The sequence below is a fragment of the Haemaphysalis longicornis genome, unplaced genomic scaffold (assembly GCF_048455015.1).
Source record: "Haemaphysalis longicornis isolate Haplotype H1 unplaced genomic scaffold, Haemaphysalis longicornis Haplotype H1 scaffold_40, whole genome shotgun sequence".
NCBI classification, from domain to species: Eukaryota; Metazoa; Arthropoda; class Arachnida; order Ixodida; family Ixodidae; genus Haemaphysalis; species Haemaphysalis longicornis.
The window spans coordinates 644,418-930,745 of record NW_027526362.1 but is presented as its reverse complement, the minus strand read 5'-3'; the positions used below and the strand labels follow the sequence as shown (position 1 = coordinate 930,745).

Below are 286,328 nucleotides of genomic sequence, written 5' to 3'. Positions count from 1 at the left end.
TTAACTGTTTCTTATTATACACAAAACCATTTATGCCGAAGATTAATGGGCGTTTTATAAACAATCTACCAGCGAAAAGCACGTACGTGCACTGCGCGAAAAAATAGCGTTCATGCGCTGTAAATTTATATGCGAGACACATCTTGCCGGTACACGCATAAACCAACAAGCAGACTCTGCTTCCGCATTTCCTTTGTTCGTTGTCGCCCACCCCAGCCACGTTACTCATCCCCGTACACGCGCGCGCCATTTCGGCAGCGGCGCTACGGCGCCTCCGCGATTGCTAGCTGCACTTCGATGAGTGGCGTCTTACTGCTTCACATGCATTTATTCTGAAAACACTGCAGCATACTAGTGCCTGCTCAGCATTATTGGCTGTAGTAGGGCTTGATTTTCGCTTGTGCGCTGCGCATTCTGCTACAATATTGCGGCCACCTCGTTATAATTAACAGACCAGTCGGACAAGGCAGTTACGTTGTAATTACGTTACTTTAGGTAACAATCACCAAACGTTTGTGACAATGAATCGTTGGCCTGTTTCAGCATTTCTAGATTTAAGCATTTACCGCTCTAGTCGGACAGAGGCCGTATATTTACTCTTCGCTCCTAATTTTTTTAGTATCATCATTATATATATCACCGACTATCACTGGAGCACACTTGAGGTTCAGTGACAACAAGTGCTTGCCAGGTTATAATATGCAGCCACACGGAATCTTGGCAAAAAATTAGGCCCCCGCCGTCAACACAAATTATGGCACGGTGGTGGTTCGGAGTGGTGTTTTTTTTTTAAATTCCAGACAAACATCACCTTATCGTGACATGTATACTTGCAAAATAAGTAATCTGGTTGTCTTGGTTCTTTTACTTTGTAGGAATACTGTTTACCTCTTAGCCGGGAGAGAACTTCTATCAGGATTGGCCCCTTGTTTTAGTTTCGCAAAAAAATTGTTTTTTGAACACTGTCCTGAGCCCATAGGGAAAGAAAACCGACGCGTTTAACGAAACAAGTATTTCCTGTACAAATGTGACTTGGTTTCTGGAATGGATCGAAACATCCCCGGCCAAAGTACAGCAGTATTCCCCATCCTTCCTATATCTAGAATCTAATGTGAACATTCACGTCCGTCGCATAAAAAAACGCATTGGAGCGGTTTACAAAGTATTTAACGTAGTGTAGTATATTCTCTGTCATCAAGCACAGCCACCTCGGCTGTCGCTTCCGTATGTTATCAAGCATCCCGGCGTGGCATTATTGTGATTAGGAATACGGCATGATAACGTATGCCTCGTTTGGCGTTCGTGCATACTTTTTAAACACGAAAATTGTACAAATGAGTGCTATCAACCACAACAACAACAAATATCATTCACAAGGAAACACGGCGAAAAGAGCATGGCCGAGGCGGCCGGTCCGGCCGGAAGTCCAGGTGTGACGTTTTTCAGCCGGTTTTCGCCCGCGCTCTTCGGTCTTCCGGCATCGCGCGGCGAGATGGGGGCGGGGCATCGGGCCACTTTTGTTTGCTCATGGCGCCGCTTCTATTGCATGTATTGCGAACATATTTCGTACACTTGAACTATTCAATGTGTACTTGCTGCGAGTCAACTTTTCTTCTAATTCTAAAACCGCTTCACCTTCCCTTTAAACAAGAAACTCTCACTTCAAATTCACCTTCATACGACCATCGCTGAATCTCCGGGTGGCAGAGCGCCGTCTCGGTACTAGCATTTTCCTCACCGCCGTCAACGTATTAACCGCTGGAAAGTTTTTAAAGTGAAGCTTTATGCCTGTACCAGCCAAGGGTTCTGTCGCGATCGTCGGCGTCAACAGAAAGCTCCCGCGAACAAATAAAAGATAGCAATGGCACCGCCAGGAATCGAACCTGGATTGAATAGAGAAACGGCGGGTGAGTGTTGTTTTACCAATTGAGTTAAGAGCGCACGCGGAGACAGGGGAGACAGACAGTGTACTCACCAAGCATAGCAGTGCATTTACCCCCTGCGTCCTCGTTGAATGCCGCGTGATAGCCTCACGCGGAACCTCGTGCCTCTGTGCGATCCGCCCACGGCACGTATAGCGGCCATGTGCGCGCGTTGCGCATGCGCTAGGAGTTAGTAAAAAGCAGCTGCGAGTCGAGCCCAGTCGGGCGTTGAAATATACGTGAGGGATGACTTTAGAAACGACTTGCAGACGCGCGCTCTCGGAACGTCGGACGAAGACGTCGACTGTGGTGACGTTTGCGCCGTGACTACGCCAGATGGCATCGCCCGTCTACATCGCCCTAAACACACCCGAGACCGACATCACCCGTTTTATGCGAACGCACTGTGGCTTGACTACCGATGACGACGCTACGCCCGTGACCGCCGTCGGTGACTTAAACGTCGACATTGCGAAGTCCTTGAAGAGTTTGGACTCGTGTGTGACACCGATACCAAACAACCGGCTACCATCCGGGGAACGTGCATTGACTTAACGTTCAGGAGCAATATAACTGTGGTGTATCACAACGATCATAACGCCGTCCTGAACGTCGTGCTGAAGTGAAAAAAAAACGAACGTGTTTTAGGTGCAGTGCAACGTGTTAATAACGCAAGCGGTCCGCAGCCACCCGTTGTAGGTAGTGTAAAAGCTTCGCTTCCCGACCACCTCCACAGAGAGTATTGGCCTGCCTTTTTATAGCAAAAGGTACAGTACGCTACCTCGGGCAGTCTCAGCGGGGTGAGCAGTTTTGACCTTGAGAGCTAGAGATCAAACCACACGCCCTTCCGCAAGCGCCCAATTGGAGTAGCGCCCGATAGCGGGGGAGAGATAGTCGAGGAGAGAACGAAGAAGCGCGCGGGACCCGTGCCGCCCCCTGGCGGAGGAAGGCGAGGACCCCGCCGCCGCAGCGATAAGTGCGCACAACGAAGGAAGTCGACGTGAGCGCAGACCTGCGTGTGATGGAGTAGGGCGAACATCCAGCTGTGGTCCCTCGTGCAGCGGCGACGCTTAAACAACGCCTCGAGGCGAAAAAGAGGAAACACCCGGCTTACCTACTTTCAAGTCTTACACGTTAGTGCGAGCGCCCTTAATTTTTTTCCTTGTGGCAGGTTGATCGCCGGAAGAGATAGGACAGGCAAGGGATGGGCTGAAGATCATCTCACAGAACAATCGGGAGTACCGTGCTTATGTCGCCTCTGTCAACACGTGAGGCCATGGGAGCCCCCCAGCTTTATGTTACCCGGAAGTCCGTTTGGCCTCCTGCCGTGCAGCGCGGGCTTAACGGCGCATGAAGCCTATACGCCTCGAGCGCTGTCTGTAGGGGCGCCACTGAAATTCCCCTAGCGGCTCGTTTTGAATGCAGTCGCAGGAGTCGCCGACCCACTCACCACTGTCGCCGTGGCTTTTGCGACACGTTAGCGACTGATATTTTCCGTTTGTATGCGTTGGAAATAGAAATTTATGTGGAGCAGTCACTGTGTTCGCAAATGGGGTGTATTTACGAGAGTGCAAATGCTTCTGATGCAATCTTACTGTGGTACATTCTGTCCGAATAAGCGCCAGGTGTGTGTCACAAGCCGACGTCACGAAACCGGCTTATGCATGGAGCTGAATGTAATTCCACTGCCCTGAAATTCACTAACAGTACCGCCGTAAGCAGCGTTCGTTCAAATGCACATGCTACGGCTATAAACTCAGATGTAAATCGGTTTCGTGAGCTTTCATAATCTAGCGGAGCACTCATAACTGACAGCCCGCCAGTTACGCTTCATATCTCAGATATTGATCACAACCCTGAACAAGCCAATGTGGCATACCTTTTACGGTCATTCTACTCGATAAGTACGATGGGTAAGGCAAAATTACATGCGGCAGTCAGCACAAAGAATTTACGGCTGGGTCATCTTGTCGCGAGGGGCGCTTTCCCAAACAGTCATCGGTTACATATATCCTCCGCATATATCCGCGGCCGCGACTAACCGCTTCTTCGAAACATAATCATATGACAGAGGGAGCCTGCAGAATTTAGCACAAAATGAAATCAGAGTGAAATCAAAAGTGAAATCAGAAGGCCCCATCAGATACCACACTCTTCCAACGACACCTTTTTATCGCTTGTGAACTTCCTTACTGCATACTTCACAATCTGTCCGCCGAGTGATCAGCTGTTCGTTAGAGTCGAAAAACAAAATAAAGGTGAACAAGCAGGCAGTGTGTGACTACTAAAACGGTCATTCCTTGATTTCGCTCCGTATTTTTACACAATGATAGTTATGTGCCTCTCTCCTGCCCTCCCTGCCTTGGAAAATAGTGCATTTCGCATCTAGTTGGTCTAGTGAGTTCAACCTTGCTTAAAGGGGCACTGACACAAAAATTTTGCATCTTGTTTTTTTTGTTGCGATAAGTAGCTAGTGACCTACTTATAACCTGTAGAAACCTCATTTGCTTCAGCGTGCGACGGTTGTTTAATTAGAGGCATTTTAAATGCGGCCAGTCGCAGTTTCGGTTTCAGCGAGTGCCGCGAAACGATGGATTTTGTGGATTTTGTGTGAACAAAGCTGACCACGTGACCGCCGGAGGGATATCACAGAGCAGAGCCGCCTTAGCACTGTCGAATCCGCATCAGCGGCAGTTTCTGCGAATGTCCCCACGTAGTGATCTCGTGAGGCGCTTAATTAAAAAGCGACCGTGGATGTGACGCAGGCGCTGCGAGTGCAAATGCTACCGCGGCTAAAGAACGACGCGCGACGCTCGAGACGGTGTGTGGCAAGACGCGCGCTGAAAGCAGCCAACCGGTCTGCCTACAGGTCCGCCAACAGATGTGTTCGGCTTAGCACTGCGGCGGATATTCGAGTGCCGCTCTCGTAAGCGGTGCAGATGACAATTTTTAATGCAACCCGCCATCGCATCATTAACTCCTTTCTCATGTAAGCCACCATGGTAGGGACTTGGGGATAATTTCGTGCAGCGGTAACAAGCTATCACTCGAGCTACCTGCGCCGGCCTGGGCAACTCGCGGCCGTGGCCGCCGCCTGTACAGCGACCGTGCGGCTAGCTCAGTGGGCTTTTCATGCCTCCACCGCGTTTTCGCATGCAATGGTAATAAACGGTAATAGAAACATAGTGCCTGGAATCGCTGTAGAACTTTGGTCGCGGCCAGCTGCCCGATGAGCTGACGAAATCACGGCGCCTCCGCCGCCAACGATCGGGTCGTTCGTTCTCGAGAGCAGAAGCTCCTCCCTCCGGCCCTCCGATGGGAGCGGCGAGCAGGACGAGGCGGAAAAAAACGCCGGCAGTGCGGAAGCGGCAAACACAAACTCGTGACGTATTCGGATGTTGTTTATTTACACAATGTCCTCGGGATGTCGATTGCGCGTGGTCCTCTGCTGGCTGCTCGGTGGCGTTTCGCACACTTTAAAATTGATTTTAAATATGTTCTAGGCTGTATTCGCTGCTGATATTTTGCAGATGATGTATATGTGTTCCCACCAATCTATCTCCGAAGTTATCTCACCTTCAAAATTTTGTGTCAGTGCCCCTTTAAGGTAAGACGCATGTCTCTAGGATTCCCGAAACTGCACTGGGTTTTTTCATTCCTGCACGAGCTATTACATTGCTTCTGGACTTGGCAGACCATTTTATTTTCCGTGGTTTCATTAACTCTCCTTGGTCCATGCTATCAGGCGGGAGTGGGCACATATTTAACGACCCACCGACTTGGAATATACTTCAAATGTTCTCGTGGCCTCTATGTCTATAAACAACACAAGTTATTGCCAGGTATTAGATAATCATCTCCCCGAACGATATTTTTCTACGCCGTGTACTACATTCAAAACACGGCCGAATTCGTTGTCCGCGCTGCAAAACAAAACCAATTCACTGCGCTAATATCACGTCTAAACTAGGCGTCAATATAATTCACTCGCGGCTGAGATATTCGGAGGTGACAGTGGTGATACGCCGCTGCCGTCGCCGACGCCCGTGAGAGCGGCGATGAAGCGCGCAGTACCGTGTCCCCGGTTAGCTCTTGTTGGCGTTCGATTACTGTAATCAGGACTCAGCTGTTTTTTGAAGCGCCCTAAACGTACTATTTGCTTGCAGACACCACCATAAAAAGATGTTTAGGGCGCGGAAAGGCAAAAAGAAGCAAAAGAGAACCAAAACACTGCATGAGCCGCTATCAGCTGCGTAGCGGACATCCCGTAAGCGTTGCGGAGATGCGGCGGCAGGCGGCGCAGCGATCGCGAAGCTCGAGGCATACACACAGAACACAAATGAGCCGGAATGGGAGTAAATGGCTTGTGTCATAACTCAGTACCAATTCGGAGTTTTCAAAACTCCTTCCAATGGGAGTTTCGCCTTACTCCCATTATTTCGGCAGTTTTTTCAGTAGCATATGGGAGTTTCATTTTACTGCCACTAAAATGGGGGTTTCCAAGGGTACCATTGGGAGTGTATTGTTTCCTCCAACTGGGAGTTTTCAGGGGGCGCGTTGGGAGCAGCGTTGACCTGCATTCGAGGTTTTTTTGTGTGTGTTTTTGTGCGCTTCATATATATGCGCTGCAGTGGAATTTATTACTGCATTTGGGAGTTCTTAATAAGGGCACAGGCCGCATTTTTATTTTTCGTTGGGGATCACGTAATTTCTAGTCTTTTTCCGCTTCAAACGTTGAATGGCGAAACGTGAAAAGTTTGTTTTCTGCACAGTCAATTTATTGCATAAAAATTACATGAATACGATATACGTGCGAACACGTTAATAAGACAATAAAAACACAGAATCAACAAAACACCTACATCGAGAACACAAGGTATCTTGGAAAGAACTTTATCTACTACAACACTCCTCAACGAAACAAATTTAAGCCATTTGCAAACAATGAGGTAAGCATGTCGTCGATGCGCTGTTTGCTTGCACCTGCCTCCCAAACGCTGACGTTGCCGCACCCCCTGGCACATTCCCCTGGAAGCCACAGCAGCACATTCATTAGAGGGATAGCAAAACGCTTCAAATCTGCGGTAACAAATACAGAGGCATATTGGGCATCTGACCTGAAGAAAAAAAAAAAGAAACGGCACTGTAAAGACGCTGCACTTGTCACTCTTGTGTCCAACTTTCCGAATGTCTGAATGTTTGTTTAAAGCTACGCAAAATTGCACTTCTGTCCGAGACACTTGCGCGCTCACTAGTTCGTCAAAACGAAGTGTTCTGCTGTTCAAAAAGGTGCGCGACCCTTGTGGCGACCAACTTCTCAAAATGCTTCCTTTCCCTCTTTTCCTTGCGTGTAGTGTTCTGGGAACGAGCTTCAGGTTTTACCCCCCGCACTGCCCCTCTCTCCCCTCACCGAAAGTTAAGGAAAAATTTCGGTCGGTGTGACACCTACGCGTGCCCCCCTTCAAAAAAAAAAATAATAAAATAAGCAGTCGTCTGTCGACTCTACAGAATGCTCCCTCGAATGGCGTTTGCTGGTTATTGTTACACGCGCCTAGCGTACGGAGAGCTCCCACGGGGCCCCGACCTTCTCCCTTTCCAGTGAATGCAATTAATCGCCGGCGGCACGCGGCAGTCACCCTCCTCGTAGCAGGCGCGGCTGGCACCACACCTACTTCTCAGGAAAAGCGGCCGCCCTGCGACGTTTGACCGGCCAATTTCACCCTCGCTTGCCAGTAAGCCACAGACACAGCCTAACAAAAACACCTAAAGGCGCAACCACATGCGACGTTTTGGTCGCGTTTGGAGACCGTCCACGGCGACGCGCGTTCAGCGCGCGCCACCAAATACACAGCAGCGCGCTCGGAGCGCCGGTGTCTGCGCATCCCAGATTTTCGGTCCGTTTTCGGCGTCTGCGCCGGATGTTGCTATCCTCAATTTCCGGTCTCCCTCCGCACGCAACATGGCGGCTCTCGGATGCGCTGCGGATGCGCGACGGCCATGGCGACGACACGCGAATAGATAATGAGAAATTGATTGGCGCAATGGAGGCGCGGCCAGCCCTTTGGCAGTTGAAACACGCGGAGCATCGTAAGCGGTTTAAGTAGGGGGTGCTTTGGGACGAGATTGCGGCTGCAGTGCTGCGCGGCGCACCCGCCGCCGATGCAGGTAAACAGACCTAGCCTCTCGATTGTTCTACTTGGCATGTGCTGCACTGTTTTAGAAATGAATTCAGTTTTGTACTCTTTGCTCTCGCAGTTCGCTGCCTGCAGAGACGGTGGAAGTATCTCCGTGATAAATATCACCGCGTGCTAAACGAGAAGCGGCGCCGCCACGAAAGTGGCAAAGGCGGCAAAGGCGCCGAAGATGATTACGACGTGGACGACGACGACCATTGCGCAAGAAATAAGCGCAATAAGTTTGACACTCCAATTGCAACACAACATAACACTTTATTTAATAGAACATCAATTTAACGTGTTTTGTTTGTTGAAGTTTTGATTATTCTTCAGTTTATTAGGAATGACTTAAACAGAACGATGCTGCCTTTACCAAAATAAGTCTGGCAACTTGGATCGGAGAAGCGCTCTACGCGCGTCTAATGTGGTTGCTCGCCCTCTCCAACGCCCGGTCCTCGTCGGCGCCAGGCGCGGCAGACGGCCGCAAGACGCGACCAAAACGTTGCATGTGGTTGCCGCTTAACAGCCGTCCAGAGTTCGGACAGTTTTCATTCTGCTTGCGAGTGTGAATGAGTGAGTGTTCTGCTCGAGACCCGCACAAATCCGCATTGCTTTCACACCGTTCGGCCTCCCCAATGACGTTCCGGGCATGGTGCCGTCTTTCAAGCACAACGCTCACCTCCAGTGGCGGAGAATCGCCCGTGCAGTGGCGCGCGAAACACGTAGAGTTTATTTGACGCTAGAAGGGGCACAAGTCTCCCAAAATGTTGCGTACAATAAAAAACGTGAAAATCTTACCGTCAACCACCTCGCAGAGGCACAACCGCGTTGTTTTTAACGAGCCACTCTCAGCGATCACTGAATTTAGGCCTCGCGTCGGCTCGCTGGCGTATTCCGTCGGCTCGAAGGTCGGTGACTCGGAGGCGACGTTGCAGTCCGTCGCACGTCAGTCCAGGCTGGTTCCACAATGTTCGCAACGAGCTTCGGTTGTTGGGAAGCACTTCACATCCGTTCGTCCGGCCGCAAGTTCACACTGGCAATAAATGTTCGGGGACGCTGGAGCTCACACGACACACGACACCAACTGGCAGCCATTTTGTAAGGACGCGTAGAGGAGGAAGGGGTGAAGGAGGAGGAGAAGGAAATGGAGGTGGCGTGGGAGTTTTCAATACTCCCATTAGGACAAACGCAGTAATCACAGCCAGATACTGCGTTTTGTGAAGAGGTACAACCGTGGTAAATGCGCTTATTTACGACGGCTTGTGGCCCCCGGTGTAAACTGGCAGTTTTTCCACCATCATACTACCACACGTGGGAGCAGGCCGCCTGTCGTGAGGAGTTTAAAAGACGTATTCCAGCCAAGAAACTCCCATTCAGGCTAACTTGTGTTTTGTGTGTATATACTAGGGGAACACAGTTACGCATCCATCCGCCATCTTGAGTTTCAAAGTCGTGCGGGAAAGCCGTCAACTTTCCCGCATGCAGGAGCCGCCGCTGTGGTTGCCGTGGCGGGTCGACATGATGCGTGCTGCCGGCGTCGCCAGCCGCTGCAGGGGCAGCCGCAGCCTCTGACCTACGCACCAAAAAGGAGTTGGGCGCAGCACTGAAAACGAGCTTTCCTGTCAGGGGGAACCGGCGGCGGGGTGGCTTGTGCAAGTTCGCCGCAGAACTCGGGGAAGCGTATACAGCTTCCGCATGCTTGCCTTTTTTTCCTCCAAGCGCACGGGCCTAACCATGGGCCTCTGTGTGAAACATCGGGTCTATGGGCAGTTTTGCCATTGGTGAATTTTGAGGAGCTCTAGTGTCGCAGCGGGGATTTGCTGTTAGGCCTTGCTGGGCTGCCTCGAAGCACGCCAGCGAACATCCTCTCCAACTGAGTTAATGTGTAGATGCGAGCTGGATAGTATGCCATCAATGAATTGGTTGAAGCGCCAAGCCCAACATAAAAAATGGATTTTGTCGTGCCAAAATCCCTTTTTTGATGAAGTTCTGCTTGGCGATTAAACCTAATTCATTGCTCTTCTGCAACTTTCATCTCGAGCTTCGCTACCGTTCTTTGACCGAAAACCACCATATTTTTTTGGGCTGTTACGACCCCGGTTGCCGGTGACGTGGGATATCCTTGGCATGTACGTAGCCCATCTCTTTTGAAGGGGAAGCATTACATTGCCTATTTAGCAAAAAAAAAAAAAGAAAACAACGTCGGCGTTGGCGTAAGAGAATGGCTCCAACGCGAATGGGAAGCATTTGACCAGAGAAGCGTCGTTCGCAATAATAAAGATGCGCAGGACAGGAGCGATTGGAGGTCAATGGGAGAGGCCTTTGTCCTGCAGTGGACCTGAGTAGGCGGATGATGATGATATTGACGTAAAAACCGAGCTTGTACGAAACGCCATGTTAAAGGCATAGAGTGCAGATATGGATGTCAGTGCGGTGTTCACCGAGAAAAGAAGTGCGGTACACGTTTACTGCGCGAAGCTGCGGGAGAGCCAGAATTATTCGAAGCACAATGGAAACTGGCGCCCTAAGCGGCGCTGCAATTGGACTGTAATGCTTTCGCATTCGTTACTTATAACAACGACATAAATAAGAAGTTCTTACTTGAGCTTTGAATCTTCTTTTTTTGCTTCACCGCTAAAAGACGCCCTTTAATTACGTTTCGCAATGATTCTGATTGGCGTTATAATAACTGAAGGCGATGGCAGCGGCCATTGAATGCTAGTCAGTTTCAGGTTGGGTCCGGCGTGCCCACCTCCTCCATCGACAGTGGCGACGCAGATAAGCCCGAGACACTCGTGGCAGGGGTAACAGGATGCTGTTATTACGAGCGCTTGCCCAAGAAACATGTGCGCCAGAATCTTTCGCTAAGCTTGATCTTCTGCGACGGGGTATAATTGCCATACGCGAAAGCACCGTCACATTTCCGCCAACCCCCCGCTTGCGCAGTGGCTTCGCTTCGCCTTCCCAGCCCATCACTACGATTGTGAAAAAGAATTGCCACTATTATTGCAGTCAACTACAAAACTATTTCTTAGTAAGAAATTACCACAGAATTGGTACTGACTGTCCGTCATTGTCCGTCCTCAATAAGTAGGGCTATTTTAGTTTCTTTGTACAAAGCAGAACCCCGTAAAATTCTGTTTAGGTCTTCCGTGGCGAAGCTACGCCTGGTATACTATACACAATACAGCACGGTACAGTACGATATACTCGGTACAGCTGAGTGGATTAATTTATTTGTCACCTTCGGAATATTACCCCGTGCCAAAACTTCGTGCGCGAGGGCGTATGCGTTCTGCGTGGCAGCCAGCTTCCGCCGACAATTGACAGCATGAATGAATAGCCCAACGCCGTTTTTATTCAGCCACCGCCAATCGTCCGCACAAATTTGTGAAATCCTCCAGGTACACAGGGGTTTAAATACGAAATGTATTTTTACACAATTGTTCACTCACCGTAGGACTGGGCGCTGCAATGAGGGAATAGTCACTTTAAACATTTCCGCTGAAGGATCTCCACACCTACATTTAAGCCAACCCTGACCTCTGTACCTTTTGTTATAAAAAGTGCAGTAGTCCAACAAGCACAGCGATCAAGCGAGCTAATCGAAAGATAGTAGTAAAAGGACCTGTATATGCTTAGCGAGTGGCCGCTTTTATTTTATACGTTGATGAGCTCCGATGAAAAAACCTAACTAGTTTTGCTTATTTGTCACAGGAACACCACCTGGATCTGGCGACCACTTTTTTCCAATACGCGAGGCCAACGCTGCTATTCGGTGTCTCGTTTGAGATGGGCGTGGCGTCCTACGTACTCGCTCAACAAGATACCCCGCGCCAAGATGCGCCCTACGCTGCTTGCGTGAAAGCGGCACTGAAAACCTACGACCAGGTGGGCTTTTCACACATTTCCACTAAGCAAACGTTCATCATGTGTAGTGAGAGTGAAATCGGCAGTTTCCACACTTCTTAACGCAGGGAATAATTTAGGTGGGTTCAATTAGGTTGCGCGTGTGTCTCTTTTAATCGTTTTGTAGCCAAATGGTAGCACATATGTCGAGCTCAGCATCACTGTTTCCGGGGTTGTTATCACCGACATCAATAGATAAACATCGAATGAGCTGAGCAACATTATTGTGCACCAGTTATTCCCTTATCCTCATGACGTTGCTAAACACCCATGCAGACACAATACAAGTACGTTTTACTCTAAAGATTTCATGGTTTGTCGTGTCCCCAGCGCTTGCCCGGTAGCAAACGATGCCGCATTCGCTGAGAAATTAATAAATTTAAGTTAAGATTTCCATTCTCCCGCTAAACAGGGTGTTTTCTTGACATTGCTCCTAATTGCTCCTAGGTTGTTTTTGTGACGTTAGAAGGTAACCTTTTCATGAAACATGGGCCATGCTTGACAAACACAGTCACGTAAGACAACGTCGCTTACGCCAATCAGCCAGTGTCGTGTAATGCAACTTCAAAGCGGCGGGCTGTTGCGCGGCTAAAACAAGCATGGTGCGCCCATAACCAAGAGCAGTGCGCATCGGTACTTATAAGTTTCCGTGTATTCTCGTAACTTTCATTGTTTACTCCGCCGTTCATACCGCTGTAAAATGAATGTGCATTACACTGAAGCCCAAATAGCTCCTTTGGCAAGCTGATAAGCCCTCCCTAATTTGCGTCGGCTTCTGCCGGCCTTAGCCAATCGCACAGCTGGGCATCATAGGTTCTGTTGCAGGAAATGAGCTAGTGGGTCGTATGGACATTCCTTTTTTCCTAGGTATACACCTCATTTGAGAGAAGTGTAGGGTTAAAATGATTTCAGCGTGATTCTAACGAGACAATCGATAGAAAGAACCAAACTTGTGTTTTGTCTGCATGGCCCCTTGAACACTGCAAGAGCTGGCTGCTTGTTCTCTGTACTGGCAGGAAAATGCGACCGTATTTGAACGTCTTGATCCGATAGACTAGCGGAATAAAAGATGAAACAGAATTGAGGGGGAGAAAAACTGCTGGTTTGGATAGGGGAGAGGCCGAGAGCGGGGGATGTATGCTGCTTTCCGACAATAGCAATAAAAGAAAGCATGTGAAGCTTCCAACAAATTCACTTGCCTTGGAGCTAAACCTTAATGTTTATATAAACAATGATATCAATTACAGATCGTACTCGCTAGTCATTCTGGCTTAGAGCTTCTGGGTTTCATCTAAAAGGGTAAACAGCCGTACTTGTTACCAACAAGTACGACCCTTTTGCTAGCATCTCGGCGATTAAAGCTACCCTGAACTGGGAACCACTGCAGTTCAGACGTAAAAAGTTAAGGTTAAAATTTTTCCATTGCTCTTACTACAATCGTACAGGTATCGACAAAAAACGGTATCTCCTCGAGCCAAACTACATATCACTTCGTCATGATAATCCAAAAAAAGTGCGAGAGTATTCCCACAGTACAAATATTCTTGCCAATTCTTTTTTCGCTACAACAATAAGTGACTGGAATATGTTGTCAGAGGAATTGGTTAGTCTTCAAAATAACTATCTTTTTTTCTGCCACTTATGATCAGTGTGGTGTTCGTTTTTTTTAATCACTACGAATAAGTGCTTTTGAAAAAGTGTATGGATGTATAAATGTATTTGTATACTCTGTTCTGTACATGTTGCATGTCCCCCCTACAAAAATGCCCTCGTGGCGATGTAGGTATCCTGTCAATAAATAATAAATAAATACAGCCGGAATCAGCGGATAACACATACGTCATAAAACCACTTCACCGGCGAGCATTTCACCGTAGCTCTGAATATTTGAGTAGAATGGCCTCCGCACTCTCTCCTAGCGTCATCTCAATTGTCGGTAATGGAATTATCCTGCTATTATATGGCTATTACTGGCACAGAGAATATTCATCACAGGAAAATTTTCTTTGCACACGGCAAGTACGCACAAATAACAGGGGTGGAAAACTTGGGAGCTTGACGAGCATGCCGTAGTGCGTAATAAGTACACAGCCGCGCCTCAGCAGCACAGGGTCCCGCTGAAGTACACCTTTGTCGTTCGCATGTACCGACACTGACCATGCCTTAGCCCGAACACAAACGTCGCGGACAGACAACTGCCGCTGTGCACTTGCAGTATCAGCACTTCAGTGATGTAAGCTTTCTTCCTTCTAGTTTGGGGTTCATATATTCCTTACATTCCGCATAGCTCTTGCAAAAAACTAAGAGGAGGTCATTCGAAGCGATACCCAAGGCCGTTTACATACACTCAAGAAGCCGCGACGTGGAAATTGCCATTTCGCCGTTTGATGTCTCCACACTTCCTTTCGCTTCGTGCCAGAACACAGCAGAAAGGCATCGTAGTTGAAAGGACTGCTCAAACTATTGGGCTAGTAAGAAACGGATCGGGTTTGGCCGGTTTGGACTCAGAGTCACCCAATTGAAGATTATATCCCATCAGGGGTGCACGCAGATGAACTAGAATGCTGCGGCATTGCTTTACCACAATGCACAGGTACTGGTGCTGTTTTAAAGTAACAACAAATCCAGTTTAAACACTGGCACTCTAAATATTGCTACGGGGGCCAGGACGAATTACAGGAACAATGACTGAATGCGAAGCGATATATTTACGTAATGTCATCCATCACAGCATCAAGCAAAGCCACGAACCACGTCACACAACTTCGTTCTCGCACCTCGCACCACAACTTCGCACCACGCACACAATTCCGACAGAGATGAGATGAACCATGGTAGATGTGGAAGGCGAACCATCTATTTACATTACATTACAAGCGGCGAAGACAGCGCGCACGCAGGCAGCGCACCAACCACCCCTTTGTCGTCGTCGTCGCCCTCGTTGACGTAATTGGTGGGGTAAGACCCCATGGGGCATTGTCCGCCATGTCCCATGACAATATGTTAGTATATTGTTAGTTGAGCAATTGCAGTGGTCGTTACAGAAATGGGAATAATGCTGTTTCTTTGTTGACACGGGTAATATGCATACGGTATCACGGGCTGTAAGAAGAATATTAGAAGTTCTAAAAGTTCCCAAGAACAAGCACCGGCTTGTATGGATTCAAGGCATGCCTTACAAAAGACTAACACTAAACGACAGCGCCAAGGATTGATTTGTTAGATAATATATCCAGATAGGTACAAGAGAGCTGTTGAGATATGGGAATAGGTGAGATAGGTGTTGAATAAGAAGTGTATGTAAACGCTACTGATGTAAAAATTGTAATATTTGATGTCCATACGGAATAGTCCCTACATAGTTCGCAATCGAATCTCTTCGAGCGAACGCAAAGTGCAATTACTAACCTTTCGATACGGTCCAAATAGCATTTCACAGAACGCTTCTGTGATCGTGGAAGCCGGGGCAGCAAATGTTGCACGACTATGCACGCGCAATCAAGCCAAACCCCCGTGTACGAGATCGTTCAGGGTTCCACTTTGTTGATCCGCCGATGGTGAGATGTGCCCCTAAGTAGTAGCTTACGAAGGGAAAGCGTCATTGCCTTGTGCCCAGGGCTCTTCTGGAGCGCGTATGGGCACGAATGGCTGGTGATGAGGGAGCAGGTGGGCATGCACCAGGCATTCGAAATGAAATATAAACAAAAATGAAGTTCTTTTTTTCAGGTTTTTCGAGTAACTGTAACCGCAAAGAGACCACTTCACCTAAAATAAAACTCAGTTATAGCTTACGATTTCAAATTAATCCAGAACCGGCGCGTCCACACCACGCGTCGCGGATTGTCTGCGCCTAGTCATGATGTAAGCTCTACGTGGTGGTGTTTTCCTAGTTCAGAGAGACGGCGTGCGCTCAGAGGTATCAGTGTCCGATCTACCGTTAAGATGGGCAGACCTAAGAAAAGCCAAGCCAGCTCCGCTGTTTCTTCAGTCTTTACATCTCAATTGCAAAGTTGGCCACATTTTTCCTTGCAATATCGGTATGCCTCTGTAAGACTACAGCATATGTGAGACTACAAATATTGACTACCGCCGTGCTATCTGACTTCCAGATTTGCCACTTACAACCACCGTTTGCAAGAATAACTCAGGTGGAGACGAATGTGGGCAACCACGGTCTATGGACGTTCTTATTTGATGACGAGTACTCCCTCATTGAAAAGGCAAGTCTTTGAGCAGCTGTGGGTTCGTCATAAAGAGCGTCATTTTTGTAGCAGGGCTTAGCAAAACCCAATAAGAAGATGCACTGACGGGTGGTGCCCTCTAACTCTGTGTGGTTGCTTGGTGCTCCTATGTGTTTTTGTTCTGCTATTTGCAGCAACCTTTTTGGGGTAGTACAGATCACCTAGACAATAAAACTTAGCAACGTTATCTAATTACCAGCGCAGGAATCCTCGAATTGCCATGAGATACCAATTACTTTGATCAGGCTCAGAATTCAAAGCCGTCTGGTCCCCATATACAGTCAAACCCGTTTATAGCGAATTGCAATATGCACCGCGATTAGTTCGATATATCCAATAGTTCTATATAGCCGAACCCGCATATAACGAACTTATCGTTACAAGTTCGCAATCCGCGGGAGCCCCTCTCCTCCTCCTCAACTCCACCATCCCCGCATGCTAAAACGAACACACTAAAGTAGCCGTTACAATTCCAAAATAATCCATTTATTTCAAGTATTAAAGCTACTTCCCGCCTAAACTGCCTACTTTGCAAAGAAAAAAGCGGTGATTTTTGTTTCCACTCCGTTTTGGCGGCTTCAACAAGCATAGCATTCTCTACACGAAATATTATTTGCACTAGTTCGACTCGGCGTCCTCAAAAATCTAAGAAGCATTGCCGGAGCACATTGACCGCCGAAAGCGCTTCATTATAAGCGTCGGACGGCTTTCACTCGCGACATCATCGGGAATGTGGGGCAGCTCTTCCCACAGATGACCAATGCTGCTGTCTTGGTCCGGACTCGCTGACTGCGTGGGTTCCGTCGTGAGTCCCGCGCGTCGGAAACGGTTACGGGAAGTGTCGGGCGTCATGTCGCTCCGTGCGAGGCGCAATGTCTAAGTCGCAACTCTTGCTCCATGGTCGCGGCCAATCCACATCTCAATCGCCGCTCCGAGACCATGCATTTCGGCGGACATTCTGGGCGCGCAGAGTTCGATATATCGGATGTGAACTTAGTTATAAGGAATATGTTTCCCATGTATTTCCGTAAGTTAATTATTTTTGTTCGATATATAGCATAATTCGCTCTATCCGGGTTCGTTACAGCCGGGTTTGACTGTAGTTCTTCTGCTTGTAAAATGGATCTAGCTAAGGGAACCTTTCATGCTGGAAAATTTCGTTTATCTGTAAGTGGCTTCGACTATGAGTAACTCTCTTATGCGTGCGAGCACGATTCGAGTTACCTTCCTGCAAGTGACCTATTGGCATGACATGAAATCCTAAAGACTGTTTTTATCGAAGATGACTTCACAGAGATTGATTTTTCTTTTTGTTGCACGCTTGTTTGAAGCTCCTGAATTAACACATATGGTCGTATTTTGGCTTTCAGGCGGAAAAAGTTGCTCATGTTGCAAAAACCAGAAGGTTTGCCTGGCTATTATTTAACGTCCACCTCAGTGGCATATCGGCTAAGTGCACCTCGCCATTCCATCGTGAACAGAAACTAGCCGAGTACCTAAAATCGATTTAATAAAATATAACACATATCGCAGCCTAATAAAAGTATTGTTGCTTTCAATAAATTACTGGCTCTCATCAACCTGTAGCGGCGTTCCGCTCTTTTTTTGCGTTTTACTTTTTGAGTTTCGCAAATTTTTCTGGTTAATCTTTTTAAATTTGTTGTATTTTGGTAAGTGCAGTGCGTACCGACGTAGTAAAATAAGTGCTACTGCCGCTATCACTAGAAAAATAAAGGAAGCTCACAATAGCGCGTAAGTCTTGAATTGTTGAATGTAGCGACGCTGTATGTAACCTCCACGGCCATCAGAAGGTTTAAGTACACCGATTCGCTCTTTCACTGCCGCAAGGACTTTTACTCCATCATTGGGGCTAAAAGTGTGAGCTTTTTTATTTTTTTTGAAAGTGATAATCATTATAAATCATCTCAAAGGGTCACGTGTCTTTCTCGTTCCGAGCAAGTGTTTCCACGGTTACGGCGAACGCTGTAGTTTTTACTGCGAAGCAGCATACCTCTAACCAGCCAAGGATATTTTCGTGCTCGCGTCAGCAGAAAACTATCGGGCTTTAAACGGCCTACACAAACACATCACAGGCTACTACTGGCTACTGCCTACATCCAGGCTACACAAACTACTGGCACCGCCATGGATCGAACCCCGGCAATAGGAGAGGCGGCGCGAGAGCCCGTCAGCTTTCTGACTAAGCTACATCAGAGTCCTTCAATGCTTTACTGGTCACGAAACGTCGTCGCTTGTTTCGTATAGAGACCGCGGGCGCCACTACTGGCGCCACCGCCGCAGGAAGGGCATCCAGCCGCCGCGCGTGCGGTATGTTTGCCAGCTCTTGCCGTGAAAACGCTCGCTTCTTTTGGTGCTTGCGCGCTGATTAAGCGTGATTTTGTCGTAGTAGTTACCGATGAATTGTCCAGTCATTGTGTATATCACGTGCCTTCAACAGTGTTTTATTTTTCCAAATCAATTACCGCAGGCTTTGGGCGCGAACGGCAACTGCTTCTTTGTCCCCCGGCACAAGCGCTGCGCCGTCGTATTTGCGAATTTTTAAATGCCTATTGCTTCTTTTCTTAAAGCAAAGGTTGTAACAACGCTTCGTAATCACGGACAGCTGCAGGCCTATCGATAATACAATAAAAAACTGAAAGCAACCCAGTACGCCGAGTTCAGACTACGCTTAATGAATGCGTTGATTGCTCTGGAATGCACAGAACGCTCAGAGAGATAACCCAATGATATTGTCGTTTGAATGAGTTGGAACATACTTGAGAACATGTAAAAACGCTGTAGTAACGCATAGGATCAAAACACGAAGAGATATATGGTGCCCGTGTGTCTCTACGCTACCACGCTTTGCAATCCTTGCAAAAAAGGACGCGCGAAAAGAATAAAACTGATTTTTATCACACGCAGCAAAAAAATTTGCAATATTACGAAGGAAGAAAAAAGAGCGTGGTCGAGCGTACAAAAATTTATTTTCTGCGCTGTGGTGTGCAGCACACGGAGGAAACAGAATATAGCCACGTAGCCAAGAACGACGCGAAGTTTTTCTGAACGGAGTGTATTAAAGTGACCTCCTTCTCTACAAAAGACTAGAATGAAACACAAACGTCGAAGAAGCAGTCCGCAGCGTGCACAGATGAACGCCCATAAAGTGAGTTGCGTGGCGTTTGGTATGCATGCATTATTCTCGGAACGTTATTAATTTCACATCCATGGGGAACATTCTCGAAGAAACAAAAACATCTAGTACCAAGCTGATACTCTTTCCATATCAAACAATATTGCCCAACGGGACGTACGACAAAAAGAGCAAACAGGCGCTTCGGTTGAAACACCAGATAAGAAAACCGGAAGCGGCCACGCGCGGTTACAAAACGAATCGTAAGGGTCAGTTCGTGGAAATATCAAAAGTAAAAGCACAAGGACATCCCAAAGCTTTTTTTACATGCGAGCCTGGGCGCAAGGTAATACTAGTTTGCAAACAGGTAACGAAGCACCGCTATACCAAAGTGATCTGACAACAATCCGGCTTTAAGTTAGCCTTGTACAATTATAGGTCCAGGATGATCTCAAAAGGGTGTATAGATTTTTTAGGTCTCACACACATTGCATTCTTACATACTTGGAATCTAAGCTGAAATCTCCCGTTTCTTGCCTTGGAATGGCGCGCTTCCATTCCTCACGCAGCTCCCCGTCGCTCGGTAAACAGAACAAGGAACATCTTTCTGTTGTAGCCTTGAACCCGGAGCGACATCCCGGGGCACAACACGTGTTCGGCATCGTCACTGCACTGCTTCAGTCGCATCACAATACCGCGAGATACGCGTTTCATTTCGTTCCCACACAAAACAAATACAACACGCCGCGTATCCGCCGTTCGAGGCAGCGCAACGCCGCCCGAGGAGTGACCTCAGTGAGATGGTGGCGCCACCGCGCCGCGCGGCTGCCAAACGCAGCATATGAAACTCTTCTATTCAGTTACGGAGCAGTTTCGTGACCAGTAAAGCATTGAAGGACTCTGGCTACATCCACACATAAAAAATCGGAGACAGACGGTGGTATTGTATTCCGCGTCTGAGGAGGGGAAGGGAGCTTTTCGGAGGCGACACATAAACAAGAGTGAAGGGAGGCAGTCAGAGAAGTGCCGCCATAGCCGCGCGTGTCGCCCTCCTCCGGACCCTTCTAAAAACGCTCCTCTCCGTTTTCTTTCCGCCGACGCACCCCCGGGTCGTTATCTCTCTCCCTCTTTCTCTGTCCCCATTTGTTCTCACCTATCCCCTTTCATTCCACTTCCCCCTTCCCACGGACTGGGTTGTATGCTGGTGAACGCCCAAATGGGTTCACAATATTCCCAGTCCACTTCTCTTCCACTTTTTGAATCAATAAAGCACTCACTCACTCACTTAGAGCGGCGGACGCCGCCGCTCTCGCCCGGCTGTGGCCGACTCTGCTGCCCCGACAAATCTCAGGAAACGGCTGTCTGGTTTCATTCTTTGTAGAGCCACGTGCGTGAATTCAATTGACGCCGCATGGTTAATCGTAGTGGGTGCAGTTTAGAGCTTCGCAGTCAAACCAGCTTCACAGCGTGGATTACAGCCAATTTTTATTTTTGGGGGGCCAATCCTTACCGGTCACTGCGAGGCACGCACAGGTGAGCGCTCAGCATTTTGTGGTGTTTTTAACTGCCGGGTGTTCGCCGCAATCTTAGCCCATCTCCCTAAGTGGGCGGTGCGCAGGGGACGCTGGCCGGTCATCGCGAGGCACGCAAACACGAGCAGTAGGCATTTCTTGGTTTTGCTAAATCAGGCATATTCCCAAGAATACGAACCCGGAACACCATCCAGAACGCCGGCTGGCTAGAGCCCGATCGCTAGCCTCCACGTACGCCGCGGATAACACCGCATACTACGTCGACGCAGCGGAAGACCGCGCCCGGCCCAACTACTACACGGCAGTCGCAATCGCAGCATCCGATGGGGCAATCCGCACGGCCGGCAGCTTCAAGGCGACGGACTCGCATCACGCAGAAGAGCTCGCGATCGCCCTCACCGCGACCGACCCTCGATCTAGAACGATACTCAGCGACTCAAGAACAGCGATCCTCCGCTATGCGAACAACACAACAAACACCAGTACGGCCCGCTTCCTCCACAGGACGGGCCAAACCCGCAAACACCCGATCTTCATCAGTTGGTATCCTGCACACGTGGGACCGCTCGACCCGGAGGGGCGGATCCGTAACCGGAACGAGGAGGCTAACCGCGCAGCGCGAGGACTTACTTACCGCGCGACGCACACCAGCCAACACTCGGACCGCAATCGGAACAGCCAACTGCGAGCCGAAGAGAGCGAACCAGCACCACTGGAGACGTACGGAGACATCCTGAGATGGTACCGCCACAACAGGCAGCGACTCCTTGCCCCACACCCGCAACTAACGCGCCGCGAAGGCGTGCTATAACGCCAGCTAAAGACGGACTCGATCCTAATACACCCGTGCTCGCCAGATACCTCTGCCCAACGCTATACAACACCGACCGTTGCATCATCTGCAAGACTGCCCCCGCTACGACAGCGCACATCCTCAACGATTGCACTGACCTACAAACACACTCTGAAGCACAAGAATTTCCACCAAAAGTGCGAGAAGCCATCACCTCCTCAGACTACAACACACAACTCCAGGCCGTCCGACCGGTGGAGGAAGCCCTGACCCGACAGCGGGAAGGACCTGCGGTGGCGATAGCCATTACGGGCTCGACCCACGCGGGATCGGGGCCGACCCCCCCGGCCTAATTCACTCTGCCGGACACGAAATAAAGTTTCTCTCTCTCTCTCTCTCTCTCTCTCTCTCTCTCTCTCTCTCTTGGTTTTGCTAACTGCTGGGCGGTGAACGCGGGGCCCGCGTTCACGTGCGCGCGCTCGGCCATTTCTAGGTATTCTTAACTGCCGACAGGAAAAATAACGATTTGCTAAACAGCCTCGCTGTCTAAGAATGCGTATCTCGCAAAAAATCTAATGTTCTGCTGGAAAATGGCGAGGTGGGCTGGATGAAGAAATTGCATGTCGGAGCTTACAAAAAGCGCAACACTTGAAAAAACGTGACACAAACGAAAGGGAACACAGGACGAGCGCTAACTCACAACCGAAGTTTAACAGAAAAGACGAACAACATATACCCTCCCAGACAGCATACCAGGCATGCGTCTCAATAACCAGATGGGAACAACCCAAAAATCACAAGCAACAATAAAAACCTACAAAAACAAAATAACTACATCATCAAATGCCACGGGGTGTGCAACTCAATTACTACCAAGATACGCAATCTCTTTGGCGTGTAAGGCAACAGAAGCCTGACTAACACAATCATCCCCTCTCTGGCTCATCTGGAACGCCTCAGCTATTTCTCTCGCCGTCAGGCGCGCATGCTTGAACACAATCTTTGCATCAGAGAAAAGCGCCCTGCAACCACCTCGGTACCGGCATATGCGGCAATGCTCCGCGAGATGCGAAGATAGAGCCCCTTTCAGGGACAGTTCATGTTCTCTGAGGGGCACGTTGACGCATGTGCCAGTTTGTCCGACGTACCGCTTACCGCAAGATTGTTGAAGCACATAAACACAGCCAACATTTCACTTGACATACCTCGTTTGATCTTTAACACTGCATGTATTCCTGCCTGGACGATGGTCATCCCACAATCTTTTTTCAACCAAAGAACGAACCCTGCCATCTTTGTTTCGTTTATTTAACAGAACGTTTACATTGTACCTCGAACCATCTTTTTTCAACGCATGGGACATTTTGTGCAGATAGGAATTTGCTACCGGCCTCTTATTCCTACCGTCTAATGCTGTAAACGTGCCAATGTCATCCTTCCTTCTTTGTCACGTTGGTCACTTTTTGTCAGCCGTATTTAATGCCGCCTAAAAGCTTCAAAGCGGGTGGTCTCGCTGTTGCTTTCTCCTGACCCTCCTTGTCGTCACTGGCAGCAAGTGGTTCGGCCCTACTGATGTGACAACCGATGTCCTAATTTCTCAGCGCATTACATACCATTGCACCTGCGTCAACGTCGAGAGAATCCGCAACAATAATACCTTTTGAAACGTGCGCAATGGCGGTTTAACATCATTTTTTTTTCGATTTTACCTTCGTTGTGCATTCTTTTCTCCGTTGCCGAGACAGCGCAGTCTTATGCGTAGTCAAGGCGTGGGTTTCTCTGGATGTTTGTCAGCGTCGGTGGCGCGTATTTCAAATTATTCGTGGCGGAACCTACGTGTGTTCGAATTAACAGGCTTCTTCATACAAGAACTTGAGTGGTGCTTGGCTGGAGCAAATTGCACAGTTTGAGTGGTTTACGAAATGGAATATCTGAAGTTCTAAGAAACAAGCTTTCACTCTCTTAACTCCAGATAAGCAGTAGCTGTAGGAGCAAGGAACACAGAAATTCGGATGGCGAGTTTAAGGTTTGTGAATGAGGCCAACATTTCTGAATGAGGGCTTGTGGACTTGTTCAGGATGTTATAACGGAAAATTAATTATTGCCTTCAACAAAATACTTTGCGCGAATGTCGATGTTTGTTGGCTGACGAAAGTGTAGTGGTATAAACACAAAATAATCGAAACAATCAGGAAATCATAAACACAAGAGAATGCTTGAGTTTTTTCACGTTGTCGAGGCAAAATTTTTATCCTAACGGAATTTGTTGAAATGAGGAATGTAGCCGTACATGTTTTTTTTCCTGTGTCATGGAGGGCTGGAGGCCGGAAAACAATTTTGTTCTCACCAAATTTGCAGGCAAAGTGCTAGCAGCAATTAAACACCCGGAGAGAAAGAGCTTAAAGGGGCATCGAAAGCCCTTTGTCAAACTTGTTTTCGTTTCCAATGCATAGGTGGGCTCACATTAACACTTTTCATCGCTTCTCCGTGAGGTAAAGACGCATTTATATTGTAGAGACTGAAAAAAGAAAAAAAAAGTACCATACGACGTTTGCACAGGGTCGCATGGACATAGTAGCATACGCAACTTCAACACGCTTTCGTTGAACATTCCCCTCGACATTACTGTGCGCATCTTTTTACTGTTCCGTACGCGCCGAACTATCACATTTCACTCGGCCTTATTCAAACCTGCCGGCGTAGACCTCCCGTCGTGCTTGCCACTCACCCCTTCGTGTGCAAAGTGACGGCCTCACCATATGGGAGGGGAAACAGTAACTGTACCACATCCACATCGGCTGGAGCGGCTTTTTTTTTCATTTTAAGCAGACCGGAGGGCGTGCTCCCCATGCGGCGGTTCCCCCCCAACCACTCAGCCACATCCTTTGACGCTGAAGTAATAGCCCAGCAGAAGAGCGCGTCGTTCCTCGTTTCGTTGACAACAGACATTCCTCTCCAGTTTATTTATTTATTTATTTATTTAATACATACTGCAGACCACAGTTGTGGTCCTGGCAGGACGAGCACTTGAATAGCACAATACAAAAAGAGCAAAAGGGACAAAAAAAAATGAAACGGCGGACATTGCATTGTCAATCCAAGACACAAACAACAACAACAATAACAAAAAAAAACGGGGCTATACAGTATCTAATAAGTATGACTCAGCAATGGAATTCCATTCAGCCACGGTACGCGGGAAAAAAGAAAATTTGTAAGTATCAGTATGCGCTTGGTATGGTGTTAGCGATCTAGGGTGATGGTGCCGCGTGTGTCTTGTGGTCAGGGCGGATGTATACAGAGAGGGGTCGATAGCCAATTCATGGTTAATAAGTGAGCAGAGGAAATCAAGACGAAGTTTTTGTCTTCTTAACTGAAGCGTGGGAATGTTATTGGCAATCATTAATTCAGAGGGAGAATCCATGCGACGAAATTTTGAAAAAATGAACCTAACAGCTTTCCTCTGAATCTTTTCCAATTTATCAATGTTATTTTTGGTATACGGGTCCCATACTACCGCAGCATACTCAAGTTTTGGTCTAACGTATGAATGGTAGCAAAGAAGTTTAACACTTGGAGGCGAATTACGAAGTTTGTGTCTCAAGAAACACAGTTTTCGAAAAGCGGAGGAGCAGGTGTTGTCTATGTGCAAGTTCCAGGAAAGATTATTAGTGAACGTTACGCCTAAGTATTTGAAGCTGTTGACTTGGTTCATCGCGCACGATCCCAGTGTGTACTGAAATTCGAATGCAGATTTTTTACGCGTTATGCGGAGGGAAACAGTTTTCTCTGCGTTGACAACCATGCCCCATTCCCTGCACCAACTGTATATATTGTCCAGGTTTGTGTTCAGTTCTATTTGATCTTGCATGCTGGAGATTTCACGGAATAAAATACAGTCATCTGCAAACAGCCGGACATGAGTGGTGGGTGTAACTACAGTGACGATATCATTGATGAATAAAAGGAAAAGCAACGGCCCCAGAACACTACCTTGAGGCACTCCGGATGTGACAGGAAGACAGCTCGAGGCATGACCATCAATCAAAACATACTGCTCTCTATTCATCAAATACCTAGACACCCACGCTACCAAAATTTCCGGAAGATTTATATTTTTTAATTTTTGAATTAATTTGTCATGAGGAACTTTGTCAAATGCTTTGCTATGATCAAGAAAAATTGTGTCTACCTGAACATTATTATCAAGGGCCTTTGCAAACTCGTCTGTGACGGTGACCAGTTGAGTCACAGTCGAATAGCCTTTCCTAAAACCATGTTGGAAGCTTGTTAGAATCGAGTGTCTTTCAAGGAATTCAAGAATACGGTTGGCTATGATATATTCAATTAATTTGCAGCATGTTGAAGTTAAAGATATAGGACGGTAATTATCCGGAATTAATCGGTCCCCTTTTTTAAAGATAGGGATGACTCTAGCTATCCTCCAGTCACGGGGTAGTGTTGCAGTTAACAAGGACGCTTGGAATATTACAAGAAATTTGGCGATGCATTCGCCAAATATGTACTTTGACAGTTTTTAGGTTCCTTGCAGTCAATAAATCTTCCAATCAGTCCGCCACCCTTCAGAAACTGAAGCAGCAGATGCTCTTGCTCTCGAGCTCATTCTCCATGTTCCCATACCATTGTAGCAGCCCGGAATGTCGTCTGCTGAAGAAGGCGAGAAAGCAGACGTGGAGCTGGTTTCCCGTTTCAAGACAAGACTGTTTATTTTCAAAGGTGCGAACACCGAGAGTATACCCCGACGAAGGAAAGAAGGGGAACCCCCGCGTCCTTCAAAATAGAGAGGAGAAAGGCCCCCTGAACGACTACCGTTGAAGAGGGCGGGGGAATGACCCCTGCACTAAGCCGGTGGTGACGTCGCCAATACCCGTCTTCCACAAAGGCGCACTATCGCCAAGCCGGAGAGAAAGGAAGAAGGCCCAACCACATGCAGCGTACTTTTGGATTTTTCACGTGCCGACGTCGTCCCGCGTCGACGCGCGCCAGCGCGCGTCTTCAAAAATGCATGGCGGCGCGAGCGGACGCCCGAGCTACGCCGACGTCTACGCTCGCCAGATATCGGCGTCGACGCAGCGCGAGGGATCATCGGGAAGCGGGTGGCAGCGTCCGGGCTTCCTGTCCTTCTCGTGGTTTGGGGTCGTTCCTTTCAGAAGAAAGCAATCAATTTCTTTTTAGCTTGCGCTAATCGGTTGCCTTGAGACAAATTGCAAGCTATTTCTGTTCGCAAGCGCTCATTCATTTGTGGCTTGTTCGGCTTTCATCAGGGAGGTCGGGGATCTGCGATGGCTTTGTGTGAGTTAAATAAAGGAGCTCTGGCTACATCGCTTCCAGTATTCGGATAATGTCGCTTGTCTGCAAGATCCGCGCGTTACGAGCAAGCGTTATCAATGCCAGAATACTAGCGGCGCATTCCATTCCATTCGTAGCTACCGTGGCTTGCGCAGGGGAGACCGGGGATATGCGATAGCTTTTCTTCACTCAAATAAGGGAGCTGTGGTTACATCGCTTGTAGCACTAGCATTATTGTCCTCGGCTCCAAGTGGTGTGCGCAAGAAACAAGCGTTACCACTGCTCAAATCTCTCAAATACGACCAAAACAAAGCACACCCGACACTATTCGTGGCTGCCTGGGTTAGTGTACCGAATTCTTCGAAGGCCGCCTGGACTCCTGGCGTGGTCGAGCGGTTGAGTGGTGAACTTCTGTTTTGAAAGTAATTGGTTCGAACCCCGACAAAGCCTCGGGTGTTTTTTCGCGGTGGGGGTTTGATCTGTTTTTTTAACGGGGTACCGACAGGGTGCCAGAATACCGTGCCTTTTAACCTACAAATGACGTTTGATGGTAACCTCAGTATCAAGGCAGCGCTAAAATTTGTTTTGCTTATACTTTGAATTCATGAACGTGCAGTCGGTACATAACATGAAGGTTAAACCAAGTCGCAAGTAAAGCAGTTGTGCGAAGTGCGTCTTCGTTTATCGTCGAATCTTATTTTTTTCAGATTTGGCCGTGCAGACTGGAGATACATTTCGCAGCATTTCAACATTTGCCCCCCAACATACTTAGCAATGAATAATGACGCGAAGTGTTTTTTTTCTTTTTGGCTAAAGCTGGGGTCTTGATAATAGCAGTTCAAGAATCGACAGTAACTGCTCATGAACGACTTCAACAGGATGACATACGTGTCCAGCAACTCCCGCCGACGCAAAGACTGACGCGCGACTTCGCCGGTATCATGCGGTTACTCGCCCTCTCCTGCGTGTCGACGCGCTGCCGGCGAACGACGCTCGTGCGACGCGAGAAAACGCCGAAAGTAGGCTGCATGTGTTTGGGCCTGAAGGCTCGCCTCGCGGGCGCCGCTTGCGCTGGGGTGCCGAGAGGCTTCCGCTACAGAGGCTCCCCCTCCAGATTGCGGAACTTTTAAAGAAACGAAGCAGTTACCGGCTGAATGGCGAAAAGTCGGAGTTCACTGGTTATCACTGAAAACGTACGTGAGAGGCTGCATGAAGAGAAACCTGAATATGAGCAGGCTTGGCGCAGTCGACAGCGACAACTTCTCGTTTGCCCCGCACGTCGATTGTGATGGTCTTGTTATTACGTCCCAAAACTTTGAAAGGGCCGTCGTACGGGGAGTGAGGAGCGGCTTCGTGGCGTAGTGTCGCACGAACACATGTGTAGCTTAGTCCATGTCGGGAAAAGTGAAAACGTTTATAACCTCCTCAGACCTTTTGTCCCCCCACAGGGACATTGGTTCACAGGCGACGAAAACTACAACGGCTGTTGCAGCGGAGAGAACCAATGTCCCTCTAGGAGGACAAGGTCTGTGGCGCCATCTACCTTGAGCTCGGCGAAATTTCTCTTTCCCGCTCGGAGAAAACATGGCGGCAATCAGCGCCAGCACGTTTTATGCGAGACGGCGAGGTAAGTCGCTTTATCGTTGGTCATAACGCTTTTAATTTAAACAAATTGCAACGGAGTGTAAAGATTTAATGCCTGGAGAACACATTGACACAGTTTCGAGAAAAACATTGACTTTATTGGGACCTTCGCAGCTAATTAAATTTAGTGTCCTCGCACAGGGACATTGGGTTCATGTGCGTGTTTATTTTGAAGTCAGATGGCCGACTAGCACATTCTTTTTTTATGAAAGTTTACCAGTGGGGATTTAATTCTAACTTCCCTTTGCTTTGTAATTTTAGGCTTGTCCACCAAGAAGGCAGACGAAGTATTGCAAACAATTTGCGACCGGGAAACTTCCGATATTTCGGACTCCGAGAATGAAGACGACGTCGACGACGTGAATGCCGCGTATGATTCCGACACTGAGGAGTATGCTGGTTCATCTGCTGAGAGTGACGACGACGGCTCCAGCGGCGCAAGCATTTCGCAAAGGCGTCCTCTGTGGAAGGCAGCAAATTCTTCACCAGCAAACAATGTGCCTGCTCTCGAGACGGGGTGTGTTTTTTCGGAAACTAGATTGGAGTTCTCGCCTGCCGACTACTACAAGCAGTACGTAGATGACAACATGCTCGAAAAAATGGCCGAGAAAACAAACCAGAGAATTCTGAGAGAGCGTGGAATCATATCTAAAATCACTGGTCAGGAAGTTAAACAGTTTCTGGGTTGTTCCATGCTGATGGGAGTGATTGGCTATCCAAGAATACGATTTTTTTGGAAGAAGGGCCTGGCTGTTAGCTCAGTAGCGGACACCATGCCACGGGATCGTTTTTTCTTACTGCGATCTAACCTGTGCTGCCAACTTGACGATGACGTAAGTGATGACGAAAAGAAGAGCGAGAGACTTTGGAAGGTTGCGCCTTTCGTTGAGATGGTGCGAAAGGGCTGCTTGGGCATGGAAAGGCCTAACTGCTTCTGTGTGGATGAACAAGTCATCCCATTTTCAGGACGCTGTCCTATGAAGCAGTATATCCCTAACAAACCAAATCCTGTGGGCCTGAAAAACTTTGTTCTCGCAGGAAAGGACGGGTTGATTTATGATTTTGCAATTTACAAAGGCAGAGAGACGTTTCCAGACTTTGGCCTTGGCATATCGGGTAACTCAGTCTTGAAGCTGGTTGAGACAGTGCCTGCGTGCTCCACGCTTTACTGTGACCGTTGGTTTTCTTCGGTCGGTTTGATGGATGAGCTCATGAAGAAGGGCATTTTTGGCACCGGCACTCTGATGAAGAACAGAATGCCAAAAGAGGCCCATTTCACAAATGACAAAGATTTGTTGAAGAAACCTCGGGGCACTTCGGAGCAGCGACTGCGACAAGACAGCACGCTTGCATGCACAAAATGGGTCGACAAAAAGCCCATTGTGATGCTGTCGGCTGCCTTTGGAGTGGAGCCTGAAGATAAGTGCAAAAGATGGTGCAAGAAAGACAAGAAGTTTCTGGATGTCCCGCGCCCATCCGTCATCAGAAACTACAATGCAAATATGGGTGGTGTTGATTTAGCTGACAGAATGCTCTCCCTGTATGCTCAAAGGAGCCGCACAAACAGGTGGACACTGCGTACAATTCTTCACATGTCTGATCTTGCTTGCGTAAACAGCTGGCTTCAGTACAGAGCAGACAAGAAGGCAGAGGGCGTCCAAAGAAAAAGCATTCTGGACTACCTTGATTTCAAGCTTTCCGTGGCAGAAGCATTGATATGGCAGAAGGTGATCGCAACTCGTCAAGACGACGAAGATGACGTACAGATCCCGCCAAGAAAGAGGCCAAAAGCTCTGCCATCAGAAAATTTCCGCAAAACAGACGCACTTCATTTGCCAATGAAGGACGACCTGCCAAATGGAGCAAGGTGCCGGAACGCTGGATGCAGCATGAAGACACGCCACAGATGTGCTCGGTGCGACGTGTACCTTTGCATAGAAGTTGGCAGAAACTGCTTCTATGAATTCCATTCGTGAGTTCTGTCGCAAAGGAATTGCGCTGATAGCTTGACTCACTAGTGTGTGGGGTTAAGAACACCCCAAAAGTGCTATTGTTGTGCTCTAAATGTGTCACCAGAACTAATAAAATCAATTTAATCTCTCTTTCTCTAAAGCTCATCGTCGAAACAGTTATTTGCGGCCCTCTCCAAATACGCAAAAATGTATACGTATTTCTAGCCATGCCTAAGGATAGACCCAGTGTCCCTGCAGGGGGACAAGCAATTTCTTGTTGTTAGGCTTTGCGCACATTCAAAATAATTTTTTTGTGGGTTCTATGCAACACAAAAGTAAGTATAAGAACTTGGTCAAAGTTATTTCTTCGTGCCATTATTCTCGGGTCTGAGGAGGGTATTGCGGGCAATCCGAGGTGCTGTTGGCCTGAGTTGCGCAAGCCATGCACGCAGCTTTTCGATGTGGTCGGAGGCTGCTGGGGCGGATGTGTCTCGTCGGAGAAGAATTCTCCCGGGAGGCGCACTGTTGAGCCGTACACCATTTCCGCTGCGCTGAAGCTGACGTCTTGCTTCACCGTTGAGCGTAGGCCAAAAAGAACGAGCAGAAGCTGTTCCACCCAGTGCTGGCGATCGAGTTTCGCTGTTAGCGCAGCTTTGAACAGGCTTGAACAGGCACCTGTTCAAGCGCTCCACCATTCCGTTGCTGGCGGGGTGGTAGGCGGTTGTATGCTGCAGCCTCGGACCGATGGGTTCGAAAGCGCGGAAAAGAGGTTGCTCTGGAACTGCTGTCCCCGGTCAGTTGTTATGCTGGAGGGGCAGCCAAAGCGGGACACCCATGTCTGAATAAAGGCCTGCGCGACGGCCTCAGCTGATATGTCCGCAATTGATATAGCTTCAGGCCACCGGCTGTATCTGTCGATGCATGTGAGCATGTACGTGAAACCTTGGCAGGGCGGTAGCGGTCCCACCAGGTCGAGGTGAACGTGGTCAAACCGCGACTCAGGAGGCCGAAATTCCTCTAGTGCAGCCCGAGTGTGGCGAGTCAGCTTCACTTGCTGACACGTGTCACATGTCCGAGCCGAACGTCGCACGTCCGCGTTGACGCCGGGCCAAACGAAGCGTTCTGCTATCAATCGCTGGGTGGCGCGGACACCTGGGTGGCTGATGGAGTGGGAAGTGTTGAAGACCACTCGGCGAACATTCAGTGGGACGAAAGGTCGTGTGATTGCCTGGGAGGTATCGCAGGTTATCCTGGCCTGGACGTAGGTAAGTAGAACCTCTAATAGCACGAGTGAAGATCCCCCACCTTTCAGTCTCGTCAACTCAGCGTCCTCCCGCTGAGTCGCGGCCATCGCCTCGAAGTCCAGGACTTTTGTGCCGGTAGCGTTGACGCGAGACAAGGCGTCGGCTGCTTCGTTTTCGACCCCGGAAACGTAGCAGATGTCTGTTGAAAACTCAGAGATGAATGAGAGCTGACGAATTTCCCGTTATGAATAGTAGGTACTGTTTTTGTTGAATACGTAGGTGAGGGCTTGTTGTCTGTCAATATATGTAACTCACGACCTTCGAGGAAGTAGCGGAAATGTTTGGTGGAAGAATAGATTGCGAGCACCTCCCTTCTACAAGTGCTGTACCGTACTTCTGCAGGCTTCAGGCGTTTCGAAAAGAAGCCCAGCGGCTTACACTGTAAATCCTCCTGTTGCTGCAGCACTGCTCCAACCGATGTGGAGGAGGCGTCCACCATGAGGCGTGTAGGAGCGTCAGGAAGTGGATTAATGAGAAGGGTAGCCGCGGCCAGCTCATCCTTAGCTTTCTGGAAAGCGTTCTGGTGTTCGTCAGACCAACAAAATTCTGGGGCCTTTTGGTCGGCTCGGCGCAGCAGGTCGGTCAATGGCTGGAGTACTCGAGCAAAAGATGGAATGAACCGCCGGTGGAAGTTTAAGAGACCGAGGAACTCTCTGAGCTTGCGGAAAGATGTTGGAGCAGGAAACTTCCTGACGGCTTCCACCCTCGATTCAAATGGCATAATGCCTTCAGCATTGATGTAGTTGCCGAGAAAGTTGAGAGCCTCGACACCAAACACGCACTTTTGAGGTTGCAACACCAGACCGTGCTCATCCAGACGCTGAAAGAGCTGGCGGAGGTGCTGTTCGTGCTCGCTAGGAGTTCTGCTGGCCACCAAAATGTCATCAAGTCATCAAGGTAGAAAAAGACGAAAGGAAGACCCCGGGTGACTACATCCACGAACCTGTTAAAGCTGTGTGCTGCATGTTTCAAGCCGTAGCGCATACGGACAAACTCAAACAGGCTGAATGGAGTTATGGCTGTTTTTGGTATGTCCTCCGGTTCGACGGGGATTTGGTGGTATGCTGCTGCGAGGTCGATCTTGCTGTTTATTTTTGTACCTGCTAGCCGCGCACTAAAATTGTGAATGTGTGGCACAGGATAGTGGTCCGGCGTTGTTGATGCGTTCAAGGCTCTGTAGTTACCGCACGGGCGCTAAAGACACCATGTGCAGCGGTGATGAATGGTTGCTAGACGAAGGGCGAATAATTCCCAGGTGCAGCATATGCTCGAACTCACTGCGTGCAGCTTGAAGCCTGTTGCTGGACAGCCGTCATGGCCGGGCGGTGACTGGCGGCCCGGTGGTGACGATGTGGTGAGTAACGTTATGTTTCACCGGCTGTTCCGTGTTGCGGGGCTTGGTGAGAGAAGGGAATTCGGCCAGGACGTTGTGGTAGGCAGATATTGGCTGGAAGGCTCCGATACCAGATGAGAAGATGTTTGACTCCAAATCACGTACTTTGAGGGATGTGTTGTTATCCTTGAGGCAATGATCACGTACGCTCACATCCAGGTTGAAGTGGCTCAGAAGGTCTGCTCCGCGTATGGCGAAATGAACGTCCGCCACCACGAAGACCCAGCAAAACAGGCGCCTGAGTCCGACGTCAATTGTCAGCGAGCGGAAGCCGTACGTAGCGATGGCGGTGTTTTTCACCGCCTGCAGCGACGATATGTTCCTGCTACGTCGGCGATCCTCGGGGGTTGCTGGGACAATAGAACTTTCGGCTCTTGTGTCGACTAGCAGGCGCGAGTTGCTTACGCGGTCGACTACAAAGAACAGGTGGCTGGGTGGACGGCCGACGTCGTAAGTCGCCGTTAATGACTGGCCGGAGCGTTTCCCGGAAACGAGCAAGGTTGAGTGCAGCAGCTAGCACCCGTGCCGAAACCACGGTGGTACCAGCAAACTCCGTCCTGTCTATTTCGTGACTGGCTTCTCTGGGAAGAACTTGGCTGTTTTGAAGGTGATCGGTTGCGTCGCTGCTCGCCCTGTTGTGGAACGCCAGACAGCAAAAGTTGCTGCATGGTCACGGTAAGTTGTTGCACTTTCTCCTCTAGGCGCGACAGTCGATCTGGTTGTTCGTGAATTCTTGCAGCAGCTATGGGCGCGAAGTTTGGAGCAGAGTATTCCGTGATGCGATCGGCAACTTGTTCCAGTCTATCAAGGGACGTCTCATCTGAACCCGCGAGAACTACGCGCACCGTCTGGGGCAGCCGTTGCAGAAAAAGTTCACGAAGACGTGGGAGCTGGCCGTCCTGACTCGCGTGCACACCGAGTAGTTGCCGCATCCGATGCTGCAGTTGGGAAGGTCGTTGGTCGCCCAGTCTGCTTTCTTCAGGCGCGTAGAGGCGGTCCAGCACCGTCTTCTTGAGGGTGTCGTATTCCCCTTTGGGGAGGGGGGGGGGGCGGGGCTGAAACCAAAATATCGTCGATAGCGTCGGCGATTTCTGGGGGCAGGGCTGTGACGACTTGAAGGTACTTCGTCGACTGCGAAGTGATGTGCCAGAGCTGCAAACGGGCCTCAACTTGGCTGAACCACACTCTTGGATTTTTAGGCCAAAAATTTCGTAGCTTCAGTTCTGTGGCGAAGACGGCAGGCATGGAGGCAGCAGTGTTGTCGTCGGAGCTCATGGCGGCGTGTTCGTTGAAGCGTTGTTCGGGTGACCAATTTTGTAGCAGCCCGGAATGTCGGCTGCTGAAGGAGGCGAGAAAGCAGGCGTGAAGCTGGTTTGCAGTTTCAAGACAAGACTTTATTTTCAAAGATGCAAACGCGAGAGTGTCCCATGACGAGGGAAAGAAAGGTAATCCCCGCGTCCTTCAAAAGAGAGAGGAGAAAGGCCCAGGGGTGAGACAGCTGAATCATATTTGGGAGCAGTTTCTGGACCAGCCGAATCTCGATTTTGGAGCAGTAGAACCTTGATTTGGAGCAGTCGACGACACTCATTATGTCACAGGAATCGCAAGTTTGGCAACTCGGGGTGGGGGGGGGGAGCAATTTTTAACCGGTTTTCAACGTACATAGCCCTGAAACAGCCTTTCAATAAAGTTTTTGTCTGTCAGAGTATCATAGGGTACGAACTGCACTACTTTTTTTAGAATCTATTTTTGATTTCGTAGCGTATCGATGGCCGCTGAAAATATCGAATAGAAAAACTAAGCAATCGTAAGGCACTTTTATTAGCATGTGAATGCTGAAATTATTTTTGTAATCCCAGACCTGGCTTTACACGCGTGTAGAGCCATAACAAACGTTGCACGAAGTGAGGCGACAGTCGTAACACCCCGCCAGCCCTCTAATTTCAATCCCCAAGGAGCGCGCTAATTACGATCGAATCTGAGTAACGTTGGTATGTTTAGCCACCTCCCTCTTGGCATTAAGTTTCACTTCAGATAGATGAGCCATTATTACTATCGTGCAATAATATCTTGTCGCGCTATCGGACACTGCTTCAACATTTTGCGGCGATGTAGCCTGCGCCACCACTTCTGTAGTGTCGATCGTCCCATTCCCGCCGCTCGCAAGCTCGCTGTCAAAGGCAGCAATAACTCTGTATCTTATAACACTGCAATTGGACGGAAATTTCACTTCAAGCACGCACTGCACCTCCCACTCAAGGCCGAAACACGGCGAATTCACGAGCACCGCGTTGTTTTTGATGAACTCCTGTCTTTCGAGTCGTGCAACTTCCCCCAACAGATCAAACGACTGAATGTGAACCCAGCCGCCCCCCATGACCAAACCCACGGTAGAAATAGGCAAAGAGTGCTCTGCCTGATGAACCACGAGCAACTGCTTCGCCCGGCGGCTATGTTGTCCATTCTTCACCACCATTGGCGGATCCGGAGCCGGGGTCCTGACCCCTCCCTTAATTTTTGAATTTAAACCTCCAAGATGACCACTCAGGTCGCAGAAAAAGGTGAATTGATGACTTGTTGTATTCCTTGTGTTTTTGCTTTCCCGAAATTTCAGTGAATAAATAAGGCTCCTCCTTCTCCTGCTCATCATCATCATTATCATCACTGATAGGAGCTGACCCCCCTCTCAGAAAAAGCCTGGATCCGCCCCTGTTCACCACACCAAGACGGCGGCGCCAAGTAATGTCGTTCCGGAGATAGTTTGTCGCCTCAGTACACATAAGCATTTTTTCTGCAGGACTTCGCGCTGGTTGTCAATTGGAAAAATTTAAAAACTCACAGAATCTAACTTGTGCAACCCTACATTGTGACTTTCGAAAAACCTATTTCGGGGACATTTTTATCAGTTTTTTTAATAAATGATCAATCAATGAAACCTTCACAAACAGCATCACCTTTGGGGGTGCTGGAAGATTATGCCATCAGTCAGCATTTTATCGCATTGAAACTGACGGGAGCGTTAAAATCCTTGGCTCTAAGACTGTTCCGGAGCAGTTTGGCGCAATTTTTGCAATTTTCAAGCTTTTGGAGAAGCCTGGCGCAGGAAAACAAATTTGTATCAAAACTGCGCAATATGTGTAGCTGTCTCACCCCTGAAGGCCCCTCTAACTACGACCCTTGAAGACTGCGGGGGAACGACCTCTGCACTAAGCCGGCGGCGACGTCGCCAATACGCGTCTTCCACAAAGGCGCACTGTCGCCAAGCCGGTTAGAAAGGAAAAGGCCCGTCTCGCGGGCGCCGCTGGCGCTGGGGTGCCGAGGGGCTTCCGCTACACCATGTTCTTGCGCATTCGGGCACACGGGGGAAGGAGATCGCGTGCATCGTTGCGCGCAGTGCTTGTGCGAGAAGAGAGCATGTGTGCGGAAAAAGATCTAAACAGATGGTGCACTCATCGCTACTGAGGGTTAGTCGCCTTGCGGGCCGGACACGTGGCGTAGAAACAAAATTGCCCCCATCTCTCCGCGAGGGAACCCTGGTCTGATGCGGCGCATGCATACGCGAAATGAGAGAGTACACGTGTTTTAGCGACCACTACCCAGCTCTTTATTAGATTTAAGAATGATGACTTTATGGTCAGTAAAGTGCACAGTGAGCGGTTGCCGCAGCAGTGGTCGAATCTTGGTTTCATCGTCGATGTTCGAGAAGAACGAGATCGAGCGCTGACTAAACCACCGCGGAGCGATACCCGCTTTATATTCACATCGCTTGAAGGAGAGGAGACCACGGAAGACAATCACGCATGCGCGCACATGCGCACCGGAGCAGCTGTTAACGCAGCGTGAACGCAGGGAAGCGCGCGCCAACCGAGCGCGCCAGCTGTCGTTATGCTAATGCGTTATGCTAATGCGCTAATGTGTCGTTATGCTAATGTTGCGCACAGCTGTGGGAGAGACGAACGGAGGAGAGTCGCGCATGCGCAGGTGACGTGCGGACGGACGCCGACGACGCAGGAGGGACATGCCTCAGAGCAAGATATGCGCCGCACTAAAAAATAAAGCCGTTCCACTCAACAGGAAAGCTTTCGGAAATGCAGCAGCAGTGATTCGCCATAATGGGCTCTGGCACCGTTATCAGCTCACTGCTACCGACCCACCACGCTCTTCACCTCCCAGTCTCACTCCTCTCTTGAAGAATAGAGTTGACATTTATCCAACGTAATTCAAATTTCCCGCCTTCACAGTGCTCGCGCTCCCCCTGTCTGGGAAAGCGCGAGTGGGAGTTTTTTTTTTTTTTTTTTGTGCTTGCATTCATGCCACACGTGCCGGCGCCTTGCTGCGCAGTTTTGAACGCGTCGTTTTTGCGCCCGTGTTTTTCGCTTACTATCGCAAAAACCAACCCAACGGACGTTCCTAACTAATGGACCCGAGGCTGCCGGTTTGATGCCCAGATTTTGCCTCAAGTGTACCTGCAGGTTTCGTTGCGCTAACCAACGGGGAGATGAATGACAAGCGCCAGCGGTTGAGAAGTTTGGGATGGTTATGACTTTATAAATCGCTTGGTTTTTGAAGCCTCTGTTTCGGTTAGTCACGCCGTAACCCCTTCAAACACTGTATATAGTTGGGCCGTTATCTCGCTACGCCATCTGTATCCGGCAGTGCCTTGGCATTGTGAAAGCGAACGCGCTACGTCGACACGGCGGGCCACTGAAGCGCTCTGCACTTAAAAGTAACCCAGAATTATACCACCAAACGCTGAGTGTTCTCAATATGACAGCGTATTTATCTCTTCTAAGAAATTTACAGTGTAAAATATAGTATTGTCACATGGTGAAAACAAGATATATGTGACCTTGTATAAGAAATTTAACCATTTTTTTTCGCTCCATGGCTTAGCCTAGGCTATCGTGACGTGAAATGGGCAATGCATAAAATACAATGCTGGCCGATAGGGGACGAGAAGAAGGGTTTTCGAGGTACAAACTATAAAAACTAGAGGCTTAAATGCAGTGCGCTGATTTTCCGAACCAGAACAAAACATTGTACTGTTTTTTTTATTTATTACGTCCTTCAAGTGTTAGATTACCCAGATCGGGGAAGCTGAGCGCCGCGCAGCCGCCCTGTAGGAGGCGACGCGCGGCTGCCCCCGGTTCGTGCGGTCCCACAAACATCCGCCGGAAAACAGCTATTTGCATTGATTGGAAACTAGGTCCCGCCTGCCCATTCAGCGGCCTGCCCATGCACGTGCCGCCAATGGGCAGGCGTGTGACAGCGGAGTTGTCAGTGGCCGCCGCTACTTTCGGCGGTGGCGCCACACATCGGTGACGGCTCTGCGGCCCTCGCTTCGGGGCGCCAACGGAATATCGACGATCATCGTTCCTTTAAGCGTCGTTCACTCGAATTCTAACACACGTGTCTGGAAAATAATAGCACCACAATTTACTGCAAAGATATGTCTTCAATGTCCTAACATTTTCATGTGTTTGATGGCGGTAGTTCTTGTTCGCTGTTTAAAAAGACAATGGCGATGCAGCCGCTCCCGCAACCCAGTTCTCGCGATGTTCGGGAATGAGTCTGTACAACGTGTCACACTCCTAATTCGGTTTAAACACTGCAGCCCCTTTGTGCTGCAAAAAATAAAACTCCATTACTGCTGCCATTCACCATGCTAATTGAAGGACAATTTTAAAAAGGCCGTGTTTTAACCTTACCAAACACAGCCTGAGCAGCCCCAGGGGTGTCTCATGTTTGAATTCAGGCAGGGTCTTTAGTCCGAACCAAATGTCCCCAAATGCCGAGAAATTGTAAGAGGTCTCATTTATTAGTAAACCGGAAAATTAATCGTTAAACAGGCACGTAACATGCTTAGATGCGCTGCGTACCTTATTGCTTTGCGCGAGAGAAACACCTGTGTACTATCGGTAATGTGTTTGTCGCTTGCTTTCCTCTTTCCGTATTCCGTTTGAATCGTGGTTTGATTTCGCATGTGCGGTCGAGTTTCCCGTATGTGTGAATTCTGATAGGCCGCTTGGGTGGATATTCATAGCTCTAATAAAAACTGCTTGGTAGTGCGAACTTGTGTATTTTTGAGCGATTTTATGTTGTATAGAATTTACGCTGCTTGTCGTTTTTCATTATGAACAGCACTTAATTAGTTCAGCTTCCAGTTTTAATAATCAGCACATGTTATCTTCAGGAAGTTGGAACCGGAATTAACGCGGGCAAGCAACATTGTTAAAAGGATTATTGCGGCTTGTAATATCCCGCATCGGCGACGGGCGACGGCATGGAAATTCCTCGAAAACCCCGAACGTCTACTACCACGAGTTCCCATCCAAAGCGCGACTCCGAGACGCCTGGCTGCACAACATTACCCGTCAAGGGATCAACAAGGGCAGCCAATTGAAGCCCAGCTCCAGATCGGTCGTTTGCTCGCTGCACTTCAAAGAGTTACTAACACTTCAAAGAGTTGCTAACGTCGCATGCGGTGCGCTAAAAGAAAAACAAGTGTACGGCTGTACCTACTTCGGAAATACTAGTTAATCCGTGACGCATATATTGTTTGTTTCCGCCTCACGTATCCCCCCATATCATTATAAATTATGAAGATGCTGACTTAGGCCGTCAGTGAAGTCATGAACAACTTACCGCATTGATACCGTGACCGCGGCCGGCAGCCACCGCTCTTCTTTCACCGAAGATTAACGCCACGTCTGACGCTGCAGCGGAAAGGGAAACTAGCGCTGTCACCGGCGGAGAGGGGCGTTCGGCAGGCCGGACCTAGTTTCCATCGAGCGGTCGTGGATTGGCTCTCGGCCAAAAACACCATCATCCCATTTCCACTGGAATAGCGACCGAATTCACGAGCTTGTGCCAAACATGTAACCTTGGCCTTACCGCGACAAGTTCTGGTTGCAGTAACACCGTGGTGGTGTCGCCATTTTGGGACTCGGAATCACATATATCAAAACATTTAACACTTAAGACCGCTGCTCACATCCGGAGGGCGCATTTTTGATGGTCTATGGTCAGCTGGAAAGAACAAAGCTACTCAACTATTTGATAAGAATGTTGCGCTTACAATTCAGAGACTAAAATCGTTTTGGGTGCTGAGGTGTTCTCACGTGATTAACTACTTCATCTGAATATATATGTAAACGTAGCCAAGAAAATTGGTCTGATTTCTTCACGAAACTGCAAGGCACATTCGGCACCCGATGCACGCGGCATCTCCTTCGATCCTTAATGGGTGCTGAGGAAAGGAAATGAGCAACAGCCCATCAAATGAAACGTCTTATCCACAACTACGACCGGTACTGAAGAAGATCTCCGCGAGGAAATCAAGAAACACGACTCCGTCCCCTCTTCAGCCTTACACCGGTGCTCCCAACACAGAAATGGGCAGTTCTTTCACCCAATTGGAAATTAAAGCAGGGGTACGATGTTTAACGAGAAATACTACGCCCGGGAAAGGCAGGATTCCTAACAAGTTACTTCGAAAACTGGATGCTGCAGCGTTTCTCGACTTATTAATGAACATTGCACGACCAGCACTATCCCTTCTCAGTGGAAGCATGCAGATATTACCTTGATACCCAAACCTGGAAAACCTCCATCTCTGCTAATCTGCGACCCATTTCCCTCACTTCTTATGTTGGAAAGGGGCTGGAACATATGGTTCTAAATCGGGTCTCCCCCTACATTGAAGATAATGGACACTTCCAAACACCAAGTACGGATTCCGCCCCCAGTTCTCCACACAAGACAATCTTTTGCAGTCGAAGGAAGCGATGATTGACCGGCTTTACAATACACACAAGCGCTGCCTCCTGACCATGGACATCAGGGGCGCCTTCGATATCAGCCATCAAGCCATCCTTCAAGGACTAATTTCTATCAACTGTAGGCAAGGAATGAACAACTACGTCGCAGACTTCCTTAGCGGACGCACAGCAACTAGAGGAATCGGTCACCTTCGCTCGACGACATTCAGAACAATACCCAGGAGCACCCATCAATGATCTGTAATATCGCAGCTTCTTTTCAACATAGCGATTAAGGACCTTCCCCTTTCCTGGAATACATCCCGCATCTCCGGTACGCACTGTACGTAGATTACCTCACCCTCTGGACCTACACCGGATCCACAGTTGAGCACCAAGATGCTATGCAAAAAGCCATAGAAGAGGCGCATCTTGATCTTCAGGCTACAGGTCTCGAATGCGCACGAGAAAAATCAGCATTCCTTACTCTCATTGGTGGGACGCCTCAAAGAACAAAGCGGTGCATCCCGGATCCGGAACTACACATAGCAGGCAAACCAAATCCAAAGGTATCCCATCTGCGCATTTTGGGACCTACAATCCCCCAAAATGGAGCAGGCTTTCACACCATAGCCACAGTACAATGGACGCTCAGCCAATCGGTTCACTTACCACAGTGCGTATCAAATCGCCGATTTGGATCGCAAGAGTCGGACAGCTTGCGCACGGTGCAGGCAATGCTAGTCAGCCGGATCGCCTATGGTGCACCGTACTTGCCTTTCAAAAAGAATGAGAAGGCAAGATTGAATATCTTTATCCGCCAAGCCTATAAGAGCGCCATAGGATTGCCCTCTAAGACGTTGACAAAGAAATTACTTCAGCTTCAATTGCACAATACCTGGGAAGCGATACAGGAAGCCCATTGTGCCTCTCAAACAGAACGCCAAAAGCTAACGCCAACAGGAGGAGCAACCCTAAGAAGTTTGAACTATGCAGTGCCGCTAATAGAAGACCACAAGTTTGGGATACCCTACTAATTAGACAGAACATCACGGTAACGCCACTATCACGCCACGTGCACCCAATTTCCAATCAAACTCGCCGAATAGTGCGAGCCAGGGTCATTGACATTAAGTATGGCCAAAACCCGACTTCAAATTACACTGACGCGTCAACTTATCTTCAGCGGCCAGCAGACGCGGTATGCGTCGCCGGTTCAACACGGCAAAAAATGACCTGCCTCACCGTCAGTACAACAAAGACGGAAACCGCAGAGGAAGTGGCGATTGCCCTAGCCGCAACGACTAGTGAAGATGCAATCACAGCGCTTACGGATTCGCAAGCAGCGTGCCGTAGTTATCTACGGGCGCGCATCTTCAAAACAGCCCTCCGCGTCTTCGAAATGAAGGGTCAGCTACCCGAAATTGAAATCATCTGGGTTCCCGGACACACATCCGTCGACGGTAATGAGTCGGCCCATGCCGCTGCCCACACGCACGTACACCGGGCCATTATCTACGAGGGACAGACATCGCCTGCTGCTCCCGAAATAGAACTTCTCGTAAAAAATGGAGATATTCTGGCCCACTATCGCCAAAGCACAAGAATAGTCCCGGCTCCGCATCCCCATTTATCTCGATAGCAAGCCACTAGCCTGAGAAGAATACAAACATCCTCATCGCACACTTCTTCATGCCATCTACACCACCATATACCCGGCCACCTGTAATTTCTATCCCTTGCCCGGCACCGTATACAACCAAATATTGGAGTGCAGAAAAACCTCACGCCTAACCCCGACCCTTCCCCTCTTACGAGCAGTGGGGGGCTTGCCTGAAAAGCCCGCACCCTGTTACCGAGCACATACTGGTGATGAGGGCCTGGACTGCCTGCCAAGGCTGGGGCATCCCGGGCTAGGGACGCTCCCCACCAGGCGGGTGCCCTAATAGCGCGCCAGCGCTCGTGAAATAAACATTTATTCGTCCTCCTCCACTGCTGCAACGTGCTTAGTCGCTTTCTCAGCTATCGTTACCTCGCCTTCTGAGACGAATTTCTACCGCAGGCCAACTGGCCGCAATTCACGCGCCATCTTTGCCGCAGTCCCTGCCCTACTCCACCTTTTTCTGTTCTACGATTGTGCCATCACTATCACCTGTCTCGGGGCCGGCATCAGGCTAATTCTTCTTCCAGGGTGCCGAGTATGTCCAGTAATAATGCACCAGTGTCCTGATCTGGTACCCTGCTTTCGAATCCCAAATCACGCCAACGTGTTTTCATTTATTTATTTTCTCTTCGCAGCAGGCATCATCTTGGCCCAATTCGTACTTACGCCGAAAACCCAGAGGCAACTACGGTTCCTTTTGCGATAGATGAACCACCTGACATGTTCGCCTTAAGAATGGTCCCCCTCTTCCTCTTATAGGATTTTTACGACTGCAGCGCAAGGGGCGCAAACAAGAAGCCCGGACAAGTTTAAGGCTATTCCGAAGAAGAATTCCTTAAGCTAAATTATGAGGTAGGACTAAATTTTTTGGTTCACTCAGGTTTGGAAGTTACTAGTTACAAGCTTTTATATGTAATACATTTGTTATAATTACTATACAAGAAGAAATAGAAGGACCTTGTTTGAGTAGACGATTTCAAACACCTTTTCAGACTACAAGTCTTCCTTCTTATGCAGTCCATGTGTACAGCGTAAGGCTTTTATGGTTGTGGTCTATCGACAACTGCAAGCCGTACCACGGGCGTGTATTCGGGCTTGTAGCTTACCAAATAAACTTCCCGTTTCCTGTTGCTTCGTTATTGGACGATTAGAAATAGGAATACTTCGAATTATGGGGTTTTACTCGCAAAAGCTACGCCTTGGCTATGAGACACGCCGTAGTGGAAGGTTCCGGAATATTTGACAACCTGGGGATCTCTAACATGCGGCGCAATCTCAAAAAACGGGTATTTTAACTTTCCCCTTTATCAGAAAAGAACCAATCGCACGTGAGATCGCACCCGCGTCCTTGGACTCAGCAGCACAATGCCTTTGCCACTGAGCCTGCGCTGATTGTCAATGGGAATGCTTAGTTCATCATCTCTTTGTTGGCATTTTGCATTAGAAAGTTACGAGACCAGCCGACACAAATGAATGTTGAGATATTTATTTGCCGCTTTATCGTTGCTTCTTTCTCGCGAATCAAAAATAAAGTCTTATGGGTGCCTGTTTCCTCTTGGGTTCCTTCCTCTGCATCCATCACGTGCGGAAGGATCTAGGAACGCTTTCTCCGAAACATCTCTCATGAAAGGTGGGGCTTGCGGTAGGGCGCGAAGAACGTGAAGAAACATCGTGCGTGGAGTTGGTAATAAGATCCTTGTGATCAATGCCATCCTCCGTGGCCGCCGCCGTAGCCGCCGCCGTAGCCGCCGCCCCCGCCGCCTCCAAATCCTCCTCCGCCGAATCCTCCTCCGCCGAAGCCGCCACCTCCAAATCCTCCTCCGCCGCTCGAGATGCTGGTGTAGGTCACCACGGGCTTGACAGCGTGAGACACAGTGGCGACTGGTTTAGCCACGTAGCTAACCACGGGCTTGGCCACGTACTTGACGTCCACCACGGGGGTCTTGACGTACGAAATTGATGCCACGCCGATGTCATCGCCACCGCCAAAGCCACCACCTCCAAATCCACCACCTCCAAAACCGCCACCGCCAAAGCCACCACCCCCGTAGCCCCCTCCACCACCGCCACCCAAAAGGCCGGCCGATGCGGCTCCCACGATGGCGAAGAGGATGGCAACCTGAAATGTAAAGATGCAAGTAGTTTTGGTGTTAACTCTAGCGCTAATAAGCGCCACGTGGAAGCAAGGTGCTATATATATTGAGATGTAGCAGAAAATCTTTAGATTTGCAAGAATAAATACCTATTGCTTGTAAGAGGGCTGGACTCTTCATTCTCGTCGTAGTTCTGTCATTGAAGTCAGTATAAAACTACGATCCTTGGCTGATTTCATCCTTTTTCAAAATGGGTTGCTCTACAGACTACATGCACTACATGAGTTACACTACTGGTCGCACTCTGCCGCATTTACAGCTAGCTGATATCTTCTGTGCACTACACGGATACATCACCTGGAAGCATACATAACCAGCCAGAATCCTCCGTCCTGGCCGTTTGAAATGAGCCGAAGGCGGTAAAAACAATTTCTGCTATTATGTTACCACATTTGCTACCCAAGGTTCTAACCAACTTTTAAGGGGCCATGTCGATATGAAACACGGAGAATAAACTCCACTGTTGGTACACTTGAGTCTTGTGTTATTTTGCTGTCCTATCATTTGGCCGTTTCGGGGGCAGCTGAACTATTTCCAGAAACACATAAATAATGGGCAGCGGGGCTGTGTATTTTTGAAAACTGACTGGTGCGCAAAGGCCATGGTCATTTCCTGAGCATTCAAAATGTGTTTTTCTGTTCGCTTTCTTCTTTGAAAGGGGCTGTGCACATACTGCACGAGAGGGTGACTGTTCTAGACTTTAACAGCTGATGTGGCTTCTTTGTAAGCACGTTTCTGAAAAAAAAAAAAGAAGACAGCCATAGGTGTATTTTTTGAAAAGCGTCGGCATTGCAGCCCTCAATTCCCACGAAAGCTCGCAACTAAACGCTTGTGGTGCACCTTATGCGAACCAAATCCGCGCACCATGACAAGCGCGCCTTGCGTGCTTCCGTGTACTGGGTAGAAACCTTCCCGTCGTTACTGATGCCATGGTATGCCTGCTGCTTCTTTTGTCGTTCAGCATTTTTGGGTCTGTCTCCTAATCAATTACACTCCGTCTTCAATTGCCACCTCGCCGACCCTCCTTTTACTGCGCACTCCACTTAACACTACGCCTCAATGGATAAAACGGCGGCGAGAGCCGCGAGGACGGGCAAGAGCACCACAGCCGCCCCGGTCATGTGACGTTACCCCAGCAACTACGCACCCAGAGCCGCGAGCGCAGCGCTCCGCAACCCCAGGCGCTCTACAATTGTTTGGTTTGTTTTTTGGTCGATAAGTGTCCTAAAAGCAACGGCCAAAGCTATCGCCGGCCTTCTTCATTTGCTGGTAATGGAAGAACGAAATGAGAGGGCATTTTGGGATGTTGAAATCAACGCTGCGCATTGCGGCCCCGTAATAATATTTCATTGTAAGCTTGAATGCTTTGACTATGTGCGTTCATCGTCGGTCATTCAGCAGATGAAATATTCCACATTCTTTCTCTCCGCAGTGTAATGGGATCCGAAATTCTAATCCTACATACTCCGGTACTCAAAATAGACCATTTTTCCTCTGCCATTTCCCTTAGTTGGTTTTAATTCGGTACCTAAATTGCTATGCTGTCAATTGAATCGCCATTTAAAACTACGTCTGATTCGCATACGCATCAGACGACCACAATGACCTGCAGAACGTGCGCTACCCTTGGAACCAAAAGCTGGTCGGACATGTGGTACTGATATATTCACGATCACTCTACTGTGGGTATTATTGGCGGCTAAAGGGGAATATTAAAAGAGTTGATGCATGTGCATTGAGAGGTATGAAGTCCTAGTGCTCTAAATGTTAGCCCTAAAAAAGATTTTTTTCGCAAGCAGTGCGGTGGCTATAGTATTTCTTTACCACCGTATAAGTGCTCTGAATCGTCACCAAACGGTTTCTGGCCTACTGATAGTATTAAATGAACGTCAACAGTCTCATGAAAGCTTTAGCGCCGAGCACGCCTTCAGGTGAACGCCTTCTGTTAAAAAAGCATCTGCAGGACCCGCAGAAACTCTTGATGTTCTTTTTTTGTCAATAACCTCCGCGATTTCTGGCAAACAAGGAATACCATTTTTCACGTGCGAAGATAGGTGAAAGCTTTCTCCTTTCTCCAAAGGTTAATAACCTACGTGAGTGTTCACCACAAATGCGCGACGCACAGGTAGAGTAAATGTGATGCTCCAGGGAACCCGCAGTGACCAACGACAGCAATATAAGAGATATGGGTCGGCGGGTAGTCGAAACAGAAGGTGTATTGATAGCCGAATCTTTGCCCACCGCTCCAACTATACCGCATTGTTGCCGTAGTTATCGTCGGAGATTTCTGGCTCTTCTCTACTCACCGAATGCTGCATGACTCACAGGCAGAGAAACGTCTGACTTGCCGCTGCGAATCCCTGCCTTTTATACGGAAGACGTGACACGGCAGCGCCTAACGGGAGCACGCGGAAAGAAAAGAAAACAGGAAGCGAGCGGAGGCTTCGCTCACGGTCATTACGAACTCCACGCTCTCGGCGAGGCAGACCCCCGCCAAGCCACTTCCTGCACACAAACGATTCCACCGGCTGGTCATCGTCACGTCACAGCGTTCATCGCTCGCCAAACGCGTGTCAATAGCGAGTGAAGTTTCCTCGAGGATGCTTTGTTGCGTTCTAACGGCAAACTTAACTGCACTAGTAGTGTGTACATACGCCAGAAATCTTGCTCATTGAAGATTTCATTTTGGCGCATATAATTTGATATCTACAGAAATTCGTGATGCTCCCGAAAATGTCTCGTCTAAAATTTTCTGTCGAATTATCGTTAAAACAAACCTCAGCGAAAACAGACGCCCGCAAAGGATCACTCATAGAATCACGGCATTCAATGCGTTGCATGTAAAGAATACGTCGGTAAACGCCGAAGCACTATATAGAATGGTTTGACAGAATGGAATTCAGAAGGAACAAAATTGAGCCAGTAAATGTTTGCTGAATTTTACGGCAAAAGCAATTATCGCGGAGCTTCAGACCACCTCAGCATTGAGTGTATTCAGGAGGGTTCCCAGGCATTTTCCGGGGCCTTCACTGCCCTTGCAGGAGTAAGGGGCTCTTGACAGGCTGTTGACGCTGCCTAAATTTGTCTCATCATTGCCGCTTCCCATTGAGTCCATACTCACGTTTCAGATTATGTGCCCTACACATTTTTATGCACTTCACCGTCCCCTCCTATGTTCATTTCACAATTTATTTCATTCACGTTTTATGTCGGAGCCTATAAAATTTCAAGGCGTTCACGCGCATATAAACCATATTTTAAGTGACATGGGCGTGTGTACATCACAAATAACACACGCTTTTGCAGCAAAAAAGTGCGTACAACTAAAAGCAGTTATTCAACAGGTAAAATTGGAACGTTCGTCGTCGTTGTGGTGCAGCGAACACCCCAAAAATAACCGACGGCACAGAGCAAAAACTAAATTAATCAAAACAAAATAAGCAAAAAAAGTTGAGGAAGTTCGTGCCTAACGTTTGAAACAAGGGCTTGTGTTAAAAGCAAGTCCAACAGCAAACCTTCAACCCGGCCTGTCGTTGGCTCTAGCCAGAGTCCTTCAATGTAAAGCATTGAAGGACTCTGCTCTAGCTAACTAAACATAGACCTAGCACATGCGGCATGGCTTCGGCATGAACACAATGGCATCCGGAGGAGCAACGCAGCACGGCATTATTCATCCCTCCCTGCCACATTATCGCGCATTGTGACTTGCCTTGCCGGCAGGCGCTTGGGTTCCCGTGAAGCCGCGGAAAGCGGCTTGTGTCCTATAGCAGAATTAGTCGTCCCGCGTCCTTGCGCACAAAGTCTTGTCGCTCCCCGTCGATGAAGGGGTGGGGCGTGAAGGAACCGGCAAAAACCAGATGACGGGAGGGTTGGGTGATTGAACCCGATAATATTGCAGACGGTGGTGGCAATTGCCCATACGCTGACCGTAACAGCATCTCCGGCCGGCGGGAAGCTCCCAACGACATTGGTTTCCATCCCGTGTAGGAGGGAGTTTTGTCCAAGGCGGAGAGTTCGGGCCGGCACACAAACACCTCAATCAGTCCTTTCAGACGGTAACTCATTGTTTTAACACTACAAAGCGGTCAAAATCACGCCAAGACACTTGCACATGCGGCATGAGTTCGGCATGAACAGTTGTGTTAAAAGAGCCATGAAAACAAAATGCTTGTTTGGTTCATTCAAAAGATTGCTCGTCAGAATAACAGTGACGCCACTTTTAGCACAAATTAAGCAAATAGCTGCATAATGAGGAAAACAGAGACTAGGCATGCGACGCCCTAGCTTCTTTCCGCACTGCACTCATGACGGATTACCGGCAGTTGCATGCAGTTGTCGCGACCGGCAAAAGCCAAAGCAAATTATAAGCACGAAAAATGGGCTCTTTGCGCCTACATTCAGTGCACATTAATTTTATAGCAGAAGTAATAATGGTGGAGTAAACAAGGGAGCTGGCGAACGAACAAGTAACCGCAGAGGCGGTTAGTGCGGCACTACTCAGGCCCATGATGCCTGGCAGAGCTTACGTGTATGTTGGGCTTGTCTTACACGTCACTGGCCAGGTTGCATATGCAACATTGCCGGTTACGTGACCCTGATTGTGGAACATAACCAAATTTTCACGAATGCTTACTATCAACAATACCAAAAGTATTCCAGGTGGAAATCTCGTCAGAAACAGAACATATTTACACAGTTTTTCGGATAGGTATCATCGCACCATTTATGAATGTAGACGGTAAAAAAGTGAAAAAAAGGCGTTTCCCCCGTCCGCAACCACCTTAGTCCACATAGTAACGTTTGTTTTTGGCATCTTCCCGGAATACGTAATCGTGGACGTTACGAAGTGCTGCGATTTAGCGGGTGAATGGATATTTTTGCTTAAAATGTTCATTTTTCTTAGCTATTAGAACATGTTTTGCTGCCAGACGAGCACTAGACGCACTATTAAACACCAAGTATTTTGAATAAAATAAACTTGTACTTTTTCTTCCTGGCCGGTTTAAAGGAGCCATGAAAACAAAATACAAATTGGGTTTATTAGAAAGACTGCTTAGTCCCGATAACAATAATACCAATATCATCGCAATCTTCGAACAAATAACGGATATATTAAAGAAAACATGTGAAGCAGTCGCGACCCACGAGCCAATTTCCCGCAAATTTTCTGTGACGTCACGGAACCTTGTTTGTGCGATTGGCGGCCGCCTAACTAATTTGTCGCGACGACACATGACTGGACGTCTGTAATTGGGCCTCTAGTTCCATTGACCACATCACTTGAATGCTAACGTGCGTTAACTCACTAAAAATTGTTTTATTGTTGGCCCATATGACGTGATTCTTTCTCATAACGCGTCACTCTGGCGCAAAATTTGAAATTTCTTCTTAATTCTTGCTTTCTTTCTGTTAAAAAACATCTTTTGTGGCTGTAATGAAGCTGAGTGAGATACTGAATATTTTCTCTTCATGGCTCTTTCAAAGACATACAATCAAGCCCACAGGAGTACTTTGAACTTGTAATCACATAAATAGTTAAGCACATTTGTATTTATAGTGGAAACGTAGGCCTTACAATAGCGAAGATGAAGGAAAAAGACAAAGGAGCAAAATAAAAAAGGTATAATAACGATGGCAACTAGAGGACACACGATGGCCGAATCGAACACGTTTCTGCTGTCGGTGCTGTCTCTGCTGTAGCCGGTTGCGGGTAGTCCAGCTCACCATCCCTGGTGAAATGTGGTCGAACACAACTGTACGACTCAGAAAAAGATGCTAGGCAGCACAAAAATGCCGCACTAGAGCAAAGAGGCAGGCTATCACTGTGGCTAAACCCAAAAGTAGCCAGAAACGCTTGTACACAAAAGTTACACGTCAAATATTTATTTATTTTATTATTCCGCTTTTCTGATGGAGAGGAAAAGCAAAAACGCCGGTGTGTATAAGATACGCAGGTGGTCAAAATTAATTCGGAGCCCTCCACTACGGCGCACCTGCGTTGCGTCAGGGCGTTGATCTACACAATCACTAAATCAATTTGTTTTAATATTAAAGTCATTGTCTCGACCTACAGGGCAGAACTAGAGGGAGTGAAAAATTGAAGAGGACGCTATTTGGGACAACACTAAAGGAATACAGATGTGCATATGGCAAAACAATGCCGTGAACAAGATGAGTCCTGAACAGTTGTTTTGAAAAGGGCGGTAACGCTAATGGTTGTTGAGTCTAAAAATGACGGAAGCAAGACGACTCGGAAGCAGTGGCTTACTGCTTTATTCGACGCAGGGACTGGCGTGAATACAAGAGAAGAGTGAAGAAGAAGTACCCACAGATACGGCTGCCGGCTATAAAGCCAGCGCACACTACATCACCGCCGCGTAGACGGGCGCTCAGATCTTGTCAAGATATAGCACCGCGCCCGCGCTATGCCGAACACCGCAACATGCCGAGCGGCCGGATGTAACAATAATGGCGATATCTGTGGGGACTTTATTGGAAGCATGAATTTCTCACTGTACAGGTTAGCAGGACGAGATGACAGGCCAAGTTTGCAGCTATTGCCATTCAGAATTACGTGTGCAGGGAAGTGCAAGGACCTGTTCTTATAAGGTGGAATTTTTATGACATGTTTTATAGAAGAAGCACAACCGAAAGCACCTACGGTGAGCTGAAAAGTCAGGAAGGTTCATTGTTGTTTTCCGTGGATGTCAAATTTCTAGTCCCGTTAGCGTTGACCCGACGAGGGCGAATGCAGCCGAAATAAAGATTTTCCAGACTCAACCCCCCCTCCTGCTACCCAAGGTCGACTTTTTCCTATCTTTTCCAAAAAAAAAAAAAGACAGTAAAAAGAGCTAGCGTAAAAGTTGTATTTTTTGCTCCAACAAGCGTTCCTACATACGTTCGAGAGTAAACAAAACCAAAAGAACAATGCAGTCTAGCTCCTGTTGTGGATCTATTAGTGTGACCGGTGATGGCGTTCGTTGATCCGGAGTTGGGAAAAACATTGGGAACGCGTAGGGCGAAGAAAGAAACTTTATGTGCAGATATTTACTTGGCGTTTGACTCAGTGAACAGGTTTTTGCGCTCCTGCGCACACGAGATGAAATAACCATGTTGCGTCCGACCCCTTTTCCCCTTTTCCTCGGCTGACGTCAGAACGCACCAACCCGGGGCACTGAAACGGATGTCCACACACTCAGAAAGGGAAGGCACTTTCCCTCTCACAGGTCAGTCGGTTGGCTTCGGTGGTGCAACATTCTTTGAGCAGCGCCGTCTCGGATCCACTACAAAGCGGCCCCACGATGCTCGGCTCCCAGCTGAAGATTGCCGCCGGAGGAGCAACGCATCACGCCATTGTTCACCCTCCTAAAAATATTTACTGAGATTTAATAAACTCCTCATAGAGATTTCTCAAAAGAATCCCATAAACATTTTGTTAACATTTTATACAATATTTTTATTGAGTTTCCATTACAAATTGGCCACCGCGTTTTAATTAAAAGTAGATAGCGCCAAGTCAATAGACTTTACCGGCTCGGAATGCAGTTTCCTATGAGTTTCTTGTGGGCTTTTTATAAAATATTTTCAATAAGCTTTCTATACAATCCTTACTGCGGACAGTCGTAACAGCCTGTTGCCTGTGGCTCAGGTTTGAATGGAGTTTCCGAGGTTTTTTTTATTAAACTTATCTCAATCAGTTTTCTATAAAATTTTTATAGAGTATAGTCGTAACATCCTGTTGCGTGTGAATAAAGTTTGAACTGAATTTTTGATGAGTTTTTGTTAATTTTTCTTTAATTAGCTATCTTAAAATTATCGAGTATGGTGTTAAGATCCTCTTGCGCAAAAGTCAGGTTTGATAAAGTTTCTGATGGGTTTTGATTAGATTTATCTCAAGTAGATCTCTATAAAATTCTTTTTGTGCATAGTCATAACATCCTCTTGCATATGACCTAAGTTTGAATAGAGTTTCTGATGAGCTTATATTAAATTAACCTCAATTGTCTTTCTGCAAACTTCTTATTGAGTATACCCCTATTATCCTGCTCCCCGTGAGTCATGTTTTCTGGCAAGTTTAAACAGCGGGGCTTTTTAGGCGCTCTCACTGTCCGGCAGTGATGTCCGTCACCCCAGGCGCCACCGCTCCCTGGTGCTCCCAAGACGAAGTGCGGGACGACCATCACGCAATCTCGGTTCATGCAGCGGGGCACACGGCGCAGTAGCCCCCCGCATATATGCACCGATAAACTACCAGAACTCCGTGGGTGGGCTGTAATAATTCAATACAGAGTCTATTGAAACTCAACATCATGAAGGCATTAAGATTGTTGATGTGTATTCGTAATAACACGTTTATTGCCTCTCTAATGACAACAGTCCAGAAATTAGGAGTTCGATTGACCCTATAGAAAGACAATGCAGAATCTGTTAAGACTCAATATATTGAAGGCAATAAGATGCTTGTTGCATTTTTGCAATAAAAAGTTCATTGATTTTATACTGGCCACAGGATTTAAGATGGGAGTTTTGGTTCACTCTATACCACCGCTATATGAAGTGTATTAAAACTCAGTGTCTTGAAGGCCATAAATGTACCCGCCGCGGTGGCTCAGTGGCTAAGGCGTTGCGCTGCTGAGCACGAGGTCGCGGGTTCGATTCCCGGCCGCGGCGGCCGCTTTTCTGATGGAGGCGAAAAGCAAAAACGCCCGTGTGTACGAGATTTCGGCGCACGTTAAAGATCCCCAGGTGGTAAATATTAATCCGGAGCCCTCCACTACGGCGCGCCTCATCGCCTGCGTTGCGTCGGCGCGTTAAACCCTACAGTCAATCGAAGGCCATAAATGTTGATTGAGTTTGGGCAATAAAAATCCTGTTGACTTTCTAACGAGCACAGTCTATAAGCAACGAGTTTTAATTGACTTTTTATTGACTCTATAGAAACACAATAAGGGGTCTATTAAAAATCAACGTCAATTTTCATGAGGGCATCCCTCCCTGCACCATTATCGCGCATTGTGACTTGCCTTGCCGGCGGGCGCTTGGCTTCCCGTGAAGCCGCGGAAAGCGGCTTGTGCCCAGTAGCAGAATTAGTCGCCCCGCGTCCTTGCGCACAAAGCCTTGTCGCTCCCCGTAGATGAAGGGGTGGGGGGTTAGGGAACCGGCGAAAACCAGATGATGGGAGGGTTGGGTGATTGAACCCGATAATATTGCAGGCGGTCCTGGCAATTTCCAATACGCTGCATCTCCAACAGCATCTCTGGCCGGCGGGAAGCTCCCGATGACGTTGGTTTCCAGCCCGTGTAGGAGGGAGTCTTGTCCAAGGTGGAGAGTTAGGGCCGGTACACAACACATCAATCAGTCCTTCCAGAGGGTAACTCATTATTTTAACCCTACGAAGTGGTCAGAATCACGCCAAGACACTTGCGGGAACACTCCTGGCTTTCCATGTCGCGGAGGGCTTCATCCCTTACAAAAATGTTTGTTGAGTTTCATACGAAATTTTGTTGAATTCACTCAGCCAACATTGTTGAATATCCAAAGAATTTCTGTTGTCATTCTGTTGAGGATTTGTTGAGTTTTTCAGGAAAAGTGGCCACCGTGGTTTCATTGATTTTCCGTTGAATTTTTTACGTCGAATTCCCGTTGAGTTCCTCTTGAGATTCAACTGAATTTCGTATGATATTCTGTCGAGGTTTTTACGAGTGCTCACTGGGCAGTTGTTTATTTTTAGTTGAACGGTTTTTGTGCTCAGTTCTGTTGCGGTGAAAGCACTTGTTTATTGAAAAAGCCTGCCATTTGTAGACCGTGCTACCAATAGTTAAGCACCAGAGCTCAATCGAAGGTCCATTATCCTTGCTTTAAGAGATTGTGTAGTAGCACAAAAAATTAAAACAAAAGTCACAAGACAAACTGAGGCGGGTCTTTGGAGCTATACGCAGTTGGCATTTACAGCCACACATTTATAACATGCACCACTTCCTCCAATGAAACGGCATAACCACTGCGTCATGAACGCACCACAGCAGCATTATGCTAGCCAACACATATTCCCATGCAAATATCAAGTGTAAAGGTGCTGTCGTCCAGGGTCGAGGTACCTGCATCCTTGATTGATTGATTGTGCGGTTTAACGCGCCGACGCAACGCAGGCGATGAGGCGCGCCGTAGTGGAGGGCTCCGGATTAATTTTGACCACCTGGGGATCTTTATCGTGCGCCGAAATCTCGTACACACGGGCGTTTTTGCTTTTCGCCTCCATCAGAAAAGCGGCCGCCGCGGCCGGGAAACGAACCCGCGACCTCGTGCTCAGCAGCGCAACGCCTTAGCCACTGAGCCACCGCGGCGGGTGTACCTGCATCCTTAAGCCCTTGTATATGCCACACCTGTCTGTAAAAAAAAACACTTTCAATTTATTATTTGACCACTTTCAATTTATTATTTGACGTAGCACAGCAGGCTGCTGATTGCCGATTTGCCCATTACGCATAAGCAGCTTTGCTACAGGCACGTCCCCCGTCCTTTTCGCTACCAAAATTTCCAAGTGGCACCTAAAAAGAAGAAAAAAGACAAACAATGACATGTAGCTATCCACAAATACTAGAGCATTGAAGTAGCTACTTGATATTTAGGCCTGTATCCAGTCCCACACAAAAGATTTTAGAAAACCGGCCCAATCTGTGAGGCTGGTGTGCAATAAGGCAATGATGGAAAGCTGTGCACCCTCGTCTACGGTTAATGTGCAACGTTGTAAGGGTGCTTGTAGAGCATTCCATGAAGCTGAAGCCCCAACAAATGGCACGGTCTAAACCATCAATGCAAATGGGCCAAGAGAACGCATTAGTACGCCCTCACCCAGACTTTAGCCTGGGTGAGGGCTTGTTTCCGTGAAATGGGCCTCACGAGCACGTGCTCACCCGAGCACTACATGACAAAAAGAAGGCAATGTAACGCATAAGTGCAATCTCCTTTCAAGAAGCATGCGCATGGACATCCGGGTATGTCGCTTCGGTGGAGAGATACACTATATGAGCTGTTGCAACAATGAAACATAGGTCACTGACCAAGTCAAAAAAGACGTTTGACGTTTCAGTACCCCTACGGCTAACTTGTAAACAATGAGTATGTGTCGTGAAAAACGAAGCTATATATTGGCCACTAGGCGGTGCACTGAGTTCGCATAGATATGCTGCAAATAGTCGCCCACTCTGTTGATAGTTTCGGGCATCGTCTGAATGATGAGGGACTCTAGAGCAATCGAGAAGAAAGATTGCCCTTGGTTTTCAGTATTTTCGCCTCGTCCCATGCGACCAAGTATCCCATCCTCTTCCAGTGCTCTGCCAGGGCGCTCGTTTTTGCAAGGCCCTTGTTCACTTCGTTCCGGTGCTGCATTAATCTTTTGTGCAGATTGCCCATTTCGCCACTGTACGCTGACTTGCATTCGGCGCATGGAATCTAATAAACACCTGAAAACATGGAGCGTGAGAGGGTGTCTTTCAGGCTGACAAGGTCAGAACGCAGCTTGCTAGTCGGCACGTGCATGATGTGCACACCGTGTTTCTTGAAAATGCGTGCGAAAGCTTCACCGATGGGAATGGAAGCCCGTTTTGACGCCGGCCTTGTGGACGCTTCTGCCTGCTCATCTCAATGCGGATTCATGCTTGTCGCCGTATTCGCTTCTTTTCGAATAAAATGCTTTACGCAGCCACAAGGACTGCATTAAAACTTGCTGCAAATAATTAACGAAACAGCGGGATGCATGGGACCAAGGAAAGAAAAGACGACACAAGCGAAGGTAATTAGGCTGTTGTTAATGAAGTAAGTATTTACAATTTGAGACCTGCCACCGTACAGGTCGTGCACTTTGTTTTAGAGATAAGTGACATTAGACATTTGCAGCACCACGAGTTTGTGTCGTCTTTTCTTACCTTTGTCCCGTGCACCGCGCTTTTTCGTTAAATAATGTACCAACTTGCCCAACTACAAATCCTGGCGCTGCAATTACCTAAGCCCCCCACATCAGTGAAGCTCTCGCACGCATTTTCAAGAAACGGGGCGTGCTCATCGTGCACGTGCCCACTAGCAAGCTGCGTTCTGACATTGTCAGCGGGAAAGAACCCCTCTCACGCTCCAAGCTTCCAGGTGTTTATTAGATTCCGTGCGCCTAATTCAAATCAGTGTACATTACCGAAATGGGCAATCTACACAGAAGACTACGCAGCGCCAGAACGAAGTGAACAAGGGTTATGCAAAAACAAGTGCACTGGCAGAACACTGTGAGAGGATGGGGCACGTGGACGACTGGGACAAGGCGAAAGCACTGACAACCGAGCGCAATCTATCTTCTCGATTGCTGCTTGAGTCCCTCATCGTTCAGACGATACCCGGCAATATCAACATAATGGACGGCAATCTGCACCATATCTATGGGAACTCATTGCGCCGTGTAATGCCCAACATTCGCCTTCACAGCACAGCACCCTAGCTTCGTTTTCCACGGCACATGCTCATTGTGAACACGCACCAAAACGTTAAACGGCTTTGTTGACTTGGTCAGTGACCCACGTTTCATCGTTGCAATAATGATTTTACCTGCCTAGACGGTATTCCGTCAAACGCTGGACTATACTACATGAGCCTTTGCCGTTCTTAACTTGCACCCAATTATAGAACTATTCACTACTGCTATGAGATAGACCCATAAACGCACTTCAATGGGACCTTTAAATTTAGCTCTTGGAAACACATTGTATGGCTGTTATGTATAAGTTCACCTTTATGTTACTATAGAAAGCATGCATTTCGGCTTGGCCTTCAACTTCTCCCTGTGCAAATCGATTGGCATTGAACACCACCGCATTGAGTAAGATTTTTAGGAGCAAATCAACGCTAGGCAGCAGTTTCGCCACAAATATACGTTTTAGAGCAAGATGGCGCTTGAAAAATTGCTCAGGGTGCAGTACCTCTAGAGTCACGGCTGTATGACCCTAGTATACAGCCGTGCCCTTAGTGTAAATCTACGAGTTAAAAGCAGGGTGTCGAACCGAAAAAAATACTAACCGAAAAACAATTTCGTTCCGGTTCTGTTCCGGATAGACAAAATCACGTACCGAGCCGGTTCGCGAACCGGTTCGATGAGTTCAATTGTCACCGAAAACCCGCCGCGGTGGCTCAGTGGCCAAGGCGTTGCGCTGCTCAGCACGAGGTCGCGGGTTCGATTCCCGGCCGCGGCGGCCGCTTTTCTGATGGAGGCGAGAAGCAAAAACGCCCGTGCGTACGAGATTTCGGCGCACGTTAAAGATCCTGAGGTGGTCAAAATTAATCCGGAGCCCTCCACTACGGCGCGCCTCATCGCCTGCGTTGCGTCGGCGCGTTAAACCCCCACAATCAATCAATTGTCACCGAAATTAGAAAAAAAAACATGTAGTAGTTTAAAACGACAGTAAAATCCAAACACAAACAAAAATTAAAAATACTGTGGTTTCCCAAGCGCAGTGGCGCAATCGCAAAGCAAAGCTTTCATATGCCAGAGCGCACACCAAGAAGTGATATTATCGAGGTCAGTCTGTAGTGCGGCAATATCTGAGTTAGTAGTTTGCTTGCGGTACACAACACAGTCATCTGCGAAAAGACATATAGAACTTGACATATTACTGGGAAGGTCATTGATGTAGATTAGGAAGAGCAATGGTGCTAAAACACAGCCTTGAGGCACACCAGAACTGACGGGAGTTGAAGGTGAGTTTGTTTCGTTAGCGAGCACATACTGAGTTCGGTTAGTTAGGAAGGCAATAATCCACCTCAAGACTTGAGTATCAATGTTTAGCCGACTGAGCTTTAGTATTAAACGTTGATGGTTAACCGTGTCGAAAGCTTTAGGAAAGTCCAAAAACACACAATCGGTTTCGAATCCGGAGTCGAGAAATGAGTGCAAATCGTTAGTGAACGTCACAAGCTGCGTTTCACACGAATAATGTTTTCGAAATCCATGCTGAGATGGATGAAAAAAACTATTCGACTCAAGAAAGTTAACCAGGTGCGTAAAAATGATTTGTTCAAGAATTTTGCATGGCACACATGTGAGTGATATTGGCCGGTAGTTACATGGGTTTTGCGTGTCTCCTGATTTGTGAAGCGGAACTACTTTGCCTGTTTTCCAATCAGTAGGCAAGCATCCATCGTTAAGAGATTTGTTGAAGATGCAATGCAGTATTATTGAACTGTATTCAAAAGTACTTTCAAGAAATTTAGAAATGATTCCATCAGTGCCACAGGAAGATGACCGCTTAAGTCCCTTAATAATACTTCTAATCCCAGCATAGTCAACAACAACAAAATCCATGGAGAGAAGATTGGGTTGGGGAGGGAAAGGCTCACTTGAAATTAACGAATGAGCGGGTAAATGTTTCGTTAAGTAGCGATGCGCAGTGATGATTAGGAATTTGCTCACCGGAGCCGTTAACAAGGGTTATAATGGTATTGTTTTTACTCTTTACAACGTTCCAAAAGCGCTTAGGATTGGTTTGAAGGATTGACGGAAGGGTCTGATCAAAAAAGAGAAATTTGGCGTTCTTGAGGGCGTTAGAATAAACTTTAGCTTCACGCTTGTACGCTGCCCATCGAGTGGCACTTGGGCATTTTTTCGCTGCGCGAAAAAACCGCCGTTTCTTATTAGATAAGCGCTTAAGAAACTTGTTGTACCAAGGGGAGTTAGAGGATTGCAGTACTCTTCTCAGTGGAATATATTTTTTTATCAGATACATGACTTTTGCTTTGAAAGAGGCCCAAATTTTCTCAATCGGTAACTCATTTCAGTTTAGCAAGAAAGTGTCTAGAAAAGACGAAAGGTCACCGTTTATAGCATCAAAATTACCCTTGTCGTAATCCCTGATATACTTCGCGCGATTGATATCACGGGTGGAAGGAACAGATATGGTGAAATGCAATGCATCATGATCACTGAGGCCAGGAACGTGTGTTACTGGTGACGAAATATCGGGTGATGATGTGAGGATTACATCAAGCAAGGAAGACGTTAATGCTGTTACACGTGTGGGATGCTGAACGATCTGACACAGCGTGAAATCTGAGCAAACATTAAGAAAAGAAGCAGCGTCAGTTGACGCGGGCTTTGAAACGAAATTGAAGTTGTCCCAGGTCAAAGAAGGTAAATTGAAATCGCCGAGGAAAAAGATGGCTACACCGGGGAATTGTACTGAAATTTGATTGAGACAGTCATGAATGTTTTCGCAGAAATTATCGCAGGACCCAGGCGTGCAATAACATGCAGCGAAAATTAGTTTTCTGAAGGAAATGTTTATACAGCACCATATAATTTCTAAATTGCAAGCAGGCGACACGGAAAAACAGTCAAATGTATCGTTAACCGCAATTAGTACACCACCACCAATTCTTTCTTCGCGGTCGTTGCGAAAGACAATGAATTTTTTGTTGCAGTGAAACAATTCAGAGGTAGTTATTTTCTCGGAGAGCCAGGTCACAGTAAGTACAATAATGTCAGCGTCGCAATCATTAATTAGGGCATTTAGGCTGTCTCTTTTTGGATAAAGACTACGTATGTTAGTGAATAGTACGGGCACTTCTAACGTTACGCCGCCACCCCTCGGGCATCCCTACTTCGTTGCCGAGAAAACACGGCCAGAGCGAGTTGCTCCTGGGCACGAAATATCTACGTTTCGGGAGTCCCCCTCAGTACTCGTCGGGTGAATTGCATTATCGTTCGGGTAGTATGCGTAATATTGGTTACCAATAAGAAGTTTGTTGTGTTTTAACTTGAAAGAAGCTTTTAGGCTTTTACCATACTCAACAAGCTTTTTGCGCGCAAATCGAGTTGCAGGGCAAAAATGTAAACTAATGCTGAAATCTGAATAATGGAGCGATGATCGCTTAGCAAAAAGAAGTTCCTTAATTTTGTTTGCAGAAAATTTAACGATGATAGGTCGATTCCTACCAGGAGCAAATCTGCCGATTCTATGTGCGCGGGTAATGGTACCAGTTGAAATGTCAAACTGGAGCTTTTCGGCAGCAAGTGCAATAATCTTCTTCTCTGAATCTTGCCATGTTTCTGATTTGCTGTCCGTAATTCCATAAAAAACTAAGTTGTCTCGCCGAGACCGATCCTCGGCGTCATCCAAACGTGCTTTAAGGGTTGCATTTTCTTTTTCCATGCGCTGTAGGACTTGACGTGTTTCGTCTGTGTCACGTTTCCAGCTATCGTAGGCGGCGGATTGGGTTTCGAGTGCTTGTAATCGTTTGTTAATATCAGCTATTGACTTAAAGATGGATTCTTGTGCATCTTTCAGTTCGGTGATAGCCTGCGATATGTTCGATTGGTTCTCCTCAATGCGGATTGAACGCTCGTTAGTTTCTTTTATAAGTTTGAACATTTCAGTCATGGTTTCATTTCCAGGTCCCGGATTTTCCTCAATGTCACCGCACAATAACAACAACAGGTCACGAAATGGGTCAAACAGCGTTCCAGGGCATGGAAGCACGACTATAAACCGATTGTCTGACTTGAAACAGTCAATAATTACAAACGGTTGACCAACCTGCGCAAAGAAAACGAGTCGTGAATTGTTGGCCATTCCAGTCGCGCCTCCATGCCCACTGACGAGCGAGCACGCGAACCCAGCTTTAAAGCTTTAAAATGCTCGGACGGAAGGATGGTCGATGTCACTACGGCTGCGCGGCCGAAGATGGGGAACAGGTGCGCAGGCTCGGTGGTGTTCGGAGAGCACAGCGACGCTGCGCAGATAGGCACGGGTAGTAGGTCATCCATCTGCAGGGTGGGCCCATCGTCGAAGGGTGTTGCAGGGTACCGTACCGACCACGTAAGGAGGCCTACGATCTGCGCAAAGAAGACGAGTCGGGAATTGTTGGCCATTCCAGTCGTGCCTCCATGCCCACTTGGTCACCCTGAATAATTTGTTAGCTGTCACGAATGTGTTAGCCACACTTTTGTTAAAAGTAAGCTTTAGTTAACACTCAGTCACTGCATTTTTGCTCGGACCACTGCAATTCATTTTGCAGTAGCTATACCGCATGTGTGCATTACAATCAGTATGTCATCGTACCGCCTGACCTCCGGCCATCATTTTGTGTGCTACATTGCGGAATCTTATAAAAAGATTGTTGTTACAATATGAAAGGAAAATTTGACGCGCGGAGCATGAGATGGGACTTTTTTGTGTAGACGCTCTTTTTTTAATGAGAAACTATATGCATAAAACACGAAGTATGAACAGAAAACTGTTTGGACCGATAGCTGCATAGGCTAGTGGCCGGTCTAATATAAAATTGCAAGCAACTCACAAGCAATTCACAAGCACTTAAGCGTCAAAGCGTGGAGGGCTCAAGAAAAATTGAGATGTATACAAGGTTACATGTCATACAACTTGAATTGTACATATTCACAGATAGACACAACAAATCCAACAAAAAATAATGTCACTAAAACGATGATTTACATAGCAAGAGTTTCAGATAAAATTCGTCCACAGCAGTAATTCCTTCCGGAACGAGTAGAAGTAATGTAGCGAGTTTGGCAGTCAGTACAAGTGCACCTTCGAAAAAAAGCTGATCTGGAAGAGACAAAACAGCAGAATAAGCAGAAAAGAGGATCGCTGAGCGAATGGGACAGTATGAGGTACCGGCCTGCCTTTCTGCACCTGTCATCTGCTTTATTACTGCTTCTGCTTCGAAGACAAGGTTGGGGGCTGCAGTTTCTCGCCAAGGAATAAAGTGCGCACCTTAACAGTTTTTCCAGACATGTCTGTTGTTATTTGTATCTGTAAGAAACGGAACTTGTTCACGGTACTGTCCTGAAAAACTGACCACGGAACTCGCTTCCTTCGCATTGATGACAGGTTTGGTTGTGAAAGGCAGGGCAAAGAAAAGTATAGACCAATATCCACATTTTGGTGCTTTTTTATTTATTCGGGTTTACTTACTTTTTGCTTAATATTTTAAAACAACGTGATTTGCCTTTTCTTTTTTGTTTTTTTTTCGTGTAAACACATTTAAAAAAACTGCCGCATTTGATGCCCCGTGTCATATCTCTGCTCCAAGGCGCAGCTTATGTTGGAGGCCGGTAGACTAATTTTCACCAGCTGTTGATATTAAACGTGCGTCAAAATCTCGATACACGGACGTTGTAGATTTCCGTCTACTTTATAAAAACGGTCGTAGGCAGCTCCTGCCACTGAACAGCTCCTGCAGTCACACTTGTCAGGTATTACCAATTTGCAGGTGTCGGACCTTTTAAACAAATTATAAAATGCAAAAGGTTTGCACACATCGGGTGTGGCCTTTCGCTGTTGCGCAGTGGAGCACTCCTGCTGCCTGATTGCTCCGATAAAGACGCAGCTAGGGAAGGGCAAAGTCGTTTTATATCCCCTGCAAGCTGCCGAGAATGACATTTCGTTTGGTCAGCTTGCACTACGCTCGCGCTTCCAGCAGCAACAGACCATTGCTACATTGGTGCTCATTCATTTCCCCTGTTGTTACATAGCGCGTGATAGTGTTCAATTGTCTGGAGGGGAAAGTGCGCGAGCGGGTACGAAGTTGACGGTAGGTGAAAGAAAAAAAGGCCTCAATTCCATTGACTGTACAATTTCAACAACGGAGGGTCGAACCGTTTCGGCATGAACCAGTAATCGTTATTTCTTCTTTCGGTTCAGTTCCGGTTCGGGTGCAGCGTGCTCAAAAAATGACGGTTCGGGTTCGGGTTCAGTTCCAGCAAAAATACCAGTTCAGTTCCGGTTTTCGGTTCGGTTCGGTTCCGGTTCGACACCCTGGTTAAAAGTGATTACAGCCGCAGCGCAGTGGACACTAATAATTCGGGTAACACATCTAAATCGACAGTACGTCCGGGGTAGGCTTGCTGATTCATCTATCGCTCATTTTGTAGCGTGAGCTTCACTGGCCGAGGTTGAGAAGTTTCGCGTGACTTCTGGAGAGCCGTGCTGCGCGTGGCGGCCAGGTTCATTTGATGATCATGCGAGGGGCGGCCGGGTGTGGAACCGATAGCTCGTGCGTCGCAGCAACACCGGCGTGCGCCTGTGGAACCAGCTTAGCTCTGTGATTCCTGGTTATGATGCGCATCATCATCATCATTGCCATCACCAGCCTATCTACGCCCACTGCAGGGCAAAAGCCTATCCCATTATTCTCCAATTACACCGGTCCTGTGCTAATTGCGACCAATTTCTCCCCGCATACTTCTCGATCTCATCTGCCCATCTAACTTTATGCCGCCGCCTGCAACGCTTGCCTTCGCTAGGGATCCACTCTGTTTCCCCGAATGACCAACGGTGATCTTGCCTTCGCATTACATGCCCTGTCCACGTCCATTTCTTCTTCTTAATTTCTACTAATATGTCCTTAACACGGGTTTGTTCACTCACCCACTCCGCTCTCTTCTTGTCCCTTAGTGTTAAATATCATCTTCCGTTTCATTGCGCGCTGAGTCGTCCTCAATTTAAGTTGAACCCTGTTAGTGAGCCTCCAAGTTGCTGCCCCGTAGGTAAGTACGGGTAAGATGCAGCTGGCATACAGTTTCTTCTTAAGGGACAATGGTAGGCTGTCATTCATTATCTGAGAATGCCTGCCGAATGCACTCCACCCCATTCTTATTCTTCGAATTATCTCTGTCTCGTGGTTGGGATCTGGTGTCACAACTTGGCCTAAGTAGATATCATCTTCCGTTTCATTGCGCGCTGAGTCGTCCTCAATTACTACTTCCATGGCCTCGCCACCTAACTCAAACCGCTGTGCTGTCCCTTTAGTTTTCTGCATATTAATTTCCAGGCCCACGGTTCTACTCTCTTTATCTAGTGCGGTAAGCATGCTTTGCAATTATTCCCCGAGTTACTTAACAAGGCAACGTCATCAGAAAGTCTGAGGTTACTGAGGTATTCTCCATTAACCCTTACTCCCGCCTGTTCCAAATCCAATGTTCTGAATACTTCTTGTAAACATGCTGTGAATAACATTGGAGAGATTGTGTCTCCTTGTCTGACACCCTTCCTTATAGGTATTTTATTGCTCTCCTTATGAAGGATGATGGTAGCTGTGGACCCATTGTAGATATCCTCTAGTATTCTTAAATAATGCTCATCTACACCCTGGTTCCGTAATGCCTGAATCACTGATGAGGTTTCAAACAAGCAAAATGGTTTCTCATAATCTATGAAGGCTATATATAGGGGTTCAATATACTCAGCGCACTTCTCTATCACCTGATTTATCGTGTGAATATGATCCATTGTTGAATAGCCTTTACGGAACCCTGCTTGTTCTATAGGTTGACTCAAATCTAAGGTTGCAGAAATACTGTTAGCGATTACCTTGGTACGTACCTTGTAGACGACAGACAGTAAGCTGATCGGCCTGTAATGTCACATTTCTTATGGATTAGGATGATGTTCGCGTTCTTCCAACATTCTGGTACACTTGCGGTCATTAGGCATTGCGTATATAGGTTTGCCAGTTTTTCAAGTACAATTTCTCCGCCATCCTTCAAGAGGTCTGCTGTTATCTGATCCTCACCAGGTGCTTTGCCCCCTTTCATTTCTTTCAAAGCCTTCCTTACTTTTTTGTCGTTACTGGTGGGATAGCTATTTCCTCTGAACTACTTTCTCGTTCGGCATTATCCTGGATATCCCGGCTACTGTACATATTCTGATATAACTCCTCATCTACTGGGACTATTTTATCCCTAATTTTGATGACATTGCCTTGCCTGTCTTTAAGTGCATACATCTGATTTTTCCCCACGCTAAGACACCTCTTCACTGCTTTCAGGCTACCTCTGTTCCTCACAGCGTATTCGATCCTGTCCATATTATACTTCCGTATGTCAGCTGTCTTACGCCTATTGATGAACTTCAAAACCGCTGCTAGTTCGATTCAATCAGCTGGGGTGAATATTGTGATGGTTTGCGGTTTCATAATTAAATATTTCGTTTCCCGGTAAAGTTTACCAGTACCCTGTCCAGCCATCGTGCCCCTGACTTCTACTGCACACTCCGTGATAATGCGTGTAAGGTTGTCGCTGGCTTCCTGTGTCGTAAACTCTGTTTCCTTTGTAAGAGATGAATATCGGTTCTACAGCGCGATCATGAATTCTTCTACATTATATCCTACTGTTAGCTCATTAATCGGCTTTTTTCCTACTATCTTGTTACGGTCCCTCCTCACGGTCCCTCCTGCGGTGCCTGTCACTCTGCGCAGCTGCTTGGTAAATACACATGTGTCCCATGATGTGTATACCATGTGTGTGTTATTGAAACAACAGTAAGCATGATAACCAAGCTAATCCTGGACAACCAGGAAAGCTAAGAATAACCAGGTGAACCTTAACTCACGCTACGAATATGCTGGCATAGCTGAGCTAAGCCACTGCTATTTTTTTTCTTATCACGACTTTCTTATTTGCAGACGAGGTGATTGTCGTGTTGGTTCTCTGGGTAAGGGTTCACATTTACTGAGTTATTTATGCAGACAAAAGGCAGTATATAGGCCTCCCCGTCGGCTGCTGATTAGAGTATCAGTGCCGTTGCGGGTTCAAATGTGCGTACGGGACATCAAGGATGCGTACCCAGCCCATCCAATAAATGGTATTTAGGCAAGGAAGACGTGAGATTTTGGCATGTAACATTTTTGTGGATCGTTCTTGGTTACCGCAATAAACTGACAGGAATAATCAATGTCGATGAAGCAACTGAAAGGAGGGCCGTACAGAGTTCAGAGCCGGTGAATCGAATGTCGCAGCACTTTGCTTGCAGGCATTTGAATGCAGTCGTATTAGAGCCAGTAATCTAGTCGAGAAAACTGTGTAAGTACCTAAGAAGCTTGATTGATTGTAGGATTTAACGAGCCGACGCAACGTATGCGATGAGGCGCGCCGTAGTGGATGGCTCCAGATTAATTTTGACCAGCGGGGTCTTTAACGTGCGCCGAAATCTCGTACAGAGGAGCATTTTTGCTTTTTACCTCCATCAGAAACGCAGCCTCCGTGGCCGGCAATCGAACCCGCGTCGTCGTGCTCAGCAGCACAGCGCCTTAGCCACTGATCCACCGCGGCGAGTACCTGAAAAGCTTTTGTTAGTGACAACGGCTCACGTACGTTTTCATGCTAGCAGCATTGCTATACGGGATAGAATGCCATGAGGAGCAAACGTCCACACGTTTGCAAGAAGAAAAGAAATAGCCATGTGCCATCCCGCCCTAGGGACGAAAGCGACACAACCATTCACAATGCATCAATAGGGGGAAACGACGTGGATATGAGTAAATTGTGTGAACCGTCACCCGAAACCCACGTTGCCACAACCTGAGACGTTGAGCCTCTGCTGGTTTCGCGAAAGTAATGGCCCTTCATCAAGCTCCATGGTTTCGCAGCATGCTTGATTGTATTCAAAAAGAAATTTAGTTGCATGTACAACGAATAAGAATCTTTGTTTAAGAACCAGTAAAGGACGTATGCGAAGTGACGGCGTACTGCTGACTTGTATTCTTATCCGCACAGATTTTTCCAAGCAAACGCGCGCTTCAGTAAAAATGTGCAAACTTCGCCCGGAATCACTTCTCCGCAACGCACTGATCTGAAAGTTGTGCAAATAATAAAGTATTAGCTTGTGACGCAGCACTTGATGCTGCACTTCTGAGTTGTGCTGCTAGTACACTCTTAGGCAAAAAGGACTAAAAGTTTGTCTTTTCGGGGGACTAACGGCCTTTGCCACAATCATTAGTCCCTTTGGGGACTATATGTGAGGGTACGAACGGTTATTCCTCCTTCCGGTTAGTCCGTTCAGATACTCCCCAAGGACAAACTGCGGAAAGTCGCAGAAAAAAAAAATGTCGACAAGCAGGGATCGAACCACCGACGCCCGCAACTACATGCAGGGTACCTGACGCGCTACCACTACACTACGCCACCGGAGGTATGGAGAGCTAGATAATTTTCTAGCGTACAGCGTGTAGTGATGTGTCAGGTCATGGTTTCATTGCAACTGGTGCCAGAACTTCTATTCGTGCAAGCGACCGTGATCGCGATTTGCGCTTAGCGCTTTGCTAACTTGAGGGACCATTGCTCATTTAGGTTCTAAGTACAGCCTCACAATCAGTTTTTTTTCTCGTAAAGAGCAATCAACTCGTCGCCTGTTGAGATAGATGGCTGGGAGATCGGACGACTCAGTTGTTGCCGCACAAATCAGCGCAAACTAGGCGTATTCTTACTGTTCGATACATGCGTTAAGTGCTCTAGGTATCGTGTGTAAAAGCGGTCGTCTGTGTGAGTGTCAGAATAGGGAAACAGACCATATTTTCCTGCATCGGCGAAATCAAATTTGGTGTTGCTTAGCCTGAATTCTTCAAGTTAGCGTCGCTAGACGATCGGGACTGGGAGATGCAACTGGGTTTTACAGCAGTTGCAGCATTGTCATAGCTTGGTGCACAAGACAATTATGTACCGAGTGTAAAAGACAGCTTCAAGGCGCTTACCTGTAGCCAGCATCTTTATTTTGCAGTTGTTGTCATCAGCAACAAATGCGTTTTTTCTCGTCTGTGAAACATCATAATCATTACGCTTGGGGATCAACGTTTGCTATTGTCACTAATATTTGTGTTATTGTTGACGGGCTTGAAATCTTTCATTGGCTGTTATTACCTCGCCCGAATCGTATGCAACAAAGCGTATCAACGTAGCCTCGCCGAGAACCATTTGTCGATCACGCATCGCCGCTCCTTGCCATTACCCGCCGCTCGATTGACACCAGGCGCTGTTCTTATAATTAACATCAAGATTTTTTTCCAGTGGCACCATGTAAAGGACCCACTAACTGCAATGATTTGTATTTTGGAAATCTAAAACTGTTTACAGACATGTGCGCGAAATGGCAACGACGACGCCATTTGGGGATTAACGACGCAGCCAAGAGACTAAATGCATGCATTTCGTCTTCCCGTAACTCCTTATGGATCGGCGGGGACGAACAGTTAGTCCTCATTTGTGCACACGGCACACACTCTGCAACAGATACTCCCATTGAAGATGAACCGTTGCCCGCGAAGACTAACAGTTGTAATTTAGTCCCTATTTTAGTCCTTTTTGCCTAAGAGTGTAGAGAAGGTGGTAGAGACTGGGAACCGGGAATAAAGCGAAGGCTCAATGAGAAACACAGGATGAACTACATTTTTGCACATTTATTTCTTTCGGCATTCCTTCACGCAAACTATGCTTGCTTCATGAGGACAAGACAATGTGCTCACTTTTTGCGCGCACATCCCTGAAAGGGAAAGCAGTATCCGTCCGACTTGCGGATTCTTTTGCAGTGGTTTCTGCAGACGATTAGACTTGCACATGCTGCAAAACGTTCTGCAAAATTATAATTTTCGATTTTGGACACATCCACTCAGCTTAATTCGAGGTACCGAAGTCAATTCCCATGAAACCGCAAACACATATGCACACAGGAACATTCAAAGTGAAGTTGTTTATTAGTTTACAATTCTTTCCTATCCGCATCCCGTTCTATAGGTAGCGATGCGACACCAATAATAATACCGATAAATCCCATAAGCGAAAGATATTTTAAGTGTATTTTTGGCTCTTTCGTGCGCCTTCGTTGCGTTTATGATTCAAACTAAAAACCGGCAGACCAAAAAAGCCGTATTATCTAGGACAACTTATTTAAGTCAAAGATAAAAGAACCAAGCAATGTGAGTCAGCAGCTACTCTTGTGTAGGGCTGTAACGATTTTGAATCCAGTTGTCTTTTATGGTGTAATCTACATGGTTCAGAAGCGTGTCGGTCCCTTTTAATACGTTTCATACATATTTTACTCTCTGGTTGGAAGCGAAAGATGGGACGAGAACTACTGTCAAGGATAGAGGGGTAGTATCGCTTGCCATTTTACTTCCAATTGAAATGGCTGGTGCAGTAAAAACCCGTTAATTCGAACCGCAAGGAGCAGCCGAGCCAGTTCGAATGAATGAAGAAAAACTAATGCGAAGACAGCGCCACCAACGACGAATAGGGAGGAGTAGGCCGTGACAATATTTTGATGCTTTCAAAATTTTCGCATTTGCACTTTGCCTTTCTTGCTTGATGGCGACATCATCGACGTTTTGTTCCAACGAGCGAATGTAGCTGCAGGCTTCCTCTTTAACCTATTCAAAACTAAAATATAGACGGGGGGAATGTAACTGCCATGGCTTCCGGCTGCACTGGTGCTGCGTCGTAGCGAAATGTTCTGTCCTTGTTACCTGCTAAGCGATGTACCCTGTCGGCATACCATACATCACTGCACCCGCGTCTACATCGATGTAGTCCATAACAATACGTCTTCCAAACCTCCGCGGTGGTGTTTTACATTGATTGTACCCTATTTTGCCTGCTCTCCCGTTTCACCATTTCTTCGTGTGGCGACGCAGCCCTTGTATGTAGGCAATGGGACCGTTTCTTCTGCTGAGCTCCGGGCGCCAAGTTGCCGGCGCGGTGGCGTATTGGCGATGAGATGTTTGAGTGGAGCCCTCTGGCTGTGACGTCGGCTTAGGGACTCGCGCCGCTGTCGTCTGCTACGCTCCGCTTGCGAGGGGCAGCAGTGCCTGCGCTAGAAATCGCCTACTTTGATGCTTTATTGCATTAAAAAGCCTATTTTTAGTAATTAAGTTATATGTGCCAGCTTCTGAGAGATCTAAATAATTTCAAGCTGTATCCCCCACAAGTTTGCAACACACAAGGAGAGAGAGAACAACTTTCTTCAGAGCATCGGTCAGAAGATCGTGTGTAACTCCTCCTTTCTAGCTTATTCACGAGGTTCAGCGCTGAGAGCTTCTCGATAAGTATTCAAAATACGTAGCCTTCCTTCAGTATTTTTGTGATGCTCTTATGAAGGCTCAAGAATCTAATGCTACGTACCAAGCAGCGGGCCCCAACACGCGCATCGCACAGCAGGAAATAAAACGGCTGTCTTCTATTTCTTTCGTTGTTGTCGACTTGTATCAGATGAATATTTTTTTTTTCTATGCCCAACGCAATAATTTTTCTGCACCGTCACAAACATCTTATTAGTGGGTTTGGGGATGTTTGGGAGGCTCACAAAGATAGTGTGGATTTTCTTCAGGCTATATGGCATACGTTGCATACGTTCCCTTTTTCACAAATTGGCTTTTGTTATGGCTGCGTGCAAGAAGATGCATATCCGCAGCGTGCGTTGTTTATTCACATGAAAATACAAGGAGAAGGTTCGTGCTACGCCACCGCGATCGCACCCCCAAACAACCTTGTCCAGAGTACTCGAAGGTGGCTTTTGTGATTCGAATTTCTCTTCTATCCATCGTTATCATAACGAACTGACTCTCAACCGGAACAATTATGACATGATTACGGCGTTGAAGACATTATACACTCGCTAAAGAACGTAATAAATAGTATACGTGTTTTTGTTTTTGCAAGAATCGAAGCCGATGAATATTTCCAAACAGCTCTTAATTGTTTTCCAACCCTTCCAGGCGTAAAGAACAAATCCTTTGCTACTTGGGATCGCGTTCTATGAATTAAACAGAAAATTACTCTCACTGTGTTGTCCTGGAGTGAGGACCCGGCCCACTAATAAGCTCGACTTTACGATTCAAGTTTTCTCCTCCTCCTCCTCCTCTTGAGTGCAGTTTTCCTCTAACGCACATCTCACTATTGGGGCGATATGGCGGTGAGAAATGAAAAGGAAATATCACCCCAGGTCTGAACAAACATAGTGTTACTGTATCTTTACCGTAGACGTGACTCGTTTTGTTCAATAAACCTCCACACTGGTTATAAGCCTGGTATAAAACGAGCACGCGCCTATGCACACAGTATATAGGTTATTTGGAACTCAACCTACATTTTTTTGCGCGCCATAGTGCATGTCGGCATACTTTCATGCCATGACAACGAAAAGTGATGTCGTACGATACTTTTAAGCGTTCGGAAAGGTTGCAAAAACTATTTTACCTTGTGATTACCGGGAACCGTAATGCCTTCTGCCAAAACCGACAGCCCCGAAGGCCTGGAATTTGTTTTGGTCTTGTATTTTCTCTGTTGTCGGTTACTAGCAGCTGGCTGTTACCTTTGTTCGAAAGATTGCTTAATACAGAAGCTGACGCTCAGCTCCGACTCTTCGCGCTCCGCTCAGGACTGGCTTCGCAAGGAATGGGGCGACGCCGGCAATGTTTCTTCCGTAGCGGTATCGAAAACTATACTTCAACTCACGCCTTGAGCTAGTGTATGCAATTTTAAGTCAATTATTATGATAAAAATTTACGCACACGCAAAATCTGGCGCGGACAAGCACCAGACGCGAACCGAGCGCTAAGAAACGGCAGAGAGAGCGAGGCCGACTGAAGCAGACGACAAATATGAGAATCCCAAAGCTGACGTCACGGAGGCGCGCTTCGCAGCGCCGCCCGTGGTCGCGCTCACCGCCAATAGTCGGAATAATCTCTGGAACCCGGTAAAATAGAGATTATTGAATCTGTCTATATAAGAAAGAACGATGAAAAGTGTGTCACCCACGCGTCAGTGGCATTACATGAAAAGGGATTTCCTTTCCTATCAAATGCATTAACTTTGTGTTTTGTGGTTCTTTGTTGAATGTGAACATTGCGTTTATCTTGTGTTTATACAATCGCAATCCTGTAACTATTGTAATCTTGTGTTTATGAAACCGTACTATCGAGGGGTTGACCTGGGCACCTGTTAATTCTGAGTAGATATTGGTGTTTATACGCAATAAAATCCGTTGTGAGTTAGCGCCGTCGTGTGTGTCTCCTGTGCTGTAGTCCCGTTTCAAGCGCTACTTAACGATTTATTTCTTGAATACTTACTTGCGTTCGAATGAACCGGCTTTTTTATACCTAGGCTTCTATAAAGCCTGGCTGGGACAAATTATCTAGTTTAGTAATAAACTACAAGTTTTGGAGATAGAATTGTATATGCACTCATGATTAGAAAACACTTACGAAGGAGAGGACACTATGAAGAACACAGGACGCAGCCCGTCCAGTAAATAGAAATTTGTATAGGAAGACCTTACACTATGCAAGGAAGAAAAACCCCTGTAAGCATTAGTACATAATCGCTACCTAATACAACAATTCTTCTCGTGCAATCAAAACGGGAAAACAACAAATTATAGCGAGGCACGTACGAAAACACCAAAGCTAACTCAGTAAAACTTCATCAAAAACGCAGACTTGATTCTGATAGCAGCACAGGCGGCCAACCCACAAATACCTTTTCTACTTAACGGAAAGCTTCCGTAATCTCTCCTTGCAACGTCTTTGTTTGGACGTGAAGTATGGTACTCTGATCAAATTAGGCCGATCCGTGCATCCCTTGCCGTGAATTGCTAAATGCGAGTACGGTGGCCTTCTCAAATATCTTTGATGTTCTTGAAGGCGAACGTTTCAGCACCGGCCCGTCTGACGAACGCATTACTTATTACACTTAAAGGGACGTTGCAGATACCAGCTTTTATGCAACCTACAAACTTCATGCCATGCTTTTTACCAAAGCCGGTTTTGTTTGCGCCTTTTTTTACAGCACCCTCTGCACTAATGAAAACGTTCTGCCGTTTTGTTTCGGACTGAAAACACTACGCGCGCCCCGTGGTGCCACGGTAGGTTTCTTTGGCGATGTGAAGTGTTATATAATTAAGGTGTGACCGCTATTTTCAAAACATCACCCACTGCTTCGCTTTTTGCTCAAATCTGGTAGGGTCCGAAATACCATCGCAGAAGCTTCTCACTGAGTCCGTGTCGCCGGATGGGTGTCCAAACCCAAACACGATCCCCTGGGTGGTACTCGGCGTCTCGGCGTCGGAGGTTGTAGCGCCCGGCATCCACCAGCTGCTGGTACGTTGAACGAACTCCAGCGAGCTGGCGGGCCTCCTCCGCACGCTGAAGGTATCCGTGGACGTCGGGTTTGAGGTCGTCGTCTTCTACATGCGGAAGCATGGCGTCAAGCATCGTAGTCGGCTGTCTTCCGTAGACAAGCTCGAACGGCGTCATCTGTGTAGTATCCTGGATAGCCGTGTTGTACGCAAACGCGACATGCGGGAGCTCTTCGTGCCAAGTCTTATGTCCAACGTCGCAGTACATTTACAGCATATCCGCGATGGTTTTGTTCAGACGTTCCGTTAGTCCGTTCGTTTGGGGGGGGGGGGGGGGGGGTACGCCGTCATTCTTCGGGAATCCGTGTTGCTGTATCGTAATATTTTTTGCATCTGCTTCGCAGTGAAGGCTGTTCCGCGGTCCGTGATTAGGACGTCCGGGGCTCCATGTCGCAGCACAACTTGGCTTATGAAGAACTTTGCGACGTCTTGTGCAGTCCCCCTCGGAAGAGCGCCGGTCTCTGCGTAGCGCGTCATATATTCTATCACTAGGACAATCCACTTGTTCTCCGATCGGGATGTACGGGACAGGGCCAAGAGGTCCATTCCATTCTGTTGGAAGGGCCTGGATAGGAAGGAGATCGGGTGCAGAAGTCCAGCGGTTCTTGTAGGTGGCGTTTTTCGTCGCTGGCAGTCACAGCAGCTCCGCACGTAGTGGGGGACGTCGGATGTAATGCGGGGCTATAGTACTTCAAATTGATTTGTGTAATTGTGCTGGATGTGCCGAGATGTCCGGAAGATGGGTCGTCGTGGCATGCTTCAAAAATTTCGTCTCGAAGGTCTGCGGCGATGACAAGGACGTAATTCGTTCTCGCTCCGGGGTTGAAATTCTTCACGAGGATGGAGTTTTTCAGGCTGAAAGCAGGTAATTTGCGTTTGAAGGCCCTAGGCACAGCGACGTCGCGTCCTTCGAGGTAGTCGATTATGACGCGTAAGTCGCGGTCGGCACGCTGCTGGGCGGCTAGGTGGCTCTCCGTCACGACTCCGAAGAACGCGCTGTCTTCATTAGATTCTTGTGGTGCTGGGTCGACAGAAGCGCGGGACATGCAGTCGGCGTCGGACTGTTTTCTGCCAGATTTATATACGATTGTAACGTCGAACTCTTGCAGGTGCAAGCTTCGCCGCTCAAGACGGCCTGAGGGGTCCTTCAAAAATGGCGAGCCAACACAGTGCATGATCATCTGTCATGCCCTTGAATTGTCTACCATACACGAAAGGGTAAATTTTGAAATTGCCCATATAATAACGAGGCACTCTTTTTCAAACGCCGAGTAGTTTTTCTCCTCCTTCGACAGACCACGGCTGGCAAAGGCAATTAATTTTTCGCAACAGCTTTGTTTTTTGGACGACAACGGCACCTAAGCCTGTATCACTGGCGTCCGTGTGTATTTCCGTTTCGGCGTCTTAGTCGAAATGAGCGAGCACAGGCGGGTTTGCAGGCGTTTTTGCAGCTCGCAGAATGCTTTTTCCTGGTCGTTTTCCCAGCTAAAAGGGGTGCCATCTTTAATCAAGCGTTTAGTGGCTCTGCAATGCGTGCGAAGTTTGCGATGAAGCGCCGGTAGTATGCGCGCAGTCCGAGAAATCTTCGCACGCCCTTCTTGTCTTTCGGCATTTTGGAAGTTCGCATTGGCTGAAGTTTTGGCAGGGTCAGGTAGGACTACCGCGGCGTTGACAACGTGGCCTAAATACTTGAGCTCCTCGTGCGCGAAACGGCGCTTTTAAGGCTTCAGTGTTAACCCCGCACAGTACAGACTCCAATCTTGCAAGTTGTTTGTCGAAAGTCCGGGCGAATAGCACAACGTCGTCGAGGTACACGAGGTAGGTGTGCCACTTCAGGCCAGCGAGCACAGTGTCTATGACTCTTTTAAACGTTGCTGGCGCCGTACACAGACCAAACGGCATCACCTTGAACTCGAATAGGCCGTCCGGGGTTATAAATAGTCTTCTGTCGGTCTTTCTCGTCCGCCTCGATTTGCCAGTAGCCAGTTTTCCGATCCATCGATGAGAAGTACTTCGCATGGAAGAGGTGGTCGAGGGCGTCGTCGATTCGTGGCAGAGGGTACACGCCCTTTTTAGTGATTTTGTTCAGTCGCCGGTAGTCAACGCAAAACCTTAATGTGCTGTCTTTTTTCTTCACCAGTACGACTGGCGCAGCCAAGGGGCTTTTCGATGGCTGTATAATGTCGTCGCTGAGCATGTCGTCGACTTGAGTACGGATGGCTTCCCGCTCGTGTGAAGAGACGCGTTATGGTGACTGTCGGGTAGGTCGGGCTCCATTTTCGGTTATTACTCGGTGCTTCGCTAGAGGTGGTTGGCGCAGTTTTGAGTTAGACGAAAAACACTCGCTGTAGCGACGCAGCAAAGCCAATAATTTGTTCCGTTGTTCTTGCGGTAGCGCCGGATTCACGTCGAAGGGATGCGGAAGCGTGATGGTGTCTTCGGGTGTGCGTTCGAATTCGGCGACCGCGACCACGTCACTTGCTTCTTGCGTGTCTTCGAGGAACGCAATTGCCGCACCCTTGTTTAAATGCTGGTACTCCTCGGTGAAATTAGTTACCAAAACGTGGGTTCGGTGTTCCCTGAAGCGCGCAATGCCTCTTGCGACAGAGACACCGCGGTCGAGAAGCAATCTTTGATCACTGTCTAGGATAGCGTCGACGTCAGCAGCAGCATTTTCACAGTAAACGCGATCATCAAGCTTGCGCGGGGTGGCAGGGTGACATGATAATTGGCAATCCTACAGCAGCACGACGTTCGGGGTTCGCTTCCGGCGTCATAGAGTGTTCCGGGGAAGAAGTTATTGTCTTGTTCTGCAGATCGATTATTGCACCGTTGTCCATCAAAAAATCCATTCCAAGAATTACGTCGCGGGAGCAGTTGGGCAAATTGACGTACGCAGCAGGCTACGTGGTGCCGTCTATGGTGACGCGTGATGTGCACGTTCCACTAGGCCTTACAAGATGGCCTCCTGCTGTGCGTATATCGGGTTATATCGGGTCGTCGGGCTGAGGGCAATTCGTGAATCATTGTCTTCGGCGAGTCGTTACGTCGTTGGATGGTTTTCATTTCTCCGCTGTTGTGAAACTTCACCTCCTGAAGTTGCTGCTTTTAGTTTTCCGCGCGTGGGCTAGGGGACCTTCCACGTGAGAAGTCAGTGGTGTTACGGCGATTCGGCGACTCGTACTGGTAGGGCGACGGTGAACGGGTGAAGCGGGCTGGTCCTCGGTTGGTGTTGGACAGGTATTCGTCGATGTCAGTAGGGCGCTGGCCGGGTCGGGGGCGTGGTGCGTCAACAGAGAATGCTCGCAGACCGAGCCTCTTTTAAGGGCAGCAACGGTAGATGTGGTCGGCCTCTCCGCAGTGGTAGCACAGCGGGCGATTATCGGGAGTTCGCCACACGTCGGTCTTCCTCGGCGTCTGGTATTAGACTACCGGGGCTCGGGCGGGCGACAGGGGAGGGCGGTATGGCGGGGCCTCTTGACGGCGGATTGGAGCAGGGCAGGGTCGACGAAGAGCTGCGGAGTAGGTCATCGCTTGTGGCTCACGGGATGCTTTGGATGATGTAGAAGCCCCCGTGCCTGTTTAACCCCTTCTCGGATTACGTCAGTCAGGGAAGCCACTTGAGGTTGCTGTGTCGTTCGAAAAAGCTTCCGTGGCTCCTCTTTGACCACTGCTGGGATGGTCTCGCGCAATGTATCTGAGCTTACAGTTGCGTGAATTTAGACTTGACAATTTTAATGGGGTTGGGGACAAGGCAGGCAAAGAGTTCTTGCTTCACTCCTCGCATTAGAAACTTGAGCTTCTTCTCTTCAGTCATTTCGGGGTCCGCGCGGCAAAATAGTTGCTTCATTTCCTCAATGAAGATCACGACCCCTTCGTTAGGGTGTTACGTGCGCGTCTCCACCAAAAGGGCGGCTCGTTCTTTCCGCACGATGATGGCGAATGTTTTGAGGAACTCCCTCTTAAGGAGAGGCCAGTGGTTAGGGAGCTTTCATGGTTTTCAAACCACGTTCGGGCTGTATCTTCAAAATAGAAGAAAACATGGCGACAAGTTTCTTCGTCATCCAACTGGTTAAAGATGCGGACGCGCTGCACTTTCTTCAACTAGTCCTCAGGGTCTTCTCCGGGGCATCCGCGGAACGATGGTAGTTCCCGGGGCTGTTGAAGAACGACGGCAGGATTGGTAGTGCTGGTTATGGTGCCTGCGTTGATCATGGTGGTGGTCACGACGCCGTCTTTCTTCCCTTTATCCGGAAGCAGTCGAAACTCCGGCTGAAGACCTCACTGTCAGCGGCTGGCACGAGTAGGACTTTCTTGTCGGCTTGACGAGGGCGTAGCGTGCATTACCCCGCACCTCCACAAGATGTAACAAAGTCAAACACGACACAGTTGTCTTCAAAGAAAACAAGTTTATTAGAGCGAACTTGTGCTCCCCTAACAACTCAAAGAATACACAGGCGGCGAAGCAGCAGTCAACAAAGTGACGGGTGCAGGAGAGCTCCGGCGATTCGAATGCCGCGGCGTCTGGTCTGCAGGCTTTTATCTTTCGGCGCGAGTGTTTCTGGAACCGTCGATTTACATCTAGAACATTGTAGATCAACGAAGATTATCCTGGGCTAGTGACGTTAAGGCGAAACACTCTGCTTATCTGAATGAGATAGCGCGTGCGGCATAAAAATAAAGAATTGAAGACGCGCTTCGCTTGGGACACAGATAACAGAGCCGAGCGTGGCCGGGCCAAACAAACAATAAACAAAGGCATACATGGTTCGGGGCAATATATTCTAATACAATCAATCAATCAATCAATCAATCAATCAATCAATCAATCAATCAATCAATCAATCAATCAATCAATCAATCAATCAATCAATCAATCAATCAATCAATCAATCAATCAATCAATCAATCAATCAATCAATCAATCAATCAATCAATCAATCAATCAATCAATCAATCAATCAATCAATCAATCAATCAATCAATCAATCAATCAATCAATCAATCAATCAATCAATCAATCAATCAATCAATCAATCAATCAATCAATCAATCAATCAATCAATCAATCAATCAATCAATCAATCGGTTCATTTCCCAGAAATGCATCTAGAGGGTTTCATGGAGGAGTACCTCATTCCGAACAAACCTGACGCATTTATCTGGGTCTCACCTAAACCTTGCTAATCTAACGGAATCACCCAAATTCATAATAACCTGGTGTTCTCAAAGGGACGTTGCAACACCTCTTTCAACTTTTTTTTGAAATTTTAAATGCTTGCTGAACGTAGTCACCCAACACCTCCAGTACAGAGATTAGGGGGTCGCAAAGTATCTCAGTCAAAAATGTATGGCCATCAGATAACTTGTAAATTCGCTCAAAATATTTTTCTCTCTTTTCCGGACTTGACGTCCTACTACGGGTAACAGCGGCCCCTTTTCCTTCAGTTGCAGCAATGAACTCTTTTCGATAAAAACTTAAAAAAAAAGCCACAAGAACAAAGCAGAAATGGAAGGCGTATCTGGTACGACGAGCAAATCACGCAGTGCCGCTCCGTGCTGGCGATAACTATAGCTTTTGCAATGGTTCCAGACGCGAAGAAAAACGTGAAAGCGCTTATCGAAAGTGTTTCACGGTCCCTTTAACTTTTATCTAGCCTCACTCGTCGTATTGAATTAAGCCTGATGTACCCCAATCTCACCAAATCCAATCATACACTGCACGCTAGTTAGAAATTCAACAACCTAACCGACCGCAAATCACACTCATTCGTCTGAACCTACCCTAATTCGTAGTAACAAATCGTAAACACCTTGGGCGACTTTCACTCGCATAACACACACTAATAAAGCCTAAATTCTCTTGATATACCTCATTCCGCGCTGAACAGTGAAAATATAGTTTATTCGACATTACCTTACCCTAATTCTTCTTAATTTCTTATCACCTTTAATCTACAACTGTCATTCTTTTTACTTTACTTTATTTTATTCCACCTTAATATATTGTTACGGGGCATTAATTAGATAACCCACAAATAGGACGGTATTCATGTACTGTGCTAGCGGGCATCATCATCAAGAGGAGAGATGAAGAGGACGCTGACGGTGAAGCGCGTTCGCTCCCTGGCTTGCGCGGTGCTCTCTTCCATCGTGGTTTCTTATAACTAGCCTCTGAATGTGCATCGTAAATACACCACTGTAAACACAGCTTTACCCTGTATCATTTGGTGGAGGTGCTGGGTCATTCATCATTGATCATCATCAATATTTTCTACCGTCACGGCTATAACGCACGTAAATTAATTTTGCTATAGATTATTCCACCGTACTACATCCTAATCTATCCTAAATTAATTAAAAATATACCTATGTATCTGATTCGCCTTAAACCGACTATGCGCACATAATACACCTGAATCCACTTGTATTCCCAATAACCTTTCCTACTCATCAAACCACACACCTACATTATTCCGGCCTAATTCCTATTAATCCCATCTTATCTAGCAGATTACATCTGTATCTATGCTGATTTATCTCGTCCGACAACTAATATACTTATCTCAATCAACCTTATCGCTCTTTATTTCATGTTATAGCACCCTTATCTTACTGAGGTTTTTTGTAATTTTACTTATTTTTAATCCCTCTCAATTCGTTTTATTCTACGTAGTTTCACCAAAATCTAATTTAAAGCAGCATTGCCGTTCTGAATCTACTACGTTAATTCGTCCTAAATCCTTTAAAGCCACAATAATCTCGAATATTCTACGTAGTCTATCTTGATCTAGTTTAACACAACTTATTCCACTCTAAATGGCCCAGGACGCACCGTTCGCTGTAGACCGGGACACTATGAAGTGAGCGACGTTGCAGCTTTTGTTTGCCTCGAGGGAGCTTGGCCTTTTGACGCACCAACACGACGAATCTATGCGAGGGGACACAATACGGCTCCGCTGTAAAACGATCAGCCAGCACGTAGTTTTCGGTAAACATAAAGCACACTTCAACTTTACGCGAAAACAACAATAACTCACCAATATCATAAAGTAAATACGAGTGCGAAGGAAATAAAAAACCACGACCTGACAAAAGACGTCTTGGTTCTGCGTAAAATACACTTCATAGAATATACAAAATAAGCAAAATTGCCGCTCTGGCATGTCAGCTGACCATGAAAAGGTTTTTTCTTTAATTCTGTTTGTATGTGCAATAACCGGTGAAAGCATACAAATTCGGGTAATCCATCACAGATCAGAGCGCCACCCTACCCTACCCTAGAATATTCGCCCACCCTGCCGCTGTCCTCATTCGATGAGCACAAATTGGCACGCTACCAACACAAGACGTACAACACTACATAGACGGGCTTCCAGGCACACCAAAATGCCCACACTGCAGCCAATACCCCAACAACGACACACCTTCTGAACATGTCCCAAGCACCCTGAGATGTTCCCTGCAACCAATTCCTGCTACAAAGCGCCCTCCTTGCTGGAAGGCATGGGTCCACACCCCCTAAGGAGCTTGAAGAGCTCTATTGCACCACTATTGTGAACCATATTAAAAACACGCAAAGACTTTAGACGGCCAGGACTCTAGCTACGACTATAGTCCCCGTAACCCAGCATAGAAGCCGAGCAGTCCTTTAACACAGGTTTCAAAATTAAATTGCTCTTTCTCTCTCTCTCTCTCTCTCACCGGAAATATTTTAGAAAAGAATTAAAGTTTGCCCAGTGTGAGACCTGTGGGACGAGCAGAGCTGTGGGTTGTCGTTAGGAAGATTCCGTTTAGCTTCGTTTTTTTTTTCTCGTGCGTAATCTGAGAGTCATCTTAGCGGCTAATTGGCATATACAGTCAAGCCCACTTAAAACAAATTCGACTGTTACGCCGAATGTGTTCGCTATATCCGGTTCGCCATAAATGTCATAAGCCTTTTCTGCGCGTACGCGGCACGCATATGGAGCGCACTGACGCGGCCGTGGACATAACCTGCTTAGTGCTGAGCGATAACAGGGCGCTGGCTGTAGCCATGAAGTGCAGTTCACCGCTCACCCGCCGGAATGGAACTCGCGCCTCAAGAAAGTTAGAAAAGTGGAAAAATAGCTCATAATCAATGCATAAATGTCCTAAGAGTTGTCATTGGGGCCCTTGGTCTTCCGGAACGACGGGTCGGCATTGATCTTGGACGCCAGGATGTTCTCTCTGTCTTTAAAAATGGTAGAGATTGTTTATTTGGACCTAGCATACTTCTTAACCAGGACGCAGATTTTTGTTGCTGGCTGCAAAAGATTGTTCACAAGGTCAACAGAGAGCAACCGGTGACATCTGGGTGGCACCCGACGCGTTTCAGCTTCATGACACGAGTTTCAGACTGCTTCCTGCTTCATTTTTGTTCCACTTTTCTATAGGCCAACCTGGAAATGAAAGCGCGAGTGTGCACGAAAGAGGCTGCCAGAATTTATGCGTAGCTAATTTTTGTCCGCCATCACAACCTGGACTGCCCTACAGGTGTTGAATCAGTGCCAACGCCAACTTCGGCCAGTTCGCTGTCGCCTGTCGTATTTTCTGCCCTATATCGCCTCACCACCGCTCTTCCGTCGTGTCACACCTTCCGTCCACCTGCAAACGAAATTAGTTGGTGGGGCGGGCAACATTGAACCTACGACGAAGACGCCCTTGTTTCTTTACGTTTTCTTTCTGTGTGCTTTTTTTGTGCTGGCCATACTCAGTTTCATTGGTAAAGGGTGGTCCCCACGCAGTTCATTTGGTAATTAGTGTTCGCGGAAACACGATCCCACGGCGACTGCGAACGCCAGGCGCCCTCGGGCGATAGTCGATCGCTCTCTGTATCCGAGCTGCACCCTCGCGCCTGTTCGTTATATGGGAAACAAAACGCCACTGGCTGAATGCATTCTGTGATGGCCATGCCGCGTTCGTTCGTGGGAACCGAGCGCTTCGTTATGACGCTTCGTTATGACTAAGTGGGCTCTACTGTAATTACTTTCTGCGTAGTTCCAGTAAAACAACCGTTACAGCCGTTTTCTGTTACCATGCTCCCCGTATTGACAATGGACCGTAATTCTGTAACGTTTACTACTTCACTGTGAAAGGTTAATGACAAGTTAAGGAAACTCGGCATAATGTTAGAGCCTACGTAGCTGCTATTTGTCATATAATTAGGTTCGTAGTACTATTGATAACAAAGGGGTTACAGCCATTTTCTCTAAGAGTACTCCTTCGTTCATCGCTTTGCTTCATTCTGCAACGGCAAAACCAGCTTACAAAGACCGATCTTACACAGATGTTCGTAAAACCGCCATTACCTCTAGGCACGAATGCATAGCTGGGAAGAAGTTTTGCTAGTGGTAATGTAAGCCTTCTTATATCAAAATATGAAGGCCCAAGGAGACTTTTCTAAGGAAATTTTTCTATTCTGGGAACCAGTTTTAAATTGGCAGAGAAACCTGCTCCGCAGGGAGCGTCACACGATACCAGAACCAACTGTTGTCAAACCGAGCTCCGCTGTTAAAAATGATGCTGGAAGTGAATTACTCCCATGGAAGTATAGGGGAGCTCGGCACTATACGAAAGTGACAGCTTCAAGTACCTTTTTATTTATTTATTTATTTATTTATTCAAAGTACCCCTAAAGGCCCTCACGCAGGAGGGTATTACATAGGGGGTAGTCAGTGCAGCAGAAACAAACATATGAACAAAATATATACACTGGGAAAAATAGAACATAAAAAGGACAACGCATGCGCGAACACAAATATGATATATGTAATGTTAGCTCGAAATAACGCGTAAAAAATTAACTCTGTAGAAGCAACAACAAACAAAACTTTTTTGAAAAAGAACAATCTGTCAGAAATTATACAATAAATAGGCGATAGTTTTGTTTTCAATTCACAACTTCAGTGAGTATTAGTTGATTAAAATTAACAGCATCAATGACGGTGGCTATGTGTGATGGCAATGCGTTCCAGTCAATGATTGTACGCGGAACGAATGACCGAGAATAGTGCAATGTATGACATAGTAAACGCTTCACTTTGAAAGGATGGTCGTGTCTGGGAAGAATGGAAGCTGGTGAAGAAAAGAAATCGTTATGAAGCAATGGGTGGTGATAAAGTTTGTGAAAAAGTGATAACCTTGCAGCTGTGCGTCGTTGCGACAAGTCGAGCAGTTCTGCACGAATTTTGAACTCAGTGACACTGGAATGACGGGAGTAGTCTGAAAAGATGAAGCGAACTGCGCGGTTTTGAAGTGATTCGATGTTGTTGATTATGTAAGCTTGGTAAGGGTCCCAAATTGCTGATGCATATTCTATTTTAGGCCGTATAAGTGTGATGTAAGCGAGTTTACGTAGGTGCGATGGGGCATGCTTCAAGTTATGTTTTAAAAGACGTAGTGAGCGGTTAGCCGATGCAAGTATGACGTCAATGTGATGATTCCAGGATAAGTCCGAACTAAGGTAAACACCAAGGTACTTGTAATTACTAGTAAGTTCAACTGGGGTATTATTTAAAGAGTACGAGGTTGAAATGCGAGATGCGCGTTTAGTAAAGGACATAAGCTTTGTTTTAGAATTATTAAGGCACATTAACCATTCAGAGCACCAAGAGCTTATACCATCTAGGTCAGCCTGGAGGGCCTGCTCATCTTCTTTGCACAAAATTTTGCGATAAATCACGCAATCGTCCGCGAAAAGCCTGATTTGGGATGAAACCGTGTTAGGCAAATCATTAATGAAAATTAAAAAAGCAGGGGGCCCAAAAAGAGCTTCGAGACGACGCGATGTTGAACGTTTTGAAACACGTGACTATGAAGAGGTTTTACGGCTGCCGGCTGCCATTTTCCAATACAGTGACTCACAATGTGTACACCCGGCGTTTACCAGTAACACAGGCGAATGCGGCGAAACTCGCGATATTAAAAACGCGGAAGAATGATTTAGATGCAAGAGGCGCTTGCTATCACACACATGCCTTATGAAATGACATGCAACATTTCCGGGAAACATTGCACATAGTTACCTAGGCTACTGTAACTTTCAGGTTCCATCGCAGGGGCCGTCGTCAGAGACTTTGTTTTATGTTTATGTGCGCTCAGTATGCAACAGGAAGCTCTTCTTTCTTATTGTCAAGTTACGCCGTGTGAAGGGATGGGATACGTTGGCTTGTGTCGGAGGGCTTGGGACAGGTAGTCGGGTATCGGTACTCGCAGGGGAATATATTATATAAAACGAAAAGAAGGACGTGGAGACCACAGAAGGGACGATTTGCTATACGGCAGGGGACGGTTCTCACGCACACACACACGGGGATAAATCAAACATCCTCCGTTGGACTTGCGGTGCGGCGGGGCTGTCGGTATAGCAGCGTCGCCTCGAAGTTCATTGCGTGGACCCGCGGTCGCCCTCGTCGGCAAACTCAAACGGAGGGTCACGCCCACACCGGGCGCCAATTGGGATTCTTAACCGGTTGTGCTGCATCCCGAAATTGGTCGTTTCACCCAGCACTGATAAGACTGCTCGCACACCCGTTCCAGCAGACCCTCCTCCATCCGCACACGTCCGACTTCCTCTCGCTCGGGCAGTCCGGCACACACGCCGTTTGGGATTGCGTGGGGGCATTGCTGCTTGAGGGTTGCAACTCTTCGCCTTTCGGCCACATCATCCCACCCGGTGACAGGCTTGCAAATAAAGACGACTTCGTGTAGCACGGTTATCAGCAAATATTTGTACTGCAGTCGTGAGTTAAGCTTCGTGTGTGCAAAAAATTAACACAGCGCTGTGTCAAACGCTCCCATCAAAGTAGCCAAATCTTGCTTTTCTCTCGTCGACGTTGGCCTAGTGTCACGCGGATGGCCATTTTAGTGCACGTAGGGTGTATAAATGCAAAGCCAATGCAAAGATAGTAGAAAAGATGTACTGAAACAAGGTCAGTGGTGGTTGCGGGGGGATACCAAGACTACAACACAGTGGAAAGTTTCGTCGCTGTTTTGTCTCTTCCACCCCTCGATTCCACTATATTAGCACTGCTACTTTTTTGCGAAACCGTTAGACGGTTCATGAATAAAAACATACGGTGTCGATAGGGACGGCGCCACACTGTACTCTGCCGAATATTGCCGACGGAGCAGGAAGTACAATTACTTTGAAACACTCGTACTGAAGTCGCATTTCTAGAGGAGGTTGCTGTAAACTATGACATGAAAAACTTTTTAAGAAAATATAACCAAGATCTCCCATAAGTCCGCTTTCAAGCTCATCATAAGATGCTTGAAGTTGAATGCCCAGAAAAAAAGAGAGATACAAAGCTCTTTATTAAAGAAGAAAGCCGAGAGGTTTGCCAGAATCACTACCCTGACATGCTACTCGGCGGGAGTTTATTACGTTGACGCGGCCAAGCATAAAAATTTTTGTGCGGTTGCCTAAATATTCGCCAATAAGCTGTTGGCGGAGGACTCGGGAGGGGAAGAAAAGACAAACAATAAAACAATAAAATAAATCATTCCATATCAACAAAAGGTCTCTTGCAGAAAGAAGAAAGAAACAACAGGCGACGAAACCTGCGTGTAGTCCTTTCAGCGTCTTGAAATCTCGGAGAGCCGTGCGGAGCCGCGTTAACGATCGGGATATGCAGTGTCGTTAGCAGCAGGTACCAAGCAATTTACAAATCAATGGGTGACGGGTGCCGTGTCTGAGAGTGGGCTATCGTGCGGAAAATGTTCGCGGCGCAAGCGGGATTCCGCGTGAACGACCGTCTAAGGAAATGTGCGAAGAATAGTAATGCGTAGCATTCTTTACAGATTTCGCGAAAGTTCCACCTGTTTTAAGCATTATAATAGCGTAAATGGACATCATTGTTCCGAAGACGCTTTGAAAGACTACACAATAACCAAACTATAAAAATGCGCTAAATGGCGAACCTTAAAACGCCCTGCATTTCCAGAAAAATGCAGAAATCGCTAAAGTAAGTGCCACTTGTATTCATTTCATTTATTCATTTCTTCATCCTTAAGGGCCGGAGGCATTACAGCGTAAATGGAGATCGTTGGTTGAGCAAAAGTTTGAAAAGCTGCAAATAATCAAACTATAAACAATTATGAAAACGGGGAACCGTATAAAGCCCTCCGTTTTCGCAGTAATGCACATTTCGCGGAGGCTTCACCTGTAACAGTTAAAACAGCATAAATGGAGATAATTGGTGGAACGAAATTTTGCGAAAAGTAAGGAAATAAGAAAAATATACCAAAATTCGAAAAACGGAGAACCCTTTAACGCTCTGCATTTCAAGAGTAATGCAGATTTCGCAGACGTTCCACACGTAATCGTTATAGTAGCGTAAATGAAGATAATTGGTTTTGCAGTATTTAGAAAAACCCCAAACAATGGTTTTAAAGAACCCACACTCAAAACAAGCGGCAAAACAAGTCCCTGAATTTCTGCCGATTTTTTTTTTTCTCAGGAAGTGATAGACAATTGGCATTAAATCACCTCAAGTGCGGCTGCTTTGCGTGGCTGCACGAAGCGAAATTCTTAAAAAGTGCAAAGTGGACTGGCCGCGGAAGATTTGCAAGGCTTTCGTTATTCGCAAGCAATGTGTTGGCGTTCGATCGAATAACCTACTCAAAAAGAAGATTAACGCTCACGCCAGCATTGATTCAAGCAACGCCTCCCCAAGCCTTTCATTAAAGCTCGCATTTTTTCTATTGTTTAGTTACATCGTGTTTTCCTACCCTGTCCTTATCATGGCAGGCTTGTACAAAATATTTTTTTTTGGGGGGGGGTGGGGGGGGGGTTCAGGAGGGCGAGTCGGAGCGTCGTCTTGTGCTTGATCGCTTCCTTCTGTTAAAACCAGTGTTTTCTATCCACATATGTACCAAATAGCCAACTTTGGAGAAAGGAATCATGACCGCCGTCATAGAGGGTGGGGGATACAGAAGATGATTCCACCTCACTTCTTTCATGATCCCAATTTTACGCACAATAAAGTTTTCCGCTTTCTCTGTTCCCATTCCCATCGTCGCTGTTTCTAGGCGCGCATCTCTTTGGGAGCCCTAAGTGCATGTAGCAACCACATGTGGTCACTAAACTCCAAATCACATACCGATGCTCTTCCAGGATAGTACTATTATGAGCAATATGAAAGGGAACACAGGAACGCGTGGCAAACAGCCTCGAAACAGACTCGGAGCGACACGCGGACGGCGCTGTGAAAAACTAAGGGGGAAAGGAGGGCGCTCTTCCACTAACTGTTGGCACCCCTACCACGCTGACATTTCTACAAAGCCGCAGCTTACGTCATTTCACCGATAATATGGTATCGTCGGACAGCCGATAAGACGCACGGCGGGAATGGAAACAGTTGTTAGATCAGCGTCCCCCTTTCCACTTTGTTTTCGACGGTTGCCGCTGCGTATCACTCACAGCTGGGTCTGAGGGTGTTTTATGCGTGTTCCTGTGTTCCCTTTCATATTGCTCGTAATAGCACCTGAGGTGGCCGGCATTCCAGCATGGTGCGTGAATCATCTAACATTTGTAGGTCAATCCTCCACAGGTGATTCTTGTATGAGTGAGCATCTGCCAGGAGCGAGCTCAAAAACGCCTGAAAAGCTATCCATACACAGCGTCCACATAAGAAAAAGAGGCATTTTACGCGGTACAAACAAATAAGTGGTTGATAGCGGAAACCCATCGGTTGCCTCTTTCTGTGAGATACATGAAAACGCACAGTGTGTGTTCTTTGTGTGATATTTCGAGAGAGTTGTAAGATGGCGCCTATTCACTGGCACACGCTAAATTTCAGCAAGAAGCATCAGTGTATTGTGCGTTCTTGCTGCCACCGGTCTGGTGTACGCGAGAATATGCCAAACATAAACAATTGTTTACTTTTATCATTCAGATGTTCTTCTTACCTACGCTATTCATAGCGAGAGTTTTAATTAGGCAAGTTCGACGCCCAGAAAGTTGTTATTAGCCCACTGAAAAGAGTACGCAGCAAAAAAAAAAAAATAAATACCACAATCGAGACTCAATTGCCGAAACTGTGAATAAAAAGTACGCGCCAGTTCTCCTTCTCATGGATTTCTCGCACCGTCTCTGTTTATGCCACGACACAAAGGTGCTCCAAAACTGGAGCCTGGCCATGGTTTCCTATGTAGTGGTCCTGTGCAATGGTCCGTTGTCTGGCGAACAACACGCCATCATCAACACAACGTGTCTAAGCTGTGACTTCCAGAAACATTACCCTTCTTTTCTTTATGGAATGTTTACCAACTTCGTCAAGCGACAACACATACTTGTTTTTGATGTAGTCATAGGTTTGACGGACACCCGTTTGGTCGGGAGGGTACATTTGAGAGAGAAAGAGGGCACCGACCAAGTAAAGGAAAAGAAAAACCTAAATGACGTTTCGGCTCCCGCATGGGTTTGTGAACAAGGCTCCCGTGCGGGAGCCCAAACGTCTTTTAAGTTTTTCTTTTTCATTACTTGCTCGGCGCCCTTTTTCTCTCTCAAATGTACTTGTTTTTTTAATTCATTTGGCATAAACAGTAGCAAAAATCCCGGGTGTAGCTCCACTCATACGTCCACTTGGACCATCACCTCGGCAGGCAAACTTTATTTTATTTCATGGGGGTCACGTGCTAAGGCAGATGCACTGAACTGAGACATTCAACAAACACAGAACCTGCAAGAAAAATAATCACTATGTAGATGAAACCTAGCCCTTAAAAAACCAAACGGAATACAGTTACTTAGAGGGACACTGAAGGGAATTTGTCACGCTCCCGTTTTTACTTTCACTGGGTAGACTGGCTCAAATGAACACACCTTTCATTGTTTAACCGGGCGATACGGCGGTATTATTTTATAAAGCCTGAAAGAAGAAAAACTACCATGCGTGGTTCGCGGCGGCTGCACCAACTTACCTCAGTGACGTCAGATAAAGGTGTTATGTGATTGGACGATGTCCAAGAGTAGCATTCAAGCAAGTTTCAGTTTTGGTTCTGTGAAACAACGTGCTTGGAATCCGACGTTATTGTTGGATGGGCATTCTCGATATCTTAGTAATCGCCATACCGCGTTTCTGCCATGTTGTCGGCTGTAAAGTGCGTCAGATAAGCCTAAGAAGATGGCTTGGAATCGTAGCAATCACTAGCCGAGCAGTGCATGAACGCCCTCCGCCTCACCGCAGACGCTCAAATGTCATGCGCATTTCCCCCATCTTTGGAGCCTACCTCACTCATGCCTGTATTATAAAAAAGCGTGTTCGCATCAGGCCAAGGGTCTGTTCATTCTGGCCTGTGCCCACTGCCCGCAAGCAGTCGGTGCTTATGGCAACAACACGCCAACGTTAACTCGCTAGCGCGTCAGTGTCAGACTGCGCGCGTTCTGCGAACTCGCTCGTGGAACAATGACCGCTCGTAATCCCGCAATGTTTACAAATCACTTCAGTGTCCCTTAAAGCACGCGCCCACTCTTTATGCTGCGAAATCAGAAATGAAAATATCTTGAACTAGTTCGAAGCTTTTGTAGGTTGTAAAATCGAGAAAACGTAAAAGTTGCCCTGTCAGTGAGCCAGGGGCCGTGGGCACAAAGTGCTAAAAGAGCATTATGAAAGCTAAGCATACATTCGACATTGATATCAAAGAAATAGCCGTTTATTGAGCCTGACAGGCATACATTTCCAATCTTTGCCATATGCCCAGCGTGGGCACGAATGTTGAAGGGCGTACCGGAAATCTCTAGCCTTTCCTTTCTTTAGCCTTGCCTAGCCTTGCCTAGCCCTGCCGAAGTTTGGCCATGGGTGTGGTGGGGTAGCATGCTTTCATTTTGTTTGTTAGGGGGCCTGAGTTTTTTCCTCGTTGCTTCCGGTGGGTTCTAGGGCAGCTAAAAGGGATGCAGCAATTTTTTCTTACCTTCTCGATGGTAGAACTGGCTGATAATCTGGCTGAAGAAGCCCTACATTTATAGCATATTATCAACTTAATAATTCGTGGATGGTTGAACCGTATTCTTGACTCACGTTCGTACCCAGGAACAGAGCGTATAAACAAAGAGTCTTCCTACCGGAATGATCGATTGACTGCGGGATTTAACCCGCGGAATATCACCTCGGCTATGATGTGCGCCTCAGTGGAAGGCTGCGGATTATTATTCCACACCTGGGAATCTTTAAAGTGCACCGAAATCTCGAACACACGGTCGTTTCCGGTTTTCACCTCCATCAGAAAAGCATACAACGTGGCCAGGATACAACCCGCGTTCCTGATCTCAGCAGCTCAACGCCTTCGCCACTGTGCCACCGCGGCGGCTCTCACCAAAATGATTTCGACATGGTAGAAACCGCACTAGACGGGGACAGACGAAGAGACATTGACAGGGAACAAGCACTGGACATTAACTTAGGCTTTAGGCACAAGAAAAGCAACATACATAAAATTTGCAGAAACACTAAAAAAGATAAGGAAGGTGCAGCTTTCACAGGTAATCGATTGAATCTGTAGATAGGTTTTTTCTTTTGTGTGCAAAGACAGAGAGGGCGTGCTCACGCATTAGTCATTGTCCTTGATAATACAGAATGCCTCTTCGCAATGTCGTGCTAAATCTACGCAGGACTAGTGTTCCCTGAGAATGAGGCGTGCCAGAGCACTGCCGCCAGTGATCTGCCAAATGCCCTCCCCCACCAATGAATTTACAGCTGCGCTATGCTCTCTCAATCGTTTATTATTGCAGCGTCCGGTCTGTCCGACGTAGCATCTCCCACAATCTAGTAGAATCCTGTACACCACACCTACATTTCACGAAGCGTGTGGTGTGCCTAGTAGTGAAGCCAGCCTTTCCAGCTTCTTTGTTCACGATTTTGCACATAGGTGCACTCTTGCCTGGCGCCGAAAAAATAACCTGGGTTTTACATCCCCGCCACTGTTTTGAGCCGCCAGGAAAGGTTTTGCACGTACGGCGCAACTACAGGCCACGCCTTCTGGCGTTGAGGTTGATTCAGGCTTGCTTGGCACCTTGAATTCGCATCTTTGATCAGGCTTCCAGCTCTGGAAGCCAACAATTCGGCAGGAAAACCAACATTGCGCAGGCGTCGAGCCTTCAGCAACAAGCTCGACGCCTTAAGTTCACGAAAGTTTAATTGCACGATTGCAGCCGATTTGTTTCCTGTTCATCGCCGAAACGACCTTTACTCCGTCATTGTTGCTATAAGTGTGCGCATCTTTCATTTTTTTTTTTTTGGAAGTGATAATCATTGGACATCACTTTGGAGGGGCATGCGCTATGACTTGTCTTTCTCGTTCCGAGCAAGTGTTCGATCGATTACGGAGAACGCCGGAGTTTTTTTATTGCTAATCTTGGCCAATCATCTTAGTGTGTATGCTTATTTTGACGATCGTGCGCCGGGGACGGTGGGTGGTCGCGCGCGAAGCACGCACACCCAGAACTCGGCATTTTTTTTTGTTTCTTTAAAGGGGTCCTGAAATACCTCCCGCCGATGCATGGATGTACATGTAACCAAATAAAGCAATGTATTAGCAATCTCCTCCCGCAAGAATTTTGTGAAAGCGATGAGTATTAGCTGAGAAATCGTAAATAAAAAACCGCGCATTATCGCCCCGCCGCATTTCCTCCTCCTTTCAAATTTTTCTCCGCTGTTGATGGCGCGCGAGCCTTCCCTCCCATGATGCTGCGCTCCTCGGCGGTGACGTACTTCCGCTATTGCGCTGCTCGTCTGCTACGGGCAAGCTTGTTGACACCATTAATCCCGCACTCCGCTCAAGGCTGGAAAAGCGAACGAAAAATCTGGCCGCATGTGTGCAGCGGCCTGGCCTTGCCCTTTCGCGGTGTACGTTGGTGCAGTTGCTATCGGCGTTACGTGACTTTTTAAATGCAGAGCATTTCTTTAACTCACGATGTCACCCGTTCTAGTTGTCCGTAGTAGTCCGCACCCCTCCCCCTACACTATATAACAAAATAATACTTACCGGCGCCTGGTTTCGGTCCCACGACCCTGCGGGCGGAACGCAAGGTACATGGTGCTCTACCCACTGGGCCACAAAGCCGACACAGAATGGAAGGCTACGAACGCGCCGTATATCCTTGACTTATTCAAACTACGTCAAGAAGCTGCTGATACAACGCATTCACTACCTGTGGGCGGAACGCGAGGTACGTGGTGCTCTTCCCACTGCGCCACAAAACCGACACAGAATGAAAGGCTACGAACGCGCTTTATATCCTTGACTCATTCAAACTACGTCAAGAAGCTGCTGATACAACGCATTCACTACCACCAACTCCCCAAACACTAAACGTTAACGCAATACACCCACCCCCTATGCGACGCATTTACTCGAGTCCCCTTCGCGGGGAGATGGGCCCTTTTTAAATGCAGAGCATTTCTTTAACTCACGATGTCACCCATTCTAGTTGTCCGTAGTAGTCCGCACCCCTCCCCCTACACTATATAAAAAACAATACTTACCGGCGCCTGGTTTCGATCGCACGACCCTGCGGGCGGAAGGCAAGGTACATGGTGCTCTAACCACTGCGCCACAAAGCCGACACAGAATGGAGGGCTACGAACGCGCCTTATATCCTTGACTCATCGAAACTACGTCAAGAAGATGCTGATACAGCAGCAGCAAGAACAAGAACAACTTCAACAATGACGTCTCCCATCGACTCCCTCGAATGGGGGGACTAACTCAACCAGAGCCATCTAGACGTCGACGACGCGACAACAACAGCCAGAGAAGAAAAGAGAGAGAAAAGAAGAGAAGAATAATAATCATACCCACCTGCTAATAAATGATGTCACGTGACCACGTAATTACGTCTCCTCATTTAATTACAATACAACAACCAACAGCAACATGTGCACCAACATTAACGTAACCACAAACTACTTAACGTGGTGCGCCCCCGGAAATGCTCTGCGGTTGATCGTGCCCCTCGCGATGGGGATGTTTAGTTTCCTGCCGCAGCAATAACCAGGCGGCCTCCTGCATAGACATTTGTTTTATCGGCGGCGAACTCATAGCCGCACGGGGAGGATCGTGCGCTCGTTCCCTTTGAGATGCACCGCGCACTGTTAATCCAAAAAGCGCCGTATCAGATGTGGCCCCGCTGGTGCCGGGTCTTATTTTGCGGCCGTGGTAATTCCTGCCGGCGGCATGTGAAAAAGTCATTTCAAACCGATACAGAACCCGTGCACAAAACGCTTCAATCATGTGACCAGTTTAGCTTGGGGCGACGCTTGGCGGAATCTATTTGCCGGAAGTGCGTGAAAAAGCCGCCCAATAGCAGGATGTCTAGCTCATGACGAACATCTGGGAATCGATGACGTAGAAATGTGAAGATGGCGGTGACCAAAAACACGAAGGAAAGGGTGAGAAAAAAGCGACAAACTTTGCAACAAAAGTGTGAGCTTTCCGTTACGCGTAGAAGAGTAATACTTGGCACAGGTGACGTTAACGACCCAATCTAACGATTGCGCTAGTTCATCCAGTTTGCTCAAAACGCCTTTCAGGGCCTCTTTAACTGCCGTGTGGTCGCCTCAATATTGGACAATCTCCCTGAGTGGGTATGTTTGGCTTAACAAACGTGCGCAGGGAGCGCTAGGCGGTTTTCCCGAGCGCACGCACCACATACACACGTGCGTGCACTCGGCAATGTCTTGTTGTTTTGAACTGCGGACAAAAAATTACGATTTGCTAAACAGCTTCGCTGTAATAATTACAGTTACCTGAAAAAATACTGGCCGCTACACCACCCCACTAGAAACATTATGTGCTCAGTTTTCTTCGAGTAGCACAATTGCGCATTTAAAAATCCTTATGCTTGATAGCTGCGGCACCCTGTGTGTAAAAACAACATCTATGTACCAGAGGTTGCACTACAATCATGACAAAGTGACACTGTGCAGCCTCATGTCAGTTAAGGGTTCTGTGAAATGTATTGCATGAGAGCATGCGTTTGCCTTCTGGGGGTTCAACTGCACATCCCAAGGCCTCGGGCAGGTATTGAATATTTTTACAGAAGCTAAGGCTGGGTGCAGCGCTACATACGGCGTTTCGAGATTTAAAAGTGAGACTTTGACGATTCGCATTACACCTCGCCATTTACCTGTGTCAATATGCATTCAAATAAAATTATTTCAGCTGGACATGCCTCTCTACTTTATCAATCTACCCTCTTAGTAGAAAATATAAACATGAGAAAATTGGTACAAATCATTACTTTATGCACAACGTGCAAGTGTCGGTTGTATATTTGTTTTACAAATGACTGAAACAACGACAAATAATAGATGTTTTACAAATGACTGAAACAACGACAAATAATAGACAACCGAACAATACATTTCTGGACGTCATCACTGCGATGTCACAGCTCTTGACAGGAAATTCTACCAGTCTTGTCATTTCTACCACAGGTGACACTTAATTGGAATTGCTGTCTACAGTCTCTTGGGTTGTAATGACATTTTCTCTTTGCATTTATTTTGGGTAAAATAGGATACCTTAACTGACACTCCACACTGTTCGCCCTTAGCTTTCGTCCTCAGCTTCCATTTTATGCCTGACAAACATACAACAAGCGCCGCAACTTAAGCTGCCACCCGCAACTGACATTCTGAACACTAACTCGCATGCTGGCCACAAGCACTCCTAATGATTGTCTGATGCTGCACAAATACAGCACCGCATGAGCCTGCTGGTGGGCGTCTGAAAGCTCAAGAAAGGCATCAGTTCTGATGCACAGTTTGCTGGGAATCAGAAAGGTAAAAAAGCAGCTCATCACTCGCCACAGACAACCAGCAGCACATAAACCAACTAAGCGTACTTTTAGATGATGGGCATCCGAAACGTAAACAGGGGTTCTGTAGGTGGCCGCATACACACAGTACCACATGATCCAGCATGCACTAGGTTCATGGCAGTACCTCTACACTGCTCATGTTGCTGTCGGTGCCGTCACTGTAGCTTCCGCCCGCCGCGGTGGCTCAGTAGCTGAGGCGTTGAGCTGCTGGGCCTGTGTACGCGGGTTCGATTCCTGGCCGCGGCGGCCGCTTTTCTTGTGGAGATGAAAAGCGAGAACTCCCGTGTGTTGAAGATTTCAGCGCACATCAAAGATCCCTAGGTGGTCAATATTATTCTGGAGCCCTCCACTACAGTGCACCTCATCGCATGATTTGCATCGGTTATAATCCATTAATCAACAGCTGTAGCTGATGTTGTCGGCACCTGGAGGAATTATGATGTTGTCGAGTCTGGTGTAGAGTGCAACATCCAGTTCCCAGACCTCTTTCTCGGGGCTGCTCCAAATGAGCGAAGTCGGGAACCCAGTTTTCTCGAGCCACGAGAATGCGAACAATGAAGAATGCGGACAATCTATTTATATTGTTTACAAGGCGGCGATCGGATAACCTGCGTAGGTTACACCAGCACCTTCTTTGTCGTCGTCGCCGCTGGTTGTTTTCAATGTCGCTGTGGGGTATGGCCCACCGCTATGTCCCTTGACATTACCCCCGGTCGAGGGCGACTGTCCGGTCGAAGCTGCGGCATAGTGATGATGGTGATGCAGATGAACACTGCCAGAAAGAAGGGCGTGCCGCCACTGATGAAGGTGATGAGTTTGGAGAACGCGGACCCGTGTCAGTGATCGAAGCGCCCCAATACGTATGCCTGGTGTTTAGTCAAATTGCACTCATTCTATAACTAATCCATGGTGCATCATCTCCCATTGGTTTTACTTCCGGTCTCCTTCCGTTTTGAGACGAGTGAAGTCCCGCCTGAGAACGTTTGCTAAATGAAAATTACTGCTAAATAAAAATTAAAAAAACGTTTGTGGAAATGAAATGTATTGCTAAATACCTTTGCCAAATAAAAAATTTGGCAAAGGTATTTTGGAACATGATCGTCCCTAGCCCAAGGTGTTTTTGCAAAAAAATCAATGTACGCAGCTGACTCCCTTAAGGTGGAATAATTAAAAAAATTACTGGTTCATTGGACACAACACAAACCTAATTTGAGAAAAATAAGGATGCTGTATGCTAATCTTGCATGGTTATAAATGTCTTTTGTTGTTATTTTAGTAATTTGAGCTTTGATTTGATATAAATAAACAGCAAATGCCTTTTTCAATCAGCTTGTGGCTCAGAAATAGCTCAGTGACGTAGCCTTTTTGAGCGAGGAGTATGTGCACTTCTTCATATTAGCGCTACTGAAATTATCCTCTTAAATGTTTTACCGCAAAAAGTACGAAAGTACGAAAGCACAATTTCTGGGAGTTGCAGGTTCTTCCGGCGACACAAAAACTGTATGCCCGAGATAAATTATAAGCAGCTGTAGTGCTTCCGTCTGTGTTGAAGCAGAGACCAGATAGACTGCCCGTCGGGAAATAGGAAACGCCAGCAGCTGCTGCACAATGGTTAAATAAAATTTTGGCGTACATTCGGAATCCTCCTAGAACGGTTACGCCTGTCCATTATGTCTCTGCCGTTGGTAACCATTCTGCAGTGCGGCAACATTCCACCAATCTTGACGCACCCAGATACAAGTTCCGCAAAACATCGCGCTTCTGCCGAGAACACGTGTGCATGTAAAGCCATCAATTAAAACCTCGAAGCGCTCCTCAACTTCTGGTTTGTTGCGCGCCGGAATTCGTTTTAGAGTGGAAGTGAGCAGTGTAGTGAGTCGTCAGAAAAACAAAGAGCTCCCAATTCGGCGGTGATAGGTTCGAGTGGCGGCCCCTGGCTCCAGACGACAGCTTCGGGATCTACGCCGTTGCGGTTTACTACACTCCCGTAGTGTCCGGTAGCCGTTTCTGTGCAAAAATTCGCCCGTTGGGAAGGTTTAGTGCACAAAACTCTTTTTTTTTTGTGGTACTTCAACCATATTTTGATCTCCCGAAGTTGCATCGCACGTAGAAATACGACAAACTGCGGAAGTTGCTGTTTATTTAGAGTGAAAAACTGCGCGAAAACACATATACTTCAGAAAAGGAAGCCTACAAGGGGAGCACTCGAGTTGTCCGTTTCCTTTTCTGAAGTGTGTGCGTTTTCGCGCAGTTTTTCCCTGTGCATCGCGCAATAATTTAATTAGCAGCACCTCGCGGAAGCCAGCCACTGCTACCTCAATTTTGAGGTACACGGGTCACAGCTCCCTCATAAATGTTTGGAGTGTGTAGTCACTATTTTAAGCGATTCTTAGACTGAGTCTCCCGAGGTGAATGGCGAGGCTCATTTTGCCGCCCGCGCTCACATAGGCGCGAATTAAGAAAGGTACCAACAATAATTTTCATAATTTGAAAACAATGTTTATTATGTGTCTAGAAAGCAAAGAAATGTTCAAAAACCTGTTTGCGATTAATACAAAAATTTTTGATAGCGTACACAATTGTGTACATGGCGCCTCAGCCCCAACAACTTAGATGTGACCTCATGAAAGAGCGGATCAAGAGTTTGCACGCTGTGGAATTATGTAGCGCTTTCCAACTTGCTCTGTCCGTACTGTGCAGTTTCAGTTTTTTACTTCTTCATATGAAACTCATAAAAGCAGTGTTTTGCTGCACTCAGGCACAAGAACACATGGCACTTTCGGCAACAAATGCGAAACCTGGAGTCGCAGCCAGCGTTTCGGCACCTCTGAGCGAATTTCGAGTCGGTGTGCTTCGGCCAGTGGGTGATTCCATCGAACCTCGTAGAAATGGTAGGCATAGGGATTGCGTTGTGTGTCTGCGCGCCGTTGCTCGGTCGTCCTCTCCTGGGAGGCTCGCTCTTTTTGCTCGCGATCAAGCTGCGAGTGATGTCGGACTGAAAACACAACACGTCCTTCACGTCCTTCTTGGGTAAATTATCTGCACTTGCATCGCGAGTGCATGTACTCAAGCCAGCTGTTGCAAACAGCAAATCCGATGAAGTGAGACAAAACCCTGACTGGCCACTTCCTGGTCCTCGTAGACAAGGGATAAAGGCACGTCAGAAAATCAAGCTTGTCTACCCCTCCCATAAACTGATTGTACTGTACAATCACTTCTGGGCAGTCAATTTCCACGTACTGATTCAGTGATTCACTCCAGCGTTTTACTTTTTTCGTGTTTCCCACGCCAACAAGAGTGGACACCATGTTCACGGGTCCGTTGACATGCCAACGAACCAAGACAACATCTTCATCCTCAGTGACCTTGGAGTCGCTGCTTCCACGCCCATCTTTCTTTAGCTCCTTGTCACTCTTGAGTTCACACCCAAGCAGTCGGTTGGATCGTATTGTTCCAGACGCCAAAATTCCAAGAAGTTTCAATTCTCGAAAAAGTGGAACAGACGAAAAGTAGTTGTTCATGAAACACCTAACATTGAGACCATGTGGAAGGTGTTCCACAAGGCGCATGACTACAGGCCCTCCAAGGCCCAAGTGTGAATGGTCAGCACTCACCCCGGTTCCCTTTCCTTGGTAGAGCTCGAAATCGTGGGCCATTCCATCGGAACTACAACGGACAAAGACTTTGATGCCCTCGGGGTTAGGCTTGTTTCGCACGAACTGCTTCGCCACAACTCTTCCAGTAAATGGAACCATCTGCTCGTCAATGCTGTTATTGGGAAGAGGCTCAAGCTGAAGGCATCGCTCCCTCACGCCATCGACAATCGGCGCTACCTTCCAAAACTTGTTCGTTGTGGGACTGACTGGGGCATTAGAGTCAGTCGCATGCAGCATTGATCTCAACTTGAAAAACCTCTTTGCTGACATGGCATCAGCAATGGAGGGAATTCTGGTGCCCTCTTGCCAGTACATTCGAACACGAGGCATCTCGAGGATGGCCATGAGCAAGAGGATTCCAAAGAACACCTTAATTTCCTCTGGTGTGGCTCCGAGCTCCATTCCGGCTGTCTTCAAGGCGTACACATTCCTGAAGTGCGCGAGCTCAAAGAAAAGCTTATCTGGAAAGTATTTTGAGAAATACTCCAGCGGTTCTAAAGGAGCTGACCCGTGTGCAGCGGTGAGGGCGCAATCTGTTCCAATTGGCGTGAAGTGTTTTCTGATCAACTTCACTTGAAGTTTTTTCTTACGCGCCGGCTGCAGTGGAGTATCCTCCTCATTGCTGCTGTTCTCTGCTGTGCTCTCGTTCGCAACTTACGCAGGTTAAAATTAAAATAAATGAATTAGAATATTAGAAACTGCCGCAAACTAGGTTGGGGAAACCAGCAAAACGCTACTTACAACTGCGTCGAGAGTATCATCCAGTTCATCGTCCGAAAAATCTGCATCTGATGCGTTCCCGTCCGCAATCCTGGTGAGCAATGCTTCGGCTGAGCTCGTAGATGCTCTCAGTCGACGATTACAGTGCTCAGCAATGCCTAAAACATAAAAACGTAAAAACCACAATGTTTTGGTATGATACAAAAGGTTAAGAACGACACAATTTGCTACGAACGAGAAAATACAGAAGACGAAAATGTAGCTGAATTGCCCGTCCTAAGGCGCCATGTACACAATTGTACACGCAACATTTCACCAGTACAACAAACATTCATCTTGAGGCTATTGCAAATAATGTTTACCCAGAAAAGAACACCAGACATTGCGCTAGTGTTTCATGCAACGTTAGTTTCTCTAATGGCCTTTGCGCCTCGATAATCTGAAAAAAAGTTGAGGTTACTCACGTGCGCTCCCATAGAAATGGAGGAAGAAAAAGTTAGGAGACGGCGCTAACGGAGAAACGTGAAGCCTATACATAAAAAGTAAAATCGAAGTCGGCCCAGGCGTCACTGCACCACGTGACCCCATCGCGCCGCTATCGCGAGCTCTTCAATATCGTCTGCTCGAAACTACTCTGCTGCCCGTTGTCGCGAAGCCTGATATATGTTGGTTTTTTCCCCACGGCTTTTGTCTCTCACACATACGCGGCACTCCTGCCCGCACGCGGGCATAAGATCACCGAGCAGACAAATGCAGGAAGGACGGGGAAAAGCTATCGCCAACCAAACACGAGAAAAGCGCCGGAGTCAGAGACCGCCGCCGCCGCCGCCTGCCCACCCGACCATGGAGGTCACGTGCTGAGCCGACTTCGGCGGCTTGAGAAAGAGAAACGACGGAGGGAGCGGCTTCAACGGAGCTGGGCTTGCGAAGGCTAGCTGCGTGACGTCATGCCGCCTCCTAACTTTTTCTTCCTCCATGCCATAGAAGGAGGAGGCATCCATGGTGGTGGTAACACGCGTTTATTTTATGTACAAGGGATACAAAGACGCCATGTTACGCTTTAGCGAATTTGGGTGTCTAGGGGAGAGGGATTAGGTAATGGGAGTTGGGAAAAAAGTAGGATACATCTTATGGTACATCCAATTGGGTGTGGAATTAAAGGAAATGGTGAAGACCAGAGTCCTCGACGAAGTTTCGTAGAGCGACGAGCAGGCGCTGTTCTTCGCTCTGATTGGAGCTGCCTGGATAAAGCCAATCATTAAGGCTCGGTGGGATTGCCAATCCTACGGTTTTGAAGGCTTGTTCGCGACAGTCGGCATCCATGCTGGCTCTCAGTTTACGCCAACGTTTTCAACTGCTGAAGACTGATGGCGCTAGTGGTCCAGTCCGGAAACATAAGCGAACGCGGGCACAGCGTTTCTGCGCCTCTGCGATGGGTGCGTGGTGGGAGCGGGAGTTTCAAAATTTGCGTACACAATCGTGCACACCGCCGCTGCAGGGGAAAACTGCCGGGCGTCCCCTCCAACAATCCAGCGTCACCGTCGAAAGCCATCATTCTGTGCCTAAAAGGATATCCTCGGCCACAACCGCCTCGACGCCGCATCTTGCCCCAGCCCCACGACAAGCTGACTAATCTCTGTGACGGACGGCAACGCTGGATCTTCTTTAAACTAAGCCCCGTCCCTCTCTTCAAAAGACATTTTGGGGAAAGGAGTGGCACTCGTGAGACACAGCTACCCCCGGTCACCATTATGTAGTTTGCGTAGCTGACACACCATTGAAGTAACGCTGTGGAAAAGCATGCACAATAACAAAAATATTTGCGGCTAATAGATCTTCATTATAATTTTAGAGAGGAACCATGCGTGTTGTGGTTTTTAAACAAGGAATAAATAATTTTACATATTTGTATTAGACAGCAACTACGGAGTGCTTTTTCGCCTTATGTTCCGTGCCTAACCTGGCTACCGTTGGCAGATGTTTACAGTCATCCTCCTTGTGATTTGTCTGAGCTTCACTGAACTTCTAGTTCACTGTATACTTTGAGCCCTTGCTTGCGAGTGCCAGCTAATTCATTTTATAATTCTTTCGGCGCTGCGTCCTCATGGATGAGCCGAGTGATTATAACTAGGGCAGCGAACTGATTGGAGGGCCGATCCTTTTGATTACATTGTTGGAGACCGACATCGATGGCGCCAAAGGACGAACACACACCCTCAAACGGCAGCTCTTCGTGACGATCAACATGTTGACGGCATCTGCCTTTTCTACGCGCACTCTGAAGCGCAAACGTGAAGCTATTCACGCCAAACGACGTGCTTTGAGCATACAGTGCCGCAGTACACCGTTGACGGCTTTAAGCAGCAGTTCCGCTTGACGCAAACAACATTCCGGTTTATAGTGGAGAGCCTGCGCCCTCTTCTTGAGAGACAAAACACATGCATGCGCGATTTTATTGCCGTTGAAAAAGCCGTCGGCATTGGCCTGTACAAGCTGTGCTCGATGGCGGAAGACCGCAGCGTGGCTCATATTTTGGGTGTTGGCCGCTCAGCAGTGAACGGTATATACCGAGAATTCTGCGATGCAGTCATTGCCGTACTGGAAGAATAGTGGTTTGGAATGATAAGCCCAAGTGAAATGCCCCAGAACATAGTAGAATTTGAGGCAATGTCCGGCTTTCCTCAGGGAGTCGGAGGTCTGGATGGGTGCCCCTTCCCCATCCCTCCGGAAGCGGAAAATGGTACAGACTATATCAACAACAACTGGTAATGAGTGTTTACTGTTTTATTCATAGGCGCCTCAACACCCTTTATTTTTCCCGTACAAGAGGTATACATTTCGTCAGAGTTTTTTGCTTGATAATAGCCATTCGTGTGTACTAAGAGTACAAGAAGGAGCATTTTACTGCAAAGATAAAATTTTGTTTGCGACATGGTTTTTAGAGCTAAAAGTCGACGAACACAACAAAGCCGACAAGACAGGCGCTACCTGTCCTTTTGGTGCACCTTCATATGAACCGTGCCCAAAATGGTTTTTTTTTCTAACGGGATTTTACAATAAAAATACAGCCATTACCTGATAACTTGAATGCGAACATCTTCGACAGAACTCTGTCTGGTTGGGTTAAACTTCATCATCATCATCATCACCAGCCTATCTACGTCCACTCAAGGGCAAATGCCTCTCCCATTATTCTCCAATTATCCCAGTGCTGCGCTAACTGCAACCAATTTACCCCCGCAAACTTCTTGATCTCATCTGCCAATTTAACTTTCCGCTGCCCCCTGCAACGCTTGCCTTCTCTAGGGATTCACTCTGTTACCCCTAATGACCGACGCTTATCTTCCTTTCACATTACATGCCCTGCCCACGTCCATTTCTTTTTCTTAATTTCTACTAATATGAACATAACCTTCGTTTGCTCCCTTACCCCCTCGGCTCTGTTCTTGTCCCTTAACGTTACACCTATCATCTTCCGTTCCTTTGCTCACTGAGTCGTCCTCAATTAAAGTTGAACCCTCTTAGTGAGCCTCCAAGTTTCTGCCCCGTAGGTGAATACCGGTAAGATGCAGCTGTCATACACTTTCTTCTTCAGGGACAATGGAAGTAGGCTGCCATTCATTATTTGAGATTGCCTGCCCTATGCACTCCGGCCTATTCTTATTCTTCTAATTATCTCTGCCTCATGGCTGGGATCCAGGGGTCACAACTTGGCCTAAGTACATATATTCGCTACTTCCACGGCCTCGTCACCTATCTCAAACCACTGTGCTTTCCAGAGGTTATTGATCATTACTTTAGTTTTCTGCATATTAATTTTCAGGCCCACGGTTCCACTCTGTTTGTATAGTGCGGTAAGCATGCTTTGCAATTCCTCCCCCGAGTTACTTAATAAGGCAACGTCATCAGCAAATCTGAAGTTACTCAGGTATTCTCCATTAGCCCTTACTCCTCCCTCTTCCCAATCCAATGTTCTGAATGCTTCGTGTAAACATGCTGTGAATAACATTTGGGAAGTTGTGTCTCCTTGTCTGACGCCCTTCCTTATAGTTATTTTACTGCTCTCCTTATGGAGGATTATGGTAGTTGTGAACCCATTGTAGATATCCTCTAGGATTCTTACATAATGCTCATCTACCCCCTGGTTCCGTAATGCCTGAATGACTGTTAGGGTTTCGACCGAGTCAAATGCTTTCTCGTAATCTATGAAGGCTATATATAGGGGTTCAGTATACTCAGCGCACTTCTCTATCACCTCACTGATCGTGTGAATATGTTCCATTGTTGAATATCCTTTACGGAACCCTGCTTGTTCTTTAGGTTGACTGAAATCTAAGGTTGCAGAAATTCTGTTAGCGATTACCTTGTAAGTACCTTGTAGACGACTGACAGTAAGGTGATCGTCCTGTAATTGTTTTTAGGAAACTTTTTTTGAGGAACTTGAGGAAAAGGAAAATACACGAACCAAGGGCGTTTATTCAAAGTTGTCCCAACGTTTCGGAGGCTAGTCGGCTCCTTCATCAGGGATGACTGTATACGACAAGAACCAGCGGTTGTATAAGGTGTCTTGATTTTCTTTTTACTGGAATCTTGCCCTTGCGAGTCGGAGGCCGTAGGCGTAGAGGGTGGGAAGTGCTCCGAGGGATCTATTCAGGCCTTGCCGGTTTCCTTGTATCTGCCAGGACTCAAGAAGTATTCTTTGTGAGCAATTGGTTTCCGTGCCAATCACCTGCGCGCTGTCAAAGTTAATCCTGTGGTCAGCTTTTTCGCAGTGCTCGGCCTATGCACTGCGCTGATGTTGAATTCCAATGGGAGATCCGGAGCGGTCACCGTGCTCCCCAGCGGAGCGCGCCGACTCCGCGAAGAGCAGGTACTCCGATGCTGGCTTTGGAACGCAGCCGCTCCCGCCGGAGCAAAGCGCCGAAACGTGTCGGGAACCGGAAATCCCCAGCATCCTTTTCGTCGCTCCTTCCCCGAAATTGTCTGGTTCCCGGGGGCCCCGCGGGCGCGTTGGTTCCGCGCTGCGCAGCTGGAGGAGGCAGAGAAAGCCAACGTTAATCCAGTAACGTTGGAGAAAGCGAGCACTGGCCGGAAGCGCAGACGGCGGCGACGTTGGCGACGTCACGCTTCAGAAGTATGCACCTTAGCGAGTTCCGGCCGGCTCCGCCGATTTTGGGCGGGCCAACGTTTCTTGCTCCACGGAGCGATCTCGGCTGCGACGGCGCTCCCGATCTGCCATTGGAACAGGATTTGGTTGCTCCAGATCTGCCATTGGAACGCGTCTACTCCAGACAGAGCAGAAAAGTTGCTCCGAAAGTGCTCCGGATCTCCCATTTTTATACAATATGAGTGTCCGACTTGCGGACGTCGTGTTTTGTGTTGGAGGAGGCGTACCGGGAAGTTCTCGGTCTTTCCAACGTATCTAGCGGGACATTGTGGGCAAGGCCTTGGGCTTTTTCTTTTGGCGGCCGTTCTTTATGTCGATGTATAAGCCGCCCAAGAGTTGACACTGGCTTGTGGGAGATGACAAGGCCTTCCTTGGGAAGAATGCGGGATAATGTTTCACTGGTTCTTTTAACATAGGGGAGGGAAATACGGGTGGGTCGGCGTGCGGAGAGGGTTTGGGGGGGAGGGTGGGGGCAGATGGTGGGGACAGGAGATGGGTTGTTGAGCGACGGCGTCAGTAGACAGGAATTTCCTTGGTTGCAGACCGATCGCGGGAGACGGCGTTTTACGCGTCGTATGCAGTCGCTCGTGTATGCTTTTGTCTTCAGGTCAGCGATTACGGCTTTTTCTTGTTTCTTCCTGTCCCCTTCTGTTGAGCATACAGTTCTGGCTCTAAGTAGGAGAGCTGAGACCACAGATGATTTGTAGGAATTTGGGTGGCAGGAATCGAATTGCCGGTAGTGGCCGATATGGGTTAGTTTCCTGTACACTGTGAAATTTAGTCGTTCTGGCTGTGCTTTTATCAAAACGTCGAGAAATGGTGAGGTGGTGTTCACTTCTTTTACCCTGGTGAACTGGATGGCTGGTTCGATCGAATTTAGCTGCGACAGGAGGTTGTCTGCTGTTTTTTTTTGATGATACAAAAGCAGTCGTCCACATACCGGGGACACCTTGGGCTTTTCGGGGAAATTTTACAGAGTGGTCCTTTCAATTTTTTCCATTAGCAGTTTCGCTGTGGTTACGGAAATAGCAGCCCACATCGCAGTCCCACTTATTTGCCTAAAATATTCCTGCTTGTAGCAGAAATATGTGCTTTGCAAGCAGAAGTGCTGAAGTTGCGTTATCTCGCTGACGCTGAGGCCCGCCCTGGATGGAGCTCATGCTGTCGTCGATCTCAAGGGTACTTGTGGCGGTTGCAACGGCCAGGGAAACAGGGACGTTGGTGAAAAGCGACACGACGTCAAAATAGACGAGTCTGTCACCAGGGTCGATCGGTACTTCGGAAACAATTTCTACGAAGTGGCCGGCGCTCTTGACGTGGGTGGACATTTTGCCGACGAGAAAGGAGAGAACCTAATGAAGCAAGTTTGATGAAGCAAGAAAAACTGGACCCTTAAACAGTGAGCCCATGGTCTTCAAGGAACTTGTTTGCCTCCGTACTGCCGCTGCTCTGATCGTATTGCAAACCAGATATTTCGATTGGATAGGCATAGAATAAAACTGCTCTTTCCCCAAAACTTCGAAGGGAAAAATCCTACCCACGCACCCGAAGCGACCGTGCCATGCTGCCACTTATTCATGTTTCGCACTTTCTTGGGCAAAACACCGCGTTAGTGCGAAAATTCCCGAACTGCACCCAAGATTTTATCTTGGATGTGCATTGTTTTTTCAAGTGGTGTTTTACCTTATCAAAGCAATATAACAGAAGTCATAGGGGCAATGTTTTGTAGCGTACGTGGTGAACAATCGTCATTTAAGGAACACCTTAGGGGATGTGTCGAAACAAATCGAAAAGGAAAACAATAAAACTTGCTTCAAGTTTATTTGCTTTAACATCCCGACACGCGAGTGGTTCTAGCGTCGCTCATACAGGAAGAAGTCTTCATTTGTTGCACGTGCACTTAAAAAAGTGTCTGCACTTTCCACCCGGCAGGCCGCGACTCTTGCAGTGGTAGTCGCACACTGCACTATTTGGACAGGAGAACTGGCGTCCTGAAATAAAAAGAACATGCGTGGTGAAGGTACGACTTGTGAGGTCAAACTTATTCGGTTTTAGGGAGGGCTGTGCGTCCAGACTCTAAATCTCGAATTAATTTCGCCTTTGTTTTACTCTGAAAACACGATGAAGGTGCTGAAAATTCGCATCATAGGACAACTGTCAGAAAACCCGTGAGCGAAACTCACAATTTATGCGAATATTTGAAAAACGTTTTCACACAATAATTTTGCAAGGTTTGCACACGCATTGTGAGTTGTAATTTAGATAAAGGCACTCGATGAGAGACGTATTGTTGGACGCACACGGGCAAAAGACAGAGTGTGAGATGAACTTTACCAGCCTTTCCAAATGAAGGTAGCACAAATGAAGGAAGCACAAAATCTTTGTCCAATCCCAGGAAAGTGCGCATACCGATTCGTGGCCCGCGGGCTAACGGTATACTATGGTACTTTTTCTTCATGAATGACGCTTGCCGTTCCTTTATTGAGATCTTCCAGTAACCCTTCTGACTCAATGGAAGCCCGCTTTCACGCATGCTTCGTGCGTGTCAGAGCTTTTTTATCAGAGCTTTCGTTTTGTCCAACTGGTCTATGGGGAAATGCATCTGTGTTTTTTACAGAACGCAAAGCTTTCGCTTTATTAAAGTTCAAGCAACAAATCTGTTCGGTTTGCAGCCGGAATACCTGGGCGACATGATTCTTAGCGGCCATATCTAACTACGGCGCACGGTTACCCACGTCTGGGAATCTTTTGAGGGCTCCGAGGCGTGTCCTGTGCTCGCTTTAGTGGTTGTGCCGCACTAAATAGGGAAGGAGATAGGAAGCAGAACGTAATACGAAGCATGGAGGCGCCTGTAATTCCTGTCAGTAGAAATCTTTTAAGCGGCATGGGTAAACTCTAAGCATCCGCACATGCAAAAAACGCATTGTACTAAGGTTTATATGACGCTTCTTATAAATATGACTCAGCTGGTTGCCCTCGTAGAAACACAATGCTCTCACACAATGCACGGACACTTGCCCACGCAGTGTAACGGGCAACACCTTCGCCCAACAAAAGGCTCGCGAACTGCCCACCGAGCACCCGAGGTCACCAAAGCTATGACACCACGGCTCACCTATCAGGATATTACTCAATTTTAATGGACCACCATACAAAAATTACCGTGTCCTCACCCATTCCTCAGCAAAATGTATGAAATAACTCTCCAAAAATTACAAACTTACAAACAGGGCGTACGTACTCCGAGTTCGAATGAACTTATTGTTTCGGCACAGTAGGCTGTTCTACGCAAATTTTGTCGAGACCTAGGTGCCCTTTAGCATATCATTATGGAATGCGCTCACAACTGAGCGCTACCACCTCTATCCACCCGTTCCATTCCTAAGCTGTGGGATACACTGTTGACCAGTTGTAAACCGGAGGGCCACACTCTCCTCTTGACACGGGACAAGACGACTGATGGATTTCTGGACTAGGGTTTACTCTCACATTCGAGGTCATTAAAATGTTTTCCTTTCTCTATTCTTATTTAGGTGAACCTTTTTTTGCATCTCTGGGATATTGAAGCCGCAAAAGTTATTGCCAGGGAATATTCTAGAAAAACTGTTTTCTAGAAAAACAGTTTTCTTCGAAGGCCACAATACCTATATCTCCGTGGACTGTGGTAGCAGATGTGATATATCAATCCGCGCAAAACCCGAGGGCTACAAAACAAGACCTATGCTGAAGCATCCAAATGCAAATTGATTATTGAGAATACGATGCTGGCTGGTATCGAGGTACGGTTATAATACAGTCGCCGACAATTAAAATTATAGAAACTGAGGAAGACCTTCTCCGAGAACCAATTTCAGCCGGTATTGTAGTTGTTTGTGTTTTGGATATAAACCTCCTTTACTTACGGATTCTAGTAAAAATGTGCTCTTCATTGTGTTTTGGCTCGTAAGCATGGATGGACTCTTGTTCTGAAAGTAAAAGAGCATAAAAAAGTCACTTTGCTAAGTACTGGAGAAAAATCCGCGAACGCTACCGCTTAGTCATGCATACCCTGAACTGTGAAATTCAAGTTTGGGGGAATTTTGTGTGGTTGAAGTAATGTGAATGTGAATGTGAATGCGAATGTGACCCTTAATGTGAATGTGACGCGTCTCTTCTTCAGCTTTCAAGAGGGCGAAGAGGATTCCCTGCGCCACGTCCGCGGGCTGGAACAGAGAGTCGCAGCTGCTGCATTCAGAGGTAAGAAACAGGTGGTTATTAGATTGTTTTGGCCAAATAATATTTTTAGTCCCTCCCCCCTGAAATCCATTAATTTTGCTCACTTTGAATATTTCGATTTTTTTTTGGAAACTGCTCAGCGTCCCCGTGGAATTCGACTTGACGAGATTTTACTGTAATTGAACTGGTCCATTGAACTTATCTATATAAACGCGTGGAGACATTTGATCACAATATTTAATTGATATACACACTTTGTACGAAGTTGCGGAATCACCCATCGAGCCGAGAAGCTGTCGTCCGGTGTCCTTGGGAGCTGTACGGCTCTCTAACATGTCGATGGCATAACGAGGGGCGAGATTAACTATTTCAAGTGAAAAAAAATACAATATTTTATGGTGAAATGGATATCGAAACCAGGCCCTCCGGAATACGAAACGAGCACGTATCGTCGCTCCCCTACAGCTCAATGGCTGCATGAAGTGGCCTTTGATCTAGAAAGCGCCGGATACCTGCCAGAGCAGCTCACCATACTATCGGTTTGGCGCTATTTAGAACGCTGTCAGGCTGATCAATAAATGTACCCCGTGATACGGCGTGAGGCAGGAATAATAACACACGCGCTCACCTGTGTTCGCAATCTTGTCCCGACCAGACTCCCACTTAGCTGCAACGTCAGCATACCCCCCCCACAACTATCGCTGACGTGGTTATTGGCCAGTGATGACGACAGCTCCTGTCGGAAGCTCACGACCGATACACAAATTGTAATCTGGCTGCGAGGCCAGGATAAGGAGCGAACTTTTTTGCTTATCCACTCAATGGCATTGATGAGAGAAGATTCAGCTGACCCTAGAATCTCCCGGTCGGTGGTACAACTCCCACTGTGTGTGAAGGCAGATTACCCACTCGGAGGAACACCAGGCGGCTTTCATTTGGGCGGTAATGACTTCGCATCCGCAGGTCATAACAAGCACGTAGGTGAACGCAATGTTTGCTACAGGGCTAACTATCTTGAGAATTTCGCTCCAGGTAGATAAAAAACTATACTTCTTCTGACCTTACCAGTTTCAGGAGCAGTTGTCGCAACCAGTGAGTCATTCACTTTTCGAGTACCTCCGGAAGGCCCTACGCAAGAGAAAGTACTTAGTGAAGACTTATAAATGACTTCCGATTTCAGTTGTGAGCCGAGAATAACAACCAATAAAAACCACTTACGCCACCTAGTGGGATTAGTGAGAGTTTTGTATTTTTTTGTACGTAAGCACATTTTCCGCTACGCTGTCTGAAGCATAAGGCCTGCGAATCAGGGCACTTACAAACGGAAAATAAATATCATCATCATCATCATCATCACCAGCCTATCTACGCCCACGGCAGGGCAAAGGCCTCTCCCATTATTCTCCAATTACCTCGGTCCTGTGCCAACTGTGACCAATTTATCCCCGCAAACTTCTTGATCTCATCTGCCCATCTAACTTTCTGCCGCCCCCTGCAACGCCCTGAAAATAAATATACGCCGTGCCAACCCAAAGGTATGCGTAGGTGGCAGCTGTCAAAAGCAGCCAAAAAGGAAGATTGCTCTGCATTGTCGTTCTGTTGGAGCTTAAGGCCTCTTACGTCAAAGCGATAGCTGGAAAAATGTCGTACGAGCAAGAACACGTATCGTTAAACAACACTGAAAACAGTTGGGGTGTGGAAGGCCGATAGCACGCGTTTTAGCCCACGGAGATGAAACGTTGTAGCGCGATGTGTTGCAAAACAAGTGGCCGGTGTGTTCATTTAGAACGTGTTGCGTTTTAGCGTTAGGCGTTGTGAAACGGGTGTCCTGGTGTGTAGTACTGTGGATACATGAAACGGCGACGACGACCGGAGACGCCGACAGCCCGAGTTCCTAAGGGGCTTCGCCCCTAAAACTCTGCGCCGAGATGTGCACAGCTACGTGGAAAATGAAATCGTGCCTGTATTTGAACGGGAAAGCTATGAGGCGTGGTGTGGATCTCTTGGTGGTGAGTCGTGCTCCGTGCGTTGTTGGGTCGAAAATCAATGTTTTCGCATTCACAGATCATAAGAACGGTTTTAGTGTTGTGAGAGTGTGTTCCATTTCGTTTCTTTGTCTTCTTTTAGTAGTTAGTTTTGCTTTGTTTGTATTGCTAGTTCGGGTTTGATTGATTGATTGATTGATTGTATTTTAGTGTGTAACGCGCCGACGCAACGCAGGCGATGAGGCGCGCCGTAGTGGAGGGCTCCGGATTAATTTTGACCACCTGAGGATATTTATCGTGCGCCGAAATTTCGTACACACGGGCTTTTTTGCTTTTCGCCTCCATAAGAAAAGCGGCCACCGCGGCCGGGAATCGAACCCACGACCTCGTGCTCAGCAGCGCAACGCCTTAGCCACTGAGCCACCGCGGTGGGTTCGGGCTTCCGAGTATAAGGATTTATTTATCAGGATTGTGTAGTTCTGATTAGTTTTTGTCATCCTGTATTTTTTTCTTATGTGTCTGCGGTGATCGGTGCAGTGTCGCTGTGTTTACTGTGATTTTTAATTATTATTATTATATAGTGCTGCCGCTTAGTAACTTCACGCTCCTTGTAAATCGACTCACCTGGTAACTAGCCTAAAAAAACAAATGGGGCCGCTGTGAATGGCGCGCGTTGAAAGGAAGAAATGACTTGATCAATGGCATCATTGCGAAAAAGAGGCCAAAGATTACCGTTCGGGGAAGGGGGAATGTGCTAGAAAAGGAGGCGCTACAGTTACTACTTGCGAAAACTAACGAAAGCTGTGGAAAGCCTGTTTTACATTCGGATTTAATTTGTGTGCGCTATACGCCGTAATTACGCCTCGTTGCAATAGAAAGACAGCAGGACAAGCAATCCCAGTAAATGGAATGCCAAATGCACTCCCTGCTTCACCCCAGCGTTTTATGGGCGATTCACCTTAGGGACTCGGGATGTCGACATCTCACGTCGTCGTCTCATGTAGTCGCATTCTCATCTATTACGGTACTAAAACACCGCGACACTCGTTTTGGAACGCCTCTGGCTAGAACGTAACGCGTACTAATAACATACTGGGGCGCTCACCTCCCAACGTCTCGCGATATATCTTTTCATCTACGTGGTCAAAAATGCGTACTAAAATAACACACCGGGACAACCGTTTTTTTTTTGTTTTCTTGCTTGCTTGCTTGCTTATATTTCATTCTGGGATCGCTTTATTTTTACAATTTGCCGTTATCCATTTCGAATTTCACTTCTCCTCCGTATTTGTAATTGGGATATCGCGTATATGAGCGCGCGCCTTGTGGCAACAGAGAGACTTACAATCTTTCAATACATTCATACGCTGCATGCTTAGCCCCTTCCTAAATTTCACGTTAGTGGCGATGATCCGGTTCGTTGCCATTTATGTCAGGGGCGCCAATCTTATTAACAGGATTGGAGCTGTACTGGGCAGCGATGGGGTAGCAATAAAAAAACCCTCAAATTCTAAGCGCTGCGGAATTTTGCACATTGCCGTTTGCGTTAACGTGACGAACTACCCCGTAAACTGAGTTCTCTCCGACGTCAATCAGGTAATTCATGGTATCTGGAGTATTGTAAACTCACTTTGGAGCACCCTGTTGTCCACCGTTACCTAAAATCAGACGCTCGCAACTAGAGACTGGCAAGGCGTCCAGAAGTAAAAGTTAAGTCATTCCCTCCCGAAACTTCGACGTCACAACCGGCCAGAAATTAGCAAGGCAAAAGTGGGAACCTTCGTTCTTCTTATTGCCGGCGATGGTATAACAGCGCGTCTCCATATGCGTAGCATTTCAATGTTCACAAAGAGCCACAATAATTTTCAAGCGTGAAGAAGTTCATAGAGAGTTTTCCTTCAATAAAACATAATCAAACTCTGGAAGGCAAGCTGGCTACATGTCTTTCTCCAAAGTACATCGTTCCTTCGTGACAGGCAACGCAGAACATATTCTCGGTTTGGCCACGCGGCACAGGGGCCCAAATTCTCAATATGGTGGGCTGAGTTTGGTTGGAGCATTTGCCTTTCCGAGTGCGACGGAGTAAACCTGCATGCCGCTGACTGAGGGGAAGAACGCGAAGATACTTCTTTGCGGAACACAGCACATAAAAATGCGTAAGACCAGATAACTCTACGAAAGCCATTGTTGAAGAGGAACTTGACACTAGACACGCGGAGACTTCGAGAAGGCGAGCACAGAAGCAGATGAACCGTTTTCTATGGACCTCGAAAAAGCTTCCTGGCATTCCCTCGCTTGAGTTTCAGGAACCGCAAAAACCCATAACTGTAGCCATTCTGGCTGCGCCTTCTTGTGCAGCTAGCAGTTGCATTGGCACCAAAAGGCGTCCGCCAGTGTTGTACACATTTCTCTAAAACAGGAACAAAAGCTCGTCCCTCATTCCTTCAGAATTTTGAAACAAGTTCCCATTACAAGTTCCTTCATTGCGAAAGGAACGCATTCCAGTTCCACTTCGAATATTAGAACGTGTCGTTACATTAACGTTACATTTCACTTTTAATTAAGACATGGTGTCGGATATTCCTCAGGCGACTTAAAGGGAGAAATGTAAAGCTCACATGGATCTACGTATATTACACGAATAGGAAAACCGCCGGCAGCCAATTATCTGGAGATAAAAAGAATGCAAAGAAATGCTCCTACACGAATTTTTTCAGGGAGCACCGGACAAACTCAAGACATGTCTAACTGCGATTTTGGTGCTCGTCTACTATGGGTGCAGCATTTCCACTGTAAAAGATCAAAGCACAGATTGAAACAGACCAATTAAAGCAACTCAGAACTCTTGCCGTCCATGTTGGGGCGGCCTCGTTCAGGTGTTGCCTATACGGCGCGACGAAACTATGCCCAACGATGACGAAATTCCCTTCCTTTGTCAACACGATGCGTGCAATACAAAAGGACCTGGCACTCCGTCAGCCCACTCCCGTCAGATACTGAGTGCGTACCCTGTAACTAGGAGAAGTACAGCCCAGCCCTATGGATAGCTCGTGACCCTTGGAATGACCTAATAGCGAGCGACACTCCCTCGACAGCAACGCAACTGCGCGTCGCGCGCTCTGATGCGATAACTACCCGTGACAATATACAAATACAGTGGTTTCACAAGGGACATGTAGCGCCGCTCGGACTTAGACAATCTTTCCCGGACGCGCATCTGGGCCCCTCCAGAAAAACGATGAAAAGTGAAAAGTATTCTCCCGGCTGCGCTATTCACCCGTCGAACCGGCATGAAAGCAAGCACAAGCTCGACCGACGAGCAAGCACGAGCTCGAAAGCTCGACCGGCATGAAAGCAAGCACAAGCTGTGGCTCGCTTGCTGGTTACCCCTCTGCCTTTGACCTGCGGGGAAGCACGTTCCGCTGAAGGGCGCAGGCAAATTGGCCAGCTTGTTAGAAGAGAAACGCAACAGCGACTTCTGGATTTTTGTACTCGAGCATTCACATTCAAAACAGCCAAGTCCTGGCAATGAAACGTTTGCAGAAGGAACGCCGTTCCTGCCGTTCCTTCATAACCCTAACAAGTTACCGTTACAGTTCCACCGACCTTAATGGAACGGTGGCGTTCCTCTGTTCCTCCAAAAAGGAACTAGTTCCAGGAACGCTGTTCCTTGGAACGCCGTTTCGTACAACACTGGCGTCGGCCAACCAACTAAGACAACCCGCTGAATGACCGCAGTAAAAATGGCGCCGGTGTCAAAGCGGGGCACGCACATATACACCCCTGCTCCTCTGTATATTCAGTCTTGCCGCGCCTCACTGAAAGGACAGCGGTAGACTTAAGCAGAACGCAGTAGGACGTGCCTTGGATGTGATATTTATAAAATCGCGGAATCCCTTGCCCTCTATTTGCGCGCCCTTAATTCGAGCAACATTTGCCAAAAGTCGTCTGGGCAGTCCGCTACTTTGTCTCCCTCAACTCGAACAATGACGTTAGCTGCGACCTCAGGAATACGAGTTCTCCCCCCCTCCGCCCCTGCGCGTAGTTTGTAAAAAAAACCTGGAGACCACATGGGTAGGAGCTTCCAGAATTCCGTATATTTCTCGCAAAACTAGTTCCCAGCTATTACCTTGTCGGAGAACGTGCAGAGGACATTTATTCGCTCTACACTGCCTCGGCTCGCTAGCACAGCAATTTTTAATGCGCTTAACCCTTCCGCTGAACTAACAGTGATTCTCGAAATGTCGGTCACCGCCTCTCTGGCATTTGGTGCAGCCTTATTACGGGCGTAATTAACTCCGGGAGCCTACGCTCTATTGTTGAAGGACGTCACGGGCCGTCGCCATTACAGCCGTTTCGTCAGCATTGTTCCCGACTTCCGCAATAAAATTACCGCATTTTTTCTACCTACTGCTCACCCTGACGTGTGCATTGGTGAACCTAGCAACGTGACGCGGCTTGTGGGCGTTCGGCAGTGGTTTACCCGAGCGTATGATGTTAATGAGGGGCTGAAGAAGTAGTTAATAGCCGTGCAGTGAAAATTGCCGAACATAATCATTGCAACACTGAGTGACTTTACACTTTTGCATTTGATTTACAATAACTTACTCATCCTTATGACTTACCTGTGCTTGATTGCCGTGGTCCGTTTTCGAACGCCTCCTCGCCACGCACCCATTCGAGGCCCACTGAAAGAGCACGTTGAGAAGACGGGAACGTCCCAGCGCTGCTTGAGGCTAATCAGCCGTAAAACATTCTCTTAGAGTAGGCGCTTTCATTTCCCCAGCGGTAGAAACCATGAACGGGTTTTCATGATATTTTTGCACTTCTCAGCACGTGGGGAACTGTAATTTCGGTCCATACTGCTAAACACCAAAAACGAGCAACCTGTAGAGCTCTCTGCGCGCTCCGGGAGAACGGAACAACCCCGAATTGAAGCCGCCGCGGCTCACAAAAACTGGTAGCTTCACAAAATTCAAGCGTCTTATTAAAATTGTTCGTGGCGACAACGTTGCTTTCATGGATTAAATTGAGTGGCGGCAACAATGTTTGATTCCTCCCTCTGCTGACGGCTTACTTTTACAAATGAAAGGTTATTCGCTGTATCAGATTCTGGTGTATCTGCTATTCGCTGTATCACGTTATTTAAAGTGGAGTTTTCATCAAAAGACTTTTTGGGCGTGAAGTGTTTGATTATTTTGGCGGACGCTATAGACCGCACGTAGTGCATTTGATCTGTAGATTGGCAATGCAGCCTACTCCAGGGATCAGATTATTTATTTATTTATTTATTTATTTATTTACATTACCCTCAGGGCCCGGGTAGGGCGTTACAGAGGGGAGTGGGAACAAAACAATGCAATAAGGAGCAGACACAGCAAGGAAGGAAAAAAATGAGAACAGAAAAATAAGAAAAATAAGATCAGGCCAAGTTCGCAACAAAATGCAGCAGTAAAGTTCCAGTCTTGTGTGACATAACAGCAGGTAAACGATGCGAAACTAACGTAAATAAAATGACTAACAGATGAAAAAAAAAAACGGTACATATTCCGGAAATTTTTGACATCTAATCAGCAAGCGCTAACGTAGCACAAGTGAAACATGATAGTAGGTAATAATACAGCAAAATGACAACAACAGGCACAAATGTTCGAAAAAAAAATGACACATTCATGACTGGCTGCAAATGTAAGTTGACACAACAGATCTGAATAAATGATTGTCACGAATTAGAACTATCGGCTCGGGAAGGTGGTTCCAGTGGTTTATTGCTTGGGGTAGAAACGAGTGATAGAACGCATTAGCGTTACATTGGATGGGTTCAACCTTGTGGCGGTGATCTAAGCGACGCGATATGAACGAGGGGCTTGAAAGGAGCAAATCGTGGAGTGTGTCGTGATGAAAGATTTTATGAAATAAATACAAACGCTGAAGCTGACGGCGTAATGACAGATCGGGTAGGAGCAAACTTGATTTCATGGTTGATACACTAGCTGTGCGGTGATAATTAGAAAGGATGAAACGCGCAGAACGGTTTTGAACGGATTCAACAATTCAAGTTAAAGATGCCAGGCCAGGGTCCCAAATAGAAGCGGCATGCTCAAGTTTCGGTCGTATTAGAGTTTTATACAATTGTAGTTTCAGCGAGGACGTAAGATTAGAAAAGTTTTGTTTTAAATAGCCCAGCGTGCGGTTAGCGTTATTTGTTATGTAGTTAATAAGCGGTTCGCAGGAGAGATTGGATGATATATAGACGCCTAAGTATTTATACGATGTTACAGTCTCCAGAAGATTACCTTGAAGGGTATAAATAAAACTACCAGTTGTTTTACGGGATACATGCATTACTTTACATTTATTTATGTTAAGAGACATAAGCCAGTCATTGCACCATGCAGCGATTGCGTTAATATCGGACTGGAGTATAGCAGAGTCATTATCAGTTGTAACTTCGCGGTAAAGAACACAATCATCAGCAAACAGGTTAATTGAAGACTGTACTGTGGTAGGAAGATCATTAATGTAGATTAAAAAGAGCAGTGGTCCAAGAACAGAGCCTTGAGGAACACCTGAATGGACTTGAGAAAAAGAAGACGTAACTTGGTTAACAGACACGAACTGAGAGCGGTTTGTAAGAAAGTTACGTAACCAGGCAAAGGTGTTAGGATCGAGGTTGAGTTTGCTTAGTTTTAAAATTAGTAGTTCGTGTGATACCTTGTCAAAAGCTTTGGAAAAATCAAGGAATACACATTCTACTTTGGAACCCTGGTCAATTATACTATGAAGTGAGTGTGTGAAGCAGGCTAGCTGAGTTTCACGTGAAAAATTTTTACGGAACCCATGTTGAGAATTGTGAAAGAACTTGTTGAAATCCAAGTGACGACCGATTTCGGATGATAAAATGTGTTCTAAAATTTTACACGGAATGCTTGTAAGTGAAATGGGGCGGATATTTTGACAACGTGCTTATCTGAACTTTTATGGACGGGAACCACCTTCCCCACTTTCCAATCAGACGGCAGGGTGCTTGTTAGTAAAGATTGTTCAGAAATTTTTGACAAAATTATTGAGGAGTACTCTTTGGTATTTTTGAGAAACTTAGAATTTATATTATCGATGCCAGCGGCTGAGGAAAGTTTAAGATTTTCAATTATTTTAGCAACGCCGCATGGATCTATAAAAACCGGAGGCATGTTCGAAAATTGATGACTATGAACTGAAGGGTTCGGTGGGTGCAGGGTGTTGGAAAATGATTTAACAAAGAAGTCATTGAACGCGGAAGCACACTGTTCGTCGGAAAGCATGACACCATCATTTGATGTAATGGTAATAACATCATCGTGATGAGCATTGACAAGTTTCCAGAATTGACGTGGCTGGTTTCTAAGCATTTCGGGAAATGTTTGTGTGTTATAAACATGTTTCGCTTCATGCAAAGCACGGAGATAGTTGCGATTTGCAAGATGATAATCTTGCCATTTTTCTGGAAGATTAGAGTGTTTGGCTTGACGGAATACACGCTTTTTTTTGTTTGCTAGTCGCTGAAGTTGTTTATTGAACCACGGGGATCTGTTAGTTTTTATGCAACGAAGCGGGATATACTTGCTAGATAAATAGGCTACTTTGTCTCTGAAAAGACACCAGTCTTTCTCTAATGACCGCGAAGAAAAATTTTCTAAGAAGTCTTCTACGAATAAGGATAATTCGGTATTTATGCTCTCGTAGTCCGCTCGGAAATAATCACGTATCTGTTTTACTTTTTTGGGGTTACGGGTAGTAGCAAAATTTAGGTCAAATTGAAGAAGGGCATGATCGCTAAGTGCGGGTAGGACTGACAATGATGTTATTGCTTCTGGAAACGTTGTTAATACAAGGTCAAGAATATTGGCCGAATTTCCAGTGCATCGAGTTGGTTGTGTTACCATCTGGGTGAAGTGGAAGGTTGAACAAAGGTCAAGAAACGACTTTGCTTCGGAATTTCGAGGTACTATGCCAGGACCATCCTTGGTCCACTTTATGCTGGGATAATTCGGCGAGAGGCTTATTTTCGCTCCCTCAGCACTGACACCCATGGAAGCCCATGGGTGTCAGGCTTTCTCAATAGCTTTCCGAAGCAGGCTTTCTGAATAGCTGTACAGATTGCGGTTTTTTAGAGTACATCTGTTAATGGGACGGCCTCCAAAAGAATATACCGCGGAATGTTACATACTGAAATCTCCTCACCATATGACTACCGAGAAAAGCAGGAAAACCGGGCCAATATACTTTGTAGCTAACTCTTGTTTAGGGTGAACTTTTGACAACAATAGTTGCCTGTGTAAATTTTGAATTTACTTCAGAGTACATTTAATCACCAAATTCTTTCGTTATGTGGAGTTTTTCCCCTTGTAGAGAGCTTTTTGGGTTCTGTTCTAAGAGACTGATGAAACGATAGAACAAAAATGAACCCAAAAGGCAGGTTTGTTATCTAACTTTGATGCTTGCCTATGAGCTGACTCGTAGTGCTAAATGGTTGTTGCACACAGCAATATCCTCGAAAGTTTAGGTTTCACATTTTGTTTACAAGAAAACAAATTTTCCTTGTTTTGTTGAGGTGTTCAATGCGCACTAACTTTTCCCCTGTATGCGCGATTCTTCTGCAGGCAAGTCAATTACCTGGTAGAAGCGGATAATGTTTTGTTCCTTGTATTTGAGCAATAGCGTTTTGCCGGAGAAGAAATTTGCAATCATAAAGCTCTGCTTGATCAGTTATACGCTCAATTTCACCAAGCATTGGTGTAAAACATTTGCATGATGGTGCGCATGTCCTATATCATTAAAAACGATTTTGTGGCTTTAGTAAGCATTGCGAATACAGCTTAAGCCCTGATTAGGTCTAAGCGCTTTGGGCCTTAAGCCCACAGCTCTCAGACTGCGAGAGCTCCTATTCAAAACTTAACGAACAAGAACCCAGACACCGTTCTTTCTTTTCCTCAAAGCACCACAACATTTACGAAACATGACATAATTAATTAATTTTAATCCCTACCTTTTGAACAGTTTTGGACTGGCTGAAACATTGCATTTCATTTAGAATGGGTTACGACTATAATATAGGAATTGGTGATTAGACGTGCAGGCTCCCACAGTGCTACTAACACGTACAGGGGAAAGTTTTAAAAAAGCATTTTGGCGGCAAATTTGTTTTTGCAGCGCTTAATATGGCATAAACAGCCATTCTCCTTGCAATTTGACGGTTCCAGCAAAATTGTTACTTTATGTATTTGAAGTACGTGAACAAAACGCAGCACGTCGTTCCTTGTGTCCGTAATTATCTGTTTTTTTAACTATTCGGCAGCCGTCTGTAAAAAGAACGTTCAAATTTTGAAAATTACCGAGAAAAACATTCATGAAGCCCCTCGGGAAATAAGGTCTCCTTCTGATGTGCGACCACATAGCCTCTTACTCAGCTCCTGGACGAATTTCTTCGAAGACATGACAGCGTTTCGGCATTAACTACGGACAGCAACTGATGAGCACAAGCCAGAACTAAAATTACCTGCGACGATGAAGAATGCGACGAATCCTCTCAGCACCTTCATTCTAAGCATTAAAGGGTGTACCTGTAACATGCGCTGAAAAAACACCGTACATTGGTTACATTGTTACAGTAAACACCGGTATCAAAAAGTAGGAAGTGTTGTGATGAATAGCTGTAGCAAACCTGGTTGTGCAAATAAGTACAATTGAAAATATCATTTAGGCATATAATAACCTGAACAGGTATATATTTAATGGTTTCTTATCTCGGAACATTGTCGACAATCAAGGCTTATATACAGGGTGATCAAAGTTAAGTCGACAGGTTATTTAAAATTAGCGCTTAGATTTACGTGAAGATCTCAAATAAATTACTTTTATGCTCCCAGGGGGACACAGAATGACGTGATAAATAATAATGTCAGTGACCTATTTAACTAATATTGAATAATTAGCATTTAGTGGCTGCAGTGGAAAGTTGGGAGCAGTCGTCTTTCGAGAGTTTCATTTGCCAGAATCCCAGCGCATCCGTACTGCGAGATATCGAACTGCGAAGTTTATTTTCCGTTCGCAAGAATACGGTTGCAAGACAGTGAGTACCATCACATAGGCCGCTCGGTCCCATGTTTCGATAGCGTTCCGAGTACTGCATTCACGTGATTACGCGAGCCGAGACTGAAATGGCGAGTTATACGTTTTGCCTATGCCGCCTCCCCGTTGTCAAAGTAAACATCGCACACAGCAGGCACGTCACAAAAGCGAGGAGCTTTCCGCGGTCCTCAATGTATTGCATGCGCAATCACGCAAACGGAAATTAAAATTTGAAGCTTTTGCAGTTTAAACCCGGAGCTCTAGAATTCTGCCAAATAAACCTGTGTAAAAACAGGATTGCGTCTGATTTTCAATACAAGTATGGCTGCTTACGGCAGCAATTAAGAAGTTAGTTATTCCATGTTACTTTGTTAATCCACCGCCATACATAATTACCACCTCATTCTGTGTCGCTCTGGGAGCATACCGTTACTGTAGCAGTGGTGACGACATCTAAGCGCCTTATAAAAAAAACCTGTTGACGTACCTTTGATCACCCTGTATTTTGAAATTTATGTCCTGGAGAATCGAATATTTGGCATTCTAAAAATGGGAATGACAAACAATGTGGTGAAGACATGAATTTTTGAGCCTGTACGCAAAACGGCTCAAAAAAAGAAGGAAGACGGCTGGTTCTGCTTCGTGGCAGCAGAAAATATCGTTATGCATTAAACAAGCGATTCGATAAAAACAGGGATGATATAAGCAATAGAAAAACGAAAATAGTGCTGAAAAATGAATGCCTCACCGGAATGTCCAAGGAAAGATCTACTGTATACCAGAACAGCAGTTACGGGTACTTTTTATAGAGGCCTTAGGGACAATACGTTAAATGGGTTGACTATGAAAAGCACTCACGGCGCGTAGCTGCGAGTTGCGAACCCACTGCGCTGCGATCTGTACTTCCGGCATTTACGAATGACGCAGTAAAACCTATCCATCTTCAAAACGCGGAAAAAGCGAACTCGCCGTATTATGCAGCCGTTGTCACACACGTAACTTACGACGCGAGAGAGAGAGAGAGAACAAAACTTTATTAAAAAGAAAAGAAAACCGGGTTAGCGAGGGGGCGTGGCGGAGGACCAGAGGTCCGCCGCGACCGCCAGAGCTCGGCAGGTGACCAGCACTTGGCTGGACTCCTCGGAGCTGCCCAGGGCCTGCTCCCAGTGGAATGAGGAGGGGAGTGGGGAATATGGGTCAGCAGGACACTCGCAAAGAGAGTGATACAGAGTATCCAGCTGACCGCACTTGGGGCAGTGGGGTGTGTGGAATTGATGTGGATGTGTATGTATTAGTTGAGTACGATGAGGGAACGTGTGCGTTTGGAGTATCCGCCACATGTGGGCAGCCTCGGGGGATAGGTGTGGATGGGGGGGTGGGAGAGTACGGCGGAGGAGGCGGTAATGAAGGGTAATTTCCCTGAAACTGAGGAGAGACTCGGAGGTCTCGGTCTCGGGAGGCCCGTGTATAGGTGTACGAGAAACAGCGGCCCGGGAAGTAAGAGCTCGAGCGTGTGCATTCGCTGCCTCGTTAGCACCTATGCCGGTGTGGGCCGGGGTCCACACCAGTTGCACGGGGTCGGTCGGGGGGCTTTGGAGAAGAATTTTGAGGGCTACGGGGGATATAAAGCCTTTGGAGAAGTGCCGGATGGCCTGCTGCGAGTCTGATAGGACGGTGATTGGGGTGGGGCTCTGGGAGAGCGCAAGGGCAATGGCCGCTTCCTCCGCCGTAGTTGCACATGAGGTGGAGATGGTGGCAGTGTGTGTCGGGACATTGATGTCCGGTCCGGTAACCGCGAGGGTGCAACGTTCCCTGAAAACGTTGCACTTAGTCCCCTGTTCTTCAGCAGCACAGCCCAAATTTCCGTCTCTGATGACGCATGTCGTTGCCATGGGCACTTTTTTGTACTTAGCTGCTCTTGGGCGGCGTCAGAATGCATTTGGCTTTATTCGTTCGTTTAATTGCAAAAGGTCTACGGCAAGAGTGTTAGGTCTCAATAATTTATGATGATGAAATGATGACGATAAATAAAATGTTGTTGGCGCACGGCGAAATAGGTATGAAAGCGCCAAAAACACTTTTATATAAAAAAGCTAAAAAAGGATGTGTAAAGCAAAATGAAATAACAAGCAGACGCCTGGTCAAAAGGCTCAAGCTATGATCATGACTTATGTAAAATGAGCTGTATTGAACCTCTGGCAAAAGCATGTTGAAGAGACCACACGGTTTTTTCAGGTAAATTATGGTGGGTAAATCGTGTCTATGCAGGGTCTTACCTTATTCTAGGTTGAGAATTGCGGATATTTGCTCTCCATGCCACGTCTTGAACTTGCCGCGTGCAAGTGCAGGTGCATCGATTGCGTTTTGCCTGATCTTGGATAGTTATGGCAGCTTCCTTGAATCTGTTTGGGTGAGTTGCGCATCGTTCCCAGTATGGTTTCATAACACGTAGCGTGTTCTGTATCTCTACACTCTACTATGGTCGCCATGTGTTCAGATTTTTTTTTATTTGCCGCTTAGCGTAGGGCTGTGCTGTTATGCGTCCTGCACCCCGAAGTGAGGCAACAAAGGCCTCATCAACGGCGTACCTGTTTTTGGCACAATAAGAGTAATCAGAAACGCAGCACGCAGGCGGTTGGAATTTCTAAACACATGCGGGCGTAATGTTCTTAACAAAAAATGAAGACATGAATTCTATTATAAGGCTTTCAGAATGGAAGTGCGGATACAACACCCAACATGCAAGTCTTGCAAAGTTTAGTCGTGCCCAGTTTATTTAAAAGATTCAAAAGATCAAGAAAGATTGTCACAGGTAGCAATTTCTGCGTCTTGTTATGCTTATTTTATTATTATTTCGATGTTGTAGGATATATTTCCTGTTTCAAGTGCTTTATGCCTGTTTTTGCCATTTTCCGAACACACAACATATGACACCAGAGCGCAGGTCACTACCAAATATTTACGCATCATTTAAATAACTCGCACAGTGCTATCTGCGTGATTCTTTTAGTACAATCGAGCGTGTAAAACGACTGCGGCAAAGAGGCATCAGGCGAACCCGCTTAGGGGCTTGTATGACCCATTGCTTGCTCCTTACATTGAGTAAATGTAGCGGATTGCTTATTTAATGAGGGGTCCACATCAGCATTAAAAATTCTCTACGAACACTACGTAAGGGGCTACCTTAGAGTGTGTATTGCTGGAGATGAGCTTGAGAATTCGAGGAGGTTTACATAGACCGGAGTGAAATAAATGACGTGTTGCAACTTGTGGTACCTCTCCGCCCTTGCATTTCGTGATGGCACGTAATGGCGCGTGAAATACACAGCAGTAACTGGTGGGTCTAAAGCGAAGAAGCAAACGGTGAGCTGAAGACGAGTAACTTTTGGTTTGTTGCAGCAGGTTCCTCGCTTTGAGGAGGGAGCGATAGGGCTCGCTTTGTGTTTCTTCCCCACATGCACTGGAGAAATTTTTTCTGTCTTCCTAAATTGTAGCAAAAGTAGTATTGAAGTCGGTAAATAAAAAAATGGTTCACAAGTATATTACGAAGGAAGCCCCAGCTGTATTCTGACATCCAGTTGCAGTCAAGATCTTATACCCACCGCGGTGTCTCAGTAGCTAAGGCATTGGTCTGTTGAGCCGGAGGCCATGGGTACAATACCGGCCGTAGTGGCTGCTTCTCACAGAGCTGCGAAAAGAGAAAACGCCCGTGTGTACAGATTTCGCCGCACAGTACGAATCCCGAGGCAGTAAAAATAATTTTGGAGCCCATCATTAGAGACCTCCTCATAGCTGAGGCGCAGTACGAGCGTGTTAATTCCAATATTCAGAATCAGAATCAGATTACCGTTCTATGTAGGCGTCTCAGATGACGCCATATCAATGCATTACATACTCGACATCGAAGACATAAAACAATGGATTCGGACAAGGAAGTGGTAGCGCTTAGTTCACTAAACTAAAAACTAAACCCCCTTACTAAATTTAGAGGTAGAATATCCACGCACCATTGCGCTGATTTAGCCAAGTCTGAGCGAGAACTTGGCAAAGTTGTGTTGGGCGCTGTGATGTCACACTTTTTCTTATCCCTACGCTTTAAATGGCGAGCACAGGACACGATAGGCATTCTTACCGTGGAAGCGATGAACCCGGAGAAGCAATGGCTTGCTGTCACACGCGTTGCCTACTAAACAAAAGGAGGAATTTCCATGAACCCTTGCAATAAGGGGCTCGAGGGTAAGCAACACACTGCGAAGTTACGTTTTCTTGTGCAGGCGCTGTCACAGATTGCACATTTATTTGGTCCAGTGAGCTCAATCTCAAACAGAATCTCGGATTGCTTGACATACGCACTCAGTTGTCAAGGTTGCATCGATCTTTTGCTTTAAGTTTAAGTTGTCAAGCAGCGCACACTGCGGATTGTTCTGCTCGCAAATGAAGTACTAATTTCGTATTCTAAGTAATGTTTCGGGTTCAAAATAAAATTTCGCGGCCTGCAACGACCTCTTTAACTAAATGATATTATGATGATATGCCCACCTGATGTCCATTGTAAACTCGACCAAAGCATAGTTTGGGTGCATTTTTTGTTGCGTGAATTTGGACACGATAGGAAATGATAGCGCTAAGGCATTCGGTCAGGGCTTGGAGAGGATTCGGGACCCCACAGTGCGAAATCTTGTCGCACTGTCATGGAATTATTCTCGCCGCTACCACCAACACCACGACCGCCGCCATCAGCGCCACCGCCACTACCGCATCATGATAATCATCACCATGATAATACACACTATCACCGTACTCTTCGTCACCGTCATTATCGCCTTCATCAGCCACCCACTGGTGTTCAATAAATTCCTTAGGTCGCTACCAGTTTTCTAGCTGTCCCTACCATTACACTCCGGAACAACTTAAAAACGGCATTTGCTCATGTGGTGCACCCCTCTGCCGAAGCAAGGGACCAGGGAGTCTAATTGCGTGGGCACGTTTTGAAAGGCGATTGCACGTGATCCGTTACAGCGTCCGCTGCTCCCCACGTGGTCTGCTTGTCGTCACAGGAGTAGGTTAGAACCTGATTACGCCGGAAAAAATAGCGGAAACGACTCATACCACGTTCGAAGTACTCGTAGTAAAGGACTCCTGAACGCGCGCGGAGCAATACCCGGCTGATGTAATGAGACGCTGGGGCAGCGTTTGTTTTCGCTCTTAAGTTTTATCCTAGGATATTCGGCGGAGTCTCCCCTTCCGACAAAGTGCGATGTCGTCTTTCTGCCCTCCCTTCTCTGTGGGTTAGCGCTGTCAGATTTTGTGTGTTTTAGTATTATGTCGCCAAGAAGTGATGATTGAAACCACATATCATTCCGTAAAAAAAATATTGCGGCTACTGAAGGAGCTCGGTCGCCTCATAATTCGTTTTCGCGGATTACTTTGTCCAATGTTAAAGCATAAGTTGCAATTTTTGAACTGTTTTTTAAATTATCTTTCAGTGCTAAAGCCAATATTTTGTTTATTTCTGTGTTCATGTCAATATATCTGTTTTGCTAATTTTGCCATAGTTCTTGCACAAATATTTGGGTAGACTGTTCGATTTGTGGGTACAAAAGTAAGTTTTTAATACCCAAAAGACCTCGAGGACGCCAACGAACATCTGATGAGTAGTGAATACCAAATTCATAATATACAAATAAACTCCGCTATGTTCTCTGTGTATTGCAGCTCTGTCAGCAATGCTTTCGATTCTTCGTAGCAGTAGTAGTATGTTTGTTTATTGGCGCAAGGGTATCTAGGACCAAAGTGCGCCAAGTCTGTATTAGGTGCTCCTTCAATATTAGGTTCATGCTTAAAATATGTCTAAGATGAGAATGGTGCTGCTTAATGAAGGTTTATAAATTTGTGTAGAGGGCCCATACACTAAACATGAAATGCTCATAACGGCTGATGAACGGTACTATGCTTGAGACGTGACCGCGCCGGGAGTCTCCAAGTGTGATGCTCTAGCGGGGCTCTCTATGCACACAAGAGAACCACCAAGAACTCCCTCAGGGATGAGAGGGTCTGAAGTGACGGCCTGAGCGATGAGTTTTAAGGAATTGATATTCGCAAGATAAGCCATTCGTAAGTGAACATTATATTGTGACGGGGCAATCCCTGTTCGCGCCAAACATGCGGTGGGCGCTGCGCCGCTGATAGAAGACGACGAGAACGACAACGCTTGGCCCAGGACTCACGCTGCTGCCTAATCCAGTGCTTGCCAGGTTATTCTGACTTATAAATAGCTTCACCTTACGCGTCTTTGCCACGTAACATCCTTGGTGGAGGTTGCGGAGTTCGAGTGAACAACTCATCCCGTACCCTCGCCCGGGCGTGATCCACCAGCTCCACCCACCACGGAGCTTCATAGTGGACGCTCGGTTGCTCGTGTCACCATGCCGACCGATGGAGCGACCGGGTCGACGACACCCCTCGTCATCGTGTCTCATCCCCGGGAGCCTGGCCTGTTTACCGGAACAGACGACGTTGATGTCAACGACTGGCTTAGCCTCTATGAGCGTGTGAGCGCTCACAACAGGTGGGACCCTACCATCATGCTGGCGAATGCGATCTTCTACCTGAAAGAGGAAAGTCCCGCGCGCAAGTGGTTTGAGACGCACGAGACCGAAATGACCAGTTGGGAGGTGTTCAAAACGAAGCTGCGAGCGGTATTCGGAAAGCCTGTTGGCCGTCAGCTTGCCGCCCGAAAGGAGCTCGCATCGCGCGCCCAGAGGTCGACCGAATCTTACGTCGGCTATATCCAGGACGTTTTGGCCCTTTGCTCGAAGGCTGACAGCACCATGACGGAGACCGATAAAGTAGGCCACATACTGAAGGGCATTGCGGATGATGCATTCCACCTTCTTATGTGCAAAGACTGTGCCACATTGGAGTCCATCATTACGGAATGTCGCCGATTAGAAGAGGTCAAAGGACGCCGTATCGCCCACAACTTCACAAGGCTTCCGCACACAGCAGCTACATCTTCATGTGAAGATGGACGTCCACCAGCCCGTATTTCACGCCTTCAAGATCCCGTTCCGCCGTCGGCAGATATAACAAAAATCGTGCGCCGAGAACTAGAGGCTATGGCCCCTACTACTGCGGTGCCATACGGGCCGGATCGGAACGAGCTCCACACTGTTTCCGCCATCCAAGCCATTGTCCGCGACCAAATAGCCAACCTGGGCCTTCACCCTGTGTGCGCGATTGGCTCTACTTTCCAACGACAGTTTAGGTCTCCCGGTCCCCACATCGACCATCCTCCTCCCCGCTACCGCCGCCGGAACCCTGCTGAGTGGCGTACACCAGACGGCAAACCGATTTGTTTCAGTTGCTCTGGAGTCGGCCACATTGCCCGGTACTGTCGCAACCGCAGGCCCCCGACCTTCCGCAACGGCTACGCCAACTACAGTACTCGACCATCCTTTGGCTACTCCATTGACCGGCAAAACTGCTTCTCTTCCCGCACTGACTTCAACCCACCACTCTACCAGTCCCAACACCCGAATGAACCGATCGCCGTCGCCGCACGCCGCCAGTCCCGATCACCGCAGCCTCGTCGCCCCTCCCCTATGGCCGACTACTCCCGACCCTCTCCGGAAAACTAAGTCATGCAGCTCAAGGAGGTGACGCTGCATCAACGACCCGGCCCGTAAATCCTCTACTGACTTTACCGACTACACACAATTTACTTGAAGTCCTTGTCGATGGAGTTGCAGTACGAGCTCTTATCGACACCGGTGCCCAGATTTCCGTCATGAGTTCGAACCTTCGCCGCCGTCTCCGCAAAGTCCTGACGCCGCCAACGTCCCGTGTAGTTCGAGTCGCCGACGGCAGCACGCCTCCGGTCGTCGGAATGTGCACAGCTCGCATACGCATGGCTGACCAAGAAACAGCCGTTCTGTTTCCGTACTCGAACACTGTCCTCATGACCTCATTCTGGGCCTTGATTTTCTCTCTGAGCATTCCGCTCTCATCGACTGTTCTACTGGACTCCTCCGCCTCCAATTTCTTCTACTTCTTCTTCCGACGCACCCCAGCTGAGCTGTTGCTACACCGAACACGTTCGTTTGCCCCCAAACGCTGCCAGCTACATCTCCTTATGCCCGTCCTCCCCTGTTGCAAACGGCGACTACGTCGTTTCACCTCTTCTGGATGTGCTTTTGTCCCGCAATGTTACTATGCCGCATACTATAGTCACTATTGTTGACAACAAGACCTGCCTCCCGTTCCTCAACTTCGGTTTCTTCCCTCAAGTTTCACCGAAAGGAATGGCACTTTCACCACTGTGCCCTTTGGAAGCACATACCGCTACTACCCCGTTAGAGCCCGTGACGCCTTGTTTGGGTCCCTCTGTGCAGTCATCACTCCCAGCGAATGACATCGCCTCGATGATCGCACCCGATCTTTCGGAAATGGACGCCGATGCTCTTCGTTCTCTCTTGACGTCCTATAAAGACATCTTCGATTTAGGCAGCCGTCCACTGAGTACGACACACGCTGTGACGCACCGCATCATCACTGGAGATGCAGCACCGGTCCGAAGACGGCCATATCGCGTCTCTCGTTCTGAACGCCTCGTGATCCAACAAGAGGTCGAGAAAATGCTCAGGAAGGACATCATTGAACCGTCTTCTAGTCCGTGAGCATCCCCTGTCGTTTTAGTGAAGAAAGACGGCACGTGGCGTTTTTGCGTGGATTATCGGCATTTAAACAAGATCACGATAAAAGATGTCTATCCGCTTCCGCGCATAGACGACGCCCTCGACTGCCTGCATGGTGCCAGATACTTTTCGTCGATTGACCTGAGATCTGGTTACTGGCAGATAGCCGTTGATGAGCAAGACCGCGAAAAGACAGCATTCGTGACCCCTGATGGCCTTTACCAATTCCGGGTTATGCCATTTGGGCTGTGTAATGCTCCGGCCCCATTCGAGAGAATGATGGACTCTCTTTTTCGAGGTTTTAAATGGACCACGTGCTTATGTTATCTAGACGACGTCATCATCTTCTCACCCACATTTGAGACACACCTGGAGCGCCTGTCAGATATCCTTGAAATATTTCGACGCGCTGGTCTCCAACTAAATTCCAAGAAGTGTCGCTTTGGCCACCGCCAGATAATCTTGGGCACCTGGTCGACGCCTCTGGAGTTCAGCCCGACCCCGACAAAGTTCGAGCCGTCACTGATTTCCCCGTGCCGCGCTCGACTCACGATGTCCGCAGCTTTGTCGGACTTTGCTCCTATTTTCGCCGTTTTATAGAAAATTTTACCCACGTCGCTCGTCCTCTCACGAACCTTTTGAAGAACGGTGCCACTTTTACATGGGGTCCCGATCAAGCCCAAGGATTCAGCACTTTGATTTCCCTCCTAACGTCACCGCCAATTTTGGGTCACTTCGACGCTTCCGCTCCCACCGAAGTGCGTATCGACGCAAGCGGCCACGGGATCGGCGCCGTATTGGCCCAATCGCAAGCCGGCCAAAACCGCGTGATTGCGTACGCCAGCCGTTTGCTGTCAATGTCCGAGCGCAATCATTCCATTACAGAGCGCGAGTGCCTTGCTCTTGTCTGGGCCCTTGCAAAATTTCGTCCCTACTTGTACGGCAGACATTTTAAAGTCATCACAGATCACCATGCGCTGTGCTGGCTTACCAACTTGAAAGACCCCACCAGAAGGCTTGGTCGCTGGGCATTACGTCTGCAGGAGTATACGTTTTCCGTCACCTATAAGTCGGGTCGCTTGCATAAAGACGCTGACAGCCTCTCACGTCACCCTGTTGAGCCCCCTGAGGCCACCCCACGTACTGATGTCGCTTGCTTGTTCGCAATATCTGACTTTCTCCACATCGGTGACGAGCAGCGCCGTGACCCGTCGCTCCGTTCCCTCATTCAACGACTTACCTCTTCATCACCCGATTCTTCCACGCGCACCTTCACCCTACGAAATTGCGTCTTATACCGCCATACTTCCGTGCTGACGGTCCGGACCTCCTCCTCGTTGTGCCCAGCCACCTGCGTTCGACCGTCCTGTACCAGCTACATGACGTACCCACCGCAGCCCACCTAGGGATTACCAGAACTTATGATCGAGTGCGGCGTAGGTTCTTCTGGCCTGGCCTTTACCGATCTGTACGCCACTACGTTGCCTCGTGTGAAAGCTGCCACCGTCGGAAAAAGCCTTCCACACTTCCTTCTGGAAAACTTCAACGCATCGACATTCCCCATCAGCCGTTCTTACGGGCGGGTCTCGATTTACTTGGCCCCTTCTCACTGTCGTCAGCGGGAAACCGGTGGGTCGCCGTTGCGACAGATTACACGACGCGGTAGGCCATCACCCGCGCCCTTACAACAAGCTGCGTGACTGACGTCGCTGACTTTCTTCTCTACGACGTCCTTCTGCACCACGGCGCTCCCCGCCAGCTTCTAACTGACCGCGGGAAAAACTTTATGTCCAAAGTTATCGACAACATCCTCCGCTCTTGCTCGACGAAACACAAGCTTGCCACGGCCTATCACCCGCAAACTAATGGCCTCACCGAACGCTTGAACCGGACGCTGACCGACATGCTGTCTATGTACGTGTCTTCTGACCACCGAGACTGGGACCTTGCATTACAATTCGTAACTTTCGCGAACAACACCTCCCGCCATGACACGTCCGGTTTCTCCCCATTTTATCTACAGTTTGGCCGTGAACCGGCTTTGCCTTTGGACTCGCTCCTTCCTGCCTGCTCCTCTGAATACGCTAGCGATGCTATCACTCGCGCCCATCAAGCTCGTCAACTGGCTCGCGACCAGCTTCTTCCTTCGCAAGTCTCACAAAAGACACGGTACGACGAACGTCACCGCGCGGTCCACTTTACTCCGGGATCCATCGTCCTGCTCTGGTCTCCTGCACGTCGTGTTGGCCTGTCCGAAAAACTGCTCCAACCCTATTCTGGTCCATTCAAAGTGTTGCGTCGCGTCACAGATGTGCCCCCCGCCGCGGTGGCTCAGTGGCTAAGGCGTTGCGCTGCTGAGCACGAGGTCGCGGGCTCGATTCCCGGCCGCGGCGGCCGCTTTTCTGATGGAGGCGAAAAGCAAAAACGCCCGTGTGTACGAGATTTCGGCGCACGTTAAAGATCCCCAGGTGGTCAAAATTAATCCGGAGCCCTCCACTACGGCGCGCCTCATCGCCTGCGTTGCGTCGGCGCGTTAACCCCTACAATCAATCAATCAATCACAGATGTGACGTATGAGGTTGCTCCTGCCGTCTCTACTTGGGCCTCGTCCTCTACTGTCCCGCCTACCAGTGTTGTCCATGTCGCCCGCCTCAAGCCATATCGGCCCCCGCTGACCGATTCTCCTTAGACAGCACCGAGAGGGTGCCTCTTCCGCCGGGGGTCATGTGACGGGGCAATCCCTGTTCGCGCCAAACATGCGGTGGGCGCTGCGCCGCTGATAGAAGACAACGAGAACGACAACGCTTGGCCCCGGACTCACGCTGCTGCCTAATCCAGTGCTTGCCAGCTTATTCTGACTTATAAATAGCTTCACCTTACGCGTATTTGTCACGTAACAATATTATCTCCAAGTATAGTGAAGGGTGTAGTGGAATGTTGTATTAGTGGATTTTAGGGAAGCGTCATTTTCTAGTGGCGTTGCAGGACGCCCACTCAAATAATACGTGGAGCATAAAGAGCCATTCCCCGCGCATGTAAAACAGTGGAGGGGATGTGCCATTCAAACTATATACGTGTGTAGCGTGAGTGTGGCCTATTCGCAGTCTGCAAATGGATACCTCTGTGAACCTGTCTTGTTTTTCAGTGAGGTATTCACCTACTTTGTCATGTGGTTTTTTGTTCCATTCCTGCTTACATATTTCACGGAGACTCCGACATACAACCCATTTCATTTCTGAATGGGGCATCAGAGCTTCATCCATGCCAGGGCGAAGAGCAGCTTGCGCAGGATACTGGTCGGCGATTTTGTGTCCCTGAATGCTGCTGTTTACCGGCACGCAGCATACTAATATTGTCATATTGCAAGGATAAGCCGACATGATCTTCCTAAGGAGTCGGTGTAAGACAGGATTTTTATTTGGTTTTCTCAAGTGTAATGCCATGACGACAAAGACAGGATCTGTAAATATAATAGAGCATTTGATGTTCGTTTCCAAAATGTGTTCAACCGTTATTTAAATTCCCTGCGCTTCTGCTGCAAACATACTGCTGTTTGTATTCAGCGCCTTAGTACTAGTGAAGTTGGGGCCGTGTGCAGCGCATGACACAGCCCAACAGGAATTTGAGGCGTCTGTGTAAAAGGGGGTGTATGTTTATGTGTGTTGTAATGTTATGAAATTCTGTAAAATGTTATCTTGGTTCATTTTTTTCTCGATTACTTTAAACAATACATCACAGGGCACTGTACCCGTATTCCAATTACAAACGAAGTCAGTGGGAGTATTTTTTTGTCAGTCGTTCATCATGACACCAAGCTTTTGTCTCTGCGCACCCATTCGCAACGGGAATGGCATGGTAATAAATAGACGGCTAAGAAAGCGGTTATTGGCCTACGCGCCTCTGATAATAGAATTACATGGCTGAAAAGTTAATTATGCCACCTTGAGAGCATACAATATTGCTGCATACAACCGCTGGTGGTCTAAGCAACACTGGTAACGCTCAACATATAATAGATATAAGCTTTGGATGAGGCTCTTCCGAAAAGCTCCGGACGCAAAGCGGAGCCCTTAGCGCAGAAATGGATTCAACATTTGTTTTGCGGTTTTAATGGTGGATTCATATAATACTGCCATAGTGCAGTCAAGACCTCACCAGGCTGCTGAAGAGATGCAGAAGTTAGGTTTTATCTGGTTTATTTGCCTATTGGATCAAGTCTTTCAGCATAATCGTTTCCTTGATGCACTTAGTTTTAAATGCAGAGCATTTCTTTACCTCACGATGTCACCCGTTCTAGGCATCCGTAGTAGTCCGCATCGCTCGCAGGTGCGCCCTCTCGGCGCGATCGTGGCGTGATAAAGGCGGGTGTCGGCGAGGCTGGAACGCACTCATCGCAGCGCTCTGTCGTCAGCCCCGCTCCTCGTCGCCTACTCTCCGCTCGCATCGCGCGCTCTCTCCGCGGTCGGTTCGCGCCCAACAGGTGGAGGCGCGCGCGTCGCGGGATCAACAACATCTGTGGCATGATCGTGACGTCACCATCGCGCGCGCGTGGCGCGATCGTGGCGTGGTAAAGGCGGGTGTCGGTGAGGCTGGAACGCACTCATCGCCGCGCTCTCTCGTCAGCAGTTGCCACAAGTGCAACAACATTAACGTAACGCAAACTACTTAACGTCGTGCGCCCCCAGAAATGCTCTGCATTTGATCGTGCCCCCCGCGAGGGGGATGTTTCTTCCATCAGGAAAACGGCTACCGCTGGCGGGAATCGAACCCGCGTCCTCGGGCACAGCATTTCTTCCACCCGTCGTCTTGTCATCATTCACTCAGTTAGGACGGTGACGCTGCTGAGCCCAGAAACGGCCGCCAAAGGGCTGCGCCCTAAAATAACAGCTTCAAAATAACATTTTTAGTTGTGTAATGTGCGGACTAAGCTTAAGCTAATCACCTAGCACCACACCGAGACATTTATGCTCTTTTTTTACGGAACTACCACACCATTCAGAAAATAATCAGGATCTGGCCTTATGCCACGCTGCCTGGAGAACGAAACAAAGTGTTCTTTCCAGGATTCGCCTTAGCCATTCTCTTTAGCCCACTTGGCAAGTTTGTTCGCAACTAGCTGGAGCTGATGCTCACAAATGAAGCGGTTAGAAAATTTGTAAGTGATATGAATGTGAGCTACGTATACAGAGTAAGAAATGGTTCTGTGCAGTGCTTTTTTGAAGACTGTTATACTTAATGATAGAAGCTGTAGAGCGGGGTACCCCTCCCTGCGGAACCCCGATTACATGTGTGCGTAATTCGAAAAATGCTGCACCTACTTTTACCCGAAAAGTACGTTCAGGCAGCTTGTGTGTTCAGCATTTTTGTTAAAACACCATAACATTTTAGGTTGCCCAGGATACCGTAACGCCAAGCAGCGTCGTACACCTTTTATAAACAAAAAAAAATAGACATTCAGTACTGCCTGTGCACAAAGGCATCTTTGACGTATGACTCCGAGGCCAGAAACTGCTCAGTCATGGATCTTTCTGATGGAAATCCTGCCTGGAAGCTATCCAGGGCACAGGTTAGAAGGACGTGTTGTTGGTCGAGTTGGTGCATTTTCTCAGAAGGGGTGAACTGCGCTAAGGAAGACGCTACACAGAGAGAGGTACACGAGGACAGGCGCAGTCTTTGCGCCTGTCTTTGCGCTGATCTGCGCCTGCCTTTGTGTACCTCTATCTGTGTAGCGTCGTCCTTAGGGCACTTTACCCGTGCTGAGAATATCCAGGATGCCATGGTATTGAAAGAAATACCCAAGTGTCTATATTCATCTTTTCAAGCAACTTTCTTGCGCAGCTGGTCAGCACAGTGGGGCGGTAACAAGACGGAGAGGAGATATCTTTTAAAGCAAAGCTTTTTACCTCTACCCCCCAAGGGTTCTTTCGCGACCGTTGGTGTCACTAGAAAACTCCAGCGAACAAATAAAATAATTTACTGGCACCGCCGGGAACCGAACCTGGAACTAATAGAATAACAAAGCCACAGCCCGTTTGTCTTACCGATTTAGCTACGAGCCCACGCGGAGACTGAAGACAGGTGGTGTACTCACCAAGCACATCTATTGGGTTTACCCCCTGCGTTCTCGCTGAATGCCACGTGAAAGCGTCACGCGACCACTCACGCCCGTATAGCGGCCCTGTGCGCACCTTGCTCATGTGCTAAGAGTTACAAAAATTAAAGGAAGCTCACACCAATGCATGGTATCTCACTTCTAGTACGCCAATGTGCTAAAGCCTGTGGCCTCCAGTGTTCACGTAAACAATCACAGCTCCTTGTCGTCCGCCCTCACGCCAAACCAAGGGATACATTCAAATACTCCTTGATGGCCAGGCCATCACTACAAGCCCCAGCATCAAGATCCTGAGCCTATATCTCGAGGCTAACACCAAGAGTGACGCCTCCTTGCAGCGCCTCAAAAACAGCATTAATCAAATCATACACATGATCAGGCGAGTTGCCACCAAGAAGCGAGGCCTAAAGGAATCCCGTACCTTTCGAGTAATTGAAGCTTTTGTCCTCTCGAGAGTTACTTACGTCAACGCTCTGTCTTCTTCTCGACAAGGAAGACATAGAGATGCTTTATATAATGATTAGAAAGGCGGTCGAGCAGGCCATTGGTCTTCTCATGAGTGCGTCCACACAGAGGCTGCTTCGCACGGGGCTCCACAACATGGTGGAAGAGCTGATAGAAGGTCATCTTTCTAACCAAAAGGTCCGACTCAGAACTGCGATGAGTAACCGCATGCCTCACCAGATTGGCTGGGCAGCTTAGAATGTCACTCCGCTTGACGTACTCCCAGACTCTTGGCGACTAAAACTAAAGATGCTCCCTTTGTTTAGAAATATAAAACCCTCACATGACGAGAGCCACTGAAAAGCATGGGCTCAAGCACTAAACACCACCCTTGGTGGGGATAATGCAGTTATCTACACAAACGCCTCCAAACATCGAGGGCAGGAATACGCCATCATCGTGGCTACCTCCAGAACCAACCTCCTTGCGTGTACCTCGCTTAGGACCCAAGAAATGACGGCAGCAGAGGAGGCAGCCAGCACCTTGGCTCTCACTCAACCAGGGGTTCGGAGGGTAGTCATCGATTCCCAGCAAAGCCTACTTGAATTACCAGTAGGGTTGGGTGTCCTGACCTGCACTGCGCGTGCTAAAAAAGCACTCCCCGAACGGTTCCATTCAGCTCATCTGGACGCCCCCTCACGCTTCAATGGAGGGCAACAAATAAGCCCACCCAACAAGCCAGCCCTTTTACCTCCCGTGCTATGGAGCTGCATGAGGACAGTCACCCGCTTGTCACGTTCAGGAAGATAACCCAGCATTATCGCCTTCTGCGACAGACCATACCTTCGCCTTACCCTGACCTTTCCAGAGAACAACAAACTACCCTACGGCTCATACAATCCGGGCTCCTTCCCACAGCCTACGCGTCTTCACTTAATGTATCCGAATCGCTACGACGCTGAATGTAAGTTTTGCTCAGAAGTAGGAACACTCCGCCCCGTAATCGGGGTGTGCGACTTTAGCCCTGAGCACCCTCCTCTCTTTCCGTCAACTACCAAACAAGAACAATGCGAGATGCTGCTGTCCAGGCCCTCTCTACCTACCCAGCTTCAGCGGGTGGACAGAGCACAGGCCGCGCGGACTGCATATGGGCCCGACAGAAGAAGGAATCACTCCCCAGGGCTGCACTCTGGGCCGTTAAGGAATCTGAACAGAAGTATTTCTTCCTCCTCCTACTTTTCTGCCGCACATCTCGTCGCCTCCGTCCGCGGCGCAGGCACGGAGAAGACAGAGCGTCTAACACCGGGTTGGAGCTCATTTTAATTTTATAAAAAAAGTTTCCACTCTTGTGCTACACCAATACAACTCAACCAAACACCGTTCATGCTTCATGCATTGATTTAACCCTAACAAGTATATCTCTTTGAAGTAATAAATGGTGTGGTTAAGTGCATTTCACTTCTCTCTGGTTTTGCTATTTGTAGAGCTATGTGATTGAATTTATGTGACGTCGCATGGGTAATCGCTATGGGTGCCGTTTACAGCTTTGGTTTCCAACCACATTCACAGGGTGGATTGGCGCGATTTTTTTCATCCTGTAAGAATGGCCATGAAAGCGTAATCTAACCACGCCCGTGGAAATCGTCCGAGAGATCATATTTCACAAACGAATTAAAGGGAAGTGTTCACTGTGTCTGAGGGGAGCTGTCGAATCATTTCGTAAGTGATGTGGTCCTCGGCAGGCGATGAGTTTTATATGCGGCTGGAGAAAACTAATTTCTCGAGGGAAAATGGGGAAATGGAAGAGTCGTTCGGTGGCTTGTTGTCCTGTGTCGGCTTGGGCTCAGCGGACTCTTTATTCTGTACAAATGTACTTGTGGGGCGTGAAAAACTTGAAACGTGTTAAATGTGTTTTACTAGTGTGTTAGCCTGGTGCTCGAGCATGTCAAAAATAGTGGTGACAAGGAGTAAATTGTTTGTTTTGGATTCCTCAAGTCTTTCTTTTCGATTCCATACTTTGGTTGCATCTGCGCAGCAATTATAATAGAGGATATAAAATACCTCTAGCTGTCGGTTTTTGCTTCTACGCGAATCGGTCTCGCCATGGCTTTGACACGCTTAAAGCTGTGAAATTCTGGGCAGTGGTATATCTACGAAGACCTTCCCAATCTTTTTTTGAATATTTCGTACCTTCCTACATTCTTCGTACCACCAAGGGGCAATAATATTGCAGGGGACACCAGAGGTTAGTGGTACAAACTTTTCGGCAGCATTTAAAATATGTGTCGTAACGACTGTACAAGTTTCGTCAAGGTCTAGATGTGTTATTGTTTCGTGTGGAAGCTTTGATAATTGTATATATTTTGTGCAGACTGCACCGGTTTGTTTAAACCTTGTATGGGAGATGGAACTGTGCTGGCATACATCCCCACATTTTAGGGCGACTTACAAGGGGTCAATTTCAGAGGAGTTCGTGTCCATCTCCAAGTTAATGAATGGAAGTAGAGCTGAAGAGCCTATTGCTAAGTCGTTGTGTTAGTACGTGTTGTGTGCTTTACTGTAGTAGGTTGCCTTCTTTTTATTAAAAAAGACAAGCTCCGGAAGACACTCAAAATCACTTAATCAAACCGCCTCGGGCATCTGTGCGTTCACATCCACACAGTTGAGCCTCAGCATCAAAATCACCTACTAGTAGCGAAGGTTGTAGTGGCTCCTCTATCAATAACTGTAATTCTGAGGAAGATAGTCCGTAGTCAGGAGAAAGTTTTAGTAAGCAGGTAGTTCATAACCCATTAAAATGACTACCCGTACAGCACCTGTCTGAAGGGTAGTGAATAGGTGAACTGACTGACACGCCTGACATTTTTGTGTGGTTATAACCGCAGCACCAGAGGAGTAAGTGCATCTGTCTCTGTCCCTCTTATAAAAGGCGTATTGGGGTAGGAAATTTGTTTGAAGTTCAGATGTGTTTCTTGAAGAGAAAAGATGCTACATTTATTTTTTAAAGAATTTCGCAGACAGCCTGATTTCTAATTAGGCCCTGACAGTTTCATTGTACAATGCTCGATTTCATATATCTCGTTGCCGAGTATTTATAATATTTAAGGCGTCTTTCGCTGTGGGTATTATGAGTGGTGCGTTGGGGATGTGACCCTGGGTGGTAGCTTTTTTGGTGCTTAATAGACTGCAGTCCTTCCTTAGCGATGCCGGTAATGATGGTGTTATATCCATTTCATCATCTGATGCCCTTGGAGTAGCGTTTGAGTGAGGTTCCTTCGCACGGGCACCACAAGGGGCGCCGCCGCGAAGCGGCAAGGCAGAAGATGGAGAGGAAACCGTTGCTTCCATGTCAGTGTCCACCGCAGTAGCAGAGTCACAAGGGGCATAGAAACACGCACAGGAGAGGCGACACCACCTCCAGTTGTGTTTGTCGCCACTGTGACTGTTGAGTCTGCAGTCAGTGTTGCGACATGGGCAGCCGAGGAAAACACGGGGGGGGGGGGGGTGACGAAACCAGAACAGCAGTGCTGTCCTGGGTTCCCACTGAATCGCGACTTCACCCCACCACTCGGTGAGCAGCGTGAGATCAGCTTCCTGAGGCTGATCTTCAGCTTCAGATCAGCTTCCATTGCGTGTCTTTGTTAAACATCTAGGCATGATATATTTCCAGTTACTTTCCGATTTATTATATAGTTCTCATTTTTGAACTTCTAGCAAGGCCTAGAGAAAAAGGAGTGAGGTCCGTCACTGCCACAAGACCTTGAACTGTGCAGTGCGGCAATCGCCTGACCGGTGATTAGGCTCTGAGCCTTTGCGCATGTTCCTTGGCCTTGATAATTGTGCTACCATGCCGCTACCGTTGACAATTAAAGCAACGTCGCGGATTCAGAATGAATGGTCGTGTCTTAGAATGGAGGAAACCTACTTTTACGGACTCTGGTAGGGTGGCTTGGTCAAGCGTCAGGATTACGTGTGTGGTTCTTACCTCTTTTCCCGCGCGCCTCATTGTGATACGGCTGACTGCATCAACAGCTTGCTCGCTCAAGCCTTCGTGGACATCAGCGTCATTTTTATTTAGAGATTCAATTTCGGAGACAACCCCTGAACAGCCATTGAGGGTACGGGGAGGTGTCACAGCGATCTGTAGATCGCCAATATTTGTTTACTTTAGTAGGCTACTTGGCTGTTATTTACTTTTAACTTCCCCGAACATGTCACCAGAGTTTCTATTTTTCCTTCATAGGTTTGTCTAAGCACACTTCGAATAAATTTTGTGATCAAGAATACAGACTTCGTGATAATTGGCGTGTTTTGGTCCACTGACTGCATGACCACGAAAAGAGGGAAGTTGTCTGGGTTTACGAAGACAAGGTTTGACACTGACTCAAAATGGCTTCGGTGAGGGTCTTCTCCGGGAACCGATCAAATTTAAGGAAGGGTTCAGATTAAATCCATGAGCCATTGTACAAAGTAGGGTACGGAGATACATTTTGACTAACCTTACCGTGATAGTCAGTGAGGTCCCGGAGCTGCTGTTCCGGCAAACAGACCGGGAGGCCATCCGCCAGAGCTTGACCAGAGATCCGACTGCCACCCTGTAAGGCTTCTGAACTTCACATTAAAACTCCTTGCCACGGTTTGTCTTAGTGTATAAGGGCTCGGTGTCCGCGGTGCCGCTTATACCCTCGCCTTGAATACACAAGGTGCCCCATGCGTTGCCATTCTTTGTGTTTGGAATGTTTTAGGGAAAACCCCCTTAACTATCCTATTCAGAAAAAAAGTGCTGTTGTAGTGATAGTTCTGGTCTGATCTAGTGCATGTTTTTTTAGACGAACCCCGTCGACACATCGCACTCCCGAACGCTCTTGATATATTTTCGTTTCCCTGAATTTGTCCATATTTTATTTTCTTTGGCCCTGTGTGCCCTCGTACTGTTGTAATGTTTTTGGTCGCGGCTAATGCAATTAAAAATCAAGCAGGTTTAATGGGATGGGAACTTGAATCACAGTCCGGAGAGCTGGGTTGAATTCCATCCGACTAAAACTTCCTTCTTTGTTTGACACACTACTCTCTGGTTTTTTTATCTTTTTTTCACAGTCGTCTATTTCAAGGCGACAGACGCCGACTTGCTAATTTGGTAACTTTGTGCTCGCGTATTAGGGCTTAAGCCCTTCATTGATTTCGCGGTATTTTCGAGAAGGAAAGAGGTGCCTCCGCGTTTCCAGAGTGGTTATAATTAGACTGCGTATTTATTTATTATAAGTAGACTGCATATCAATATTGAATTATTAGGGACTTCTCCTAGATTGGCAAAGAACGTGTTACTACATATCACGTGGTCGAGAATTATTGGGCATTGTGCGTCGAATTGTATTTTTAGCAATGGAAGAATGCGTATTGCTTGTTATGATGTAACGATGCAAGGTGAAGCGTCTCCTTCACTTGTGTTTATTATTGCATTTCGTTTTGCAAAAACTCATTTGTTTTAGTTCTTGCTAATGTAGGTTTAAAATGCCTGCAATCGGTTTATTTATTTATTAAAATTAATTTCTTTATTTTATTTGACCATACTGCAGGCCAATAATTTGGCCCAAGCAGGAGTGGGTACAGACGTAGAATGCACGACACGACTCACCAACGCCAGGTCAAACACCGAGTAACGAAATCGGAGCGTAGAAATATTTGTGCAGCAAGTGAATTCCAATTTTTGATTGGGTGATTTTGACGAGTCTTCCTTGTTGCGAGGGGTTTTACAAATTTTGGCAGCTTTAATTTAAATTTCCTGAGAGGATGCAATACGACTAATTGTTATACGAGTTTCACAGGTCTTAATGCGATTGGCATGCATTAACTGTGTAGGGGAGTCTTTTCTTTTATACATCCCAAATATTAATCTCACGGCTTTGCAGCTGACTCGTTCTAGTTGGATTTTATCTTTTGTCGTATGTGGGTCCCATATTACGGTAGCATACTCTAATTTACTCCTTCGAAATCAGCCAAAATGTTAGCACTGGCTGGAGTGCACCTGAGTTTTCTGCTGAGGAAATATAGCTTACGGATTGCGGACGCACGCACTTTCGACCCATGAACTGACTATTTTAAATGGTTTGTGAATGTGACGCCAAGGTATTTGTAATCTGTGACCTCAGAAATACTAAAATCATGAATTTTATAAGCATATGAGCTCGGTACCCTTTTTTTTATGCGCCTAAGTGCAGTTTTTTTTTCTTGTTCAATTCCATGCCCCAATTTTCACACCTTTCGTGAATAGCAGAAACAGCTACTTGTAGTGAACAATGATCACCTGGGAAAAAACCGTTTAAATAGAACACAGTCATCCGCGAGGAACCACAATGAAACGTCAGCCGCAATAACAGAGCCAAATCATTCAGGTAAATAAAAATAACAATGACCCAAGCACGCTAATTGCGGAACTCCGGAAGAAACACTACATACATTTGAAAAGCACCTATTAATACCAGCGTACTGCTTCCTATTCGTAAGATAAACTTGTACCCATCGTAAAACAGAAAAGCGAAGTTCTATAGATTCTAGTTTGCGGAGCAGTTTTCCACACGGTACCTTGTCAAACGCCTTGACGAAGTTTGCTCCTGTTTAATGTGCGCTGTGTATCTGCGTGTATTAACACGCAGATACACAGCGCACACTAAACACGCAAGTCTTGGTTGTCTCAGAACGTTGCCATGCTTTCTTTGCATGTGAATGACGCGGTGCATATAAGCAAAGAAACAATACAAGCAAAGAAACAGGTACTTTTTGTATGCATATTTTCCCGTTCGGCGAGTAGCCACGCTAATATACCGTTCCTAATCCATCTTAAGCATTTCTAATTCACCTAAATCTACCCTAAACCATCCTTTATCCGTTCCGTGGCCACGACTTTGCTTATCCATTTCTCTATAGCTTTGCGTTCCGAAGATACAGAATGAATGTACGGAGCTTCTTGCCTATGATGTTATCGTACAGGAGGAAGTTTCGAGGTCAGGCGAGAGATATGAAAAATCGTGTTTATTCCCCAAGTCGTCACTGTTGGGCAATTGTTAATTTTTTATCACAAATAAAATTTACGCCTAGATGACTCGAGGGACACGTTTTCCGAATGAAGACTGATGAAGGGTGCGGAAGAGAAATGGTGCCCGGCATTGCTACGAAGCTCGTCATGGTCAATGCCATCCTCCATGGCCACCGCCGTAGCCCCCGCCGCCGCCGTATCCGCCTCCGCCGTATCCTCCTCCGCCGAATCCTCCTCCGCCAAAGCCACCTCCACCGAATCCACCTCCGCCGCTAGAGATGCTGGTGTAGGTCACCACGGGCTTCAGAGCGTGTGACACGGTGGCGACTGGCTTAGCCACGTAGCTCACCACGGGTTTGGCCACGTACTTCACGTCAACCACGGGGGTCTTGACATACGAGATGGATGCCACGCCGATGTCACCATCGCCACCACCTCCAAAGCCGCCACCGCCAAAGCCGCCGCCACCGCCAAATCCGCCACCGCCGTAGCCTCCACCACCTCCGCCGCCCAAAAGGCCGGCAGATGCGACCGCCAGGGTGGAGAATAGGGTGACAATCTGCACAAGTAAAGACAAAAATCAGCCCTGTGGGACAACGCCTGCAGGAGGACTTACCACTGGTGGTAATGAGAGCCTTCGTACACAAGCTCTGTATTAAGCGACGTTTACTACTCCAGGTGCAAATCCAAGGAACTCCTTGTAGTCAAGGTCAAGCAGGCGCCTCGTGTGGTTTCGCGGTGCCGTTGGAAACGTGTTTTAGACTCGCGGGAGCAGCGCATCTTGTTTTAGGCGCACTTCGAGAAGCCCCTCGTGAGAGAGGAATTCGAGATAGAATGGAATTCAGGCTTTGCTTTAAGTCGACCACCACCTACGTATGGTGTGGGAATCGTGATTTCTTTCACAACCCGCCGCGATCCCAGCGGATAAGCCATAGCGCTGCTGAGCCCAATACTGTTGGCTCCATTTCAGCCTCGCTGGTGGTTTTTCCGGATGCATGCGAGAAAGGCGAACGCTCATGTGCCGAGATTTCAGCCTACGTTCAATCCCCAGTTGGTCAAAATTAATCTGGACCTATTCATTACGACGCGCCTTAGTCCAGGTGTTGCTTCAGTGCGTATATTTCATTTTTTCCCAGACAACAAAATACTACGATACACATTGGCGTTGTATGGCGTAACGTTCGACTCTCACGTCACTCCTGCCTCAGTTTGCTTTAAAGGCACAACTCAGTAATATATTCACTTTGATCCTTGTAATATTCTTGTAGCTGGTCACATTGGAGGCGTTATCTGCACCTCTGCCTTGTTTGAAGCTAACTCATGCCTCCGAAACATAACACGCAGACGACAGCTCACAGCATATTTAATTAAAGGCCTTCGTTCAGCAAGCTCGCATAAAAAACACGCATCCAAATCCCCATTTGAAGTGTTTTATATTTCTGCGCATTATGTTGTCACGCCATAAGCATACGGGTAAGGTGACAGTGGCGCGTGGGGTAGTGCGCCAACATCTGAGACGAAGATAGGTGGGGCGCGTTGTCTAGCCTGGTCTGATCCATGGCTGCCTTGTAGCTTTTGCAGCTAGAGCGTTAAATCTTCCATTGTTCGTGTCGCCGCCATCCTGCCACGACGTAACAATATTTGTTGTTCAACTGCAATATTTAATCCGAGGTTAGCCTCTACCGGTTAAGAACGTGAACGCGGTGTTGATACCTTAAACACATTCATTCGAAATTACAGCACGGCTATCCGTGCGGCTCTCGATATACTTCTACCCTGTATAAAGTGCAGGTATGCTTGCCACACACAAACAAATTGGACTAGGGCTTGCTATGTGGCAAAAATGACCTTGTGAACCAGCTTTACCAATTTGTAACCTCTGAGCCACACAAATATTCTTTAACAGCTTCTTCGTCTCGACTGAGGTGGGCAGAGAGTGCTTCGGAGCGTGGCTCTCCGACACTTCGCAGGGGAACACGAGGGCTAGGGAGCTCATGCTTTTTAAGATTTGAAAGGTCTTTTCTAGTGAAATACAAAACCCAAGGACAAAAGCATGTGCTTTTCAACAAGGCTCGTAACATTTTAATATAAGTCTCATTGCTTCGAGCAAACCGTACCTATTTTAGGGCAGCTGTCAGCCGTTTTAGGTAGAAAATCTACACTATTATTTGGAGCCAAACCAGTCTGCCACCACAAATCCTATTCCTTGTCCCTTTGGAGTCTCTTTTTCTCCGTCCTGTTTGGACCGGTGCCTCTAAATGAATACGCAGGTTGGCATAAATTTGAATTGAAACGTCGTTTAATACACTGACCGGTCCTAATAAGCGCCATAAGGCTGCTATAGCCATTGAAAAATTCCTACTACTTACCTCACGTCAACTACTGCTGGAACTAAACAATTCATTTGTACTTGTGTAATGCCATAATTACCGTCTCTGTTGTTTTCTGACCAGTTGTTGCTCTGTACAAAAATGTTTGGGGAGTAAAATATCCCGCATTCTGAGATTTTATTCCCTAGCTCGTCGGTTAATAATTTTGTTTGCAAAATGCGGAGAAGGCTTTTTTTTTTACTCCGCCACACAGGCGCTTCTTCAAGCGTCACCTAACGGCCTCTAGCATAAAATTCAACTAGTGAAGGTCCAGCAGTGAGCTTTGGGAGGGAGAATTCCTTCAGGTGTACGCCTTTCTGTCAACCAGCATAGGCGGCCTCAGAAAAATGCCGTGTTGAACTTACTCCGCGTGCTAAACCAGCCACAGATTAAGAGTTCTTAGGTGCATACTTAATCCTGAGAAATATAGCTGCAACGCTTCATTGCAAATGGCGCGGTAGCCAGGGCAAGACGCATAACAGACTAGAATATGTGCAAAAGCCATCTAGGGTGAAACTTCAGGAGATACCTTTATGGTAAAGCTATGAAAGGACTGGTCTGAGCCCGAAAACGCAGGTTAGAGTCCAGCCGCATGGGCTGCTTTTCTGATGGTGCCGGGAAGAAAAACCGCCGGTGTGTCGACATTTCGGTGCCCGTTAGGTATAGCCAGCTGGTATAAACTTATTCGGAGCCCTCCACTACGGCGCTCCGCTTAGCCCAGGTCAATCTTCGATGCACTACACTACACAATCAAACAATTAACGCAGTGTTAAGCTTATAAAACCTCATTTTGGCGTTCCAATTGAGCAGGCAGCAAATCCGCACTTTACGAAAAAAGGCAGCCTCCGAGATTTGTGACGATTCTGTACTCACCAAAGCTCGCATGACTTCGAAGGCAGAGAAACTTCTGACTTGCCGTTGGGAGTCCGTGCCTTTTATACGGAAGACGTGACACGGCAGAGGCTAACGGGAGCACACGAAAAGAAAACAAAACAGGAAGCGAGCGGAGGCCGGGCCCACAACCATTACGAGTCTCACTCTCTCTGCAAAGACACTCGTGAAAGCGCTTCCTGCCCACAAATGATTCAGTGGACTGGTCACAATTCCGTCGCAGCCTTAATCTCTGCAGCCCAAACGTTTGTCAGTAGCATTGGAGAATATGTACCATTGGAGAATATGTTTTTTTTTAATACAACTAAAACTCCAGTTGTACCCTTTCCAGCAGTCGAAATATTATCTCCATCAGTACCTTTCACCTCCCACGTCAATTAAACTAAAAATTTTTTATTGCTCCCGAAACAACAAACGTGGCTTTTGTTATCAGAATACCGCCCGAAAGAAAAGGTTTCATGTAATCCAATTCAATTTTCAAGCCAGTTTTATTTCACTGCAGTAAATCACATATATGTACAGGTACAGCCGGTAAAACGCTTGTCTATAACAGCGATTTCAACTTCAACCAACTACATCCGAAAATTGCCGAAACATACTCGTTCCAAGCATGTCGGAGGCAAAAGCGAAGGGCTAAGACTTCAGATTTCCGCAGTAGTTTTATTCAAATCCCGCTCCGGTGGGGCTCGACAGGGCTGAGAGTACGAACGCTGTGTTATAGACAAGCCTTTTACCGGCTGTACGTTGTAGTGAAGAAGAAACTCCCAAGGCCGAACACGTACCCGGAACCTGCAATGAATATACACAAAATAATTAATGCGAACGACATGCAAGAAAATGTTTATAGAACTATAAAAATAAACAGAACCATATACTGTGGATCTAGAAAACTACGCATGGTTTCTAAATTGTGGCGCTAGATCTGACACAGTGTAGCAAAAGGGCCAATGCATGAACTTTGAAATATGTTTCCTAGAAAACACTGAAGAAGCGGCAGATTTCAGCCGATGACATCACATCATTTTATTTCTTTAAAGACCCCTCGAGGGGGTATTAGATAAAGGGTGGGTGGACAATATAATGTTTTACTTGTTACGAGTTTTTCATTGTGAAAGATCAGTAGGTAACTGGTTAAAAAATGTTGATGGGCCACAAATGGTGACTGCGTCGTGAGGAGGGTAGTTCCAGTCACTTGTAGCCTGTCAAAAGAAAGACATTGAAAGAGTTGTCGTTTATTACGTGGTGGGGCGACTTGAAGTGGGTGACTAGTGCGGTGAGATAGGCGGCGTGGCGGAATAATGCAGGGATGACGGAGGGTGCTGTGCAAGACTTTGTGAAAAAAGCAGAGGCTTGAAATACGGCAGTGGACGTCAACGTTTAAAAGAGCCCATTTTTTGTTGAGGGCTGATAGACTGGTATTTAACGAATACGAATAATAAATAAACCTAATAGAACGGTTTTCAACTGCCTCGAGTGAGTCGCTTAGATATGCTTTGTGTGGGCTCCAGATTGCACTCGCATATTCCAATATAGAGCGGATAAGACACTTGGACGCCTGCGGTTGCACATTCTTTGGGGGCGTGCTGAAGGTGACGTTTCAGAAAACCTAAAGATTTTTTTGCAGATGTTATAACGTTAGTAATGTGCAAGCGCCAGCTAAGAGCGTTGCATAGGGTGACACCGAGATACTTATATGAATGCACTTGTTCGAGGGCTACGTTATCAATTACGTACGGGAACAATCAAAGGTTGTGGCATCGGTGAAATGAGATCGTTTTGCATTTCTTAGGATGTAGTTTCATAAGACAGCGGTAACATCATTGTTGTACGTTGTTAAAGGAGCCATGAAGAGAAAACAAAAGTTTGTTTTATTCGAAAGATTAGGTGTTTCATAGTACCTCAAGCGCTTTCCCGGAAGCAAATGATGCTTTATTCACTGAGAAATAAGGCAATTTAAGCCAAAATTCTAAATCTCCCGCTAAAATTGCACATTTGGTAACGTGAACAAGGGCGTCATACGAGCCGGCCCATGAAACGGATACTTAGTATGTCGACTCCATATAGCACCCACACGCGGGAGTCAGACAGGAACCTAAACTCGTGCCGAAACCGAGACGGCGGCCATTTTAAAAATACTAGTAAAACCTAGTGCACCCGCAGCCCTAGTCATGTAATCGCCTGATCCGGAGAACAAAACTCTCGCCGAGGAGCTAGGGCTTGCATTTTACAACCTCACACCACTTGAACGCTCAATGCTTCTAAGTGCACGAGCGGCAGGAGCTGTGGGGTACGCGGTGGACGGGAAAGCGACCATTCCGCGATAGCCACAACAGACGAACGCCCTGCCGTCGGCACCGCTGCCTCGTCAGCCCCGTCGCGACGGACGAATACAGACTGGTACGTATGTGCCGTATTTTTATTACGGTTAATAATAGTTCAATTTCAGCAGCAGTATCGCTTATGCCAGTTGGCCGGTGTCGTGTATGGAAAGCCGTTCGCGCGAGCTCTCTGCTCCGACCAGAAAGATATGAGCGTCAATGCGCGGTGTGTACAGCATTTTTCCCCCAAGGTCAGAGCGCTTTGACGGCGATTTGACGAAGTCGGCGACGAGCGCCAGCATGTCCCAGGAGTGAGCTAACGTAAGGGTCCCTGCCGTAATCACTTCGTCGGAAATTAAGCGAGCACACTCGTACTTCCTTTAGCTCCCTTCCTCCTCCGTTTGCAAAGTTCACAAAACGTAGTCACTTGCTTCGCCGAGGTTCGTCTTTGGGCAGCACATGAAAGGAGATCTCCTCACCGGCGGTGATGTCGCACTCCCTCGACGATTTTTCCGTGTTACATGGGCATTTCAAAACGTAGCAACGAAATTTCATTGTAAAGTACTCGAACAAACTGAAGTTTTCAGTGGTTGTAAACTAGAAACGAGCTCGTAACGACAGCAGCAAGCCAACACCATTCGAAACTTATGCGACGACTGGCACTATCTCGTCGCTTCTTGCTGTACCTTACTCCCCTCGTTTCTATTTTTACCTTTGCTGGTTTGCGATATGACGGCCAACCTCCTGTCAAACAATTAAGATACCAAGCAAGGTCGCGGCTGTACGTGCTGGAACGGTTCCTTGGCCCCTAAGAGCCTCGAACCCGAAAATTCGTCTGCGCGACGGCGAGATGTCGAGCTCGGCCGGCGGTAGTTTCGTACGCATTGGCGCACACGCTTGCGTGTTTGTTCTGAACTTCAATCGTTTACTCCACCGTTCTTTGTCATAAAAAGTATGTGCAGTATGTTTCACGGGCATATAGCTCGCTATGCAAACTGTAAGCCCTGCCTAACATGTGGTTGCTTTTGCCGGCCTCCGCCAATCGCAGAGCATTCTCGAGTGACATCATCGGTTCTGTTGCGGAAAATGACCTGGTGGGTTGAATGGTCATTTCCTTTTTTCCTAATTATGTAGCTTATTTGAGCGAAGTTTGCCTTATAAGTGGTGTCGTTATGGTTCTAACGAGGCAACCTTTCGAATGAACCAAACTTGTGTTTTCTCTTCATGGCTCCTTTAAGGTCATCTTGGATAGCGGTTTGATCAGTGGGGTTAGTGATTGAGTGATAGATTACACAGACGTCAGCACAGAAACGGATTCAGGAGGCGACATGCGAAGCTAGGTCGTTAATGTAAACTAAGAAGAGAAGGGGCCCGAAAACGGAGCCTTGTGGTACAGCTGATATTATTGGAAGGGGACTTGGGTGCACTGTGTTGAGGGGAACAAATTAGGAGCGGTTAGATAGAAATTCTTCAATACAAGTTAGAATATGAGGATGTGAATTTAAGGATCTAAGTTTTATCAGCAGTCGCTTATGAGGTACCCTCTCAAAAACTTTAGAAAAACCCAAAAATATTGCATGCGTCTGCTGGTTAGTATCAAGACTTGTAATCAAATTCTGGAAAAAAGCGGTAATTCGGTTTAGCGAGAGTAACCTTTACGGAACCGATGCTGAGCAGGACGGAAAAAGTTGGTCGCGTCAAGAACGTTAATGATTTTGGAGTAGATGACGTGTCCCATTGCTTTGCGGGTACACTTGTTAGAGAGATGGGCCGAGAACTTAGGGGGCTGTCTTTGTTACCTGATTCGAGTGACCTTCCCCACCTTCCAGTCCTCCGGTAAGTGGCCTGTGCAAAGTAACTGAGAATAATAGCGACAAAATTATTGAAGAAATGGATTTGGCGTCTTTAAGAATTTTAGTATTGATGTCACCCCCACCTGCTGAAGAGGACAGTTTCACTGTATCGATAACAGTCAATATACCCCCCGGGATAAACGTAATAGGCGGCATACAAGGCAGACTGCTTTTCGGTAACACAAGGAATGCCACGTTTCTTTTTTGGTAAAAACGGATGAAAAGGTGGTATTGCACAATTCAGTGCTGTCGGCATCACTTATATCATCTCCAGCTTCGTTTTTGAACCTAACAGTGCGGGTTTCGTGCGGATTATTAATTTCCCAAAATTTTCTGGGGTAGTTGGTTAGAATCCGGGGTACGTCTGCGTGATAACACGAGTGCTTTGCGTTGCGTTTAGCAAGAAAATATGCTTTTTCAGCTGCATAGAATTTATCCCGTTTGTGAGCACTAGGTTTTATATTCATCGCCTGAAATATTCGTTCTTTCTTATTTTCTAGTTTTTCAACGTTTTCGTGAATCGGGCTTGTCGGTATGAAATTTCTCGTCAATTCTCGTATTTTTTGTAAACTTAAAACAGTTCGCTTCCTCTCATCTGTCCCAGAAGCCTGTTGCAAAGCCCTGGAAAAATCTTTCAAGTTCGTTGTTTATTGCCTCGCAGTTACTCTTATCGTACAAACTGATAGTCTTAGGCTAGAGCTGGCGGGACAAATGGTTGAAATTGAAGATCGAGTGTATGACCTCGTGATCGCTGATTTAGCGTAGGTATCGCTGATTTCGCGAACTTTCAGGATGTGTTGTTAGTTTCAAGTCCAGTTTATTCGCGGAGTTGTTAGTCACTCTGGTTGGCTCCGATACCAAATGTGTGAGATTAAAATGTAAGCACTCATTGATGAATTCTTTTGTTTCAGTACTTCTTCCTGCCACAGCTACTTGGTATCGCCAGTCAATATCTGGATAGTTAAAATCCCTAAAGTGTAGGACACGCGCGTTGGGGTGTTTAGCAGTGAGGTTGTTGCATGTGTTGTTAAGTGTCTGTTGAAAGTCTGGGCGGCTTTGTGGGTGCCAGCAACAGGCTCCAAGCATCAGTGTTAGTGGCGTAGAGCGAATAAGTAGCCATTGGATTGCTAACTCAGACGGAGTGTTAACTACTGACCACGATACTAACTTGCCAGTGGCGATTAGAAGACGTCCCCCGCTGGCGACTTTGTGATCGCTTCAAAAAATGTTCAAGTTCGGAAGATCAGCCAGGATTTCGTTGTCTGCAACGTCGCTTGACAGCCACGTTTCGGTTAGAACGAGTATATTGCAGCCGGATGACGAAACAAGATTGCACATTTGCTCGCGCTTTGAAAGAAAACTGGGTGCGTTAGCCCAATAAACATATTTTACGCCCAAAAGGGTGCGTCCAGCTTGTCGCCACCGCAGCACCCTCATAACAGAATATTTTACCGCATTTAGGGTGTTTGGATTCCTTCGCCGCAGGAGCACCCTCTGTGAAGCACCCCAGAAGACGCGGGCCTTATAACACACTTTTCGGCCTAAAAGCATCATGAGGTGCTTACATAGCACACCAGTCTGTAGGACCTTCTTCTTTAAAAGCACCCACTTAAGGGTGTACAAAAAGGGTGCGTCATCTTCGGCTCACAAATGGCGCTGCAGGTGTGCAGCCACATATGGCACAGTACGACACACGATTATGGTATGCAACAGTCTTGCTTTTTAAGCTGTTATATGCGACATTGCACTGAAGCTCAACGTCAGCTGATAATTTCCTTCAACTGTTTGTCCCACTGATTTTTAAAGCATCGATTTATAAAAGCTAAAATTAGGGCCACATCTCAGTACAGAAATCATAACATTAGAGCTTGTTGATTATTCAAAACTTTGTAAAAAATCAATTAAATGTTCATTTTACCAAAATGCAGCACACATCCTTCGAGCTTCACTGCACAGCATAAACCTGTTATGCAGCGAAAGTAGCTGTGCAATACATCAACAGCACAAAAGTTCTTTGAACCTTAAAAGAGGAGTTTGAACCTTAGGCTTCACAGTATTGCATCAAACTTCCAGTCACAGTAGCTACCCGCAATGTTTGATGCCTTATACTTGAGCTGAGAAGGATAGCTCAATATGAAGGAAGCCCAAATGCAATATGTATACTTCCCTCCGTACTGTGAGTTTATTCTACTCATAAAAGTTGGGTCCCCACTGCCAATTCTTTTCTTTTGCATTATTCCTTTTGCTTCATGAAAAAATATTCATAAGGTACAGGACTTGCAAGGTTTTGTGGTATATCGAGTTTTATGAACATGCATTTTACACTAAATGACCCCACATAGCAATATGAAGAACTGTAAACATCACAGAACAATGCATATGATTCCCCGGTGAAGCCCATGGTTGAAATGTGATGACATTGGGGCTAAAGCATTATTTTATCATGAGGCTAGCTTGTGCATGGCGCCTTGCATTGTGTCCCTTCCGGCGAATGTGGGGTAATTTTTGAAGTTTCCAATGAAAAGCCAACTGCCAGTGCCCATTAATTTCGTCTTGTATTACGAGGTGCTTTATGGCAAGCATTTTACGACTATAGCCTTTTTTAGAGTAGACTAGGACTAAAATCCCCAAATATTTTGTATAAAACATCTTGAGTCTTATTTAATCACATTTTGCGACCACGTTACATTTCCTGGGATTCACCTCGACCCGCACCTTACATTTATTTCTCACTTTTCCGATTTGAAGCAAAAAACATCTTTTGGGATTCCAGCTTTAATCAAGGCTTGGCGCTTTTTCCCTTACCTAGCCCTGTTGTCTTTATATTTGACTTTTGTTCAGAGGCATTTTCATTATGGTATTGTTTAATGGGGCAACACTTACTCCTCTCACGTTTCATCTGTTCAACATATACAAAACCACTGTATTCGCATTATAACATTCAGTCCATGTCGTTCCTCCGCCTCACGACTTCTACATCAGAATAATATACTATCAATTATGGGCTGTTTCAATATAACTTAGGTATTCTTTTTTACAAATCATTGCACTGTAACCTCTCTTGTGATCTCTTTGATGTAAGTGTTTTACGTAGTAAATGCGTAACCAGGTTTTCAAGTAATAACAATTTGTTACTACCACCTGTTCATACTAATTACGGTGAGAGAACTACTTGGTTTTCAGCTGTGAATGTTTTGATTAATTTGCCTACTGCTGTCAAATCATCCCCATTACTTGGTTGTTTTAAAAAAAACCTTAGAGGATTTCCTTTGCTGTAATTAGGATCTTGTTGTCTGTTTTATTCTTACGTTATACCAAAGGTGCTCAAGTGCCTCTGCTTCCTTTGTGTCATTTAAGAATTGATTTTTTACTTTTTATATAAAATATCTACAACTATAGCTACCTTTCCGAATGTATGTACATAAAATGCTGATGTCTTGTGTGTTTTGTACTGCATATTGATTTGTTGGGCTCTTTCGGCCATTTGCTACTTCTACACAATTCGTTTGATGTATTTATAATTGAGGGTACCCTTTCAGTCAGTCGACTCTGAACCTTCGTCTGCATACTGATATGTTTGTAATCCTTTTTTGTTACAAAATTTCTCTTTTAAAAAAGCATTTTTTAAAAGCAGCTTTAGTGTTTGCTGCTTCCAATTAGGGGTGTTTTCTGCTTTGCTTAATTGCATTTCTGTTTTGCTATGAAGGTGCATAACCAATGTGAAAAGCTTTTCTGTAAACCTTTGGTAGCTATACAATTGTTAGAAAATACTTTACTGAATAAGGTAGTTAAACTGACAATTTTTGCAATTAAAGGGGCCCTGAAAGGCGTTTTGAGCACACTAAATTGACTAGCGCAATCGTTAGATTGGGTCTTCAACATCATCTGTGCCAAGTATTACTCTTTTACGCGCAGCGGAAAGCTCAGACTTTTGTTGCAAAGTTTGTCGCTTTTTTCTCACCCTTTCCTTCGTGTTTTTGGACGCCGCCATCTTCACATGTCTACATCATCGATTCCCAGATGTTCGTCATGAGCTAGACATCCTGCTATTGGGCGGCTTTTTCACGCACTTCCGGCAAAGAGATGAGTCGTCTGCTCAGCGTCGGCTCGCCGGCTGATCTGCCAGCGGAGTGCCGGAGTGCTTGGATATTTTACGACAAACGAAACAAGTGTAAACAAACGCTTAACCGTTCGTATTGAATGCAACACGGCCATAACACGACATGAATATTCTCTTACTTGAGTACGTCCCATAAAGAAAGCGTTGAAGCCCCGTGGCACTTCTTTCTTGCAATCGCAGAGAACGCCCTGAGCCGAATGCCCGGGTTTGACGCATACATTTTATTCAACTTCCAAACAATCCAGAGATGCGTTTCGAACGCACACAACGTCATAACATGCGTTGCAAGTCCGAACCGCGATTGACAGACGATGGGTTGCCTCCTCCTGCCCCTCGTAAAGTCGGCACTCACCTCGCGCGCGGTTTGCGGGGACGAACAGGAAGTCACTTAACTCTGGCGCACAAGCCGAGATGGCTTTTAGCCACGCACACTGCACATACGCCATGCGAGGTTGAGTCGTACGCCGCTTGAGAAAGATAATCCAGACCATGGGAAGCACTATCCACCCGCAGAAGCACAACGTCGCATTTCATCGCGAAACAAAGGCGTCCACAACACACACACCATCGCCTTCTGTAATGCCAAACGCATCTCGCACTTCCAAATGGGAGTGAGTAGTATGCCTGCAGTGCTCATATGCCGCGAGGTGGGGCCCCACGCTGAACCGAGATCACGCAACCGTAACTGACTTCTAGAGCGGTTTGTGCCTTGTTTCCAGGGCAACCGATGTTTGACATTGTCAAAGAAATGGTGCTCGCTCCAGCGCTAGAAAGCTCAGAGCCGCGGAGGAGCAGGTTTTGCCCACGTTGCCGCTCTCCACCACGCGTCGCCCCAAGCTGAACTGGCGTTTTGTGCACGGGTTCTGTATCGGTTTAAAATGTCTTTTTCACATGCCGCCGCCAGGAATTACCAGCGCCACAAAATAAGACCCGGCACCAGCGGGGCCACATCTGATACGGCGCTTTTTGGATAAACAGTGCGCTGTGCATCCAAGGGAGCGAGCGCAGGAGCCTCCCCGTGCGGCTGTGAGTTCGCCGCCGATAAAGAGTCGCGTGCCGCCGATAGCAAAGTTCTGCAGCAACGTACACCGCGAAAGGGCAAGGCCAGGCCGCCGCACACATGCGGCAAGATTTTTCGTTCGCTTTTCCAGCCTTGAGCGGAGAGCGGGATTCAGAGTGTCAACAAACTTGCCCGTAGCAGACGGCTGTGTGAGCAGCGCAATAGCGGAAGTACGTCACCGCCGAGGAGCGCAGCATCATGGGAGGGAAGGCTCGCTCGCCGTCAACAGCGGAGAGTAAGTTGAAAGGAGGAGGAAACGCGGCGCGACGAAAATACGCGGTTTTTGATTTACGATTTCTCAGCTAATACTCATCGCTTCAACAAAATTCTTGCGGGAGGAGATTGCTAATACAATGCTTTATTTGGTTACATGTACATCCACGCATCGGCGGAAGGTATTTCAGGACCCCTTTAAAAACATAAAAATCGATTTAAATTGATCATTAATTTCTGACTGCTTTTACGCAAAGCTGCACATGAGATATGATGTGCACCGCAGAGGAGGGCTCTGGATTAGCATTGGCAACTTTGGGACATTTATTGTGCACTGAAATCTCCACACATGGGCATTTTCACTTTCTGCCTCCACGAGAAAAATGGCCACCAATTTATACAGCTATTCCTAATAGTATTTGACGTACTATCAGCGTCAAATGAAAAGCGAAGACGAAAAGATGAACCTGAACACACAAATAGCGCGATTTCTTTCAATGCAAACAAAAATAAAGCGTGGCTTAGTTACAAAAAGAAAATTGGGCAATGTGGATTTTCAAATATACCAAGAGCGTCCCATTATATGAACTCTACGAACAGTATTTTTCAGTTTTGCACGTTCTGGTTTAAAATTTAGTGTTTTCGTTTTATTTGACCCCGATAGTACATTTTAAAATAATCTTAAACATTATAGCCACAAAAACATTTTCTACAACATCACCCAGCGGGGGCTGTGATAGACAGATTGTGCACTACACCAGGCACTGTACTACCCTGTGGAGACAGAGAGAGGGAGAGAGAGAGAATGCTCTTTAATGTGAACTGGTGAGGTCAGCCCTGCTAGGGACAAGGCTTGCTACACCAGAAACCTGTGGAGCACTTTGAAATCTACAATGACCAAAGCACACTTATACCGGTAGAATGTTTCAGACCATAATTATTGTGTGTTCAGAGCTCACGTGTGAAGTACGGATACTGCTGCTTCAGCAAGAACCGGGGATGAGCACCCTTCGTGGTTCTCAAATAAAAGACAGGGGAAAATGGTTTAGGCATGATTAAGAAACAGGGTTGAAAAAAAATGAGCAAGCATTTCTTTCAACATATGTAAAGCAATGCAAACAAACATTTATTTCAACTTCATGTCTACAAAAGACGATCTAATTAGGGCTGGTAATGCGGTCTAACGTGGTTTAAAAAGAACAGCCAGCACTTATATGAATGCTACAGGGAACCTTCACAGCCAAAAATTGCTTGAGCACTTAAACTAATCGCTGTTCAACAAACACATAAAAATATTTAAATAAATGACGAACCAGCGGTAAACACAGGACACAGCTAAAAGAGAACAACGGGACAAGCTTGTCTCGTCCTTCTTTTCTGTATGCTTTGTTTCCCGCTGGTTTTTCATCCATTCAAACATGCACAAACTAGCCCAGTCCGGCGCTTTGGTATCATAAAAATATGGACTGTCAATCCTTACAGAAGTTTGGAAAAAAAGAAAGTGTACAGCAGGTGACAAAATTAAAACGACAGCAGATTGGTTAAATTTTAATTTTAAGTGATAATATAAAAAATAATGGCATGAATGAAAGTGAGCAGCAACAGAAGGACCATGATGCTAGCCCGACATTCCACTTTGAAATAAAATATCCGCTTCCAACGCTTCATAGGCCAAACATGCTATGAGGCAACCCTTTAGGCACACAAAAACACACAATATCTTTAAAAAGCTACAATTTTTTAAGCTGAGAAAAACTGATCACAACAAATTAAAATTGGTGCCTAGATCCAGTTTAAGAAATACACAGCGACCTCATATAAAAATATATGGTTCACGTACAGAGACTGATCATAATGAAAATTGAGAACTACATATATAAGACTGGCACCAATGTGCAAAGCAGCTTAATAAAGGACACGGACTTCACTTAAAACACTCTAATATTGTTATAAGAAAAAAATCAGTACATGTGTAGTGTCCGCTTAGAATGAGAGATATGAATTTTGTTTTCGTGTATAACTGTGTCTAAAAATTTATTCAAACTTGCAGAAAAAACGTCTGCTCGGGTGTAATTAAAAAATGTAATGGTGAACGTGAACTGTGCACAAGTAAAAGATCGCAGTAAGACTAGCACCACCATGCAGTTCCCGAGCAGAAGCAATGACTATTGAAATTTCAGGCTTGAAAAGTAGTATCACGAAAACCCATTGTGTTTTCAAGAAGGAACCTAATGGCGCCAAGGGCCGCTTTACCAGAGATGGAATGATTATGCAGTCTTTATTACGTTGTTTTGACTGGTGCAAAGTTCTGCAATAACATGGTTAGCAAAATTTGAACAGCAGTTTAACCTGTACAAAGTTATGGCCAGAAAATAGGTTAATCTTATAATGCCGGTGTTACACGAAACAGAATGCATTTGTACCATCACAAGCTAAAGCTCCGCGTATCCAACCATCTACAGCAATAGGTTGGCTCAAGTGCACAGCCCAACGAATCCGCATAAAAGCTACACAGAGGAAAAGAAAGCCCAATAATGGCTTAAAGGGACACTAAAGGCTGATTAACTGTTAGCTGTAACTGAAAACGATGCCTTGCTCAGTTTTTCCCTACCTTGTGTTGGTGCTGTTGGAGTCTTTCCAGCAAGGTCCTGGTGTCGCCAGTGTAAGTGGTGGGGCATTGTGCATAAGCAAACTTGTAGATGGCTTGTGCTTATTCTTTTGGCGGTTGCTCTTTTGGTCGTGGCATCATACATTAGGAGTTTGATGCCACAACCAAACAAATATGTGGGCATTGCGAAGACCTTCAAATACGAGAATTATGGTATCATTTCACTCATCCCTTCAACACAAAGTAGGCAGATGCAGGTGAGTCATTAGATGAGGGGAGAGACAATACGATTGAAGACGGGCGGCATTGAAGGAGGGAAAATTTTTTGGCTGTCCCCCAATCAGTGAACACAGCATTTGATGTGGTAGCTGCTCCTGTAGAAATTTTCCCCTAGGTCTGTGACATAGGAATTTTTTATGTCATATGTTTTGTCGAGCAAGCCGTGCGTAGAAGAGCCAGAACTAAAGAAGCCTTGTGCGAAATTTAGCGGTATGACGTGAACTGGAAGTACCATCCAGTGTCGGTTGTTCTTCCATACAGCAGGGTGAGCTTAATTGATTGGGATGTTTTTTTGTGAAAACAAGGAACAGGAAGGCATTGCCGGTTGTGCTTATTATGGTGAACTGAATTGCTGGCTCAGCTGACTTGAGGTGCCCCAGGAAGTTAACTGAGCCTATTGCTTGCAGAAAGAAAACCAAGAGTGGACTCTACCTTCAATTTATTGCTACCACCGAGTTTCCTACTGCAATTCTGTAGCTTTGGTTCTTTAATTCAGGGCACGAACTGTATGCCCAAGAGAAAAAGATAGAGATAAGAAAGGAAGGAAAACCTATTGCTTTCCTCAAGAAAAATGGCTGCACCAACAAATTTGATCAATGCGTCAGAAGCTGTAATCACCGATGTAGCGACAACCACAAAATTTAATTCCTTCAACGTCGCTGGTCAAACAATTTTCCTCCAATCCCTATCACCCCCTCCAACCTTCTTTACCAACAACCCACCTGCACCTGTCTACTGTATCGTAAATGGGCAAGCCGGACAATACCATGTTTTTTTCAAAAAGGAAAGTAGTTTCGATGCCCACAAACCTAGGTCAACTCTACGATGACTGATGCCATGAACAAAATGACTCCATAATATTACAAAAACAAAGGATCATTAACAAAATTTCTTGTGCGTAATACCCCATCAAACAAATCGGCGAATCCCCAAACTTCTCGAAGCAACATTCGCAGCACAAAAGCAACGTATGAAATCAAACACACAAGTGCATTAGATGAACACTGCAAGAAAGCAGATCGCCATAACGACTTTGGAAATGTGCAGGTGATAGACACCGCGAAACGAATTACTCGAGAGTCATCCTTGTATCAGTGCACACCCAAGCAAGCCGGGGAAAGATGAACAGATATGTAGCTGCCCTACCCACTACCTGCGCCCTAGCTTCCAATTCGCTGCAGAAAAAAAATGTTTATATGCAGAACTATTGCTTTTGGTCAAACATCGACAATCCTAATGAAGCAGCCAGACAAGTTCCCAAACGTTAGGCACGGTTCGGATAAATCCTTGGTTAGAGTATTATTTTTGTTTTGCATCAAAGACGAAGAACAATGCACGGAAAAGCGCTGACATAAACTTTATTTACTGCTGTTCCTTCATGGAACATCAGTACAGGAACCAAAAAATACGATACAGTGCATTAAAGGGGTCATTCAGACAAAATAGAAGTTTGTTTTGTTCGAAAGATTTCGTGTTTTATAGTCGGCCCATCGCTTGTCCAGCAGCAAATATTGCTGCATTCACTGAGAAATTAATCAATTTATTTTAAAATTTTGATTCTTCCACTATATCGTGTGTTTTTAGGACGTCCGCAATGAAGCCATAAGTGCGTGTAATCAAACGAACTTCTACTGCGTCACTCGGGTTTGCAGCATTGCTAGCCGTCAGGCCTCCAAGGTCAGGCCTACCATCCTCATCCACGGACCGTTGTCTGCCGTTGCTTTGTTTCTGACCGTATCTGAACCTGGCTTGTTTTTGTTACTGTAGAATGTAATCGTTTTGTGAAATATGGGGTATCCTCGACAAGCTGGGTCACGTAAGACAACATCACTTATGCCAATCGGCCAGTGCCATGAAATACAGCTCCAAAGCGGCAAAGTGCTGTCCAGTAAAACAAGAATAATGAGCCTAGTACTAACAGCAGAGCGCATCGGTTCTTGTATGTTTACACGTATTTTCGTAACTTTCATTGTTTACCTCATGATTCTTACTGGTGTAAGGTGAATATGCGTTACGTTTAGTCGCAAATAGCTCGCTCGCAAGCTTATAAGCCCTGCCCCATTTCCATTTGCGGCCTCAGCTAATCACACAGCCGGGCTCATGTTACATCATAGGTTCTGTTGAGGGAAATGGGTCGCATGGCCATTCCCTTTTCCCTAATTATATAGCTTATTCGAGCGAAGTGCGTGTTAAAAATGGTGTCAGAATCATTCTAACGCGGGAATCTTTCAAATGAACGGAACTTGTGTTTTGTCTGCATGGCCCCTCTAAGCAAAGGCAAGGCGGCAATTTTTTTATATAGGCTGACTTCACGCACACAGTAGTCCCATATTACTGCCAGAAACTCGTTACGGAACTTCCGGCAAATTTACAGTTACAACGAAGATCAGATATAGAAGGAGAAATCATTGGACACTCCAGAAAGTACAGAAAACAAAGAAATAATGTGCAAGTGAGCTACCTAAAACAGTGTCACAGAAATATTGTTCAAGGCAAACTAATAAGAACCATGATTAGTGCATAGCCACCACGCATCTCGACTAATTCATTTGATAAGAGCTCATGTGCGTCCCCGCAAGTTGGGTCTCTAAACCCACTGACACCTAACTAGCTGTCATGAGTAAAGGACAATCCCTGCGACAACGCCGAAGAAGATCGAGGAAGAGGAGGGGGAAGGAGAGAGATCGAAGCAGGGGCGGAGGAAGACACTGGGCTCCCGAAGAGCGAAGCCTGGGGTGACCTAGACCCAAGACACCGACGTCGCCATACAAGCCTGGGCGGGAGCGGGCCGACGACGCTTCGGCTCCGGTCTCCCCACGGTCCGCCAACCCACGTCTTGGCGGCTCCAGCGGCGACGGGCGCGTGTCTGCGCTCAGCATCGTATCGTCGTCCTGTGCTACGACGGTCCCGATAACGGCAAGGTCCTCTGGAGTACCAGCCTCTCCACGCTAGCCACCCAACATCGCGACGACGGCACGCGGGTACCAGCTCTTCGTGGCTGCCTACGTCAACCACCAGATCCACAAGTCAACACCCCCGAAATATGTAAGCCTCACCTGGTGCAGCGTTCCGGGACATAGTTGTGGCTGTTAGGGAGAAGTGTCTTAGGACATTGTGTATATTTCATCGTCGACAGTTCGATAGCTTTATCTCGTGTATGGTTTTATTAACTGGTTTTGTTTGCTTCGAGCTTTGCAGTGTCATAAATGTCTTTTGTTAACCTCGCCTTGTTTCCCATTGCCTTCTTCTTTGCCGGTCGAGACGCGTGACATAATATTTTACTCATGACATATTTTACTCGTGCGAATGCACGAGTTGAATTTGCGCGGTTCGGTAATGTTCGCGAAAGAGAGATCACACACACACACACACACAACTACAAAGAAAGAAAGACGCATTTATTCACAGACACCTATTTGTGTTGTCGTTGTACTTGATTGCTAGAGCGGATCTCAGCTTTGAAAGTTCGTGTCAGTACTCCTTTAAGCGGGTGCATTAGCCCTTCTCACGCCCGATTCCTGGCCAATCCCCCACGGGGGTATGTGCCATGTCAGCGGCCAGGCAGCGCGCGCCCATCTCCCCCCGTTGCCAAGGAAGACGAGGAGATTCCTGGCCAATCCCACACGTGGGTATGCTATGCGGACATCGCCGGTGAACGCAGGTTCAGGGTCGCTTAAGAAGTGCATTCGCACTTAAAATGTCTGTGAATGTGCTTTCTATATTGTCCAGGGCAATTTTGTTGTCGTATTACAATGAATTATATTGCAATGACATGCTATGCCAAACCGGAGCGGCATACAATTTTATGCCACCCTTTACAGCGCGAAACAAGGCACGTTTCTGGGCGCGCGCAGCTTCGTCCAGCTCATGAGCAGCGGATTCGATCGCCGCTGATGCCTGCGAGCGGCAATGCAACCAGCGCCCCTCTATAGCCCAGCGCTGCCTTTTGGAGACCGTCTCGCGCAGCATGACACGCCAGCAGAGCGGCGATTAAAAATATCAGATAGGGCGGAGGGGGCAGTGCGAACACACTCTTTGACCGGCGCTCCCACACTAAACATTTTTACGCCCTTTTGGCCAAAAAAGGTGTAAAATAATTGAAAAAAGGGTGTTGGGAGGCCCTTACACCCTTTTTCTTGAATCTCCACACCCTTTTTCGTAGCTCTCCACCCTAAAAAAGGGTGTTGACCAACCTCAACACCCTTTTTTTTGGAAGGGTGTTGAAAGGGTGTGGAAAAGGTGTTCAGCTCTTCATTGATTGAGGCCATGCATGCAATATAATTTCAAAAAGACACCCCATTGCACCATCCTCCCAACCTCGTCAAAAATGTTCAGAAGCAAAAAAAAAAAAAAAAGCTGCCAAATTCAATAAAAATCAGCGGCAGCACCGACGTTGAAACAGGAAAAAATATCAGCCCTTGCTTATTACGACATCGACATGAATAACACTACCCCTCCCACTTTTTGTTTTCTACAGCCTTCTACGGAGCACAGCACAACCTTGAACTGCGACATCTGTATCATCATTCCGTCGTTGCCTGTTCCTCTCCTGCCCCACCAGCACAGTCATAGCCCCCTCTGACAACAGTCATTCTCGTCGCTCAGTGGAGTTATAACGTATTAGCAATTACAATTTTATTCCATTCTTATTGTTAGCGACCGTAAATATTGTGTACAAATGCAATAAACAGACCACCTAGTTTCTCCTGCAGAAACAACTTTGGAGAACAAGGCAGATATCAAAAGAAAACAAAAGTTGGGGAGGGAGGGGCATGAAATCGGGCGCTAAATAAACCGGCGCCAAATAATAATACGATTACTTACACTAGAACACTGCCAAATTTCATTGCGCAGTGTTATCTTACTATCTGCTGCTTTTTTTAACGTTCAAATCGAGCGCCAAAAGCTTCAGTTCGCGTTTTGTGTTTGTAAACTTTAAATATCTGAGCTTCTTTATTATAATACACACAATAAATGATAAACTTAAAGATTATGTTATATTCAGTAAAAGATGCAATTATTTATTGTTGTCGTTTTAATTTGTTTACGCAACTCCCTGCCAACGGCCGAAACCCTGAGTACGGCGCGCGGCGGCGTGGCCGGATTCCGGAACAGATACCCCGTGACCCGTCTTTCATGGATTGTTTACTGTGGTGTGCGACCGTGCGGTTAAACAAGCGCAGTTATTATGATTAATTGGACACCTCGTCGTCTTCGGTTATGTCTGTCGGGTTCGACTTCGCGATGAAGTATTTGAGAACAACTTTGCCACCTGAAGACGGCTAATTTCGTTCGGCGCTTGCCCCTGAACGTCGCTCGCTCCTCTGCGTGGTCTCTGTCAGGTAAGCTGTCTCGTCACATTTTCGGCCTTTGTTGTCACTGGATGTCGTTTGTAGCTGTCATCGCCGCTTTAAGGATTCGTTAACAGGAGCCCGCGTGTGTGAATTGTTTAACTGAACTGGCTAGGTTGAACCTAGAGGGCTTGTCTCTAGAAAGGCGATGTGCGAAAGAACATTGGGGTGCTTGCATTGAGCGCTGAACGCACTGGCGCTCTGTAACGCAGTGGCGCTAAGTAACTCAGTAACGTTTCCCATTCCGCAGCACTATATTGAACAGCTTCAGAGTTCACCACTGCGAACCACGTCTTACGCGTAGTTTATCAGAACACGGGCGGCTACTTGTGCGGCGCAGCGTTTACGGCTTCGTTAATCACCGCTGTCGTTTGTGCCGTGTTGTAAATGGCGAGGGAAAATCGTTTGCGAGCGAATGTGCGCGCCTCGCAAGCTTCGTTGCGTTTGCGGCGAGCCACCTCACCATGTGTACGGTGCCGCTGTACGCGGGTATTGATTTTGGCTGAATGTTGTGTTGCCCGAGTTGTAACATTCGTGCACCCAATAATTTCCATTCTTGCCTGAGTGGTAATCATGTGTCATCCTGTTTTAGACCGCTGGACGGTCTGAGCACATCACGTCCCTCCATTCAACCGGACAAGAGCCACAACCATTGTCAACAGTGTTCGGCCGCCAGAACGTAAGTTTTCGAACAGTTTTGGTAGCACAGTGGGCTACCATACTTGAATAATGTTCGATCACTTGAATGTACAAGTTCTCGCCCCCGTGACAATTATTGGTGTTTCATGCATAACCTAATATGTAGCTGCTAAATGGCAACCTTTATTAATTTCGGAAAACTCAGTTTCACCCAAAATCATAATGTGGGCGTAGCAGTTAATCACCATGTATACGAATTTCCTGGTGTTAGTCATGTTTACGGTGAAGCCATATTTCTTAGGTGGTGACACAAAACTGTTATTACCTTTGTAGTTTAGTCTTCGATAAAGCCTTACCAGTTCTGTTTTTAGCTATTTTTTGGATGTTTATCATGTGAATTGACAGTCCTTGCAGTCCACTTTTTCAAATAGTTAATGTAACTGCCTGTACCATTTAAAGAGGCCTGATTGGGGTTCTGAAGGCTGCGATTTACGCACGCTAGTGCTGTACCGCCAATAAAGAAACATCCTTCCACAAAGAAAAAGATTTGAAAGTTTAAAGTATCAGCTGCATTACTCTTAACTGGAACATGCTAATTGCAAGGCCTGGGGCTTTTCCTGAAAGCACTGTGGATGTTATGAGAGGGGAAAACCACTCAAACACATCTGCTAAGGCCGTTGCTGCTCCAAGATGCGTGCAAGCATTGGGTCTTCTGAGCAATACATTACACCCTTTTTTTTAAACAACCGACGTGCATGCTGAACGTACTCCTGATTGGGCGTGTGCCAGGCGCGTAGCCAGGAATTTTTTTCGGGGGGGAGGGGGTGGAGGGGGGCCGTGGTCGACCAAAAGATGGGACGGGGAAATATGTAGGCAAGGCATCTTGCGCGTTGTTTTGGAAACGAAGCTTGAAATAACTGACTTTAACATGCGATTTGTGTATGCTCAATGCTAACTGCAAAGCCCACCGTAAGGAGCTTAGATGGTGATGATCATGATGACCACCTAAATTGCCGTTCGCTGGTCTGTGGGCACACCACGGGCGATTCATTCGTCCGCAGAGCAGGTGGTTAGGCGGACCCACGCTCGTGAGCGTGATCATGAGTGGGCTCGTGAGTGACGCGCGGTCCCTGAAGTTCGTCGGGCGGAAGTGCAGGCCAACACTGGGTGTTTACTATCAAGATTCTCGTGTTTTAGATTTTCCTTTAGAAAAGGGACTATTAAGTTTTCTTGTCAGCTATGAAGTACAGTCGAGCACGATTTGAAGGTTATCGCGCCAGCATCGAGCGGCCAAGCGGGCCACCAGCCCACGGTTTCGTTTCGGAACCATGAAAATCGACATTTCGCACTCTTCGCTCCCTTGTTGGATGTTCCATGATACAACAATGGCCCGCACGACTGACTTGCCACCCTTTGGGTTTCAAGCTGTACATTCGTTGTTATCAAGCACAGACTTGGACTTGGTTGCCCTTTATCTACGCCGACGATAACGAAACTTGCATGGAATATTTGCTAAAGCTGGTGTTCTTTCTGCTTCATTTGAAAGAGTAGCTTTCCCGTGACAACCTTCGAATCGCAGTGGACTGTACATGCGGCGCATTCGTATATTATGGTGGTGAAGCTAGCAAACGTGCGTCTTCGTCCTTAAAGGAGCCGTGAAGACAAAACACAAGTTTGGTTCATTCGAAAGATTGCCTCGTTAGAACCATAACGACACCACTTATAACGCAAACTTCGCTCAAATAAGCTACATAATTAGGAAAAAAGGAAATGATCACGCGACCCACCAGCTCATTTTCTGCAACAGAACGTATGATGTCACTCGAGAATGCTCTGCGATTTGCGGAGGCCGGCAAAAGCAAACGCATGTTAGGCAGGGCTTACAGTTTGCACAGCGAGCTAAATGCCCGTGAAACATACTGCACATTCTTTTTATGACAAAGAACGGTGGAGTAAACGGTTGAAGTTCCGAACGAACACGCAAGCGTGTATGCCAATGCGTACGAAACTACCGCCAGCCGAACTCGACATCTCGCCGTCGCCACCATCGCGCAGACGAATTTTCGGGTTCAAGGCTCTTCGGGGCCAACGAACCGTCCCAGCACGCACAGCCGTGACCTTGCTGGGTATCGTAATCCCTTCACAGGAGGTTGGCCGTCATATCACCAACCAGGAAAGGTAAAAATAGAAACAAGGGGAGTAAGGAACACAGAGCAGCAACGAGATAGTGCCACTCGTCGCACAGGTTTCGGTATGGAGGTCGTGTTGGCTTGCTGCTGTCGTTACGAGATCGTTTACAGTTTACAACCACTGAAAACTTCAGTTTGTTCGAGCACTTTACAATGAAATTTCGTTGCTGTGTTTTGAAATGCCCATGTAGTACGGGCAAATCGTCGAGGGAGTGCGACATCCCCGCCGGTGAGATCTCCTTTCATGTGCTGCCCAACGACGAACCTCGGCGAAGCAAGTGGCTATGTTTTGGGAACTTTGCAAACTGATGAGAAAGAGAGCTAAAGGAAGTACGAGTGTGCTCGCTTCATTTCCGAGGAAGTGATTACGGCAGGGACCCGGACATGCTGGCGCTCGTCGCCGACTTCGTCAAATTGCCGCCAAAGCGCTCTGACCTTGGGGAAAAAAATTGCCGTACACACCGCGCATTGACGCTCAAATCTTTCTCGTCGGAGCAGAGAGCTCGAGCGAACGGCTTTCCATACACGACACCGGCCAACTGGCATAAGCGATACTGCTACTAAAATTGAAGATACGGCACATAAGTACCAGTCTGTATTCATCCGTCGCGACGGGGCTGACGAGGCAGCGGTGCCGACGGCTGGGCGTTCGTCTGTTGTGGCTATCGCGGAATGGTCGCTTTCCCGTCCACCGCGTATCCCACAACTCTTGCCGCTCTTGCACTTAGAAGCATTGAGCGTTCAAGTGGTGTGAGGTTGTTAAATGCAAGCCCGAGCTCCTCGGCGAGAGTTTTGTTCTCCGGATCAGGCGATTCCATGACTAGGGCTGCGGGTGCACTAGGTTTTACTAGTATTTTTAAAATGGCCGCCGTCTCGGTCGACTCCCGCGTGTGGGTGCTATATGGAGTCGACATACTAAGTATATGTTTCATGGACCGGCTCGTATAACGCCATTGTTCACATGACGAAATGTGCAATTTTAGCGGGAGATTTAAAATTTTGGCTTAAATTGCCTTATTTCTCAGTGAATAAAGCATCATTTGCTTCCGGGAAAGCGCTTGGGGTACTATGAAACACCTAATCTTTCGAATAAAACAAACTTTTGTTTTCTCTTCATGGCTCCTTTAAGTAATCGCCTTTTGTTATTTTTTGTGCTAATAACGTGAGTAGTGAACTTGCGCTAAGCGGAACACCTTATTGCACTGCTGTTGAATGTTGAGCTTGTTGCACGTTTCTTATTAAATTTGGTTATTTCTATCTGTTAAATTGAAACAGACATGGCTTCAGTAAAATTCCGGTTAAGCAAATACAGAATGCTGATTCTAAAGGGAGGTCAAGGAAACAGTGGAATAGTACCAAAAAAACAAAGCTCCGCAATAAGGAGAATTGTGTAGTTTTGTTGATGTGGAGGAAATACAAGATGGGCAGAGCAATGCTTTTTATGCAGCAGAAATTATGGAACTGCAATAGTCAATGAAATGCGATGTCGGTAGAAAAATAAACATATCAAGGATTGATAGTTGACTGAACAAAATACAGCGACATGCTCTGTCATGTGATTATACCTTGTATCAGTGTAAAGACAAGGAATGACACGCTCCCGACCACATGTAAGCCTATATGAGGCTTTTCCTGCTGTTTTGCCATTCCCCGGCCGTGCTGTTCCGCCAGTGAAACAGTGGGGCTGTTTCGATCGGCTCGCGGCAGGCTCCCGGCGCTTGTCGGTGTATCCGGCGCGAAATGCAGCCGGGCTGTATACATTGACAGGTACAGCATCTAGAGCGGGCGCAGGGATCAGACGTTGACATTGCCCTTGTTGTCAGCTTTATATGAGCAAGAATGTCCTTAAAACTGCAAATTCCGCGCCTGCAGGTGACTTTAGGCAGTTTTTCAGGCTGCTTAAACCGCACCCCAGCCTTGGCATAAAACATTATGGGGGAAGCACCGCCCCCCCCTCCCCCCACCCCACCTTCGGCTACGCCCTTGGCGTGTGCTTATTCTTTCTTGCATCCACCACATTCGGGTCGTCACATTGATTTGGGAATGCTGGAATCCTGCATATGCTGGCAAGATACCAGAGCTTGAAAACAACCCACTTGCCCGCAATGAGTTTTCAAAGATCTCCACCACCTGAAGGTACTGAAGTGAGATGTAAGCATTGCCTGAAAACCATACCAGATGAGGGTACCAACTCATAATTATGTATCTTTCTCGCCCATTTACGTGTTTTGAACGAAAAAAAGTGCCATTTAAAGGTGACACGTCGTTCTCTGCCGATTTCTGATGCCTGATTAAGTTTGTGGGCATTAATTTAGCAGCTTGCTCACATGTCTAACGTGTATGTGTGCTTGTTAGGAATGAAGTAGGTAAATATTGAAAGGTTTGATTGTAGTTGTGCATATATTACCTACATTGTTTTCATTCCTAGAAAAGAAAAATTGAAGTAACCCTGCCAATTGTTCGGCATTGCTGCATTTTATTATGCTTGTATGATTCGTAGAACCTGCAGGAGTTCAGCTGCTTGTTAAAGGAGGAATAAACAGTGGTACAAAAAGAAGAGCATCTACTAAACAAAAATCTTCACAATCGCAGGATGCCAACGGTCTACCTACCAACTTGCGTCCTGCATTGTTTCTGCTGGCTGGAGCGGCGCATGGAGCATTTTTCAGCTTCTCGAAGTTTGTGATCAAGCGCTGCCCCAAGTGAAGGATGCCGCAGAGGGATCTTCTGTTTTAATTTTAATGCCACAATTTCATGTGCTGAGCACTTACTCGTAAGGCATTTGAAATATTCATCATCCCAGAGGGTATGTTACCTTCGCCTTGGGTGGAATGTGGCTGCAATCAGGTTATTTGTGACAGAAACAAGTGAACCATGTGGTGAGAGTCATTGAGGCCTTGTTGATTGCGCATGCTTCTGAAATAACATTTTCATTCAGCTGAATACTTTCTGAATATTACAATTTGTGAACAAAATATGATAAAAGTCATGATTAGTTGGACTACAGTGCAGGAAAGAAATGCCAGCATATGTTTTAAGAGCCTCTGATATTTCAGGTCATTGGCTGGTGAGCAATAAAACAACTGAAAATTGTTTAAAGTGAAATCAATTATTTGTTGTCACCAGTGCATGACCCGTAGTAAAAGCTATCTGGTCTCCCAATTTCAAATGAGACAGGAAATGCCAAAAAAATAAGGAAATAAACAAGACAGCTTGCTACAATAAACCAATTCAAAGAATTGCTCAATGTCTATAAAGTGGTGATCCAGGCGGGTTAGTTCGGTGTTGATGAAATACAAGCAGGCACTCGCCTGGTCAAAAACAAATAAACAAATAAAGACGTTTTGGGGCCCCTACTGGTCCCTTGATCACAATGAAAGGGGGGTGAAAGGTCGCGATTATTTATAGGTTCGGTGTCGCAGAGTGCGCATGTATATCTTGGGGAGATTACCCCGCGACCGGTTAATCGTGTTTTTAGTTGGTTGAATATGCACTGATTCTAAAAGTAGTCGTGTCGACAGGCGCTTCTCTGATGCGATTATGCATGCGGAATCCCAATCGATGACATGGTCAGTAGCCAGGTGATGATCCGCCAAGGCATTTCAGCTTGCATTGCCTTTTTTGACATAGTTCTGGTGCTATTGAATTCTTCTTTTAAAAATTTCCAGTTTCAACTATGTAGGATGCGTTGCAATCCTTGCATAGAATTTTGTAGGCAACTCCGGGGAATCTTGATTTTTCTAAAGGGTCCTTCACGCATACCAGCTTCTGCTTAAGCCTGTTCGTTGGCACTTGTGCAATTTTAATGCCATATGTGCCAAACACCCTTGCAAGAGCTTCACTGATGCCTTGCGTGTAGGGGACGGCAGTGCGTTTTTGCCTGTCTTCTTGAGGAACCCTTTCGGAGCAGCAACTGAAGCCCGCAATTGTTGCGTCCTCACAAGCTTTGAAAGGTAGCCGTTGCTACGAAGGTCCTTCCTTACCACGGCTAGCTCTTGCTTGCGTAGACCAGGCTCAGAGCAGATTCGTGATGCGCGTGAGAAGAGTGCAGCGGTGGCGGAGCGTTTTTGGCCTATAGTCGAACCCCAGGTACCTACCCGTGTGGGTCGGCTTTCGATACACACTGGTTGTAAATCCTTTGGCCGACCGTTTCAGAAGTACGTCGAGGAAGGCGATCTGTCCATAATTTTCCTGTTCCATGGTAAACTGGATGCTTGGAACACAAGAGTTTAGATGCTCAATTGAAGGCATTACGTCTCGGTGGTGGATCACACAAAAACAGTCGTCTACGTAGCAGACAAAATCTTGGGGCCGTCTTGTACAAGCTTAGCGCAGAATTTTCTAGAGCCTCTAAGGCAATATTCGCACAGACTGCTGAAACGGAAGCTCCCATCGCTGTTCCAAACCGCTGCTTGTAACATTGTACATTGAATACAAAACGTGTTCTGCAGGCCAAATTCCAGGCAAAATTACGCGGTCCGGAGTTGCAAGGATCTACTCGAGAACGATGTATCTCGGCCTTCATGGTCGCCAATTGAGACGCAAGACTTATATGGTCTCCTGGAATTTGGCCTGCAGAACACATATTTTGTTTTCAACGGACACTATTACAAGCAGCGGTTTCGAACAGCGATGTGAGCTTCCATTTCAGTAGTCTGTGCGAATATTGCCTTAGAGGCTATAGAAAATTCTGCGCTATGCTCGTACAAGACGGCCCCAAGATCTTTGTCTGCTACGTAGCCGACTGTTTTTGTGTGATCCACCGCCGAGACGTAATGCCTTTATTTGAGCATCTAAACTCTTGTGTTCCAAGCATCCAGTTTACCATGGAACAGGAAAATAATGGACAGATCGCCTTCCTCGACGTACTTGTGAGACGGTCAGCCAAAGGATTTACAACCAGTGTGTATCGAAAGCCGACCCACACGGGTATACCTGGGGTTCGACTCTGCGCATCCTATAGGCCAAACACGCTCTGTCGCCGCTGCACTCTTCTCACGCGCATCACGAATCTGCTCTGAGCCTGGTCTGTGCAAGTAAGAGCTAGCCGTGGTAAGGAAGGACCTTCACAGCAACGGCTACCCTTCAAAGCTTGTGAGGACGCAACAATTGCGGGCTTCAGTTGCCTGCCCCGAAAGGGTTCCTGAATACAGGCAAAACCGCGCTGCCGTCCCCTACACGCAAGGCATCAGTGAAGCTCTTGCAAGGGTGTTTGGCACATATGGCGTTAAAATTGCACACGTGCCAACGAACAGGCTTAATCAGAAGCTGGTACGCGTGAAAGACCCTTTAGAAAAATCAAGATTCCCAGAGTTGCCTACAAAATTCCATGCAAGGATTGCAACACATCCTACATAGGTAAAATCGAGATCATGACGGAACCCTGTCTGGCCGGAAGGGTACATTTGGAACGAAAAAGAGACGCCGACCAGTCCAAACAAAACGTACTGACGTTTCGGCTTCCAGCACGGAAGCCTTGTTCACAATAAATGCATCACCAGAAGTGGGTCGTTTAAGTGGGCTTGAGTAATCGCTGCAAAGAGCGTGCGTAGATCGGGTTTAGATTTCCGTCGTTACGATTGACTGTGTTAGATGTGGTCTGAATGATTAGTGATTCCAGATGTAGCCGTGAGGCTGTCACTTTTTCTGTAGCGACGATTCTTGCATTGTCCCAATCAATCTTGTGGTCATTCACGACGGCGTGTGCGACTAAAGCATTGTTGCGGACGCTTTTATTCTTTACGTCACGTGTGTGCTGCTGCAGACGATTCTTATAATTTCCTGATTCCCCAATATACACGTCGCTGCAGTCTACACAAGGTATCTCGTATACCACAACGGGGCAGCGCTCCTTGGGCAAGCGGTCCTTGACTCTCACCAGCTCATGGCGCATCTTTTTGGCTGGAACGTGGGCCACCTGTCGAAGTTCCTGCACCAAGTTCTGGCTCCGCTCGTCGGTAAAGGGACCACTCACGTTCGTAATTCTTTTGATTTTGTCGAGAAGACTCGGAACACCGTGATCGAGAAAGACGACTTGATGGTGTCCTTCGACGTGAAGTCCCTTTTCACGAGCGTTCCGATTTACCTGGCTGTCAACGTATGCACCGCTGCTCTCGAGGCTGATGAGACGTTGCCCGGGAGATCACCGATGGATGTGCCAGAACTACGCAGGCTTCTAGATTTTTGCCTGAACAATACGTACTTCGTCTTTATGGGCCATTTTTACAAGCAAAGGCCGGGGACTCCAATGGGTGCCGCTATTTCGGTCACGGCGGCGAACCTGACCATGGAAGTGCTGGAAGCACGCGCGCTAGCCTCCTTTGCCCCTCAACCAAAAGGGTTCTTGCATTATGTCGACGATTGTTTCTGCGTCGTTCAGAAAGACGTGGCGAACAGCTTGCTGGCCCACCTCAACAGTATGGAACGTGCCATTCAGTTCACGTCAGAAGAGGAGGCCGATGGCAAACTTCCTTTCCTGGACGTCCTTGTGTCTCGGCAGGGCCAGAGGCTACGTTTCAGCGTATACCGCAAGGAAACGCACACAGGCCGCTACCTGAACTTCAACTCCCTGCAGCCCGCTTCCCACAAGAGGGCTGTTGTTAGCACGCTACTGCAGCGTGCGAAAAGATTGTGCTCGAAGTCCGAGGATGCGGCGGTGGACACGGCAAAGGGGTGGGACGACCTGGCTAGCTGCGGTTACCCGAGGCACTTTATAAATGCAACGGAAAGCCAACTGACCCGACGGGGACAACTGGACGTGGCTCCTGCCCCGATGAAGCGAGCTCCTGTGCCCTACCTTCCAGGAACAAGTGAATGTTTGGCACGTGTCCTACGGGAATATGACGTGCAGGTGGCCCACGTTCCAGCCAAAAAGATGCGCCATGAGCTCGTGAGAGTGAAGGACCGCTTGCCCAAGGAGCGCTTCTCCGGTGTGGTATACGAGATACCTTGTGCAGACTGCAGCGGCGTGTATATCGGGGAATCAGGAAATTATAAGAATCGTCTGCAGCAGCACACACGTGACGTAAAGAATAAAAGCGTCCGCAACAATGCTTTAGCCGCACACGCCGTCGTGAATGACCACAAGATTGATTGGGACAATGCAAGAATCGTCGCTACACAAAAAGTGACAGCCTCACGGCTACATCTGGAATCACTAATCATTCAGACCACATCTAACACAGTCAATCGTAACGACGGAAATCTAAACCCGATCTACGCACACTCTTTGCAGCGATTATTCAAGCCCACTTAAACGACCCACTTCTGGTGATGCATTTATTGTGAACAAGGCTTCCGTGCTGGAAGCTGAAACGTCAGTACGTTTTGTTTGGACTGGTCGGCATCTCTTTTTCGTTCCTAATCCTACATAGGTGAAACGAAATTTTTAAAAGAAGAATTCAATAGCACCAGAACGATGTCAAAAAAGGCAATGCAAGCTGAAATGCCTTGGCGGATCATCACCTGGCTACTGACCACGTCATCGATTGGGATTCCGCAAGCATAATCGCATCAGAGAAGCGCCTATCGACACGACTACTTTTAGGACCAGTGCATATTCAACCAACTAAAAACACGATTAACCGGTCGCGGGGTAATCTCCCCGAGATATACATGCGCACTCTGCGCCACCAAACCTATAGATAGTCGCGACCTTTCACCCCCTCTTCATTGTGAACAAGGGGCCCGTAGGGGCCCCAAGGCGTCTTTATTTGTTTATTTGTTTTTGACCAGGCGAGTGCTTGCTTGTATTTCATGAATGAATCACCCTCCCCTGACGAGTTTTCGTCGAACCTTGGACTCTGTTGGTGTCAGTGGGTTTACACAGCCAACTTGTGGGGACGCACATAAGCTCTTAACAAATGAGCTGCGTAGTGGCTATGCACTAGCCATGGTTTTTATTAGTTGCCTTGATGAATATGATCTTCTGTCGCAATGTTTTAGGTAGCTCACTCGCACATTATGCCTTTGTTTTTTGGACATTGTGGAGTGTCTAATGATTTTTCGTTCTATTTCTGATTTTTATTACAACTGTAAATATGTCAGGAGTCCCGTAATGAGTTTCTGGCAGTAATAGAGCACTACTGCGTGCATGAAGGCAGCCTAAATAAAAAAATTGGCTGCCTTGCCTTTGCTTAGAGGGGCCGTGCAGACAACACACAAGCTTGGTTCATTCGACAGATTGCCTCGTTAGAATCATACTGACAACATTTTTAACGCGCACTTCACTCGAATAAGCTATATAATTAGGAAAAACGGAATGGCCATGCGACCCACTAGCTCATTTCCCACAGCGGTAGCTATGATGTCATATGTTCCCAGCTGTGCGATTGGCTGAGGCCGGCAAAAGCAAACGCAAATGGGGCAGGCCTTATAAGCATGCCGAACGAGCTAGTTGCGCCTAAATGTAATGCATATTCATTTTACAGCAGTAAAAAATGGTGCAGTAAACTATGAAAGTTACGAAAATACGCGTAAACATACAAGTACCGATGCATACTGCTGTTGGTACGGCGTGCACACTATGCTTGTTTTAGCTGGACAGCACTCCGCCGCTTTGGAGTTGGCTTGCACGGCACTGGCCGATTGGCATAGGCGTTGTTGTCTTACGTGACCCTGTTTGTCGAGATACCCCATGTTTCACAAAACCATTACTTTCTACAGTAACGAAAACAAGCCAGGTGCAGATACGATCAAAAACAAAGCAATGGCAAACAACGGTTCGCGGATGAGTATGGTAACTCCACCTGGGAGGACCGATGGCTAGCAAGGCTGCAGATTCGAGTGACGCAGTAGTTTGTTTGATTACACGCACTTATGGCTTTATTGCTGACATCCCAAAAACGCACGATATGGTGGGAGAATCAGACTTTTAACCTGAATTAATTTCTCAGTGAATGCAGCATCATTTGCTGCCGGTCAAGTGGTGGGGGCACTATAAAACAGGAAATATTTAGAACGAAACGAACTTCTGTGTTGTCTGAATGGCCCCTTTAATGCACTGTATTGTATTTTTGGTTCCTGTAGTGATGTCACCATGAAGGAACCGCAGTAGACAAAGTAAATGTCAGCGCTTTACCATGCATTTTTTTTGTGTTTGATGGAAACAAATATAATACTCTAACCAAGGACTTTATCCGAAGCGTTCCCAACGTTTCGGAACCCACTTGGCTCCTTCATTAGAACCGTCTATGTTTGACCAAGAGCAATAGTTCTACATATAAACAATTTTTTTGTTTGCTGCAGCGGATCAGAGGCTAGGGCACAAATAGGGGATAGGACAGCTATATATCTGTTCATCTTTCGCCGGCTTGCTTGGGTGTGACAACTGTACCTAGTTGTCCATTCCAATTTGTTGTGGTCAGTTTTTCTCAACTAAATTGTAGCTTTTTTAAAGATTATGGTATGTTTTTGTGGGCCTAAAGGGTTGCCTCATTGCATGTTTGGCCTATGTAGCGTTGGAAGCGGATATTTTGCTTCAAAGCGGAATTCGGCATAGCATCATGGTCCTTTGGTTGCTGCTCACTTTCATTCATGCCATTATTTTTTATATTATCACTTAATATAAAAGTTAACCAATCTGCTGTCATTTTAATTTTGTCACCTGCTTTATACTTTCTTTTTTTCCAACTGTCTGTAAGGGGTGACAATTCGTATTTTTATGATACCAAGGCGTCGGACTGTGCTAGTTGGTACATGTTTGAATGGATGAAAAACAAGCGGAAAACACAGGGTACGGAAGAGAATGACGGGATAAGCTTGTCCCGTTGCTCTCTTTTAACTATGTCCTGTGTTTACCGCTGGTTTTTCATCCATTCAATTTTCATGAATTTGTTGAACAGTGATTAGTTTAAGTGCTCAAGCAATTTTTGGCTTGAAGGTTCCCTGTAGCATTTATATAAGTGCTCTCTGCTCTTTTTTTACCCAAGACCCCATTACCAGCCTTAATGAGAGTGTCTTTTGTAGACATGAAGTTGAAATAAATATTTGTTTGCATTGCTTTACATATTTTGAAAGAATTGCTTGCTTACTTTCTTTCAACCCTGTTTCTTAATCCTGCTTAAAGCATTTTTCTATGTTTATTTTTTTTCAGAACCAGGAAGGGTGCTCATCCTCGGTTCTTGCTGAAGCACCAGTATCTGTACTTCACACGTGAGCTTTGAACACGCAGTAATTATGGTATGAAACATTTTACCAGTATTAGCTTGCTTTTTAGAGGTCATTGTAGATGTCAAAGCTCTCGACAGTGTAGTACAGTGTCTGGTGTAGTGCACAATCTCTCTATAACAGCACCCGCTGGGTGCTGTTGTAGAGAATAATTTTGTGGCTATAATACTTGAGATTATTTTAAAATGTACGTCAAATACTAGTAAGAATAGCTCTCTAAATTGGTGGCCATTTTCCTGGTGGAGGCAGAAAGTGAAAATACCAATGTGTGGAGATTTAAGTCCGCAATAGATATCCCAAAGCTGCCAAAGCTAATCCAGAGCCCTCCTCTGCGGTGCACTTAATATCTCATGTGCAGCTTTGTGTAAAAACAGCCAGAAATGTATGATCAATTTAAATTGATTTTAATGTTTCTAAATGCAAGTATTCTCAGTTTAAGCTGCCTTATTTAGTAAAATATTTTCTAACAATTGCATAGCTACCAAAGGTTTACAGAAAAGCTTTCATTGGTTATGCACCTTCTCAGCGAAACAAAAATGTCATTAAGAAAAGCAGAAAAAACCTAAATATGGAAAGTAGCAACACTAAAGCTGCTAATAAAAAAGATGCTGAACGTTTTATCGATAATATTTTGCTGATTTTACTTCTAGTCAGCTCTAAAAAGGGCTATAGACGGGTTTGATGCTTCCCATAAAGCACCTCGTAATACTAGACGAAACTAATGGGCACTGGCTGTTAGGTTTTCATTTGCAACATTGAAAAATGACCCCACATCCACCAGCAGGGACATAATGCAAGGCACCATGCACAAGCTAGACTCATGATAAAATACTGCTATAGCAACAATGTCATCACATTTCAACCATGGGCTTCACCAGGGAACGCATACCTGCCAGGTTTCCCAAATTTTCCAGGAGGCTTCCGAATTTTGATGGTTTCGTACGATTGTACGACCAAAACAAAAATCTCCCGAAAACGCAACCGTCTTTGGCCAAATCTTTTTCCCAGTGTTGCCACAATGTGAGGGAGGTATACCTGACAATACAACGCGACACCAATTGGCATCGTTATCAATGAAGTGCTTAAAAAGTCTACTGGCCCGTGTGTAGATGGTGAACCTGTTCGACCCATTGTTAGTTTCTTGTTTATAGAAACGCAGCGCCGCCGCCGCCGCTTTCATTTACACACGAGCACGGCCGTTCTGGACGGCGGTTCTGAAGATTTAGCAAGTTTCCAGTGGTGTAGCTTGTTGTTAGCTTAGACGAAACAACAAAACAGTTCAGTTCCTGCTGTTTTGTATTGCACTTGCAGTACTATTTCCAGGACTTTCTGATAAGGGCGGTGTCAGCCTCGTCGAACATTTTAGTGGTCTAGCTTCTTGGTAGTTTGTACGAAGAAACATTTCATTTCGTGCTACGTGTTAAGCAAATAAAAAAATGTGTGTAAAGTTACCCATTCTGTTGTAGCTACTACACCCCCCCCCTCCCCCCCAGTAAGATCTCCCTAATGCCACCCCGGCAAACCTAGCAGGTATGCATATGCATTGTTCTGTGATGTTTACAGTTCTAGGTATTGCTATGTGAGGTCATTTTTCATGAAGCGAAAAGAATAATGTAAAATAAAATAAGTGGCAGTGGGGACCCAACTTTTATGGGTAGAATAAAGCCACAGTAGGGAGGGAAGTATACATATTGCATTTGGTCTGCCTGAATGAATGAATTTATTGTCAAGAAAAAGGAAAGGAAAGACCACCAGCAGGCGTAAATTGTCACACCTAGGGGTGGACACCGGAACGCCTGCTGGTGTGGGGGTTGGGGGAGAGGATGACAGATTCATAGAGAGGAGAGACAGATGATAGTATTAAGCTTTTCTGCTCAGCTCAAGAATAATGCACTAAACATTGCGGGTAGCTACCGTGATTGGAAGTTTGATGCAATGCTGAGAAGCCGAGGGTTGTAAGGTTCAAAGAACTTTTGTGCAGTTGATGTGTTGCACGCCTACTTGCTTTCACTGCATAACACGTTTATGCTGTGCAGTGAAGCTCGAAGGATGTGCGCTGCAGTTCAGCAAAATGAACATAAAATTGAATTTTTAACACCGTTTTGAGTAATCAATAACCTCTAATGATACAACTTCTGTACTGCGATTTGGCTGTAATATTAGACTTTATAAATGGATGTTTTAAAAATCGGTGGGACAAAAAGTTCAAGTAAATTATCAGCTGACATTGCGCTTCAATGGAATGTCTCGTAGACCGGAGCTTGGAAAGCACGAATGTTTCATACCATAATCGTGTGTCATATTGTGCCATATGTGGCTGCACACCTGCAGCGCCATTTGTGAACCGAGGATGATGCACCTTTTTTGTACCCCTTTAGGTGGGTGCTTTTGCAGGAAAAGCTCCTACAGATTGGGGTGCTAAGTTAGCACCGTATGATATTTTGGGCAGAAAAGGGTGCTCCTGCGGCGACAGAATCCAAGCACCCTAAGGGGGGTAAAATATTGTGTTATGAGGGTGCTCCTGCGGCGACAAGCTGAACGCACCCTTTTGGGAGTAAAAATGTTTAGTGTGTGGTTACGTCGAGCTCCGCAAGATGGCGGTACTTGTACGTGCTAAGCGCATGATATGGTTTGGACATTCCAAGCTCTAGCCCGCCGAACGCAAAGTAATGCCTTGACTCCAATGCGAGTGCTTTTAATAACAACTTTGATGACACCACTGTTGAGAATCGGTTGAAACGGAGCAGGCGACGCACGTCAGTGTTATATTTTTCTTAGGCGTGCGGCCGCAGTGGCACGAGCCGCGCCATGTCCGTGGCGCGATCAGCCATGTTCGTGGCTATTTCAGTGTTGCCAAACGAAGAAATTGACAGATAAACTTTTCATTGAATACCGGCTATAGGATGGGTCAAAGATAAATGTTCTTTATAGTTCAGACTGCTGTGTCCACCTCATTGCATTCGGAGGGAAGGAAGTTAATAATTGCTTGTGTCTTGATATTTGGTATGTGCTTGGCTGTGAAGTTTTAAGGGAAGTTGCCAAAATGTTTATTAATAGACACCTCAATCATAGTTTATGGTTGTGTATTAGTTTTAGTCTCAGGATTCATGCACAGAATTCTGCAAACATTCTTGTTTCTTTTTTTTATGTTGCGACATTTACTGTCGATTGTAAAAGTTTCATTCGATTGTAAAACGTGGTTTCCTTCGGCTTGAGTCTCAAGATTTTTGACACAAAAGAAATTGTGCAATTTATGGTCAATTGAACTTATAAATGTGGTTGTCTGCCTTTTAAAAAAGTGTGACGACAAATACCAATACAAGTTCTCTATGGGTGCACATCACATGGGATATTGTTTTTGGAAGCCACCACCAGAAAACATGATTGCAATTGTAGTGGGGGTCCAGTTCTGTCTAGTTTTATCACTTGAATGCTAATGTGTAGTGAGCACACTGATAACGGTTTTCAGTGGTCCCTCTAGTGCACGAATGTTGTGATCGTCACGTGCATGAAATTGTGAAGTTCTATTATTTCTTCTTTTTTGGTTCAGACTACTACGTTTTTTTTTGTGTGTGTGTCATGTCAAGTTAACCGATATTTCAATATATCCTAGTTTGACGCCACGAGAAATCACTGTATATATAACTTAAAATTGTGCCATTAGTCATAAATTGTTGCATTTCATTTACTTACAGAGCCTCCAGACATACACATGTCGCCATGAATTGCATTAGGACACCATGGTGATAGGTCGCAAGCCTCCAAGGCCCTGGTGATGACACGCGCAGCACCATGGTACTGCGCATGCCATCACCTTTAAAAAGCGATGTGAGGATGCTCAACACCCTTTATTTAGGGTGTTGAGCGTCCTGAACACCCATTTTTTAAGGTGTTGAGCTCACCACCCTTTTTTTGTTCTTCCACCCTTTTTTCGTCCGTACACCCTTTTTTTTGCGAAAACACCTTTTAAAGGTGTTAGCCCTGGGACAAGGTTTTTACACCCTTTTCGGCCAAAAAGGGTGTAAAAAAGTTTAGTGTGCATGGTTCCCGTCGGCGCCCATACGCGGCGCAGCGATGCAGTTCGGCCACCGCTCCCGTGCTCCGTTTACTTCTGCGCGGACATGTACATAACAAAATTTAAGGATGTCGCAGTGTGACACCGTTGAAAGGCAAAAATCAGTTTTTGAAATTACACGCCCGGATAGGCCAAACAGGTATTATGTCTTGATTGATTGTAGGGTTTAACACGCCGACGCAACGCAGGCGATGAGGCGCGCCGTAGTGGAGGGCTCCGGATTAATTTTGACCACCTGGGGATCTTTAACGTGCGCCGAAATCTCGTACACACGGGCGTTTTTGCTTTTCGCCTCCATCAGAAAAGCGGCCGCCGCGGCCGGGAATCGAACCCGGGACCTCGTGCTCAGCAGCGCAACGCCTTAGCCACTGAGCCACCGCGGCGGGTAACAGGTATTATGTCAATGTCCAGACAAGCAACTAAGGATTGCAATTTCAGGAGTACACTTCTAGCTGGGTGCAGCAGCTAAATATGGGTGATTTTTTATTGAAATTGCACCCCAGAGAGAGTAAAAGCGTAAAATATTTCTTCACAAAGTCCTCCTTTTATTGCAGTTTCGTTGTGATGTCGAATAGATAGGTTTTTGTTGATGCAGGTACCCCATAATAATGTCTAAAAACTGTTTTCGAAGATTTTGTATAAAAATAACGTCAAAGGAGAATCACAAGTTTTAGGAAATTACGTGTGTTTATCAATTTCTCGCTAACTATTAAGGCTGTTGGGGAATCGGACTGCTTTTGCATACAAATTCTTGCCCTATACACGTCCAAAAACCGATTTCAGGATTTTGTCATGACGAACACGACAGTGAGCCGGATTTTTTAAAATTATATTCCTCGAGAAGTCACTGCCGGATGGGTTCTCTGCGTTTTACCAGCGTGCGCCATTTGTTCGGAGTCACTAATTACGCCTCCCCGTTGGTGCCCAGGTTATTTATTATAAAGCTGGGACTGATTGGTACAAATCCCAAATATTGGAATAACACTGCCTATATCATGTGAACAGTAGTTTGTAAACAATACCGTGGTACAGTCTGTTTAGCTAACGGATTGGAATGTCTAAGAGCTTCTTCACGAAGCTATTGCCAATAAACTCTCAATCGGAATAATCTGGACCGGGCTATACTGCATGATTTTACGGATTTCGGAATGAGGGTACAGCACTTTGCAGCATCCAATTGATTTTTCCTTACAAATGCTACTTACACAAATGGCCCCCAAAACTAATCGAGTGAGATTGTCCTAACAAGCATGAAAAAAGTAAGACGAAATTTTTAATACTCATCCACCTCCCGCCCCTTAGCGAGAATGGCTAAGATGGAACACCAACACCCAGCAGGACGTGCTTGAACTACGGTCTTGAAACTTCGGCACTACATTGCTATTGGGGGAAAGACCTCAGCTAAGGTCCATTTTGCTACTACGTAAGAGCGTATAACGATTGGCCGCATATCTGCTTGGTTTCCTGAAAATATCGCAGCAGGATTAGCCTTTATCCGCCCTTTCTACGTAACTATACAGCTCCTCTCACCCTCCAACACCGCGTTGTATTAGGTGCGGAGTACCTTAGGATCTCACAAGGTCCGTCCGCGTTCGTGCGCGTAGCATTTACAAGCGCAAAAAATCACACAAGCACCGGCACGATTCGAGCGTGTGTCTGGTAGACCAGACAGAGTTAGTGTCAGTCGTCTTACTCACTGGGCTACGACCATGAGTTAGTACGCGAGAGTCAAATGGCTTACTCCCTCGCCTGTAACACTGTGGAGTACTTAAAATGACCGCAATACTCACGCGTCATTTAATGAAGGTGCAATTCACCGCTGAAATCGAATGACGGTTGGGGCGCAAATCGTGTGTCGCCGGGAAGCAAATTGGACGTCACTTCGGGTCCCTGTACTCCGCACCGTCGCCATCATCCACGGAGTGGAGAGGCCGCCGTTTTTCTTTCCTCTCTTGAAGCTACTACGAGGAATGCCAAGGAGTTTTGTTCTGATCAGTTCACGCGCATTCGAATTGCCCGTGCGCTCCTGTTGGAAATGTGGCCCAGCGTGCCACATGGGATGACGATTTTTAAGGCGCTGTATTTTTTGTTCACTAAAGAAAACGACCGATTCAATGTTTATTGAATCTAAATAATTTTGCTACTCTTTCGCATATTTGCGTAAACCCGGTTGAAGCTAGCGAGCACACGATACAAACATTTTAGAAGGCGTGCAGGGTATATGCAGTTGAGGTTTCTTCAATTGAATGTCATTTGTCTGCCTCCGCAAAGCTCGCGTGCGTCTGTTGGGAGGGCGCGCTGTTTTCTGTTAGCGCAGGGTGTACATTAGGCCATGTTATATGTTATAAAAGAGTGATTGGCAGTTATCCATTACACCTAGTAATGGGTGCAACGTATATGTATTCCTTTTGGTATGCAGTCATTTCAGTATAAACACATCGTACGAATGTTTTCGGGCTAACTAAAAATACGAGTTCCGGCCGTGTTGATAACCACAAAGCTCTGCTTTCAACCGATTGAGAGTAGGGGGTCTTCGTTATATTGTGCAACACAAAAAAATTTGGCGCAGTGGTGCAAGGAACCAGAAACGGCAGAGTTGGCGTCCAACTCTCCCTTTATCGGAGATCCGGCTGTTGCTTCATCGTCATCATCAGCAGCAGCCCACTAGAACCACCGCAGGACGAAGCCCTCTCCCATCCACTTGAAACCGCTTCTCTCCAGGGCAACTCGATTAGATTCCTTCCTTCCGCAATTCCCTGTTTTGTTCCTCCATCAAGTAATTTGCTTCCTATTTTTCTGGCCACGTCTTTCTTCCGCATTATTTGAACGTTGATACTTCCTACTCAAGGTCGTTCTCTGATCCAGGAAGCTCGTTTGCTGTCTCTAAGTGTTACCGCGACCATTATTCGTTCCATGACCCATTGAGCCGGTCTAAGTTTGCCTCAAGGTGTTTAGTAAGGCGCCAAGCTCCCGCTCCGTATCTCATCACATCACATTAATTTCTGAACTGGCCTCTGAAAGTTCTCTATCACTGGCAGGCGCGGATCGTATCGTCCACTGGCTTTCACATCTCTTCCAAAGTGGACCACAACTTATTTACCAAGTTATGTACCACAACTTGGTACATAACTTTAACAAAAACAGCGTGAAGCACGGGACAAAGGGAAGATGAAGACAACACAAGCGCTTCCTTCATTTGTCCCGTGCTTCGCGCTGTTTTTGTTAAAGTTATGTACCAACTTGCCCAACTACAAACCCTGGACCACAACATACGGCCAAGTCGAAAGCCAAAGCACGCGCTACCAACCCAAAGGAAATGCTTTTTGGTCGGAACGCGATGATGCCATAATTGGAAAGACGCTGGTTTCATAACGCGAGGGACCCAGGTCCGATTCCGACCATTTTCCACTTGGGCAGCTCATGTTCTTCTTGCAAACGCTTCCAATCGTGCTCCTTCGACCTCGTGGGTGGCCCAGTGGTTAGAGTGGCGGTTTCACGCCGTGAAGGTACCGGGTTCGATTCCAGGGGCCTCCCAATTAAACCACATGTTTTTAATGAGGCTTCAGGGATTCTAGCTACGAAGGACGGTATTGTTTTCCCTCAAAACAGTTCAGCTGTTAATAAGACTAGTTACGAATAACTCAATGCGTATTATGCCTATTATTAGATGGATTAAGCCGGGCATCGCCGTGTACGACCGCTATTCAGTAATATAAAATGAAATATGAGGCACCTGATCAAAGTTGTCCTAGACAAAAAAATAAATGGGGAGAATGCTTATCTGCGGCTGCACCCCACTTTGAGGACCGTCCGAGTGTGGTGTTATACCAACGCTAACATTGACTATAATGCATGACCTTAGAAGCTCTCGACATGCAATTTGTCTTCTCTGGTCTTCGGTCCATGTGACGAACCATTAGTGCCTTTTTTCTAACCGTCTGAGCGTGTAGCTGCACACCTGCATGGCCACAGCAGATAGAGCTGCGCCCCCGTAAACGGGCGTCAGTGCACGCAACCAATGATGTGTTTTGGAACACCTGTGAGAGCAGGTCCCCCCAGCAAACGTCTGTCAGGCGCGTTACATGTTTCTGATTGATGGCTTGAAACCTGCACGTGTTCCCGCTGCAGTGCCATGCTTTGAAGTGCTAGTGTATGCGCTCACAATGATTGATGCGATATTCATACATTGCGCGCTGCGTCACCAACTACCGCGGATCCATGCACGTCCAGAGCCCGAGGACGTGGGTGATACAGATCATGTTCATTTCGAATAAGTAAGATGAACTAACGCCAACTAGTTCCCGAGCACGTTCTAGTGAGCGTGTTTTAGATGTTTGCGCACGCAGCGGCTCCCTGAAGTCAGTGTACAGAAAGAAGCACTACTGATGCTAAAAATCTTTCAGACCCGCATGATTCAGCCTCACCGTAGCAATATTTAGAGGTTAAAAGTGCGTTGTTGAGCTTCCACACTTCATGCGTCAAAGTATTTAAGAAAAATGTACCCTAGCATTACGATAAAGGGTTGCCCCACCACTCCGGTGCAAAACGATTCACAATTAGGTATTTTGAATTGCACACCTACGTTTTAAAACACGCCGTATCAGTCGTCAGTTCACGCTATTGCGAACCAGAAGTAATGCTGGCTGGGATAACAAATACTTGCGGGTAGCTTCAGCAAAGGTGTACTGGCGTCATTTTTATGACGAATATGACGTCAGTGAAATCTTGGTGTATCCCGGCATAAAATACTTTCGTGCTAAAATTTAAAGCCCGAAAACAAACAACCCTAAGAATAACGTATTCTTTAGTACTAAAGGTTACTTCCCCGCAAGGAAACCCTGTGTGTAGGATAATGTACTCTTTAGTAATGAAGGTTGCTTGCCCGCAAGAAGACCGTGTGTGAAGGGGTGCACCCTTTACAGGCCGCATGCTATGTTGTGCTGGCGTCACTTCCGTGACGGATATGACGTCATCGAAATCTTCGTGAATCCGGCAATAAAACACTTTCGTGTTAAAAATTTGTCAGCAGCGTGCTTGCATTTCATATTTTGATAAGTTGATATGTGCCTATGCGCGCTAAAAATATTGAGCGAATTTCCAATAAATAGTGACACAACACTTTCATTGCAAGGATTGAGGAGACCGCTTCAACGATGACAAGACGATTTTGTGGCATTTTTTTACGTGGGGTCTCGGGCCGAATAGGGAAGATCATTTTTCGGATTTTTCACCCAAAAGACCGAAGCACTCTATGCTGCGAAAAACGGTCATTGTTGTTCTTTTTGCGTGGTGAAGAAAATAGCTGTTGTTCTTTAGCGTGGTGAAGAAAAACGCACATTGTATTAGAGGCGATATGAACTCAGGATTAAACAGTTCCAGCCTGATAAGCTAACCCCTGCGCTTCCTTTGCACTTTTTAAGTGCAGAGCATTTAATGCGATCGCCTTGTTTTGCTAGCTCGCTCGCTCGACCCAAGTATAAAGAGCACCAAGGCGGCGTCCCGGGGTCACGCTGTTTTTCGTGGCATACCCCAGAGGCTTCGAAAGCCAAGCGTTTTATATAGTCATAAGCATTGGAAACTCGTGAAACGCTGGCGCTTGTCATACATCTTCCCATTGTTTAGCACAAAGAAAACTGTAGGTACATTTGAGCAAAAATTTGGTACATTTGGGGAAAACAGTTAGCGAAGTTAATATAGGTACTAAGGAAATAAAATGAACCAAAAGGGTTCTCGTCCAGCGTGAAACCAAAGTGTTGGAAGCACTTTTTGCGCTGGCTGAACTATCACAGCGGTCAGCAGCATGGCCGCACATCTCCGAACGCTTTTCCGCCTAAGGAATGCAGTTGGTACAGATGTGATATGAGTGGAAATTTGAGGGACGCTTACTGCACAAGAGCTGCTCAAAAAACAGTCATTCAAGCAGTTTAAAATGCTAATATGAATAACCATGTAAACTGGCTATACATCATATATGTTAAATCCGCCCTTACCAGACCTTGCTTACGACTGGGTGGTCTGGAGCACTAGGTGTACTAGGTTATGCACTAGGTTTTGCAATTCGCCAGATCGAGTACTTGACAGCTTATTTCTTTATTATTTTCAGAAATGTTTTCAATGCTGAATTAGCTTTTCTGCTCTATAATATTCATTGCTCCAAAAGCGAGTTCGCAGAACGCGTGCGGACAGACACTGACGTGCGGCGCGTGCTCATTGCCCTGGTGTTATGACAATTACCGACTGCTTGCGTGCACAGTCCGCAATCAGCCGACCCTTAGCCTGGTGAAAACACGCCTCTTATAATACAGGCATGAACCAGGCAAGATCCAAAGGTGGGGGAAAAGCTCATCGGGTTTGAGCGTCTCCGGTGGCGAGGAGGGCGTTCATCCCCTGCTTACACCTCGGCTAGTGATTGTTATGATTCCAAGCCGTGCTCGTCGGCTTATCTGACACATATTACAGGCGGCAACATGAAAAAGTGCGGTATGCCGATTACTGTGGTACCGAGAGTGCCCAGCCAACGATAACGTCCGATGAAAATCGTGTTGTTGCACAGAACCCAAAGCGAAACTGTTTTGACTTCTAATGTTGGACATCGTCAAACGACTTCGCATCTTGCATTGACGCCACGGCTTTAGTTGGCGCATTCGGATGGATACCGGTTTCAAAACACGGGGGTCCTAGGTTCGATTCCGACCACACGAAACATTTTTATAGGCGAAGCCCCGTCGGAATTGGGACTTTCGTGTCTCCTGTCGTCGTCATCGTTATAATCGTCGTCGTAATCGTAGCCTCATGTAGTCACGGTACTAAAACACCGGGATACCTGTTTACGCCTCACGCTAGAGCGTAACGCGTACTAAAAGTACACCGGGACACTCGTTTACGCCTAGCTTTAGAGCACTTAGTAACGCCCACTAAAAATCAACCGGACACTTATTTACGCCTCGCGCTAGAAAATTTCGTTCTTCAGACAAGACACCTTTACAGCAAAGCTGTATACCTGCACCCCTAACGGTTTCATCTGTGCCTGCAAAAACGCCAAGGCGCCAAGAGTGAACTTATACAACGCATGGCTCGCCCTCCCCAGGTTTCACCGTAATGGAGATGGCACGGGATTTTTTTTTTAGGCGCTCACCTTCCACCCGCTCGTGGGATCCTTTTCTTGGCCTAGTATTTTCTCACACTCCACCTCGCCGAGCGGGGTTTTTCTGTTAACGTTGGCACGGCCAGAGCTCAAGATTAAGCTGCTCCGCTGGCAATATTGGAGGACGCTTAGGCGCGATATCGTGATCGTACTCGGCGATAACGAAGACTGTAGTGCACCTGGGATAGATATACGGCAGCGCATCCATTACACGAGTATCAGTACAGAGCGCGTCCTACGGCGTATTCAAGGGCCCTTCATAGCCCGGCGTAGCGCGAGCAACGGTAAGTGGCAGTCAAAGTAGCCGACGTCAGGTCCTTTACGTGAGGTTGTCGGAAAAACCTACCCCTCTGCACTTTATTGTCCTCGACATAGAGCACCGCTCTGCCCTGGGCTGACGCATGCGTGAAGTATATTTAGTGAAGTGTGGTCCCACGAAGGTGGGGATGCGATGCCAGAATGTTCGCAAATTAAGCTGCGCCAACAAGCCACACTCATTAGTTTGAAACGCATGCTTCAATGCGCGCGCTGCGCTTCGCTCCGGTCGTTGTTTTCGTTCGACTGTTGCCTTTTCGTTTCGGCGCCGTTCGGTCGACTTAGTTATGAGCAAAAGAAAGTAAAGACAAAAAATAGCTGCAGCTTAGCTCAGCTAACCCTCCATATGCAAAGCGACAGCTTGGTTTTGCCTGGTTGAGCCTAGGTTTCACTTGTGTAACCTTCGATTTAGCTGCAATATTATACTACTCATACAAAGCCCGCCTTTGCTTAGCGTTTTGGTGCCGCATCCGGCCGTTTCCGAGCCAAACCGCTCGCCCTTCCTCTGTCTCCGACGCTAGCTTGGACGCTCACAATTCCTGCTGTGAAGCAGGTCACCCGGCGATATCTGAGGCGCAATGAGACGCCACTAACCGACGACGGCTCAAAGCTTTCAGCTGCCGTGCGTTCCACAGAGAAGAGAAGACTGCCCCGGACCGACCTCATCTATAGCCAGGGTGGTGACATTCGGCGATTTGTTGCCAAATTGGTGACTTTTTGAGACTCATGGCGACGGAAACTTCAGTGTGGTGATTTGATATATTTTCGGGCACTTCTGACAACCCATTATTCAAAAAAGGGTCTTATATGATATTTCAATGCATTGCAGGCTTAGAGGCAAACTGAAAATACAGAACCAAACCAATACTTAGGCAGACGACAGTGATCTGGCAGTCTAGAATAGGTCCCAACGAGTCAGTCATTGAAACACCACCGCACAGCGCTACTTACCGGCGCAAATCAAAATTTGCCTGGGTTTTTATAATATCCGGCATCTGGTGTCGTATGAATAGCGTCATAGCCTTCAAGCAACGCCGTTGGGTTAAGGTGTGATGCTTCCGTAGTGTACGGGAGCTTGAGATGTCATGCAGAGCGGTGGGAAGAGTGTATGACGATGTAGCACAGACACGGGAATGTAAAGAACCAGCGAAAGTGGTTAACCATGGTTTGTAGCGAACACCCATTCTTAGTCTTTCATATTATTTCTACGATTTACATGAACCTGCACATTTATGCTTTTTGTAGACTTGTCAGCCTCTGTCGCTTTTCGGCACCACAGAAAACGAATAAAATTTGTGATACATAATCTACTCCTCAAAAGTTCTGCATTTTTCCGCAAAGGTATTTCAAATACCTGAATCCAGGGCCTAACACCGCGCAAATGTTCAAGAAAATTTTGGAAGGGCAAAATGAATTACGAAAGGATGTGACTGACCTGCTTGAAAAAACGGAAAATCTAATAGCTCACGTTGGCAAAAGATTTCTTGAAATCGAAAACCATATCTCTGAACTTAAACTGAAAACAGCGAAGTTAGATGACCTGGACAACCTGATATGCACTCAGAAAACCATTGAATTTCAAACAAGAAAACTTACGGACCTCGAAGATAGGAGCAGACGCTCTAACGTGGTAGTTTTCGGTATATCCGAAGATCCTGCTGAAAGTGAAGCTGAACTCAGGCGCAAGGTTATCACGGATGCCTTTGAAAAAAAGCTCAATGTAAAATGCGATTCCGTAGCCCGGATTCATAGGCTGGGTAAGGCAGCTACTAATAGACCTGTGATCCTTTACTTTCAAGACTACAGCGAAAAGACGTCCGTAATGAAGAACGTTAAAAAACTTAATGGTACTAAAATCTTCATTCAGAACGATTATTCTCAGCAGACCCTCCAAAAGTGCAAGCTTCTTTGGGAGAGCGCTAAGGCAGATAAATCCCAGGGCAAAACAGCTTTCCTTATTCATGATAAGTTATGCGTTGCCGACGACCTTTTCATCTGGAATGAAGCGAAAAATGACAGGCAAAAAATTCACCGTAAAACCACTCCGAAGCCCGCTGACGATTTGGTTAGCAATGCTGTGAACGCCTCCCCTGAGCAAGATACGGCGTGACGGGTGTGTGACAACCGTTTTAGGCTTCTCAATATAAATGCCCTAAGTATTGTGAACAAGATAAATCAACTCGAAGCCGAACTTTTGTTACGCAGCCCGCACATTGCTGTTATCACAGAAACCTGGCTTCACAGTGCTATACTTGATGAGGATGTCGTTCCACCCGCTTATAAAATATATCGTAGGGACCGTGACACGAGAGGTGGGGGTGTTGCTGTCATTTTTAAACAAAATATGGACGTCATTCCCTTGACGCAATGTCCGGACTCTGAATGCCTGTGCCTCAAGGTTACTCTTAGTGGTCGTGTTTTTATTTTGTATACCGTTTATAAACCTCGTGACTCGAAACCTGATTTTCTTACAAAAATTCAAAATCACATAAAAAAATTCAACCACCACAAACTGATTATCGCGGGTGATTTTAATTTGCCGGGCATAGTGTGGAAAAACCTCCGTTCACATACTGATTCTTCAACCGACATTAGTTCACTTTTCGACATTATGCTCGATAACAACTTAGTTCAAGTAGGGCAACAGCCTACTCGGTTTACCACTAACTCATGCTCATTACTCGATCTTCTGTTTTTACATCGTTCTATTATCGATTACGACGTTGCTGTGGAGCCCGGAATATCCGATCACGAAGTTGTAACGGTATCTTTTAGCTTAGGTGGAATTAGCTCTCAGGTTGTGCCTTCGCTCAAAAATGTTAAAGATTACTCGCGTGCAAATGACAGAGCTGTAGTTGCATATCTTGAAAATAATCTTTTCGACTTTGGCCATGATTATGTTACATTATTGTGGGACAAATTTAAGAATATCTGTTTACATTGCATCGACCACTTCATTCCTAGCAAAGTTAAAAAAACTGCGAAGTATACACCATCGATGACCAGTTCGATTATACATCTGAAGCGCAAGGCTAAGCGCCTACGTCGCAAATGCAAAACCTCACCTAAGCTTACCGACATTCGCGCTGCTCTGTCTGATGCAATTAAACATGCAAAAGGGCACTATTTTAACACTACTTTGACTAGCTTCATAAAAGATAACCCACATAAATTCTGGCGTTTCATTGCTGCTCGGAAAAAAAAGGGTTAGCCACATTTCGCATAATGGTCACCTCCTCGCCGATCCCAAAGTTATTGCTGACCACTTCAATAGCTACTTCCACAGCGTTTTTTCACATTCTTCCCTGACAGTCGAAAATAAGCACACTTTGTATTCCTCCAGTTCCCAAGTTATCTCCTATTCTGGTGTCCTGAACATGCTTCTTAGATTGAAAACAAAATCATCCCCTGGTCCCGATAATATACCTAACCCCTTCCTTCGGCGTTATGCAGAAACCTTGGCTAGTTTTCTCGTTCCCATATTTCAGGCTTCACTTAGATCAGCTATTTTGCCTCCTGACTTCAAGATAGCCCGTGTTGTTGCCGTTCTTAAAAAGGGTGATCCTCTTATCATACCTAACTATCAGCCTATTTCAATAGTCTCTTCAGCCTGTAAACTTCTTGAACATATTGTAGCAACTTGCATCTCTGATTTCCTGGACCAGCACAAAATATTGACCCCTTTCCAACACGGATTCCGAAAATGCCTGTCTACAGTCACACAACTATCCACAGTAATTCACTCTATTGCTTCCACTCTAGATAAGCGCGGCCTGGTTGACGTCATTTTTCTTGATTTCAGTAAGGCCTTCGACTGCATTCCACATGACAAACTAATTAATAAGCTACGCATAATAGGCATTCCTCCTTTCCTTGTGGCATTGGTTTCTTCCTATCTCACTAACCGTAAGCAGTATGTGAGCTTTAATGACCACTTTTCCGATGTCCTCCCAGTTTCATCTGGTGTTCCACAGGGTAGCGTACTTGGGCCCCTACTTTTTCTTATCTATTGTAATGATATTGTTGATGTTGTTGCTGAACCTGTACAAATACGTCTGTTTGCCGATGACTGCATTCTGTTTAATAACATCCACTCTTTAGATGACCAGACAGCCCTAAATTCTTCTCTTAACAGTATTCTTTCTTGGTGTACGCAATGGGGTATGAGAAATAATTACGAGAAATCAGTTTATCTTAGAATTACCAATAAAACTCACCCCCTCAAGTTTTCCTACATGATTTCCAACAATCCCTTAGCCGAGGTTAATGAATATAAGTATCTCGGTGCTACAATTACTAACAACTTAAGCTGGAATACCCATATCAGGAACATTTGCGCTTCAGCTTTCCGTAAGTTATGTCAACTGAGGCATAAACTTAAAGATGCTCCCTCTCATGTTAAATACCTGGCCTACACAACCCTCATAAGACCTAAATTAGAATATGCTTGCACAGTTTGGGATCCGCACACAAAAGTTAACATTAGCAATCTCGAGAAAATCCAAAGAAGAGCTGTACGTTTCATCTATTCCAAATATAGCCGCCTTGATTCCGTATCTCAACTAATGAACACGAATAACATCCAAACCCTTGAACTAAGGCGCAAATTTTTTCGCTTGAAGTTTCTGCACCAACTAGTTAATAAAAAGCTCGGATTAGATAGTAGTTTGTATCTGAATCCACTCTCAACCAGATCCCGTCACACCCATGACAAATCTCTAACCACATTTTTTGCTAGGACTAACATTTTGAAATTTTCATTTTTTCCCCGAACTATTGAAGAATGGAATTTGCTACCCGTTTCTGCACTTTCTACTGTTGAATCCCTCGAAGCTTATTTTAGCCCAAATGCCACTGTGCTGAGCTGATGCCTTACCCTTGTTAAATGCATTGTTCTTTCCTGTATGTTTTTTTGTTTTGTTTTTATCTGTTCCTTGCAATTGTGACTCAAGTATTCTTGTATTTTGTAGTTTGTTGTCCACTCCTCCTTGGGCTGTCAAGCCTGCAGTATTGAATAAATAAAAATAAATAAAAAATAAAATAAATAAAAGTAATTACTAGCATCGCTTTGCTGTCTGAAAATGGTGACTTTTCTGTTGCTCGTTTTTACGGATTCACCTTAAGGTTGCGACATTTTACGGCGCAACCCTTTGGCGAAAGTCTCTGGGCTGAGCCACGTTGTCGGCGTAACCGAGCGAACCATGACAAGATCGGCGAGTGAAAGAAAAAGCGAAGGGTCAAAGAAAGCAAAGGAGGGGAGTGTCGCTAAATTGGGAGGAGAGGGCGGTTGGCCGCGGCGGCGAGAGCCAGTGCTCTCCGAAGTGTGCTGTGGGAGTGAGGAGAGGGCAGCATGCTGTGCCCGAACGAGGCGATCGCCGGCGAGACGCTTGGCGAAAACGTGAGGGGTCGAGCGCGTGACTACGATGTGCGTTTGATTAGGGCGCAGTTCGCGGTTCTTTCCTGAGACTCACTGCTGCCGTCGAGAAAACCCACGAGTGATTGCTGCCTCAGCGCAGGGCGGCTGCGTCCAAATATCGCATTAGGGAGTATCGTATTCGCCAGCCAAGTTTTTTTTTGCTTCCCTCGCAACTTTTTTTCCTGAGGAGTAGGCTAACCTGTCCATGGCCACGCTCGCAAGCATGCGGAGAGTCACGTGGCCAGCAGAGAACCAGCTGCTGAGAGCGCATGCTCCAAGCGTGCACTGGCTGCGGAGCCGGGTGGCTAGCGAGGTCGGCCCGGAGAGTCACGTGATACGTTGCCAACGGGACGGCGCAAGTGCGATCAAATGAATGTCAAACCCTCCACTACGGTGAAATCACTGGACGAGATCGAGTAAAGCTGTGCTCTAAAAATATTGAAGGTAAAAAAAAAACACGCGGTTGGCCTAGATGGCGCGAGATTCTTTCTTCGCAGGGATGCAAGAACGGCTCGGCACGTGCCGAGGCACACCGGAATCTTTACTCTGAATTTCTGACAAGCGCCTCCCCGGAGCCTTTACGAGGCTTTCCGATGACGTCTTTGTGACGCTGTGGCCACTAGTGCTCGCATTGGCTGCACCCGAACAGTATTCGCACGATGGGAGGGAACACGTGACAGTAAAGTATACAGGAGGCTATGACACGCAACAGGGAACCAGCCGTAGCCCGCAGCAGACACCGTTACGAAGCGCGGACGGAGTACATATCACGTGACCAGCCTGGCATAGCGGCGCGAAACGCAGTATGCCCCATATGACTGAACTCGTTTCAGTGGGCGCGGCAAGTTAACGTCTAACGCAAGTTAAAAGCTTTCTTCACTATGTCGCTGGGTTTTCAAAATCCGCCGTCGAAATAAAGTGGCCGGAGCGTTTCACACGGCAGCACTTTACGAGGGAGCCACTGGCGCAGGCGGAATGCCGATTGCCAGTCGCGGCTGCTGCTGCCCATACATGACGGCGCGTCGCAGCTGCTATGCTCGTGCTATTCCTGTCAGCGGTAGCTGTTCGGTGCTGTCTAGGTGAGTTATGGCACGCGGCGAGCCGTAACCTTCGCTGAGTGAAGTAAGCCCACGAGCCCCGACTGCAAGAGTTGGAAACGACGCAGGCCGCTGGGAAGGGCATGTTATTTTAGGCCCAACCGACAAAGCATTTCACGCCGCGTGAAAGAAGAACGTGCGGACAAAAACCTTTGTGTAAATGTACGGGTAAGCGATCCGTACTCCCATTAACGGGACATCTGGAAACCATACATACCCATCGCTAAGCACAGCCTAGAAAAAGTCGAGGTAACACTTTCCCAAACATCTCTTATTTTTGCAGCCTCCGAAATGAGAGGGATGCAAATAGGCGAAAACACCAAAGGAGGCGCCCTAGCCCAGAACGAGCGCCACCTTGCCCACTGCGACAACACCTGAGACCAAGATTTATAACTACGGCCAATGACATGGCAATCTTAAAAGTTTATGACTACGCAATGCTCATCTTCTTTGTGGTGTTATGTTTCATTTGCGAAGTAGACCATTGCGAATATGGTGTATGCTTAACTTCCCCTATTAAACAGAATGTTAACTGCGGAAGACCTTGCTAATAACAGGTTGTTCCCGAGTTGCTTCTCTCTCCAAACATCACTCAAGGTAGCGGTTGTAATTCTTTTATACATAAACATTCTGTGTAAGAGTTGTGCCATCTAAGATTTATGTCCCGGCGATATTTTCCATGGAGGATTTCAGTAGTAGTACAAATCATTTCAATTTCTGGGCAGTTTCCTCAAAAGGCCGTCATTGAAATAAAGCACGCACACAGAAATTCGTTGTTACTTGCTTTTAATACTCTTCCTTCAATGTGTTCATCCGATTCTGCTCGTCTGCCCACAGACGACAATGCCGTGTTGGCGGCTCTTCGCAAACGTGAGCAGCAGATTCCATGGGTTACCCGATTCCAGAAATGGTTTCCTTCCAACGGCCACGGAAGACACGGAAGCCCTTGGCGAATCCGTAGAACGGCTCCGGAACACCTTGACCATAGTAAACCACTCGCATTGCGGTACGCCCAAAAATGGCCGCATTAATAGCTAAATTAGTGCTTGTCATGCGTATCAATTTATTCCCGCTATAAATTTCGCTTTTGTGGGCGACGAAGTGAATGCTTTGCAAACATGTTCCTGCCCCCCTTGTTTGATTGCCTGTAATATGAAGGTTTTATGATGACCCGGGCAATAGAAAACGTATAGGTTCTTATAAACAAACTTGTTAACACAGCCATTATGCCCCAAAACACAGCAACAGAAGCCAGTGCTTAGCAGAAATTGTGGAGCGAAATGGAGCCCATTGAGACGCCCTGGACAAATTATCACAAGAGAAAAAATGAAGCTGTCTGCTATGCGTAGAACGATCGGGCAATTTGACAACTGAACCTATCTACAGGTTTTCCCGTTCAATTTATTTCAATCGCCATATAACTAAATCCAGGCTCCATACAACTTAATCCAGGCGCCAGCCAATTTTTTCCAAGTGCCATCCAATTTAATCCAAACGCCGTTTAATTTAATCCAGGTGCCAGCGAATCAAATCCAAGTGCCAACCAATTCAAACCGGTCTCCAGCCAAATTAATCCAGCTGTCGGAAGGTTGTTCAAGAGTGTTCTGGGCGAAATTAGGCGCAGCTTTGTGCAATTTGTTGCGCCTGGTGTGGTGAAAACGTGGTGTTTCTTGATCTATTATTTGCAAAATATCTTTTGCCCAATTGCTTAGTGGACGTTTACTAACACGCGTAGACCAGGAGAGCGGTCTTGTTTGATCCGTTGGTTGCATGGGCTGATGGTCTGCGAGATCATCAGAAGTATCGTCTTCTCGCGTATTGTTACGCCAGCAGAGTTGCTAGCGTAGTATTGCGGGAGCAGTCGATACATCAGACGCAAACAGGTGATAGTTCCGACTGGAGCAGCAGAAAAGCATTCATTGATTGAAAATCAGAATGCGAAGGGCATTTTGATAGTGTGTTTGTGTCAAAGGAACTTCTGAAACCATGGTTACGCGGGGAGCAGGCGATATACTTGCGACTTGAGCTATCGGCGGCGCTCTCGCAGACGATTAGCTCGCAGCACGCGGCACCAATGGATCAAAAAATACCGCTGTCTTGGTCTGCGCGTGTAAGTAATTGTCACTTAAGCTGCGCACATAAGATATTTTGCACACAATGGATCAAGAAACACCATGTTTTCTCCAGAACCCGCCTAACACAGTCCGCAAAGCTGCGCCTAATTTCGCCCGGAACACTCCTGAACAACGTTCTGAGAGCTGGATTAAATTGGTTGGCGACCGGATTGAATTTGTTGGCACTTGGATTTAAATTCACTGGTACTTGGACTAAATTAGATGGCGTTAGGGTTAAATTAGAGGGCACTTGGATTGAATTGGCTGGCGCCTGGATTAAATCGTATGGCGATTTGGTTGAATTGAGTGGGAAAACCTGTAGCAGCGTTGGCAAAAGGAGGGCTACGGGCTTTCTCGCTCACGGTCGACGCCTGCGATGACACTGACCACGAAAAATAAAACAGGTTTAAAAACTGCATTTGTTCAAAAAGTGCGTTACTACGCCCTTTTAATGATCCCAATCGAGGTCAATAATAGAAGAAAATATTGAAGACAAAAGAAACAAAAATACAAAACAAAATTCAAAAATGCAGTAACCAAATCCAAATATATATAACGCTTTCATACCACAAAGACCCAAAACATAGGGAGTCACACGCGAAAACGCGTGAAATGCCACCAACGGTACAACATAAAGCAATGGAGCAAAAAACGCATAGTTGGCGAGGTTCATAATTTTATTGATTTATTAGTGTAGATGAGCGGAACTGATCGAAAATATTTTAAGTAACCACGTCGACCACAAACAAACATATAAAATGCTAATAAGGGACTACAAAAATCAAAACTGTCTGTTTTGTTCAGCGCTTTGTACAAGACGGATAAAAAAGTCAACAATTACAAAAAAAAAAAAAAACGATCCCAAGCACGAATATCAACCGAGAAAAAGAATGCCTGACATCCAGCCCTGTGAAAGAGGGTGTCCATCGAAGCGTTTGTAAACCCCTACACAGGCTCATTCGGGAGGGTACGGAATGTTCCTCGTCGTCTCGGTGGCCTTTTCACTCACGCCCGGCTTCTCTGGCGGCAAAGCTTGACGGATGCGCTGGCCCTCGAATGACATCAACCCTCCTTTTCGCGAACAGCTGCAAACCTTGTCTTTACCAGGAACACATAGTGGGGTCCCATTGCTGGCAGGCGCAATATTATCCATCGTGCGGTTTCAAAATTTGTTTCGTGGTTTTTTAAACGAATACTAAACTCTATGCTGTACACGTGATTGCAAAGAAAGATTGCACTGGGCTACTCTGGCAGCAAATGCTGGGTCCTGCCCAGCCTGAAGCAGGCGAGAGCTGCTCGATCCTGCCTTAATTGTTTTGTTTACGACACGAACGTTTACGGCCAACGAGAGGCTAACAGCTTGGCTTTACAGGTACCAACCATTAAAAGCCCCTCATTCAGCCAAAGAAAAATCATAATGGGCATGATTAACACATTTATTTGTAAAATTGTATCAAGGAAGTAACGGATTTTCAAAAACAAAAAATAAGGAACTGAATTTTTGAACATTATTTAGCAAATAAAACCCTGTACAACGCCGTGTGTGAAATCCTTGACGCACCAAATGCCTGACCGGCGACCAACCCCAACCCAACACGTTTTGTGTGGTGGCGGCGCGTGGACGAGTGCGTTTGCATGGGTTTAGCTATGTGCCCGTTCGCGTGGTGCCATCTCGGTCTCCGTCGCGAGGCACGCGGTTCCGGCCTGACAGTAAGACGGTATTTCTACGGTGAAAGGGAGCACCGGTGGTTGGCTGGGACTATGGCGGGATCCTGCCGCTAGCTGCATGTGAAACGAGATTGAAACGGAGGGAGTTTTGGTGAACCGAGCCAATAGCAGCACCGGCGACGACACGACTCAGCCAATGCAAACTTCGCTTGAAAACAGAAAGCGTGTAACGCCCAGCATTGCAGCCTTGACGTAAGTCGGTAGTGCAGCGAACATGTCAAATGTTATCTCTCGACCTTCAGGGTAATGACATTGATAATGATGTTTTATTCTCATTACGGACATTTTTAGGCCAAATGCATACGTCATCTGCACTTTACCAGCTAACCTGGAATTCATTTTGCGGGTATCGTGGTAACCCGAAATCTTGCGTGCAAAAGCTTTAAAAAGCAACATCACGCGACATCAAATACGTAAATGCTAGCTTCAAAAGTTCAGTGAACTACTGATTTTATTTTAATGCATGCAAATAAAGTTGAATTCAGGTGTATCACGATAGGGAAAATGTGTTCACATCCTTCGCTACCCTCCCCTCCCCAGCCCGCGGCCCTTCCGGAGGCTTTCACTGCCAACACCACGCACAAACGTGTTCCGGTTTCCTGGCCTTGAAACGCCCTTCAAACGCTTGTTCTGAGCTAACGGCGAGGGCAAAACAGGCAAATCGCCTCACCAATTTGGAGGAAAGCGACAACAGTATTCACGCACAGCTAAGCAACATCATTTGGCCAAGTTTCGTGAACCATTCAATGCCCCTTTATGGGTTTGTGAAAAAAACCTGCGCGTACAATAGTTTTCTTCCTGGATAACCAGATTGGTTATTGCTATTCAGCTGCAACGTAACTTTTCTCTGTCGCGGTGGCGGCCTGGGCTAAATGTCGTCGAACAATCTTACAGGGTCAACTTCCAGCCATGGTTATCGGTCACTCCCTCCTCTTCGCCCTGCTCTCTCTTTCATTCCCTAAACACCCGTCCCAAAGTGCCGAGTACCAATCGGGGACTGGATAACCTCTATGCCCTCCCGTTTATTTTTCTCTCCTCTCTCTCTCCCGGGTTTCTTACTCCACTTTACAAAACACGCGGATCTCCGGCGTGAGTTCACACTTCACGCACTCACGTCGTGAGCTCAGCTTGCGTGAACTCACTTTGGTTTCACGCCTATTAGAAGAATAACGCCTCTGCTGGAAATACGAATCAACCCACGATACTTACTAGTGCAGAGTTTTCCCCCGAGCATTCAGGATGGGTAGTTTCCTGTCGCACCAGACAGTGGAGCTTTCGTAAGTAAAGAAGCCACGATCATTACGAACTAATGAGCGTAGCTCCCCTGGCCTTGAAAGAAAACGCGCACATGTTTCCTTTAGGATATAAGGTCTCCGATACCAACCAGAGAAACGTAAGAGATGAGCTCCGCCCTTACCCCCAGCCCCCTCGCTCACACACGGGAAAAGGAGAAGAAACGAATGCAGCTCCTTCACACGTGGAATGTTACCTGGAGTGGTCTCCTGGGCTCATTGATCCTGGCATACTTAGCTGTCCACGCATATGTGGGGGCGCTTCTCTAGAACGAGAGCAGCTTAAACGCTTGAACCGTCAGTTGTTCAGCCTCGTCGCGCCGCTGCCACTTTTCAAGCGAAACTTTTTATGGCTTGGCGAAAGAAAGATCCGGCGACCCCGTGTATGCAGAAAACTTCGCTGCCACCCCATGCGCATGCCCGAAAAATTCAGGTTGGACAGGAAAAGGGGAGAGAGACTGGCTGGGTGTACAGATCACGTCACCACATTCTCGCATCTACCGACACAGGTAGATGGGAACAGGACATTCGGGGAAGCTAAAAATATCTCTTCGCAGCAGACCGCGCGCGCAGCGAGCTACTGCATAAAACATAGCGCAAGCTACAATGCCGGACCGATTACCAGCTTCGAAAATGGCACGCACCGCCCACACATTACGTCGAATATCCATTCGACGTAATAGGCCCCCGTGATAAATAAAACACGGGTCGTGCGTTCTTCCACAATGGTTAGCCATTTGTAGGGGCTGTCCAGGCGCTTTTTTTATACTGGAAATGTTGTAGGTTAGGCTCTCACAAAAGCTCCGTGCATGGACAGCGTGTGTAGGCAAAAGTCGCTTGGGCAAAGTGCAACCTCGCAGCAAAGTCAACTTTCTTGTGAATTCCCCACGGCTTTAAATGTACGTAACCTGAAAAACCTGTTCTGTAATCAGCCGATACGACAACTTTATTATTAAACCGAATTTCATTTAAATGTTAAGATTAGCTCGCAAGTTGTAAACGTTACAGAATTCCCAGCTGCTCTAGTTACAAGGCCATGAACGAATACCTTAAGGCTACATTAAACGGTGGTAACTCTTGCTGTATCAAACAAATTACATTATTTTATCTATCTTTCTTCGTTACGTTGTTAAATCACAGTGAAGTTGTAAATATTGTGGAATTCCCGTCTCGTGTCATTGCAAGGGCCTGTATACGGAAAGGCACCTGACAGACCTGCTTTTTTGTTCTGCTGCCCAAGTTTCGTTTCGTTCACTTGACTCTCTAGACGTATGAGCCATCGAAAATTACAAGCAAACATGTTTTTTGCGTGCGCTTCTTCAACTTCGAGCAGTTCCGCTGGTCATCCTTTTTTCATTGAGTAGAAGTGCACTAAATTTTTGACTAGGGAGCTCGCTTGCCGGACCCGGTTCAGGTGCCCCATCTCAAGTTGGCACGTGGGGCACTTGCATTTTCTTCCCGTGCCTCTTTGTGTGCCACTGATCTCCAAGAGCGTGAATAACTGGCAAAGCAAGAACTTTACTCTATTATGGTTAAATGAAGATACGTGGCACTAGTAAATACCAAAGCACCAAAAATAACAGAAATAAAAATAAAATATAAAAATACATTAAGCAATGCAACGTACCAACGTGTTAACAACAGAATTCTCCATACAAAGACACAACAACCAGAAAACCACCCAGAAAGACATGAGCAAGAAACAGTAGCAGAAATTCAGAGAATTGTCTACTAATGCGTGCCCTTTCTTAAGGTGCTTTACCACAGCGTGAATTCTTTACAGCCGCATTTAACCGTTTTTCTAAATTCTGGCTGACCAATTATTATTCAATTACGCTAATATAACGATCACAGGTCGTACGTCTGCCAAAACTGCATTTCTGTGCAAATGCAGGGCGCTACACCGCTCGCCACATTCTGTGATTTCTTTATATCTTTCGTATTTTTCGGATTGTATTTTAAAATTCTGTTTGACCAATTATCTCCTTTAATGCAATTATAACGACTTATAGGTGAAACTTCCGCGATATCTAGATTTTTGTGGAAATGCAGGGGGAGCACGCTATTTCCAATATATTTTTTATACTTTTCTTTTTTTCTGGCTGTTAAAAATTCTGTCACGCTAGTTTAACGAATATAGACGAAACTTCCGCGAAATCTGTGCTTTTTGTGGAATTGCAGGGGGTTACACGGTCCTGGCTGTAGGGGCAATCGGCAAAGAATAATACGCACTGAAACAATAAACTGGTAATAATGCCATAACTGTGCAAGCACCCGCACTTGGCCAGAAGCGCATAATTGATGAATTTATCACACAGTCGTTACAATTTGCAAGCTTTTCGCCAAAGCGATAAAAATCAAAAGTAAACGAAGCACGTAGCAATGGGTACGCATTGGGAGCCCTGCACACTATTTTCTTTATTCCGAAGTTGTGGCCAGCCTTACCATTGTTAAAGAACAGGAGTCCTTGATTATTGAAACGGTGCAGGCTACAAATAGGCAAATCGGCCCGCGAGCGGTTCTGGAAGCGTATGGAGAAGATTCGTCATTCAACAATATTTGACTATAAGAATTCAGGTTATGGTGTTTAACGCGCCGAAGCGACACCGGGCGCGCCGAAGTGGAGGCCTCCGGATTAACTTTGACCACGTGGGAAACAATAATGCGCGGCGATATCTCGATACACCAGTGCTTTCTCTTTTCGCCTACATCTGAAAAGCCGTTATCATGGCCCGGATTAAACCAGCGTCGTGCAAGAAGCACAAAACCTATTTGAGTAATGATCGTTCGTCGGAAAAAATTTGTGTTTCGCAATGAACTACAACGAAATACAAACGCCGAATAAGCACTCGGCGAAGTGACGTGTACATTTCACCGTCGACAAATGGAATGCACGGTACTTTCTCTAAAGGAAATCATCACGAATAGCTCTTCGTTCCAGAAACGCATTAATAACGTTCCCGATCAAACGGAAAGAGTGGAGTTTCGTGATCACGTGCTTACCCCTTTTATTTATCAAAGAAGAGTGCCGGGCACGGAAACACACAATAAAACGAGTTCTACGGCATAAATCACGTCAATAGGCAATAGCTGCACACGATATCCATTTTGTATTATTGTCGCTAACCATGCATTGCGTTTGTTTATTTATGTTTTGCTTTTACCGCGCGACATCGCCGGTCTGTGCGAAGTGAAGGTCGTGTTCCATTCTCTATTTCTTTGCCGTACGTATTATCTCCTTTGGCAGCGAGAGCGTTTAGAACTAACGTCAGCTGCCTAGAATAATCCTAGATTAATAATAAGTCGTTCAAACTTAATTGGCGGTCACTTCCAGCCGAGCTCATGGGGAGTAATTTATAGCGCAAGTGTTAACTTTCTTTGCATGGCTTTAAAAAGCGATTTCGCGCAGTGAATCCTGTCGTCGCCGGAGAAAAATCCTCGTCAGATATGAATTTACAATCACCAGCAGGGCTTTCTTCTTCCATAAAACACTGTCCCGGAAGTTTGGCCGCAGTGAAATAAATAAGACAACACCGACTACAAGCTTCTACACAAATCAAGGAAGACATGTCATGTATATTCCGTATCATCTGACAGTACTGACGCCAGCGCATGGTTCCGTGGCCGTCGTAACCCGTTTTGCGACGCGTAACACGGCATCGATCAGTTCCAGCTCAGTGCCTAGCCACCCAAAAATGCATGCCAGTGCAGCAAAAGTGGTGAAAATGTAAAGCGATCAGCCACGTCCCGTGCAACACTGTGGACAGCGCTTAGTGAAGATGTTGCCTCGCACGTGTTCGTACGCACGGCACAATTTGTCAGTGTAGAGTAATTTATTTTATTCAATGCCTTAACAACCGTTTCGGTCGTGGTCAAACCGGCGTGCACACCCCCGTAAAAGTTCCGAAGAATACAATCAAAAAGGTACCAATTGCTTCAGTCCCTGAAACATAGCTTCCCAAAGCTATGATGTTTACAGCGGTTTTGCCGTCGGAAGAACGCCTTCTTTTCGCTAAGAAACAGCGGGATTGTATGCCCCTCCTGACTGATATGAGCACCTCAGTGACTGGTAAAGTCGCGTGAAGTAGAGACGCACACTGATGTCGCACGCAGATAGGTAATATGGTCAAACTATTGCAGCAAGCGTTCATCGCAATAAAAGACAATGGGCCGGATAAGGTGGCAAAATAAAAAGTGGTAATCTAAAAAGTCACATATTCAATTTGGTTTTTGAAGCTGGCATATTTTCTAACGAGGTGAAGGTGAAAAAAATCGCTAGCCAATTCTTCTGTATTCACTCACGAGGCCTAACCTTTTGTTCCTACCCTTCCTGTACCTGAATTCACTCAAACGCTTTCTATCACCATCTGGGCGGATGGTGCTGCGAAGTTAATAATCCACCCTAAAGGTCTGTTGCACCAGACCCTGACAACATGTCCGCGAAGGCGCTCAAAGGTACGATCGCTGCCTTCAGTCGTATATTGTTTATTATGTTTAACCAAATCCTTTCTATTGGCATCCTTCCATCTGATTGGAAAATAAGTAACGTAACACCGATATTTTGGGCAAGCGGTCGCTCCGATCCCCTAACTACCATCCCACCTAACTGACCTGCATAGCGTGTAAGTTACTGGAACATATTCTATACTCTTACATCTCGTGCTTCTTCTACCACAAACAACATGTATTCCGCCACGGGCTGCCATGCGATACCCAGCTCTTCGAATTTACTACTCACCTTCACCTGAACCTTGACTCTTCTTTCCAAACTTATGTCATCTTTCTAAACTGATGTCACCGAGGTTCCCAACGAATGCTTCTATACAAACTTAAGTGCATTCGTCTCCATTCGCTAACTTCTGCCTGGATTGAACCTTTTCTAACCAGCCGCAGTCAATTCACTGTCTTTTCTGGCCATGCCCCATACCCTGTAAAGTGATATCCGACGTGCTACAGTGATCAGTTTTCGGACCACATCTGTTTTTATTATATATCTACGATATTCCATCGGAAATTTCTTCATCTACCCACCTCGTTTGCGACGATTGCGTAATTTATCGCAGAATAAGTAGTAGCAAGACCAAATTCTGCTGCAAAATTATTTAAAAACGGTAGAAAAGTGGTTCTCCGTTTGGCTAATGACACTCAACGTATCCATATATAAATTCATGCGCGTTACACGTAAACGTTCCTATCTGAATTACACATACACCCCTTTCATACATAAAACCTCCCTTTCATTAGTGGAATCTGGGAATTTTGTTAGCCACAAACCAACCCTGGTCAGCACACATACTAAACCTTGTTGCCGGAGGATCTCAAGCGCTCAGTACATTACAAAAAGACTGTCATTATCGCCCACATAAATCCGTAAAATGGCATACACCTAAGCTAGAATACATATCTGCTGTTTGGAACCCCCATTGTTACCTAACCAATGCCATAGAAGCAGTCCCAAATCGCGCACCCCGCTTCATCACATTTAATTATGATAGGCATACTACCGTAACTGAAAATAAAATGTCCATCCTCCTCCCCTCCATGGCAAATAGATGTGAAAATTGACAGGGTTGCTTCTTCCACAAACCTTATTATCACTTCCATCGCCTTCGCACTTGCCTCCTGCTCACACAATCCCGTTACTCACGCCGTCTCTTCGATTCTATGAGTGTCCAACGATTGTATGGTTCATCTAACGCATCCAATATGTCATTCCTATCTCGTTCCCTTGAGCAATGGAACAAGCTACCAGATTATACTGTCTGTGAATGCAATCCGGCTGAATTCAAAGAATTACTGTTAGCTCGCGTCCGACTTGGATTTCAAATCCTCTCCAGGGCTTGCCACATGCAGCCATTTTTGTTTTCTTATTGATTTTGTTGTCGCATAAATTTTCTAATAAAGCGCATGTATTTCTTCTTGTGCCACTATATACTACGACGATTATATCCTCCCCCCCACACACATATGTAATACACTAATGGGTCCCTCAAGGGGTGAATAAATGATGATGATGAAAAAGCGACGCTTTCGCGGAATAAAGTAAAAAGAAACACCGGACGCTTGGGCGAAATACAGCTCAGCAGGAAAAGAATACGCGACAACAATTTGTAACGCAAAATACGTGTTTTTTCCAAAACACCGTCCCGATGAAAGCGATAGCACACAAAACGTCTGGAAAATTATGAACCCTTACTTCACTTGTACCATCAAACGTACTAATGAATCATGTAACGTATTTACAGGTAAGCATTGGGCCGCTGTTTTTGGGATGTCATTTTTGTCGGTAATTACAAATAAAATCTAGGGTACCTCTCCTCCTGCCCCAGAACTCTTGACATGTAGTATTCATTGACTCCTTTTTGCAGAGATTCCGTTTGCATTGACTCCTTTTTTCATCTGTTATACAAATCACGGCCGTGTTCTCACCAGTGTTAGGTCAAATGAAAGTAATTTAAATGTATACAACAACACTTCACCGCCCCATTTCCGTGTGGGATTTATGCGCAGTCGTTGGTTCGCTTCCACATGACGGGTTCAGGCAAGGCCGTTGCCATCTACAAATCAGGTGATATAAACCGTGCACTGAACGAATGGCCAATTTTTTTCAGAAGCATCCTGCGCTAATTCATCGAACATGTCATTTACTCTCAGATTGTAAACGTTCTACACTATCAACGTGTGTCACACCGGCCGGCATGGTTTTCTGAAGGAATTCCCTTGCGAAACACAACAACATTCACGACCTCCATGGAAACCTTGACAACAAGTTTAAAATTGACTCAAACTTTCTAGATTGCGTACGAACATTTGAACCTGTCCCCCCAAAGCCTAGGGCTAATATTGTTTCGTACAGGAGGGTTTTATTCAGGCAAGAGCTCAGGCAGGGAAAAGTCAAGCACCGTTCTGCATGACGTGAGCAGAGATCCGGCTTCTTCTTTCATGTTGCAGAGAGCCCACCTCCCGCATCCTCTTCCTTTTCTTCAGCTAAGCCAAACCACTTGGCGAAGCCAACATTGCATAATTGGTTTACCTTTACAATACTCCCGTCGCAGACGAAGCCCTCTGGGCAAGTCACTCTGTTGTACTGGAGTAGTAGCGTTTAAGACGCGCTGCATGTACAACTTGGGTCGTCTTCGACGGTCGACCATTGGTGGCTTGGCGTGACAGTACGTAATTACTTTGCCAACATGTTCCACAACGACAAAGGGAGCAGCGTAATGGGCGAGAACTTTTAGATGCGGAGCATCTCTTGCTCGGGGGGAGGTCACTTCTCCGTGCCCCGTCGACAGCGCCTCTGATGTTGATTGTGGCAGGGTGCCCCTAGGGATTAGTCCACCAAAAACTCCATCACGAGATAGCTTCTCGTTCGACCACCGTCGTCATCTTCCCGAAGGGAAATCACTGAAGAAGAAGAAGGAGAAGAAGAGAAAGCTGCGAAGAGGAGGGCGTGTATGTTGCTAATCTATCACGAAATAGCTTCGTGTTCAACCACCGTCGTCATCTTCCCGTAGGGGAACCGCTGAAGAAAAAGGAGAAGACAAAGCTGCGAAGAGGAGGGCGTGTACGTTACTCTGAGCCGGTGCACCAACGTCACCAACCTTTACCTCACCAACGCTGACGGAGACTACCGATTCTACCACAGACGACAACACCGACAAGAACATGATGGACGAGTTCCGGCGCCTCGAAAACCACCGCCTACTCACAATCACACAACAGTACTTGCGTGCCTTTGCCACCTGTGTGGACCCGGACGTGGAATTCCCTCTTGCACTACTAAACACCACATCACTCAACATTACGGCAACACAAAGGAACCACACGAAGCCCACATGATGATTCGCATCCTCATCAGGGTTCCCCACGGGAAGATGGTGTAAGTTTTTTCGAAGAGGCCACGTTGACGCTGTGGGGTCCAGAGCCAGACTAGATCAGCTGGGGCGTAAGAGATCTCCCGGTGACGATGGTCATATTGCTGTTCATAGCGGTCTTGAGACGCTAACGTGCGTATGCGCGCTAGCCTACGGGTCTCTTCGGCAAGGTAAAGGGTCTAAGCTACTGAAGGCTCGTTGTGTTCCGCGAAAGGGAAGATGGTGTCCAGGCAGCAGTGAGGTTGGCGTGCGTGAAGAAGAAAGAAAGGGCTGTATCCGGTGATATCATGCTTGGCGGAGATGTAGGCGTACGTAAAAAAAGGCAAGATATCGTCCCAGCTTTTGTGGTCGGAGGCTACGTACATAGCGAGCATATTGGACAGCGTTTGGTTGGTTAGCTCGGTGAGACCATTCGTTTGAGGATGGTACGGGGTAGAGTGGTGGAACTGTGACAGAAGGGAAAGAGCTCTTCAACGACGTCCGTTGTAAACTGGCGGCCACGGTCACTTATGATGACGCGGTGCGGTCCATGGCGAAGTAGTATAGGGTGGAGCAGGAACAGGGACACTGCCGCAACAGTAGCAGATGGTAGCGCGGCGGTCTCAGAGTACCGTGAAAGGTAGTCGAAACACACGATAATACAACAATTACCCTTCGATGAGCGCGGAAATGGTCCCATTAAATCGATGTCGACGTTTTCCAAAGGGGTAGTTGGCGGATTCTGAGGGTGAAGCCTTCCTGCCGGAGCGGCAGTTGGTAGCTTGTGCCGCTGACATTGTACACCAGTTGCACCATAATTTTCTGTGGTTTTGCGCATATTTGCCTAGTAAAAACGTTGTTTGGCTTGGTGGAGTGTACGGGTTAATCCCATTCGTCCAGACGTAAGATCGTCCTGCATAAAATTTAAAATGCGGTTACGCCGGCTTTGCGGTACCACATGCAAAAGGCTGCAACCAAGTGGAGAGTAGTTCTTTTTTTGTCAGTAGCCGATTGCGAACGCAGAAGCGGTTATCGCGCCTGTCGGCACGGGCGCAGTTCAATATTATCTGCAGACTCATGTTACGGCACTGTTCTATCTTGAAGGTGGAGAGATCGGGGAATGGTGTTGATAAAAAAGCAAAACAGTCGTTGAAACTGTAGTCATCACAGGTGGTTGTGTCTAGTGGCAGACGAGGAAGGCAGTCCACGTCCGCATGCTGAAGGCCGCTGTTGTGCGACACGGTGAAGGTATCCTCTTGCAGACGCAGGACCCAACATGCAGGGCGCCGCAAGGATCACGGAGGTTGACGAGCCAGCATAGCGAATGATGAACAGTTACGATGGTAAACGGGTGTCCATAGAGATAGGAGCGAAATCTCGGCATGGCGAAGACGACAGCGAGACACTCCTGTTCTATCACTGTGTAGTGCCTTTCGGACTTACTCAGTGCCAGACTGGCGTAGGCAAAAACCTGTTCATTAGGACCATGGCGTTCAATTAGCACGACCAATATTCCTACACCACTGACGTCGGTATGAACCTTTGTACGAGCCAAGTGGTCAAAGTGTTGATGTATGGGCTCAGACGACAACAGGAGCTTAAGCTGGCGCAACGCGGCGTCACATTCCGAAGTCCACGAGAATGGGACATTTTTCTGTGGTAGTGATGTCAAAGGATACGCTGTGTCGCAAATTCAGGTATGAACCGGTGATGGCTGCGTGCTCTGCAGCCATCCCCCGCCGAAAATGATGCTACTTGCGGTCAGCATTTCTCTGAGAGTGCGGTTGCACGAAAGGGTACTTTTCGGAGCTGGGAGGGAAGTACTGCTGAATGTTGAAGAGATGCGCGCTCCCAAACGATGCAGTGCCGTCAATTTTACCTCTGACTACAGCCCCCCAGCTACTCCGTACAAGCAGCGGCAAAAAGAAAGCGTCCGCTGCCGCAACAACGCCCCTACATACAAAGAAAGTAGGCCAGTTTCTCAAATGTAATAAACTAGTGGCGTGTACGCTGTTTCTTCCTCATAAGTAACGTTGCACCACTGGGGTAAGTGTACGCACGAAGGAGTGGAGACGAATCGATGTTGTCAAACTGACTGCCGTTTTCCGGAGCTGCGGGTGCGCCTTAATGAACTTAGGACGGGCGAAATCTCGCCGCTGTTTAAATTAGCCAACAAATTACGCTTTAAGATCGCGTTGTGTGAGCTCAAACGTTCAGCTCACACAAACAACGTTGTTTTACACGCATGCGGCAGGTGCCTGCGAGCCATCTGGCTTCGGACAGTGGTTAGCCAAGTCACTTGAAGCCTAGGTGGCTGCGAACCTTAGTTAAGAGTTCTGCCACCAGATTTCCTTTTATTCAAAGATCCACGCGCGGCGCCACGGCGCCACCAACCCTATTTTACAGATTTTTGGGCGGCTGTGTCCACGCCTAAACGTGTATTATACACCGTAGTCTGACACCGTCTTTATCGACTAAGAGGCCCAACACAAGGTTTTGGTGATCTCCGAATCAGCACTTCTTCGAATTCACGACTAAACCACCCTTTGCCAAGCAGTCCAAGATACTAACCATGCGCCTGTTGTGCTCGTAGAAGGCTCGGCCAAAAATTACAACATCGTAGAGGTAGCACATGCAGATTTCCCACTTGAGGCAGCGAAAAATGCTGCCCTTAAAATATTCGAATGTGGTTGGAGCATTTCACAGTACAAAGTGCATTAAGTTGAATGCACACAATCCGTCAGCCGATAAGAAAACAGTTTTTTCGTTATCCTTGGGGTCCATGGGAATTCACCAATATCCTGATCTCAAGTGGACGGAGGAAACACAGGAAGCTGAATGAAGACAATGTCGTCGTCAATGGGGGGTCACGGGTAGACATATGTCTTAGTTACAGCACTGAGCGTCGGTAGTCGACGCAAAATCGCCATGACCCGTCCTTTTTCTTGACGACTATGACAGGCGCTGCCCACGGACTGCATGATCCCCGAATTACACCATTTCTCAGCATTTCCTGGACTTGGTCCTGATTAGGCGTCGCTGTGGTGGGGAAACGTGCTAAGGCTCCTGCCGAATTGGTTGTGCTCCACCAGTATGGATTGAATGGTGAGTGCGATTTGGCGGAATTGGAAAGCACCGTTGTTTGTGAGAAAAGTCGAAAAGAGTTGCATGGACAGAAGATCGGTTAAGGCACAGCGTTCATCTGGTTGAAGTGACTCGCTAATCATCTGGAGCAGTTTACTGGCAAGTAATAAAGGGTGCGTTCAGCTCTTCGTTCCAAACTGCTATTGAAGGGGACGCATACGGAATCTTGCGCGCAAGTTTAAGACCTCGTGGCAACACTACGGGCTCACAAAAGTAGTTTACAGTCTAACACGCAGAGTGACCATGGACAACGGAAACGACCGCGCGAGGGACGACGATGTTTTTCTTGACACAATCTGGGGAAAGGGGCTCCAGCAAAGCATCAAATTCACGAAGTGGGGCTCTACAGCACCATACTGGGACAAATAGGGCCCATGGTGCGGGAATTACGGTGTTCTCCATCACACTAAATGTGTCCAATGCGGTCTGCTGGCCAGCCGAATCTTCAACAAGTGTAGATAAACCAGCGCCGTCTATAGAAATGTCTCCACTTCTAGTCAACCGTAGCAACACCAGACTGCTTCAAAAAGTCGTTTCCCAAGATGACGTGATGTATAGTTCATGGGAGCACAGTAAACTCCGTTCTGAATAAATGGCCGCCGAAGGAGAAATTCTCTGCGCATACGCCAAGAGGGTGCAGCGACTCACCACCCACGCCGCGAAATGTAACCACCGTGTCCCACGTAAGCATCACCTTACGTCCAATTCTGTTTCTAAAATCAACGCTCATGACAGGCACTGTTGCACCTGTATCTACAAAAGCCATTCTTCTATCATCAACAACTACAATTTCTACTCTGGGTTTGAGCATGAAGACGAGTGAAGGTAAATCCGTTGAAGGCAGTCCGGTGAGAGGCATGTTAGACGTTGTTTCCCCAGCGGCCTCACCTCCATTGGATGTGCCATCTAGTTTTCCGGCGGCGGGAACCTGCGCCGAGGCGAAGGTGATTGTTTCAACAACGTGAGGGTTCGGGATAGTTGGTACTCTATAGTGCAAATATAAAGCGCAACAAATTTAAACCGAAGACGAACGACACAAGGACAAGCGCTTGTCCTTGTGTCGTTCGTCTTCTGTCTAAATTTGTAGCGCTTTAAATTTGCACGTAGGTGAAGGTCGTTGGCGGATGGTGGGCGGAGGAACTTTTCGGTCAGAAGCGGCTGAATATGGCGTATGGGCAGCTGTGCTCCAGGAACAGAGCTTCTTGGTCAGTGTTAATTGTTGCGTGAATCGCCAGCCTCCGAGCGGTAGAACGTGCGTGGTGGTTCATACCTTGTCGCCTGGTGTAGGCGACTGCAGTAGCGGGAGATGTGGCCGGTAATGCCACAGAAGTAGCAAACCGGGCCCTCGTGGTCAGTGAGGTATGCATCATCCGCGCCACAGAAACGTGGGGCATATTGGAAGTGTTGGGAACGATGACGGACGTTCTCGGAAGGACTATATGCCGTGGACTCGCGGCTAGCACCCCGCCTAGGACTTTCAATCCGGTAGGCAAAGTTTTGGTCATTGATAACAGCGCTGGAAATCTGAAGAGCATTCCTTTGCCCTTCTTCAATCAAGGAGTGTTCGAGCTTGTGGCCGCGGTCGGCATTCTCCCGATAGAGTTGTTGTCGCAACAGTTCTTCGCGCACGGTAAGGCGGCTGGTGTCGGCCAAGCGAGGTGGTGGGCTGCCGTCTACACTGGCGCCGGTAGTAAGGTTAGCCAAGCAACCAAATTTTGGCGTAATGCAGTGTACCTTGAATGCATCGAATGTGCGGCATTGCTCAATAACGCCCGCAGCTGACTCCACTTCTCTTTTCCAACGGAAAAAAAGACGTCTTCTGCGATTCCTTTCAAGATGTGGCGTACCTTGTCTTCCTCCGACATTTGCGGGTTAGTGATTTGGCAGAGCTTCAGTATTTCCTCAATGTTGGTGGTGCATGTTGCACCAGGAATGTGTGCCCGGTGAAGCAGCGTCTCTTCGACTCTTTTCTTTTTTTCCGGCGGGGCCGCCCAAGTGACCTGAGGTTTCTCCGACGAAGCGGTCTCAAGTTGTGAGCTCCTCGTCGAGATTTTCGAACCAGGTGAGCGCTGTTTCATTCAAGGATAGGACGACATTGGCGAGCTCAGCAGGGGCATCCCAGCGATTGTATCGGCTTACCAACGTGCAATGGATGAGCCATTCTTCAACGTCTTCATAAGCGTACCCATTGACTTTTCGTGGTTCTCGTTGGGGATACCATCTGGCCATTGGCGGTGAGTTGGTAAGACGGCTGTCCGCAGGTGGATACATGGTATGGGGCGCTGGTTGTAGGCCCGCAACTCCTCGGCTTCGGCGCACGTGTTGGAGTTTCGCCGTCGCTACGTACCCCGCACCGTCCACCAAACTGTTGCGTCCAGGAGGGATTCATTCAGGCAAGAGCGCGGTCTCCCAAGACAGGGGAAAGTCAAGCCCCGTTGAGCACGACACGATCAGAGATCCGGCGTCTTCGTTATCTTTGCAGAGAGCCCAGTACCCGCATGTTCTTCCTTTTTTTGAGCTAAGCCAAACCACTTGGCCAAGCCAACGTTGCAGAATTGGTTTACCGTTACAATATTATCAGAGTAAAATTAGACCCAAACATAGTAAAGTTTGTGGAAACTGTTCTAACTAACCGCTCTCAATTCTTGCGTGTGAATATCAATCTTGCGGGCGTCTAAAAGTTGCATCAAGTGCACCTCAGGGTTGACTTCTTGGTTCCATTTTATTTCTAATGACCATAAAGACTTACCCCTCGACGTATCCTTCCAGACCGCACGTTTGTATATGACTGCGTAGCCTATGGAAGAGTAACGTACGCTCAAACAAAGCTGTATGAAAGCCAGACATTAAAGAAAGGATCGTACTGTAAGTAACTTCTTTTCTTAACTCAAGCCAACGCAAACTTGTTTCAATTACCCGCCACAGAAACACTTTTCTTTTTTCATATAATATTGCCAACGTCCTGATACAGTCACGATCGCCCTTCAAATGTTTAGGCGACACGTTGCATTGCAAGGTTACTTAGGACGCGCAGGTTACTAACGTCCTCTCACTCGCAAGCAAAACAGTGGGCTCTCTAAAGCGTCAGGTATGTTATGCACCCCAGCGTGTAAATTGGCTCGCGCACAAATTCCTCGCCGGTGCAAAGCTCGAATATGCATTCGCATTATGGAACCTACACAAAAATACTCCATAACTGATTCCGAGAACAACCAAAATCGTGCGGCCCGATTCATTCTCACTGTACTCGTACAACGTTAGCGTTTCGTCCTTTAAAACACAACTTATTGACTTACGTGAACAATGAACAGTAGTGACTGTTCCCTGCAAATTAGGGAGAACTAATATTTTATTCTCTATTGGCTATACTAAGGGGGCTCGGAAAAGGCCCGCGCTAACAGTTGTGGAAGAGTGCAGCTCGAGGAAAAGTCGATGGCGTGAACATTGAGTAAACGACGATAAGTTAGCTGTAGTTGGTGTAATCTTTATGGAACGAGGAAAAAGGCGATAATTTTGGATGAATAATGAATACGCATGCCATCGCGCCCTAAACTTCGGTAATTAGGAATATTAAGCATACATTGCCTGAATGTAGTCAAATGGAAACCCGAACTCGAAAGTGACTTGCTTTTACACTTTGCTGACATGGCACTTCTGCCTGACACTTGGCCGCATGAATAAATATATAGCGCGTCGTTCCGGTCAGATACAGTTAATTAAAATAAACGTAAGGCAGTGAACGCGGGGTGTTCGTGTGCTTTTCAAAAAATCTCCTTCCCGACTTGCCAGAAGTTCAATGCGTATTCTGCAGTCTTCCCCGACAAATTTAAATACGTGAGAGCAGTTATGCATAGACCTCCGACTGCGGTGTTAGAATAATTAAAGGCGTACCTTTATTTGATTGTGAGACCTAGGGACAAAATTCTTTTGAATAAAAACCACGAAAATCGAAAATACGCAGGAGAAAAATGGTCTCGTGAAGCCCAGGAAAGCAGCGGGTGGAGGTCGATGAGAGTGGCGTTCGTACTGCAGTGGACCTAAGTAGACTGTTGATGACTATAATAATGAAAATATATGCTGAAAGAGGAGCTTTTTACATATTCGTTCGGTGGCATACCCACACGAGGAGATACACTTTTTGGAATTTGCGGCTTGGTTTATTTCTATTGGTAATGAACCGAATAAAAGTGTGTTACAAAAGTTTTTTGTATTTGAGCATTCCTGGGACTGGAAAGCGGCGGGGAAAAAGTTCACGTTTGGCTAAATAACTACAGAGTAATGACTGTTGAAAGGTCTTCCATGAGCGGGAAAGCTCCCCATGAGCATTGATCGTCGTGGCAGAAGGGTAGCTCCTAGCACAGGCTCGTCTAACTGAAACAAGCTTAGGCCAACCAAGCGTTTATTGGTGAAGAAGGAAAAAAGGAAAGGAAGGAAAATGAAGTAGGAAGGAAGGAAAGGAAGGAAGGAAACACTGGGCAGCCACCACTGCATCCTCGAAATTCTGGTGCCGCTCCGCTACGGGGGGCCCCTCCCCTACGCTCCTCAGAACACACACGCCGTCACAGAATGGAGCGAGTTCCCAGCCAAGCTCGAAGAATACGGCGAGGAAGACACGGCAGAGAACGACATCGCAACGTGGACCCAGAGAATCATCGAAGCGAGGAAGGGCGCAACCACCTCGATCGAAACCGACGAACACCTCCCCCAAGTCGACAGTCACCTCGCACACATGCTCGAGGCAAAGCAGTCCCTAAAACGGCGATTGAGGGCCCAGAAGCACAACCGTAAGCTACGCAAACGCATCGCCCTACTCAACATCGCCATCGACCGGCACAGCGCCGCCCTCTCGCGCCAGCAGTGGAATGCAGTGTGCCAACACGCGGACGGGCAGCTACACAAAGGCCGCACCTGGAACCTCTTACGCCACCTACTAGACGAGACCAAGAGCAAGGGGAAGCAGCGACACTCGCTCCACAGAACACTGCACAAAGCAATCAAAGATCAGGGTGAGGCCGAGTTGCCCAAAATTCTTGACGGCAGATACCTGCCGTCCACGCCACGGACCCCACTCCCTGACTACACCGGTGCGGACAACCCCCAACTCTACGCCGACATCGAGGAATGGGAAATCAGATACGTATTACAGACGCTCAACTGCATCTCTGCAGCCGGCCCAGACCGCGTCACCAACAAGGAACTCCGAAACCTGCCGGACACGACAATCGCAGCCCTCGCGAAGCACTAAAATGCCTGCTGGCGCGCAGGCACCTTACCTAGGGCACGGAAGACAGCGGAAACAGTCCTCATACCCAATCCCGGCAAGTCCCCACACACTGACAATCCCCGACCCATCTCACTCACGTCATGCGTCGGCAAAGTACTCGAGCACGTGCTGATGACCCGATGGAAGAGATACCTCGAGGACAACGAGCTCTACCCCCACACCATGATCGGATTCCGGGAAAAGCTGAGTACACAAGACGCCATGCTCCTCCTGAAGCGTGACTTTTTGGATCGACCGCCGGGGTGCCGGGACACTTGCGCTCTGCTGGGCCTGGAGGTTCCGCTGTTTCACACTTCGAAAGACGCTCCTCTCCGTTCTCTTTCTACCGACGCAGGGCCGGCTTATAACGGCGGCGTCCACCGCTCTAGCCCGGGCGTGCTTGACGCTGCTGCTTTCGGGACACCGCCCCCGCGAATTCCAGGTAACGGCTGGCAGAATCTCTGGTTACACTCTTTGTATAGCCACGTGTGGGAATTCACGTGATGTCGCTTGGTTAATTGTTGTAGGGGTCGTTTATACCTTTCCTTTCCAACCGCCTTCACAGCTTGGATTGAGCCAATTTTTTCCCAGCCAAGCTTCGTGATTACCCCCTGCAGACATGCTGTGAACAATTTTACAGCGACGTTATCGTCCTGTCACACTCCCTTTCAGATTGGAAACGTTTCGCTTTTTCGTGTGTACGAGATTTCGGCGCACGTTAAAGATCCCCAGGTGGTCAAAATTAATCCGGAGCTCTACACTACGGCGCGCCTCATCGCCTGCGTTGCGTCGCCACGTTAAACCCTTCAATCAATCAATCAACGTTTCGCTTTTTACATGAAGGATTATCGTATACCCGTACATCGCTGAAGTTCTCCATATTGTAGAATTATAGTGTGATCTTAATACAAGGGGGTCTACGGGGGGAAACGAACAGCCACATGCTTGCCCAGATGAATAAAATTTCAGTCCTTTTCATTTTCATTTTCATTAGGTTGAATTGAATAGCAATAACAATCGATCTAAAATGATAGCGCAAGGGGCTGCAGCATGTAAGAAAATAAAATTGTGTTGTTTCGTAGAGCGCTTGGATTTCGCCCCTAGAACAGAGCCACGTGCAGCTCAGGTGGTCAAACTTATGCCACCTTCACAAACTGGAATGGCACTGAATTCTTTCCTTTCTGATTAGAGTCTATAAATGCTAGGTATGCCGTTTGTACAGAAGCATTTCATTCGATCTACACCGAGTGTATAGTTCAAGGCGACGTGCAGTTTCCTGTTACAACGTTTGCCACATTGTTTTGTTGTATTATCGGATGGTTCGGCTAAGAAGCACGTGCACTGTCAAATACAAATAGGGTGGGAGGTTGTCCGGAACACTGCGAAGTTGCGATGATTTTCAAAAGAAAACGCTAAAATCAAAGACAACTCACACTTGACTAGTGTTTGCTTCACTCACTCTCTTTTTGTATAACAAGGTGAATGACTGGCTAGGAAAGATCGAGAAATCAGCAGATAAACTAGAAGGCGACTGAAAGCACTGCAAAGCATTCGTATAATGTTATGTTCAATGGTGACGGCAACAAACCAATTTGTACTGTTCTGTGCCTCCAAAAAGACCATTTCGTGCACATTTCCTTGCTTTAATTTCAGCAAAAAGAAAACCGAACAAGGATTGTACGACAAGTCTCTTATAGCATTTGCGTTATTTTGGTAGACTCATTCATGTGCAAAAGACCGCCTTATTTGTGAGCTATTCGTCACACAGCGGACACGTTTTGTGTTTTCCAGACGAAGGCTCCACCTTCTAACGCGCGACAGCATGTGCCTCCGTGCCAATGCAAAGTGACACTAGTTATTTATCATCATCATCAGTGCACGAGGTACTGCATGCAATAGTTGCAACAGATGCATCCCAGCGTGTGGAGCGAGCAGGTGTGGGAATTTTTAGTCCACACCTTAACTGGTCAGTCTCGATGCGTTTACCTGACTTCACACTAATATTTCAAGCCGAATTCCTAGTGATAGCTCTGGCCTTAAAAGACGTACCTACGCAGCACTTTAACGTAGCAATAATTACTGACTCCTTATCGGTTTGTTCTGCTCTGTCTTCATCCAAAAATTCCACTCTTATTCGTACATTCAACTTCCTTGTGCCTTCTCATTTGCGCGACATCTGCTTCATTTGGGTTCCAGGTCACAAAGGGTTACAGCTTAATGAACAGGCGGATTCCTTGGCGCGATCGTCGTTAGATGGCCCTCCATTTGACCTATGCCCTATTCCCTTCATTGTAGCAGGAGCAAGGTTTCGTATCTACCAACGCCTAGCAGGAGTACAGGAAGGAATCATCACTAATTTTGAAGATTATGTCCATTTAAAACATAATTGGAATACCCGTTTTTGTGCATCTCGACAATGCGAGGTCAGACTGACTACCTTCAGATGTCGAGTCCCCCAATTCAACTTTTATATGCACCGGGCTGGTCTAGCCTCCTCCTCCCGATGTGCTGTCTGCGCTGATCAGGAGACTTTAGAGCACTTTCTATTGCATTGCCGCGGTTTTTCTATGATGAGGCATCGTCATCTTGCCACGCCATTACGACGAATTAGCCTGCCTATTTCCATGGCCGTTCTACTATCTTTTGGGGCCACCTCATTGGGATATTGTCATCGAGGCGTGGCTGCAGCCATTCATGCATACGTTTCCGAGTCCAGGCGCCTGCCCTGTTAGCGTTAATTCTGGCATGTAGTTTTTCCGTTCCAAAGAGCTCAGTTTTGGAAGAGCTCAGAGGTGTATTAGTTTCCGGTGTTTTAGGCGGGCGCATTAGCCCTTCTCACGCCCGATTCCTGGCCAATCCCCCAGGTGGGTATGAGCCAAATCGCCAGGAACAACAACAACAACAACAACAACAACAACCTTTCACACGTAACGTACTGTCGCGGGCAGTTGATGCCAGCACCCCCATACAAATTTGCTAGGGTCTCCTTACTTCACCTAAGGGCGAAATTCTGGTGATGCTCATCAAAAATTACTTTACTACTGTATGAAGTGGGTGTCAGTTTTCCTCATGTGTGCCTCTGTTTATTGCGCGAATCACTCCGGCGGGGACACTGGCGACAGCACGCAACTGCTGTCGTTAATTCACCGCCATGCGGGAACGTCACACACCTGTTCCAGCACGTGTGGCCACGTTCCCTTGTCATACGACCTGACATCCGCACCGCACGCACAGGGCAAAGTGCTGTTTTGGCGCTGTAGTAGGCTCGTACTCTGGAGAAGAACGGAAAGTTGGGCTAGTTGGTATGTGTTCATTTTGGAGGAATACAGAAGCGCTCAAAAAACAAGGACGAAGGAAGACAATTTGACCGACAAACCCGCCGCGGTGGCTCAGTGGCTAAGGCGTTCTGCTGCTGAGCACGAGGTCGCAGGTTCGATTCCCGGCCGCGGCGGCCGCTTTTCTGATGGAGGCGAAAAGCAAAAACGTCCGTGTGTACGATATTTCGGCGCACGTTAAAGATCCCCAGGTGGTCAAAATTAATCCGGAGCTCTCCACTACGGCGCGCCTCATCGCCTGCGTTGCGTCGGCGCGTTAAACCCTACAATCAATCAATTTGACCGACAAGGAATACTCCTATCTGTGTCACACGTTGCGGAACTAATGCTTTGGTCTATCTAAGGTTGTGGCGCTGTTTTCAGGGTTTGCGTACTTTAAGTTGGCGTGTGTTGTATCTTATATTTTTCTGCCGCATGTGCCTCGACCGCTGTTAAGTCTTGTAATGGTGTGTATAATGGGGGAGGGAATCCGACCACGTGTACTCTGGATGGTATATATCTGTATGTTTTTCAATAAACGAGTAGTTGCGAGTAAGCGCCATGCTGTCTACTTCTTCCTTCGTCCTTGTTTTTTGAGCGCTTCTGTATTCCACCAAAATCGTACTCTGGAGACAGGTTCAGTTCCCATACTAACTCAAATGAGTTTTTGCTGTGTGCAGCTGCGGGCATTTTCTATTACGTACAGCATGTACAACGGGGTTTCTTCGTAAACTGGGGAACCTAAAGCTTTCGCCTTAATGCATGGGATATATAGCTATGCGCCAGTGAAAATCCTTCCGCGCGAAACTGCAACCCATGATTGTGTTGACGAAAATTGTGGTCTCGCCAGCCTTTTTTGCTTACAGGGTAGAACACCACTAATTGATTAGGTAACAGTTCTGATAATTGTAATGCAAGAAATGTGCTATCGGCCGGTAGGAACGTATTTTCTTGGTTTATATGGGTCATAAGCACTGCACACGATATCAATCGAGCGTTTCTATGCCTTCTTCTTGAGAAGGCTAAAACACAAATCACAAAGAATACGTACTAAAGAAGACGCCGACAACAAGAGAAAATAAAACAATGACGTTTCGGCCCCCCAACAGGAGCCTTGTTCACACTAAAAGCAGAGAAAGAAAGCTAAGAGTTTATGTAGGCTAAAGCACGGCACTTAAACACCTTGGGCTGGCGGGGGGAAGGTTGCCCTCTGTGCGGTTCAGAATGTTTCTGTTCGTCTGTATCACTATAGATTCAAGATACAGGCTAGAGGCTAAGTCCCTCTCGGTGGCGATAACACGTGTCTTGCCCCAGTCTCATGCTTATACGACTGTGCGTGTTCCGCGAGGGCATTAGTGGGCACCTTTCTCTTCTTTAAATCATTACAAAGCTTTTTTAACCATCTTTCGAAATTTCCAGATTCTCCTATGTATACGCTATCGCAGTTCGCGCATGGCACTTCATACACAACACCGGGAAATCGTTCTTTTGGTAATCTATCTCTCACTATCACAAAAGCTTCCTTTAGCTTCTGGGTAGGAACGCGGGCAACGTGCACGTTACACGTGCGCAGCACTCAGACCAAAGTTTCACTAACTCCCGGCACATACGGCATGCTGCATCTTTTTGAGCATGTTTGCGATGCTGCAGAGGCGCGATCCAAATTGTGCTCCAGGGAAGTCACAAAGAAACCCGGGTACCCGCTTGCAGGCAGGTCGCGACGTACACGTTCGACGTCAGCCGAGTGGCCAGCAGCCGTGGAGGAGATAGCGCGGGAACGTTGCAACAAAGAAGATACCACCGAGCTCTTCGGCGCTGCAGGGTGCACCGAATTGAAGTTCGAGTATCGCCCCGTTTGCGTGCTTTTTATAACCACAGCAAAAGATAGTGTAGAAGCATCGCGTTTAATTAGAACGTCCAGGAAGGGCAACTCACCGTTTTCTTTTAGATGCGGCGCTGAGAGCATCTCTTGTCGGTGGCCCTGTCGTTCCTGCGTGCGTCCGTCGTCGTCGTCGGCGTCCGCACTCTCCTCAGTTCACCCCCTCTCCTCTCCGATAGCGAACACTCTCTCGCGAGGAGCATTTGATTGGATTCAATTGGATTGGCTTGGCTTGGCTTGGCTTGGCTTAGATTGGGTTGGATTTGGATTGGATTGGATTAAATTGGATTGTGTTGCATTGTGTTGCGTCATAGCCGCGGCCGACGCACTGGCGCCGGCGCGTGCCCAGGTGAGAGCGAACACTCTCTCTCAACATCTGCGGGTGTGCGGCCCAGCGCGCTCTCACTACGCCGGTGGGCGGCGCTGCGCGCGGGGCTGCGCATGTGCAGTACTCGCTCTTTCCGCGGTCTCCTCTCCTTCGGGCGCGCTGCACATATAACCGGTGTGCCGCTCTCTGGCGGCCTTTCGGTGGACGGTTGCTCTCCGCTGGCGCTTGAACCCCCCTCAGCGTCGCATCACACCAGGGTTCCCGCGAGGGGAGGGGGGGATATTTTTTTCCACTGCAAACTGTATCGATGTTTCGATGCAGTTTAAGTGATGCGTAACCGAGTCCAAACCTTTCTCAATGATGCAAAAGCAGTCGTCAACGTAGCGTCAACGTAGCAGTCGTCAACGTAGCCCTCGCGGTCTATGAGGTATGCATCAGCCACGCTACAGAAACCTGGGGCATATCGCAAGTGTTGGGAATGGCGAAGGAAGTTCTCGGGAGGTCTATATGCCGCGGACTCGGGGCTGGCACCCCGCCTAGGACTTTCAATCCGGGAGGCAAAGTTTTGGTCACTTATAACAGCGCTGGAGGGCAGAAGAGCATTCCTTTGCACCTCTTCTATCAAGGAGTGTTTGAGCCTATGGCCGCGGTCGTCATTCTCCCGATACTCTTGGTGTCGCAACAGTTCTTCGCGCATGATACAGTGGATGGTGTCTGCCAAGTGAGACGGTGGCGTGCCGTCTGCACTGGCGCCGGTAGTAACGTTTTTGTTTGTTTGTTTTACTGTTCATTGACAGAAACAATGATCGATAGCGGTCTGTCTTGGTGCCAAGGCAAGAGGCGGCATTGAAAGCCACCTGACTGAGCCTTCGACACCAGACAGTACACGCAGCAGACAACATAAGCGCAACATACTTCAAACCAGATAGCTGGATCTCAAACGCTCAAAACACACTATAACAAATATTACATCGAATAAAATATAAAATTTTCAAACGCATTGCAAATTGTCAAACGCATACAATAAAAAGCACATACAGAGTATCAAACACGATAAGGCAATATAGGTAAAAAAAAATGACAGAATTTGTGGTCAACACATACATCACCAACATGACACATAACCATTAACACCAAAGGGAGAACATGTTCTTTAGAGCTGAAAAACAAAATGTGCAGAAAAATCACAATTGTTCGAGGAAATTGGTTTTACTTCGTTTTCTGAAGGCAAGCAAGGAGGGAGAACTGTCTATTGTATCCAGATATGATGGATAACAATTCACAAGGTTCGGAATTTGCCATCTTAATAATTGCATGCCATATTTAGTTCTCGTCTCAATTTTGAAAAAGTTTTTATTTCTGAAAGGATATGGTGTCTCCGTATTTTTATTTGTGACAAAGAAGAGCTCACGATTTGCTTTAAATTCAATAAAAACCATTTCCAGCAAACGCTGTTTGTACAACATTTCTATATGATGGATTCGGTTCTGGGAAAAGCATGGGAATGCGTGATCACTACTAGATTGATTTTGAATAAATCGTATAGCTTTTTTATGCGTTATATATAGTCGTTCCAGATTATACTTCGATGTAACCCCCCAGAGTAATAAACAATATTGTATACGGGAATGCACTGTACTAAAATAAAGTTGCCGTTTTATTCGTATTGGCAACAACGTCCGAAATCTATTTAGCATACGAAGTGATTTAGCAATGATACCTTTTAAAAAGTTCACGTGACTTGTCCACCAAAGATTTTCATAAAATTTTACTCCTAAAAACTTGTATACTGAAGTCTGTTCTAGCGGGCATGATTTAAACGTTATAGAGGTATGAAGGTGAATTGGTTTATTAACGGCGGAGAAGACAACGTACTTGGTTTTCTTAACATGCAATAAGAGCCTATTTGCGTGTAACCAGCAGGACAAATTTTCAAGCCATAGATTGACAGTAGGAATGAGAGAGGAAAGGTTATCAGATGTGAAAAAGAGATACGTATCATCGGCGTAAAGGACAATGTCTGAGGTGAGTGGGATGTTGACAATATCGTTTATATACAGTAAAAATATCGTTGGTACTGATATAGATCCTTGCGGAACTCCATAAATGATTAACTCAGTATCCGACTGCAGATTATTAATCACAACGAACTGGGTACGATTAGTCAGGTAGCTATGCAGTAACTTAAAGGAGTACTGACGCGAAATTTTTATGTTACGTTTTTTTCGCTGCTATGCGTGCCTACCAGCCCACTAATCATAGAATGACAGATTAGACGGCCGAGCGCAGCGTAAACATTCATTTACGGCGTCGTTTATTCGTGCCAGTTTCGGTTTCGACTGAAAAACGCCGAGCGGCCGCCATGACAGCATGTATAACATGACGTCACCATTCTTGCCGTATCGCTGCCTCTCTGGAAGCGCGCGCGAGCGAGGGCACGCGCGCGCCCAGACCGGCCCAGGTTTTCGCCGTCCCCACAGGCCCGGGCAGCATGACGTCAGTCCCAAAACAATGACGTGTACACACGCCCGAGCAGCGCGCGCCAACCACAGCCAGCGCGTCGTCTTCGTCACGGGAGCCCCGACGTCGGCAGTTTGGGGCACGTAGCAGATGATGTCACGTCGGCCCGCTCTGGGCTTTCTCGTGCGGGCGAAGATTAAAATGGATTTTAAATATGTTTCGCTGAACAGTTGCTGTTGAAACTTGCTGGGAGATATCTCCTGATAAAAAGGAAGCGTTTTACATAGTTATCTCAGCTTTGAAATTTCGTGTCAGTACTCCTTTAAGTGGAACTCCTCTCATTCCATAGTAGAATCATTCCATAATAGAATCAAAAGCTTTGTTAAAATCTAAAAAGATACCTATTGTGTATAGTTGATTTTCCATATTAGTTGGAATTTTCTCTCTAATGTTTAATAGGGCTGATTCAGTAGATTTACCTTGCCGAAACCCATACTGATAATCGGTTATTAGGTTGTGCTTACAAAGATGCTGAGTAATTCTAGTATTTATAAATTTCTCTGCTATTTTGGAAAAACAGGGGAAGTACTGATATTGGTCTGTAGTTAGAAATACAGTCAAGAGCACCACCTTTATGTAAAACGGAAACCCTAGCAATTTTCATTTTATCCCGAAATATTTCTGTCAACAAAATGGCATTCATTAGGTGGCAAACTACGTCGCATAGCAAATCTGAGACCGCTTTAATTGGAGCCACTTTAATGCCATCGAAACCAAACGAAACATTACTTTTAAGGCTGTTAATTATACCAACAATTTCAACTTGGGTAACCGGGTAAAGAAATAAGGTCTGTGGCAGATTGTGCTCTATATATGTTTCAAAATTATCACAAGTGGTCCCCTCCGACGCTCCAAAAGTCAAAAAGTGGCGGTTGAACTCGTTAACAAGAGCCTCATGAGTTAATATCTGCCCATCTATTTTAATTTCCTTAGGAGCGGCAGTTCGCGTTTTCCGTAGTAGATCTTTGATAGTGCGCCAAGTTTTCTGAGGGTCAAAATATATCTCGGCATATTTATTAGCGTAGTAAGTATTACGGCACTTTTTAATATCAGAGCTCAGCCTATTTCTGAACTTTTTGTACTCTATAAACATTCTCAGGTCCCTCTTTCCTATAAAATTATAGAAAGAGTTTAGTTTTTTTGTTTTATTCGACGCAAAATTGCATTGGTTGTCCAGGGTTTTCTTCCTTTGTTACTCTTCCTAATTATTTTGGTCGGAAACGCACGATCGTATGCTCCAATGATTTTATCAAAAAATGCATCATAGATGGCGTTGGGATCAGTTTCTTGCATTAATCTACCCGACGATACAAGCTGTCGAAAATTATCAATACAACTCGTTGTTATAGGCCTAATGCTATAACTTGTCGCTATAGGTTTAACCCTGTGCACCGAGCGTTTCGGAATAAGACAATAAAGAGACATATGGTCACTAATAGCCGTAGTAAGTACACCAGCATTAACATCGTTTTTATCAAGATTTGTGAGACACAAGTCAATCATACTTTCAGAAGTGGCTGTTATCCGTGTGGGAACATCAATAAGATTCGAAAAATCGTTTAGTGATACAATATCTAGAAAGTCTCTAACTGAATCAGTTTGGTTTAAAATGTTTATATTTAAATTACCTAGAATAATTACTTCAGATTTGAAAGCTGAAAAATATTCCAACATTGGCTCAAAAAAGTGCTAAATTCTTCTAAGGATGTAGAGGGCGGGCGGTAAATCACTCCTAGCGTGAATACGTTAGCTGTAATGAAGGGGGCCTCAAAATGCGGAGTAATCACAGAGTATTTGGGCTTAACATTATACGAAAATTTATTTTTGATATAAAGGGCCATGCCACCACCCCTCCTATCTTGTCTACACAAGGCCTCGCATTTGTAGCCGTCGAACTGTACGACATCAGAGTCACCGCTAAACCACGTTTCACAAAAAGCCAGCACATCAAAATTATAGTCTACAGAAGATAAAAAGGAGTCCACTTCTACTTTGTTCCGTAAGCTCTGCGCATTTAACTGGTAATAAGAAAAAAAACCTGATTGTTTCTTTTGCACAGATACAACATTACAGAAAGATGCAATATCATGATAGCAGCAGGAATCCTTTGCGACGGGAATTGGAAATCCCTATCACATTTTAGATCGGACGCTTAACTGCCTAAACCAGTTTTTCGAGATCACGTTCATCATGGATACGAATGACAGCATCGCCCTCGTCCTTACGGACCAGCACGTCCCCATTCTTTTTCCGCACAAAGCGGTAGCATTTTTCTTCCGCCTTCATTCGAGCAAGCCACAGGAGATGTTTTTTGAAAGCAGTCAGGTTATCGAATATACGCCTGTGAGCCTTTTTAAGTTTAAGGGCCGAGCGGCTCTCTAACCACGCTTCCTGGTGGTTGAACGAAACCGAGCAATTACAAGACTCTTTAGCGGCACGTGCTGGTAGTCGGTGCAGGGCGTCAACGTCAGAGCTGGTTATCTCGGACAGTTCCAGTGTTCGTGCCAAGTCGTTCATTTTTACCAGCAAGTTTTCATTCTCAGTTCTTTGGCGTCAATGTTTCAATGTTCAATGTTCAAATTTCAATGTTCTGGCGTCCGCTGTACTGCTCGAGGTCATTGAGCTGACGCTTCATTTGCGCAACCACCGGCGAGGTGCTCGATTCAATGCGTTCACCCTCTTCTTCAAAGAAGCAATATCGTTTTCCTGTTTGTCAATTTTTTTCCATTATTTTGTCGTGCAGATCAGAGAGGTCAGCGATTGACGATTCAATACCGGTCACTTTCGTGATCAGTTCGGAAAGAGCATCTACTTTTACGACAAGCGGAAGGAGCATGGAAAACTTATCGTTAAGTTGAATTAGTTTTTGCTCAATGTTAGAGGCGTTCGATTCACTAGGAACAGATTCGCCTCTGTTACTAGCCATTAGACAGGTTGCACAGTTCCAAGCAGCTTTCAAGGAGTCCTTATGTTTGCGGAATTTAGACACGCTAAGGCCAGAGCAATATCCAACGTGGTAAGGGTAATTGCAGGAAACACCTGTTATAAGCGTGTCACCCTTGGACACTTGGCCATGACATTTAAGGCACTCTATCAAGCTTTCTTCAGACATCGCTGAGAAAAACGACAGCGGCAACAACAACAACAGCAGCAGCAGCAGCAGCAGCAGCAGCAACGGTAGCAGAAGAAGAACTAAGTAATAGTACAATGGGTCAAAAAGCAGCCAACCTGCAAGGTAGTTGGGCAAAATTAAGCGGTGCTGAAGCGTGCGCCCGCTGCCGCTGCTGCTTGCAAAATACCAGGGCCTCTGAGAACCGTTCCTTTATAGGCTTCCAGCGTCCATCGCCGATAGTCGTCGTGCCGGCAGCTTCTTATCCAATCGCTAGATTAGGCGACGGCGATAGAGTAGTGGATGACTCTGCAAGGTAGTTCGGCAAAATTAAGCGGTCTTGAAGACTGCGCCTGTTGCCGCTGCTGCGTGCCAAGCGACCAAATTTTACCGTAATGCGGTGGAGCGTCAATGCCTCGAAGGTGCGTCATTGCTCAATAACGTCCGCAGCCGACTGCAGTTCTCTTTTCTATCAGAAAAAAACTAGACGTCTTCTGCTATTCCTTTCAAGATGTGGCCTACCTTGTCTTCCTCCGGCATTTTCGGGTTTGTGACTTGGCAGAGCTTCAGTATCTCGTCGATGTAGGTGGTGCATGTTGCGCCAGGAATGTGTGCCCGCTCAAGCAGCGTCTGTTCGACTAGTCGCTTTTCTGCTTTTGCGGCGGGGTCGCCGAAGTGAACGGAGATTTCTCCGACGAAGCGGTCTGAAGTTGTGAGCTTGTCCTCGAGATTTTCGAACCAGGTGAGCTCTGTTTCATTCAAGAAAAACACGACATTGGCAAACTGAGCAGGGGCATCCCAGCGATTGTATCGGCTTACCAACGTGCAATGAATGAGCCATTCTTCAACGTCTTCATCAACGTCCCCATCGACTTTTCGGGGTTCTCGTTGGGGATACCATCTGGCCATTGGCGGTGAGTTGGGAAGGCCGCTGTCCGCAGGTGGATGCATGGTATGGGGCGCTGGTTGTAGGCCCGCAACTCGTCGGCTTCGGCGCACGTGTTGGAGTTCCGTCGTCGCTACGTACCCCGCACCGTCCACCAAACTGTTACGTACAGGAGGGATTTATTCAGGCAAGAACGCAGTCTCCCAAGGCAGGGAAAAGTCAAGCACTGTTGAGCACGACGCCAGCAGAGATCCGGCGTCTGCGTTATCTTTGCAGAGAGCCGAGTACCCGCATGTTCTTCTTTTTTTTGAGCTAAGCCAAACCACTTGGCCAAGCCAACGTTGCAGAATTGGTTTACCGTTACAATGTTATCCGAGTAAAATTAGACCCAAACGTAGTAAAGTTTGTGGAAACTGTTCTAACTAACCACTCTCAATTCTTGCGTGTGAATATCAATCTTGCGGGCGTCTAAAAGTTGCATCAAGTGCACCTCAGGGTTGACTTCTTGGTTCCATTTTATTTTTAATGACCATGAAGACTTACCCTTCGACGTATCTTCCCAGTCCGCAAGTTTGTATATTGCTGCGTAGCCTATGGAAGAGTAACGCACGCTCAAACAAAGCTATATGAAAGCCAGGGAATAAAGAAAGGATCGTACTGTAAATGACTTCTTTTCTTAACCCGAACGAATGCAAACTTGTTTCCCTTTCCCGCCGTAGAAACCTTTTTTTTCATATAATATTGCCACCGTCTCTATGCAGTCACATTCGCTCTTCAAATGTTTAGGCGACACATTGCCTTGCCAGTTTACTTAGGACGCGCAGGTTACTAACGTCATCTCACTCGCAAACAAAACACTGGGCTTTCTAAAGCGTCAGGTACGTTATGCACCCCAGCGTGTAAATTGGCTCGCGCACAAATCCCTCGCCGGTTCAAAGCTCGAATATGCATTCCCAGTATGGAACCTACTCAAAAATACTCCATAAGTGATCCTGAGAACATCCAGAATCGTGCGGCCCGATTCATTCACTCACTGTACTCGCACGTCGTTAGCGTTTCGTCCTTTAAAACACAATGTATTGACTTACGTGAACAATGGACAGTACTGACTGTTTCCTGCAAATTGCAGAGAACTAATATTTTATTATCTGGTGGCGAGACTAAGGGGGCTCCGAAGAGGCCCGCGCTAACAGTTGTGGAAGAGTGCACCTCGAGGAAAAGTCGATGGCGTGAACATTGAGTAAACTACGATAAGCTAGGTGTAGTGGGTGTAATCTTTATGGAACGAGAAAAAGGCGATAATTTTGGGTGAATAATGAATACGAATGCCATCGCGCCCCAAAACGTCGGTAAATAAGAATATTAGGCATCCATTGCCTGAATGTAGTCAAATGGAAACCCGAACTCGAAAGTGATTTGCTTTTACACTTTGCTGACATGGCAGTTCTGACTGACACTTGGCCGCATGAACAAATATATATATCGCGTCGTTCCGGCCAGATACAGTGTAATACAGAAAACGTAAGGCAGTGAAGGGGGAAGGGGGGTGTTCATGTGCTTTTCGAAAAACCTTTCTTATACTGAGCATTCCTGACTTGCCAGACGTTCAATGCGTCTTCTGCAAAGTCTGCCCCGACAAATTGAAATACGTGAAAGCAGTTATGCATAGGCCACCGATTGCGGTGTTAGAATAATTAAATGGGTACCTTTATTTATTGTGAGACCTAGGGAAAAAACTATTTTGATTAAAAACAACGATAATCGAAAATTCGCCGGGGAAAAATGGTATCGGGAAGCCCAGGAAAGCAGCGGGTCGAGGTCGATGAGAGTGGCGTTCGTACTGCAGTGGACCTTGTGGGAATCGTGGAGAACCGCGACCTGCGATCCCGAGCCAGCGCGCGCTTCGGGAGAGACGCTTGTGCGCTGAAACCGGTCCGGCGCTCCGCTGGTTCGTCGGCGTCCCCCGAGAGATGGCGCCACCGATGTGTGCGGGGATAGGCGCGCGGGCGGCGCGGGAGACGGGAGAGCAGAAGGAAGTCTCGTCGGAGACCCGGTCGGGGCGAGATCGGCGGAACGCGGCGGTGATGGATACTTGTGTCTCAGGTGGGAGCTTTGTTTGTCGCTCGCCGTGAGTGCCTGCCTCCCGTTCGCGGTCACGACCCGGACGGCGTGATTCGAGAACGCCGTCGAGCCCTGTGCTCGCATGCTTTGGGATTCCCCAAATAAACGGCTGTGCTTCGGCACTACTGTCTACTGTGTTCTCGTATCGGCGAACCTCGCTGGGCTGCCGTAGCCATGGGAGCCCGCGTGGTTGACACGCCGGGAGCTAGCGTGGTGGCTTACGCCAGGACTGGCTAAGGCCCCCGAGGAACCCCTCACATATATCCCACATGGCGCCCGAACGTGGGTCTCGTATTCGGACGAATTCGAGGTTGCTAGCTCTCCGAGAAATGCGTTGCTGCAGTCGTAGCCCGCTACCCTTTGTCCGGAAGACTTCGGACGAAACGCCTCGCGCCAGTCGGTTGCAGGCAGACAGTTATGATGCCCGATACAGCCGTGACGGCAAATGCGTAAACCTTCCTACACGCACCAGGCGGTGAGTCAGTAGGATACCTCCGAGCACCGCAGTCGCGGCCCGCTTGCGAGACGGGAGGTGCGTAGGCCTTGTTCCAACATGGCGGCGGGTCGCCTTCCTCGTAGCGCCGTCCCCGCGCAGTCGCGCCGGCGGCGCCGGTTGAAGTTTCCCCCAGGCGCGGCGGACACTACCGAGCGAGGGTGCGGTGTTTGGGAGTTCGCAAGCCGCACGATTAGCCCGCCGCTACTGCGCTTCGAGTCCGAGGCGGAGTGTTTGCCGATTTGACGCCTGACAAAGAGCGAGGGGGATCGCTGAAGAATCAGTCTCCTCTCGCTGCGGGGGGAAGCGGGAACAATGGGACCGTTGTCTCCGCGCTTCCGGAGTGCGTGCGTCTCGATGCCGTGAAGACTCCGCTCGAGATTGCGTTTAGGCAGTAAGAGCTTCGCGCGGCTCGGCAGCGGGCTCGTTGGTCGCGAGAGATCGCCAGTCTTAGTAAGAGACGGACTCTCAGGCGACCTATACCGGTGATTTGCGCCCGTAAGCCGCTGGTATTGCGGTTGGCGCTGGCTCTACGGCAGCTTGTATTGCTGCGAGTGAGTTGCAGGAGCCCCGCCTGCTTGATGCTGACGCAGCTTTGCCGACCAACGCACCAGGCCGAAATAGCTCGGACGGGCGTTTCGATGCCGACAACCCGTAATAGTCAGGCGAGCTGCCTCCAGGCGGGGGTGGCTGCTGGAGCACAGTTGCCGGACTCGTGATTCCGCGAGCAAGCGAACGTGCAAGGGGGAGTCCTCTCGGGCATCTTTGTTACCCTATTTGGCGAGATCGTCGATAAGGTTTCCGGCCAGTCACAGGAGATTGCGGAGTCCCGCTGCTCCCCACGTCAAGTTTGGGAATCGTTTAAACTGGACGGTGAGAGCGAGACCTGCAGACGGATACAACCGGGAGCCACGCCAGTCACCACTGCCACGGACAGCGATGATGGCCTGCTGAACCACCGGCGGGACCGAGCGCGGCCCGCGGAGCTACCGCCAGTTGCTGCTCCGGCCTGCCGGGCGGCAGCCAACCGTTCGGGAGGACCTGCGGCCGAAGCGGCCACGGAACCCAGGAGGCGGCGGGATCTGGCGCCTACGCGAGCGGCGCGAGCCTTTGGGCAGCCGCAGTGGGCGCGGCCGTTCCTGTTGCCGCCTCGAGCTGGGAGTGGGGGTCGCATCATGGCGCGACCCCGGCGTTCGTCGGCTGCGGCTGCAGGCTACCCCCGGGCCTGCCGACCTGCTGTGCTGCCCAACCGCGAGAGACTTGGAACCACTGCAATGTGTTTGCGGGTTTGTGAGGCGAGCATCGCGACGGCGGCATCGTGTGGCGAACTTTGGTGTGGGGTGGCGTTCGGAAGCTGTTTTGCTGACTTGAGACGTCGTGACGAGTGTGGTGCAACGTGACGTCACTTGAGCTCAACTGGCGTCCAGTTTTAGGGGGGAGGAGTGTGGGAATCGTGGAGAACCGCGACCTGCGATCCCGAGCCAGCGCGCGCTTCGGGAGAGACGCTTGTGCGCTGAAACCGGTCCGGCGCTCCGCTGGTTCGTCGGCGTCCCCCGAGAGATGGCGCCACCGATGTGTGCGGGGATAGGCGCGCGGGCGGCGCGGGAGACGGGAGAGCAGAAGGAAGTCTCGTCGGAGACCCGGTCGGGGCGAGATCGGCGGAACGCGGCGGTGATGGATACTTGTGTCTCAGGTGGGAGCTTTGTTTGTCGCTCGCCGTGAGTGCCTGCCTCCCGTTCGCGGTCACGACCCGGACGGCGTGATTCGTGAACGCCGTCGATCCCTGTGCTCGCATGCTTTGGGATTCCCCAAATAAACGGCTGTGCTTCGGCACTACTGTCTACTGTGTTCTCGTATCGGCGAACCTCGCTGGGCTGCCGTAGCCATGGGAGCCCGCGTGGTTGACACGCCGGGAGCTAGCGTGGTGGCTTACGCCAGGACTGGCTAAGGCCCCCGAGGAACCCCTCACATATATCCCACATCTCGCGCCGCTTGCGTAGGCGCCAGATACCGCCGCCTCCTGGGTTCCGTGGCCGCTTCGGCCGCAGGTCCTCCCGAACGGTTGGCTGCCGCCCGGCAGGCCGGAGCAGCAACTGGAGTAGCAGCTCCACGAACCGCGCTCGGCCCCACCGGTGGTTCAGCAGGCCATCCTCGCTGTCCGTGGCAGTGGTGACTGGCGTGGCTCCCGGTGGTATCCGTATGCTGCAGGTCTCGCTCTCACCGTCCAGTTTAATCGATTCCCGAACTTGAAGTGGGGAGTGGCGTTCAGTGGCTGTTTTGCTGACTTGAGACGTGACGAGTGTGGTGCACCGTGGCGTCACTCGAGCTCAAGTGGCGTCCAGTTTTAGGGGGGAGGAGTGTGGGAATCGTGGAGAACCGCGACCTGCGATCCCGAGCCAGCGCGCGCTTCGGGAGAGACGCTTGTGCACTGAAACCGGTCCGGCGCTCCGCTGGTTCGTCGGCGTCCCCCGAGAGATGGCGCCACCGATGTGTGCGGAGATAGGCGCGCGGGCGGCGCGGGAGACGGGAGAGCAGAAGGAAGTCTCGTCGGAGACCCGGTCGGGGCGAGATCGGCGGAACGCGGCGGTGATGGATACTTGTGTCTCAGGTGGGAGCTTTGTTTGTCGCTCGCCGTGAGTGCCTGCCTCCCGTTCGCGGTCACGACCCGGACGGCGTGATTCGTGAACGCCGTCGAGCACTGTGCTCGCATGCTTTGGGATTCCCCAAATAAACGGCTGTGCTTCGGCACTACTGTCTACTGTGTTCTCGTATCGGCGAACCTCGCTGGGCTGCCGTAGCCATGGGAGCCCGCGTGGTTGACACGCCGGGAGCTAGCGTGGTGGCTTACGCCAGGACTGGCTAAGTCGCCCCGAGGAACCCCTGATATATCCCACAACCTAAGTAGACTGTTGATGACTGTAATGATGAAAAGATATGCTGATATAGCAGCTTTTTACATATTCGTTTTGTGGCATACTCACACGAGGAGATGCACTTTTTGGAATTTGCGGCTCCGTAGAAACACAGCATAAATATAGTTTCTTGCACCTTTATTCGTGTAATATTGGGCAAGCCGAAAGTTTCTTGCATTTCAGGGTGAAATCTTCTCAGAAGTGGCATATGCACCCCCAGATAGCGTTGCAGCGTCCGGCCGGGTAGTTCTTCTGTTTGCAGGCGTCGTAGCATACTGACTGGCTTTGACAACCATACGGGACAACTGAAAGAAAAACGAGCTGTTTAAAACTTGTCCGACCAGCCCACTCTGACGTATGCAGACTCACGCATACGAATGCACAAACGTAGGCTCACACAACGACAATACAAAAGAGGTGGTAAAAACCTTGGTTTATTTTTTCAAATGTACCAACACCGCAAACTGTGCAACCGCCTCACACCAGCGCAATACCGAAGGTTCGCCCGAGCAAAACGGGCACTTCATCAAACTATTTCATTTTAATTTTCCGCAGCTGCTCGTATGAACGTTGTAATGTCTCATTGTTTCAGGTGGAAAAGGGCAGACAGCTCACGCCGCACTTTCATTGGCCACAGATACCGGGACACACGACGTCAAAATGAGGGAGATTATACTTTGACGGAATGCTTTTAGGCTTACAATTGGTATATTCATTTTGCATTATGCCTCGTACCAAACTACTGGAAGTAAAACACATATCGGTTAGCACAATGCAGAATCACACTTTAGGCCCTCAAGATTGCTTTAATGCCCAAGAGAGGATGGAAACGCTACTGGAGGCTCGAGCCGCTCCAATGTCTTCGGCCGCTTAAAATGCTTATTAGCCCAAAAGACAAAACCAAAGTTGATGACGCCGTAAGCACCCTCTGCCCAACACAATTTCGAATTTTCGCAGCAGAGCTAGTACCGGCTTGGTTCTGACCAAAACTTTGAAAAGTTGCACCGAAAAGCTAGCTTTCTGATGAAAGCGCAACAGCTCTCAATATTGGTACGTGTCTTTACAAACGAACACTGAAATTGACCGCTAAGACGCCTGTACCAGTGCGGCAAATTCATTTCCTTGTCTTTATTAAATTGTTCTGCAGAAAGTTGTAAACGTTAGAGAATTACCGGCTGCTGTGAATACCTGGCTATGCACGGTAGGAGTGCTGTAGAAACACGTCCGTAATTCTTGTTGAATCAATGTTAATGCGAATGAAATAATATGAACACCTGTCCATCGGACAGAGGTAGAATAACGCCTTCTCATCTACATTTAGAGTTTAAGTAGTTCATCTCCCTTATTATCATCACCAGCTATATCGTTCACTGCACGGCTAAGGCCTCTCCCATTGAACTCCGCCTTCTCCTATGTTGGGCTTGCCTAGTCCATTGTTTCGCATCGCATTTTCTTATGGTTCACTCCATCAAGTTAACGGCCTTCCTCTACTTTTAGTGCCGTCTTTTGATGTATATTATATTACCCCTGTGGTCCATCTCTTGATGATTCATCTCAATAGATGGCCAGCCAAAGTTTATTTCTTTTCCTTGCGCTGGACTACGATATCTACTATTCGGGTTTGCTCCGTCATTCACGGCGGTCGTTTGCGGTCACTAATGTGTTAGTTCATTCCTTATTCGCTCCATGGCCCGCCAGGCTAACCGTATACTTTCCTTTGCAGTTGTTTCTTCAGGCGCCAGGTTCCCGCTCAATACGTAATTACCGGAAGCACGCCTTGGTTGTATACAGTTCTTCGTAGGGAATAATAGAGCTTAGTGGTCATTATTTGTGAGCTCTTGCCGTATGCCGAACAGCCTTTCTTATTCTCCGCCAGATTTCTTTACCGTGGTTGGAACCTGGTCTGACCACCGCGTCAATATAGTTTTATTCTTCTACTTGTTCGAAAGTTCCGTTGCCTCTGCTGAAAAGGGTGCATTCATCATGTTTATTTATAATTACCTGTATTTATTCATGTTTACGTTTAGCCCCACGGTGAAGCCTTAAGTTGTTATTCTTAAATCAATTTTCGCGGTTGTTGCGCAGATTCAGTGAGCAAGACTGTGTTGTATGCAAACGTCAAAAGGCTAAAATATTCTTCATTAAACCGCAACCCTGCTTTTCAAGCAAAGCTTTCTACCTCTACCTACTAACAGTTCTTTCGTGGCGTGCGGTACAAGAAACTCCCAATGGGGCTGGGGATTAGGAGGGCGCTTTTCACTTACGGAGCAGAGTGTGGACCACGCGGCCATAGGGCGCAGCGTTCCCGGCACGCGGGTAACTGTTCGCACCAGCGGGCGCTTCGGCGTGACGGCTTTATCATCTGCTTTAGTGACAGTTGTTTTGGGGCTTGTTTTGGCGCTGCTTCGCGTCCATTGCGCGCTTTCTTCGCAAGGATTGATTAACTTTTTCTACAGCACCTGCCCGGTAACCCGGACCCGACGGAACTAAGTGGGCGTACGGCAAAGATACGTTAAAGATTGGCTTGCAGGGCGGGAAAACAAAATGTAGAGACCACATATAAGCATCTGGCGCTAGAGAAACGCTACCTTTTGAGCACTGCTTGCCACGAATGAGACTCCATTTTCTAAACTGGCGAATACAAATTTGGTTGTGTTTTAAGAGGCATTACAAAATGCGAAAGGAGCACCTGGATCTGATAAATGGCGATTGTAAATGTTCCCTCAGTTTTCTCGCAATTCTCAACATTACTAAGGTAACTGGTTTAAATCGGTATAAAAGGGAATAACTAAGCTCACATGCAACATTGTTTCGGTGTCTGCGCTTACGTCGCATGGTGGCGTAGCACCGAGCTAGCAAATCAGGATGGCTACGTTCCACTGTCTCACCCTTCGAAAGACGCTCCTCTCAGTTTTCTTTCCGCCGAAGCACGGCCGGCTTGTAACGGCGCGTCCGCCGCTCTAGCCCGGCCGTGCTTGACGCTGCTGCTTTCGGGACACCGCCCCCGCGAATTCCAGGTAACGGCTGGCAGAATCTCTGGTTCCACTCTTTGTATAGCCACGTGTGGGAATTTAAGTGACGTCGCTTGGGTAATTGTTGTAGGTGTCGTTTAAACCTTTGCTTTCCAACCACCTTCACAGCTTGGATTGAGTCAATTTTTTTCCCAGCCAACCTTCCTGATTACCCCCTGCAGACATGCTGTGAACAATTTTGCAGCGACGTTATCGTCCTGTCACACTCCCTTCCAGATTGGAAACGTTTCGGTTTTTAAATGAAGGATTATCGTATACCCGTACATCGCTGAAGTTCATATTGTACAATTATCGTGTGATCTCAATACACGGGGCTCTACGGGGGGAAAGGAACAGCCACATGCTTGCCCAGATGAATAAAACTTCAGACTTTTCAATTTTCATTAGGTTGAATTGAAGATCAATAACAATCGATCAGAAATGATAGTGCATGTAAAAAAAATTGTGTTTTCTTTCGTACAGCGCTTGGACTTCGCCCCTAGAACAGAGCCACATGCAGCTCAGGTGGTCAAACTTATGCCTTGGCTTTACCGATGCGCAAACAAACGAGGACGAAGAAAGAACCAACACGGACAAGCGCACTCTAACAACTGAAATTTTATTGAAGAAAACGAAAGACCTATATACCTACAAACCTGCGCACCATCATCCCAAAATAGTTTTTACATCACGCATAGCACACGCATCAATCACATGTCGGAATCATACATTACAAGATAGCATCTCTATTTCTTTGTCCAATAACTTATGCCACCTGCACAAAGTGGAATCGTACTGAATTCTTTCCTTTCTGATAAGAGTCTATAAATGGTAGGTATGCCGTTTACACAGAAGCATTTCATTCGATCTACACCGAGTGTATAGTTCAAGACGACGTGCAGTTGCCTGTTACAACGTTTGCCTCAATGTTTTGGTGTATTATCGGTTGGTTCTGCTAAGAAGCACGTGCACTATTAAATACAAATAGGGTGGGAGGTTGTCCGGAACACTGTGAAGTTGCGATAATTTTCAAAAGAAAATGGTAAAATCAGAGACAATTCACACGTGACTAGTGTTTGCTTCACTCACTCTCTCTTTGCATGACATGGTGAATGACTCGCTAAGAAATATTGAGAAATCAGCCGATAAACTCGACGGCGGCTGAAAGCACTGCAGTGCATTCGTAGAATGTTATGTTCAATGGTGACGTCAACGAACCAATTGGTACTGTTCTGTACCTCCAAAAACACCATTTCGTAAAATTCCCTTGCCTTAAGAAAACACAAGTCAGGGTGGCTTTTAATTTTAGCGCGAAGAAAACCGAGCAAGGATTTTACGACAAGTCCCTTATAGCGTTTGCGTAATTTTGATAGACTCATTCATGTGCAAAAGACCGGCTTATTCGGGAGCTATTCTTCACACAGCGGACAAGTTTTGTGTTTACCAGACGAAGGCTTCTCCTTCTAACGCGCACGACTGCATGCGCCTCCGTGCCAATGCAGAGGGACAGTCGTTATTTATCATCATCATCAGTGCACGAGCTCCTGCAAAACCTTTCACGCGTAACGTAATGTCGCGGGCAGTTGATGCCAGCACTCCCGTAGAAAATTGCTAGGGTATCCTTACTTGACCTAAGGGCGAAAGTCTGGCGATGCTCATCGAAAACTACTTTACTGCTGTATGAAGTAGGTGTCACTTTTTCTCATTTGTGCCTGTGTTTATTGCGTGAATCACTCCGACGGAGAGACCGGCGACTGCACGCAACCGCTGTCGTTTCATCACCGTCAAGTGGGAATGTCGCACACCTGTTCCAGCACGGGTGGTCACGTTCCCCTATCATACGACATGACATCCGCACCGCACGCACTGGGCGAAGTGCTGTTGCGGCGCTGTAGTAGGCTCGTAGTCTGGAGCCGGGTTCAATTCCCATACCAACTCAAATGTGTTTTTGCTCTGTGCAGCTGCGGGCACTTTCTGCAGCGTACAGCACGTACAACGGGGGTTCTTTGTGAAATGGGGAACCTAAAGCTTTCGCCCTAATGCATGGGATATATAGCTGTGCACCTGTGGAAATCCTTCCGCGCGAAACTGTAACCTATGATTCTGTTGACGAGAATTTCGGTCTCACCAGCCTTTTTTGCTTACAGGGTGGAACACCACTAATTGATCAGGTAACAGTTCTGATACCTGTAATGCAAGAAACGTGCTATCGGCCGGTAGGAATATTTTTTCTTGCTTTATATGGGTCATAAGCACTGCACACGATATCAATCGAGCGTTGCTATGCCAGGAAGAGGATACTTCAGAAGCCTAAAACACAAATCACGAAGAATACGTTCTAAAGGAGACTCCGACCACAAGAGAAAATAAAACAATGACGTTTCGGCCCCCCGAACGGGAGCCTTGTCCACACTAAAAGCACAGAAAGAAAGCTAAGAGTTTATGTAGGCTGAAGCACGGCACCTAAACACATTGCGTAGGCGGGGGAAGGGTTGCCGTCTGTGCGGTTTAGATTGTTTCTGTACGTCTGTATTACTATATATTCAAGATACAGCCTAGAGGCGAACTCCCTCTCGGTGGCGACAACACGTGCCTTGCCCCAGTGTCATGGGTAGACGATTGTGCGTGTTCCGCGAGGGCATTAGTGGCACTTTTCTTTTCTTTAAATAATTACAAAGCTTTTTTAACCGACTTTCGAAATTTCCAGATTCCCCTCTGTATACACTGTCGCAGTTCGTGCACAGCACTTCATACACAACACCGGGAAATCGTTCGTTTGGTAATCTATCTTTCACTTTCACAACAGCGTCCTTTAGCTTCTGGGTAGGAACATGGGCGACGCGTACGTTGTACGTGCGCAGCACTCGGGCCAAAGTTTCACTAACTCCCGGCACGTACGGTATGCTGCATCTTCTTGGGCATCTTTGCGATGCTGCAGAGGCGCGATCCAACTTGTGCTCCACCGAAGTCACGAAGAAACCCGGGTACTCGCTTGCACGCAAGTCGTGAAGTACACGTTGGACGCCAGCCGAGTGGTCAGCAGCAGTGGAGCAGATACCGCGGGAACGTTACAACAAAGCAGCTACCACGGACCTCTTCTCCGCTGCAGGCTGTACCGACTTGACGTTTAAGTATCGCCCCGTGTGCGTGTGTTTTCTAAGCACATCAAAAGATAGTGTAGAAGCATCGCATTTAATTAGAACGTCCAGGAAGGGCAACTTCCCGTTGTTTTCTTTTTCCACTGCAAAATAAATCGATATTTCGATGCAGTTTAGGTGATGCGCAAACGAGCCCAAATCTTTCTCAATGATGCAAAAGCAGTCGTCAACGTAGCGACGGAACATTTTCGGGGTTGGAGTGAAGGACGAAAGCGGTCGTGGTTCTGCAAACTCCATTGTCAAATTGGTGCCTATTACCGAAATTGAGACCTCATGACTGCACCGTGAACGTGTCTGTAGAAAACACACTTAAACACAAAGTGCGTGTTCAACAAACCGAAAAATAATAGCCTCACAAGGTGCGGCACGTCAATGGGCGCTCTTTTCGGGAGGGTGGGGTCAGAATCCAGAGCGTCTTTGCATACTTGCACTGCCAAATCAATTGGCACACTCCTAAATAGTGACACCACATCGAATGGCACCATGATTGCACCTTCGTCCAGTGGGAGTTCGCTTTTTCTATGAGGTCGCTTGAAATGTGGACGTGAGCGGGACTCTGGCCGACCAGAACAGACAAAACGATGTAGCCGGAAGGCCTCTAGAGGGAAGGGGGTGGGAAGTGGGGGCGGGTTAAATCCAGGATCGTTCGCAACGGAGTACCGGGTTTCTGAATTTGGGGAACGCCGTAAAGAGCTGGTGCCCATCCGTTGTGGCATTAGAGCTTGTAGTAAAGTGGCTTATGTTGGACTGGGATGACCCGGAAGACGTCACCAAGCAGCTTCTAAAGATCCCTTTGTAGTTTTGAGGTCGGGTCTTTGTCAGTTTGAGTATACGTGTCCCTGTCAGAAAGCAACGTGTTCACTTTATCGTCGTGGTCGCTCCTCTTCATTATGACAGTCGCGTTTCCATTATCTGCTGGTAGCACAGTGATGTCCGTATTATCGCGGAGACTCTTGGTGGCATTGCGATGATCAGAAGTAAGCGGAGATTCCTGAGCACGGGGGCGCAGTTTGGAAAGAACACCTATTCCCCGTGTGCGGGCTTCGTCACGGCAGAATGGTTCCACACGGGTGACTGCCCTTTCCACCGCACAAAGCACTTTCTTAACATCTGATGAGAAGCCAACATCAACGTTGAGGCCCAAGCACAAGGCGTCCAGTTCCGCACGGTTTGAGCTGTAGCTGGAAAGATTATGAACCATGGCATTCGCACTTGCACGGCGGGTGCTCCTTTCCTGGGGAGCCATCATTGCCTCCAACTTGTTTGAATATGAGGACTCGCTATGACGCGACTGCACACTTGCCTTGTAGTTGGCGTGTAGCTACACGCTTGAGAAGTCTGCGCCACATTGATGCTCTAGACGGCGACGTGCACAGAATGGTTCATCCTTTAGGGACCTAATCTTCTCTCAACAGTCAATGATCCTTTCTGGTAGAAGGCAACGTTCCGCTTTTTCGACAGCACAAAATCCAGCCTTTGTGGGAACCAGCCTAGGCAGGTGTAGAGAACGGGGAATTGCTCACGGGCTTTGCAGGTCAAGTTGAAATCGAGGTGTCGTTGGAAGGACGACACGCTGCAGGTCAAAGAGACGTACCGCCGAACTTCTGTAACGAAAGACTGGCCCTACGCCCGGCGCAGGTACATAAAATAGAGGCTTCCACCGACACCCGTATGGTCGGGAATGACATTAAAATACATAATAAATGAGACGCCGACCACACAAGAAAAAAATCACGCCATATCCACGGAATGAATGATGATAAGTGGGGCGAAGCTCGAGAGGGGGAGATCATCGGTAACCGTAACTCTCCCGTGAAAGTTCGCCCAATACATCATTAAGAAAGACGTAAGACTGTGTGCGTACATTGTACAAATCAACTTTTATTTTGTTCTTGTTCGTTTGTTGTTGTTGTTGTAGGGTTCGTGAGGCTGCAAGCAAGCGCTGGTATCGGCAGGCAAACCCCGATGCAGTGAGAGCTCGCGAGGCGGCTGCAAAATGCATCCAGCGAGCTCAGCACGAAGCTGCCGACGCGCGGTTTAAGCGCGACTTTCTAGACGAGATGCTTCGGCCGCTCTTTTGCGCACGGCGGAATCCTGTCGGCGAGCGCGCGCTGCCGCCGCCCTGCGCGCCCTCCGCTCCGCAGCCTTGTCAACAACCACCTCCTCCATCCGGTGACTCGTTGCGAAAGAGGAAGCGCGTCAACAGCGATTGCCTTTTATAGTGTCGGTCACGTGCGAGTGACGTCATCATGACGTCACTCACACCAGCGCCACCTGCGAGTGAGTCATCGAACGAGGCGGTCACGTAGCGCCACCTGCGAGTGAGTCATCGAACTAGGCGGTCACGTACCACGAGACACAAGGGATGGACAGACCCACGGCTTTCGGAGCTTCGCCCCTAATAAAACAGTGACGTTTCAGCCCCCGAATGGGAGCCTTGTTTAGAAGCAGGAGACAAAAAGCTAAGAGTTTATGTAGGCTGAAGCACGTGACATAAACACCTTGTGTAGGCCGAAGGAAGGTTGCCGTCTGTGTATTTCAGAGTGTTTCTGTTCGTCTGTATCACTATAGATTCAAGAAGCAGCCTAGAGGTGAACTCCCCCTCGGTGCGACAACACGTACATTACCCCAGTCTATCTCATGGTTAGACTATTGTGCGCGTTCCGCGAAGGCATTGGTGGACAGGTTTTCTTTCTTTACATGATTACAAAGCACTTTTAACCATCTTTAGAAATTTTCAGATTCCCCTATGTATACTCCATCGCAGTTCGCGCACGGCACTTCATACAAAACACCGGGAAATCATTCTTTTCGTAATCTATCTCTCACAGTCACAAGAGCGTCCTTTAGCTTCTCGGTAGAAACGTGGGCAACGTGCAAGTCATACGTCGGCGGGACTCGGCCCAATGTTTCACTCACTTCCGGTGCATACGTTATGCTGCATATTTTTGAGCACCTTTGCGAGGCTGCAGAGTAGCGATTATGTATTCCCGAGCATACGGGCGTCCGTCGATGCCGCGATTTCAGATCACGAAGAACTCTAGCTAACACGCGAAGTTTTCGCGCAGTCGTGGCCCATGCCTAGTACGACGTTAAATACAGAAAATGCCATCTAAATAAAAATTCAGTGGCGTGTTCTATATAAAGTGCTTCTTCACCAACTACCAGAGAGAAAAAAACATTCACGACCACGCTGACGTCATGAGTTCGAATGAAAAAAAAATTCTTTATTAACGGCTGGAACTTGGTAACATACATGGACAACGCTTAGGAACACTTACGGCGGCAGTTAATTGATTGTAGTGTTTAACGCGCCGACGCGACGCAGATGATGAGGCGCGCCGTAGTGTAGGGCTCCGGATTATATTTGACCACCTGGAGATCTTTAACGTGCGCCGAAATTTCACACACACAGGCGTTTTTGCTTTTCGCCTCCATCGGAAAAGCGGCCGCCGCTGTCGGAAATCGAACCTGCGATCTCGTGCTCAACAGCGCAACGCCTTAGCCACTGAGCCACCACGGTCGGTACGGCGGCAGTTTGCTAGGATACAAAGACCACACTTGAAAACAGCGCAAATTCTTCTGACGTTACCTTTTATCAAACTGAAAGATTGCGTAAGTGTACAAATAATCCCAACAGTGAACCGCTAAGAATAAGCAGTCAAGCGAAGGCTATTTTCACAGCAACAAATTTCCTTCTTCACCAATAAACGCTGGGTTGGCTTAAGCTTGTTTCCGTTAAACGAGCCTGTGCTAGGAGATAGCCTTCTGCCACGACGATCAATGCTCATGGGCAGCTTTCCCGCTCATGGCAGTCCTTTAAACTGCCATTACTCTGTAGTTATTTAGCGAAACGTGGACTTTTTTGCGCCGCTAATATCCTCTCCAGTCCCAGAAATGCTCAAATACAAAAAACTTTCGTAACGCACTTTTATTCGGTTCATTACCCATAGAAATAAGCGCAAAAAATTCCAAAATTTGATGGTACCCATTTGGGTACTCTGGAATTCTGTGCGTGTGGAATGCAAAGACAAGTATTTATAAAAATTCTACAATGCTTCAAAAATGCACCAAAAAATGCTACAACACACTTTTATTCGGTTCATTATCCATAAACCAAACGTAAAAAATTAGAATAGCAAGAAAGCAAACGACAGCAATGAAATTTTATGGTACCAATTTGGGTACTCTGGGATTTGCTTACCCTGTGGACGGATTCCAGCGCTCCCGCCATTGAAAGCCATTTTTGCCGCCTAGCTCTTCAGAAATGCCTGGATACATCGCGCCACCTGGGGGGGCTTAGTGAGAGCAAGGCATGCTTTTGGCGGGAAACAACTTTTGACGCGTGAATGTCGATTTGAAGAAAGCTTTTGCCTTTATGGTTGCGGTACCCATCTGGGTACCGAGGGACTGAGGAGGATATTGGGGGTTAGAACTTGATTGGTTCACAGTTTCAAGTCTTGCACGTTGCGTGACTAATTTCCATACCTTCGAAAATATCCCTTAAACATGCATGGGGAGTAACACTTGACAGCCAATCACACAAAAAAATATTCAGAATCCTCGAAAGTTCGTGTAGAGGTTGCATAGGACTATTGACTTCTTGCTTTATGCCCAATATTAATTTCCTGAAATGGGTTTGATAGGTCCGTGAAAGGTCGGAACTTTGAGCGAGAAAGCTGGGTATGTGTAAACAACCCTCTCTATCCGATAGCAAAAAGCACAAATGATCAAACAGGCAAACACGTAACCCTGTAATAAAAGTGGAAATGGGGCTTACAGACGTAAGAGCATACAAAAAGTTTCTTTTCTCCTCACGGCTCTATTGGTCGGGCCCGTACAGCGGTGTCTGCTACAATGGCAGGGCGAGCAATGCACCCCCTTCATAGTAAAATGTACCTTTCCTCCGATTGCTAAAACAAGCAAAAACGCAGGCTCATTCCACCGAATGAAAGATAGGTGGTATAGCGGCGCGAGGAACGCGAGCGATTGGGTTTCCCCCCCCCCCCGCTGCTTTTTTTATTGTTAACATTCTTCCGCCCTCAGCCAAAGCAGGTTTGTCGCGACGACAGGGGGAGGGAAAATCAAAGTACACAAGTCCACAAAAATACACAAATACTCAAAAATACACAAAATTACGCGAATCATGCCTCGGTTGAGACGGGCCATCTCTGCGCTCCTTCCAGCCACGATTGGCGTCGATTGCTTCGTGCTGCGGAAAGAGCACGAGACCTACGCTAGCCAATTATTCAGCGTTTCGGACGGTTCACAAACTCAGTAAATGGCTACTGCGTGCCGATGATTGTACCGCAGACGGGCAAGCGCAGTGATAAGAAGGGTATGAAGCAGACGAGGAGGCGGGCAACGAAATCCGAACCGAGAGAGATTCGACGTTAAGGTGAATATTTAGCCACAGCCACAACCACTGTATCGTTTCTGGGGTGAATCTCAAAACCCCGTTCCCAGCGTCTGTTTGGTAATCGCCAGAGGTAGTCGCCATTTGCGCGACTACCTCTTCTTTACTTAGACAAAACACTTGTTTGGTGACTTTAATACTGTTTCGGTAAAGGAAGGCATACTTGGCAATGATTTTTATATTTCGGGATTACGAAATCAGGGCTACTGAGATTCTTCAATCCCTAGTTAGTCACCGCACATGAATACCGGCCACAAAACTAAACACTTGGCAGGAGAAAAGAAGATTGCCACTGCGGCATGCAACAAAAATGGCAACGCGCGCTCCTCTTGAAAGGCAAGATAGTCGGAGCTGGCCAGGCTCTGGTAACAAAATATCAGTAAGCAAGTCGAACGGCAAGGTTGGCGACCCCCTTGAGTGCTGGTGGCTTGGGTGGAACAGGTTCCAGCGACATTCGTCATACAGTTTGATAACAGGTTACTAGTAATGAAGAAGCTTGTGCAACTGCCGCCGGAAAAAAGACGCAACCAGGGACATAGTTGAGTAACTTAAGGTGCTTCAGGAACTAAAAGAGAAAACAATTGGAAGGTCGCTGACGTCTTCTGAGAATTCCTTGTGAAACATGCACAGTATCCTTAAAATTGAGATCCCCATAGGTGCGCAGCGTCATCTTCATAGGTGCGCATCATCATCATCATCATCATCATATTTACGCCCACTGCAGGGCAAAGGCCTCACCCATGGATCTCCAATTATCCCGGTCCAGTGCTAACTGCGACCAATTTATCCTCGCAAACTTCTTGATCTTATCTGCCCGTCTAACTGTCTGTCGTCCCCTGCCACGCTTGCGTTCTCTAGGGACCCTGTCTGTTACCCTTAATAGAGAATTTTAGCTGACGATTTTCGACGGTCCGCTCCGGTATCGGCGGCTCGCTCAGCACAACCGGTGCCAATGGCGTTCGCGGCCAAGCGAGCCACGCACTTGCAATAGCGCTCCCGCTTGCTATCGCAGCGGAGCGGATCGAGAAACAACGTCAGCCAAAATTCGCTGATGAACAGCGGTTATCTTGCCTTCGCATTACATGCCCTGCCCACGTCTATTTCTTCTTCCTAATTACAGCCGCCCACTGTAATCAGTGCGGGTGCAAACCACAGTACGATAAGTGCAGGCTGATAGGAAAAGGAAATCATAAGATCACCCGAGAAATCATCGAGGCCTCCGAAATTCATCGGCAGAGTGACAAGTGCATCAGCATGCCTTCTGTAGCCCTATCAGAAAAAGAACTAAAATTTCTGGCCAACCGTCAATGAGATGAGGGTACAGCCGGTAAAACGCTTGTCTATAACAGCGATTTCAACTTCAACCAGCTACATCCGAAAACTGCCGAAACATACTCGTTCCAAACATCTCGGAGGCAAAAGCGAAGGGCTAAGACTTCAGAATTCCGCAGTAGTTTTATTCAAATCCCGCTCCGGCGGGGCAGGATAGGGCTGAGAGTACGAAAGCTGTGTTATAGACAAGCCTTTTACCGGCTGTACATACTTTGTTCACACTTGATATTGGATTTGTGTTTGATTGCATCGTATATATGTTCACTTTCCCAATAAACCCCTCAGTTGTTAGTCAGCGCTGTGTCTGCGTCCTTCCCTGTGTCCTGTTTGTAGTGCGCTGTAATACAAGAATGTCACACACGTTGTTCTACAAACAGTGAAACCAGAGATTCTGCCACTCGTTACCTGGAATTCGCGGCAGCGGCTGCCTGAACGCAGCAGCGTCGGCCACGGCCGGGCTGGAGCGGCGGATGCCGCAGCTGTAGCCAAGTCATGTGTCAGTAAGCTCAAAAGGAGAGGAGAGCCTTTCCAAGGGCGATACAGCGGAACCTAGGCATCCTGACGTGCTAGCTGGGGCTACACCGCCGCTCTACACAAGCGCAGACAACGCAACTATTCGGTAAGTGAGCTTAGCGATTCCCATTTATGCCGAATAAAACGAGTTAATTTAGTAAGTTTGACAATTGCAGAAAAGCTGAAGGAACTACAGTCGAACACGGATATATCGAACACGGGTATATCGAATTATTCTCTATATCGAACTCATGAATTATCCCCTTGAAAATTCTGTGTAAAAGTATAGGAATTCGTACGTTTATATCGAACGGTATTTTTCCCGACATTGGGTATATCGAACGCCGCGCGAGCTGGAAGGTGATCTTCGGCGGTCGCTGCACCCCCCATTTACGCGGTCGCTTAGTGCCTTCGCCGAAACCCGACAGGGACAGAAGCCGGGGCCTCGGAGCGTCATGCTTGCCTTCTCATGGATAACTGCTCGGCCAATCAAACCACCTACGAGCTCGACAACATCGAGCTCAAGTTTCTGCCTCCGAACACAACAGCCAGGCTGCAGCCGCTCGACCGCTCGGCTAAGTCGTTCAAGGTTGGGTACAGGAGGCGACTCCTCGATATGCTTTTGATGAACCTCCCCGTGGGCACCTTCGAAGAAGGTGCCCACGCGGAGGCAGGCGAAGATCAGCGATTTCTTTTCACGCAAATAAAGCATCCTGTTGCGTCGTTAGTGCGGAATTAGTTGTCATTCTTGAATGCGCCGATCGGTAAGTGGTCGTCCGCCACAGGTGAGGTCTCAGAGCCCATATTTTTTATATCGAATTTTTCATATATCGAACTATTTCGCGATCCCCTTGGAGTTCGATATATCCGTGTTCGACTGTATTATAACCGGTATTTATGAGAATCAGTTGGTTCTTCCACCTTTTTTAAGAGCTTTTAAAACACAACAGAATTGGTACTCATCAATTTAGAAAAAAGGAGCCACATTCGTGGCAAGCAGTGCGGAAAACGTAGCATCTCTCTAGTGTGCATATTTCTGTATGTGGTATCTACACTTTGTTTTCCCGCCCTGCAAAGCAATCCTTAACGTATCTTTGCCGTAGGACCACTTAGTTCTGTCAGGTCCGGGTTACCCAGGAGGTGCTTTCGAACAAGTTAATCACGTCGTGAAAAGGAAAGGTGTAATGGACGCGAAGCTGTGCCACAAGAGGCCCAAAACTACCGTCGCCAAAGCAGACGACAAAGCCGTAGCACCGATGGGCCCGCCGGCGAGCAGGCAGCTCTGCGCGGGGAACGCTGGGCAAATTCGCCGCGCGATCTAGAGTGTGCTACGTAAGTTAAACCCTCCGTCTCCCTCTCCCTGCCGCCGCCTCCGCCGCGTTTGGAGTTTATTGTCCCGCATGCCGCGAAAAAACCGTTAACTTGTAGAGGTAGAAGGCGTTGCTTTAAAAATAACCTTCTTGAACAGGGTAAACTTCGCACAAAAGCCACCAACGTAATTAGGCAATGCGCGTTGTCTTCAATGGAGCTGCACTTGACGTAAACCCCGCGGTTTTCCTCAAGCAGATCTTCATAAAGGGACACTCAAATGAAAATTCAAGTTACTTAAGATTGATAGATTAACTCACCGAGAACACCAATATACCTCCATACGTGCCTTTTTAAACAAGGTAGAAAATCGCGAAAATGTGGATACTGAGGCTACGGCCATTGGCTGTGCCACGCAACTTGCACAGGAAACACAGAGAGAAGGGACTTATATGCAACCAGACTAAGATCTATTATCATTATTCCGCCAGAAGAAGGATGTCCAGCCGGTCAAGCAGGAGCGCCGACGCTCGGAGTGGCTTTCAAGATACAGATGAGTTATGTGCTCACTCTGGCGTTCCAACGGGATAAGTTTCTGACCACCGGCAGGGATCCGAAGCTGGTGGCCAATGTGGAATCTGAGGCGGCAACAGCCGCGGCTACATTCTGGGCGGCGACGACGGCGGTGGCTCTGGGGTGTTTTTACACCCATTCGCGCAGCTGCTGATTCGCGGGAATCATCTGATAACGGCGCTACGTCCGCTGTCAGCCGACTGCGCAACTTGTAAAAGAAACAGGGGTGGTGGCGGGGGGATAACCATTGTGATAGCCCTTGTGAAAGAGGGGTGGGTAGTGAGGGGGAGGAGCCCGGGAGCGGCGCCGTCTATATCGGCTCACGGCCGGACTGGAGGAGCGGCAAGCGCGTACTTTCATACGGCCTGCGCACCCAACAAAGAAACGATACAGCAGATTCTTGACAGAGTGAGGGCGCTTCGAACCAACCCTATACCCTCCCAACCCTCTTTTTTCTTAGTCGACGCATCGCCTCTGGCCGAGCGATCCGACAACGCTTGTCGCACGTGTTTTGGATCTGCCGCGGAATATCACCGGTACCAATGAATGCCTTCGCTGCTATATTTCACCAAAAAGAAGACTCGTTGTGCACTTCAGTTGCATGATTAAGAGTTTTGGCTGTATGTTTTTGACAGTGCGCTCGCTGCCAGCGGTCCTCTCAGCCCGACCGGAGCGTGAGCAGCAGAAACACGTTTAGCTAAGGGATAACCGTATCTCCCTCGGCGGGAAATCATTCGCGTCACTGGTCGTGCCCTGTGCGTGTGGAAACAAAGGCATCATCCGAAAGGAAAAATAAGAACTGATATTTCAGTCACGGAAAATGCCGCGTTTATTGCCTGCCTCACCATTTTCGTATAATACAGTCGCTGATAAGATATGAAGGCCTCGCATATTTTTCTTCATGTGCCCCGAGTTAAAATGTTTCTTTCAATTTTTTGATTAGGCGCTTCCGAGTGATAATGTTAGGCTGTTTGACCCTATTAGACCGAAAATTCAGAAGGGGGGAAGGAGTCGCCTATTTTAATGACGCACATGTAAATTTACACGGACAGGTATCACCTGTAGCCACGACAGGGAGTGGCAAATGCGCGCGCGCCGTCGCTCTACCCCGCCCGTGCTGTGTCAACCGGCGAGGGCATCGAGGCACCCTAGCGAGGGTTAAGGTCCCTAAAATTACTAAGGTAGCGCCAACTGCTCCCTCCTTCTCCGCTGCCCTCCTCTTTTTTCTCTCCCCTCACCCGCGGCGCCGCGGTCCCTTTAACTCCGCGGCGGGGCCGCCATTTTTGTTGGCTTCCTCAGAGCAGACGCCCTCGCAACGCTTCGGGCCGCTCGCTGCAGTTTTTCGTGCAGTTTGCTCTTGTTTTCGCGCCGCAATCGCTCTGAGGTAGCATTATTAGTATTTATAGAGCCCCGTTTTACCAACACGCATTAAGTGAGACTGTTTTGTTGTATATTTTTGTCTAGAAGGGGATATTTGCGGGGTGGATGCCGCGGTCGCATTCGGACAGCGCGGTGTTTGTTTACGTGTGCGGCATGCTCAGAATAGTTCGTGAACGCGAAAGGATCGAACGTGGACGTTTCAAACTGCTCTGTTACATAGTATTTCTAGAGCCCCGTATTACCAACACGCCCTAAGTGAGGCTGTTTTGTTGTATATTTTTGTGTAGAAGGGGATATTTGCGGGATGGATGCCGCTGGCGCATACGGACAGCGCGGTGTTTGTTTACGTGTGCGGCAGGCTCAGGATAGTTCGTGAACGCGAAAGGATCGAACGTGGACGTTTCAAATTGCTCTGTTACAGTAATTCCGTTCTTGCATTTGCGTGATTAAGTTGTGGTCGTGCAAGCGCTGCACAGAGGGCTTGCGCATGATTCGCGGTGACCTTCGTTCGCGGCAGTTCGAGCGCTGCGCTGGCTTTTTTGTGTTCGCGTTTATTGCGTTAGTTGTAGATCATTAGGCAGCGCTCAGTATGCGTCCCGCATTAGCTACTGACATTCATGCCACCTTTATTCCGTGCACTTTCCGGTGCTTTGACGCTGTTGCAAAATATATGTCACCTTCACGTCGTTATAGGCTCCTGTCAAGGTCGAAGTTCTCGCGTCTCCTCGTTGGCCTCGCCCAAGACGGCTGTACTTTTGGCAGTGCGTCCGTGGCATAGCAATGTTCGTGAGATTGGCGTTCACAATTACTTCAAGTAAGGCCCTGTCGGGCATATCTGGAACAGGCTCGCACAAAGAACGCGCAGTTAAAGAATGCGATCAGCTTACAATTAGCTGTAGTGCCCAGTTCTATAATAACTACCGTATTCCAAGGCCAGAAGCGCGCTAACAAGCGCAATTGTGAATCCTTTTTATGCTGTATAGCTAACATTGATTCATGTGTGGGCTTTGATGAGTTACAGCTTGCTACAGCCGAGCTGGCCGCGACTGCACTGACCTTATTCGAGCAGCCGAAGGCACAACAACTCGGCATCGCGAAGCTACATAAAGTGACGCCGACGCAACACTTGTTTGAAACGAGCAGCTGACTCTTCGGTTGTTATCGGTTGTTATAAGCTGGCGGCTTCGATGAGGCCTGCTCCGAGGCAGCTGAGCCTAAAATGGCGAATTTAAATGGACGGCGAAGAGAAGAAAAAACAAACAACGCGGGGACGAGGTACTACGTCACTGGCCGTTCGCCAATGGCGCGCGGCGTTCGCCGGCGATAGAGAAAATGGCAAAAAACGAAGGAGGAAAGGAGCGCCGGCGAGGGCGAAAGGCCGCGAGATCTAAAGATGGCGCTACCTTAGTAATTTCAGGGACCTTAGCGAGGGTTTGTCCGCAGCGCCACGAACTAGCGGCGGTGATAGGTGCGAACTATACCCGAAGCGCAGGCCGTATGAAAGTGCGCGCCCGCCGCTCCTCCAGCCCGGCCGTGATCGGCTTAACGTAATGAAAACTGCCTGGGGGGGGGGGGGGGGGGGGGAGGGAGGGGGTGACACATATCCACCGCGAGATCGACATGTAGGTGGCGACAGCGTCGCGCTGCTAGTGTGGATGGTCCGCTGAGCGGCCCGGGAGAATGCGCGCTTCGTGCCTTTCTGGGCCGCTTCGTGCCTTTCTCGCGCCGTATGTGCGCACGAAAGGCGCAAACAAGAGTAGTATGCTGTAGTTCCGTTCCTCAACGTTCAATGCATAGCATGGAAGCGGCTATAAGTTTTTATTATTACGCCAAAAAAGCGGCGACCCATTGAGAATCTGCGAACGGCAGCAATAATGACATTGAGCTTGTACGCTGTGGCTCGTAGCAAGCTCGATATTTCCAGACTATGTAATTGGGCCTTCAATAACGTCATAAATATAAACAAATCCGGAAGCCTCGATCACGAGAAGTCAATTTACAACCGTAGTTTCAATTGCTTTCATTGGTAGCATGACGAATTCTTGCATTTGTGGGATGCCCTAAAAGGTAGCACTACCTAACTGCCCTGACAATTTTGTAGGAGCTTACAATATTTTGTGTCTGTTCGAAAGGTAACATAAAAGTACAGCGCACAGATATAAATGCAACCGTTCTAAACGTATTTTGAGTGCAGCTTTAAATAAGTAAAATTTTAGCGTCTCTGAATGTAGGTTTGATGAATAAGGGTGTCCGATCACTTATTTAAGGCCTTCGTCGCAAGTGGAATTGCGAAATAAATCGCTAACGCGCGCAGTACAAGCAACATCTTATGTTTATCTACTCGTGCAGAGTGTAAACCAAGCTTCTGGGACCTCACAGTGAGCACAGATATCCTGTTACGGCTGCAGAATTGACCATTTGCATTCTTTTTAAAGTCTAACAGGCGCCTAGAACAGCGAGATATGACGCTTACGAACTATAAAGATGGCAAATGAAGTTGCTCTGTTGCAGATGTAGTAAAACGTTCCCTTTTTATTTCTCGTTACGAAACAGCGCAACGGGTTCCCGGTAACTACTTTGTCTTGTAAACTGAACCTCGCTTTTGTCTTGGTATTTAATTCTTGAGGATTGGCTAAAAAAGGGCACGGATAAAAGTTTTGTGTGCATTTCGTTTTTTTTTGGAGGGGAGAGGGCAGGGCGTCTGCCAACGTTCCAAGCACAGCGAGAAGATGACGCATGCAAAGCGAAAAACCAAACGTTAGGTATTAGTATTACTTGCAATTGAAAGTACGCTATTAGACGCGTTTCGTAGCCGTGAAACAGCAGTACTTCGTCGAGTAGAAGCCAGTATTTTCAAAAGTGTTTCCCCCTTTTGACCCGCGATTGTCCAGGAATTTTGGCTTGCCTCTTTTAAAATTGTATTGAAAGGCAGAATTGTCGGAAAAATAAAAGAAGTTCCGCAAGTCACCGCACACACCGTACGTCCACACATGTGAACAACAACGTGCATTTTTCCTCCTTCTTTAAACTTAGGTTCACCTCAAAAGGTTAAGACGTGACCATATTAGGCATTTGGTTATGCTGAGTTAAAGACATTTCTGGACAAGGTGAATCATGTCGGGATTTGAAAAAGGGATATATGAAAATGACACACGCAGTGCCTCAGGACATACCTCACAACTGATTAATTTTACCCAGCGATCTCCCCGAAATACTCTTCCGCATCCGCAGAAACGTATTTTAAATAATACGTAAAATTAGCAATACAGTATAAGCAACAAATGTCAAAAAAATCTCGAAACGGCCGGTGATTAGTGCGTCTCTACAGGAAGTGCCGAAGCAGAGGTAACTATGTCATTGCTTGCTGCCAAACAAGCACACATATTGATTGTTTTGTCGTGTCCAGCACGAGTCTTGCGCCGCGCACAACGTGAACGAGCAGACGACGCGAGAACGCCATCCAGACTAGGAGCGGTTCGTCCCGCCACCGCCAGGGGCGGACTGTGTTCGATCTCGGGGCGAATACTGGTTCGCAGTAAAAAGTCCTCCGTACACTTGAGGGCAGGCTGAAGATACCTTATGTTATTCTGCAGGGAGCATTAACGGAAGGTACAACATTTTTTTTTCTCTGGCAGCCAAGTTGAGTTCCACTCGTTTGGAGCAGACTTGTCTAAGGGTGTCGGCTATGCGTCACTCTCACTGTTCGGCAATAAAGCTCCTGGCAATGAAGATAAGGTGAAAGTAATTGAAGAGGAGGAAAAATACAGCACAACTCTAAATTCCCCATTCTGTTTTATGTCAGCCGGTTAAATTTGGTCATGTCTTCACATAACGGCCATAAGTGCATTCCGATGTTTGAGCAAACAAGATGTTTTCACAGCTCGGCAGTAAGTCAGAGTGCGAAACAATGGAAGCCTCGCTTTTCCACAAAACCAGTCACAAGTGCATCTCCAGTGAAGCACCTAACTCGTCCACGTTGTAGGTAGACGAGCTAAACGGGAACATATTTTGACAAACATTGGGCCGCTTTATGAAAGAAATTTCGTTAGGAAGTGGCGGTTTGCTTTTCGGATCGATAATTGTGCCGTATTGACATTTTCTTCTTTAACCCTCTTGGAGTCAAGTGTTAGACGGAAGTTTGTCTGCTGAGGTTGTGAGTTCATGAAAAAACTCGGCTGATATTCAAAGAATTGTCTACCAATGCCCAGCATTCTTATGCCACTTGTCATAACTGTGAGTTCTTTACAACCAATTTTCTTTGTTTTTCTGAATGCTATCCGACTAATCATCTCCATTTACGCTATTATAAAGACTACAGGTGGAACGTTCGCGAAATCTTTATTATTGTGAAAATGCACAGCATTATAGGGTTCGTCATTTTCTCTACTCTTGTTGCATTTTTCTTATTTTTAGTGCGTCAAAATTTAGCTCAACGAATTATACCCGTTTACGTTATTCTTGGGAATTCGATGAGTATTCATTTAATAACAACAGTTTTAGCTATTCTTCTTTTCCACGCAGCATTCGGGAATGGCATGCATGAAGCCCTGTTATCACTCAACAACCAACCATTGAAAAATGTTTGGAACTTGCTGAAAAAAGTGTGCTAGGTTGTGTATCTTGATGGATGGTGTTCATGCTTACCTCGTATGTAGTTGATGTGCGTCATTACTGTGTGAATTGCCTGAATACCATGAAATTTATGTAATGTGATGCTTGTATGCATCTTGGTGTGGGCATTGTTTGAGTATGCATACTTGTGTTCTTTTTACTGTACTATGGTGAATATGCCTACTGTGAATTTACACTGTAGTACTGCAATAATCCTGGTGCTTTGCCTGCGCCAGTTGGGCATCTCTTTTCTGTAGCTTTGAATGTATATTCTCACTCCTGTAAAAATCCCCCTTTGGGATTGACAGTATTGATTAAACAAACAAACAAACAAACAAACAAATAAATAAATAAATAAATAAATAAATAAATAAATAAATAAATAAATAAATAAATAAATAAATAAAATAATGGTTACAGGTTGAAGGTTGTCGAAATCTGCATTATTGGGGAAGCACGGCGCTATAGCGTTCGCCATTTTCCGTGTTTTTTTTATATCTTCCCTTTTTTTAGTTCTTTTTTCCCATTTATCCCCATTTACGCTATTATAACGATTACCGGTGGAACTTTCAAGGAATCCGCATTATTGTGAAAATGCAGGGCGTTACGCAGTTCACAGTTTTACGTATTTTTGCATATTTTCTCATTCTTTTTTGTTTTTGAAAACTTCGCCCGACCACGTATGGTTCTTTACGCTATCACAACGATTACAGGGGAAATTTGCGCAAAATCTGCGTTATTGTGGAAATGCACAAGGCTATATGGTGCGCCATTTTCCGTAATTTTTTCATAGTTTTTTTTCATTTTTGAAATGTATTGTTCGACCAATTATCTTCAGTTACTCTATTATAATGTTTGGCGGTGGAACTTCCGCAAAATATGTATTGTTGTCGGAATGCGGGGCGTTACACGCTACTGGCTGTGGGGGTACTCGGCAAAGAATGCTACGCATGAAAAATTGCGGCCATTCAAGTGCACAATTTTGCATTTCTGCTCTTACACAGAAGCTTTGCTCACAAAGGATAGACACCGTCGAAGTTCGTATGCTCTCAAGATGTGTCATTGTATTTGAGCGCAGATACCGCGCACGTTCCCTCGGTCCTGTAGATCGTATCCGGTACCGTTTGTATCACTAGCACTTCCACGATAACCTGGTTGTGGTGTTTTTAATACGAAAGTGTTTTATGCCGGGACACACAAAGGTTTCACTTACGCCATATTCGTCACGGAAATGACGCCAGTACAACGAACACACGAGGAACGGCCGAAAAACAATTTATTGACGCGGATGGTGTTGCCTTCTATAAGATGTGAAGGGAAGTAGCGCATCATGACTCCAACGAGCGACGGCACTTGGCGCCTCAAAACTGTTTCATTACGCGCCCTAAAAGGCTACGATACCCAGGGATGAATGCGGTGAACGTGATTGACTAATTGCTAAGAGAAGTGCCAGAGGCCAGCGAGAAGCGAAATGCGTTCGCGAGTTCACGGTCCAAGCTAGGAACGCTCCCTCTCGCGTTCGCAACGCAACCGTCTGCCTCGTCGCAACGCAACCGTCTGCCGTACATGAAACGAAAGCGGAGCGAAGTGTTCGAACCTTTTCCAAAGTGACCCGCCAGCAGCACTTCGTTTGCCAAGCACCACCACAAGACAGCCGTCGACCGACAATTCATTCTGCTTTCGCTGTAGATTTCGCTGCAAATTTCACTTCCCTGTCTTGCCGATTCCTATGACAGACGAAGCAGCCACAGTTTTTTTTGCGCAACGATTGCGACACTGCCACCACCAATTCTGTCACTAAACAAACGATGCTTCGGAAGCACTACGGCGCGCTTTTTCACGCGTGCACAAGTGGGCTACGGCTGCCTTGTTCATAAGGCTCACGTGAGTGCGCTCTTCGTTAGGAGCGCCCGGCGTCGGCCCGCTTGACCTTCGGAAACGCTCCGCCCAGCGTTTGTGCGTGATCTGAGGCGTGCTGCGATCCTTGCCAGTTCACGTACTTTAGCGCCTGAAGTGGGTAGCACAGACGCCGAGTTCGCACCACCGGCGCGGATTTCGCGAAATATGTTCAACGGGTTCTCGCGCGTGCTAACGCGGTCCACTTTGGGAGATACGTTAAAGCCTGCGGACCTTATAAACTCTCCTGGCCTTCCAGTGATGACGAACTTTCAGCGGCAAGTTCGGATATCTAAGGGAGGTGTCACAGCCGGGTCTCCGGCGAAAGCAGAGCTGATGCCAGCTCGGTTGTTTCTTTAGCCTTGAAGCACTAGTACAGGGTGCTCCATTTCTGGGTAATTGCCGTTTTTTGTCGCCGCGTAATGAGCTGGTGATTTCTCAATCTTGGATGTCATCGTCGCTTTGTTGGGCGGGATCAGGCTTGCGAACCTTTGACACAACAAGCAGGTTTCTTGAACATGTAGCGCAATAGTCGGAGATAATGTGTTATTTTTTTAGTCTGCCCAGTTTCAGAAGACGCACGAGTTACGTGGAGCACGCACGAGCAGAAAGTGTAGAGCATTGGTAGCAGCCTGATTTGACGTGGCTAATTGCGTTTAACAAGCATCAGCACCGAGCGAAGCTGCCGCTCCGTCTCTTGGTCGTGCGAACACCGATGGAACAGTGCTCCAGGGTGCGTGTCCGCTCAGTGTCGTCAGACACCTTCTTCAGCGAGTTGTAGCTTCCGTGCGAATTGACTGCTCTCGACTGCCCACATAGCAACACCTTGGAATTTATTTCTTCCGCTCATCAAGCGAATGAAAGCGTTCAAATCATCGCACTACCCCTGTCGGTGTATGCTTGCACTGAGATGCTTTAAGTAGGGCCCCTAAATTAAGGAGATTTTACAATTGAATTCAGGACACCGCCTTTGCTATCGCTCCATTGGTTTCGTTACGTTAAGTGGACCGCTGCGGCCGTTTTCAATTCAATTCAATTCAATTCAATTCTACCGATTTACTAGATTTTATATTCTCACCCATCGTCGTAGGTCAGTGGCTAAGGCTTTCTGCTGCTGAGCCCAAGGACGCGGGTTCGATTGCTGGCCGCAGCGGCTGCTTTTCGGATTGAGGCAAAAAGCCAAAATGCCCATGTGTTCCACTTTTGGAGCATGCCAAAGATCCTGACGTGTTTAAAATAATTACGGAGCCCTCCAGTACAGCGCACATCATCGCCTGAGTAGCGTCATTGCGTTAAAGCCATCAATCAATCAATGGATCGGATATATTTCACCGATTCTACACCAGCCAGACAGCGGCTGTCCTCTTAATAAGGAAGATACGGAATTGTGCCGCTTAGAGCACCAAATTCGCAGCATTTTTTGGAAGAATACTATAACCATATGAATAATCAGCTGACATTTGGTGAAAACTTACCATAGTGTGACGGTTCTGGGACCACTTCACTGGCACCCTTCCATTTGATGTACACTGAAAGGAAGCGTTCAGGTATAATATTTAATAGGCGTTTAACTATAATAGTACTTAACCAAAGATGATGCCGGCGTCTTGAGGCAACATATCTTTATTGGAGTGAACTTGTGCCCCGGAAAGAGCTTAAGAAACACACAAGGAAACGTACGCAGGGGCGTTTGCCTTGAGATGATTCATCTCAGCAATGTTCTTTGTGGAAGCATCGAAATAGGTCCACAACACCAGGGATAAAAGTGCACCCTTTGTCAAACTTTTGTGGGCCAATCCTAAGCCTTCTCGACATACAAAGAATTCAAAGAATCGGCTTTACCTTTGAATGTTTGAATGTAAAAAAATACTTAAAAGCAATAAGAAAGAAAGGTGTTTTTCCTAGATTTCCTGCATAAAAATTTCAGCCTCGCTCGGGGGGTGCGCTTGTACATTGAATATTTTGCAGCCTGAGGGTTTCCGGCTTGACCTAAAAATTTTTTTCAAAGATTGTACATTATTGTGGTATGACGGCAGCAGGGTGAAACTCTCTATATACCAAACTAGATAGCATCTGCGGCATGCAAAAAAGGTAGAGGAAAACACGCGCCGCGCTTAGAACAGTGATAATGCAGCCTGGCGTGGTGAGACGATGAAAGGAAAACCCGTGCGTTAACAAAGCAGGAGGCGTGGTTCGGGACGTTACACGCTGTAAGGATGCATAAAATGGATCGTCCAATGGTATTAAGACCGTTTCGTCGTCTGTAACGGTAAGAGATGAGCAAACCACGTTGACAACTTCGGCTGCACGCGTACTCATGATGTGCAGATGTCACCATCAGTGAAAAGCTCGTTCAAGAGTTGGCCAACACACCGTTGAATTCCGCAGAGTCCGAAATACCATCGCAGGAGATTCTCGCTAATTCCGCATCCTATAATTAGAGTCAAAACGCAGATAAGCGCACCTGGGAGATAATTGGCGTCTTGTAAGAAGTTGTATGCCATTCAGTATCCTGCTGCTGGTCTGACATACAATCTCAAACAAGTTCTGGCGCCTCTTCCTTACGTTGCAGGTAGCCTTGGACATCGGCTTTCAAGTTATCGTCTTGTACACATGTCAGCAGTGCTCCATGCATTACTGTTGCCGGCATTCCATACAGAAGCCCGAACGGTGTCACCTCCCGTTGAAATCGAGTCGTTTTCAAGCTTAGGCGAGCAGCCTTGTCTTCCGCAATGAGTAGCGAGGTTGCTCCCCTGGAACGTCTGGAGCGAATTAGCATGGTCACGTAGGCGATCGTGAACGCATCGCCCGTCTGCCCTACGTAGGACTTGCCGCCGGACAGTGGGACATTCTACATCACAGAGAGACTGCATTCCGTGTAGGGGAATTTATGCTTGACGCTGAAGCGTCCCAAGCAACGGTCATTGCTGTTGACCTTTGTTGTTGGCGCGTTGATCATCATTGTTGACGCGTCTTCGATCACGTGTCCAGTAGCAGAAGTATCTGGTTCTTGATCACTGCCCTCAATATACTGTTGTAACATTGTCGATTTCCTCTCAGGGACGTGACACTTCCATTGCACAACAATAACTGTTCGTACTCCCTACGTTCGTACTCCCTACGAGACCAGGTGTTGCAGCGCCGTCTTTATCTCGCAAAACCTTTCGCCGTAGATTTTGCTTTGGTAGATGATGGCCGTCTCGATCGTCTCAAACGTCCGGTCTACTCACGCTTGCATGCTTTTCAGAGGCACTTCCAACTGGTCAGTCCGGGCCTCGTTGCTAATGATCTCTACAGCACCGTGTGTAACCGTTTCTCGTTTGTTCATGGCTGGTCCTTTGCAGAACAGCTCATTGTTCATTTCTTCCGTCTGCGCCTACGGTGGAGGAGAGTCGGGAGGGGGGAGGGACATTTAATTGTGCGTTCTGGAGGGCGTCGCGTGCTTTGCAGCGCCGTTTGTATTTCTTTCAGCGCCTTGCGGAGCTCCAGTTTTTCGTTGCGAAGCGCCACCATAGCGTCACTTTCTTCTCGTTTCTTCGACCGTTGTCTACTGGTCAACTTCTCACCGCTCTTCGCGGCTGCTACCTGGGCTCTGTCGCGCCAGCTCACGCACTCGCGCGACGGCGGCCGCCCCGCTTCGTGGCGCTGGCAGTCCTGCTCTTGTTGCGCAGTACACTTTCCCTTTAAGGTGACCTTCCCCTCAACTCCGTTCTTTCTCTGGACAGTGTACTGTTCATCTTGTTGCTTGTCGCCTTAGGGGTCGAAAATCTAGGTTCGAAAATCTGCTGCTCCCTTTCTTCCTCAGCTGCAATGCACCGCCCCTATTGCCTCCGTAGTACCACGTACGGCGTCTTAAACAACGTTCTGCCCGTTCTGTTGCCGCCCACATGATAAAATCAAATCAAATCTTTTTATTTCCAGAATGAATTCTGGACGGTCTCCTGACTAAAAGCTGTGAATCAGCTTGACGAAGGAGAGGGAACCGTTCTATTACATGAACCCCTTCAAAAAAAGTTCCTGCGTTTTTGCAGCCGCCTCTTTCCATAGCTTCGAATTCCCGTGCAAGCCGGGTGAACTTCCCAAGCGTTGTAGTTCCACGCTAGGGCCCAGCGCCAGGCCGGGGAGTCGCTTTTACCTATTTTACCGGTAGGCGCCCGGCGCCACCAAGGAACACGAATTCACATGGTGCCTTCCACAGCCACGATGGACGCTCAGCGCGCAACCGCCGGTGGCAGGACATGCCGCCAGACTCTTTCACCCCCGGCAATGCGCAACGCGGCATGATGGCCGGGGGCGCCGCCAGATGGAGAAGGGTCAGGGGCCCCTCGATAGGGTAAAGGCAGCTTTCCAGACGTAAAATCCCCGTTCAAGGGTCCGCACTCGACCAGGGACGCCTGTACCCTTAAAGAAACCGGTGGGTGTCCGGCGGTACCAGGAATCGAACCCAGTACCTCCCACATATGAGGCGAGTGCTGTACCTCTGAGCCATCACCCGCACACCCGCACAGCTTGCACCTGGGCGTCCGTCGCTGCATTTGGCTTATCGCAGCGCGGCCACCTTCGCTGGTTGGGGTTGAGACACACATCCCTTCAGTAGCCTACGCGGTCGCTTTGTTTGCATACATTGATTTTGTTGCTGTACAGAGAGCATTTTAGTAGCACCGACTCGTACCGGACGTAATTTGGCCCCCCTTGTGCCGTCGACGACAGCCGCGACGACCGTTGTTGTACCAATTCCTTTGGCACCGCGCGCCAAAGGGTTGTTGCGCTGAAGTACCCCTTCCTCCAGTGCCAACCACACGATTCCCACAGCCGGATAGCTATAGTAGATTTTTGATAATGAAATCTGTTGACACCTCGAGCCCTCTTGCCAAGAGGTCTGTCTTTCTTATTTTCAAATTATTTGAGGGCATTGTTGGTTAATGCTACAAAATCAAAGAAATTAAAACCGGAGAGGGCCTTGCAGAAGCCAACAACAAGCAACAAGCCACAAATCTCTGGACTCACACTCGCATCTCAGATCTGGACATCAGCCTCACACCCAAACGAAGCCTTAATGGCTCCCAGGGTGTGATCTGTGAGCCAGGTCTGATGCATGAAACTGAAACCGATCTGTTAGAAGGGTATAAAGACCAAGGGGTGACAGCAGTGACTCGTATCATGATTCCTCGTGATGAAAAGAAAATTCCAACAAAACATGTAACATTGACTTTCGACCCTTCCACAGTTCCTGAATAAGTAATGGAGGCTTTATTCATTGCCACTCAGACAATGCATGCCCACCAGAGCTGGTGTTGTAAATGCCATTGGTTCGGTGTTGGCTCTTACGCCAGCCATTGTCGACTAACATGCCCGAAATGGGATCAACATGTTCATCCCTCAGACAACTGTCCTTAACATTTCATCTGAGCAAACTGCCAGGGAGCACAGGCTGCATACTCCACAAAGTACGAAACATTTCAGCTATAAAAAAAAGATAACGAACATCAAGGTCACAGAAAACATCACCTTCCCAGAGGCGGAGAAGAGGTTCGCCTCTTTCCCTCTGGGGAGGTGCGCAGACCCAGGTCGCAAGGGGGCGGGTCGGCGCGTGTCTTCAGCAGGGACTCAGTAATGCGAGTCAGAATATGTCCAGCTTCCGCCCCAATGGGCTGCATCTGGCGGGCCATCCCATCCCCACACCCCTTGCTGTGGCCACGCCCGGCTGTGTTATCTGCGTTCCAAGCAAAGCACGTCTTGCATTCTTTATTTTTATGCCGCACGGGCTATCACATTCAGATAAGCAGACTGTTTCGCCCTAACGTCGCTAGCCCAGAACAATCTTGTGTGATATACATTGTTCTGGATGTGAATCGACGGTTATAGAAACACTTGCACCGGAAGATAAAAGCCCGCAGAGCAGACGCCGCGGCATTCGGTTCGACGACACTCGCCTGAGCAAGTCACTTTGTTGACCGCTGCTTCGCCGCCTCTGTATTCTTTTGAGTTGTTAGAGGAGCACTAGTTCGCTCCAATAAACTTGTTTCTTCTGCGAGACAACTGCGTCGTCCTTGGCTTCGTGACAATATACACTCCTGTAGCTCTCACTCTAAGCAATGGCAAGAGAAAAAACACCCCATTGAAAGTGTAGATGCCCTCTTAAAAATATTGGTGATGTGTACGAGATACTGCACTCCAATCAGCCAATTGTCATGTTTCTATAAGACACACATTTACATTCCAGACGTACAAATTTCTTGAATGCTTGCATCGTTTTTAGGAAGGACAAGGATGCTGGTGGTACATCGCCCGGGGGTGTAACCATCAGTGCCCAAAAGTCCTTGGCGCGTCATAGTATCGAATTACAGACCGTCCTTGAGGCTGTTGCCATCATTACCATAATTTTCTATAGGCTCCTAACACTATGCTCCCTGTACATCCCTGCTGACTTCGAACTCTCGAGCTCAGATTTCCAGGGCCTTGCACATCAGCTACCCGCATAATTTACTCTTTTAGGCAACCTCAACGCGCATAATGCACTTGGAGCTCTTCTCACACGGATTCCCGAGATCGCCTTATCAAAAAACATTTAACATCTTCGGGAGCATGCCTATTCAATAACGCACATACCATTATATAGGACACAAAACTCATACACGGCTCGACTTCGCAAATCCCATTTCAGTAACCTTTCCATCTCTTGACTGGGATGTTGGCACTAACCCATATGGTAGTGAGAACTTCCCAACCACATTAACGCACATAGGTAACGGCCCAAACAGTTCACCTTCCCCTGAAAGGTTCATTGAAGCTAGAGCAAGTTGGAGTACATTTTAAAAAACAGGCAAAATACACCACCCATCCCTAACACAAATACACTTCGAAGAATCCGCCACATTCCTCGCGGCACGCATTCTTGACGCCTCCAAAAGGTTTATTCCCCAGGCCTGCGGAGCCCTGTGCAACGCAAGGAGGCCAAGGTTCAATGACGACTAGTTGGCCGCAAGAGGCCCAGAATAAGGCGTGGGGTATTCTTCGTCGGTACGCAACCTCTAATAGCTTCATCTCCTTTAAACAGGCAAGGGCTTTTCGAAAGCATGTGCATCGAGAAAAGAAAAAGGACAGTCGGCGCGGCCGCCTTACATCCGTTAACTCACACACAGGCACACACAAGGTATGGACAAAAGTATCCCAACTTAAAGACAACAGACACACAGCCTGCCGTCGGGTTAGCACAGCGGGACACACTCGAAGACCAAGCTAACAAACTTGCACAACACTTCCAACAAGCGTCCAGTTTTGTAAATTACACAAACACCTCCCGAAACATACAACCTTTTGCGAAAAGAAGTCCGTACACGACCACAACAAACCACAGACTTCTTGCAACTCTTTTTTCACTACATGAGCTAGGGGCTGCTCTGAGCAAGTGTAAGCCCTCAGCTCCAGGCCTAGAAAACATCACGTATACAAGGATACAACACCTACATGCAGACACCCTTTTAACACTCCTCCACCAATGCAACAAGATATGGCTTTCAGGGCACATTCCAGGTTAATGGCGGGAGGCCTAGAGTAGGGGATTTCTTGAAAGAGGGAAATGACCTGCCCTCTCCGAAAGTTACTGTGCCGTTGCCTTGACTAGCTGCCTGTGCAAGCTTCTCGAGAACATGATAAACAGGAGGCTCGTGTACTTTCTTGAGTACAATGGTCTTCTGGAGAGCTGCCCGCCTGGTCTCAGGGTACGGCAATCCGCGAGCGACAAACTAGTCATCGTTGAGTCTTACATAAAGGATACTTTCATTCATAAACAGTTCTATGCAACGGTATTTTCAGACCTCGAGGGGCGTGAGACACCGCTTGAGGTTTCAGGTTCCTCAGTGGCGTCACGTCATTCGGTGTCCCGGGGAACACGTTAAACACCCTGCTTAGTTACTTGTCAGGCAGAACGTTTCGCGTTAGAGTCGGTGGTGCACTCGCAAAGGTTCACGTGCAAGAAAACGGCGTGCCACAAGGTTAAGCTGCACTCTTTTCATGGTCAAGATGAATGCCCTCGGGAGGCATGGCCGCCTTCAACATCTTATTTCAAGTATGTAGATGACGTCCAGATATCTTTTAAATCAGTCAATTCGTCCAGCTTGGTATCAAAAACTTGCAAGCTGGGCCGATACAAGTTTTTTAAAACTTAATACAGGAAAGAGCTCTTACGTGGTGTTCCGAAGAAGCGTGGTATCCATCCGGATGCAGACTTTATGCTTAATGGCGCTAGGATTCCTGTGAGCAAGGAGCACAAGTTTCTTGGTTTCCTGTTTGACAACAAAGTGGCATTCATTCTTCACATCAAGCAACTTAAGCACAAATGCCTTAAAACAATGATTATCGTGAAGGTCTACTCGCATTGCTACTACGGGAAAGACAAACAAATTCTTCTCCGTGTTTTTACCTGTTTTGGTGGCTCACTGTTGGACTTTGGGAGTGTCATCTATGGGTCCGACTATAAAATCGCATTGAAAATGCTGGACCCAGCGCTGAACCTCAGGCTACAGCTTGCATCGTGAGCTTTCCTGACGTGCCCCATCGAAATTCTATATGCAGAGTGCGATAAGTGGAGCTTCGAACACGAGCGCACTTTAAGAGCGCTCTATGCCACTAAGGTGAACGCCATATAAATCACCAGTGTAATTGTAGTGTTAGCGACATTTCATCGGGTCATTTTTACGCCGCACGTCCATCTTTACATGCTCCATTCTTATTGACAGTGAGAGCCGTTAGGGAGGCTAGGAATTTAATATTGCTGACTTAGTCGCGCCTTGGGACGGGTCCGCAATCTCTTGCGACATTTTTTAAACAAGGCTTGGGAGTGGGCTTGTTGGTGTTTTAATATCTTCAAGTGCAGAGGTTGAATGAATATGAATGAATATCCTGAGCCCTCTGCGCCAGTACCTCTGCGATCTGCACCAGTTCGTCAACTGCGCAGAAGGCATTGTATACAAGGTCCCCCTCTGCTGTGGTAGGTCTTACGTGGGGCAGTCAGGGCGTTGTCTCAAAGACAGATTACGGAAACATCCCCATCCTCGTGGGCAACTGGCGGTAAATGGAAATTTGGCCACGTATCTGAAGAGTCGCTATAAGAGATGTACGCCCGATTTTGAAGGGACAACAATCATGTTCCGCGCCAAAGAGAAGATTACCCGCGAAATCTTTGAAGCATTTGCAATTTTGTCAGGAGTGGAGGGAGATTTCTTTCGAAGCGTCAAAAGGCTTTCGAAGTGAGGAATATCTATTCCTCTATCTATTCCTCATGTAACGTATCGCATCTTATTGTTAATTTTTTGTGTGTGTTTTACATGTACATCATATATAACCGCCCCCCTTCCCATGATAATAAACAGGTACAAGGCATTAACGACATTAAGACCCGAGTTGCTGTCATTGAAACCAATCTAGCAAGCGTACTCCAGATTGAGAAAGGTGTTACTACTGTAGGTGGTTCCGTGGAGGAGGTGAAGGTGTCTATTTCACGAGCAAATGAGGAGCTAGTTAATGCAGTGGACGACTTAAGCAATCGGATGAGGAGGAACAACCTTATTATCAAGGGCTTGTCTGAAGAAGAAAAGGAGGATTATACGTCAACTGAACGTATTGTACGGGAGTTCTTCGCGACTAAGTTGGAGACGACGCTGGAGCCTAATGATATCGAGCGTGCCCATCGTGTCGGCCAGCCCCGTCCAGACTTCACACGGCCAATAATTGTCAAGTTTTTGAATTTTAAGACTAAATCTGATGCACTCCGGAATGGTCCTAAGTTAAAAAGTATGGCTCGAAGAGGATTTATCGCAAAAAGTTCAGTTGGAACGGAAAAAGCTGCGGGACTTTGCCAAGAGCAACCGTGCAAATAATGAGCGTTATTATATCCGCTTTAACAAGCTTCAATTGCATGGTATAACCAGAGTCCTTCAAAAGCATTGAAGGACTCTGGTATAACTTATCGTTACGACGCTACTTCCGGGCGGGTTGTTCAGTTGGCTTCGCAGAATTCTGGTCCTTCTAATTGACGGTCACCTCAAAGGAAGCGTGGACTTGATCCTCCAGCCTTAGATAGCCCAAAGCGCGAAGTTTCTGTTCTTCTGGCAGATTTCCGCAGCTTACTTCCCAAACTTGATATTGTAGAAGCAATGGCATGTGTGTGTTCAGCTGAAATCCTACTTGGCACCGAAACCTGGCTCTCAGACAGCATCGGGAACAAAGAATTATCGCTATCAAATAGTTTCACTATATTTCTCGAGGAGGAGGCGTAATCATAGCAGTAAAAAGTAATTATCTGCCCACTATTTTCACTTTTGACACTCCTCTTGAACTACTTCGGGTGACAACGAGATTTTCTGGATTAACATATGCGATTGGTGTGTGCTATCGTCCACCGTGCAGCCACTCCGATTTCGTAGATCATTTGCACGATTCACTTGAAAAAATCTGCGATAGATTTCCACAATCCATTATTATATTAGGCGGTGACTTTAATTACCCCGATATAGACTGGCAATCATCTCCCCAAAGCCCACAATCTAGTCGACAGGAATGTTCCCAATTTCTTCGTACATTAAATCTGTTCCATTTAACGGAACTTGCGCATGCCCCGACACGCCGTAACGATATTTTGGATTTGGTTTTCACAAATCAGCCTATCAATGCGAATACCTGCATTCTGGAAGAAGTGAGTGACCATTGTTTTGTGCACTGCTTGCTCTCCCTACCGCTTCCGATAAAAACCAAAACCGCAAATTACATTCGTAACTATCAAAAGGCCGATACCGAGAAAATGACTAGATTATTGTCCAACTTTTCATCGCATTTCCAAACAAATTTTACAAACCATACTGCCAACCAAAACTGGATAATTTTTCGTGATAAACTGAGAGAGATAGAAGAGGCTTGCATTCCGAAAACCACAATTAGAACAAGAACTAATGCTGCTTGGTTCAGTGTAAGCACAAAGAGGTGCTTAAGCAGAAAGAAAAGAGCGTATAGGAAGGCAAAAAGATCTAACAGACCTCAGGATTGGCAGACCTATAAGCACGTAGCGGCTTTATTCGATGCCACCTTGAAAGCAGATAAAAACCAATATTTTAATCACACCCTACCTAATTTACTAAAATCCGGCCCTAAAAAATTCTGGCGAACTGTTAACCCGAAAGACTCGCAAACGACTCATGTGCTCAAAGTAACGAAACTGCTCTCCCGTTGGATGAATGCGCTAATCTATTTAATGAACAATTTGGCAATGTTTTTACTCTAGAATCCCCGATCGATGAATCCTGCAACGTAGCCCACCCACTGATCATCCACGCTGCACAGCCTATCACAATTACTGTAAATGGTATCGTTCGCGCAATCGACAGATTGCCCGTGAGCTCAAGTCCATGTCCTGACGGTATCGGAACAAAGCTTCTAAAAATAACATCTCCATGCTCAGCCTTTTTACTTTCGCGAGTATTTCAGCAATCTCTAGACACTGGATGCATTCCAGACGATTGGAAACTCGCTTATGTAAAGCCTCTGTTTAAATCTGGCGATAAAAATGCTCCCTCCAACTACAGACCAAATTCCTTAACTTCCATATGCTGCAAATTGCTCGAACACATCATTTACACCCATATAATTGTCACATTTAAATGCGAATAACTTGCTTTTCGAAAATCAGCATGGCTTTAGGCATAAACGGTCATGTCAAACTCAGTTATTTGAATTAGTAACAGACGTTCATGAAGCCTTACATGCCAAGAATTATATCGATGCAGTTTTCATTGACCTGTCCAAAGCCTTTGATCGTGTGCCTCACAACCGTCTACTCCGGAAATTGGCCGCCTTGAAACTTGATGAAAGCGTAGCTAGCTGGGTAAAAGAATTCTTATCAGAACGCTCTCAATCAGTAATAATAGATAACTGTGTTTCAAAGACCGCATGCGTCAAATCTGGCGTTCCCCAAGGCTCTGTCTAGGGTGCTTTGCTTTTCTTGGTCTTCATAAATGACATTGCCACTAACATGACTTCAACTATACGGCTTTTTGCTGATGATTGTGTTTTGTACAGGCAGATATCTACCCCAGATGATGTTACTGATCTTCAGGATGACTTAACTAAGCTAACTGAGTGCTGCGAGAGATGGCAAATGCAAGTAAATACCGAAAAAACAAAACACATGACATTTTCTGTGCTTTCTAGAACCCCTACGAACTCTTATGTAGTAAACGGCACTGTCATTGAAAACGTAACTAAACTTAAATATTTGGCCATCTTCTTAACGTCTGATCTGTCATGGCGAGCTCATATAGAATCAATTACCAATAAGGCTTTGAAAAAAATTAGGTTTTCTTCAACGAAGCCTTTTTTTAGCCAATGCTGATACTAGACTTCATGCGTACACTACTCTGATCCGGTCATCTCTAGAATACGCATCGATCATCTGGAATCCTCATCAAGACAATTTGACTAACCTACTCGAGGCAGTCCAGAACAAGGCTGCAAGGTTTATTTTGCGTTCTTACTCTCGAGACCAAAGTGTATCGGCCCTTAAAAATTCTCTAGGTCTTCTAAACCTTAACGTGCGTCGTAAATTATCTCGTCTTGTTTAGTTCCACTCACTGTCTTACAACGGCTCGCTATTTTATTCAAAACACATCTTTCCAGCGCATCACATCTCGGTGCGTGTTGATCATGCGCACACGGTGTCACCAGTTTTTGCCCGGACAGAAAAATTCAAATCATCTCCCCTCCTGCTATCAATAAATGACTGAAACCATCTACCCGCCAGGATAGCATCCCTAGCGGATGCTTCTTTATTTGAGGCCGCGTTACTCGGTCACCTTCAAGCGGAAAGTGCTGTTTAATTCTTCCTGTAGCGCTTCTTTTTCCTTAGTAAATTTGGTCACACCGTTTATACTGTTCCATGTTTTTTTTTCGCCGCCTGTGTGCCTTTATCTTGCGATGTTTTTTGTGTTCACACTTGTATCAATTGTTAATCTGTACTTTTTTGCATTCTGTGTTGTAGGAAATCCCCCCCTATGTAATGCCCTGACGGGCCCTTAGGGTACTGAAATAAAAAAAAAAAAGTTAATAGTTTGCGCCTCAACTCATCTGTTTCAGGGTAATTCCCCGCGTTATACGTTTTCCTGTCAGGCAGTGAACCGCAGCACTTAAAGATGTCATTTAGGTTTATTTACACACAAAACGCGCCGAGAGAGATAACAATGCAACATTTTTTACAGCTGAAAGCCAAATAGCCGTCCACCGCCTTTTACACTTATTCGTGCTATGCTGTGTCTTGTGCTAAACGTGAGGACATTAAACATAAACAGTAGTATATTCACATCAGAAGTGTAAGGCGTTTTAATTGCAGTAAAGCCCATCATAAAAAGCATAACATAACACTCCATAATCTTTACAGACTCTTTGAGTGTAGTCAGAGCCTTACAATCCTTCAAACAAACAAACTCTGTTCTCAATTGCTTAATTCGGTCTTTAGTGTCTACCTACGACTATAAACTAAAATTAGTTATTTGCTGGGTTCCGGGACACAGCGGCATTCCCAAAAACGAAATTGCTGACCAGAACGCTGCTGAAGCCGCTCTCAGCTGCACCGTCGATGTACACTATGTCCCCTACTTCGACCTGAAACCATTAGTACGAAGGTGCCTCCGTAAATCTTGGCAGGAAATATGGGACACACAGACAAAAACCTACACACTGTAAGGCGGTGTTAAGGCGAATGAATAAGAGACAGACATGACAGACACACGGAGTAGTGTTAGCTAGACTGCGGATAGGCCACAGGTACGTGACGCACTCACATGCTCACTGGGTCGTCAAGATCCCTTTGTAGCATTTGTGGAGAGGGCTTACCCATAATTCACATACTAATTACATTTAGGATACTTGACGCAACACACAACCGACACTTTCCAGAAATCTACCGACGACAGATGCCACTCCATCCATCATTATTTTTATTTGACGAACCTATGTTCTCGGTCAAACTCGTTTTAAATGTCAGAGGCGAAGTTTTTACAACTGGTCCTGTATGGTTCAAACTCTTAGCCTGGCCCCATACACCAGCCTTGTTACTTTTGTTTTTTCCACTTCACCATTCGATTTAACTTTTACAGCTCATTTTTGTGACTGTTTGATTCATCCCACTACTCTTAAAATAGCATTGTTTTGGCGCTCTTTCGCCGTTGCTGGCCTTGCGCCAATAAACAAACAACTAACCAATGCACGTTTCGCTGTACGTGCGCTTGACTGTAAATCGATGCCCAAGTAACTACCTCCCCCAGGAAGTTTCTCACACCGATGAATATTAGCGTAGTCAGTGAAAACAAAAACGTCGCATTTTCGCCTACACCGCAATTTATCAGTAGCGTAGAAATTTGGGCTTGTTGGTACATAACTTTCAAACATTTAGCGCAGAAGACAAGAGACACAGACACAGATTTCTCCCTTGTTTCGTCCACCTCGTGCCACTAGGCGACATTGCATGCCCATGATGCCTCGATTCTCCGGCACGTCTGTGAGAACATCTGGTTGCCGGCGTGGTCTGCTACGGCGATATTTTGAGCCGCAGCCTCGATCTGATACGGGGCCGTCTGACATTCTGCGTTCCGTTCAGGCCGCTTTTTATATTTTTGCCTATGAATCCGGCACTCCGGTCACGGCTGAAAAATCTGATGGAATGAATCGGGTGGGACGTTTACGCTTCCACACCACGCTGAACGAACATGCGCAAAGTGAACTATCCTGTCATCGCGCGTTCGTGGTGACAGGGTAGTTCACTGGGTACATATGCAAGTCATGGTATGTTTTGGTACATGTGCAAGTCTAAAATATATTAGCGAATTACTAAAGAATAACCTCAAAATTTATTAGCGTGACCTCGCAGATGCGTTCCGAACCGACGTTGGTTCTGCTCGTGCGCGCCAATGTCATTGCCTGCTCCTTCACGCCAATGACAAGCTTGGTTGGGAGCGCTTACACAGGCAATTGTAGTGTGCCATTCTGTTATTCCTATCTGTGTTAAACATTTATAACCATATCCAAAAACAGTCGAAGGGTTGCACGGTTCCGTAAAGGAACTGTTTTTAGAGTGCGTGGTGCATTGCGTTTTCTCCTCAATGCTTCCCCTCCTTACTTTCTTGGAAGCTTCCACGCGGCCTTGTGCTTATCAACTACTACACAAGTGCAGCTTAACCGCTACTACGAGCGGTTTCGGAAGAGTAGTGTGAGCGTTGAGGTCGTGCGAGCTTGCCTTTTTGTTCGACTATGCATAATTATTAAACAAAACAATTATTTCTCCCTCGCGTTTCCTCCTGATGGCATGAAGACCCTTTTCTCACTATAATGGCAGTTTGTTCATTTTATACGTGCCCAGTGCTGCCAATTGCTATCAAAGATGGACAAAAGCCATCGAAACCAAAACGACAGCCATCCAGCAAAGACTCGACGAGCTCGAAGAAACATCCAAATCTTTTCCCTTGTTTTAAAAGCAGCTATCGCAAACGGAACAATCACTAGCAGTCCTAACCAGCCACATCGATAATCTAACATCCCGTGTAGACGAACTTTATTCCGTCATAACAACTTAATAGTTCATGCCATTCCAGACGCTAAAGAAACTTGGGTATAGAGAGAGGCAAGACTAACACCAGTCTTATATACCGTCATGGGTTCTTTTCTACCCGACGCAATAGAGCGTGGGCACCGTTTAGGGTCAGACTCACTGAACAAACCTCGCCCTGTCATTGCTAAGTTTACTAATTTCAAACATAAACAAAATGCACTGTCCCTACGCAGTCAACTCAAACTTAACGACAACACTGTAAATGAAAATTTCTCAATTGCCCGTCGTATCGCACGACGGGAAATTCAGCAAGTCACCCTGGATCCCCTTCTTTCCAACTCAGCTACAAAAGAATATTTATAGACAAGAAAAGTTACATCTACAACGCTAACAATGACACTGTACAGCAATTTGAAACTCGAAACGAGCGCTCCAACCGTACTACCAATGCCGTCTCTCCGGCCTTATCGTAGTATAATGAGGGGAGTGGTAGTCTTTGTTCTTCGTTTTCTTTACCTAAAATTTTCATTCTTTGCAATGTAAGAAGTGTGTGATGAAGGACCCTGCAAGCACCTCGTGCTAGACCTTCGTACGGAGCGACGACATCGGATGCAGAACGCCGAGGAGAGATATTTTAGTGACGCAGGACGAGTACGACAACAACCACAAACTAGCTACACGGGGTATAAGCTACACGTTGACGTTAAACGCGTACACAGTCACGGGAGACGGAAATAGTGTTCGCCGATAGCCAACACCGTCAAAGCAGGGGTCATTCGAAGACCGGCGTGAGTTGCACTATCCAGCCATCTCGGTGACGTCAGCTGAACGGACTCACGGAGAGCGCTTGTGCTTGCTGTGGCGCCTCGGGCCTACGCCGCGAGCAGTGCCCGCTGGCCCGTGGACGTTGGGCGGGGGTCGCTTGACGACGTACGCCGTGGGGCACTTTTCGGGTGGCACATGCCCCACGTGAGGCCTCGGGTGCTGGGCGCGGACTCAGGTCTCCGCTAGGGCCTACGCCGCGAACGCTCTGGAGACCACGACGGTCTCCAGAGCCTTGGCTTCCCGGACACCTCGAAAGGAGCCATCAGAATGGGCCCGGGGCTCGGGAAAGGAGAAGCTCTGGCCGTCAGAATCCAGGAGCCCGGCACACCACAAACAAAACCCGCCTTGATGAGATTCCAGCACCCAGAAAACCCGAGCGCACGCCGCTCTCCCTCCGTAGAGGGCCATACCTTGTCCGTCTACGCCTGGTCAACCACACACAACCACATTCCAGCAGAGTACACAACCACAAAGTGTACTTAACAAACATGAGTCCTTGTCATCGGCGATTAAAACGTGTTCCGCCTACATCATTGCACTAATAGAAACATGGTTTTCCACGCATGTACGCGACAATAAAATTTTTTGCAATGCCTCTCACGTTTACATCTATTGCTGCGACCGTACTAAGCAATGACGCGGAGGCGTACTTTTAGCCATATCAAAGCATATTCTATTCATGTGCGTACATATTAAGTCATTTAGAAATAATTTGGGCCTATGCGACGCTTCAACAGCAAAATATAGTCTTTCGTGTTTGCCATCAATCTCGTTCTTCCTCAATTACGTTTGTGAATGAGCTACGTGACGCAATCAACTCAATTTCTACACATTTTCCCTCCTGGTGCCTCTTTCTACTCCGTGATCTCAAGTTTAAACATGCAACCACCTCGCTTATCACCATTTTGTGCTGAAAGAAGTAGTTTTTTTATTTGTGCTCGGTATTTTGTTCAAGCCAATTGATAACACATCCGACTAGAACAATAAATAACACCGCAAGTACTTTAGACCTTATCTTACCGAAGCGCCCTCATTTTGCTTCATGTGTCACTTATTCCCCTGGATTGAGTGATCGTTTGTTGTCGACGTCTTACATTTACGGAACCCCTTGAAAAAAAATTGGCCGCGCATCTGCTCTTTTCATTGCAAGTATCGACAAAAGACGATAGTCTTTTTCGACATTGGCCAAGTAAATGCCTCCCTTGGCTTTCCCGCTCACGTCTCCTGCTGTTCCTCTTCCGCCGCGCTCCTATTAAGGTAAACACTCTAAAGTTTCCTCAAGCCGATTTAAATTTACCGCCTTCCACTCCTCCATGCCGGGTGCCTCAATGGCAGCGCTGCCGTACGGCGGAGGCGCGCGTGAATCGAGGCACCCTACTTCAACGCTTAAATAAACTACGTTGCCCTACTCCAAGTGCGTTCCAAACAGGTCGTGCACCCTGTCTAGTGGAACCTTTTTTAATTGTTGCCGCTTATTTTCTTAAAATGCCGCCAGAAGCTATAGTGGCGCGGGCGACAGCAGGCGACGGTGGAGTGAATGTTTTTCTGCTGTGGATGTAGAATTTCATCTCGCAGAAACAAGCATCTATAATTTTTTTTATAAAAGAACACTGCAAATCTCACTTACGTCTTAATTGGTTGTCTTATGTTTTCTTAAAGCCTTGCTCTTGCTCAACAATGTTGACCAGTATGAACATTACACCGGACTTAGATGTTTAGATTTGACTGCGAGTACATACGACTATTGCGCAGACCTTGTAACACTCTGGGCGGAGGCTCAATCGAGTCACAGACAGACAGGCTGACAGACCGTCCAAAATGTCTGGGTTTGAGTTGCCCACGAAAGAATATCGTCTTTAAAAGCAACAGAAAAATATATTCGTGACTACAAGAATGCTAACTTTGAAGCTATTAACAACGAACTGTGAGCCTTTACGACTCATTCTTGCTGCGACTTGATGACCGATTTATTCAATATAATTGGGATTCATTCTCAATTACAATTCGCCAGCTAATGTATAAATACATTCCGAATCATGTAGCTACATCTTATCCCCACGCCCCATGGTACAACTCGTATATCAAGCGCCTGTCTAACTGTGAGAAGCACTTTTACGATTACCGAAAATTTCGCACTAGATCCCGCTGGGTTAATTACCGCGTCGCTTCTGAAGCTTACGTCCATGCAGTAAAAATGCCAAAAAACATTTCTTATCGACAGTACTACCGTCTATGCTAAAGACTACCATTAGAAATTTTGCCGCGTCATAAATCCACCCGCTCATGACGACATTGGCCTCAAGGATGCCTGTAACAATCCTGTGCCTTTTAATATGTGCCCATCTATCTTAAATGACACCTTTGTAAAAAACTACTCTAACACTACTGTCGATAAGCTTCCGGCCATCCAACATTTCGAATATATTGTCGTGTCTCAAGTGATTGTCGATTTTCTTGGCATTTCCAAATTATTTGACGGTTTACACAATCATGAATCCCCTTGTTTTGATTTGACCCGATCTTTGTCGGCGTAAGTTGTCGTTGAAAGTTCCAGCAAACATGACGAAGTTATGGAGGTAAACAATACAAGTGTGCCATTTAGGAATTGCTAAAGCTTTGATCATGACGCGCAGAAATTTAGCTCGCGCCGTACACAACCAAGCGGACTCACTCTGAATTCGTATGAACCGTCCGGTGTTTACTATTGACCTTTCACAATTCACTTTTTTTATCAGCGCCTCATATTCTGTCAAACAATACAAGGTGTTGTGTATAAATTCTGTTTGTAAATTTTATAACGTTTGCCGTCTTGTAAAATATATTCTGATGGGCTGCGACTTGTTTAAGAAAAAGCTGAAAATTTTATATCTCGATTGCTTTGTTGCTGTCGGGTGTAACCTATGTGTGGTAAGTAAACTTGTTTTCCTCTTTCTTCTACTAAAGCATTTGACTTTATTGTGCTTTGTAGGTTCGTTTGGGTTTTATGTACTTTGCAGATGTGTCAGTGCTTATTACTCGCGGTTTCCGTTAACTGCCGGGCGCTGCCGCTCAAGCCCAAATCGGCTTTGGCAGGCCTGGCTCCCGGTATTTCTTCAGTTTTTAGCCAACAAAGCATTACTATTATTATAGTTACTATTAATCTAAATAATATATTTTATAATATTGATATTGTTGTTAGTATAATTACTATACCAGTAATAATATAATAATATCATTATTATTATTATTCAGTACGGCCGGAACCGTCCACCTTTCAGACGACGATGGCAACCCTATTGAACAGGTTGCGAATGGTTTTGCAGATAAATTCAGCTCTGACTTCTTAGAAGGCGATGTTGACGGTCGGTCCAACTCCTCTTCTGCGTCGTCTAATTTCTGTGTTCCCAGAATTACTGAAAGGACGTTCGTAAAGCCCTCAAGCGCCTCGAACCAACATTTTCCTGCGGCCCTGACGGCATTCTACCTACAATATTTAAAACTTTTTGGGAGATTCTGACTCCCATACTCATGGCCATATTCAATAATTCAATTCAATCTGCTACTTTTCCAGGAGCCTGGGAGATAGCATGCATGGTCCCTGTCTCTAAAACTGGTGACAAAGCTAATGACAGTAACTACCGCCCTATTCGCGTCAAAGACCGGCGTCTAAACTTTTTTAGACTGTTTTGCAGGATGTTTTGTTATCGAGTGTTAAAGAAATAATACTTTCTGGACAGCACGGGTTCATGTCTGGTCGTTCAACAACCACTAACCTTGTTTCTGTTATGCAACCAGCGTCAGTAGCGGTCCATTCTAGGGGGCAGCTCGATACTGTGTACTTCAACCTAAGCAAGGCTTTTGATGTCGTCAGGCACCGCTTCTAAATTTGTAATTTCTTTCTCTTGAACATAGATAAGTTATTTCTTGAGGAGTGTTGCAAGCTGGGCTAGTTGGAATTGAGACATTCTTGGATAAAACCAGCGCGAATTCAGACGAAGACAGAAGGAAGTAACCACAAGGACAGCCGCTGGTCTAACAACTGAATTTTCAATATCAGAAAGGGTGAATATAAGTACTGAACACAAACAATAAAGTAATAACAAGACAATGCGCATGAGTAAACAAGTAAGCAAAGGTCACGTTGATACCACAAGTAGATGTGCGCATGTTATAATTAAGGCACACGCAGATATGGAGGATGGAGACACATGCTTGTTTTGCTTACACACTTGTCACCTCGTTCAGCTATGTGGAATGCCTCCATGATTTCGCGGGCTGTTTGATTACGGTGCCGGAATAAAATGTTAGTGGCAGGAAAATTGCGTTCTGCATGTGGCAGGCTTGAGAGAAAGATAGAGCAGGGAGGTGAGAAGAAAGGGGTTGGTTGAGGTGTCAACCACAAGAACCCGTATGTCGCATGCTCAACGGGAGTTGTGTACAGCATTCCTTTGCCTTGTGGCCGAACCTATGTTGGGCAAACTGGCAGCTGTACCAACGTGCGTTTAAGACAACATGAATTGTCATTGAAAGCCCCGGTACCATCCCATCTTTCTTCGCATTGTGCTAAGTGCAGCCAATGAGAACCTAATTTTCCTGCCACTAACATTTTATTCCGGCACCGTAATCAAACAACCCGCGAAATCATGGAGGCATTCCACTTAGCTGAACGAGGTGACAAGTGTGTAAGCAAAACAAGCATGTGTCTCCATCTTAAAGAGATTGCTTATCTGCGTGTGCCTTGATTGCAACATGCGGACATCTACTTGTGGTATCAACGTGACCTTTGCTTACTTGCTTGCTCATGCGCGTTGTCTTTTTATTACTTCATTGTTTGTGTTCAGTATTTATATTCACAATTTCTGATATTAAAAATTCAGTTGTTAGACCAGTGGCTGTCCTTGTCGTTACTTCGTTCTGTCTTCATCTGAATTCACGCTGGTTTTATTCAAGAAGTATTTCTTGACCTGTTAAACAGTTACTCTCGGGGACGCTCCGGTTACGTAAATAATAACGGCCAGCAGTCTTATCGCTACTATGCCTCGAGTGGAGGGCCGCGTGGGTCCCTTCTTCGCCCACTATTGTCTCTTTGTTTGGAAATGATGTTTTTGATGCACTCATCTTTTTTTACTTTACGCGGATGACATCAAGATGTTCAAAGAAGTGGCGTGTATCAGCGACAGTAAGAATGTGCTAAAAGACGTCGACCTATTCGATCATTGGTGCATAAAGAACAAACCTATAGTGAAGAAAGCTAAAAGCAAAGTGGTGTATTAAACGAGTAAAACCAAATGCCTGCCTTTTCAATACTGTGGGAATGAGGTTACTTAGCCTCGAATTCCATCAACGACTGATCTTGGTGTGCTCTTTGACAGTTAGCTCACCTTTACACCGCATGTTAGATCCATTAAACAGAGAGCTCTCCACCGCCTGCGCATAGTGTCCAGGATGTCTAAAGAGTTTCCTTGTGCAACACCCTTCCTGAAACTCTACTCCACTGTATGTCGTCCTTTACTCGAATAGGCCTCGGTTGTATGGAACGGCATGTGCCGATGTAACATCGTGGCTATCGATACAGGGCAAAATAAGTAGGTGTCCATACTTAGACATCGCTTTCCTCGAGAGAATCACCGTCTTGTTTCAGGGCTATGGCATGCGGGAGTGATGCAGCTGACCTATCACTCCTCTTTAAACTGACACATGGACAAATTAACACTGTTGATCTTCTTTCTGATAAACATCTAACAGCTCCTCTAAAAACCACGAGAAAATGTCATCCTTTTTGTGCTCTCCGTGCCTGTAACAGACACTGCCCGCTGTTCCGGCTACAGAGCACAGGTCCCGTTTATTCTTCTGACATAGATATTTTTAACAGCCCACTCCACCAGTTCAGTTCAGACATTAACAGAACTGTCACTCACTTAGACCTTCGCACATATTGTCCTCTGTAGAAACGTACTGTGTATTTCTCTCTTCCGTATCCACTAATTCATTTTTTACTTTTAGTTTGATGCTTGTTAGGCTGGCTGTTTCTCACGTTGCCGTGCTCTTTGCAAAGTGTCCTGCCCCCGGATTTTATTTTATTTTGTTCATGCTAAGGATTGATGTGCCAAGTCTGTACGCAGGTCTGTGTTATAAGAGATCTTCGTTTTATTTGTCGGTTGGTTATCTGTTTTGTTGTGTCATGTCAGCATTCTTGTGTTCATTGTGTGCGCAGTGTATATTATCGAATGTGTTGTTGTATTTTCTACTTATACGTTGCTCATATACAGTGTAAAAGTTGCTTTACTTCTGCCTTTTTCTGATGTCATCCATATATTTGTCAAAGTTCTGTTTTACTTGTTATCACGCTTTCAACGGCACTTTATCTTCCCTTGCCTTCGTTTGCCGTGCATTGTTTTAAACTGGTATACAACTGTGCGCCAGTACTGAGGCCTCAAGGCTGTTCTTGGTCACAATGAACATCATTTAGTATTAATATTATCATTATTATATTTGTACTATTAATAATATTTTATTATACCTAATTATATTATTGGTAGTAGTAGTAACGATGTTGCCTCTGCTATTCAAAAATTATTATTTTTTGTTGTATGGTGATAATATAAAAATCTCTAGAGAAGTGCGTAATGTTCACGACTGTAATTATTTTCAGGCTGATATCGTATCATTCCATCGTTGGCGCACCAAAAACTACCTAATTTTGATCACCTCGAAAACGAAAGTTGTCTGCTATAGTAGCAAAACGCAACAGCTGCAGTACTCTTATAAAATTGCAAGCACTCCATCGCTGAGGATGACCCAAATTCGGGACTTAACACTACTATTTGATTCTTCTCTGATTTTCTCTTCCCACGTTACCCAAAGTGCCCGATGCTCTCTTCGATGTCTGGGTGCTGTTGGCAGGTGTTCTAGAGAGTTTAAAGGTCCTCTTCCTTTCTTATAGTTGTATTCGGCTCTCTGCATACCTCTTATCGAATATGGTTCTGTTGTTTGGAATGGAACTTCCAAGTTTAATAGTGACCGTATCGAAAGGGTTCAAAATAGGTTGCTTTCTCTCTTTAAGCACCGTTTCCGTCATGTGCAAGAAGACGCAAACGGGAGTATGCCTTCTCTGAAAAGTCTTCGTTGACTTTGGTGTCGACGAATGCCACCTGATGTTATCGTTCTTTATAAACTTTATGGTGATGTTTTGTGGGGCGACTTCGTTACACTTATCAATGTCATTTTGCCGAACAAACTTTTCCGAACATATAGAACTTTTAGAGCAGATTTTTTAAGTGGACGACGCTCGTCCATCTGCAGAGTTCAATTTGCGGATAATTGATATTCCGATCATCTTCATTTATTCCAGAGCTCTTTTTCTTTGTTCTGTAATGCCTTGAAAACGGTTGTAGATTAAGTGGCTTTATGTCATTTTAAATTTATGTGCCGTATTTATGTTAGGCAGCTCATGTTCTTGCTTATTTGCTTTTCACTTTTGCTGGTTCTGTGTTGCTTGCATTTCTGTAGGTTTCAGTGTCAGTGCTAGTAACACTGAACTTCTTTTAAAGACGATAGTCTTTCTTGGGCTGCTTAAACCCAGAAATTTTGGTCTGTCTGTATGTCTCTCTGTCTGTCCGTCTGTCTGTCTGTGACTCGATTCAGCCACCCGGCCAAAGTAAAACAGTGCCTGCGCAATAGTCTTATATAGTCACAGCTAAATCTACCCGTCTAAGTCCGGCGTAATGTTCATACTTATCGACATTGTTGAAGAAGAACAAGACATTACGCAAATATTAGACAACAAATTAATGCAGAAGTGATATTTCCAGTGTTCCTCTATAAAAAATTATACATGCTTGACTTTGGCGAAATTAAATACTTCATCAATAGCAGAAAAAGAACTCACTTCGCCGTCGCCTGCTGTCGCCCGCGCCACTATAGCTTCTGGTGCCATTTTAAGAAATCAACCGGCAACAGTTACGAGAGGTTCCACTAGATAGGTTCCACGTTCTGCTTGCAACGCAAGTGGAGTAGGGAAACGCGGTTCTATAAACGTTGAAGTAGGACGCCTCAATTCACGCACGTCTTCGCCGTACGGCAGCGTTGGCATCGAGACACCCGGTTTCGAGCAGTGGAACGCGGGAAATTTACAATGATTTAAGCAAAACTTTGGTGTGTTTACCTTGGGTGGAGCGCGACGCAAGAGGAACAACGTGAGAGGTGAGCGGGAAAGCGGAGGGAGGTATTTACTTGGCAAAAGTCGATAAAGGCTATCGTCTTTTGACGACATTTGCAACGAAAGGAGCAGACACGCTGCCAATTTTTTTCAATTTTGAAACTTCCTTACAATTTGTTGCAAAACCTTCGTTGTATGCGTATAATCTATCTCTGTCTTTTTCATTGAGTACTTGCTCGTACATTTCCTACTTTTCACGTGGCTTGAACGTTTCGCTTGCCGAGTGCATGGCCAGAAGCGATAGAGATCGCTTCTGGCTGCCAATGCTCGCTCGATGTTTGCTGCTTGTTTGACGAATGCATCGACTGTTGGCGGCGGGTTGCGGATAAGCTCCCGGAAGATGTCGCGCTTTTTACGCCGCTCATGAGTGTACGCATCTTCTTTTCATCGGAAGCCTGTGAGTCGGCGCAAGTTCTCCGTCACAGCACGTTTTCAAGCAAACGGGTCACAGTTTCGTGAGGGAAAAACTGTTCGGCACTGACGGAGGTGTACAGCCTTTTGGCGTCTGTTCTAATTTGCGAATGCGCGCCTCAGTTTTTCCTTACAAACCTCCCACGAGGTTAACGAAGCCTCATTGTTTTCGAAGCAGTACCCTTCCTATGAGAAACAAAGGCTTTGCCCACAGTAGTCGGCAGTCCATCTGTTGTGGCGAGTCACTTGCTCGTATTGCTGAATCCAGTCCTCAAAGGTCTTCGTAGGCCTTCTTTAAAAGGATGCAGGCGTTCTTGGGGCGAAAGGCAGTACACCACAGGTGCAAGGGGTACATTGGTTTGCTGCGCCTCTCATGTCATTACAGGTGTTCGGGTGGACCTAGGCACGGCTGGTAGTAGTCCGTACTCCAGCTTGTGTGTCTGCAAACGTCGGCTTGAGCGAGTCTCGCTTTTTGAACGCGCGCCAGCCCGGGCTTGGTATAGAACCACTCAACATCGGTTGATTGTATGTACCCAGTACCTTCACCAGAAATATCACAGATGAGCCGTTGCAACTAAGTTATTGAAGGTTACCAGCGTTGGTCTTATGGTCTTATCCACAAACTGCTCGCTAAGTGAAGGTAGCCTGCAAGCGCTTGCGGAGACAGTGCGGCGACTCGTTCTTGTATTCGCCAGCTGATGATGAATCAACGAAATATGGTACTGATGGTTAAATCATCATGATGATGATGGAGAGATTACCTGCTGACAAAGCTAGCACCTGGTTGTGTATAGCGCCAATATTGAATTGTCCAGAAGTTGTCCTAATAGAACAGATATGGTGCAAGCGTCGAGTTTGTTAGGACGCGCGTTAACAGACAGACACGGGCTGTAAAACTTGGGGGGTGCCCTCCACTTTTCGAAAACACGGCTCTTTCGTTTACGCCTCTTGATGAAACGTCGTGGGAGATTGCGGAAGTGTACGTTAGAAACACGATTCTGTCAGTCACCCATCCGTGGCTTTCCTGGGAAAGGAAACGTCCTGTTGTCTTGTGTGCACTTTGGTGATGATTGCGGTGTAAAGGGCTCTCTGTAATGGCGTTGTGCACTTTCTTGGGTTATTTATACTTTTTGTATGTCTGATCAACTCAAAGTGCACACATCTGTGTGTTTTCCCCTGTGTCCACGTTTGGTATGCGCAAGTGTAATTGTAATGGCAGTACGGGTATTTAGACTTCCTTTCGGCGTCACAGCCTGATCCGAGGCAAAATATATTGACTTTGCCAGAGGGTCAATTTTCACATTGTTCTCCGTAAAACACGTCTAATTTCAGCGTGCGTCGATGCAGCATTAAAGCACAAGAAGGAAAGGAGCGGGCTACGTGTTGGTGTCGATGGGGAGAAGGTATGTGCACGTTCCAGTTGATGTTACGGGATAGCCTGCTGTGGTTCGTATGTGGGGATCATTCCAAGGTAGGGGATTATTATAAGTTGTACCTTTTTCAGCTTAAACGTGAATGATCCGCTCGTGACAGGGTTGTCGGCTTCTGTGTACGTCAGTGCACCTACTTCAAGGCCGTGAATAGATTGCTGTACGTCTAACTTAATCGTTTACTTGTTTTAAGTGCGGCGGTTCGTCGTATCCTGGCTAGGTCGTGCTGTCAGTTGGCTGCGGAGAGTACACGTGTTTGTTCATGGATGGCTTGGTTACGTCATTGCGGCTCGCCCTTAGCGTAGTGCGAGGTAGCAGGTCAGGTTTATAACAGAGAGTCTGGGTCCTACAGGTGTGTCAAGTGTCCTCTGGCGTGGCTAGAAGCTTTGCGGAATTTTCCCGAAGAGCAAATTCCCAAGAAGAAGACGCTGCTTCTAGAACTCCCTGCGCAACATCCGGAGCTTTCCTCGCCTTACTCAGTTGTTCTGCGGAGACTGGCTGATTCATATGAGTAGGTCAATGTCCAACGGTTGAAGCGAGCTGTATCTCACTTGATGTGAGACCCGAATTCGGGGTAAGAGACGTAATGCGCCCACCAAGAATCCCCGTAGGCCTAGTCACTTTTATGTGACGAGTACGCAGAATTGTCTGACCACCTGGGTGATAGCAGAGCGTACGGTGACAAGGAGTTTGCCAGACGTCGCTGCTCCGTGGTGCTGCACGGCTGGTGGTCGTGGGGCGTTGTTGGACAGCAGAAGGGGGAATTTCCTGGCGATGAATGGCTGAATGGCCACTTGTGACGAATAGCTGTGGCGTAGGTTGTGGCGCTGGGGGCCCGACGTGCTTTTGGCGGGTGCTTCCTCGATAACGGCCTAGAAGGAAGAGACTTGTCGTTGCGTCAGTATTAGCAAAACGTCTGCAGTTATTCACACACCACGGTGTAGATAGGCTCACGCATCATGTCTTTTGTGGCTTGAACTGCTTGGATGGGCTGCATAGTGAAAGCGCCAAGTTGCCGGTCGACCTGTCTTGAGAGCCTGTCAGAGGTCTTCTGAATGATGCCAGCTTCTGACAAAAATCACTTGAAGATTTCTTGTGGGTTACGAACGAGGCCAGCGATGAGTTCTGTTTACTTTCGCGCATCAGAAACAGAACTTTCTTCTCCTTGTTCATCTCTGGATTATCACTGCGGAAAAGTCTCTTCATCTGCTCAATAAAAAAGACTAACGCTTCCTTGGGCTGTTGTGTACTCGTCTCCAGCAAAACTTTGACCTGTTCCTTTTCGGTCATGAACGTTTTCAAGTCCTCGTTATTCAAGAGGGCCCAGGTCGCGGAAAGCAAAAAAAGAACCCATGCCGGATATTTTCGTCGTTCTCTCTTATTTATTAAAACATAGTACGCGCGGCACCAGTTCAAGGAAATCTTCCGAGTCTTCAACCGATCTTCCCCATAATGGCGGCGGCTTATGGGGTCACTGCAGAACGACGGGGGATTGGCTTCTTTGACAACAGTGCCGGTCGCAACGTCTTCCTTCATAACATTCTTCGGTAGTAGACCAAGCTCAGGTTGGAGGCTTTGCGATCGGGGGCTGCGACGAGGTGGGCTTGGAAGGTCAGGGTGCATGTACCTAGCACCTACATCAGGTGTCAGGTAGCCTAGGATCATGCAGTCGTTTTTCAGTAAACGCAGTTTATTGGGGGACATTTTAGTTGCGCGACTTAAAAATTGCACAAGCGGCGAAGAAGGAATCAAGATAGCAACGTGTACAGATAATAGTCGGTGAAACAAATGACGCG

General features: G+C 47.0%; 3 protein-coding genes across 3 annotated transcripts; all 3 read right to left on the bottom strand.

Annotated features, from left to right (window-relative positions):
• Positions 1–44,348: 44,348 nt before the first annotated feature.
• Positions 44,349–106,555, bottom strand: LOC144137549 (uncharacterized). The gene is made up of 3 exons (XM_077669480.1): positions 106,360–106,555; positions 47,338–47,390; positions 44,349–44,851 (listed from the first exon to the last, which is right to left on the bottom strand). Exons 1-3 carry the CDS (start codon positions 106,553–106,555, stop codon positions 44,435–44,437), a joined length of 666 nt encoding a protein of 221 aa, XP_077525606.1. The 3' UTR covers positions 44,349–44,434.
• A 480-nt stretch (positions 106,556–107,035) lies between these two features.
• On the bottom strand, positions 107,036–121,040 carry LOC144137561 (uncharacterized). The gene is made up of 5 exons (XM_077669489.1): positions 120,966–121,040; positions 116,053–116,115; positions 110,508–110,570; positions 109,130–109,192; positions 107,036–107,218 (listed from the first exon to the last, which is right to left on the bottom strand). The coding sequence occupies exons 1-5, from the start codon at positions 121,036–121,038 to the stop codon at positions 107,109–107,111; spliced, it is 372 nt and encodes a 123-aa protein (XP_077525615.1). The 5' UTR covers positions 121,039–121,040; the 3' UTR covers positions 107,036–107,108.
• Positions 121,041–143,924: 22,884 nt separating this feature from the next.
• Positions 143,925–147,076, bottom strand: LOC144137548 (uncharacterized). The gene is made up of 2 exons (XM_077669479.1): positions 147,065–147,076; positions 143,925–144,381 (listed from the first exon to the last, which is right to left on the bottom strand). Exons 1-2 carry the CDS (start codon positions 147,074–147,076, stop codon positions 143,974–143,976), a joined length of 420 nt encoding a protein of 139 aa, XP_077525605.1. The 3' UTR covers positions 143,925–143,973.
• Between the last annotated feature and the right edge of the window lie 139,252 nt (positions 147,077–286,328).

What these genes read in the sequence shown, in the direction of transcription:
- LOC144137549 (XM_077669480.1), bottom strand. Translation starts at nt 106,555, where the DNA reads ATGTCCACCCACGTCAAGAGCGCCGGCCACTTCGTAGAAATTGTTTCC. An exon ending in CATCCAGGGCGGGCCTCAGC is followed by an intron (nt 47,391 to 106,359) that starts GTCAGCGAGATA and finishes GTTTGTGTGCAG; the next exon opens with GAAGTGGCTTGGCGGGGGTC. An exon ending in GCGTGGAGTTCGTAATGACC is followed by an intron (nt 44,852 to 47,337) that starts GTGAGCGAAGCC and finishes TTTACATTTCAG; the next exon opens with GTTGCCATCCTCTTCGCCAT.
- LOC144137561 (XM_077669489.1), bottom strand. Translation starts at nt 121,038, where the DNA reads ATGTTACAGGTACACCCTTTAATGCTTAGAATGAAGGTGCTGAGAGGA. An exon ending in CGCATTCTTCATCGTCGCAG is followed by an intron (nt 116,116 to 120,965) that starts GTAATTTTAGTT and finishes GTGCTCTTTCAG; the next exon opens with TGGGCCTCGAATGGGTGCGT. An exon ending in GACAACTGCTCCTGAAACTG is followed by an intron (nt 109,193 to 110,507) that starts GTAAGGTCAGAA and finishes TTTTACTTTCAG; the next exon opens with AACAAGAGTCCATCCATGCT.